We start from the raw sequence: 288,358 nt of genomic DNA on the forward strand, positions 1-288,358 counted from the left end.
AATTTTGGGTAAAGGAGTATTTTTAGGGTTCAGGGTCAGTTTTCAGTTCTTGGGTAAAGGGATATTTTTGGGGTTCAGGGTCAGTTTTCAGTTCTTGGGTAAAGGGGTATTTTTAGGGTTCAGGGTCAGTTTTCAGTTTTTGGGTAAAGGGGTATTTTTAGGGTTCAGGGTCAGTTTTCAGTTCTTGGGTAAAGGGGTATTTTTGGGGTTCAGGGTCAGTTTTCAGTTCTTGGGTAAAGGGGTATTTTTAGGGTTCAGGGTCAGTTTTCAGTTCTTGGGTAAAGGGGTATTTTTGGGGTTCAGGGTCAGTTTTCAGTTCTTGGGTAAAGGGGTATTTTTAGGGTTCAGGGTCAGTTTTCAGTTTTTGGGTAAAGGGGTATTTTTAGGGTTCAGGGTCAGTTTTCAGTTTTTGGGTAAAGGGGTATTTTTAGGGTTCAGGGTCAGTTTTCAGTTTTTGGGTAAAGGGGTATTTTTAGGGTTCAGGGTCAGTTTTCAGTTCTTGGATAAAGGGGTATTTTTAGGGTTCAGGGTCAGTTTTGTGTTTTTGGGGTACAGGGGTATTTTTAGGGTTCAGGGTCAGTTTTGGGTTTTTGGGGTACAGGCGTAAAGGGTAAAAATAAAATAAATTTAAATTTAATTTAAATCAATTAAATGAAATTAAAAAAAAGAAAATTACATTAAATTATTAAATTTTTAATTTATTTTAAATGTATATGTATTACTTTTAATTTTTTAATTATGTTTTAATGTTTTTATTAATATTTGTTAAATTATATGTATTTTAACATTATTTTTACATTATTATTAATACATTTAAAAAAACGATATTTTTAATTTCGATATTTTTGTACTACGATATTATTTTTTCGATATTTTTGTACTTACCTTTATGAAGATAGGATCCCGATATTATTGTCCTCGATATTTTTGTTGTGATATTTTTGTATTGCGATATTTTTGTGGTCGATATTATGTCATAGATTCAAAATTATTATCAAATATAAATATTTTTATCGCAGTTAACAAAAACCTGAAAAAAAAGTATGCAGATAGCTGCTGTTGACTTCACCAACAGCTACATGTGGAATGTGGCCACATGCAGTGGGGTTGGGAGCAGGGGTTGGCTGGTGGGGCACGGCATTTTACGTTTTATTCTGACTTTTCTAAGGCACGAAACCTGCACCAAATGAATAAATCACCAATTTACTACTCATATTACCCTAAACTCGCCTCTCTTTTGCTAAACCTCAGAACTGAACTGTCTAATCCATTCATAAATCTTTATTTCGGCAGTCTGCCATGAAAGCACAACAAAATTCAAATCCAATTAAAACATTAAAACAGGGTCATTGACAATTCATCTCTAACTGTCTAAAGAAGAGAGAGCTGCACACGTCTCTTTACTGAACATACTCATTTTAATGCTGAAGTGAGCGGTGGTCCAATTGGGTTGAGTCTGCGTTATATAAAAAAAAAACTTTAGAAAAAATGGTGGGATTTTTACAAAAGTGCTGATTTCACAATTTTTGGGTTAGTCACAAAATGGCTACATCCTGGTGGGTGTTTGCAATTAGCCTCTGCACTGGGATGTCATTTTGCTCGCTTGCAGTCGCCAACTTGACGTTGAGGGCCGCGAGCAAGTAAAAAATGACCGCTATGCTACGCGTTTTTGCAATGTGCTATGTGCAGTTTGCGTAGTCTGAAGTAGCGCAAACTTTGCAAACTAGGCGAGCGTAATGTAGTACTTCACCCAGGGTTAGACATTACAGAACCCAAAAACAGCGGCGTAGAAAGGGTGGGCCCCAGGCAGCACGAGTTTTAGGGCAGCAGCCGGTGCTCCCCCACGCTTACGTGTGGCTGTCATGGGGTAGCGGCCGCAGGAATCTTCAGCCCCCCTCCATTAGACTTGGCCACCACGGGTGCAAGCACAGGGGCTGCTACGGACGGCTTAAGGCCTAGCCACACAACTGCACAAAAATCACTAGTGTCAAGCATATAACCAAAGCCATGCCTTTAAGAAGGTAAACGAGCACTTGACATCTGGCATCCAATCAAACGAATAATTGTATACAAAAAAGCAGAAAAGACCGAGAGCAACAAGCAGAATACAAATGAAACCAGGCTCTGCCCCCAAAGCACGACTTTTGTGGTATCCTGCAGAAAGAAAACACACACATTCATGGCATGATTCTTTGTAAATAGGCAGGACTTGTACATTGTTTTCATTGGCTGTTAAATACATAATTTATGACACAGAAGAAATCATATATTTTATTAGTGGAAAAACAGAGTAGAACAATGACAAAGGTGTATCTGTTAGCCTTGCAGCCTTTCAGTAGAAGTACATTCCACATGAACGAGTGCAGCTCATGCACAACAAACATGACCCTTTTCTGCAATGTGCAAAGTGTTAGCGCCTAGTTATGCTAACTTGAACCAAACCTACATTAGGCACTTTTTTCTAATGAAAAGTTTCACTTCTACACTGACTTTTAACTTCACTTGTGTGAACTTGTAAGATGTTTCTTCACTTTGTCAGGCACCTGTGGTCTGAAGGTGCCAGGGACAGTATTCTGTGGTTGACAGCAGTGATGGGATCATACATGGAGGAGGTCTCAGGGGAGTCTCACTGAGGCCACAGGGGATGCTCACAGGGAAGGAGGGAACATTTGACTCATATTTTGTGCTCTCACAGGAGAGACCATCTCAGGCAACCTGCATAAAAGCATTGGTTCACCCCTGAGACTTTGTAAACTCTTCTTCTCAAGACTTCAGGCCCCATAATTTACAGTAGCTCAAAAGTGGGCTCTTTTACGGGGGTGTCTATGTAATGTAATGTAATGATGTCTTGTAAAGCGCATGAATCACCCCACATGGGGTATCTCCGCGCTGTAGACCGCTGGGGAACCCGTCCTGTGAGATGGTCCCTACTGGGTATCTCCAAGGTGAAACCAGGCATCCCCGGCGTCTGTGGGGGGCCGTTGTGGAGATGAGGCAAGCCTAATGCCCAGAGGTGCCGAGTGTGATCCCTGGTTAGAGTAGGCACCGAGGCGAGAATTATTGAGTCCGCTGACCCTGGTCCACGACCCTTCCGCGTCGGGAATTGAACCCTGGTCCCGGGCGGTCCTCTGCTTCCGGGTCTGCCGCCTCTAACCAGTGAGCCACACCACTTCACTATCACATGGAGTGGTGTGGAAGGGAGCTACCATGTCTTTCCAGGGAGAGAATTGGTATCTGTGAGGTTAAGAACTGTCCCCTAAGAACAAATCAGCATTTCTTCAAAAGGTACCCTAACTCCCTATGTTTACTCGCGAACACAGAAGCACTTTGGTGGGGAGAGAGAGGAGTTCTAGGTACACGGGATATAACAAATGTTATCACGAGCAAACAATGGTTTTATCATATAAGAATTCCTGAGGAAGGCATACGCCGAAAAGCGTTGAATGGAATTGTGGTTCTGTATTCGATGAATCGTTGTATATAGTTGTTGTATCTTGTTTTTACTATTGGTTTATATTATCATATTTGTAGGAACAGTCACTTATTCTATGTGTGTAAAAAGAAAAAAAGATAAAAAGATGAAATAATATTTGAATATAACAGTGTCACAGCAATAAAACAGAAGAAGATATCAGCAATATACATGGTGGCAATTAGTTTATGTGTAGAACGTCTACGTCCTTACTTTTGAAATATGCACATAACCCGGTGTCACGTGTTCGCTTTTCCTAAAGTATAGTTTCCTTGCTAGGGTTAATCCTTTCAGGCAGGGGCCCCTTCTCTTCCATAACATTTATCATATAAGAAACCAGACATTTGCATTGTATTCTTTGCCTAGACCATAGCCATAGTGTGGGAGGACACTCAAAAGGTGAGTCTTGTCCAAGGAGTCTTGTCAAATGAGTTTCCCAGAGCATGAAAGACAAAAAAGATGTCCAGAATGAAAAAAATGAGTACAGCAGCACATAATCTTCTGCTCAAACGTTTACCAACCTTGTTCTGACAACCCCTTGACTGTGGGTCTGTTGACATAAAATCACCACCATTTTAAACAGTGCACATGGCCAGAGTTTTCAGCTTGGCAGCAGATGAAAGTTTGTGGGCTTCCACTCATCTGCTCTCCACATAAATACAGTTCTATCCAAAGGCAAACAAATCCTTCAAGAATGTAATTTAGTCTCTGGTACACTAAGCATTTTAAAGAGACAATGGAGCTGAGAATGGTGCTTCACACAATCTGTGTGGACAAAAGCAAGGAATCAATAAACAACCTCAGTAGAAGGCATCACCCAGAGGGTTACAATATGTTACATCCCATAGTGGTTGGATAGATTGCAATCTGTGCTCCTTAGAGTCTTCTGTCCTGAGATCTCTGTGAGTCCTTGGTTTCCAACTCAGCCACAACCACACTCCTGCAGAGCACCATCAGCGCTGTTAGAATGTGTGCGAACGAACATCTTCTTTGGGATCTACGGTGGGACATATGATTTCAGACCTGGTGAAAAGAGAAATATGCTGTATAGGTTATACTTAAAACCTGCAACAAAAGGTTTGATTTTTCAGCATTTAATTCATTACCATTGAAGAGTCATTGGCTAGTTGATAAGTCACTGTCTAGTAACCTGTTCAAATCAATGGCTAACAAGCCAAGGGGCAGATGTATCAAGGTTTTTTTTTGTCGCAAACGCTGCAATTCGCAAAATAGCAGCGTTTGCGACAAAAAAAAAGGGATTTGGAATGTATCATGCAAAAAGCCTCGCAATATTAAGGAATCGCACATTTTGCGATTCCTTAATACTGCGTAAGCATTTTAAGAAATCGCAAATTGCGATATCTTAAATGCAATGTATTAAGCATTTCAGTTATGCAAATTTTGACTAAGAAATCGCAAATTACCACCAACTTGTACTTGGTGGTAATTTGCGAATTCTTTTACAAATGCACTTTTTGCATTTTGTAAAGGTGCCATGTACGCCATAAGCACACACACATGTCGATTTCTGGGGTGCAGCAGGGTGTCCTTGAAATTATTCTCAATTTGCGATTAGCAAATTGCGAATCGCAAATTGAGAATAATTTCACATTCATTCCAATGGGCCTCCAGACCCATAGAAATGAATGGGAAATTATTCCTTAATTGCGATTAGCAATTTGCTAATCGCAATTAAGGAATTTTAAGAAATAGCTAAAAAATAGCTAATTTCTACATACATACCATTTTGCAATTCTCAAATAGCGATTCCTTAAAAATCGCTATTTGAGAATCGCTAAAGCGTATCTTGATACATCTACCCCCATGTCATAACTATGAGCGGCGGAGGGGTCCTCACTTTTTGTAGTGATAAAACCACTTCTGCAAAGAAGAGTTAAGATCCTACCTGGCCAAACACATGTTCCTTTTATCTTTAATCTGAATGTAGGAAACACCCAATTTACATCATAAGATGTGTCAGCATTGCATGCAGACAAAGTCAACACACTCATACAGTGAGAACCAAAAACATTGTTGTTTTGAAGGAGCGGGCGTCTATATAGGTCCACAGTGAAGTAATGGGGCATATTACATATCTGCTAAATGCTACAAGTATGCCCCCTTTACTCTCTCCTTCAACTTGTGTATCCTCTTGCTGTAAACTACAACCTATTTATAAAATAAGGAGTGTGGAATATGTGAGGCAAGTTCCCTGGAGCATTATTGACAGCTATTCCATTGAACATTACCCCTTTGATATGACATGCCCTCAAACAGACAGGGGTGAAGAGAAAGCAATGTAGTTTATAATAAAGTAAAAGAAAGAAAAGTACCAATTACTAAAAGAAAAAATAACTAATAGATGAACAATCCTCTGTATTAGCTCATCAGGTTACACAGCAAACAAGAGTCTGATGAAAGAAAGCTAGAAGAAGGGTTACATTATTATAATGATTAATATGTCTGTATCCTTTCTGTGGATTCTGTAGAGTTGGACCCACGTCTCCTCCCACCTCAAAGCCCTACACTGGCGTCCCATCAGCAAATGAAGCCAGTTGAAACTGCTCACCCATGAATACAAAGCACTTCACAACAAGGGTACAGCCTACTTCATCAATAAGGTGAACTTCTACCAACCAACCCACAAACTTTGCTCCTAATCCCTCTTTTTGGCCCACACCTCCCGCATCCACAGAATCAGGGGGGTGGCCTTACCTTCTCACCGGATGTATGACGGTACAACGCGTGGTATTACCACGCGTACCGTTACAACGCGTTTTTTTACGACGCAAGTCCTTACCACGACTTGCGCTGTAGGGGTGCTGGACTTAGAATAGTTAAATTTACTATTCCAACACCAGCCTACGTACAGTATGGAAGGTGTTGGAATAGTAAATCTACTATTCCTTGTCCTTGAGCGCCCTCCAGCGCAAGTCGTGGTTACGACTTGTGTTGTAAAAGACGCGTCGTAACTGTAGTGCGGGGTAACATCTGCGTTGTAAAGGATGTTCCCCTTCTCACACCTAGCGGCCAAGTCCTGGAACGGACTCCACCTCTGGCCGTCCCCACCCTGCAGAAATTCAATAAGGACCTGAAGACTTGGCTCTTCGACTATTTTATCACAGCAGCAGCACCCCCGGCCCCTTGATACCCTCAGGGGTGATAAGCAGTGCTTTACAAATCCTATTTGATATGATTTGATTCATGAGGATGGTTACCCTACTGATCTCTATCCAGACATGGCTTACCGTGTCTCTTCAATATCCTTTATTGTATCAGGCAGCTCCACGTTGAGAGTCTCAGGAAGTAAAAAAGCGACCAAGCCGCAGACAATGGCGACCGAGCAGTAGATCACTTGTGGCAGAACCTTCCATACTTCATCCAACAACAGGACCAGTGGAGCCAGGGACACACCGATGCGGGAAAGAAATAAGTTGTACCCGATGCCATTTTGCCTGTAAGTACAAAGTGAAACCAGACTTGAAGCCTTAGAGAACCATGTACAGACTGGGACAGCTCACATCATACTTGTGTTCAGTAGGACTGTGAATGCACTTCATACATTATCCTCTTGATCATTTCTACTTGAGTTGTTTGGTTTTTGCTCCAGAAACACTAACTAAACTTTGTGCTGAAAAAGGGAAGAAGGAGATGTGTTCTGCTTCCATTCAGACTGCAGGGCTGCCGCTGTGGTGCTGGGGACACTGCGAGGGCAGCCCCCCTTTCCCCACCCCCCCTATATGCTGGAGGATTGATTAGGGCCTTTCTCCCAGTGAAAAAGAAACTGCAGGAGCTCAATCTGCATTCCGCTATGCTCTTCCCAGCACGGCCTAAAATCATGCATTTGGGGAAACAGGTATTTTTTAACACCCCACAACAAGCGCAGGACTTCCTTAAAAGTCTGCCAAAGCAGCCAGCGGCCCGCGCCTCTCCTCCCCACCCCCCGGATGAACACGGTGGCGCCTCCGACATAGAATGAATGTAACGCCGCACTGGATCTGCACAACTCGCTGTTTTGTAGACAGGAACTTGCTGTCGCGACATGCCCCTTCCTGGACGCATCCTTTCTTCCATACCTGCCGGGAGTGGAAGGGGAAAGCTGAGGTAAAGACATTGAGAGGAGTGGCCCCTGCTGGCTCTCCCCTTTGCCTAGTGATGCTGGGACTACAACGCCCTGGGCACCACTGACTTGGTAAGTTCTCTTTCCTATTATTGTGACCTGCAAGCTGATAATGACAGTACCCTGGAGGACTCCTACATCCTGAAATGGTCACCTATTAAGCCATAAGACCTAAAACGTGCACGGGCATGAGCTGACCCTATACTGTTGCCCGAACGCCCTCGCTACTGCGAGGTGTTGGCCGCCCTCTGGAACCCACCCACCAGGTGAACCCTTACTACTGTTTGTATTTAGGCTGAGGTGAAAGGGATTTAAGGGTTTTGATCTTTTTCTCTCAGTATATATTGATTTGTTTGACGTTATGTTGTCTCTTGAGACGCAACACAACAGGGAGGGCGGAGGGCAGGGGCCACAGCAGGTTTGGGCTGCTGGTGTGGGAGGGGGAAGGAGGAGGTTAATTTCTTGCCACAGAACTGTAGTTTATTGAATTGCCACACAACACATTGGTCATCTGTATTAACAAGTTATCTGGATACGTGACTGCCACCTAACACACATCGTTGATGAAGATATGCTCTCATGTCAGCCGCCGTACATGACCCCCCTACCCATCCAACATACCTGTTCCTCACGTGGAATGTGCGGGTCTGGGTGACCAACGCAAGCGCCGCCACATCCTGGCTTATCTAGACCGTGACAATATACATTGTGCGATGCTGCAGGAAACACATTTTAATCCGAGCATCACCCCTACATTCATCTCTCGATGGCAAGCTATACCAGCTTCTCTTGCTACTCCTTGTATGCCTGAGGCACATGCATTCTAGTGAGAAAATCTCTCCCCTTCACTCCTATAGGGTCTATGGCAGACAAACAGGGCCGATACTCTATCATTTGGAGAAGATTGGCTGCACAGAATTTTACATTTGTCTCCTGCTATGGCCCCAACTCCAACGATCCAGAATTTTTCCGGATACTCTGGAGGAAAATCCTGGAAATAGGCTCCACACACTTGCTATGGGGAGGGGACCTACATGTGACCATTGATCCTGCACTGGACCACTCACACCCGCAACCACACCACTACTCCAAATCCCAATCCAATTTAAAGCTAATTGTCACTGATCATGGGCTAGTAAATGCCTAGCGACATATGCAACCAATACAGAGGGAGGGTACCTGCTTCACTACAGCCAGTGCTTACTGGTCCAGGATAGATGCATGGCTGCTCACTAAGGGACTCATACCGTGGTTGACACATGCACGTCATTTCCCTCGCACTTACTCTGACCACTCCCCGGTGCTCGTCGCTCTTACCCCTCTCATGAACGATCTCCATTCTTGAACTGGCATCTGAATCCCCTGTCCCTGCTTGACTCTGTCTTTAAGCAAGAGCTTGAACAGGAGATCATGGACTTCTTCCTGTGCAATGAAAACTCGGTGACGCACTTTTCCACGATTTGGGAGGCATTTAAAGTCACCATTTGTGGCCTGTGCATTGCCAAAAGTGGGGGAATCTTGAGGGACATCAGGCCCAGGATACGTGGGCTTGAGGAGGACCTCAAACAGATAGAGGCCCAAATGCAGACACCTCCGATGCCTGAGCTACAGGCACAATTTAGAAGCACGCTAGATGAATATCAAGACACAGCTGAAAGCGAGTGTAAGTTCAGAGGAAAATACTACAGGGCGCGACAATATGGGGAAGGTGACAGACCAGGGAAGGCGCTGGCATCCCTAATCCGTCCCCAGCGTTTTTCTAATACGGTTCTTGAAATTTAGGATGAGGATGGCCAGACACACAGGGATACAGAGAATATAGTAGAAACCTTCCGGAGAGTTTACAAGAGTCTATATAAGACTCAGTGGGACCAATCCACTGAGTTTGACTCCTTTTTTGAGGACACAGCGATTGCGTGGTTGGGGGATGGCCAGCGGAAATTTATTTTACAACATCAAGAAGATGAATAGATGGTGACGGCTATAATGTAGTTGGCATTTGGGAAAGCACCGGGGCCGGATGGCCTCCCAGTGGAATTCAATCAAATCTTTCATCACCGGCTCATCCCGGCCCTGCGACATATCTTCGAAGAGGCTAGGGAGACCGGGATTCTTCCCCCCCTCTATGCGAGAAGCACATATCATCTCCATACCCAAGCCAGGTAAATCTGCTACGGATTGTGACTCGTACAGACCCCTCTCCCTAATAAACGTAGATGCGAAAATCCTAGCTAAACTAATTGCCAACCGCATCAGCCCCCTGATGACTGCATTGGTACTCCCGGACCAGTCAGACTTTGTGCACACTAGAGGCATCTTCCACAATTTGCGTATGTTGTTCACGCTACTGCAAGACGTAGATCCGGAGATAAACGCTGAAGCCATATTCCTAGATGCCAATAAGGCGTTTGACTCCCTGAAATGGGACTTCCTTGCCTTTGTGCTGCAGCAAATGGGGTTCCCCTCTTTCTGGCCTGGATCAACCTGTTGTACTCAGTTCTGCAGGCACGGATCCTCATTAACGGGATGCAATCGGCCCCCTTTGCGATAACCAGAGGCACCCAACAGGGATGCCCGCTGTCACCCCTTCTATTTACCATTGCCATCGAACCGCTGGCGGCCAAGGTTAGACCGTACCATCGAGAGTACCCCCTGATCTACCCGGAAAGACACATTTTAATATCATTGTATGCAGATGACCTGACCTTGTATCTGAGAGACCCCGACGTAAGTCTTAATCCAATCCTCTGAGTGCTGATAAGGTTCGGCAGACTGTCAGGGATAAAAGTGAATTGGGGGAAGTCCCAGATATTTCCCCTGACTGACTCCACCCGTGTTTTGAGCCTGACTATTCACTCGCCTGGTGCGCAGACTCGGTCACATATTTGGTCATTTGCAGCTCCCGTTGCCGGGAGGACTTGATGAGGGACAATTATGGCCGCCTACTGGACCAACTGACGGAAACATTTACTAAATGGGTTTCGATGCCCCTATCCATGGCTGCTAGAGTGTCTTTGATCAAGATGGTGATCTTACCTAAGCATCTCTACCTTTTCACTAACATATCCTGAGTCGCTATTTTTTTAACAGTATGAAATCATAAATGATCAGATTGACATGGGGTAGGAAGCAGCCCAGACTGGTGTGGGAGATCCTCACGCATCCCGTTGATGCCGTAGTTTTTGAGATCCCTGACATCGAACTATACTTTATCTGTGATAAACAGATACAAGCAGGGTATGGGGCAAAAGACGACTGCACTGATCCCCTCAGATAGATAGGCAATTGAAAAACAATGCCTGTTATGAACAATTGAAAGAACATCCGATATAAAAAATAGAGAGGTTAATTAATGCTCGACTACGGGAATGGCATGAGTCAGGACTCATCTCTGACCACGAATACTGTTACCTACAGGCGCATGGCAGTAGATATCTGTGCATATATATGTGCATATATATACTCCCCAAAATTCATAAAGGGGGAGTCTTTCCACCAGGAAGGCCCATCATTTTGGGGAATGGTAGCCCATCGGAACATCTTTCAGAGTACATAGATGGGTTTTTACAACAACTAGTTAAGAACTTGCTGGCATATCGCAAGGACAGCAGAGATGTCCTCTGCCAGCTTGAGGATTTTGTATGGGACAGCAAAGACCTTATGTTCATAACCATGGACGTAGAAAGTCTATCTACGTGCATTCACACAGACGGTGGTATAGAGGCTCTTAAACGTTTCTTTTATAAAAGGAATGCGAAGCATTTTGAGCATACTACGTTGCTTCTTGAGATGTCACGCATGATACTTGACATGAATGTTTTACTACATGACGGAACTTGCTTCCTACAAAAACAGGGGACAGCCATGGGTTCCAGGTTTGCTCCATCTTATGCAAACCTTTTTATGGGTTTGAATGAGATGGGGCATGCCTGGGGACCAGGCTCCAGGCAATGGAGTGATAACATCATTTTTTATACAAGATATATTGATGATGTTTTACTTATTTGGAATGGGTCTGAAGAAGATCTACTGTCTTATCTATCCCATCTTAACAGAAACACCTTTAATGTGAGATTGATTTCCAAATACTCAAGAGACCATATGAAGTTTTTGGATCTTAAGTTGTATATCTATGACAATAAGATTCAAAGCGATATGTTTAAGAAAGAAACCTCTTATAACAGCGTTACAGGCCAAAAGCGCACACCCTAGTACAACCATAAATGCCATCCCGTATGGCGAGATGGTTTGCGCCAGACGAAATTGAAGCCAGGATAACACCTTTCTTTAAGCATCGAGGGTACTCGGATAATTGCCTTCAAAAAGCTAAGACAAGGATTATGAGGACCAATAGGTCAAGCACTATCATCCAAAAATGTAAAGCACGAAGGAATAATGAAAATGAGAATGTTGTGTTTATAACACAATATGATCTCCATAGTCATCGAACATATAATATTTTACGAAGAAACTGGCACCTCTTAACATCAGCTCAGTTGCCAACAGGTACCATTTCGGATAAACCGAAAGTGGTGTACAAGAGGAGAAAGACATTAAAAAATGTGCTCTGCCCTAGCTATGTGAAAAATTAAAAACAAGGTGGGATCACATGGTTAAAGAAAAAACCTATGAGCTTCGTTGTGTGCGGATCATGCAACATTTGTCAATATAGCAGGCATAAGATATTGGAATTTCAATATAATACGGAAAGGCAATTTAAAATGAACTCATTTATTCCACAACAATAGGAGAGAGTAAGGGTTTTTAACAAATCTGTGAGGTGGGAACTTCCGGTCCCCTTCTTAAGTATTCAACAGCAAATGGAGGAGTACCCCCTGGAGGCGTAACAGAGAAAGGCTCTGTACTTAGAGCTTAAGGCTCAGTGAAGCACAGTGTGCCCAACCTTTTTGCAGGACAAAGCATGTCCTTTTAGAAGACCCCTCACTCACCAACCTGGTTGGTGACGTGCTTCATCATCGGGGTCCCACCCCGAAGGCCGAGTGCCAACAGGGTGTGCTTCGACACCTGACTACAGTGGAGCGGGTATATTTTCTTTTTTATATGTGCAATAGTTCTAAAGGTGATAAGTGGTTTAAAAAGGGGCCAATACTTCTCACTGCAAGACTTTATTCCTGAGTGATTGAACCCCCATAAAAAAGAGATGTGACACCTATGTCTAATTAGGTAGACTCCGGTGTCTAAGACGTGTAGTGTTTAAAAATAGCAACGTGTGCTATGTGATTTTTAAAATTTAGGTCTACATGTTTCAACCATCTTGCGATTGTGGGTTTTCGTCAGGACCAGTGTGGGTGACCTGGGTGGTACGCACACGCTATGGTGCGCCCTGCCCACGATCACGTGAAAATTGTTTGGAACCACAAACTTGTGGACCTTTGCAAAATATAGACTTCTCCCCAATCTGGAAGAAAAACTGAGAGAGCGGTGTAAGCCGCTATATGGGCGTCCGGGTTCCAAGAGCTGTGCTCACGTCACTTGTGGCTTCTGCTCATCGGACTGGAAACCTACTTGGTTCCTGTTTGGTATGCCCCGTGGAAGTCCCTAAAAAAAAATTAACACCTTTTAAACTTTAACACCACCTTCACTGCATATGTTATTGGGGTCAATGCAATAAAATCTATGTGGGCTTGCAGTATCCGCAACTTAAAAATGCGTATTCAGCAACATGTGAGGGCGATAAGAAATAGAGACAATAGATATCCAGTCTCTAACCATATACATGAAACACATCCAGAAAAACAAGGCATATGGTTTCATGCGATTGACCATATAAAAGCTCCAGAGAGGGGCGGGGACAGAGTGAGAATGTTGCGGCAAACTGAAGCCAGCTGGATCTGTCGCCTCAGAGCTATAAATTTGGGTTTGAACATCAATAATGAAATGTATCACTTTTTGTGAGTGAATTGTTTGTTATTATCCAAGTCCAGACATGAACTTTGGGCTAAACAGTAAGCTTAAGCTAAATTACGGGTTGCGGTCTATTCGCATATATTAAAATAAGATAATACCGGATGGAATGTAATCTGTGACTCTTTTCAATATATCGAATCCAGAAATGGATTGCAGTTATGCGAATATATGCCTACATGCTACCTCTAACTCTGTGCACATTTGAACCGATTTTGTGTCACAATTATTGAACTGTGCGTGGTTACCTGGCCAACCGGTTGCCCTTTAAATAGGGGCTGTCTGTGCAATTGTTTTAAATTATGAATACCACTTTGTATTCGAGCACAAGTTTAAGTTCAAAAGACAATGCCTGTGTAAGAATTTATGTTGAGTAAAACCCATGGATTTTGACTTTCTAGGGTTTGAAACTTATAAACACAGCGGTACTAACCTTCATGGATGTGACCTATGAAGTCTTCACCATTGTTTGCAACACTTCTCATTTTCTTTACTGAGGTATATGCATCCATGGATAAATGAGCATATTCGCTTTTGTCTTAAATAGATTGAAAACTCTGCCATACATTATATAGTTGATATTTGTCCCTTAGGAAACTATTGGAAACAAGTACGTTCACGCCTTATGAAAATTAACCTATTTAGTGATGAAAAGAAAGCATTTCAAATAAATTTGATAAGCGCTCATTTATAGCCTAAATAAATGTAGAGATCTGTAGTCGGGTATCTTTAACTGGAACCGAAAGTGATGTCTCCCAGTGTACTTCATGTTTGTTTGCTAACTATAACATCAAGAAATGTCCTCTCCATTGTGTTTTGTAGGGAACTTACCTGTATTTGACATGAATGAAATTGTAAAGTATTGATATGTGGCCCTTTGACCCTCCTCTTTTTGTTTCCTTTTTAAATTGAAAATGTAATGCATAGGTTTTGAATCAGCAGGTCTGAATCTGAATTTGGTTATAAATGAAGCTGTAAGAAGGAACATATCAGGCTTCCTGTGGCTTATGTACTTCGCCAACGCTTGTGATATAAACCCATGAACTTGACTGAAAATTTCTTTTAAAATGACTTTTTCAATATAGCATTTTAAATGTATAGTTTTGTATTATTGTATATATTCTGTATATATGATGTGATGTATATAGTGTCTAAATGTGTCCATATGTATTTGTTTGTAGCCCTGAAGAAGTCCGTAAGGACGAAACGTGTTGGCTACCTCGTGTTTTTACAACAAAAAAATAAGATTTTTGAACAAAGAAGTCATTTCATGACCTGCTCTTTCCGTTTTTGAAAATTTGTTTCTTTACACAATGCTCTTATGACTAAATGAAGTGCCAGATCACTATTTGTTAAGCTATACTTTATCTGTGCCCAGGCTCACTTTGCGGCCTACTGGATACAACCCCCCTATATGCCTCATATGCCAGAGGAAGGAGGGCACATGGCCCCCACGCCCTGTTCGGCATATTTAAGTACCCCTACAGTTCCTATACACTTGGAGACCAACACTGTTCAACGCACCACTCGTGCTTGGAAAGACTTGGCGCAGAGACTTCAGTGCCCCTTACTGTACTCACCTCTGGCACCGCTGCGGGGGCAGCACAACTTACCTGTCACGCAGGAGTGGGGATGCTGCCGGATGTTACGGAAACTCTCCCTGCTCACTTGGGGTCAACTGTACACACAGTGGACTTTTTGCAGCAGTGAGGAGTTCTTTGGCACTCCCCCCATCCCCACTGGAACGTTTTTATTATGTACGACATGAGGGCTCTCACACCCTGCTTTCCACTCGAACCGCCCATCATGGCCCCCCTGCACGTCTTACTACAACAGACATCCCCAGAGCATGTAGTACCACGACTATACTGCACCACAGCGGGAATGGGAGAGGGTCCCCGCCCGGCCAAGATCAGGTGGGAAGAAGATATGGGACACCCCCTCACGGAGGACCAGTGATCCTTCTGCTGCCGTCAGACTGGTGAAATCTCAGTGAACAGCAGCTTACGTCTCATACACTACAGATATTTACACCAACTCTACTATACACCCACCCAACTGCACCGTCTCCCATTGCGTGACATTGACTGCTGTGACAGGTGCGGAGCGGAGGGTGCGGGTTTGGACATCTGGCCTGGGACTGCCCACTAATACGGGAATATTGGAAAGAGGCCCTTAGCGCATTGGATGAGATGACCGGGGTACATGTGCCTGACACCCACCTTGTAGCGCTCCTGGGATACACTGAGCAGCTACCTGTTAAGATCCAAAAATGCACCTCTCTGGCCCTCCTGCTGGAAAAAAGATGGATTGCATGCCATTGGGGGAGAGGAAGGGCTCCCAAATTTAAGGAATGGCTGAACAACCTTATACATTTTCAGGAACAACTTCACACTTATGCTGAACTCATGCCACCTACATCTCACCCACAGGACATCTGGGCACCTCTGCAAACATACCTCCTGAAACACACTGATACCAATGTCATAGGCTTGGATCACTTATCGGAGGCAGCAGACGGGCGTGAGGAGGAGGAGCATCGGGAGGCAAGGAACTCATGAGAAGTTGGAGGAAGTGGAATGTTCTGAGAGGCGCGACTTTTGGGTTCGGGGAATGGCAACGTGATCGGAAGGTGGCACATGGCGGAAGAACGAGCTAGTTATAGTCGACACAGATTGAGACCAGTGACATAAGACCTGTGGCTTTATGAAGTTTCTGGGAATATTTATGTTTGGTTGAGACCTGAATAGTTGGCTGATTGATTTGCATGACGCGGCCGGCCCAGTGGGGTTGTAGGCGGCTTGCTGTGCTTATTCCCCTACCCCCTCTGATATGAACTACAATGTGGCGCAGTGCCGGCCCCCTGGGATGTAAGCACCCTGCTGTGTCAGTTTAGCAAAAAGTCAATTAAGGTCTTGTTGAAAATTAAAAAAATAATAATAACTTCAGCATTGGGTAAGGTACAGGGGAGTAGTGGCAGATATTATAACAAATTACTATTACATTAAAAGATAAAGACACTTGTTTAGTACTAAAAAACTTTAACTTAGTCTAAAATGTAAAAAGGAGTGTTAAAAATCTAGATAAAAACAGGTAAACATTCACTCCCTTCCTAGACCTCCTAGTGCCTGCTACTCACGACATAATCCGTCTAGACAGAGCTTTGAAGCTTGGTGGTGGTCTAGCCTGTATACACCGGAGCACACTATCTGTCTCCCACTCGGAGTCCTTTATGCCATCGTCATGCAAATATCTTTGTCTCAATACCTTTATTCACATCCTTCCGGTGTGCAAACTACACACATTTTATAGCCCCCTGGGGACAACCTCCCCTTCATCAAGCAGTTAATGGAAATCGTCTCTGGCAATGTTGATTCTACCATGGCCCAAATATCCCTCAGTGATTTCAACCTTCCCTGGTCCAACCTCCATGACTAAGCTGTAACATGCCTCAAATCCTTCCTAATTGATCACGATCTGATTCACCATTGTGACCAGCCAACCCATAATAAAGGAAAAATTCTGGACCTCATCATCACCAAAGGACACACCTTCACTTTGGACACCATTACCCTGTGTGATTGGTCCGATCATCACTGCATCTTCTTTTTTATCAACGTGGAAGTCTTCCAGAGAAAGTCTCAACCAACAAAGTAAAAAATTTGGAAAAGGGACCTCAGAAATATCAACACAGCAGATCTAGCAGCCCACTGTATATCAGCCCTCTCTCCACAAGTTGACATGACTGAGGTACATCCACTCACTAACTTCTACAACTCTACCATCGCTAGCATCAGGGATTCCATTGCTCCATTAAAACAACAAAAAACTTAAACACGGAGCGCCGCAACCTTAGGGCAATCAAACGATCCTGGAAATCAAATCCATCTTCAGACCAACTAATAATCCTTAGAACGATAAGGAGTTCCTATAACAAACAAATCAAGGTCGCGAAGGATGACTACTTCAGGTCCCAAAAGAAGAAGAACCAGGCAATCGAAGACCTTAAAAATGACAAATCAATAACACCACCACCAAGGGCGGTGTTACTGAAGGAGGTCGTCACCCCTATCTGGACAAAGATTGTCAATGTGTCTCACAAGGTACGATCCCCGATTGCCTAAAAGCTGCTCAGGTAACACCTATCCTAAAAAAGCCTACAGCAGACAGTATGGACCTTAACAACTTCCGCCCTATCTCTAACATCCCCACCCTAGCCAAAACCCTACAAAAAATGCATCCAATCTCAACTCTGTACCCGCATTGAGAATTTCCACCTCCTGGACCAACACCAATATGGCTTCTGGAGTGGGCACAGAACTAAATCAGCTCTCACTCACGTAATGGATGACATTTTAAAAATGCTTGACCAAAATGAATCCTGCCTCCTTGACCTTTCCTCAGTGTTTGACACTGTTAACTATGACAACTTCCTATCCATTTTGAAGCACAGAATGGTTCTCGTCCTTCCTCCACCACAGATCTCTAGGAGTTAAGGCAAACCACTCTCTCTCTCCCAGCCATCACCAGTATCCATGGGGGTCCCCCAAGGTTCCACCCTATCCCCCATACTCTTCCATCTGTTCTCGGAACCCTTAGCTAATGCACTAAATTCCGCGGACATTCTCTTTCATATGTATGCGGATGATATGCAACTCTATCTGAAAAACTCCTCCCCGAATATCCTCATACCACTCAACTCTACCCTAATAAATACTCAAAACTGGTTAACTGAGAACCATCTTTTGTTGAACACCTCCAAAACAGAATTCCTTCTCATTTCTCTCCCGAATCACATCCCCAAAATAGAACTTTGGATGAACCACCTCACTGCCTTCAACTGCTCCCCCCTCATTGTTGACTCAGCCAAATCTCTCGGACTCACCCTAGACAAGCACCTAAACATGAAAAATCATATCAGCAATGTGTGCAAGGGAGCTAATCACCAAATGAGGATACTCAGGAATCTAAAACCGTTCCTCCCACAAGTGGACTACAAGGAAGTGGTCCAAACGCTTGTTTTGCCTAGGCTAGACTAAGGCAGTGCTAAGCTCTGTGGCCTCCCCAAATATACCTTGGCCCCACTAAGGGCTTCTCTGAATGTGGTGGCCAGATTGGTCACGGGTACCAAAAGAAACAAGCACATCTCCCCAGTCTTAAAATCCCTAAATTGGTTGCCCTATGAAGCAAGAATTCAACTAAAGACTGCCTGTCTGTCTCACAAAAACCCTCAATTTCAAAACCCTGAGTTATCTAGCGCAAAAGCTAGAATGATCTGTAGGGAGTACACCTTCTAGGAGTGTTAACACTCTCCTCCTGAAACCACAGATCTTTCGCAAAAAGAGAACGTGTCAACGAACTTTCTCCGGCTTTGCGCTGAAGATCTGGAACTCTCTCCCACCGGAAATACACAGAATCTCCTCCAAGGTTGCCTTCAAACTGGAAGTAAAAAGATTCCTCATGAACAAGTACCTACCTTAAAAGGGTCTCAAATCGTCTGCTCTAATGCTCTGGACATACACCCTAAATCCTGCCTTTGGTATTATTCTGCTCTACTAGTCACTTGCTCCCCTCCCAGTTCACTATAGTCCAATTATTATATTTACCTTTGTTGTCCCTTTTGTTCATAACTTTTTGTTTGATATGCATATTTGATTTACTTGGGTTGGTATTCCTTTTGATGACTGTACTGCAACTATTACCTTCCTCTCCCTCAAATTGATATCCTTTGGGATCATGTTTGCGCTATATAAAACTTTATAAACAAATAAAATAAATAAACATGCAATACAATATGTGCATACCACATTACTCTGGTCGGTACATAATGTAGTGTAGATTATACCTACTGCTAAACTAAGAATTTCCTACTAGAGTTTTATTAATAATGGCTCTGCGAGTTGCCACACGGAGTATAAAAACATCGAGATGAGAACACAATAGGTGTGTCGGTTTCATACTTAAGGAGCCTAAACGCCGCTGTACAATGTCTTCTCCCCATGTTCCTGCACAATTGTAGTAGCCACTGCGACCTTGTCTTTCCATAGGGGGGCAGAAAAAAAGAGTGAGGATTTCAGTTTCCCCTGCTCCGTCACACCCTGGACACTCTAATGTGTGGAAGCCCTGCCACTTGTTAGCGAATGATCGAAGCAGGAGCACCTCGTGTCTAAATTTAAAAAAAGTTTCTTCGCTAAAAGCGGTTGTATGTAATCTAGGGCCGATGTGAGCCTGTATTGCTCAATTATTTCCAAGAACCTGGAAGTTAGGCAGCCCGCTTGGTCCGCCATAGTTGAACCAATTTAAATTCTCTGTAGGACTCGAGCAGTACCTTCCTAGAGGCCATAAGACAGATCTCTTCTGGGGATGTCCACATGTGTACCCTCCCTAGAGCCTGACAGGTATTTCTGATATAAGCTAACCAGGGAGTCTTCTTGCACCATGGAGCCTCATAACGTCCTTCAATTCCTCTTTATATTCGGCTAATTCTGGTGTGCTCCAAAGGCTTCGCCAATAAAGCAGGGCTCTAAAACAGACCACATCTCCTATAGGGCTAATCCCTAAGTCCTTCCTAAGCAGTGTTAGTAGAGAGCTAGTAGGAAGAGACAGAAATTGCCTAAGAAATTGGTTCTCTGTTATTGAGAGGGAGGCATCTGGATGGTGGCCCCATAGTTCTGCCCCATACAGTGCCGAGCCCCTGGCCTGAGTCTTGTATATTTCTGCTGACGGACCTATTATTTTGTGTGAGCAGTTCTTATAGTCTTATGTAATACCTCCCATTGATTGGGTTAGTTTTAGGCTAGCTTTCTTTATTTGCGTCCCCCATTCAATTTTTTCGGTAAGAGTGATTCCTAAGTAGTCAAAAATGAACACCCTCTCTAGGGGCCTTCCATCTAATCGGGGATTTGGGCAGTTCGTAGTGTTGGCATTAAAGACCATATACTTGGTCTTTTGAAGATTAATCTCCAATTCCCGATTGTTGCAGAAAGTGCTGAATGCATAAAGCGCCCTCTGCATGCCCATGGGGGATTTGGAAAGTAAAAGTGTGTCATCCGCAAACATAAGAGCTGGAATTTAGCGGTTTGCTATCATAGGTGTGTCAATATCTTTCCCCTCCAACAGAGATTCAATAAGACCACTTATAAAAAGGGAGAAGAGTGTCGGTGCCAGAACGCATCCCTGTTGCATCCCTTTCTCCACAGGGAAGGGGGCAGAAAGTTCACAATTTTTACCATATCTTATACATGCGTAGTTGTCTTTGTGGAGGCGTTTCAACTGGTAGCAGAGATACTCTGGAACTCCCAGGTCAAGAAGAACTCTCCGCAGTTGATACCGCTGAACTAAGTCAACGGCGGCTTTAAGATCCACAAATGTGAGATAGAGGCTGCCACCCTCTATGACCACAGTTTTCCAGTGGATGAGTTGCAATCTACAAATGTGATCAATGGAGGAGGTCTTAGCCCTGAATCCTGTTTTTAGGGGTGTTAGTATGTTGGTCTCCTCTATCCAAGATTGCAGGTGCCCCAGGAGTACACATGCAAAGATTTTTTGACAGACATCTAGTAGGCTTATTGGGCAGTAATTCGCTGGGTTAACCCCTTCCATGCTCATGACTCGCTGAGCTCGTCATGCAGCACAGGGCTCGTGTGCTTATGACGAGCTGAGCTCGTCATGACCACACCCGTTTTTATTGCTGTCCAGCACAGCAGGGGAAACTTTCTAGCAGCGATGAGGTTAAGTGGTGAACCCTTTTTATATATAGAGATAATTTCTGCCCCTGCCCATGTGAAGGGCAAGACCATACCTTGCAAAATGACGTTAAATAGTGACCACAGGTAGGGTGCCCAGATTGAGGGCTCGAAACAAAATAAATTACCAGGGATCTTATCCACCCCTGGTGCTTTAGCTGGTAGTAGCTTTCCCAGTGCCTCTGTAATCTCCTTCATTGTGCAGAGTGCCACGTCTAGATTTAGCAACTCCAAATTTATAGTGTTAGTTTCCACCCTCCCCTCTTCCTCTGTTGACCTAGTGTATAAAGATTTAAAATGGGCTCTCCAGACTTCTTCCCATAGGTTTGGTGCTATGGCCAATTTGCCTTCGGATTTCCCTGTCTTAACTAAGTTCCAAAAGGCTCTCATATCGTGATTGTCCAGTGCTATTTTTATTTCTTCCCCTTTTTCACTTTCCCAGATGCTTTTGGCTTTGTCTATAGTATTTTTTATAGTGCTCCCTAGTTTCTTTGATGTGTGCCCCATCGTTCGTTCTGTGGGAGATTAGGAGGGCTTGCTCGGCTACGTTACAGTGTTTATTAAAGCATGGGTGCCTTAATTTGGAATTTGCCCTGGACCTTTTGTTGTTATGAAAAAAAGGCGCTAGGGCAAGGAGCAAATCCTGGTGATATTTGGTCATTCTCGTTTGGGAGGGTAAAGTGCCCGCTGTTCACAGAAAGTTGGAACGCCGCTTCAAGAAGGGGGAGAATTTGTTGGTATGGGGTGGCCACTTTGTCATGTGATTGTGGTAGCTCCCCCCACAGCGTACTCTCCTCCCTCCCTCAGCCTATACTACGCTGGAGTCAGATTTTAAGGATGCACTATGATGACTTTCATCGAGTGGAAGTGATAATTCTAAACCAAAGGATTGTGGTCACTTTCATGGCGATAAGTGACCTTAAAATCGAGGGCCGTATGCCAAAGTCTGACATCCACTGAAATGTAGTCTAGAATTGATGACTGCCCAAGTCTGTTGAAGGTAGAGTTCCCTGGACTATCAGACGGCAATCGACCGTTACAGGCCCTCAATGAGTGGCTTAATGTAAGTGCATGGATTTGTAGCACCAGAGGAGTGCATGCCCATGTTGATGTAATGTTGGGCTCTGGGATTGCCCAACCTGAGTCCTCCTCATTTGTAATGCTTGTAAACCAGCCATTCAGATGCTCAAATTGGCAATTGAAATCCCCGCCTAGGATGGCCAAGAAAGTCTCCCGTATAGTTGGGAGAAATGAAGTCAGGGTATGGGAAGATTGCACATAACATACTGGCCGGGAGTAAACGTTAATCAAAGAAATCCTGATAGAATTAGAAAAGAAAAGAAGGACACGCAAAATATCAGGAGAAGAAGTCTCTATTTGTTTGACCTCACAGCCCAAGTGCACTCCAACCCAGGTACACAGGTCCCCAGAGGGTCTCCCCCTAGCCCCCGGGACTGCTGGGATACAGTACCACGCATAGCCCACTCTGTGTGTGTGTGTGCCCTTGTCCATGTTTCCTGGAAAATGGATAGTTCATGTAGATCTATCAATGCCCCCAGTCTGGGAGATACAGTTTCGAGTTAAGTCCTGCGATATTACAAGACAATATTTGCGTGCTTGGCAGTCTTGCTGTAGGCGCTAAAGGAGCCTGGGGGGTTGGACTTGCCCTTGGTTGAGTCTGATGTGTGTCTATGAGCCCTACCCCTCCACTGAGGCGGCATTCAATAACCAGATTTGAATTGCTAGGTGGGGTAGGGATGGGGTCTAGCGGGCTAGCCTCGGATACCTGCACCCTGTCACTGTTCCTTCCATACCCCTCCTTCAGCACTGGCCCACCCTGATACAAGTATCCCATTCTGATCTCAAAATTATCGCTGGGCCTTTCATTGGAGGTACTGGTGGACCTGTGTCAGTCTACCGAGTCTAGAGGGCTAAATCCGTTGGCGACAGGGAGGTTGTATATCAGTGATGCGGGATGGTCCCAGCCTATTTGCGACATGGATCCACCCTGGTCACTCATTCCGCAATCGTTGGCCACACTTCCCACATTATGTGGCATTATCCTGGGAGGGTGGAAGTATCCCAGGGGCAGAGTAATAACACCCCCAGCCTCCCTAGGGTAGCCCAATCCAGAATGTGTTGGACAGCCCGGGGTCCCTAAAGTTAATCACTAAACAGTCCCTGTCTATGTGCTTTTGCTTCCACCCCAGCCAACTTACCCTACGTGTAAGTAGGATTTATTTAGATCTTTGTAGGGGAAATGCCTATATTTGGTTTGCCAATGTATACGGTTATTTTTGAGTTCAGAGTGAGATTACCCTTTCCCCCTTTCCAACTTGTGTTCTCCGGCTAGCACAATGACGTACGGGGTAGAGGCTGGAGGCAGGTTAATACATGGTAGTGTAGACTGGGTTTCCCTAAATTTTATATATGCAGGAGTCCTCTCACCGACCATATTGGTTTTGCTTGCTTGTTGTAGGTCAAGTGAACCTAATGTGGTTGGTGGTAACCTATTTGCAGGTTCAGGGGAGGCACATCGGGGAGGCCTCTGCTGGGTATTAGCTGGGTCCGAGCTCTGTGGGGGAGATGTTCTAGATGACGGAGCTGCATTTCCCGGAGTAATAGTGTTAGATCTAGCAGGGACGGGCAATGTTTCTAGAGCAGTTATAGCTACTTTATTTGGGTGCAGGGCCAGCTCTGTAACAAGAGATTTGGAGGTCTCAGTATCATTAGGAATAAAATCTGCTTTTTCCACCCAGTGGTCCACCAATGATGATAAATTATCAATACGAGCCGTTAGAGTATCACGTTCATCTTTTACCACTATACTTTAAGGTCCAACACCAATTTAGACACCCACAGGGGTTGCTCTGAGTTCGTGTGTGTCCGGTCGCCTGATCCTGGTTCTCCCAGAGTTTTGTTTGCTAACATGTCAGGAGCTTGTCTGTTCCGCTTGGCTCCCTTGTGCATGGTTTTGGATTTCTGTTCCTGTTACCCCTTTCTTCTTTTCCCCACTTCCCAACAGAGTCTTTGGAGTATAACCTGCTCCTGTCTGGGCTTGTGTCCTTGGTGGCTCTGGGCGCTCTGGATCTGGCTCTAGGGTCACGGTGAGTGTTGAGGATGCAGGCCCTGACCCGAAATCAGAGGGAGTAGGACTTGGGGCTAAAATTGGTGTTAGTGAGAGACGCCTCTCAGTTCGCTCAATTTAAGAGGAGACGGCTCCAATTGCCATTGAAGCATTTTGTCACTTGCAGTTGGTTGTACTGGTGTGACTCTTTGCCGGGTGGTAGGTCCTTTTGTTGGGGGGGTGCGTTTGCCTATAACTGCATGCAAAGGGAGCCTTAGTAGTACATAAAATCGTTAATAACTTTTTGGGGGGAGAACAGGCACAGTTCACTTATGCGTACACTGATCTTGGTTTCTCGATGTCCCAACAAGTCTCAGTGCAACAAAAAAGGGGGGTAGCCCAGCCCTCCTGCCGCCGGTGGTGCTGGCCGTTGTAAGTGCCTGGTCCCCTGTGGTAAGTTAGCAACTCCCGTGCTGCGGGAGTGCAGAGGTCGGGGGTGGCCCTCCTGCCGTGGGTGGTGCTAGCCATTGTAGGTGCCTGGTCCACTGTGGCGAGTTAGCGTCCCGTGCTGCAGGAGTGCAGCGAACCCATGGAGCACCTCCTGGTGCAAAAGCAAGTCATGGGCGGCCCTCTTGCTGTGGGTGGTCCCCTGTGGCGAGTTAGCATCCCGGGAGAGCAGCAGCCCCTTAGAGCGTCTCCTGGCGAGAAGGCGAGTTGTGGGCGGTCCTCCTGCAGTGGGTGGTGCTGGAAGTTGTAGGCGCCTGGTCCCCAATTTTCCTACAGATATTGCTCCAAAGATTGCACGTTTCTTGGTCGAGTGAGTCAAAATTGACGCAGCTTCTCTACAAGGCCAGGTGGCAAATTTTAAATTCCTGCTTCTCAAGGAGGTGGCATTTCACCGGTTTACAAAAACTGGCTGTAAAAACTCAAAACAACTCTTACTAAGAGTGGTAAAGGTGCGGAGAAAGAATGTCGCTACAGTGCAGTCCAGTTTTGTATTTCACTGAGGATGCCCTCTGTAAGCTCTAATTTTATCACCGACGCCCTGCTTTCACAACTCTTCTTCAGGAGTCATTGTCTGGCTTTTTTAAATCCAGTTATCACTTTCCCACCACTTTACGACATACCGCATTTTCAAACAGACCTCGTGAGCTTGACTAGCACCAACTAAGCCATCAGGAAACCTCTAGAGTAGATATTATCAATTAGCAGATGAACTTGGGCTCCTGATTAGTATCATTCAAATTATTTTCACTTGACCCTTCTGAGCATTAGAAGAGAATAATGGGATTTTATTCACAAGATATTGCCATTATTGTGATCTTTCCTTGCAATAACTGTATATTAAGAAGCGGACGTTACCTGGTGACCTGCACGCTTACAACATCTCTCATGTTTTGATTCTAAGAAGGGATACATGTTATAGATCATGCCATATTAGAACATTGGAATGTTGGGAGCTCCATTGAAAACAATGGAGTGCTCTGGGCTTATAATGGCTGGTATAAACCTGGAGCTCCCATAAGGCTTTGTACTTTTTTGTTAGAACATTCTGCCCTCTAGTGGCAGAATGTTCTAATAGCCTTATAGCCCTTCGTAGATGGGCTATACCGCTATTAAAGTCCCTCTTCCTTGTTAAAGGCCCTCGCCTTCGGCTCGGGGCCTTTAACGCTGGAGAGGGCCTTTAATAGCCGGTATAGCCCTCTACGGCGGGCTATAAGGCTATAGTAAATGTCTCTTTTCTGTCAGTACTGCTCGCCTTGATCGATGGTTTCTTTCTGTGGTTTTATTCATCATCAACATTGAATTTTCTTCTTAAAATCCCTATTTAAAATGACACAAATTTCATTTTGTTTTGTGCTTCATCTGACAAATTTGCTTACCTTAGTGTTTGCGCTCGTAGGGGACTGTAGACATCGATCAATTTACATGAATGTAAATCTGCACTGGTACATTTTCTGTTACGCTTTGTATTAATTTACTACTTTTGGCTACTCACCATTTCCAAGTGTAAAGTTACTAAGAAGCATAGACTTAAATGTCTCTACCCCTTCAATTCACAGTGTGCAGTCTGCAAAACACATTAAATACAACCGGACAGCTACTACACAACTAGTCATTTTCAGAACTGTATTTTACATTCAACATATTTGGCAGAGACGTCTGCAAAAAGGGCAGAGGACTCTCAATGGTAAAGTAAAGGAAGATTTTTCAAAGGTTATTAACACGTTTGCTACTTCTGTCGGCCAACGGCCGTCGCAAGCTCTACCTTCGTAGTGCATGTCTATCGTCTGACGTGGCTCCGCCCACTCTTCTAAGCTGCCGCACCGCGGTGGATTTTTGGCCGCGGTTAAGGTGTTAAACTTTAAAAAATAGTACACATATTTTCATATAAAATATTGATGTACATTCATTTTATATCTACTTTAAACATACAAAATAAAATAGCACTAAAAGCCTAATTTTGAAATATTTAAATTAATCTATATATAAAGCATTAAATAAAAAAATGTACATAACATAAATGTTTATATTTATTTATTATGTGTTAAAAGAAACTCTCACTTTTGTTATGAAAATGTAGGTGTGTGTATGCAGAAATCTTCACAGGGGGGGTGGGGATCTATGCAGAGTGGAAGAGGTATAGACTTCCACAAGTAGATTTGTGAATAGAATTTTGTGGAACATGAGTTGTGATATTGCAGTGCTACTAAAAATACTACAAAATGTTGTCTGTGAATAGGCCCCTTGCCTTGATTAATTAGGTGGATGATTGCAGTCCTACTTGTAGTAGGAACAATAACACATAAAAGGTACAATTTGAAAAAAACAATAACTTGAGAGATTATACTTTCAAGTCAAAACAATCTTTATTTTGCCTGGAGGCCATAAAAGAGCATGTTGAAAATACAATTAAAAACATTACAAAAAGATCATTAGTCAAAAGAATAAAAACAGACCAAAATTGATATATAGGTAAAACCTTAAAATACATTTATGTAAAAATCAGGCTTCAAGAACGCATCTTTCTCTGTCTTAACCTCCGAGTGCACATTAAATATCTTGATACAGTAAAGAAAATACATTGACTAGAATCACTTTTAACCTCATCGCTGCGGCGGCTATTACGCCGCAGCGCTAAGGGGGCGGGGGGGGCCGCGCGGCACGCCCATGCTGGTGACGGAACCGCTCCGTCACCAGCCGAGGTTGAGCTGTGCTCATGAAGGAGATGTTCCGTCAGGGCCTCGCCCGCTTAATAGAACGCGCCGCGCAGGAGCGGTTCCGTCTTCAGCACGGAAAGGGTTAAGTATTATGAACGCAGTCTTGTATTCTCTCACTACCAGATTGAGATAGAGTGCCAGAGTCCACTTCCCCCTGTAATCATGGTCGAAAGGGCAAAATAAAACAAGATGTTCAACCGTGTCCGTCTCTCCAGGACAAAATGGACAAGGTTTAGGAGGAACAAAGTTTTCATTTTTCCATATTGCATCCCTAGGAAAAATGTTATAAACAAGGACCTGGCCTGGAGTGGCTCTATCTCATCCAAAAATGGCTCAAAATGATACTCAGCTTTGAACTCTACAAAGTAGTCAGTGAGGGAGCCCTCCTTGACAGAGCTTAGAGTGTGAGTCAACTTGCTGCCAGAAGCCAATTTTTTCAGAACCTATTTTAAGATTGATGCAGCTTCTGTTGGTGTCGACTAACGATTGCCCAGCCCAATCTTTCTCAGGCAATATTCAGTCAGGGTATCCTACTAGCCGCCAGCATTCCCATAACCTCTTCTTGCGCCTTGTATGGATAGTGGAGAGTTCCAGGACTGTATTCATTCTTCACCAATGCAACAGGGGTTTCAAAACGACCTTTCATTACTAAGCATTTGCCCATAATCTAGCCGCAAAGGGTGGAGGGGAGTGCTCACTGGAAAACAATGACGGCTTCTCATAAACCCATATTCTACTTGATTAAAAGACCCAACATCAATAATACCCCATAATTCAATTACATACAAAGAGAGAATTATTGCCCTGCACCTATATATCTAAAGGGCTGGAGTAATTGGGTGATATGTGGATGCACAATAAACCCTCAAAATAGCCCCACAGTAGTGTTCAAGTTTAATCTTGAACTTTATAATGTGCAGTAGCCAATCAGATCAATCAGAGAGAGTCACCCCCAAATAGTCAAATACTCAACCTTGTTTGACAAAAATGATTGTGCTTCCATATTTTCTTACCTGTTTAACAACCTCCCTATCCCGCTTCTTAACAGTTTTTTTAAAAACTATACTATCCCACCTGATCAGACTAACATGGGTCGGAAAGAGACCTAGGGTTAGCTGGGATGCCATGACCCGGCTATACGTCAGAGAGTGATTTGGTGTACCTAATCTTCAGGTTTCTCACGGGTTGCACAGTGTACTTTTGCTCACTCTTGGTATCATATGTGTTAGACCTGTCTGGCTTTTTGCGTAGTCCCTCCAATTTATTATTTATTTTGTCCCCTTTTTGCCCCTCATACCCTTGATAATTTTTGTCCACTAACTTTTTCTAGGTGTTGGTTAAGGGGATAGGTGTTCTCCCCCCCCCCCCCATAGTTTTTCACCTCAGGCCCAGAGGCCTGTTCTGACAGGAAAAGTTGGAACCACAAAATGGTGGCTACCAACTGCCCTAACTGCCAAACCCAGAACTTGCCCATAGACTAGTATAGGGCGTTCCAGAACCTTCTGGTCCTTTCTGGACCACTGAGGGTCAGCCTATATAAGGCGGAATGCGGGGAAGCCATTTTACCTGAGAGAGTCAGCTGGAGGACAGGCTATCTTGGAAGGTGGGGGGAGACTAGTGCGAGGGTTGATCTCCTGGACTGGGAAGCAGCCTAATTAATCCACTTCTCTACTCCTCCTTTGGGATCCTTGTCCTGGCCCGCTGTGGATGTTTAAGGGAGACCCTGGGCGCCTGTCTAATCCCTGGACTGAAAGAATAGGGAGGTGGACAGGAGAAGGAGACTACAGCACTGTGGGGCGCAGTCCTCTGCCCAGTGAAAGGACTTCTGCTGAGATTCCCTCAAACGGAGGAGGGCTAATCCTTGTGGCCCCCTCAGCCTTTTATTCAGCCCTCCATAAAAACCTGCCCTGGTTGCAGCGACTGACCCCTAGCTTAATCACCCCATAGAGGGTCATCTCTTACCTGCTGTGGAGCGAAGCCAGCGCCTGGTGAGCTGCCCTGGTTCAGTGGTTGAGCGCCAACCGAGAGGAGTAGTGGCCAGGAGAGATCGGCGCCGAGTTGTGGCTGAAGAGGCGATTTGAAGGTGAGGGGTACCGGTTCTCATGAAGCGGCGCTGTTCGCGCTGTGTATAGGACCCCGGGGGCACCGGCCGCGTCATGGTGAAAATGCCCATGGTTTGAAGATTATTGAGCGCTACCGCGCGTGCCCCAGGCGATCCCACTTCCTTAATGCAGGAGGGGCCTAGGACCGAGCAGGCCCGGAAGAAGTAGCGTCTTGTGAGCGGAGTCGGCGCAGCGGAGGCGGGAGCGGAGGCGTGGTGAGAGGCGGTGCAGTGTGAGCGCCTCGCGCATGACCAGAAGTGTGCGCGTCCCAGCCCAGAGTGAGGAAGAGCGTCGGGATCCCTTCGGCGGCTGGAGGCGTGTGGGGACACCTCTTCCCTGCTCGAGCGCCTCCTGAGAGAGCTGGCGTGAGCGGGAAGGGAAACCTGAGGAACCTGCTAGCGGCAGGGGAGGTCTAATTACCCTGTCCTTCCTCATCTGAGCGCCACGCAGCGGTGCAGGCAGGCGGGGTGAGGAGAGCAGAAGGGCTGAATTATCTTGCCAGCGCTTGGGTCTAGAGACCATCCGAGTGACTTTTCCCCGCCCCACCTGGCACAGCGAGACTTACACCAGATCTTTCACAAGTAAGGAGGTAAAGACGTGGGGGAAGTGACTGACACCTGAGTAACCGGTGTCATAGCTTGAGACTGTACCAGTGAGTAAACAGAGATTCAGCCCCTAGGAGTACAGCGTCAATGAGGAATTCATAACAGGGCTTATTTGAAAGCTGATTTAAGTGGTTTTAACCAATCCCTTTTTATCAAGCCAAGAAGGGGAATTGTAGGGTTATCAATGTGATGAATATTGCATACCTATCTGAACATAAGTGCTAATTTTGCTTCTTTTAAAGTAATACTGTGATGGAAAGTTGCTGAAGAGTAAAGCAGAGTGCAGTAAATGTATTCCTGAGCTATTAGAATACAAGTGTTACTTAACAGTTTTGATTAAGAGGCCTGACTAAAGGTATTGTCCTGAAATGCTGGTTGTTAATATGTTTTAGAACTTAAGAGTGGAGTTAATGCTTCCATGACAAACTAAAGTTCTTAAACTGTATATTTTGAAACCAAAGAGCAGAGTATATTATTTTTATAAACCAGTACATATTTTCCTAACAAATTGGTGTAGTGTCCTTTTTAAGTGTTATTGCGTGGATTTACTGCTGGGTGGTCTGCAACCTTCACACTTGTGCCTCTAGAATTGCTTGTCTTACCCCTAGGCCAGGCTACCCTAGGTGACCTGACATCCCAGGTTCCAACAGATTGGTGCCTAGCGGTGGGATTCTGACTTGGTTGCAGCTACTCATTAGTAATTCAACGCAATACACTGACCTACACTAGGAGTTTTCTCCTTGCGGCCCTCCTAATTTGAATTTTGTTTTTTACAAATTTATTTCTGGTGGTGGGTGGAGGTTAACCTCAGGTCACACTTCTTGGTTCTCTCCTGATTGTTTATTTTATTCCATAATAAAGATGGAATTGAATTTTAAAGAGCTAGAATCCTATACTGTGACCCAACTCAAAGAATGGTGTCAGCAACAAGGGGTATTCTTTAACAAAGGTGCCAGGAAAGGCGAGTTGCTGACAAGCATAAGGGCATGGGTGGAAGCTCATTTAGTGGAAGAACCAGATACCGAAGAGAGTGACGGGGACACTGTCCTGGAGATTGCAATGTTGAACCAAGCTGGAAGGGGGAATCTGCTGACAGGTCCCAGGACACCTTCGAGGGCGGGCAGCAGCGTCTCAGAGAGGGGTTTAACTGATGCCGAGCTGGAAGATAGGAGGGAGGAGAGGAGAATGAAGTTGGAATTAGCTAGGATGGATATGGAAAGGGAGGACAGGAGGTTAGCCCATGAACGAACCATAAAGGAGCTAGACCTACAAGCCTTAATACGAAGGTCTCCTAATCCAGATAATGGTGGCAGCGAAAATAAGATGAATACCAGGGAACCCAGACCCTATCTACCCAAGGATGTCATTGCCAGTTACACCACAGGCGATGACATTGCCAAATGGTTAGCCGCATACAAGGTTTCTTTAAGGGCTCACGGGATCTTAGAAACTCACTGGGGGGGTGGGCTGGATAAATACATGCCACCTGCTGGCAGAGACACCTTGTTGGCTCTGGAGCAGGATGAGCAAACCCACTACCCTACAATGAAGGTGGCACTGGTGAAGAAGTTTGGACTTACCCCTGAAAGATACAGACAGAAATTCAGGGGAAGTCACAAACTGAGTACCCAGAATTGGGTAGACTTCTTAGACTACGCCAAAAAAGCTTTGGAGGGTTGGGTCAAGGGCAGCGAGGTGAAAGATTATGAGGGATTGTACAATCTATTTTTGAAAGAACACCTCCTCGAGAAATGTTTTCCCGAGCTGCGCCAACACCTGGTGGACAGCAAGCTGACCAATCCCCGGAAGCTTGCAGAGGAGGCGGACACTTGGGCGAGTACCCGGGTGTCCTCAAAGGGGACTGGAGGGGATTCTCAAAAAGCCGGACAGGGCGCCCCCCAGAAGAAGGAGGGGGGAGATAAAAAGAAGGAGTTCTCCAAAGGTCCCCAAAATAATTTCCAAGGTAAGGGAGCAGGTTTCACCCCTAAGGCAAACCCGCCCAGAAACCCTAATCCTGGCCAAAGCCAGCAGCCAAGGGTTCTCCACTGTTTTGAATGTGGTGGTGTTGGACATTATAAGGGAGATGTCAGATGCCCAAAGAGACCACCCCCTCCCACCGGAGGAAAGTCACCGGGAGTAGCTAGTGTAGCGCTCGGGGAGGAGTTGCCCTTATATAAGGGGGGTGAGTGGGCGGGTGTCACCTTAGTGTCCCTGGGAGAGCGGAGATGGTTCCAAAGATCCAGGTGCCCCCAAATACTACAAAGTATGGGCAATGGGTCACCATCAATGGCCAGAGAGGGGAGGCTCTGAGAGATACAGGAGCCAGTATGACTATGGTGAGAAGTCAACTGGTGTCTCCAGAGCAGGTTGTTCCTAATGTACTCCACCCCGCCGCGATGGCTGACGGCAGAATGGGCCACTATCCAGTGGCTGAGGTTCCCTTTGAGTGGGAGGGGGTTGCAGGTTCACTTCGAGTTGCCGTAAGCCCTGCCGTGCCAGTTGATTGTCTGTTGGGGAATGACATGGAGCACAACACTTGGAGAGAGGTGGAATACCGGACGCATTCTGCGATGCTGGGTACACCTGACTGGGCCTGTGTAAGCACACGGTCTGCGACTGCCCGGAGAGGGAGTTCGCCTGGGTTGGAGCCTGGAACAATGGCCCAACCCGCTGCTAAAAAGGGACAGACCCGGAGACAGGAAGAGCCTGCTCCGGCTTCCACACCCCATGAGACAGATCGGCCACCTGCGGTGGTGGACCAGGAGTCCGTGAAGGGGGAAGTAGACTCTCTGGAGGATTTACCCATCCCTGCCGAGTGGCATGTGGAGGGAGGTCCTACCAGAGAGGAATTCTGTAAGGGGCAGAGGGAGTGCCCCACCCTTGAGGGACTGAGGCGACAGGCTGAAGCCCAAGCAGCAGGTGATGTTACGGGACCCTACCATATTTACTGGGAGGATGGACTCCTCTACAGTGAACCCAAGGTACCCTTGCCTGGTTCATCAAGGGCCTTGGTGGTCCCGCAACAATACCGAGCCTTTCTGCTGGAATTGGCTCATGCCATACCCTTGGCAGGACACTTAGGCCAGGACAAGACATTTGCTCGGCTTGTCCTCCACTTTTACTGGCCTCAGATGAAAGTGGCGTCCAACACTTACTGTCGGACCTGTGTATCCTGCCAGGCCAGCGGGAAAACAGGAGTGAAGCTGAAAGCTCCCCTGGAACCACTTCCAGTCGTTAGCACCCCCTTTGAAAGGGTGGGCATCGACATTGTAGGGCCATTGGATCCACCAACAACAGCTGGTCACAGGTTTATCCTGGTTCTGGTGGATCATGCCACACGTTATCCAGAGGCCATTCCTCTGAGGACTGTTACTGCACCTGTGGTGGCTAGGGCCCTGATGGGAATCTTTACCCGAGTAGGATTCCCCAAGGAAGTTGTGTCTGACAGGGGGACCAACTTTCTGTCAGCTTACATGCGGGCGATGTGGAAGGAGTGTGGAGTGACTTACCGGTTCACCACTCCTTATCACCCCCAGTCGAATGGATTGGTAGAGAGGTTCAATAAGACCCTGAAGGGCATGATAAGAAGTCTGCCTGAGAGCCTACGGAGGAAATGGGACGTCCTCCTGCCTTGCTTGCTGTTCTCCTACAGAGAGGTGCCGCAGAAGGGAGTGGGCTTCAGCCCTTTTGAATTGTTGTACGGGCACCCTGTGCGGGGACCTCTCAGCCTGGTGAAGGATGGATGGGAAAAGTCTCCCAGGAAGCCTCCTCAGGATGTGGTGAGCTACATGCTGGCCTTTAGGAGCCAGATGGCCAAGTTGTGGAAGCAGGCTTCTGATAACTTGGAGGCCAGCCAGGCAGTAATGAAGGAATGGTACGACCAAAATGCTCACCCGGTGGAGTTGGAGCCTGGCCAAAAAGTATGGGTGATGGAACCTGGAGAGCTAAGTGCCCTTCAAGATCGTTGGACAGGCCCATTTGAGGTGTTGGAAAAGAAGGGTAAGGCCACTTACTTGGTGGATCTTAAGACCCCGCGACAGCCCCTACGGGTGCTGCATGCCAATCGCCTCAAACCCCACCATGAGAGGCCAGAGGTCATCCTGATGATGGTGACTGATGGTGCCGAGGAAGCAGAAAGCAAGCCTCTCCCGGATCTCTTTTCATCCCAAGAGAAGGATGGGTCGGTGGAGGGAGTGATTCTCTCCCCATCACTAACTCCTGAGCAACGAGAGGATTGCCGCCAGGTATTGGAGCAGTACTCTTCGCTGTTCTCCCTTGTCCCGGGAAGAACCCACCTGTGTACCCATGATGTGGACACAGGAGACAGCCCCCCAGTGAAGTCAAAGACCTACAGGCTGTCAGATAAGGTGAAGGCTAGCATCCATGGCGAGGTTGCCAAGATGCTAGAGCTAGGAGTGATAGAACCTTCCAACAGCCCTTTGTCCAGTCCGGTGGTGCTAGTGCCAAAAGCCGCACCACCAGGCACCACACCCGAACTGAGGTTCTGTGTGGATTACTGAGGACTGAATTCAGTGACAAAGACTGATGCTCATCCGATCCCTAGGGCAGATGAATTAATTGACCGGCTAGGAGCTGCCCAATATCTGAGTACCTTTGACCTCACTTCAGGGTACTGGCAGATCTCCTTGACAGATGGAGCAAGGGAAAGGTCAGCCTTCTCCACGCCTGAGGGACACTTCCAGTTCTGTGTGATGCCCTTTGGGCTCAAGAACGCCCCTGCCACATTTCAGCGGCTGGTGAACCAGGTCCTCTCTGGATTGGAGAGTTTCTCTGCTGCTTACTTGGATGACATTGCTGTCTTCAGTAGCAGTTGGGAGGACCATTTGCAGCATTTGCAAGCAGTTCTCCAGGCCCTGAAACAAGCTGGATTGACCATCAAAGCCAGCAAATGCCAGATTGGGCAAGGGTCGGTTGTGTACATTGGACACTTGGTGGGTAGGGGGTCAGTGCAGCCCCTGCAGGCAAAGATTGAGGCAATCATGGCCTGGGAACCCCCCAAGACACAGACTGAGGTCCGAGCTTTCCTGGGTCTCACAGGATACTACAGTCGCTTTGTGAAGGGGTATGGCACTATTGTAGCGCCCCTCACAGAGCTCACCTCAAAGAAACAACCTCGACGGGTAGTTTGGACGAGGGCTTGTCAGCAAGCCTTCGAAAAGTTGAAGCAGGCAATGTGTGCAGCACCGGTCCTGAAGGCCCCAGACTTCTCCAAGGAGTTCATTGTCCAAACAGATGCATCAGAACATGGCATTGGGGCAGTGTTATCGCAACTAAATGAAGAGGGCCTGGATCAGCCTGTAGTCTTCTTATCCAGGAGACTGCTTCCCCGGGAACAGAAGAGGAGTGCAATTGAGAGGGAAGCTTTTGCGGTGGTGTGGGCTCTGAAGAAGCTGCGGCCATATCTCTTTGGCTCGCACTTCCTGGTTCAGACTGACCACCGACCCCTTCGTTGGCTGATGCAAATGAAGGGGGAAAATCCCAAGCTGTTGAGGTGGTCCATCTCCCTACAGGGAATGGACTTCTGGGTGGAACATCGGCCTGGAGTGGACCACGCCAATGCAGACGGTCTCTCCAGGTATTTCCGCCTTAGTGATGAGGACTCCCAAGGGGTTGGGTAGTTCTCCCCACTTTCAGCTGGGGGGGGCGCGTGTTAGACCTGTCTGGCTTTTTGCGTAGTCCCTCCAATTTATTATTTATTTTGTCCCCTTTTTGCCCCTCATACCCTTGATAATTTTTGTCCACTAACTTTTTCTAGGTGTTGGTTAAGGGGATAGGTGTTCTTTCCCCCCCCCCCCCATAGTTTTTCACCTCAGGCCCAGAGGCCTGTTCTGACAGGAAAAGTTGGAACCACAAAATGGTGGCTACCAACTGCCCTAACTGCCAAACCCAGAACTTGCCCATAGACTAGTATAGGGCGTTCCAGAACCTTCTGGTCCTTTCTGGACCACTGAGGGTCAGCCTATATAAGGCGGAATGCGGGGCAGCCATTTTACCTGAGAGAGTCAGCTGGAGGACAGGCTATCTTGGAAGGTGGGGGGAGACTAGTGCGAGGGTTGATCTCCTGGACTGGGAAGCAGCCTAATTAATCCACTTCTCTACTCCTCCTTTGGGATCCTTGTCCTGGCCCCGCTGTGGATGTTTAAGGGAGACCCTGGGCGCCTGTCTAATCCCTGGACTGAAAGAATAGGGAGGTGGACAGGAGAAGGAGACTACAGCACTGTGGGGCGCAGTCCTCTGCCCAGTGAAAGGACTTCTGCTGAGATTCCCTCAAACGGAGGAGGGCTAATCCTTGTGGCCCCCTCAGCCTTTTATTCAGCCCTCCATAAAAACCTGCCCTGGTTGCAGCGACTGACCCCTAGCTTAATGACCCCACAGAGGGTCATCTCTTACCTGCTGTGGAGCGAAGCTAGCGCCTGGTGAGCTGCCCTGGTTCAGTGGTTGAGCGCCAACCGAGAGGAGTAGTGGCCAGGAGAGATCGGCGCTGAGTTGTGGCTGAAGAGGAGATTTGAAGGTGAGGGGTACCGGTTCTCATGAAGCGGCGCTGTTCGCGCTGTGTATAGGACCCCGGGGGCACCGGCCGCGTCATGGTGAAAATGCCCATGTTTGAAGATTATTGAGCGCTACCGCGCGTGCCCCAGGCGATCCCACTTCCTTAATGCAGGAGGGGCCTAGGACCGAGCAGGCCCGGAAGAAGTAGCGTCTTGTGAGCGGAGTCGGCGCAGCGGAGGCGGGAGCGGAGGCGTGGTGAGAGGCGGTGCAGTGTGAGCGCCTCGCGCATGACCAGAAGTGTGCGCGTCCCAGCCCAGAGTGAGGAAGAGCGTCGGGATCCCTTCGGCGGCTGGAGGCGTGTGGGGACACCTCTTCCCTGCTCGAGCGCCTCCTGAGAGAGCTGGCGTGAGCGGGAAGGGAAACCTGAGGAACCTGCTAGCGGCAGGGGAGGTCTAATTACCCTGTCCTTCCTCATCTGAGCGCCACGCAGCGGTGCAGGCAGGCGGGGTGAGGAGAGCAGAAGGCCTGAATTACCTTGCCAGCGCTTGGGTCTAGAGACCATCCGAGTGACTTTTCCCCGCCCCACCTGGCACAGCGAGACTTACACCAGATCTTTCACAAGTAAGGAGGTAAAGACGTGGGGGAAGTGACTGACACCTGAGTAACCGGTGTCACAGCTTGAGACTGTACCAGTGAGTAAACAGAGATTCAGCCCCTAGGAGTACAGCGTCAATGAGGAATTCCTAACAGGGCTTATTTGAAAGCTGATTTAAGTGGTTTTAACCAATCCCTTTTTATCAAACCAAGAAGGGGAATTGTAGGGTTATCAATGTGATGAATATTGCATACCTATCTGAACATAAGTGCTAATTTTGCTTCTTTTAAAGTAATACTGTGATGGAAAGTTGCTGAAGAGTAAAGCAGAGTGCAGTAAATGTATTCCTGAGCTATTAGAATACAAGTGTTACTTAACAGTTTTGATTAAGAGGCCTGGCTAAAGGTATTGTCCTGAAATGCTGGTTGTTAATATGTTTTAGAACTTAAGAGTGGAGTTAATGCTTCCATGACAAACTAAAGTGCTTAAACTGTATATTTTGAAACCAAAGAGCAGAGTATTTTATTTTTATAAACCAGTACATATTTTCCTAACAAATTGGTGTAGTGTCCTTTTTAAGTGTTATTGCGTGGATTTACTGCTGGGTGGTCTGCAACCTTCACACTTGTGCCTCTAGAATTGCTTGTCTTACCCCTAGGCCAGGCTACCCTAGGTGACCTGACATCCCAGGTTCCAACAATATGGATTTCCGGATCCCTTATACCAGACCGGAGGCTGATCTAGTTTTACCAGCCCTTTGAACACAATATTTCCACAGGGATTTTCGCAAAACCCTGTGATATTCAAACAGTATCAACCACCAGCTGGGCATAGCAGAAATTGGTGCAAGTTACTAGTTCACCTGCATTTTATTCCCCTGAGAACCCGATATTAAATAACCCATAGATCTCCATAACACAAGAGAAGCTGGTACAGCACATTTTACTTACATATTCAACAAGCAAAGCCGGAGACTTATTCACCGGAGACCACATCATATCCACTACAGCCAAGGGCAGATTCAGTGAGGCTATATTGATGGACCACTTTATTCTTAACCGAATCCGCTGTGCAATTCGGGTGGAAATTGCTGAGTTCCCCCTGGAGCCCCCACCATTTAGGCCACTAAGGGCCATATGTAGGTGGCCAAATACCGGTCGGTAATGGCCGATTTCGGCCGTTACCGACCGGTATTTTGAGTTTCAGATGTAGGTGGCCAAAATATTACCGATTCTGTATATTTACCGAATCTGTAAATTACCGAATTGGTAAATTTACAGAATCGGTAATATGGGATGTAGGTGGCACTGGAAACAGTGCCACAGGCCCTTAGGAATTCGTTATTTACCATGAAATATTATTGCATGGTAAATACCGAATTCCTGTGTACATGCACATCTGTGCATGCACACCTGTGCCATATGACACACAGAAATGCCCTAAGGGCATGTCTGTGTGTCATATGGCACACAAGCCAGAAACAGGGGTGCAACAGGGTGTCAAAGTGACACCCTGTCCCCCTTGTAAAATTGGTAATTTTACCGATTCGGTAATTACCGAATCGGTATTTGCTATTGAATCCTATGGGCTTCAAGGCCCATAGGCCACGATGGCGCCCGCTTTTCTTTAGCATAGAGTAGTCCTTCTTTTATTTCTATTTTTAGTCTCCAAACACTCAGTAAATAAATAATGTAGAGAGGGCAGATCGCGGTCGTTGTTGCCGCGAAAGTGGATCACATTTAGAGAGAGGCGGTCGGGTTTAACGGTAAGCTCCACAATGCAGAGCATTTTCAGATCGCCAGATCATGTTAAACTTTTTAGAGTCGTCCTTGAAAGCTTTTATTTATTTATTTTTTTTGCAGTGAGCTGAGTTACTCATTCGAACGGCTAAGTCAAGCGCTATCGATTTAACCACAGGTAAACACGTCTCTTTAATGCCTTAGAGCGTTTGTCACCATAACTTTGTTGTTGCATCGATAGAATGCTCATGTAGTCCTCTTTCTTCAAATTCCTCAGGTTAGACGGGCTCAACCGTTCATAATTCAGGTGAGCTTAGTCATACTGTTAGTAATGCAATGCAGACCCCAAATTTTTTTTTAGGTTGTTCCTAACCCAAAGCATTGCGTATTTTTTCATTTTTTCATTCGCAGTTTATGCAGTCGCAAGAATTCAGGTAATCAGCATTTCCGTGTTCAGTATGTATAAGCGCTTATGTTATTTAAAGCGCAAGTGGCAACATGTTCACTTTAATATTTACTTACTCCTTAGATTACTTCGCAGCAGCGTGCAATGTTATTAGCCAATTTATGATTGGATTCGAGACTTCATAGTTGCGGTAAGAACGGCTAAAACACCCGACATGTTTAAATGTCACTGTCCCCTAAGCACTAGAAGTAACTTAGTTTTCTTTTCTCTCTTTTTTCTTTCGTTTTTTACAACAGACCCCTGACGAAGGGGCTCGTGCCCCGAAATGCATTGGGTTTATTCAACTGTGATGTAATACTTTATGTGTTTTATGAACTCTACAACTGTATATTTTTTCGTGTTGATTGAATGTTTAATATGCACACGGTATTTACCAAAATGTAAATAAATTTGTGATGCTATTTGTTTAAGCATGGGATAAAATCAAAATTAATTGTACTGATTGGAGAATTTGAATTATTGTTGGTGCGCGCTAGAGTCCTGGTCACTTTCGGTACCAGGTCACACATTTTGTTATTACGTAGTGAACAGACACTAATCTAACGCAGCACACGTACCGTTCAAACATTTAAAATATTGGCTAAACGAGTGCAGTCCCCACACGCATTCATTGTCTTTAAATAGTCGGCAAAAAATTATTGCATTTAAAATTTCTTTGGAGCGTTTACATGTCCCCGGAAAGAATACATAACATTGATCCAGATAGGCTACATTCCTGCCGTAAATGCGGAGCCCCACATACCAACTTTGCGGACCTTGTATGGAACTGCGTTAAGATTGTGGCCAATTGGCATTAGGTTTGCAAAGAAATAATGAAAATGATAGAGTTGGATGTATCGCCCACCCTTGAGATAGCACTTCTGGGCTTTGTGATGGGTTTCCCTAAGGGCGTACGTAAATTCACCGCCATAGCTTTTTTGCTTGCAAAAAGAGATATAGCTCTAAAATGGGGCTGTAGGGCCTCTCCTACAATCAAAACCTGGCTCCAGAATTTAACATATTGCAATTTGAACAGTGAACTATGCCACTACCCAGCCTAGATCCCCTTTTGTATCGCTTTGTTCGCCCTAAGTGTGGCAGGGTATGCTCAGACGTGAGTCCCTTGCTCACTTGGACACTGGATTCAAGATAGCCTGGCTGATGAGGATTATGAATCCGAAACCGGTCCCAGGATGCTTGTTTCCGGTCCAGGGAAGACATGGCTTGGCAGTTCGGGCTGGACTGTTCTCATGAGGCACAGGGTCAGACTGATTTGCATATGGCCATGTCTGAACTGGGGTGGTGGAGTGGGCTAAAGAATGGTGATGGATTAAACCCAGATCAGATGACTGGGGGTGAGTGTTTGATTTGCTCAAACGCTCCATCCATCATCCCCTTTTGTATCGCTACCCAGCCTACAGCATCCTACCCAAGGGACATTTGGGGTCCCCTCAAGAATTTCCTGCTGGAGCTGAACACTCCCCCCACCTCACAACAACTAGATGGCAGCAGTGTAGAAAAAATCTGACGTACATGTTGTCAAACTCATACTACTGCATTGGAGGGTATAGGGGTTTAGCATGGATGTAAGATTTACCAGGGTAGTTTTCGATGTCTAGTAATAAACAACGTCTGGGAGATGCTCTGTCAAATAGATGGGTAGGTTGGATACATAGACAGGATTTTTTTATGTATGTACATTATTTTGATAAATCATTGCTATAACGTTATACATTGCAAAATTAAAGTGAGTAACATGTATGAAATGTAATGTTTATGGAAATGATACATAAAGTTAAAAAATAAGAAAAAACCTGATCTGTTCTTAGCTTCTCTAAAACCAGCTTGCAATGGAGACAGAGCATCAGCTTTTACCATTCATTCGGTCAGCCTGTCCAGAATAATATGGATCTACAGTTTTGGGCACCATTAAGGAGACTGATTGGCCTATAGTTGACAAGTGACAATACACAACCTTTAATAAAAATAGGGATTAGTAGTTGTAGTTGTTTTTTTTTGTTTTTTTTTTAATAAAAGTTTTTGCAAAAAAAAAAAAATAGGGATTATCTCTGCCACAGACCATGTTGGAGGCAGCGGAGCACAAGCCAACCGTACGTCACAAAATAAAATAAAATAGGGGCACAAAATATCCTTACACATCATGAACAAGTCACCAGGGACTTTATCCAAGCCTTAGAGATTTTGAGGGCTGGTATAGGATGTAGTTGCTGCAATTCCATGTCGGTAAGGAAATCAAAGATGACCAATCAAGAGGAACTGCCACTGGTCCATGAATGCTCAGTATTAACACCTCAAGATTCTTTGGTGAATAAATTCCGGAGCGGCACAAGTATTAAATTATATATTGCACTAAAAGTCTCCTTAGGGTCCGGGTACATAGTAGGCACTTTCTCACCTACAACTGCTTCTAGACCTGGAATTATAAAATGTAAGACCCTTTCAAGGGTTTTCTCTGACTCCACCATGACACTTCACTTTAGTCTAAGCCCTTTGCTGGATGGAACCAATCTTTTATCTAAGATTGCATTAGGGCCTATAGGAAGTGAATCACCCAATGCTGCCAAAGTGAGGCTGCCAGTGTGAGGCTCAAAGCGTTACCACCATATCATCTAAAGATGACCATAGCCTAATATCCAAGAGAATATAACCTATCAGTTAGGAGCAATACAAGTGATTATATGTACTTTTTTCCTTCTTTATCGGATTTGGATCTCACATTACATGCCAGAAGGCCAAAACGGAGGGTAAGTATATTCAGATGCTATACTGCAGTAGACAATCTTTTTACAAGAGCTAATGTAAGCTCCGGGATCTATCAAACATGATCTTCTTCAATACTAATGTCTTCTCGAATGGGAGACAAAGGTTGAAATGTACAATTAAGATCTCCTGCTACTATCATGTAGGGGTTTGTATGTAAATCAGTCAAATGAGCTGTGATCAGCTCAATTACATGGGATTAGCTCCGTTACTCCTGGGTCTGCAGTACACATTGTACAAGTAATACACACCACCTACAGGGAACGTGAAGGAGTGTTCAAAGGTACCATCTTGGCTGAGCAGCAAAGTGCAGTCTTGACACAAACTGTCAATCCGCCGACTTTCAAATCCTACCTGAAGAAATAGCGAAGACAAAAAAGTTTGGTATCCTGAGAAAAATTGCCTGACCATTGCACACATCTCTTGGAATAAGCAAATATCAAAAAAGTCTATAAATGAGCCCCATAATTGGCAGGTATGCTCAGATGATAAATTGGCAATGTTCCAAGAAATCAGCTTAGTAGAGTTGAAAGGCTGGGTAGTGAAGGGATCTGGTTTGAACGAACCTGAAGCTATTAGCCGGGTAGGGAGAAGGTCATTGTGCTTGGTTATTGGTACACAGACGTCAATATAGGTGTTATCAGGACTTACTTCCATCACGCAGAAAGACCAGTGTCCACAGGAGCGAAGATGATTTTTAACTCTCCGATAAGGTATAGTCAGCCCAAGTGATCAGTCACTAGGGTAATGCCTAGTACCTCCTAGGAGAGAAGAGACCATCAAGGGAGGACCCAGGGGGGCGACCAGCAGCTGAACAGGGGTGCTGAAGTAGGAACTCGTATAAGCGTGTGTCTCCAGGCTGCATAACAAGAAGAACACAAAAAAGGGAAGAAAAAAACAATACACCTAATGTTAACAAAATGTGTCAAGTAAATTGTGTCAGCTAGAAGTATTTCTCTGAGAAAGCCTTCAGTATTGTTAACCCCTTCGCAGCAGGGGTAATTCCCCCGCTGTGCTGGGGGGAGGGGAGGCGCGCACAGCGCCTCGGTGCTCGTGACGAGCTCAGCTCGTCACGCAGCACGGTGGCTGTGTGCTCATGACGAGCTGAGCTCGTCACGGCCACACCCGTTTGTGTGGAACGCTCAGCAGGGCGGGGGAATTAGCCCCGCGTGCGAGCATTGCAGCCGTTATGACGAGCTCAGCTCATCATGAGCACACGGCCACCGTCATGAGCACCCATGTGGTTAATAGTGTACTGTTAACTTACATTCAGTTACAAAAAAAATAACAAAGCAGTCACTGCTCGCGGAGAGTTCTACAGAGGCTCTCTGCAACCAACGGAATGTCTTTGCCAGATGATAATGAAATTAACAGGGTCAGGCAGTCACAGAGCTCAACGTTTCAAAAGCTGGCAGAAACAGAAAGGAAACAGCTGACCTGTGATCCTTGAGGAGATGCAATGTAGTGAAGGCTTCATTGGGGAGAGAATCCGACTTGGACTGGGAAATCGGTTCAGTGTGAAGGGAGGGAGGCAATCTCCCAGCGTCAACACGGACACACACTGGGAAGGGCTTCCAACCTTGAAGGGAGAAGTCAGCTGGGTGGAACGAGAGGCAGGCAACCTCCCTTGGAAGCACAAGCGAGCACTGGTACAAAAAATTGGATTCCTGGAAATGCTGTGTTAAAAGCTCACAAGGCTCTCAGGACAAACAGGAAGAGCACTTCACAGAATCCGGGTGAGGGAGCGTGGTCCTATTCCAAGGAAGAAGTAAACCAAGCAACGATGTGGGTGGGAATCCAGCTTTATACATGTGAGTCATCTGACCTGGTGATGCCTGGGTGTTTTTGGCAACAGTACACTTTTAAGAACACAGGATGACTAACAACGTATGGGAAATGTAGTGAGGGGGTTTTCGGCCATGTCAGTGCGCATGAAGCCTGGCGCGTAACAGGTGTGTACTGGTTAGATAGATGGTCTTTATTGGTTTGGAAAAAGGCGTCTGGCAAGAATTGACCTGAATTTCCATCCTGGGTGGTCTACTGGAAGAAGTAGCATCATTTCATTGATGGACTTGGATAGACGGATAGCAGAAGTCATAAAGAAAATGCCCCAAAACTGATGAGGAAATCACATCCTGTCAGATTAAAGAAACATTCAATTTCAAGTTTAATCCAGTACCAAATGTTGATTGCAAAAGGTATGACAAGGAGTTGGTGAAACCATTGATGACTTTGTGGAGAGACTAGAACCACTCATCAAACACTGTAAGTTCCAAGAATTCAATGAGAAAGAATCTATGCGACTCAGAGTAATGGATCCCTGCTTGTCAAATTAATTCAAATTATGAATGCTGAGAGAAACTCTTTGTCTGTAGTGAGTGTTGATGGCCACCGGAGCTGAAGAGCATGCTGAAAGACAAGCTGCTGACATTGAAGCCGAGGTACTCCAAGTGAGTGAGTCAGCTTAAAAGGTAAACCAAATCAAAATCGTGAACAACACAAAGCAATGTCTACATGTAAAAATAGTTTGTGCTTTAGATGTGGATTTTCATTTCCACAAAAAGGTAAATTACTCACCATTTGATAGATAGGTAAAGGCTGTGGGAAGGAGAACTATGTTTTGACAGTTTGCAAAGCACAAGAAAAAGTAAGTGTGTAACAGCCCTAAGACAAAATGGCTGCCAGGACCGTCCTGAAGCAACATTCGACGCACACCCACAAGGCCAAGCGGCACATCAGTTAAGGCAAAGTGACACTGAACAAAGTTGATAATCATCTAATCATCGTCAAAATTTCTGTCTGCTTCAATATCGAGTGAAAGTGAAGAAGATGGTTGTGCCATGTCGATGTTTCCCTCAGAGAAATGCGCACATGTTGGACTGGCCACATGTGAAAAACAAATGTAAGTCACATACAAATTGACATGATGAAACACCAAAGTCATATAAACCTTGCCCAAAGATTACATTAGGAGTAAATGGATACTCAATACATTTTATAATCAACAGTGGTGCCTACATTAAAAATAATTCCTGAAGAGAAATATAATGAAATGTCTCCATTACCGCAAATCATGCCATCTAAAACAAAAGTATCTACATGGGCTGCATTGACTCCCATAAAAAGTCAATGTTCATTTGTCACAATGATAAAACACAAAAAAACAAAGGTGCTATCACCCATCCATGTGCTTCAAGGCACAGCATCAAGTGCGTCAGCACAGCTGCTGATATCAGACTGATTTTAGTGAATTACAATAATGCATGCTCATCATGAAATAGTATATCAATTCCCTTCATTGTTTCATGGGTTAGGAAAGCTTAAGACTATGAAAGTGACATTGCCTATTATTGAAGATGTCAATCCTGTTGCTCAGAAACATAGACAAATTACTTTCCACTTCCAAGAAGCTATTGAACATGAACTTAAATCTTAATTAAAGCATGACATTATTGAGCGTTCTACTGGTCCGACACCATGGTTTCCTCCCATGGTGGTATTGCCCAAAAAGGACAATAAAGGAGATGTACTTATATGTGATGACGTGCACTAGGCATATAAGGCAATCAAAAGAGAATTACTCCCAGGTCAACATATTGCTGATATGATAGTACAGTTAAACGGTGCAAAAGTGTTCTCTTGCCTTGCTTTAAATAAAGGTTATCATCAATTGGAACTCGAAGATGATTCCAGGTGCATTTTGAAGTTTTCTACACATGTTGGTCTGTTTCGTTAAAAGAGACTCTGTTTTGGTGTGTCATATGCCGAAGTTTTCCAAGACAAAATTTGTTGTATCATACAGTTTGTTGTGAATTCATCCATTTATAGATATAGCATATTGGTTGTCAGTGCTACATTGAAGGAGCAAGATAAAGCTCTCACACACTTATGTCATTTACTTACCGATTTAGGTTTCACAATAAATGCAGACAAATGTGAGTTCCACACAACAAAGTTGAAATTCTTTGGCCACATCTTTTCAGATGAAGACATGACATCTGATCCTGTAAAAGAACTATCAAATGCGCAGGACCCACAAAATGTTTGTATGCTGTATTCATGTCTTGCCATGGCCAGCTACTGTTTACACTACATGATAGATTTGCTACTGTAATTGCTCCATTATGAGAGTTGCCCAAAAAAAGTATTTCATTTTCAGTGGTCGCAAGAAAGCATGAAAAGTTTTAAGAAAATTAAACAAGTCATTGGAAGTGCTGCTGAAATGACCTACATGAATCCAAAACTTCTTACAGAGGTCTTTGTTGATGCTAGCTCTGTCGGGTTAGTGCGCTATTCTTGTACAGCACAGTGGATATCCAAAAACCTGAAGGCATATTATTTAATATGCCAGTAGAAGTTTGTCCCAGACAGAACGTGCTTACTCACAACCTGAGAAAACAAGTGGTATTGTGAAAAATTCCATTCATATGCTACTGTATGGAAAACCTTTCACATTGGTAACAGATCTTAAAGCTTTACTGACGGGCGGCGTTGCTTATGCGCCGGAGCGGGATGGCGGACCTTGAGTGAGCTCCGCAGCGACGCAGAACTCTTCATCACCTCCCGAGCCTCACCTGTCATCTACGGAGCACAAAGGAACTCGCTGCCTTGTGTGGTTCTTGAAAAATCCACATACTCCTACTCAGGGGTCTTACCAATAGGTAGTCCATTCAAAAAGCAGCAAAGGAATTGACAGAGAATCTGAAATATGAAAAGACATCTTTATTACATACAACAGTGAGGCTACGTCGCCCAGCCACGCCTAAAAGCGACTGAATGAGATAGCCTGCCTTCATGGACTCCGCACAGTCCTTTTATACAGTTTTTTATGCCTTAGGCACATATTTGAAATACATTCCCAGAACGTGCACACAGATGCAAAACCCACTTTCAAGATAAGTCCAGGCCATAAAGAATGTCCACATAATGAATACATTCTTTAGCTGACAAGGCCGGATAACCCCAAAACAGTAAGATCACAGCCCATGGCATAAATAGCTCGTGGAGGCAGGAACAGGGACAGATGGAAGTGAGATAGGCAGGGTGCGTGCGTGATGAAAAGGTTTATGGCATGTTGGGCCTAGATGCTATCTTGCTCGGCCACTGGGAGAGTAACTGACCAAACAGGCTCGGCCTGGGGGCAATGGTTTCACCTGATCCAGGTCAGGAGAAAGTCAAACAAGGTGTACGTGGCTTTTTGGGATCGAATTTAGCTGTGTGTTATAGCCTATGTAAAGGGCAACACAGAACATGGTTGCTGTACACAAAATGGATGCCAAGGGTTCAAAACGAAAATGACAATTTCGAGGTGAAATTGTTACTGGAACATAACAAAAATGCTTGTACATAGTGTACTGGCTATTCTCGGTCTTTTGATATAAAAATCGTCATGCTATGACAAAGTTTATTACATGAGTCCAAAATTTAAAGTACTACAGACGCACCTTTTGCCCTTACATAGGCAATAACCTGTACTCACGCTAATCTGAGTCCAGATCTATATTCTATGAAAAAATCCTCAAGATGTTACTGAAGCGTAATCCTATTACCTAGCGACTCTCTCGGGACAGGTGTCCCTACACACGTAGTAGCACAAAGGCCATATATGGCAGGACAAAAATAGGGGGTGCCTCTATCTGTGGTATGTGGTACAAGACCACACACCCAACAATAAGTGAGATCCAACTACTAACTGGTGTTGATGAAAACGATACAAAAGGAATTATCAGTAAACTCTGATCTCCTAACTATCAGTGTTCGGGTAACATCTGGAAAGATGAAAAGAAGTAGAAGTAGGAAAAGACATAGGTTTGGGAGGTGGGTGCAGATGTGATTTGGGCAGCAAAAACAATCCCACCCATAAAAGACAATGCCTGCTTAAAACACACTAGAAAACACGTCATTAGAAACATAAGAACAAAGTAGTGACCGCTATTACAAATGAATCATAATTTTCCACAACCCTAAGCAAACGTACATCCTAAAATTATCTAGTACATTTTAGGTCTTCTTATGCATTTCTGTAATTCATTATATGTTCAAGTGAAACAGTGGTGACTCTCATTAATGCTCTGAGGTGAGAAGGGAACATTCTTTCACAGAAAATGGACGTTATTCTGCTTCAACTCAAGGGAATAGTACTTTAAAATAATGCTAGCAAAGCTGCAAAAATTAGTTTCCAAACTCCAATTCTTATACAAGCTCGCAGAAAATACCCAGAGTCCGTCAAAGCCTCTGCTGGTAGGCTTCTATTGTCCATCAAATCCGCTTCTAGTGTCTTCTTCGCGTTGGGCCTCTTCATTCAGGCTCTTCATGACTCAGTGTCCGTTGGAGTGCCCTCCTGGCAAACACTCATATACTACAGATGAGGCGCCCTTCATTGATTAAGGGCACAAAGCATTTCATGCAGATCCAAGCACTACTGAAAACCGACCCAGCAAGATTAGCAGCACTTTCAGACTCCAACACTCATTATTTAGTGTCAGAGGACGCTCAAGCTGCTCTCTCACGGGCACCTGAATGTAGTGCCTTTTTCCAAACGTGGATCCTTGGGTGCACTGCCTTTCCATTGGAGCAAAGGGAAAAGAGGTGTGTGGGGGGCCAAAAACTCAGGCCAAGGGGATCAGGGGACCGCGCGCTGTCAGAGGTTCAAGCACATGACAGTTGAACAAACTGAACAAACTGGATGACAGCCCTGCCATCAACAACAGGGATCCTTCGCATCTTTGAAACCAGCTCCTCTTTTCATTTTCTGTTTACAACGCCTTCTGATGAAACAAATGGCTTGCTTGGAAGGTACCATTGGTGGCACGCTGATGATCGCTGTCACGCTGATGATTGCTGTCATGCTACTTGGTTGCAGGGATTGTAGGGCCAAGAAATCTGTCTTTCATCTGTCACTGATGGAGAGTGTGCTTAGTCTCGATCACAGGTCTGCAGGGTATCACTCTTCCTTTGACTCTGGAAGATTCCCGCAGAACCTAGTGATATAGAAAATGTGACAACTGTTAGTTTCCTTCAAATCAAGCACAAAAAACAGTTCATGGGTTTTGACAAGGGGACTGAAAGCAAGTGGCCTGCAATCTGCAAAGGAGTGGCCACGCCATGGGACAATGTTGGTCTAGAGTGCACTGTCATTTTCAAAAAAGCAATTTCAAACATAAAGGCAGTAGGCAAACGGTGTCTCTGGGCTTTTCAATTGGGTTTCCGTGTCAGAGCATATCCTTCATCATCTAAGGGTAAATAACTACATGAAAATTCTATCTAAATGGACGTTTTTACATATCGTGGCATTGTCTAATGGTGCAAATACATATTTTCCTCAATGATTAAGTGCTCCTAAATTCCTTATCTAGAACATTTCAAAATAGAGAAATGACATAATACAGAATATCAAGGACATCACAGAAAAATCCCTTCAGAAATGTGCATTAAGTCCACTATGCAATGCAAAGGCTAATGATCAAATGTGCAGACAACAAGGCCAGAACTGGAGAGTCCCGCTATTTGCATGATTAAAACACATCTGATCCCACCACAAATTAAAGCAGCAGAAATAAAAAAAAAAAAGAACTGAGGAATTAAAGTAGACATTGAAGATTCGTCGTGTTAAAAAGGTAAACTTAAGATATCTCCTATTGAGATGGAAAACGTGTCTTACTATAACATTGGGTCAGTTAACCAGCCTGTCACTACCCCGACAATCAGTCTGAAAAAACATTTTACATAACATGGGGGATCCCTGATACATCACTCTAGTCTAAAAGTGTGCACATAAACAATACACCCATAATAATAAATGGGCTGACTGGTGAAAGGAATATGGAAAAGGGAAATGGAAATAGGACACAACTAAAATCCCCAATAACTAAGCATGATGCGGCATCGGTCAGGAGGAAGACAAGTTTGTGACATAATACCAAAAAAACATGGACACAAAAGTCACAAATAGTGCAGAAATTTGGACTCTACCACGCCCTTACACCATATACGGTAATGTCAGTTAATGGTCCAGTTCCTTCTGCAGGGAAAAAATGAAAAGTTTAGGTCACCTTTAACAAGAGCCACAAATCCATAATTTCATCCTTAGGTCCAATCAAGGATACATAAATTTAGAATTACCTGGTCCATAAGGGAGAGGGCAATATCGTGACTCATGTATATCTCTTTTATTTTACTTCAATACTATTATGGCCAAATTTTGACATACATTGGTGAGATGTTGTCTAATCGTGTCAACAGCATGCAAACATCATGTCTGTGAAATTTAGTATCAATACAAATGTTACCCAATTATTGCAAAAGTGACACATATCGTCATACATGCCTCCTTGCAATAAAGGCAAACTTGTAATAATTTCTTAAGTAGCAACATAAAACACAGCCAACATATACCAAGCCATCAAATATACATGCAGTATAGCAAGCACAAAAAGGCATGGACAAATCACAATAACATAAGCAGTGACGCATGTATTCGCGCAGCCCAAAACCCATCAATGCAGGGATGCTTAATTTGTCAGGTTTAGAATCAAAAATCCAAATTGCACACTTTCATTTAATCTCAAAATTCTCAAAATTTACATTTTCACTTACTCCCACCCGTTTGACAGATCATCACCAGCACTTGAGATTGAACTGTCAAAAACTTACAGTGTCGACCAGCAGGAACGATTCATAAAGGGAAAAATGCTAAATCATGAAAAAACACGAACATTTCCTTGCGAAGAAGTCATAATAAAAACCCATCTCTTTTCAACATACTGCTGACTTGCCATAACATACAAAATACCAACTGTAATTAACCATCTTCCAAAAACATACTAATTCCAACTGCTCAAAAAGCAGAACTCATTCACATACACTCTACATCCCCTGCGCCAGAACCCCCTGAGGTCCGAAAGGCCCTCAGCAGAACATCTGGTTTCACTTACTCCTAACCCCCACCTCACTGACCTTCAGGTCAAACTCTGCCTGACATACTTCGTGCGTTCCTTGATCATCCTCCTATTCGTCCCTGGAGCTGACAAATGCAAAAACTGTCCCACTCTTTTTAACCCTCCAATAATCAACCTTATTGAAAAAACACATGTTATAAATGACTTCTTTTAGTGGCTAAAATTCGTTTATGCTTATATTATTAGAACATTCACTGTGAAGAATTTGCTGAGCACAACAACACAACATACCAGCTTAATAATCCATGAATAATCTGTTGGCAAAAGCAACAAGAAAAATACACAACACACAAGAAAGACATTTTTGCTAATAAACGAATATTAATTATAACTTTTAATCAGAAGACAAAACATGATACACAGTTAGGGAAACCCAAAAATAAGTTCCCATTACTTAACTGTTACCATCTTGTCAGTTTACCTCGCAATATCAAGCCATTTCATTTTTACCTTTCCAAAAAGGATTTGTTACACTAATACCCCCATATGAATGTGGCACCTATAATGTGCACTGAAAAATACTGCCTAGTGAGCAAATCCCCCTTTGTTTTTTCTTACTAGGCCTGTAGCCTTCAAACCTGTGAGAAAAGGCTGTATGTTATTTTTATCTAAGACTCAATGCAACACTTCATTTTCTGTAAAATAAACGCAGCTTTCAAACATTATTTTCCTTAGTGTGGAAACACAAAATGTATCAGTTTTGCATATTATTTAGCACATGTTTGGGACCTTCAGAGAAACCCCTATGTATTTTCCCCTTTAAATTAAGTTCGTTCATTTTATTGATGTTCACACAGAGAAACCAGAAACCCCACCCTTAGCAGCCCGTGCAGAGAAGTCATTCTGCATTCCTCATAGGAAAAGTCCTAATTAAAAGATCGCAAATGTCAACATGACGGCCTTCTCCATTATTTACAGTGAACACTAAAAGATAACATCTCAGGAGCGGCGACCGAGCGAGCCATCCTCCCAGCCCCCAACTGCTGCTACACTGAACCCGTCAAAGCAGAAGGCTTATAATCTGCAATAATTCACTCGATGTTGAAAAATAATTTCTCTTTTTAGGCGCTAAAATTATCCCTATTCCCAGATCATTAAACTACATTTACTGTCAATGTGTCTCAAAACGTAAAGACACACAGACCATTTTTATTTTTTTTTTACAGTAAATGCTTGTTGCAATCCTATGATATACGCTTCAGTAGGTCTTAAATGAACAAACTTTCCATAGGCCTAGCTAAAGCTAGAACCTTCAACCCTGATATTAAAACGAGCCTTTTTACTGGCACATTAACCCACTGAATCATAAGAAGGCACAACCTTATATCAAAACCTAAATGCATGCATCTGCTTAAGGCTGAGACACCTTAAAAAGTACTCTGAATGAAAGCAAAATGCAGTTTAAACAGTGTTTTTACTCAAAATCGACTTTTGTATTTTGGGCATTAAAAAATGAATATCCTACAATTTTCTTGCATAATATGCATTACTAGAATGTCTATTATTGAAGTAGTCAATCAGGTATTTGAAAATAATAATTTATACTTTATAAAAATGAGCTCGTTTGCGCCTATGTCAAGGGCAAATTATACACACGAATACTTGTCATTTTAGTGATGCAACATAACTTAAATCAAATTTTAATGCTAGGGGGTCATAGCATGAGTACTAAGCTTTATAAATATCAAAAAACGATATTGAAAAGCACTTATTTTTTTTCAGATAATTTTCCATAATTAATAATTTTTCTTTCAAAGAAAACAATTATCTTCTTATGAGAATTCCACATATAAAGGTAAGTTGCATCCCTTGCCTATAATTTTAGACGAGTTCATTTATGCGCCGAAGCACAAAAGCTTAACTTTAAACATGACATTTTCCTGCGTCACATTTCTGCGCCACTTTTATGAAAAAGGGCTGTCATGCAAAATTCCACCCGTGTTTAACTAGAGAGGTGCTGGCTGAATTAACCTTCTTATTAAATATACTGCAGCTGAAAATGTTTGCCTGTGAACATCTAACACAGTGCATTTAAGGGAAAATGCTGTAAATTTATTTATTTTTGCAAAAAACATGTAATTTCGTTTTTGTCTGAGGCCTTATTTATATCCATTAAATGTGACCCACACATATTGAGCTCCTTTCAGACATAAACAGAAAGTGTTGAAAACATTTAGGACACACAATACAGCGCGTTCTAACCATGTCTTGTAAATAGCGTTGTCGCAATTTACAACAAAACCCACAAACAAAATAGACATTTAAACACACATTTTAAACACACATTTAAACACATATTTAAACCCACAATTCAACACTCAGGACGAAAACAGGACAGTCCAGACTGTACGTAGCTGTAACCATATTTACAAGAAACACTTCTCAATAGTGTTCAAAAAGACTGCATAAACAGCGCAACAGACCACTGTATGTGCAAGAAACCAAAAATACACTCAATACACTAGCTTTAGGTGGCAGAACACCAAAAATCGTTTTGCATGTAAAATTGCCCAGAGCATAGGATCCTTGTTTTGCATTATGTCATATTTTTAATTCCCTGGGGATACAAAATCACCAAGGAAGAAATATGTTTGTATATCTAAACCTATTTAGATATTCCCTAATGGAAGCCGGCAAATTAAAACGTATACCAAAGTTGGCCAACATAAATCTCTAAAAAAATGCTAAGATCAGGCATCCTGTATCCCACTAATCTAGCTTCTAAACTTCAAGGGGTTATCTCTATCGATACATTTGTAAATTTACAAAACCCTTGGTTATTGAATATTGCAATGTTCAAATAATTTTAAACGCAATAATGGGCGCAACCCACAGGTACTTCCAAAGTACAAAAGAACTAAGTAATGGGAGCGACCCGCAAAACTTAAAGAATGGGCGCGACCCACAAATACTTTAACTGGAGCAGATGGAGAAAAGTATCTTCATATCCGCCTACACAAATTGCAATTCGCATATCCAAGCCTATACAAACCTATCAAAGCTATAGCAAACAAATAGTTGTCCAAATTCTAACTGCCAATTCCCAACTGCACTAACAGTCTCTTTTCTTAAAAAAAACACTTACGCCAAAAAGAAAAAGGGTTTCTCAATCAAGAGTAGCATCTTTTGGAAATTCTGAGTCAGAAAAAATCAAAAACATACTGAGCCGCAAAGACAGAGAATCCCCCAGAACCTCTGTGCACAGAGTACCTTTTTTGTAGGTTTCTGTCTTGCCTTCCCCAGCAGTTGTCCATCCTCTGACACAGTTTAATCCTCAGATAGCCACTGGACGATCGAGCCGCGAGTTGGGCGCCAAATGTGGTTCTTGAAAAATCCACATACTCCTACTCAGGGGTCTTACCAATAGGTAGTCCATTCAAAAAGCAGCAAAGGAATTGACAGAGAATCTGAAATATGAAAAGACATCTTTATTACATACAACAGTGAGGCTACGTCGCCCAGCCACGCCTAAAAGCGACTGAATGAGATAGCCTGCCTTCATGGACTCCGCACAGTCCTTTTATACAGTTTTTTATGCCTTAGGCACATATTTGAAATACATTCCCAGAACGTGCACACAGATGCAAAACCCACTTTCAAGATAAGTCCAGGCCATAAACAATGTCCACATAATGAATACATTCTTTAGCTGACAAGGCCGGATAACCCCAAAACAGTAAGATCACAGCCCATGGCATAAATAGCTCGTGGAGGCAGGAACAGGGACAGATGGAAGTGAGATAGGCAGGGTGCGTGCGTGATGAAAAGGTTTATGGCATGTTGGGCCTAGATGCTATCTTGCTCGGCCACTGGGAGAGTAACTGACCAAACAGGCTCGGCCTGGGGGCAATGGTTTCACCTGATCCAGGTCAGGAGAAAGTCAAACAAGGTGTACGTGGCTTTTTGGGATCGAATTTAGCTGTGTGTTATAGCCTATGTAAAGGGCAACACAGAACATGGTTGCTGTACACAAAATGGATGCCAAGGGTTCAAAACGAAAATGACAATTTCGAGGTGAAATTGTTACTGGAACATAACAAAAATGCTTGTACATAGTGTACTGGCTATTCTCGGTCTTTTGATATAAAAATCGTCATGCTATGACAAAGTTTATTACATGAGTCCAAAATTTAAAGTACTACACTTGTATGAAGAAACGTTGAGCCCGGTGAGAGGCTTTTTGAAGTGCATTTATCTTCCTGCGGCGACTTGCAGCTGTCAGTAATTTCACCCGACTCGAGTCACTGAGCCCACGTCTCTTTCTCCTGCCTCATCTTTATCCTGCTTTGCCTTCAACATTGGTATGCCTCCTATTTTCTACAAATATTGCAATGCCTTTTACCACTTCGCTGCCTGCATGAGGAGGATTTAATTTATCACATTTCATGTTAGAGTGTGATTGATGCTGCCTTTTTTTAATGAGAGTGACCGCCATTTCGAATTCCTCTTACGTCATCTCAAGGAAGTCTTAGCTGCCGAATTCAGCATTCAATACTGACAATTTTTTTTTTTTTTACTTTATCCATTTCTGAAACATTTATGCTCCATGTAACACATTGAGAGATCTGCCAAGTCCTTTTGTATTTCTCTTCAGCATGTAATATCCTTGGAGTTACTTTGACTCTTTATGTTCCCTGTCTGCTGGCTTTTGAAAGCACTTCCCTCCTCACCTTATGCAACACTACCTTACCGCTGATGCTGTCTTGAATGTACCACGGTCTGCTCCTATTGCAGGTCACTCTATCTACATTTTCATTGGACATTACTCTGTTATCACTGGTCAGATCCTTCCTTATGTAATTTCTGCGCTTCCACAGAATCCTGTTTTTCTTCATGAAGGAGGCTACAATTATATTTTCCTCTCGGCCAATGTTTGTTGCTTTACATCCATTATTGGTCGAGTGTAGCCACCATTTTAGGTTATGCAAGCTTAGTTACCTTCAAGTAATTTGCCTCAATCTATTGCTACAATTTTCACCTGCATTTTTCTCTAACTTTATTCATGCTGCTGAGGTGCTCTCGACATACTTCCTGTGACGACGTTCTTCAGGCTCATTATTCTGCTCTACATTGGCAATTCAACGATTGTTTCTATGGAATTCCAGCTTTTATAACTTGGACTGCACCTATCTCTCATATGACTATTTTACTTTTGCTCTCTTGTCCATAGGGCAGCTTTTTTTTTTTTTTTCACCTGACGTCTTTCTGTCATCATGACTTGTGGTGAAAACAAGATTACTCCATTGTTATGAGGCATTACTATAGCTTCATACTTTCTGCATTTTTACTCTTGTGAGACTCTTCGTGTGCATCTTTTCACTACAGTTGTTTCTCCTGTTCGGTTTGGAGGATCGTAATTTACTTTTCCTTCTACTATTCCTTATGTTCTATTATATGGTGGTTTGTACACTATAATTGCTATACGCTATACAACTCACATTAATTGGTGCTTTCTTCAGTACATCAAAATGGCTAATGATCCACACTCTGCCAGATCGTCGACCACTGGTACAAAGTCAAAATGGCAGAAGAATGATCCGCCCTCTCCTATACACTCCTCTCAGATTCCTGTCTTGGGCACTATCTTGGATGAAGTCCGTGGGCTTCAACCTTTTATGACTGCGACCAACAAAAAGCTTAAGTTAATTGAGGAAAGATGGATTGCTATGGAGAGTAAAGTTGTGGACTTGGAACAACGTGTTAGTGACCTCCGAGATGTCTCTACTAAGATACCACTACTGGAACAAGAAATTCATAAATTAAAACTCCATGATGAGGACCTTGAAAATCGTAATTGATGTAACAACCTGCGCTTGAATGGTTTGCCAGAAAACGTTGAAGGTCCTGATATGGTAGCCTTTCTACAAAAGCTCCTTCCAGAACTTCTTGATATCCATCCTTCTGCAACTCCTCTCAATATCCAAAGAGCGCACAGGTTAGGTCGCCCTATAAATAATGCTTCCAAACCACGTGGTATCAGCATGCTCTTCCTGGAATTCACTGAGTTGATGAGGGTTCTTAAAGCTGTAAAACTCAAACGTCGTCTTGTCTGGTCCGGCCATAATCTCTTCATATCTCAAGATCTCTCCACTGCAACAAATGTACGCCGTAAAGAATTTCTTGCCTTACGTCCACAGATGAGACTTCTCAACATCCAATATGGTATCCTTCACCCATGCCTCTGGAAGATCACCCATTATGGTCTATCACAGTCCTTTGATGACTCAGGAAAACTTAGAATCTATCTTCAAGATTTGTCACTGCATGGAATGGACACTCATAACTGATTATCTTCGTATTTAGGCACTGTCACGCTAAAATGCCTCCCTGCTGATTTCATAATTGTGTAGAGTTTTCCTTTTCTCTCTTTTTTCTTTTACTTATGCACTTTTCTGAGGTTCCTTTCTTCTACTCTTCATTGTACTTTCTCTCTGAGGTCCGTGACCTCTGGCGCTACCATTCCTGCCACTTTCATCTTCTTTTGCAGATCTGGATATCAGTCCGTGATCCGTTTACTTATTCTTCTTCTCTGTCCCTTTTTTTCCTTTTCTTTCTTCTTTCTCTCTCTTTTCCTTTCTCGTTTTCTTCTTCCTTACTTATTATTTTCGCATTTACCAATTCTTTTCTTCCTTACATTCTTTCTATTTGTGATGTAATGCTCCCCAGTATTGTGGGTTTGCTTGGCGGTTTTGTCTTTGTGTAATTTTTGTATATGGTGTGTTCTTTCTTGTAGTCTCATCCTTGAAGTGTATCTACTCCATTTGTTCTCCATCCTCCCAACCTCCCATCATGTGTAACTTTGTTAAGTGGAACGTCCATGGACTTGGAAATCCGGTGAAACACCAAAAGGTATTGTCACATTTATCTAAACATAATTCTCAAATTGCTTTTCTTCAGGAAACCCATTGTGCAGATGCGGAATCGCTAAAATTGAAACGACAATGGGTGGGCCAAGTAGTTTTTTCTCCTGCATCTAACAAAAAGGGAGATGTTGCCATACTGTTCCATAAAGCTTTACCTGTTCAAATTATGTCTTCTCAGAATGATGATGACGGTCGATGGGTAATGGCAAAGATTGTGATTCAGGACAAGACATTTGTTTTACTTAACATATATGGTCCTGTTAAACCTGACCCCAAATTTTGGAATGAGGTTAAAATTCTTCTCTCTTCAATTGATTGCCCTAATATCATAGTTGCTGGTGACTTTAATCAATGGTTAGATCCTTACTCAGATAGATTGTCCAAATGTAAATTTCAACCTGACAAATCTCACAAATCTTTCCAGTCGGCCATTGCCTCTCGTCCATTGTTTGATGTTTGGAAAACCTGTAACCCAGATGTGCTTGAATACACATTTTTCTCAAAAATGCATCACACTCGTTCTAGGATTGATTACATTTTGGTTAGCAAGTCTCTACTGCCCTCCATTCAAAAATCGGACATTGGCTCGATTTTTATTTCTGATCAAGCCCCTGTTTATGCTGCTCTGGATTTGTCTTTCACTTCCTCCAGATTTAATCGTTGGAAGCATACACTTTTCTATTATCTGAAACGTTTTTTATCAAATAGGTCACCACTTTTATTAATGAATTCTTGAATAATCCACTTGATACCTCTATCCCTAATAACTGGGATGCTTTTAAGGCTGCCCTACATGCTTTCACCGTCACCTATGTTTCTAAAAAGAAAAAAGCCGCTAGGAAAATATATGAGGATCAACTGCAAAACATTAAGGGCTTAGAACATACATATTTTACTTCTAAATCTCCAGAGTCCCTTCACAATTTAATTATAGCAAAGACTGAACTTAATAAATTAGCGACTATTGAAACATGTAACATTTTTCTCAAAATCAAATCTAAATATCATGGAGGATAAAACAAATCGGGGAAAATGCTAGCAAATTATCTAAAAGTTAAATCTGAACGCAAATCTATTGGCCCTATTCTCAATGAATCCACTAATAAACTAGTTTCGTCGAATGAAGATATTGCTAATGTTTTTCACAACTATTATCGATCTCTTTATTCTGATGATACTTTCCCCTCAACTCAAATTTAAACACCTTTCTTTCTGGTTTCCCTTCACCGCCCTCTCTTCCTGATGAGGTTGCTGAATTGGAGAAAAACATTACTCTCCAGGAAGTGATTAATGCCATCCACTCTTTGAAGAAATCAAAGGCACCTGACCCTGATGGGTTACCTGTTGAATTCTTCTCTACTTTTCACTCAATTTTTGCCCCCAAATTATTACAGCTTTTTAATTCTTTTATTGAAGATGCTAAAGCCTCTGGGTCTTTTATGGATGCCTTAATCGTCATTATTCCTAAACCTGACAAGGACCATTCCCATTGTAAAAATTACTGTCCTATATCATTTATTAATTATGATTGCAAAATTTTTGCCAAGATTCTTGCTTCCCGTCTAGATAACATTATTCCTTTATTGATTAAAACGGACCAAGTAGGATTTGTGAAAGGTAAACTTGCGTCAGATAATGCTCGAATGTTTTCTAATATTATTTTTCATGGCAAAAAGTTCAAAGATCCCCGTGCAGCCCTCTTTTTAGATGCTGAAAATGCCTTTGACCATATCAATTGGCAGTTTATGTTTCAAACTCTCCAATGGTTTGGTTTTGGCACTCTTTTATTTCTTACATTAAGCTTTTATACTCCTGTCCCCGTGCTAGTATTTTTGTTAATAACCATTTCTCTAAATATTTTGCTTTATTTAGAGGTACAAGACAAGAATGCCCTCTCTCTCCTTTATTATTAATCCTTTGTCCTTTGTCTAGCACCTTTTTTGGAACGTATTCAATCTAATTCTCAAATTACTGGTTTTAAGCTTACCTCCGTTGAAACTATCTGCCTATGCGGATGATATCCTGATTTACATGTCTAATCCTGTTGAATCCATTCCACAAGTTCTACCTTTAAATTCTATTTGTTATCAACTTATGTTTAATGATACTAATTTTGCTTGGTGTCCCTCCAAAAATTAAATACCTTGGTATTTGGTTTTCATCATCTTTAGCTGACACACTTAAATCCACATTTAGTGCATTATTGAAGAAAATCCAATCCCTCTACACTTATGGTCACCCTTATACTTGTCATGGTGGGGCAGACTGGATTCTATAAAAATGATGATGACTCCTCATGTACTGTACACTGTATCTATGCTTCCTATTAATATCCCTAATGTCTATTTCTCTCGTATAAATTCCATCTGTGTAAAAGTTTTGTGGAATAACAAACACCCACGTATTGGCCTCAACAAACTTATCCGACCTAAAAATGAAGGTGGTGTTCGTTTTCCTAACTTTAAAACTTATCACTCAGCTTTTTTGATTAAACAAACCTTTTCATTGGCTTATGATTTTTTGGATACTCCTGTCCCTCGATGGATTCTTTTTGAACGTTCCTTATTTAAAGATTTTTCCTTCCAACACGTCCTTTTTATGTCTAACTGCTCCTTTTTGTCCAAAAATCCAGTTTTGAAATACTTCCAAACCTTACTACAAACTATATTTTCTAAGGACTTTACTCACCTTCAATGTTTTATATCCTCTAGTGTATGGTATAATAAACTTCTAAAATATAAAGGCAAATCTTTTTACTACAAATATTGGAAGGAAAAGGGTATTTTTTTTGTTCATCAATTTTTACACGATTTTTCTATTATTCCCTTCCATGAATTGCAATTACAATATCAGTTACCTGATTCTTTTTTGCGTGAATATAGTATTATTACTAATGCCATACAATCACACCTGAATACTTTTTCCTTGCCTCCAGTTTCACCTTCTTTAACTCCCCACACACCTCTATACCCTTTATTTTCAACACATAGACCCAAAGCCACCCTTGTATATAAACTATTATCATCTACTATTACTACTCGTTCCAAGTCACATATTGAGACAGCTTGGGAAAATGATTTATCTATTTCCCTACCTGTTCTAACTTGGGAGAAACTGTGGTCTAAGTTATTTACAGTCTCCGCTGCTGCACGTATAACTCAGTCTTTGTTTTTTATTTATCATATATCTGTTATTACTCCTGTTAGCATTTGTAAGTTTTCACCGACCTCTTCCCCACTATGTTGGTCCTGTTCTAATGAATTGGGAACGTTAACACATCAACTGTATTACTGCTTCTCTGTGTTGTCTTTTTGGAAATCAGTTAGCGATGTTTGCATGTTAATATTTAAATTTAAAACATCTTTATCATTATTACATGTTTTTTTAGGATCTTTATCTCCTGATTTAGACGTTGAACCCTCTGTAGCATGACTGTTTGACCTTTTTATTGCTTTAGCTTTTAAAGTCATTTTATCATTTTGGAAAGATAACTCTAAATTATCGTTGCTCACTTGGTGGAATTTTTTTGTGATGAACATAGGATTGCTACTGTCTCCTCTTCTTCTGTCTCTCAAAAAATCAAGACTGATCTTATTTGGCTTCCCTTTACTACTTACCTTTCCTCTAATCCTCCTTTACATTAATTCTTTCCCTTTCTTTCTCACTTTATTAATCTTTACAACATTTTGTTTCTTTCTTTCCTTTCTTTATTTCTTCTTCTTTCTTTCTCTTCCTCTTTTCTATCTCTCTTTCTTGCTATTTTTTCCTTTCTTTTTCTTCTACTGATTACCTTATTCCTATTATATGCCAGTTTCTTTTATTTATATTGTAAGGATAATTATACGTCCTAATTTGGCTTTTGCTATGTATTTGAAAACCTCAATAAAAATTTCTTAAACACAAAAAAAAAATAAAGCTTCACTGATTATATTTGGTAAACCAGAAGCCAAGATGCCTCTTTGCATTGAAGGATGGGGATTACGATTGCAAAAGTACAATTAAAACTTGTTTTCCTATGTGGTTGACACACAATTTGTTTTTTTTTGCACTGCTATCCATTCCGGATCATAATTCTGAGGCCCTGAATTCCTGCATGAACCATGTTGCTATATGGATGAATAGGAATTCTCTGAAATTTATTAATTAAAAAACTGATGTCTTGGTGTTAGGAAAAGGTCCGTTCTTATGGGGTCCTCAACATTGGCTCAAGTTGAATCCGTCTAAAACGGAACTTGTCCTGGTAGGCGGTCCTTCCAGTCCTTGGGATGCCAACTATTGGCCTCCCTCTCTGGGCCTCCCCCCCCGCCCGGTCAGCTCTGTGAAAAGCCTAGGAGTGATCATCTCGGAGGATCTCTCCATGAAACCTCAGATCTCTGCGGTAACATCATCCTGCTTTTTCCAGCTACGCAGGATCCGCAAGATCTGTAGATTTCTAACTAGAGAGGCACTCATTCTAGTAATACTGGCTCTGGTCATCTCCAGAATCGACTTCGCCAACATTCTGTATGTGGGGATTCCTGCCTATCAGCTTCACAAACTTCAGCTGATTCAGAACCAGGCAGCACGCCTGGTGTACCACCAACCCAAACATCAGCATGTCTCCCCCCTTCTGAGGAGCCTTCATTGGCTCCCAGTGGCTAAACGATGCTCCTTTAAGTTAGGCTGCACTCTATTCAAATCTTTGCATGACCAGGCCCCAGTTTTCATTTCCTCCAAACTTAAGCGCTACTTCCCAATCCGCAATCTACGGTCCTCCGTCAATAATCTCCTTTGCATTCCATCTTTCCGCCGTAAAAAACATGGAGGATCATGCTTTTCTTTTTTAGGCCCCTCCTACTGGAATTCCCTCCCTTCTTCCTTTCGCCATCTTACCTCATATGAGTTGTTCCGCAAAACCCTCAAAACACACTTTTTCAAGGCGGCTTCTGAGTAACTCTCCTGCCCTGGCTAGCTATGTCTGTTATGAGCGCCAAGAAACCGTCTCGGTGTACGTGCGCGGTATAAATTTTTTAACATAACATAACATAACATTGGCCAATAAACCTGGGTGCCTTCCCTGTCCCCCTCCAAAAGGTGAAGAATCTTGACTTTCTTTTGCATGATAAATTGTCCACAAAGCCCCAGGTTGCAAAGGTGGCTGCCAACTGCTTTGCGATGTTGAAATAGCTGCGTAAAATCCTTTGAATTCTTCCAAATTCAGCCCAAAGGACAATCATTCAGGCCCTTAGCCTCTCTAGGCTTGACCATGCACATTTTCTTTATTTAAAAATTGACAAAGCCTCTACGAGAAGGACACAAGCGGTCCAAAATCCAGCAGCCAGGCTGCTATACAAGCTCGCTGACAGGCCATCAGTCTCCTGTTGTTTGCAGGAAGTACACTGGCTGAAGGTTGAGAAAATGATTCAATTTAAGGCTTTGTGCTTTGTGCACAGAATCAGATCAGGAACCAGTCCTTGATACCTTCATGATATGGTGAGATCTTACCATACTGCTCTTGTCATACAATGCAATCATCTCACCCTGTGCAGGCGGACGGTCTTATGCTTATCAGGGCCCTAGACTTTGGAATGAATTATTGTCCACACTGAGAAAATGTACTTCATTCACTGCATTTCGGAAACAGCTGAAGACATGGTTGCTTTAGTGAATTGACTCTGGTTGCAAACCACTTGGCATAAGCACCGGGAAACCCTGTGTTGGTATCTGTTGAGCTATGCAAGCTTAAATACTACTACTACTACTACTAATAATAATATGAATTATAATAATTATAATAATAATAAAAATAATGTTACTAATAATAATAGTAATTATAATATTTATACGAGTAATAATAATATTAATAATAATAATAATAATAATAATAACAGTACTAATACTAATAGTAATTATAATAATTATACTAGTAATAATAATATTAATAATAATAATAATAATAATAATAATAATAATAATAATAATAGTACTAATACTAATAGTAATTATAATAATTATACTATTAATAATATTATTAATAATAATAATGGAACAAAACCTTGGTTTACAATGTTGAGTTCACAGTTACACGCAGAAGAGTAAAGACGTGTAATATTAAGCTGTGTGTGTATTGTAGTCATTAGCGGGCACCATCGTTGAAGTAGACGCTACAGTTAGGTCAGCACTTTCATAGGAAAACTTTAATTTCTTTATAAAATTGGTGCCATTTGACAAATATGCAAAAACTATTTAAAAAAAAAAGAAGTACACTCGCTTTGAGATCTTCATGGCAAATACTGTGCAGATCTGTAGAGCGTGGCAAAAATAGGGGGAATTCCAAAAGTGCTGTAAATCCATACTTTTGTTTTTGACAAATGAGTGTTTTAAAAGGTTCTCAGGTTGAAAATGAAAAGGTTACATACATCTGGTATGTTAATCTGCTCAGTTTTTCAAATTCTGCAAACCCAGCTTTGCGTGTCACTGTAGATCCAAAAATGTAAAAACTACTCAAATCGGATTGGCTGAGACAGCCTTTTCTCCGATCCACAATTACAGGTTCACAGATCGGAGCCACAATGCTGAAACAATCTTATTGGCTGGCAGAAACATAAGTAAATGTGTTACGGCCTCCATTACAGAGGGGAGAATTCAGTACCCGCGTCCTCAATAAAAAGCTGGAAGAACACAAAAGAGGGAAGAGTCAATCCACCCTGAAACCCAGTCCCCTGTGGGATGTTTTCAAAATCCCTGAGGCCAGGTCCTCGCGCCAACCCATGCTGTACATAAACAAACACAATGTGCAGCAGATGTTGGTCTTCTGTAGGAGCTTACTTGCAGGGCCTGGATGGCAAGGTACTGTAGCTAACCCCTCACTGCATATGGCTGAGGCTATGCATAGCTGGGAGTAGACCAACCACATGGTTGAGTTCAGGGCATAGTAGCAGACATACTCTGGTTCCAACCCCCTGCTGCACGTGCCCAATGGCCAGGCCTTGCTTCCAATCCTCCTCTGCACCCATTTAAAATCAATGCTCAGCAGGGGAATTGACTGAATATGATAAACAAGGATGTATGACGTTACAACGCATGCTATTACAACGCATGCCTTTACGACGCAAGTTTTACAACGCAAGTCATTACAACGACTTGCGTTGGGGGCGCTGGATAGTGAATAGTTTAATTTACTATTCCAACTCCAGTCACCGTGGATAGTAGGGAGGGTGTTGGAAACTATTCCCTATCCTAGAGCGCCTCCAGCACAAGTCGTTGTAAAAGTTGCGTTGTAATGGTTGCGTCGTAAAGGTACTTCGTTGTAACAGTTGCGTTGTAAAGGATGTTCCCCGATAAACAAAGCTCAGAAATGTATTGAAACATGAGGGGGAGAGGGGCTGGCCTAACGGCTAGGGCGCTCGACCTGGGACCTGGGGATCTGGGTTCGAGTCTCGGTAACGACGCCAAAAAAACCTCCTGTGATTCTGGGCAAATCACTTAATCTCCCGTGCCTAAAATGAATGCGTGTCCTCATGTAACGTAACTGGTGCTATGTAAAGCGCTCTGATACCTGATTCAGTTTGGGTCTAGTTCGCGCTATATAAAACTCTGCAAAAAACAAAACAAAAAAAATAAAAAATGACTCATGACATGTCAAATAACATCAATGATGGCATCACTGGTGACTTTTCAAATGACATTACTGATGTAATATCTGACAAATGTGGCAGTTTGCTGTACGCTTTTATAACTGAAATGTGTTCAGCTGGTTACACCAAGACATGATTTTCTATAGTGCTAATGGGCATAACATTTTGCAACTTGCAGCACCTCAAGCATATATTTTAAATCACTCACATTTAGTAGATCTTCATCTCTGTTAATGGTATTCAGGTGAGTTTGAAATGTAAAAATGTGGCATAATTACATTACAATTATTATACACACTTCTACATGTCAGATTGAACTAATTTCAACAGCAATATTAAACTTATTCTACACAAGATTTACTGACTGAATAGCTGTTTGCAGAATTTAGATTTCTAAATATAGGTTTTCAGAAGTAGTCATTAGAATGTAGCGGGATACCAGCAACTATTGCACATTATGGTAAAAAATGAACTATTCTATCTGTATGTAGTTGTAATTAAAGATGCAGTATATCTCAAATTAAAAGACAAAGAATCTGCAATTTGTTAAAACAATCTCTGGTGGTTTTTCATGAACTTTAATGTACAAAAGATTTTACACGTATGAGATGCTTGAGTGGAGATATTACTTTTTCTAGACTAAAACACAATTCGCACTGTTAGGAAAGGTGTGTCAAGACAAATGTGATACTTCATACACTTTTATGGAACCAGTGTTGATGGCATGTTATAATTTAATTGTGAAAACAATGCACTGGTTGAGGGTGTAGAATGTTTCAGGAGAAAGAAATAACAAGTCGGTGCCACACTAGATATAAGTTATGATTGTGGGTTAAAGATATAGAAAAGTTTAAAGAATATGGTGAAGAATGACTGTTATCATTTATGGACTACATGTATTTTTTTAGTTATTTTCTCTTTTTGTAGGAGGAAAATGGAAAACAGAAGTTGTGAAAACATTTATGGAAAAGAAAAATTATTCTTGCACACTTCTGAAAAAACTGAAAATCATAGCTCAGTGGAGTGTGAGGAAAAAACTATTAATTGGAGAAGTGATACATGTTTGCATTGCATAGGGGACGTATGTGATGCTGCATTAGTTTGTGCTGTATAGGTCTACTTGTTTCTGAGTAAAAATTGTTTGCTTACACAAGCAGCTAAAAAGAGCCTTGTGAAGACAAGCAGCATTATTGCCTTGTTCGGCAGTGCGCATCTTGGCAGCCACAGTATATCTAGGTTGGAAAGATGTGGAAGCATGTAAAGAGTTTTGCAGTTCACCAGCACAAGTTAACTTTGCCTGAGCTATCCGTTGTGACCTCCTTTTAAAAAACTGTTCTCATGAGAAACGTTGCTGAAACTTTATTGTTGGCTAGCCTAAAAACAAAAACAATGCCACACCAAAGACTCTTTTCCTGGCTGCGGTAGTGCAACAACAACAGGTGGTCATCATAAGGTGATAAAGACATTATCAATTAGCAAAGTTGGTTGTTTTTTCCATTTTAGTTGCTGATATAGGTTATTAATGGAGTTGTAGTTTTGTAATGTTATATAATTTTTTGTTATAAAAAGGTTTAAAGTTATCAATGGTTTGTTTGCTTAATAGTTGAATATTGTTACACTATTGTAATGTTGACTAAAACTGGTAGTTCCATCTTCAGGGAGTGCAGAACTGCTCCTCCATGTTAATATGTATTTATATGGTTTCTATGCACATATTTTATGCTACAGTGATTTGTTAACAATGAAGATGATTGTTTGAGTACCTAACTATGGTGACTTGTCAACAGTGAAATCTCAGTAGAGAGATCAGTCCTTGTCCACGCTGCAGTATACTGACCTCTCATAGAAGAGAGAGGTTTTTACCACTGTATCCGCATACTCTACTACACACTGGTAGCAGCTGTGATTGTGGAATGGGCAGTTCTTTAGAATATGTTACATTATACACTTGTTACTCTGGAGAGAATATTTCAGCAGAGGTCTGTCCCTGTGTGCACCCTATTATGAATGCCTGTTTCCATAGGGAAAGGTCCAAGTGAGAGTTGAGGGTGTCCCAACATTCTTTCCAACAAGTAACAGTTCTCAGTAAAGAGGATACTCCATTTGTATACCCTATCATGCACATTCATCACAAAAATGAGAGGTAGAGGTAAAGAGAGCAGTCTCTAGCCTCAGTCTACTACACACATGTGCTATTCTGGGGAGCGGTCTTCGCTGACAGGGCAGTCTCTCTCCATAGCCTAGATGCTATGCTTGTCATCCAAGTCAGACTTCTCAGCACAAAGATAATTTCTTCCCCACACCCAAGTTGTACATCTGTCACCCTTCGGAGAGGTGTAAGCAGACAGGTAAGCCCTTCATCATACACTTCTATAAACACCCATCATCCAAGAGATAGGTTACAGGATAGGGGCCAGTTCCTCCACAGACGCTACTATGCATACCTTTCATCCAAGACAGCAGTGTCAGCAGAGACGCCAGCACATCCCCACACCCTACCATGCAAAACCATCACTGTGGGGAGAGATATGAGCACAAATGTCAGTGTAGAGGCCAGTCAGTCCCCGCACTGTACTATAAACATCAGTCATTCAAGAGAAGAGTCTCATCAGAGAGGCCAGTCCCTCCAAAAACTGTACTGATCTCACCCGTCATCCATGACAGAAGTCTCAGAGGACAGTCCAGTCTCTCAACACCCTCTACTGCACATACCCATCATCCCAGAGAAAGAAAGGCCAGTCCCTTCGCACACCCTACTTCGCACACCTGTCAGCCCAGAGAGATGTCTCAGTAGAGAGGATAGTCTATCTCATCATCCTATTATGCAAACTCATCATTACAGACAGAGAGCTTAACGGAGAGCCCAATCTCTTCACGCATTCTAGTACCTCTCCACATCCTACTACACATGTTTGTCACTTAAGAGATGTCTCAGAAGAAAGGTCTGTCCCTCCAAACACCCTACTATACACACCTATCACCCCATAGAGAGGTCTCAGTTGAGAGACTAGTCTCTCCCGTAACCCTATTATGCACACTGTTCATCTGAGAAAGAAGTCTCAGCAGAGAAGCCAGTCCCTCCCACAAACTACGATACATACTGGTCACCTGAGAAGTTAGGATTTTGTCTTAAATTAGGATTTTGTCTTAAGTTAGGATTTTGTCTTAAGTTAAACTTAGGTTTGTCTTAAATGTCGGTTTTAAGACAAAATCCTAACTTAAGACAAAATCCTAACTTAAGACAAAATCCTAACTTTACTACTACCAAATGTCTTCTGTGAATACCAAAAGTAGTAAGTTTAGGATTTTGTCTCAGATTAGTTCTGTGAATTGGCCCCAGAGAGTGTAAGTTCTATCTCCTCCCAAAAATGTATGATCTTGCAATACTCTTGTTGGATTGTAAAAAAGTAGAGAGGGGTAGAGAAGCTCTGCCTGAAGAGAGAGGTCTCAGCAGAGACGCGTATCTGTTTGCATACTCTACTTCCCAGACCCAAGAATACAGGGCTGTTATCTATGAGACACATGCTAAGTGTTTGAGCTTATGAGATTCTTGCAAGAGACAGACAAATACACAGGTGGAGGCAGGCCTTTGAGTGCTGATACTCTCGCAAGACTCTCATGAGTGTCAATATGCAAGGAAAAGGGAGTTATTATATGAAAGAATCACATAATATTGCAATTGGGTGGCTCTGGAAAGAGCCTTTGGGTTTATAGGGTGCACTGTTCAGTTACACAGAACTTAGATGCCTTCATTGATGTTATTAAGGAAAATCTGATTCCCTTCCGCAGTGAACTGCACTTCATCTCCTCTATAGAGAGGTGTGGCGCCGCGGCCAGGGCGACTGACGCTGGAATCTGGGGACCACGGTTCGATCCCCGGCTCCGGCGGCAGGTTAGCCCAGCACCATGTGACTCTGGGCAATAGCTCGCTTAATCTCCCCGACGGCCCCCCAGCGCCTAGAGACCCTTACGGGTGATTGTGCGCTTTACAAAATGTGGACTTTACAAAAATGTGGACTTAGACACCGGGCATATCAAACTCGATGTTCTTATGATATATGGTAATGAAGAAATGTAGAAATTGTTTTATTAACATGCCTCCCAGACCTCTCAATCTTAAGACAAAAGTCTTCACACCATTGCCATTTTTGCCTTTGTCATATATTAGAATATACAAAGGCAGTGAGAGGAAAGAGCGACATCAATTGTGAAAAAGTCATCTTCATTTGGATTTGAAGCACGACCCCTGTGATTGTGCCTTGGTCACTGCCACCACAGTGCAGTATCATCAGGTCTGGGTGCTCACAATCCAAAATGCTCTCAAACCTTGGTAACAATAGATACCTCTATGACCAATCATCGTGATGGGCAAGCTTGGTAATCCACTATTCTTCTCAATACCACAATAAATGTCATATTCTTTAGCCCGGTGGATGAAGCTATGTCCCAAAATCCAAAGGCAAACCAAGGTGCAGTATGGAGATTTCAGCTACAAGGGAAGTGCTTAGCAGAATGAGTAAGCTTCAGAAGGCATATGGACTTACAACATTTTTTTTAAAAAATGGGAGGGAGGCAAAAACATAAATGTAATTAGTAGATGTTTGGCAGTTAAAAAAGTAGGTTAGGTTACGACCAACTGCTGTTTGTATAGTGCACAGTTACATGTTAAACAGTGGGAGGTTTTCTATTGGGTGCTTTTCAAATTGAGCTAAGATTCTGTGAGAGCCTCAGGAGAGTCATTAATAAGCTTGTGCAGGCTCGGGAGAGCAGCTGATGATGGTGGGCCTGTCTGGCTTTTGCAAGAGGTTTTGAGAAAGGAAAAAAGGGAAACAGTACAAACAACAGAGATAATGAAACTATAGGGTAGCTCCGAAAAGAGCCGATTTTGTTAACAAGTTCAACAACTATAATTGTTTTTGTGTTTTACAACATTCTTATTATTTTTGTGTACTGTGTAAAACATTTTTAATATGGTAAGACAAAAAGGAGACAAATTGGGGAAAACTTGTTAAAAACACTGAAAACTACTGCTTTGGTGGACACTTTTGATCTTGGACAACCTTCTACAAGTTGAACCTGCTTGTCTCTGATGAAAAAATGATCAGCTTACATAAGCAGCGAAAAAGTGCTTTATTAAGATAAGCAGGGCTGTTGTCTGCTGCTGCAATTACTATGTGTGTAGGCACAGTATCTCCTGGAACAAATGATGTGGAAGCCCCTGAAGAGTTGTCAAGCTGTACAGAATGAGCCAATTCTGCCTGAGCAATCCTTTATGGATGCACAGATCTGGGGTGCCTCCACATGCCTGTTGTACTCATACTATACTGCTTAATTCTGTTCCCCGGGTCGAACTCCTTCTTGCAAAATTCAGAGATTACATACTTTGCAGAAACCTTCTTGCCACTTAGCCACATTTCAAGGTACTGCCACACCAAGGATTCCTTAGGAGTCTGTGGTGGCTGGGCTGGTACAGCTGCCACTGGATCCTCATTAGCATCTGATAAAGACATCATAGTATATATTTCATGGAACAATTCATAATCAATTTTTCCTAACTAATCAATATCTCTAATAACTTAATTTGTTCTGAATTACAAGAAAACACTGTTGTTAACCTAATTCCATGTGCATGAGCTTGTGCTCACGAGAGCTGAATAAGAAGTACAGCACACTAGGAGTCCAAACAGATTGTGTGTTCAACTCCCACGAGCGACTCGTGAAATCGTAAAAATATTATTGCTTTATGTATTCGATGGAACAAATAATAATCAGTTTTACTAATATAATCAACATCTCTAATATGTAAATATGTTCCTTTGATCACAATTACAGTAAAACACTGTTCTTAACATAATCTAACATGCCCCTCAGAGTCCACGGAGGAGATTGTGTGTCTGACTCCCGCGAGCATCTTGCGAGAGTCACCACCTTTAAAAAAAATAAAAAATGAATTTACAACCATATTTTAATGACTCTCGTATTACAGATTAACATTCAATACTAAGCATTTGAAAAATACCAAAATATAGAACTCTAGTGATTAATTCGTCACTTAAAAAATCTGTTTTACATATTCAAAGTTAAAACTATACAATATTAAAAAACTGATTATTCTCTTTTTGAATTCTAGTTACAACTTTAGTGTAAAAACTCATACGAAGTTTAGAAAAAATATGCTATTGCGATAATAATGAACTTGCTGGGAAAATGTCTCAATATGAGAGTCAGAAGAACTGAGGAGACTGGCAATCTCAACACAAATGTTGTTATATTACCCTGTTTCTGAAACATTTTGCAAAGTGTGCACTCTTTCCTGTTACGTTGCAATACGAAAGTAATTCCCTTTCAGAATACCGTCCGCACACAGAATGTATTATCTAGTTATTCTACCATATATATTAGGCCTGGGCGGTAAAATCCGATCTGCATGCGTAATTTGCGGAATTCAGGTAATTTGGCATTCTGCCGAGAACGCAAAATTGCCCAAAATGCTGAGATCTGGGGCTTTGCGGAATTTTGATGCTTGTTTGCACTTTAAAAATGCATGTTTGTGAGATATTTTTCCCCAAGCATTAAAACAGCATTCACGAACAGGAAAAAAAGGATTGCAAACGGGCAGAACAAGCAATTCCACGTTTTTGCGGAACTCTGTGTGCTCGCAGAGATTTTTTACCATTTTGCTGAGCTTTGCGTGGCGCGACAACGCAAATTCCGCCCACCCCTAATATATATACATACATTTTTTTTATTTTAAAAAAACTAGAAATTTAAAATAAACGTTAAAGTGACATTATAGTTAAGTGTAATAAAAATAATTTTTTCCTATTAAAATCTTTTGAAATTTACTGAATAAAAGCTTCCGCTAACATTAGGTGAATTTCTCAGTGACACCTTTAGAATTCTGAACTAAAAAACTCAGCATAGTTAATAGCGCTTACTATACGTTGCACCCCTGACCATCCAATGCTTATGACCTCCCATATGACAATACTCATGGCATGTTCTGTGACATGATTTATAACATCACTTATGACATCTCAAATGACATAATTAATAACATCACTGATGACATCATTCAAACTTCATTTTTCTACATAGTGCTTTATAAATTACTATGACATTAGAGCCCTGAAAGTAATTCCAAAATATCAGCCATTACTACTGCAACCACGGATACAACTTACTTAGGTGTTGAAAGCAAGCATTATATGAACACAAAGCCTATAGCATACACTTTACAGTTACAATCGATCACATTAAGAATTGACCACACATAATTGGGAAAACCCACATTCACTACAATCTTCAATCTCTACACAATTATTGAGAGAAAACCAAAATTCTGAATGCCAGTTTCAAAGAAAGTAGCCCATACATAAGGCTTTAATCTGTATTAGAACATTGGAATGTTGGGAGCTCCATTGCAGACAATGGAGTGCTCCCTGCTTCTACGGGCCGGTAAAGGCCCGCAGAGCAACATTCCAATGTTCTACAAAGGCTTCTCGAAGTTCGAGGGGATTTATATCCCCTCGAGCTTTGAGAACCCTTTGTTTAATTTGTTAGAACATTCTGCCCTCTAGTGGCAGAATGTTCTAATAGCCTTATAGCCCTTCGTAGCGGATCACTGAAAGAATATCGACTGAAAGAATATCGACCATCAAAAATATCGTTGAGAAAATATCGACAGTCAAAATATCGAGTTTCTATCTACAAACAGGTAGTACAAAAATATCGAGTTAAAAATATCGTTTACAAAAATATAGTTGTAAAAAATATTGTATTTACTAAAAACAGTGTTAAATTAAATTAATATTAATAATTAATTACTAAAATATACTTAAAATTACTTAAATTAACTTATAATAATTAAATAATTAATGAAAGTTAAATAAATATTTTTTTATTTCATATTTATTAAACATATATATATAGTAATAAAATATAATAAAATAATACCCAAAAACTGAAAACTGACCCTGAACCCTAAAAATACCCCTTTACCCAAAAACTGAAAACTGACCCTGAACCCTAAAAATACCCCTTTACCCAAAAACTGAAAACTGACCCTGAACCCTAAAAATACCCCTTTACCCAAAAACTGAAAACTGAACCTGAACCCTAAAAATACCCCTTTGCCCAAAAACTGAAAACTGACCCTGAACCCTAAAAATACCCCTTTACCCAAAAACCCAAAACTGACCCTGAACCCTAAAAATACCCCTTTACCCAAAAACCCAAAACTAACCCTGAACCCTAAAAATACCCCTTTACCCAAAAATCCAAAACTGACCCTGAACCCTAAAAATAAAAACGATATTACTTCACTTACCTTAAAAACGATATTACTTCACTTACCTTAAAAACGATATTTTGGCTGTCGATATTCTGTCCTGTCGATATTTTCTCCAAACGATATTTTGGAGTCGATATTATGTCCAAACGATATTTTGGAGTCGATATTATGTCTGTGTACCCTTCGTAGCAGGGCTATACCGACTATCAAAGTCCCGCTGTTTTGTTAAAGTCCCTCGCCTTCGGCTCGGGCCTTTAACGATTCAGTGGGCCTTTAATAGTGGTATAGCCCACTACGGCGGGCTATAAGGCTATATTATACCTGTGGCACTCAATGAATGTATATTAAGAAATAAAGTTGATATCAGCAGAAATGTGGGCACCGTAAACATTTGTTTTCTCTTTGGCAAGAGTTTACTGTGTTTCAAACTGTTGCAAGCAGTGGAACTCTCATGATCAATAAAACAGTATTCAAAAACAACTACTGAGAACAGTGTACACACTATGAAACAGTCATCAAAAAACCTTGCCTAAAGATTTCACAGTCTGAAGGTGCTAAAGTACATACCACCTGTATCCTTCATACTGTGGTGAAACCTTTACAACTAGCTCATCTTTTCTAGCAGAACTAGGACACACACATATTCTAGTACCTAATGCCCAGTCTTCTATGTTTAGTATAACATTATCAAATGACAATCTAATAACCCCTCCTAGAACTAATTTTGACCCAGGAAGGGCGTGACCCCCCTGAGCCTTGTTGAGACCCAGGAATCTCATCCCTCAGGGCTGAAGTTTTAAATAACGGGAATGCAGCATTTTACCTCCCTTCCCAAGCACCTTTGTGGACCTGGGAACCCCATCCCCTGTGGCCGATGCGCAAAGTCTAAGGGTCACGCTGCCCTCCTGCCCGAGCCTGGAAATGCCCTGGGGATCCAAACCCTGCAGTGGTATTATTATTTTTAAAAGGGAGATGGTATATGGTACCACCATTACTTTATGGGCCCTGGGAACTTCCTTCCTGGGGCATTTGTTTTTGATGGGGAGGGAACAGTGGAAGACCTGAATCTGAATTGCTGGTAAGGGTCCTGAAACAGATTCATGGAGGTTACCTTATTTACTTGGTGGTTGCCTTAGCATATGCCTGGGAGGTTTTGTAAAGCTGCAGAGAAGGGTGGGGAGCTCAGAGTTACCATGAGTCCATTGCCAAAGAAAATACAAAGAGACGATGGCCACTGTAATATGGATCAGTATGCTTAGGGACCAGACTTTATTGTATGTCATTTGTACTATAACCTTAAAATCAAACCTGTTGTGGCAAGATACTGACTGCCAGAATCAACAACATATGTAGAGATTCTACAATTAGGATATTAACTCTTTCCTTCTCCTATATTCTTGTCTGTGCATCCTTCAACTGCTAAAATATATCTTTTTACCTGTTCTTTCTGGTTGTGCACTTTGCAGTTTGTTTCTCATCAATCATGAGTGACCTATTCTTCATAAATGTGTCAATGTGTGCTGTGATCCACAATGCGTAAATCACCAGCCAAGCACAACTCATACAAAAAAAAACAACCTGTTGTTTTAAAGTTACCACTATTCCTTTGCAAAAATCAATCATTTCAACCCTGTCTGTGTTCTTGAAATAAGATATACAGTGTTAAAAAAACCTCAGGCCTGAGCGCTGAGAATAGTGTTAGCTGGGGGAACATGCTTTACAACGCAACTTTAACAATGCACTACCATTACGACACAACTTTTACAATGCAAGTTATTACAACGCATTGCGCTGGGGGGTGCTCTAGGATAGGGAATAGTTTAATTACTATCCAACACCTTCCCTACTATCCACGGGGACTGGAGTTGGAATAGTAAATTAAACTATTCACTATCCAGCGCCCCCCAACGCAAGTCGTTGTAACGACTTGCGTTGTAAAACCTGCGTCGTAATGGCATGCGTTGTAAAAGCATGCGTTGAAACGTCATACATCCGTGTTAGCTGTGTAACTACAGGACTGCGAGCTTTGAAACTGGATAAATCCTGCTCTAATACAAGATCACATGCCCCTATCTTTGATAACCTTTTTGTATGTAAATTTAAATACTACTCACTGTAACTTGAATCTTTAGAATATGTCATTATACCTGTAATTATTGCAGTTGCCACTAACTTGATGCATTTCCAGATTTAGAATGTTTTGAAAACCCGGGAATGGGGCAGATTCCTACACTTCCGCAGGGGAGTCATAAAGGAGGCATAACGAGGACAAATACCTCTATTTCTCTTCATTTTTCCTTTTTCTGTGTGTGCTACATTCTGAACAATCACCCCTACAACGCAGACACCCTTGCACCATGGTACATGACAGCCCATCGTGCATCACCACAGGGGGAAAACAACAAGAATGCCCCAATATCTTGTAGTTACAGCACATTTGTGCCCTTTTCTTTTGGCGCACGGTATCGCAGCAGTAAGGTTTGAAGCGTTACCTTGCATCAGATTATTGTAAATGAGGCCCTTTATTTTAAGATTTATGGCATGATAATCTGGTTGATTGGCAGAAACTTTGCCAACTTCGCGCATGGAGGGAATCATGAACTAGACTATGCACAACATGCAGATTCTCAGTGCAACCCAGATAAAAATACTACTGGAGATTGAGGATTACTTTAATCTTTTATGTTTTCCTGGTGTTGGTATTCCCCAAATTATCAATCACGAATGTCAGAATGTAGTGTCTAGCCATACCTGAGGACAGTGGGGTAGAGCTCAGCGGTGTACAGGTAGATGACCGTGAAGGCAGCGCCGGAGAAACCTTGCCCTAAAGTCGCAATTGTTGTTCGTAGAGGGCTCAGAGCTGGAAATGGGTAACGTCGAGAAGGAGAGAAAGAAAAGGTAATAAAATGTTGTTAATAATTTTATCCAAACCTAGACAGACTATCAAAAAACAGAATAGTATAGATCAGCCTATTGACACCAACTACTCCTAGTTTGTCTAATGGAATAACAACTTGAATTTGCTGTATCAGGAAAGTTTATATAATGCAGTGTATTTCATAGGCAATTAGTGTACATGGACCAATTATTGTATAGACACGTTAAAAGAACATAGGACAAATATATACCCTTGGAATGTTGAGCGCTCCATTAAAGGCAATGAAGTGCTCCTGGCTTCTACTGGATGGTAGAAGCCCGGAAAGCAACATTCCAATATATTTTTTTCTTTTCATAGCTATTGCTGTGAACAAAGGCTTCTCAGAGACCAAGGGGATTTAAAACCCCTCATGCTCCATGAGGCCTTTGTTTTTACAAATTAGAATATTCTGTTCTCTTGGTGCAGATTGTCCTAAAATCCTTTGAGCATTTGTAGCAGGGTCTGCTGACCATTAAAGGCCCGCTCCCTTGTTAAAGGCCAAAGGCGAGGTCCTTTATCAAGGGAGCAGACTTTGAATGGCGTGTAGAGCCCGCTACATCGGGCTCTTAAGGCTATAATAAAACTTTAGAGTCATATCTTATGCACAATATAGCGCAAGGAAATTTGCCAAAATATCCTAAAGCAATTTTATTTACTTCTTGTCTTAAATTAAATCTCATCCCGTGCTGTTATATAAAACATTTTGTACATCCATTCTCTGATTTTGTGTATCTTTGTTGATTTTTAATTTATCAGAATCAGACTCTGTTTTTTTGAACCAAAGGTTGGTGTCAAGTGTAACTTAATCCGCTTTGCACAAATACTAAAATAAAATCAGTAAGGTTCTTATGTGTGATCACCTCTATTTTTAACTGATGTTACTAGTATTTGAATTCTGTACTCTGGGGCACTGCTATCCAGTGCATCTTCCTGATGTCTTAACACATGACACAATTGCTACTAGTGAATTGTAGCATGTGTTTTGCAATACACTTGGCTGAACAGGAAAACATTGTTTCAGGCTGACAGGCATAGCTAGACCACTGTAGCTTAGAAACCTGCAGCTGAACGTATCAAAATATACCCATTTTGACAGGTGAAAAAAGAAAAACCTTGTAATGTGACCTTGTTGGCCGCTGTTTGGTCTTAACTTCAATAAAAAGAATTTATAAAAAAAAAATTGAACAAATAGAAATTAAAGGTTAACATATGACTGCAGTGTCTAGACTGCAAAAGCTATTTTCACTGTATATGTACTATGGCCTTGTCAATATGTAAATCTAATTTCATACCATTGCATTAGAAAAAACTCCAGAGTTCATTCAACCACTGTTTTGATATTCACACAAAATGTTCAATTCGAAAATGAAATTGGATTTTTGACAAATATTCAGTAAATGTAACTTTTAGAAAGTTGCAATGTCTTGGCTAAAGCTTTAGTAGGTTAATTGGAATTAGGCAGTTTGGGCTGACCTCCCAGCCAATTCTTCCTCCCTTCAGTAGATGTGAAACGGTTTCCAGAGCGTGATCCGCTCATCTCAGGTAAAGCCAATGGCTAGGGTCCATGCTACATCAACTTGAAATCAACCAGGAAGAGGCCTGTTACTTCATAGTTTATTGTAAAGCGAGACCTGGGGTAGAGGAGCCTTTTGATCCCACGATATATTCAAACCTCCCCTGACCCAATTCACAGTTGAGGCTGGTACCAGAACCAGTTTACTGTAGTTAGTTAGGTGGAGGCTGCTTATTGTCACGGACTCACCAGTTGGTGAGCCACAAGGCACCTCCAAGGAGAGAAGGGTCCTGAAATATTGATTTTCTGTAGAAGGTGTATACTGTTGGATACTTTGCAGTAAGGCAAACATAATGTGCTGTAAAAGGGGGAAGGTTTAACCTAAGGATCTTTCTTCCCATTGGTCAGGGAGTCATCTACACCCACTTGCTAGTGGACTGCACAAATGTGGCACCTCACTCCCAGCACTTCTGACTACCTCTGGACCTGTGGAAGAGCAGAAGAGGAAGATGTGTGCTGTCTGTAATCTGTAAGGAGTCCTGAGGGGTATGACCTGCTTCCACTTTACTGAAGATTGAGAAGCGGACTTCAAGGGTCAGTTGTTTCACCTCCCGAACGGCACGAAATAAGCTGCAAAAGGCCTTTCGCGGAAGGTACCTGTTGAGCATTGGCAAGTGGACCTCAACTGGACTGTGCTGGTAGTCTCTGCTTGAGTGAGTCTTACGTCCTAGGTGATGTCTATGAGGTCCTGGGACCCTTAGATGTGACCAAGAGGAATACATTTGAAACATGGAAATGTTTCAACCTCAGGAGGATTGGGACTAACCATCAAGCATGAACCACTAACTACTAATCATAAATCATTAAACACCAAGGCAATCTGATAACCCAAAATCATGGAGAGCAACAAAATCAGGTTGGTCCTGCTCAGAGATTTTTGCCACTCAAAAGAAGGATTCAGCAGACCGTTGTAGCTAACGTATCTGGCTTTGTGGCATCATGCCAGGATATAACTTTCAGACTTGAGCTCCAAAAATGGAGACTAAATCCCAGTATAGAAACTTTGACTGGTAAACGATACTTAAAGTATCTGGTCGATGAGCAGACGTCAGCAGCCACAAAATGTGAATCTTCCCGCTTAGAACTTTTCCTACTAAAACCATCGGCTTCAGGGGGCCCTGGCCAAATGTGCATCCAACTTCAAGAGGACTGTGTCGGTTACAGTGTTCAACATTGCCTAGTAGCAGGAGATCTACTTCCAGGAAAAAAACACTATTGTTCTAAATTTGAGTCACTTAATTTTGTTCCACCTAATTCCGAATAGGTAGATTTTTCCAAAACCAGTTTTTCTAGGAAAGAATCATGCTTAAAACTACTGGCTGGAGTAATCAAACATGGCTTTGGCTGCAGCAGCAGCTACGCTTTATACCCCATTTATTTTTGACAGGGGACCCTGCAGTGCTGCCACCTACCAGACAAAACCTTCTCCTACTTCTCCTACCCCTAGTACTTAGAGCAGGTGGTAAATGATTTTAGAAATGCTGTCTGGGTTTTACAAATATAAAAAGTGGTCCCACATGGTAATTCCACATTCCATGGGGTTTTACTCATAACTGCACAGTTATGGTGCAGATTTAACACATATAATGATAAAATGTCATGTGATTTTTCTGTTAATCCATACCATACAACTTGTAATCAGGATGTAAGTACAAAGGGAAAAGTGACATACTGGGGGTGCAAGGGGCTTGTTAACCCCTTCCATGCTCATGACGAGCTCAGCTCGTCATGCAGTACACTGCTCCTGTGCTCATGACGAGCTCAGCTCGTCATAAACAATGGGAATTTAGGTCATGCAGCGCAGAGGAGGAATTGCCTTAGCACTGATGTGGTTAATGAATCGGAATCAATCCAATACAGTTCGCAGTTAACCACACCCATAGATGCTGTGCTTTTCTTAGAGCTTTTTCACTTAAAAACTTTACAAATACATATATCTGGTTGCCAGGATTGGATTTTTTTAAATAAATGTATTTTTATTTATTTGAAGAACATAGCAACTGAATACAGAACGGAAAAGGAGGCTTTCCAGAATCGCCTCCTTGTACAGTATATTGAAAGCAATCATTATTAATATCAATATAATCATTAAACTCAACAAATAAAGGTCTCCAGTGTCTCTGCAATATATACCTTGAGGATCAGTCATGTATAACAGTATCTGCTTCGCACAGAGTTGACTACTGTAGAGATTCTTTGAGGAGGAAAGGTTGTCAAAACTGCAATCTTGGGCTCAAGTCCCAATACTTTTACATATATTCATAAACGTCGAGTAGATTTTTAGATCTTCTTTATTTAATGCAGTTTAAAAGTGCAAGTGCAAGATCATATTAAAGCAAGTGCCCAGCCTGACGTGTTTCGACTGCCCCACGGCAGTCTTGATCATATATATATATATATATTATCTACTGGAGGTCACCAGTACATAGTTATAGTTAGGAACTATTATCAATAGGAAATCCACAACATTCTATTGACAATAACTTTGTTGCCGATTGATGAATCTGCGTGAAATGTTTCAAACTATTGGCCAGCTCAGTTCCCCTCCTTCGCTGAAAATTTGAGGGTGATTGGTCAAGCAGGGGCCGAGATAAAAGGGGGGGTCCCAAAATGTGTTTTCCCCATGCAATTTCCTATAGGACCTTTAGACACGGCTACAGCCCGAACGGCTGAACTGAATTACACCAAATTTGGCAAAGAGGTAGTACTCAGTTCAGACTTGTGCCTTTTGCTTGATTGGTGTAAATTCGTTCAGTAGTTCTTGAGAAAATTACAGTTAAAGTCATTTATATATCTATGGGCGCGGTGGATCCGAGTACTATCCGCGTCCCTACGCGCAGCCTAAAAGCCCCCTGCCGTGCACGAGCTGCATGCTGATTGGCTGTCAACAGTCAAAATCAGAAAGTGGTGGCAGCCATCTTGTGCCTCGGTAGAACCGAGGCACAAGAAAACCAAAACAAACGCCGCAAAACACAAAAAGGGGCACGGTTCGATCCCTGGCACCAGCGGCAGATTAGCCTAACACCATGTGACTCTGGGCAATAGCTCGCTTAATCTTCCCGACGGCCCCCAGCGCCTGGAGACCCTTACAGGTGATTGTGCGCTTTACAAATGTGGATTTATTATTATTATTATTATTATTATTATTATTATTAGGCCTGCTCAGGGGGTCCCACAAGGACCCCCAGGGTCAAAAAGATGCGATGGTCCCTAGGCCCTGCCCCCTCCTTTCACCACGCTGCAAACGCACCCCCTGGTGCGTTTGCAGAGGGGGGACGAACTCCCCTTGAATACTGGGGGTCCCTAGGGGCTAACTAGCCCATTAGGAACCTCCAGTATGCGATAGGGGGCTGTGTGGTAGAGAGGTGTTCAGGATTCAAGGGGACTTAATCCCCCAACTTAAAATGCGCCACGGTGCTGGTTTGCACAGTGGTGAAGGTAGGGGGCAGAGCCTAAGGTGATATGTGTACAAACACGCCCTGTGGCGCGTTTTAAGTTGGGGAATGAATTCCTCTTCAATCCAGAGGTCTCCTAGGAGTCAACTAGCCCACCAGGAACCTCCAGTAAGCGTCACGGAGCTGTGTTGCAGAGTGTTGTAAAAAGAGGCGTGGCCTCTAAATTCCTCTCTGCAACACAGCTCCCTGGCGCATACTGGAGGTACCTGGTGGGCTAGTTGGCCCCCAGGGGACCACTGCATTGAAGAGGAATTATTTTCCCAACTTAAAACGCGCCACAAGGCATGTTTGCACACATGTCATTGCAGGCCCCGCCCCCTTCCTTCACCATTGTGCAAATATTCTTCTACAATCGGCCGCACAACAAATTTCGATTTACTCACCTGTTATCAGGAGAGAACTCAGTGCTGCATCTTTTAGCCCAGCACTGACCTTGAAAAGTAATTCTAAGCGTACTTACCCGTAACTTGTATTTCCTTCCATAGGAATGCATTGTGTGGTTTTCACGAGAAAAGTTTCTAAGTGTCGATTTTTTAAATGTACAAAAATTCATATAAAATCAGCAGAACTACAAATACCGATTTACTCACATGTTATCAGGAGTGACCTCAGTGCTGCTTCTTTGAGCCCAGAAGCGATCCTGAAAAGTAAGTTATGCATTTAAAAAACCTTAGAAATTCACTGAAAAAATCATAAGTTTCAGGGACGCTATAGTTAGTTGGACATTAGCCTCATATAAAACCAGAGAAATTCACCTGTTATAGTTAGTTGAGCTAACTATAACACGCGCACCCGCAATGCACCGCTGATGATGTCACATATTACATCACTCATGACATGGCCAGTGACATCACTGATGACATCTCAAATGACATCACTGATGACATCATCCAGTGAATGTGTGTTTCTGTAATGTTTAAATATTTTTCATATATATCTATGCCAAGGTGTATTGAAGAATGAGTGGATTTACTAGTCCCTGATTGGATTATTTAGTAGGTGCGTGACTAACAGTATAAGTGAGTGACTGAACGTGTCTTACTGAATGCATGGGTTAGTGACTAAACTGTGTGAAAGTCTGTATTAGTTTCTAAGATGGTGTGTAAGTGATACCAAAGGGGATGATGGACATGGGTCAGTTGACTGGGGGTGAGTGTTTGATTTGCTCAAACACTCCGTTCATCATCCCCTTTGGTATCGCTTTGTTCGCCCTGAGTTGGCAGGGTATGCCCAGATGTGGGTCCCTTGCTCACTCTTCCACTGGATTCAAGATAGCCTGGCTGATGAGGATTATGAAACCGAAACCGGTCCCAGGATTCTTGTTTCAGGTCCAGGGAAGACATGGCTTGGCAGTTCGGGCTGAACTGTTCCCATGAGGCACATGGTCAGAGTGATTTGCATATGGTCATGTCTGAACTGGGGTGGTGGAGTGAGTTAAAGAATGATGATGGATTAAACCCAGATCAGTTGACTGGGGGTGAGTGTTTGATTTGCTCAAACACTCCGTCCATCATCCCCTTTTGTATCGCTTTGTTCGCCCTGGGTTGCCTGGGTATGCCCAGAAGTGGGCCCCTTGCTCACTCTACCACTGGATTTAAGATAGCCTGGCTGATGAGGATTATGAATGCAAAACGAGTCCCAGGATGCTTGTTTCTGGTCCAGGGAAGACATGGCTTGGCAGTTCGGGCTGGACTGTTCCCATGAGGCAAAGGGTCAGACTGATTTGCATAATGACATGTCTGTACTGGGGTGGTGGAGTGAGCTAAATAATCATGATGGATTAAACCCAGATCAGTTGACTGTGGGTGAGTGTTTGATTTGCTCAAACACTCTGTCCATCATCCCCTTTGGTATCGCTTTGTTCGCCCTGAGTTGGCAGGGTATGCCCTGACGTGAGTCCCTTGCTCACTCTACCACTGGATTCAAGATAGCCTGGCTGATGAGGATTATGAATCCAAAACCATTCCGAGGATGCTTGTTTCCGGTCCAGGGAAGACATGGCTTTGGCACTTCGGGCTGGACTGTTCCCATGAACCACAGGGTCAGACTGATTTGCATATGGCCATGTCTGAACTGGGGTGGTGGAGTGATCTAAAGAATGATGATGGATTAAACCCAGATCAGTTGATGTGGGTGAGTGTTTGATTTGCTCAAACACTCCGTCCATCATCCCCTTTGGTATCTCTTTGTTCGCCCTGAGTTGGCAGGGTATGCCCAGAAGTTGGTCCCTTGCTCACTCTACCAGTGGATTCAAGATAGCTTGGCTGATGAGGATTATGAATCCGAAACTGGTCCCAGAACACTTGTTTCCGATCCAGGGAAGACATGGCTTGGCAGTTTGGGCTGAACTGTTCCCATGAGGCACAGGGTCAGACTGATTTGCATATGGTCATGTCTGAACTGGGGTGGTGGAGTGAGCTAAAGAATGATGATGGATTAAACCCAGATCAGTTGACTGGGGGTGAATGTTTGATTTGCTCAAACACTCCGTCCATCATCCCCTTTGGTATCTCTTTGTTCGCCCTGAGTTTTCAGGGTATGCCCAGAAGGGGGTCCCTTGCTCACTCTACCACTGGATTCAAGATAGCCTGGCTGATGAGGATTATGAATGCAAAACCATTCCCAGGATGCTTTCTTCTGGTCCAGGGAAGACATGGCTTAGCAGTTCCGGCTGGACTGTTCCCATGAGGCACAGGGTCAGACTGATTTGCATATGGCCATGTCTGAACTGGGGTGGTGGAGTGAGCTAAAAAATCATGACGGATTTAACCCAGATCAGTTGACTGGGGGTGAGTGTTTGATTTGCTCAAACACTCGTCCATCATCCCCTTTGGTATCGCTTTGTTTGCCTTGAGTAGGCAGGGTATGCCCAGACGTGGGCCCTTGCTCACTCTACCACTGGATTCAAGATAGCCTGGCTGATGAGGACTATGAATCTGAAACTGGTCCCAGGATGCTTGTTTCCGGTCCAGGGAAGACATGGCTTGGCAGTTCGGGCTGGACTGTTGCCATGAGGCACAGGGTCAAACTGATTTGCATATGGCCATGTCTGAACTGGGTTGGAAGAGTGAGATGATGGAGTAAACCCAGATCAGTTGACTGGGGGTGAGTGTATGATTTGCTCAAACACTCCGTCCATCATCCCCTTTGATATCGCTTTGTTTGCCCTACGTTGGCAGGGTATGCCCAGAGTGGGTGCCTTGCTCACTCTTCCACTGGATTCAAGACAGCCTGGCTGATGAGGATTATGAATACGAAACGGGTCCCAGGATGCTTGTTTCCGGTATAGGGACGACATGGCTTGGCAGTTCAGGCTGGACTGTTCCCATGAGGCACGGGGTCAGATTTATTTGCATATGGCCATGTCTGAACTGGGGTGGTGGAGTGAACTAAAGAATGATGATGGATTAAACCCAGATAAGTTGATTGGGAGTGAGTGTTTGATTTGCTCAAATATTTCGTCCATCATCCCCTTTGGTATCGCTTTGTTTGACCTGAGTTGGCAGGTTATATGCCCAGACGTGGGTCCCTTGCTCACTCTACCACTGGATTCAAGATAAACTGGCTGATGAGAATTATGAATCCGAAACTGGTCCCAGAACACTTGTTTCTGGTCCAGGGTAGACAAGGCTTGGCAGTTCGGGCTGGACTGTTCAAATGAGGCAAAGGGTCAGACTGATTTGCATATGTCCATGTCTGAACTGGGGTGGTAGAGTGAGCTAAAGAATGATGATGGATTAAACCCAGATAACTTGACTGGGGGTGATTGTTTGATTTGCTCAAACACTCCGTCCATCATCCCCTTTGGTATCTCTTTGTTCGCCCAGAGTTGGCAGGGTATGCCCAGATGTGGGTCCCTTTCTCACTCTACCAGTGGATTCAAGATAGCTTGGCTGATGAGGATTTTGAATCCGAAACAGGTACCAGGATGCTTGTTTCCGTTCCAGGGAAGTCATGGCTTGGCATTTCGGGCTGGACTGTTCCCATGAGGCACAGGGTCAGACTGCTTTGCATATGGCCATGTCTGAACTGGGTTGGAAGAGTGAGATGATGGATTAAACCCAGATCAGTTGACTGGGGGTGAGTGTTTGATTTGCTCAAACACTCCGTCCATCATCCCCTTTGGTATCTCTTTGTTCGCCCTGAGTTGGCAGGGTATGCCCAGACGTGGGTCTCTTGCTCACTTTACCACTGGATTCAAGATAGCCTGCTGATGAGGATTTTATATCCGTAACCGGCCCCAGGATGCTTGTCTCCGGTCCAGGTAATACATGGCTGAGCAGTTCGGGCTGGACTGTTCCCATGAGGCACAGGGTGAGACTGATTTGCATATGGCCATGTCTGAACTGGGGTGATGGAGTGAGCAAAAGAATGATGATGGATTAAACTCAGATCAGTTGACTGGGGGTGAATGTTTGATTTGCTCAAATGCTCTGTCCATCATCCCCTTTGGTATCGCTTTGTTCGCCCTGAGTTTGCAGGGTATGCACAGATGTGGGTCCCTTGCTCACTCTACCTCTGGATTCAAGATGGTCTGGCTAATGAGGATTATGAATCCAAAGCAGGTCCCACGATGCTTGTTTCCGGTCCAGGGAAGACATGGCTTGGCAGTTCGGGCTGGACTGTTCCCATGAGGCACAGGGTGAGACTGATTTGCATATGGCCATGTCTGAACTGGGGTGGTGGAGTGAGCTAAAGAATGATGATGGATTAAACCCAGATCAGTTGACTGGGGGTGAGTGTTTGATTTGCTCAAACACTCCGCCCATCATCCCCTTTGATATCGCTTTGTTTGCCCTACGTTGGCAGGGTATGCCCAGAGTGGGTGCCTTGCTCACTCTTCCACTGGATTCAAGACAGCTTGGCTGATGAGGATTATGAATACGAAACCGGTCCCAGGATGCTTGTTTCCGGTATAGGGACGACATGGCTTGGCAGTTCAGGCTGGACTGTTCCCATGAGGCACGGGGTCAGATTTATTTGCATATGGCCATGTCTGAACTGGGGTGGTGGAGTGAACTAAAGAATGATGATGGATTAAACCCAGATAAGTTGATTGGGAGTAAGTGTTTGATTTGATCAAATATTTCGTCCATCATCCCCTTTGGTATCGCTTTGTTTGACCTGAGTTGGCAGGTTATATGCCCAGACGTGGGTCCCTTGCTCACTCTACCACTGGATTCAAGATATACTGGCTGATGAGAATTATGAATCCGAAACTGGTCCCAGAACACTTGTTTCCGGTCCAGGGTAGACAAGGCTTGGCAGTTCGGGCTGGACTGTTCAAATGAGGCAGATGGTCAGACTGATTTGCATATGGCCATGTCTGAACTGGGGTGGTGGAATGAGCTAAAGAATGATGATGGATTAAACCCAGATAACTTGACTGGGGGTGATTGTTTGACTTGCTCAAACACTCCGTCCATCATCCCCTTTGGTATCTCTTTGTTCGCCCAGAGTTGGCAGGGTATGCCCAGATGTGGGTCCCTTTCTCACTCTACCAGTGGATTCAAGATAGCTTGGCTGATGAGGATTTTGAATCCGAAACAGGTACCAGGATGCTTGTTTCCGTTCCAGGGAAGTCATGGCTTGGCATTTCGGGCTGGACTGTTCCCATGAGGCACAGGGTCAGACTGCTTTGCATATGGCCATGTCTGAACTGGGTTGGAAGAGTGAGATGATGGATTAAACCCAGATCAGTTGACTGGGGGTGAGTGTTTGATTTGCTCAAACACTCCGTCCATCATCCCCTTTGGTATCTCTTTGTTCGCCCTGAGTTGGCAGGGTATGCCCAGACGTGGGTCTCTTGCTCACTTTACCACTGGATTCAAGATAGCCTGCTGATGAGGATTTTATATCCGTAACCGGCCCCAGGATGCTTGTCTCCGACCCAGGGAATACATGGCTGAGCAGTTCGGGCTGGACTGTTCCCATGAGGCACAGGGTGAGACTGATTTGCATATGGCCATGTCTGAACTGGGGTGGTGGAGTGAGCAAAAGAATGATGATGGATTAAACTCAGATCAGTTGACTGGGGGTGAGTGTTTGATTTGCTCAAACACTCCGTCCATCATCCCCTTTGGTATCGCTTTGTTCGCCCTGAGTTTGCAGGGTATGTACAGATGTGCGTCCCTTGCTCACTCTACCTCTGGATTAAAGATGGTCTGGCTAATGAGGATTATGAATCCAAAGCAGGTCCCACAATGCTTGTTTCCGGTCCAGGGAAGACATGGCTTGGCAGTTCGGGCTGGACTGTTCCCATGAGGCACAGGGTGAGACTGATTTGCATATGGCCATGTCTGAACTGGGGTGGTGGAGTGAGCTAAATAATGATGATGGATTAAACCCAGATCAGTTGACTGGGGGTGAGTGTTTGATTTGCTCAAACACTCCGTCCATCATCCCCTTTGGTATCTCTTTGTTTGCCCTGAGCTGGCAGGGTATGCCCAGACATGGGTCCCTTGCTCACTCTACCACTGGATTCAAGATAGCCTAGCTAATGAGGATTAGGAATCCGGAACCAGTCCCATGATGCTTATTTCTAGTCCAAGGAAGACATGGCTTGGCAGTTCGGGCTGGACTGTTCCCATGAGTCACAGGGTCAGACTGATTTGCATATGGCCATGTCTGAACTGGGATGGTGGAGCGAGCTACAGAACGACGATGGATTAAACCCAGATCAGTTGACTGGGGGTGATTGTTTGATTTGCTCAAACACTCTGTCCATCATCCCCTTTGGTATCTCTTTGTTTGCCCTGAGCTGGCAGGGTACGCCCAGACGTGGGTCCCTTGCTCACTCTACCACTGGTTTCAAGATAGCCTGGATGATGAGGATTTTAAATCCGGATCCGTTCCCAGAATGCTTGTTTCCGCTCCAGGGCAGACATGGCTTGGGAGTTCCGGCTGGACTATTCCAATGAGGCACAGGGTCAGACTGATTTGCATATGGCCATGTCTGAACTGGGGTGGTGGAGTGAGCTAAAGAATGATGATGGATTAAACCCAGATCAGTTGACTGGGGGTGAGTGTTTGATTTGCTCAACCACTCCGTCCATCATCCGTTTTGGTATCGCTTTGTTCGCCCTGAGTTCGCAGGGTATGCCCAGATGTGGATCCCTTTCTCACTCTACCACTGGATTCAAGATAGCTTGGCTGATGAGGATTTTGAATCCAAAGCCTGTACCAGGATGCTTGTTTCCGGTCCAGGGAAGTCATGGCTTGGCATTTCGGGCTGGACTGTTCCCATGAGGCACAGGGTCAGACTGCTTTGCATATGGCCATGTCTGAACTGGGGTGGTGAAGTGAGCTAAAGAATGATGATGGATTATACCCAGATCAGTTGACTGGGGGTGAGTGTTTGATTTGCTCAACCACTCCGTCCATCATCCGTTTTGGTATCGCTTTGTTCGCCCTGAGTTGGCAGGGTATGCCCAGACGTGGGTCCTTTGCTCACTCTACCACTGGATTCAAGATAGCCTGGCTGATGAGGATTATGAATCCGATACAGGCCCCAGGATGCTTGTTTCCAGGGCATGGAAGACATGGCTGAGCAGTTCGGGCTGGACTGTTCCCATGAGGCACAGGGTGAGACTGATTTGCATATGGTCATGTCTGAACTGGGGTGGTGGAGTGAGCTAAAGAATGATGATGGATTAAACCCAGATCAGTTGACTGGGGGTGAGTGTTTGATTTGCTCAAACACTCCGTCCATCATCCCCTTTGGTATCTCTTTGTTCGCCCTGAGTTGGCAGGGTATATCCAGATGTGGGTCCCTTGCTCACTCTACCACTGGATTCAAGATAGCCTGGCAGATGAGGATTATGAATGCAAAACCATTGCCAGTATGCTTGCTTCTGGTCCAGGGAAGACATGTCTAGGCAGTTTGGTCTGGACTGTTCCCATGAGGAACAGGGTGAGACTGATTTGCATATGGTCATGTCTGAACTCGGGTGGGGGAGCGAGCTAAAAAATCATGATGTATTAAACCCAGAACAGTTGACTGGGGGTGAGTGTTTGATTTGCTCAAACACTTCGTCCATCATCCTGTTTGGTATTGCTTTGTTCGCTCTGAGTTGGCAGGGTATGCCCAGACTATTTCCCTTGTTCACTCTACCACTGGATTCAAGATAGCCTAGCTGACGAGGATTATGAATCCGGACCTGATCCCAGGATGCTTGTTTCCTGTCCAGGTAAGACATGGCTTGGCAATTCGGGCTGGACTGTTCCCATGAGGCACACGGTCAGACTGATTTGCATATAGTCATGTCTATATTGGGGTGGTGGAGTGAGCTGAAGAATGATGATGGATTAAACCCAGATCAGTTGACTAGGGGTGAGTGTTTGATTTGCTCAAACACTCCACCCACCATCCCCTTTGGTATGGCTTTGTTTGCCCTGAGTTGGCAGGGTATGCCCAAAAGTGGATCCCTTGCTCACTCTACCACTGGATTCAAGATAGCCTGGCTGATGAGGATTATGAATGCAAAACCATTCCCAGGATGCTTGCTTCTGGTCCAGGAAAGACATGGCTTGGGAGTTCATGCTGGACTGTTCCCATGAGGCACAGGGTCAGACTGATTTGCATATGGGCATGACTGAACTGGGGTGGTGGAGTGAGCTAAAGAATGATGATGGATTAAACCCAGATCAGTTGACTGGGGGTGAGTGTTTGATTTGCTCAAACACTCCGTCCATCATCCCCTTTGGTATCTCTTTGTTCGCCCTGAGTTGGCAGGGTATATCCAGATGTGGGTCCCTTGCTCACTCTACCACTGGATTCAAGATAGCCTGGCAGATGAGGATTATGAATGCAAAACCATTGCCAGTATGCTTGCTTCTGGTCCAGGGAAGACATGTCTAGGCAGTTTGGTCTGGACTGTTCCCATGAGGAACAGGGTGAGACTGATTTGCATATGGACATGTCTGAACTGGGGTGGTGGAGTGAGCTAGAGAATCATGATGGATTAAACCCAGATCAGTTGATTGGGGACGAGTGTTTCATTTGTTGAAACACTCCGTCCATCAGCCCCCTTGGTATCGCTTTGTTTGCCCTGAGTTGGCAAGGTATGCCAAGGAGTGGGTACCTTGCTCACTCTACAACTGGATTCAAGATAGCCTGGCTGATGAGGATTATGAATCCCGAACTGATCCTAGGATGCTTGCTTCCGCTCCAGTGAAGACATGGCTTGGCAGTTCAGGCTGGACTGTTCCCATGAGGCACAGGTTCAGACTGATTTGCATCTGGTCATGTCTGAACTGGGGTGGTGGAGTGAGCTAAAGAATGATGATGGATTAAACCCAGATCAGTTGACTGGGGTTGAGTGTTTGTTTTGCTCAAACACTCCGTCCATCATCCCCTTTGGTATCGATTTGTTCGCCCTGAGTTTTCAGGGTATGCCCAGTCGTGGGTCCCTTGCTCACTCTACCACTGGATTCAAGATAGCCTGGCTAATGAGGATTATGAAACCAAAAGCGGCCCCAAGATACTTGTTTCCGGTCCAGAGAAGACATGGCTTGGCAGTTCGGGCTGGACTGTTCCCATGAGGCACAGGGTAAGACTGATTTGCATCTGGTCATGTCTGAACTGGAGTAATGGAGTGAGCAAAAGAATGATGATGGAAGAAACCCAGATCAGTTGACTGGGGTTGAGTGTTTGATTTGCTCAAACACTCCGTTCATCATCCCCTTTGGTATCGGTTTGTTCGCCCTGAGTTGCCAGGGTATGCTCAGATGTGGGTCCCTTGCGCACTCTACCAGTGGATTCAAGATAGCGTCGCTGGTGATGATTATGAATGCAAAACCATTGCCAGTATGCTTGCTTCTGGTCCAGGGAAGACATGTCTAGGCAGTTCGGTCTGTACTGTTCCCATGAGGAACTGGGTCAGACTGATTTGCATATGGCCATGTCTGAACTCGGGTGGGGGAGCGAGCTAAAAAATCATGATGTATTAAACCCAGAACAGTTGACTGGGGGTGAGTGTTTGATTTGCTCAAACACTCCGTCCATCATCCTGTTTGGTATCGCTTTGTTCGCTCTGAGTTGGCAGGTTATGCCCAGACGTGTTTCCCTTGTTCACTCTACCACTGGATTCAAGATAGCCTAGCTGACGAGGATTATGAATCCGGACCTGATCCCAGGATGCTTGTTTCCTGTCCAGGTAAGACATGGCTTGGCAATTCGGGCTGGACTTTTCCCATGAGGCACAGGCTCAGACTGATTTGCATATAGTCATGTCTATATTGGGGTGGTGGAGTGAGCTGAAGAATGATGATGGATTAAACCCAGATCAGTTGACTAGGGGTGAGTGTTTGATTTGCTCAAACACTCCACCCACCATCCCCTTTGGTATGGCTTTGTTTGCCCTGAGTTGGCAGGGTATGCCCAAAAGTGGATCCCTTGCTCACTCTACCACTGGATTCAAGATAGCCTGGCTGATGAGGATTATGAATGCAAAACCATTCCCAGGATGCTTGCTTCTGGTCCAGGGAAGACATGGCTTGGGAGTTCAGGCTGGACTGTTCCCATGAGGCACAGGGTCAGACTGATTTGCATATGGGCATGACTGATCTGGGGTGGTGGAGTGAGCTAAAGAATGATGATAGATTAAACCGAGATAAGTTGAATGGGAGTGAGTGTTTTATTTGCTCAAATACTTCGTCCATCATCCCCTTTGGTATCACTTTGTTCGCCCTGAGTTGGCAGGGTATGCCCAGACGTGGGTCCCTTGCTCACTCTACCACTGGATTCAAGATAGCCTGGCTGATGAGAATTATGAATCCGAAACTGGTCTCAGAACGCTTGTTTCTGGTCCAGGGAAGACATGGCTTGGCAGTTAGGGCTGGACTGTTCCAATGAGACACAGGGTCAGACTGATTTGCATATGGACATGTCTGAACTGGGGTGGTGGAGTGAGCTAAAGAATCATGATGGATTAAACCCAGATCAGTTGATTGGGGATGAGTGTTTGATTTGTTGAAACACTCCGTCCATCATCCCCCTTGGTATCGCTTTGTTTGCCCTGAGTTGGCAAGGTATGCCAAGGAGTGGGTACCTTGCTCACTCTACCACTGGAATCAAGATAGCCTGGATGATGAGGATTATGAATCCCGAACCGATCCTAGGATGCTTGCTTCCGCTCCAGTGAAGACATGGCTTGGCAGTTCAGGCTGGACTGTTCCCATGAGGCACTGGTTCAGACTGATTTGCATCTGGTCATGTCTGAACTGGGGTGGTGGAGTGAGCTAAAGAATGATGATGGATTAAACCCAGATCAGTTGACTGGGGTTGAGTGTTTGATTTGCTCAAACACTCCGTCCATCATCCCCTTTGGTATCGATTTGTTCGCCCTGAGTTTTCAGGGTATGCCCAGTCGTGGGTCCCTTGCTCACTCTACCACTGGATTCAAGATAGCCTGGCTAATGAGGATTATGAAACCAAAAGCGGCCCCAAGATGCTTGTTTCCGGTCCAGAGAAGACATGGCTTGGCAGTTCGGGCTGGACTGTTCCCATGAGGCACAGGGTAAGACTGATTTGCATCTGGTCATGTCTGAACTGGAGTAATGGAGTGAGCAAAAGAATGATGATGGAATAAACCCAGATCAGTTGACTGGGGTTGAGTGTTTGATTTGCTCAAACACTCCGTTCATCATCCCCTTTGGTATTGCTTTGTTCGCCCTGAGTTGCCAGGGTATGCCCAGATGTGGGTCCCTTGCGCACTCTACCAGTGGATTCAAGATAGCGTCTCTGGTGATGATTATGAATCCACAACCGGTCCCAGGATGCTTGTTTCCGGTCCAGGGAAGACATGGCTTTGCAGATCGGGCTGGACTGGTCCCATGAGGCACAGGGTCAGACTGATTTGCATATGGCCATGTCTGAACTGGGGTGGTGGAGTGAGCTAAAGAATCATGATGGATTAAACCCAGATCAGTTGACTGGGGGTGAGTGTTTGATTTGCTCAAACACTCCGTCCATCATCCCCTTTGGTATTGATTTGTTTGCCCTGCGTTTTCAGGGTATGCCCAGTCGTGGGTCCCTTGCTCACTCTACCACTGGATTCAAGATAGCCTGGCTGATGAGGAATATGATTCTGAAACTGGTCCCAGGATGCTTGTTTCCGGTCCAGGGAAGACATGGCTTGGCAGTTCCGGCTGGACTGTTCCCATGAGGCATAGGGTCAGACTGATTTGCATATGGTCATTTCTGAACTGGGGTGGTGGAGTGAGCTAAAGAATGATGATGGATTAAACCGAGATCAGTTGACTGGGAGTAATTGTTTGATTTGCTCAAACACTCCGTCCATCATCCCCTTTGGTATCGCTTTGTTCGCCCTGAGTTGGCTGGGTATGCCCAGAAGTGGGTCCCTTGCTCACTTTAACACTGGATTCAAGATAGCCTGGCTGATGAGGATTATGAATCCGAAACCAGTCCCAGGATGCTTGCTTCTGGTCCAGGGAAGACATCGCTTGGCAGTTCGGGCTGGACTGTTCCCATGAGGCACAGGGTCAGACTGATTTGCATATGGCCATGTCTGAACTGGAATGGTGGAGTGAGCAAAAGAATGATGATGATTAAACCCAAATCAGTTGACTGGGGTAAGTATTTGTTTTGCTCAAACATTCCGTTCATCATCCCCTTTGGTATCGCTTTGTTTGCCCTGAGTTGGCAAGGTATGCCCAGATGTGGATCCCTTGCTCACTCTCCTAGTGGATTGAAGATAGCCTGGCTGATGAGGATTATGAATCCACAACCGGTCCCAGGATGCTTGCTTCCGGTCCATTGATGACATGGCTTGGCATTTCGGGCTGGACTGTTCCCATGAGGCACTGGGTCAGACTGATTTGCATATGGCCATGCCTGAACTGGGCTGGTGGAGTGATCTAAAGAATTATGATGGATTAAGCCCAGATCAGTTGACTGGGAGTGAGTGTTTGATTTGCTCAAACACTCCGTCCATCATCCCGTTTGGTATCGCTTTGTTCGCCCTGAGTTGGCCGAGTATGCCCAGAAGGGGGTCCCTTGCTTACTCTACGACTGGATTCAACATAGCCTGGCTGATGAGGATTTTGAATCTTGAACCGGTCCCAGGATGCTTTTTTCCGGTCCAGGGAAGACATGGTTTGGCAGTTCGGGCTGGACTGTTCCCATGAGTCACAGGGTCAGACTGATTTGCATATGGTCTTGTCTGAAAAGGGGTGGTGGAGTGAGCTAAAGAATGATGATGGATTAAACCCAGATCAGTTGACTGGGGGTGAGTGTTTGATTCGCTCAAACACTCCGTCCATCATCCCCTTTGGTATCGCTTTGTTCGCCCTGGGTTGGCCGAGTATGCCCAGAAGGGGGTCCCTTGCTTACTCTACCACTGGATTCAAGATAGCCTGGCTGATGAGAATTATGAATCCGAAACCGGTCCTAGGATGCTTGTTTCCGGTCCAGGGAAGACATGGCTTTGCAGTTCGGGCTGGACTGTTCCCATGAGGCACAGGGTCAGACTGATTTGCATATGGCCATGTCTGAACTGGGGTGGTGGAGTGAGCTAAAGAATGATGATGGATTAAACCCAGATCAGTTGACTGGGGGTGAGTGTTTTATTTGTTCAAACACTCCATCCATCATCCCCTTTTGTTTTGGTGTGTAAGCGGCTGCATTGGTTGGTGAGTAGCTACATGAGTGTCAATATAGGTTATTGATTTGTTGTCTGAGTATCTGTATGGGTGCCTGAGATTATGTGGGGGTGGGTGTGTGTGTGTCTCTGTGCATAGATGTCTGAGTGGGTGATTCACTAGTTGTATGGATTCAAAAGTGCATCTGTAAAGGGCTATATGTGTGAGTTAGTGTGCGTATGGGTGTGTTGGTGAATGAATGAATGTCTCAGTGGAATATGTGTAATTAACTACATATGTTTGAAGGCAGTATATGTAATATGCATGTCCTCTCCTTGGATTCCGAATGATGCACAAAGGGGTCCACCTCCTGATGTCCCCAACTCTGGAACTCAACACAGAGTAGTAAGGTAATCAGGCGAGGGAAGGTATTAGGAAGGGAACAGCGGGGAGAGGGATACCTGCAACAAAAAGGCATCTATTAGTACAGCTTACAATTCTGGCTACTCTCATATATATCTCGCTAGGTCTAAGCAAATACCTGGGCTTAAGTCGAGCCAATATCTGTATTCCGACAACGGCGTCAACAATCCTACTGGAGATACTTTCTCCTTGACCTCAAGGTAATTCTACAACAAGAAGGCACAACATTAGTCATCCATTCAATTCAACTAGCATTCCGCTACTAATTTAAATAAAACCAAAACATACATACCAAAGAATATATATAAGTCCCAGGTAAGTGGTGAAGAGAACAAAAGGAAAAGGAAGATACTAGGGACCAGCTTGCCTTAGCCATCCTCTCAGATTCAATATAGGAAGTTAATTCACTCCAAAGAAAACAGGTATTCCCCAGACCATAGAACTATAAGTCTCAAAGTCTCTCACAATAAATAAGGTCTCCCCTTACTTTCTCCAAAGAACTAACGCTTACCTCAGCGCAGTTCTTAAGCGTCCCGAGCCTAGGACTGACAGCCACAAGAAAAGAAGATTTCAACAAGCGCTTCTCCCAGCGCGGTATACTTCTTCTTTTCACCAAATTCCTTATTCTACAAAGAAGGGTTCTCTCAGGCTGCACTACCCTCGGTGCCGCGAGGAAACTGCTTTGTACTTAAAATCTCACTTCCACAGTGCTGGAAACTAAACAGTTCCAAAAGTACATCAGCAGCAGTGCTTCCTTTAGCGCGGCGGAGGTAAAGATTTCCCTTTGCCGACGCTTCCCTCAGCGCGGTAAAAAAAATAAAGAGAAAACGAGTCGCGCTCAGCCAGCGCTTGACTCGTACTTCCAAAACGACATCAATGGAAATGTCTTAGCCGGCACATCCCTCAGCTGAGGGAAGTGCAGGCTGAGAGAACCCTTCGGTGATGTGACTGTATCTATAGGTGTATGAGTACATATTATAGTACTGTATTGATGAGTAACTGTATGTATAAGGCATTGTATGTGTGTATAGACCTAGGAAATAGTCGGTGGTATGTAGTATCTGTAGGTATGGTTTCAAAAATAGTAGTCTGTATTTTATAGTGGGTGTATCAAAGTTTATATTAGAGCATCAGTATGTGCATCAGATTATCACGTGGATGGTGTCATTAGTGATGTCATCAGTGATGTCATTTGAGATGTCATCAGTGATGTCACTGACCGTGTCATGAGTGATGTAATATGTGACATCATCAGTAGTGTATTGTGGGTGCACGAGTTATAGCTAGCTCAACTGACAGGGTGGCGGTCACATCCTAATTGGTATAGAGGGACCGCCGCTGCCCCTGCGGATGGTCCCTCCACCTAGGGGGTGGCGGACCGACGCAGGTCCGTCCGCCATCCTAATAGGCCTCATAGTTTGGTATTTCAGAGTACACTACATTAAACTTTCCAATCAAACTGATCAGTGCTAATCACTTTCTCATCTCCTTCAACATCTGTAATTGTCAAACTTTCACTTTCTATGAACTGCTCTTCTGAACCAAAATATTGCATTTCAATATCATCACCCTTTTTTTGAACATCTGATAAAGAACCATATAAAAGACTTGTATTCAGTTCACTTAATCATAATGCAGGACTTTTTAAACAGTACAGTTTCCTTACAAACTTCCGCATTTCTGAATGGTGTACTGCTAACATCCTCAAATGAAGAAAAATACTTTTAGAAACTTTTCTTGAAAGACAAGCCAGAGAAGGCCCATACTTCTCTGTATATTTTCTTACATTACATGGATCTAGTCCTTGTACAACTTAAAATTGTGTTTAATACTTTTATGAGTATATTCTTGCAGCAAATTTCGCATGATATCAATGGATTCCTGTCGAATACTACGAATACTACTACAACCCCACTTATACACAGGAGCTTGCAGACGTTTCCCTAGCACTTCTTCAGCTATTAACTCTTCTGCACTTTTACCAACCATTTCCTCCTTTGGAAGAGGACAACCATCTTGAACTTTGTAGCAACGACCTCCAGTATCAACTGCAAATTATAAACTATTTTCTTGGAAGTAACTTTCCTCATTAAAAAGAGGCTCAGTAGTAGAAGTATGTCTCCAATGTCCACTGAAGATTTTACAAAAGTTGGTTCTATTTACAAGTCTCTTTTTTCTACCTTTGTCTTTCAACACTTTCACTATTTTATCCAACAGTTTGATTCTCACCAAAATAAGAATGAGTAACTTCTGTTTTAAATTTAAAGCAGTATCCACTATTCTTTCAATACACTGCTTCTCTTTGCATTGCAACACTTTCCTTTTATATTTGCAGTATGTATTCATTAAATTCTGAATCACTCTAGATCAGAAAAGTCTGACGAATTTCTTGAAATTGCTTTTGTCTCCGAGTAGCAGATACTATTTCTTTATCATCTTTCCTTTTCCTGGTATTTGAAATTGAACTCTGCTTCACCTTACTTAAAAAATTCTTCTTTTTTCTTTGTGTGATCTTTTTTTCATTAAATGTTCGTTATATGTTTTTTCACTAAATGTCTTCTACTATTAGTAGAACAAACTGTTTCTGTACTACTCACATATTTTTCAAATTGAACATTTTTTCTTCTGCTAAAATATATATTTTTGTTCTCTTTTCTTTTTTTTCACTTCTTCTAGGCATTTCCAAATTTGAATCCAAACAAAATAATTTTCTGAAAAACATAAAATAGATTCAATTATTATGACATTTGTCCACTATGTTCAAATTAACCCTGGGTGGTGAAATACGGTCCGCTCGCGGAGTTTGCAAAGTTTTGGTAACTTCGCGGTTCGCGTAGAGCGTGAAGTTGCCCAATACTACTCAATCTACAGCGTAGCATAGTTGTTTTTCTTCTTCGCGTGCTCAATATGCGTCCTCGCGGGCGCAGTAACGACTTACCGTGATTCTGCGTTCGCCGACTCAATTTTCTATCTGTTCGCGTGCGCCACGAGGTTTGGAATCCGGCCGCATGATCCAGCGAAACTGTGCGAACGCGAACATGTCGATCCAACGTGCTATCTTCTTTCCGGCAAAAAACACAGGTGATGGACAGAATGTAGAACAATGTCATACATTCACCCCAGTACAAGGATCTGGGCCTAAATCCATCGTTTTTTTGCACTCCACACCACCCTGGGTTAGACACTGGCTATATGCAAATCAGCTCTGACCCTGTGCCTCATTGGAACAGTCCAGTCCGAACTACCAAGCCATGTCTTTCCCAGACCGGAATCAAGCATCCAAGGACCGGTTTCTGGCTATCAGCCTTCATCAGCCTGGATAGCTTGACTCCAGTGGTGTGGGAGCCTGGGACTCACGTCTGAGCATACCCAGCCCACTCGGGGTGAAAATTGCAAAAAACACAGGTGATGGACAGAATGTAGAACAATGTCATACATTCATCCCAGTACAAGGATCTGGGCCTAAATCCATCATTGTTTTGCACTCCACACCACCCTGGGTTAGACACTGGCTATATGCAAATCAGCTCTGACCCTGTGCCTCATGGGAACAGTCCAGTCCGAACTACCAAGCCATGTCTTTCCCAGACCGGAATCAAGCATCCAAGGACCGGTTTCTGGCTATCAGCCTTCATCAGCCTGGATAGCTTGACTCCAGTGGTGTGGAGAGCCTGGGACTCACGTCTGAGCATACCCAGCCCACTCGGGGTGAAAATTGCAAAAAACACAGGTGATGGACAGAATGTAGATCAATGTCATACATTCACCCCAGTACAAGGATCTGGGCCTAAATCCATCGTTTTTTTGCACTCCACACCACCCTGGGTTAGACACTGGCTATATGCAAATCAGCTCTGACCCTGTGCCTCATGGGAACAGTCCAGTCCGAACTACCAAGCCATGTCTTTCCCAGACCGGAATCAAGCATCCAAGGACCGGTTTCTGGCTATCAGCCTTCATCAGCCTGGATAGCTTGACTCCAGTGGTGTGGAGAGCCTGGGACTCACGTCTGAGCATACCCATCCCACTCGGGGTGAAAATTGCAAAAAACACAGGTGATGGACAGAATGTAGAACAATGTCATACATTCACCCCAGTACAAGGATCTGGGCCTAAATCCATCGTTTTTTTGCACTCCACACCACCCTGGGTTAGACACTGGCTATATGCAAATCAGCTCTGACCCTGTGCCTCATGGGAACAGTCCAGTCCGAACTACCAAGCCATGTCTTTCCCAGACCGGAATCAAGCATCCAAGGACCGTTTCTGGCTATCAGCCTTCATCAGCCTGGATAGCTTGACTCCAGTGGTGTGGAGAGCCTGGGACTCACGTCTGAGCATACCCAGCCCACTCGGGGTGAAAATTGCAAAAAACACAGGTGATGGACAGAATGTAGAACAATGTCATACATTCACCCCAGTACAAGGATCTGGGCCTAAATCCATCGTTTTTTTGCACTCCACACCACCCTGGGTTAGACACTGGCTATATGCAAATCAGCTCTGACCCTGTGCCTCATGGGAACAGTCCAGTCCGAACTACCAAGCCATGTCTTTCCCAGACCGGAATCAAGCATCCAAGGACCGGTTTCTGGCTATCAGCCTTCATCAGCCTGGATAGCTTGACTCCAGTGGTGTGGAGAGCCTGGGACTCACGTCTGAGCATACCCAGCCCACTCGGGGTGAAAATTGCAAAAAACACAGGTGATGGACAGAATGTAGATCAATGTCATACATTCACCCCAGTACAAGGATCTGGGCCTAAATCCATCGTTTTTTTGCACTCCACACCACCCTGGGTTAGACACTGGCTATATGCAAATCAGCTCTGACCCTGTGCCTTACGGGAACAGTCCAGTCCGAACTACCAAGCCATGTCTTTCCCAGACCGGAATCAAGCATCCAAGGACCGGTTTCTGGCTATCAGCCTTCATCAGCCTGGATAGCTTGACTCCAGTGGTGTGGAGAGCCTGGGACTCACGTCTGAGCATACCCAGCCCACTCGGGGTGAAAATTGCAAAAAACACAGGTGATGGACAGAATGTAGAACAATGTCATACGTTCCCCCCAGTACAAGGATCTGGGCCTAAATCCATCGTTTTTTTGCACTCCACACCACCCTGGGTTAGACACTGGCTATATGCAAATCAGCTCTGACCCTGTGCCTCATGGGAACAGTCCAGTCCGAACTGCCAAGCCATGTCTTTCCCAGACCGGAATCAAGCATCCAAGGACCGGTTTCTGGCTATCAGCCTTCATCAGCCTGGATAGCTTGACTCCAGTGGTGTGGAGAGCCTGGGACTCACGTCTGAGCATACCCAGCCCACTCGGGGTGAAAATTGCAAAAAACACAGGTGATGGACAGAATGTAGAACAATGTCATACATTCACCCCAGTACAAGGATCTGGGCCTAAATCCATCGTTTTTTTGCACTCCACACCACCCTGGGTTAGACACTGGCTATATGCAAATCAGCTCTGACCCTGTGCCTCATGGGAACAGTCCAGTCCGAACTACCAAGCCATGTCTTTCCCAGACCGGAATCAAGCATCCAAGGACCGGTTTCTGGCTATCAGCCTTCATCAGCCTGGATAGCTTGACTCCAGTGGTGTGGAGAGCCTGGGACTCACGTCTGAGCATACCCAGCCCACTCGGGGTGAAAATTGCAAAAAACACAGGTGATGGACAGAATGTAGAACAATGTCATACATTCACCCCAGTACAAGGATCTGGGCCTAAATCCATCGTTTTTTTGCACTCCACACCACCCTGAGTTAGACACTGGCTATATGCAAATCAGCTCTGACCCTGTGCCTCATGGGAACAGTCCAGTCCGAACTACCAAGCCATGTCTTTCCCAGACCGGAATCAAGCATCCAAGGACCGGTTTCTGGCTATCAGCCTTCATCAGCCTGGATAGCTTGACTCCAGTGGTGTGGAGAGCCTGGGACTCACGTCTGAGCATACCCAGCCCACTCGGGGTGAAAATTGCAAAAAACACAGTTGCATATAGCCAGTGTTGATTAAACGCCAAGGCACATAGCCTGAACGCAGATTTTGTAACGTCCAGCCAAGCTGTACAATAGAACACAATTGAGACTGACCGTTTTGTAACAACAGTAAGTCTTGCGATATTATGTCGATTGCTGAAGTCACAATGCTGTCCAGAGAAAAAATTCTGGAGGACAGAGTCATTAACCCATTGTCCACTACAGAAAGTGATTTTTCCAAATTAATACGGTCAATTTCCCGTATACTTTCTGCTGTCTCAATTTGAGTCACCTTCCAGGCCTCGTTGTAAGCTGCATATACAGAGGCTGCTATGAAACGTTTTTGACGCTGTTTGCGCGGTCCCATAATGAAATCACGCAAGTCAGCACCATCAGTAAGTAAAGTTAGGTGTTGCTTAATTTCTGTCAGTGTGGAAGTTTGTAGCCATTGAAGGCAGAGTTTGCCCACACTGTAGGTGGTTATTATCCCTGGGTGTTGTCTTTGGGAATATCTAGGGTCTGGCCTGGTCAATGTGAACCCCTGTGTTTTGTTTAGGAATCTATCTTGACAGTTATTAGTATCTGTGGGCCAGATTAACCATTGTTTCCAATCAGGATGTGTTCTGTTTTGGTTTAATACATAGTTTACGTCTATCTCTTCATTTGTAGAGCTATTGCTGTTCATTGTTGGCTTTGGAATAGACGGTTTATTTAAGGCTTTGATTTTGGCTAGGCCAAGACAGGTAGTTTGTTGAACAGTGTCATTCAAAAATATAATTTGTTCTGGGATCATGCAGGCTCTAAACAATGATTCTATACCTTGTACTTGCCATTCTTTTGTACCCCAAACACTTTTTACTTCAACATTTTTGTCCCAATAATCAAAACCAAAGGTATTCATTTGTTCAAAAAATGAGTCTGAATATATCAATTTCGTGTTTGTTAGCATGGTTTTTGTTCCTGTCTTATTTGACAATTTGAAATAAAATGTTTCAGCATTACTTTTGTTGAACCCTGAAAAATATGAATATTTGTTATAAAAGGTTCTTGAGCTTCCTTTTGGAGGGGTTGCACAATGTTCCCATTGATTATAATTTAAAACATTTCTAGGTTGTGCAGATTTATGTAGAAAATGGTTACCATAGTGGTTGTAACAGTACATACTATCATAATTAGATGAACCCTGCAAATAATCATGTTTGGTAAATTTAGCAGACATTACTAGCTCAGACATCATATTATTTATATTTCAAAGTCCCAATCATCAGCAAATGAGCTTGGTTTTACAAAGTCACTCAACGAGATCTTGATTTGGTGTGGATATTTCAGGATTTCAACCGGACCATAAATTTCATAGTCAGTATTGTCCCATGCTACCCCACCCGGTATAGGATTGGCTGTGAAGTTGACTGAAGAAAGTTCTCTTTTCTCGACGTGTGAAGATGTGTGTGGCTTGAGGATCAAGTTGATTTTCTGACTTGCTGTGTCCATTTTAGCATATTTTCCCTCAATGAAGCGTCCCAAAGTTAGTACCATGATGAGCCAAAGTATGAGGATAAATGCACCAAAGGCCACCCAAAATTCAATCCATGGAGAAATCAGATAGGTTTCTTTCAGTTGTTTCAAAAGTTCTTTAGCTTTATCTTTAAAGGTTTTTGTTGATGGCTGTGTTTTTGATTCACTGAGGTCTTCAGAGGAATCATCGAAGTTTATGAAGTAGCCGGATGCAGTTCTGTCAATTGTTCCAATTGCTTCAGGATTACTGTTTCTTGCATATTCGTTTGTTACTTCATTGTAGGTTGGTGTGTCTTTACTAAATGTTTTTATTTGAGTTTTTAGAGGTCTGAGTTCCAATGCATTGTTGCATAGTCCTTGTTGTTCTTCTGTAGGCGTTTCGAATGTGATTAGCCTCTTAGTTAGTACCTCTGTATTGGTAGCAAACCTTGGTGTTCTACTACTTTTCGGGAGTCCACTTGGCCTACTGTTTGTTATCGGCCACATGATTGTGGTTTTACCAGGTCGATGGATACAACTCGGTTCTCCTTTTTACCAGCAAGCGGCGGTAGTACAACTGATCTTGTCCCGTTGATAGACAAGACAGGAACTGCTTTTCTGTAAGAAGGCCCAAATTCCTTCTTTACCGTGATCTTTTCTCTGACTAGATCCCCGACTTTTGGAATCCAGACAGGTCTTGCTGGGAAAGGTGGTGGTTCTTCAGTGGTTGTTAGCTGCTGTTTAAACTTTATGTTGCTCAGGTCTTTTCTTGTTTCGTTTAAGTCCTGCAAAATAGCCAAACGATCTTTCATATCAAAGCTTTTTTCCTTCACCACTGAAGTCTGACTGTCAAGATCTAAGACCAACATCCTAGTTCCAAACAATAATTTGTACGGACTGAATCCCTTCAGAGAATTTCTTGGCAGGTTGTTTAGACTACGTTGGACACTTATTAGATGTTTGACCCACCCAGCTCCCGAACCTAATATCCTTTCTGTTACAGATTGCTTTATGTCTTGGTTTTTTCTTTACACCATCCCGTATCCCTCAGGAAGGAAGTGAGAAGATTCCCGCTGTGCTATGCTCATTTGGCCATGCTTCCCCACAGGCTTGAGGGCTAAAGTGAGAACATTGGTCAAACGTAGCATGCTCCTAGCGTATATGCCATTTAGACTCGCAAATCTTTGTATAACAGTCCCGACGTCAGCCGAGTGCTGGGGTCTACATTATAAGTGGAAACTAGTCTTTGTTTGTTAATAGGACGCCTTATTCACACTGGTCTTATTGATTATTGCTTAGCCCGTCTTGAGTGAAACGCCATGGTATTAGCCCGTTCCTCTCACCGCTGCGATCTCTGTTGCAGTCCGGGCATTTTTTTACAAAAATGTGATGATGCAGGCTCATGCCTGGCCACCAGTACACTGATTGTAGTTCTTCCGGAGAATCTTTTAGTTTGAGGTGTCTGAGACCCTCGCCCATATGTGCGTCTGCTATTAACAAAGTTCTCCTGTCCTTGTTTGGAATTACTCTATCCCCCACTCCAGGGATTCGAGCAAAAGGAACGGAGTTTGCATCGATTATGTATGTATAATTGAGTGGATAGTTGATCGGTAGTGCTGAGCAGTCGCCTTTTGATGACGTTCTCACCGCCAGCACTGTTTCACCGTCAATGTATTTCATTGTATGCTTTTTTCTAGCTACGGAAGCCGATTTAGTTGCTACCGCTTTGGCTGTCTCAGCCAATGAATTCCCTGCAACGTGAACGCCATCACGCTGATGACTCAGTGTATGTATCACGTGAGTCTTTGGTAGTTCTTTTTGTAACAGAACTATTTGTTCCCAAAGCATTTTTTGCTTTATTGTTGCACCTGTGTCATCTTTGTAACCGTTTTGAATCCATGTCTGCAAATCGTTGTTATATGATTTGACGCAGTAATATGAATCGGACACTATAAGTGTCGGGAATTCGCGATCCGCATTATCTAGCGCCATTTTCAATGCTATTATTTCAGTCTGTTGTTCTGAATTAGTTTCTACTGAGTGTGTTTTTGTTAATAGAGGTCTTAGTTTACCTCCGCGCCACACTTCTTTTGTAATCTCACATGTGGGGTTGTATGCTTGTTCTCCCCAAACCGAGGATTGAGCATGTCCGTCTGTATAGATTACACAAGCGTACTGTCGTAATGGCAGAATGTCGATTGGCAGAGGGAATGTTCTTTCATATTCTAGATTTTTTAATTCTTTTAATTCTGGATCAAAGTAGTACTTTACTCTGTCCGTTGTAATTGAATTCACCCATTGTACCCATTCCGGATTCAATGCTGTTGTTGGTAAATTACACGGTGTTGTTAATGCCTCAAAGGCTGATTCTGCTGTTCTGACTGTGATACGTCTACCGTCAGCTTTATCTTTTTCTCTAGCTATTGCGGTTTGAACTGCATGAACAATGTTTTCTTTAATGCTGAACTTCTTTTCAGCTTCTGTGTACAAGTGTGATTTGAATGCATATGGTACCTTTTCTCCCTCATTAGAGGTCAGGTATGTGAATCCGCATCTTCCTGGGATGACTCGAATCACAAGATTGCGTGTGTTATCACGTGTTTCTAATTTTGTTTTAATTAACATGTCTGTTTGTAAGGATCTCAGAATTTCTGTGTGTATTTGAGTCCAATTGGTTCTTTTAAAATCTGGTTTTATTAGATCATAAAGGGGTTTGACCCTTTCTGCGTAATTTGCAATGTATGGTCTTCCGAAATTTAGGAAGCCTAGAATTGACTGTAGGTTTTTTAGTGTTCTAGGTGCTTGGAGTACTGCACATTTCTCTAGGAAATTGTCAGCCAGGCTTTTGCCTTCACTTGAATATTCATATCCTAAGAACAGGACTGTTAGATGGGCAATTCTAGATTTTTTAAAGTTGAATTTATAACCCTCTGCTGCGAACCCAAGTATTATGGTGTTCACTCTCTTCAAGTGAGTATCCAAGTCATCATCTGTTAGGTATATGTCGTCGACATAAGATAATGCTTCGTCATCATATGTTTGTAGTAACTCTGTTACTCTCGCTGAGAATAATCCTGGGCTGTTCTTGAACCCCTGGGGTAACCGACAGAATTGTTTTTGAGCGCCATTTATTGAGAACGCGGATAAATATCTGCTCTCTGGGCTATTTTTTGACAAAAGAATCCATTAGAGATGTCTAATGTTGTTTTGTATTTTTTGCGCACTATGTTATTCATTAGTGCAGCACTATGCGAGTTTTGCACAGCAAAAGTTTTGCAACATGAGTTAAGGTGTCTGTAATCCAAAACTAGACGATATGAATTGTCTGGTTTGGAAACCGGAAACAAAGGGTTGTTCATTTGTGAGGTGCAAGTTTCAATCACCCCCTGGTATTCTAGTTGATCTAGGATTTCTTTTACCTGTTTTTTAGCTTCTTGCTTAATTGGGTACTGTCTTTGTGCAGTAGGTTGTGTTTTTAACTGGGTTTTGTGAGGAGGAGAGTCCTCATTCCATCCTACGTGATTTTTATATAAAGCAGGGGCTTGAGCTACTGCCCACTTTCTAGCAAGTGTGTATTTTTTATGAATTGGGATATGATTTGAGAAGGCAGGCATAATTATTTATTCGCCATGAGGGCAGTCCCTGACAAACTCTGGTGGCCAGTCTTTTTCAGCTAGAAGGATGTCATAGCCCTTGGAGAGATTATCCCAAAATAGTCCCCTTATTTTTCTAGTCTTATCCCCCTCTATACGTAATGTTATTTCATATATTTTGTGAGGTTTGCTAACTCTGGTGTCTGCAGTTTCCACTTGAAGGTATTCATTCGTGTCCACTGTCTCCAGATGATTCATAAGGACTTTGCGAGCTATGCGCACTTCTGCTGCGCTGTCTAGCATTGTCTGAGCCCATTCTCCGTTTTTCAGTTGTGTCCTCAGTATTCTCGGCATTGTTAATTACTTTAATACTGGCTACCTTCTTTTTTGGAAATTGTAATTTCTTTTTTAGATAAGCAGGTTCCTTGTCTTTGGACTTGACGTGCTCTTCTCTTTGTTCTGATCGTCCTCTTCTTTCCGATTTCTGCGAGGAAGTCTGAAAAGATTGAGAGGGGCGTGTATCAATTTCTTGATATCTATCAGGCTTCTTTATATTATCCCTATTTCTAAGGTTGTATCTTTTCCCAGAGGGCTCACTTTGGGGAGACCTGTGTCCTTGGTTTGGAGATCTTTCTCTCTGCCGAGGAGACCTTCCTCTGGACTGGAATTTCTTTTCTTTAGGATTGGATTGTTTGTTTCCATCCCAGCTCTTTTTTTGTGATGTTAAATTATTATTAAAAAATACTTTTTCAGGACTTTCAATCAATCGGGGTTTTACTGGTATTCCACCTAGACTATCTCTACCTAGTTCCTCATAGGACTTTTCTATAATTCTGGCAATTTCAGCTGGTTGGTCTGCTATATCTGTTTCTTTTAACCTTTGGCGGATCGCCACGTTTGCTGCTTCTCCCTTTATGTTGGCTAGTAATATAGCCGAGACCTGCTTGAAGTCTTTCAGTAATTTCATACCAAGAGTTAAAGCGGGTTCTGGACCGTATTCATCTTGAATTTGTTTTAGCACATCTGGTATTACCGAGATGGATGGAACACCATGTGTTTTTGTGTAAATGGAAGCAAAGACTGTACCCCAAGTGTCACAGTCCTCCACGTGTGGTGCGATTCCCATTGGAAGACAGATAGTCAGAATCCTGTGTTTATCCACAGGAGTGGTGTCTGGAAACACCGCCTCTATTTGGGTGATTTTTTGTGCTAACCAGAATGGTATTTGTTCCCGTTTAGCTGGTACTTTACCTAGGCAGGATTGTATGTTCTGTGGTGTAATTTTATTTGTGTTCCCCTGATGAGGGGTCAGCTGTGGAATTTTAATTGCTGGTTGGATTGTTGAAGTCCGCATTACATATTGGACTAATTGTCTATGTAATTTTATTAATTGTTTTAGTTGTATTAATAGAGCTGCTGCAGACATCCTGTCGATGTCTGGATGTGGTGTGTATCCGGCTAGGACCGGCCACGTTGCTCCTGGTCTACCTAGTGGACCGAGCCTGGTGATGTGATTATTATGTTTTAGGGCGCCATTAAACAAGAGCAGGTGCTCTTGAAATTTAAGTGGTACTTCCACCTCCTCAAAAGGAGTGTACTCTTCAGGAGGTTCCTCTGTTTTGTAATAGTGGAAGACCTTTGTTACAGCATTAGCTGCTGGAAAGTTTATCCATGAATAGAATACCTCTGTCTGCCGATATTCGTGTGCCTCTATTACGAATATGACTGTGCCACCTCTAGGTGTCAGTCCATTTTCTATAAGTTTTAAAGTTATAGATTTTCTTATGTTGACCGGGATGAGTATTATATCCGGGTCTGCTGCTTGCATAGTATTATCAGCTGCTACTAGTTCAGCTGCTATTCTAGCTGCCTCTCTTTCTCCTTCACTGTCTGACATTGTACTGTCCAGAAGGTTATTCCGTTTGTTTGCAGATCAGGTTTCTTATGGAAACAAAGATTAGATGCACAATATTTTGGAACAGTGTATCCTTCAAAGTTGACTAAACCAAGAACCATACATAGGAGTTTCCTCCTGCGAGGTTTGGCGGATATTACCTTTCACCCACTCCAGACGTCTTTGGAGTATTATGGGAAAAAAGGGGTCTGAGTGAAAAAGCACGACTGAGTTACTCTAATGTCTTGCGTTAGTTTTATCGCCTTTCCAAACGTTTGGGCGCCATGTAGTGTAGTTCCTATTATCCCAATAGGCTCTGCACATTGGAATAATACCTTCAATAGTATAGGCCTAGACCAGACGTTAACTAGGTCTTCTATTGTCGATATTAGACTTAAAGTTTTGGGTTTGCCAGCTAGCTCAGAGTTCACTAGAAACTTTCTCGAATAGGCAAGGAGGAGTTGAACCTCCCTGGATAGACAAGAAGGGATTTAGTTTCTGACAACCATAGAACATGACAACTTTGCTCTCCCCTAATCAAGAGTGTATCTCTAGAGTCGTGTGAAAACAAAAGACAACTTATTTTACCCAGTCAGTACGTGCATTCTTAGTCTCACCAGATTGTAGAGAAAAGGAAGAGACGGGCGTGTTCAATAAAAGATGGTATTTATTGATCAGTCTCTTTTCTCATACAAGAGAAATGAATCGATATTATCGCAATACTTATGGTTAAGTAAAGTGCATACAATAAAAGCAGAAGTATAAAATAATACTGTAAAAACATTTATATGGTTTCTAAGCCATAAGGTGGTTTAAAATGGATAAAATAGATACATACACATATACATTTGACTAATCGTACTCAACTGGTGTTTCTACCTACGCCTACCCCGGTGTACCTGACCTAAGCCTAATACGTGGGCGGGAATAGAAAGTAGCAGTTTAAGTTAAGTTTGTTTTGCCAAGTGACTGACTCAAGAATTCTCTGCAAGGGGTTATTCAGTTCTGTACCTGGAATTTAGGATGAATGAGGGATGGTATCTCTCGTCTCTGGTCTCGATATTCCAGGCTGCCTGCAAGGGCTGCCCGGAAGCGCCGGAGCTGGATTTCTCGGCAGGAGAAAGCAGCGTCTCGTTCTCAGCGCGTCAGGAAGGCGGGGCTGCGCCAGTGGGGTCTGCTCTGCTCTGGGCTTCGGCAAGTCTGGCTGCTCCGATCTCGTCACCACCGCGTGTGTTTGCTTAAGGCAATACCGGTAATATTTATACCTGTAACGTGCCGAGATTGACGTAAGGATGGACATAGATACGTCAATAAGGATGTCATACGAACTGGTCGTTAGCACATTCTTTTGCTGAAGTTCTCGGTGAAATCAAAACAATGGCGGCAGGGTTTTTCCCAGGTTGTCATAGGTTTGATTTGTTTTGAGAACTCTGTATGCCTTATCAGGGGCTGGAGGAATATTGCTTGTCTAATTAGATGGCAAGCGTTATGACCTAATCAGATAACACGTTCCTGTGCCGTGGTGTGGCTTAATCAGATAAAGGTTTCTGCATCATGGGATGGCTGCTAGTTAACGTGTTAACCAGAACAGGGTCAGGAATAGGGGGATCGATACAGAACCTATAGGAATACATCACAGTGTGTGATAATTAAATAGGGCTTTTCAGCCAGTAGGTAACCCTAGGAGTTCAGCTCGTGTAGTTTTGGCAACTCTGCACAGCGCGACAACGCAGACTTACAGTTTTGTTTTCTTCGTGCGCTCAATCTGCATGTTCGCGCACGCATTATCGACTTTTTTGTACAGATCGCAATGCCGAACACGCCGAATTTGCAATCTGGCAAACAATATCTCTCGAGCTGCATAAAACCTTCTCGAAAATGATGATTTTGTTCATTTTGCTAAAAAGACTTCTCAGGTTGTTATTTGGCTGTAGTTTTTTAGCATGGAGACTTTTTTTTAAAACATTTTTTAAAAGAGGAAGGAAGTTTTCCAGAGAATCCAACTTCCTGTTCCTGTCCTTTGTATGTACTCTCTTGTTATTGTGGGTGGGCTGGCCATGTGGGTGGCAGCCATTTTGTGAAGCCAGGCATTGTGCTTTTGCCATAGGGCTGCATTGTCTGTCTTGTATTCCTTTTCATGTTGTTGTGGGTAGCCAGGCCATGTGGTGGCGGCCATTTTGTGGGACAATCCACTGTGCTTTTGCCATAGGCCTCCAAACTTGTGGCCTAATCTGCCAGTGGGCCCAGACTCCCAGATGTACTCATCTGGGGTGCTTGAAGCAACTATTGGATTGAATTCCAAAATGTGTTTTTTTGGGGTGTAGTTAACTTTTGGGTGTGTGTTAAATAAATGCCTTTGTTGTATGTGTATGTGTTGTTGTGTAACTTTGCAACCTTTTTAGCCATGCGGATTTTCTTTTTTGCATTAAAGCTGTGTTGTGTAACAGGCATCCTTTGTCTGGCCATATAGTGATCTAGGCCTGCTTGAGTTCATTGTTTTCCGGGCCTTGCCCTTGTGCCTGTGATGAGTGACCATGTGGCTGGGGCCATTTTGTGGTGGTAGTTAGTAGTGTGCTGATTTTGCCACATAGGCCTGTGTGTCTTTCCATTGTTCCTCTTGGCATACTGCTTCCCTCCCCATTGCCAGCTGCAGGTCCCCGATGCTGCATCCATCCCACATGATGCACAAATTAAGGTCAAACAGGTTCCACTACATCTGTATGTTTGTTCTTTGCTATTCTTACTCTTCCTGAGTGTACACAGTACACTAGTAGTAATTAAAATTAAATCACAACAAATTCCAAGTTTGATTGATGTCCTTCTGGCTTTTTTGCTTTTAGGTACGCAAAAGACTGAGGAGGAAGTGTCTGTCATCATCGCCCGTTGTACTGCCAGACAGACATGCTGCCGTTGTACACGAAGTGACGTGTGGTGTGACCTGACCAGACATCTCTGCAACTTGTGCAACTGAGTGCTGCTGACATCTGAAGAAGATGGGCCCAAAGAAAGCAGGTACTAGGTCCTCTAAGACCAAGAAAGTTGCAGAGAAGAAGGAACAGAAGAAGGAAGTGACACTCAAGAATGGTGTTACCACCACCACCTTTTTTGGGAAACCATAAATAACGCCTGCAGCAGAGGTGTCTGGGGGGCAAGATGGGAGCAGCATCTCTGCATCAGTGGGCCCAACCCACCAACACAGGCCCAAGCAGATGAGTGTGCAAGAGATAGCCAGCCTAATGGTGGAAAGCAGTGATGCTGAGCCTGACCTAAACTTATCGCTATCTCAAAGTAGTACACAATCAACAACACAAGAGGGAACACAGCAGATAAGTGGTCAACAAAAACATCCACAACCATCGCCCGCAATAGTAGTTGTTGTTCCTCACGAAGTAGGGGCAGTTCAGGAAATTGAGCCTCATGCAGAGGAAAAAGAAGAGGAAGCCACTCATTCAGGAGATCCATTGTCTTCTAAATCCCCAGCAAGGAAAAGGAGGGTTAGTCCATCAAGTTCTTTGCCAAGAATCCCTTCTGATGATCTAGATGTCACTTGGGAGCCACGAAAACCTGAGAGGGAGACACATCCCAAGACCAGGCTAGGGAAAAGGAAGGTTCCAGAAAGCCTTAGACTTGTGGAGGTCCATGTAGAACAGCTGGATCATGATGATGAACCAGTCATCACGAACATCACTCCTGGCCCTGAGATGTTGGAGGCCAACATTATTACCCTATCCAGAATGGCTGCAAGGGATGTAGCACGCATACCTCCAAGACAGGTAACACCAACACAACCTCCAGCTTCTATAATTACATTAGCAAAGGGCCAGCAGCGTCCTACATCCAGCACAAGCACCACCTCAGCAGAAGTAGGTAGTGGTACTGCACAGCCACAGAGTCAAATTCAACACACACCTTCCAGTTCATCCGGCATTGGAAGTGGCACCTCCAGCAGGAGACAAAAGTTAAGCTCCCCAGTGTTGGACTTCTTTACGGTTAGCGAAAAGGAGGAGAACATTGCTATATGCTCCATTTTCATACATCTGTTAGTCGTGGTAAGCTTGGCACAAACTATGGTACCGGAGGCCTAATGACCCAAATGATAAAAAACACCACGCAATCAGCTAGGAGGACCACCTTTGTCACATAAAAACTGGAACCATTGCTGTTGGTGGGGATAAACAAGTAGAAAGTCGGCTCACGGTGGTACAGGAAGAAGAAGAAGAGGGAGACATTCTCTCTGGTAGTGGGACACAAAGTAGCCTGGCCCCTGTCCCCAACACTGCAGTGGTACCGTCCACATCCTCAGCAACATCTCAGTGGCACAAGCGTAAAAGTCAGCCTGAGACACCAAGGAGTACTGCAATGAAAAAAAGTGCGGCATTGAGCCTAACAAAAAGGAATACCACGCAGCCTACCATTCTTAGCATGTTTACTGGGCCGGAGGGACAGTACAAACGCAACCACCCAATACCACGTTTGTGCAATGCGAACCTGGCTAACATGTTAGCACTGGACCTTCTCCCTTTTTCTTTTGTTTAAGGGGTGGGTTTTCTGGAATTTGTGACAACCATCTGCCCAAAATGGAAGGTTCCCAGCCACTACTATTTTGCCAGAGTTGCTGTTCCAGCACTACATCACGACGTGCTGGAATTGCTTGGAAAAGCCTTAAACGAGAGTGCTGTTCAGAGTATCCACCTGACAACAGACATGTGGACCAGTTGCCAAGCCACTGATTACATGAGCATCACTGCACACTGGATCTCTTTTTCGGGTTTTAGAGAAAAGATATCTGCAGGTGTTGACACTGCTAAGATTTTTAATAACACTCGCAAACATGCAACTGTAGCCATGTTTGCTATGGAGAAATCTCATACTGCTGCAAACATTTTGGATGAGTTTAACAGCAAGGTCTTTGAGTGTCTCTGACCAAGAGGGATGAACATTGATTTTGTTGCCACGGACAATGACAGTAATGTAGTTAAGGCCATGAAAGATGGTGGGTATTTCAGTGTCCCGTGTTTGGCACACTGCATTAACATTGTTGTCCAAGACTTTCTGAAAAATTAAAGCAAAGTCAGCAACTTACTGACCACCTGCTGATGAATATGCACACATTTCAATCATTCTTTTAAAGCCCGGAAGCAGCTGAGGGTCATTCAATGTGAGCATAAAATGCCAGTCAAAGCACTCATCCAGGAGGTGCCAACACGATGGAACTCAACTTATTACTTGATTGTCTGTTTAAGCAGTACATACCACTTAATGCTTATGTCATGAAAAGAAGGTTAGGGGATCCCACTGTGAAATCCATGACCGTTGAGATGGGCCAATAGGACCTCGTTAAATGCCTGACTGAGATGCTACTTCCTTTTGAGGCTTTCACACGTGAAGTCAGCAGGGAGGACTGTACTATGGGCCAAGCTATCCCATTGTTGTACATGCTAGAGCAACAGCTTAAGGAGGTGTCTGAAATGTACAAAGGTCTGGATGACAAAGTAGATGCATATTATTTGGCGGACACCTTAGCCGTTCGCTTATCTGAAAATACAGGGATTCAAAATAACATTGTGTCACATCGACATTACATTATTGCCACCATTTTGGATCCACAGTACAAATTAATTCTGAACAGTAATGCAGTAATTCCTTTTTCAGAAGTGGATGTTGCCAAGTACAACACTTTGATAGCCGAGGAAGTCACTGATTTAGAAAATGAACGGCTCTTAATTAGAGGCCTGCCACCCCAGGACAGAACAAGTACTACAGGGCATCCAGAGTCAAGTTCTACTTCAGAGCCTGAGAGCAGTGCATTTGCGTCCCAGCAGTCACCAACACTACCAATAACATCAAAAACAGCACCAACAGGCTCATCAGCCACATAAAAACAAACGGTAACTGGTTGGTTTCTACGGAAAGGGTTTGGTAAGTCCATTGATGATGCAGAGTCAAAAGAGGCCAAGCAAATTGGAGCACCCCTGAACATTGAGTGGATGGCCCAGGCCTATCTGGATGACACAACATAGGTCTTTATGGAGCAAAGCCCATTGGTGTATTGTATGGGAAAAGAAGCCAATGGCCAGTGCTCAGCAGGCTGGCGATAAAGTATCTGGCTTGCCCTGTCACAAGTTTCTCTTCTGAGCGTGTTTCCAGTGCTGCTGGTGCCATTGTAACTGTGAAAAGGACCAGTCTCTCGCCCAAAAGCGTGGAGAGGTTAACCATGATCAAAATGAATCAGCACTTCATACCACTGGAGTACAAAATATGTGAATCACAGCAGGAAGAGGAGAGTGACTTCGAAGACATAAGTAGAGGGTTACATGACCTACTTCTGTCTGAACCATTAGAGTTTGAGGACGAGCTCCTCTTCCCAGACAACTAAACTTTCAAATTGTTACTTTCTTCCTTCCTTTATTTATGTGTGTACCTGTCATAATGGTTCAAATCAAATCACAACAAATCCATCACCACCGTCTCCTATTTTTATTTCCCTATTGGAGTTGCACGTCTGTGCATTTAACTGTCCACTCCACTCCTCAGAGTCCTGCTCCATCTTCCTGACTCACCTTAAATACATTTCCATCAAGCCAGACATTGGATGGAGATGGAGAATAGTACACTAAATGTTGCCTCTAACAGTCCCTCCATAAGAAGTGAAACCTGACTATAGCTATCTTCTGTTTTGTTTCCGAGCCGAAACTCATCACTGTCCTAAGGCTACCGCCTCTGTCTGCTTGCATCCACAACTCTTCACTGTCAAAACTTGAGCAGGCATTCAAAAGTAAACTCATCACTGTCAGAAGCGTAGGTATCTGATCTGACAGCCGAAGAGAAGAGCAAGACAGTAATGATTGATGAATGATGCCATGCATTGCATTGGATATTTGCTGACTCTGAGCGAATGTGCATGAAGTCAACAAAGTAAAAGTGACACACGTGACAGTCAATGTTTCCTTGTTGTTTAATAACCACATTGTAATCCTACTACTGCAGGTGCAGGCCGATATCTGTTGCAATTTTAATATGGAATATGGATGGATTTAATCGGAGTCACTACAGACTGAGTTGGTGTTGGACAACACGTACACGTATCACACCATGATGATGACCATACTATCTTTGCACGCAGTCAATCAGTTGGATCGGAGATGATTGATGGAATAACTGCGTTTCATGAATTGGCAAAAAGTTAACACAACAATTCAACAAGAACCACAGCTGACCTAGGCTACATGTCCGTGTAGTAGTGGAGTTGAGTGTATTGGTATGACTAATAGTGGCGCTTTGATTTAGTCACTTGATTTGGAAAATGCTAGATTGCTGTATATGCCTTTTGTCGGGGTCTGTCAAAATGTAAGGTAAATGGAGGTTGGGTCACGGCCCGGTGCCGTGGGCCTGTTCTGTGCTGGCTCCTGTCCTGTTGTTGTTGTAGCTTAATGCTGTAAGTAGAGTAGACACGATGTATCCAAGCCACCTCAGTCCGAACGTTTTCTCTCTTTCAAGAGTCTTGTCTTGTTGCACTCCACCGTAATTGATGCTTTTTTTATTCATTTGTTTTTCAATACCCCTTTTGTTTTTCAATCTACACTTACAGGCAGGCCTTTACCCTGTGCTAATATACTGGGAACAACAACTCACACTTACCTTACCAATCCGCACCAGGCAGGAAGTGGCAACCAAGAATGATGTGCAGAGTGTCCATGGAAGGGAGGGCAAGATGAATGACGAGATGCAACTCCACAATTGGACCTGGATAATACAGTAACTTTAGTATCATGTATCATTCTTCTTTTAAATAATTTGATTCCTTTTTTCTCTTCAATCATTACACCTGTGTGATGTTGAGTTGTTGTTTGTTTTCTAATTGAGCCCTACAATATTTTTTAATTTTCTTTGCTAGCTTTAAAAGTAAGCCCGGTACAGCATGTAATTTGGGTCTCTTCTGAGGGCATACAGCCAAGGCAAAGTTCATATACTACTGCTGCCCTGTACTGTCTAATTGTGTAGTAGTAGTTAGTAAGTACTACTCAGTCAGTCAGTCAAAACACTTTATTCGATTAATTAAAATCATAAAAGTACACAAAAACACACAATACAAAACACTGCGTTACATAAAAAGAATCTAATTATTTAAAACGATGCAGATTGTAAACGGGTGGGAGAATTTCATGTAGTGATAAAAACAGCGAGAATACAGGCAACAATTAATCAGTAGGATATGTAAAATCAGGCAACATTAATCAGTAACGAAACTCTCCTGCGTTTATGGCGTACAGCAGCGACTAAAAAACTAGCAATATAGAAAATATCCCTATAGGAGTTAAGCATTTGCAAATACAAAAGGGCTGGTTTAACTTGTAAAAAACCTTTGTCCCTCAACAATGGAATTAAAATTTCTTTCTAATATCAGAGTAAAAATCACAAAATATAATATAATGAATAGTGTCTTGTGATGAAAAGTTATCGCACTGGCAGGGGCCTAGATTCACAGAATTGACCCACCCTGGGGAGGTTCCCAAAGTATGATGGATTAAATTAAATCGAAATCTAGTTAAAAGCCAACGATGGAAGGGCTTAGTCACCAATCGCAAACAGGGCTCTATAGAGGGTGAGGTTAATGTTGAAAAATTAGCCCTAACTAATTGTTTATTTAACTCTTGTTCTTCCCTTTCCATCATTAAAAAATTCAAAAGATTGCATTGTATGCATTTTACATCTTCCCGCTTAATACATTCTGGGGAGTTGAAGAGATCAATGCGCCCAATTTATCCGAACATAGATTTGACATAAGCCAGCCACGGCACGCAGTTAGCTTTAACAACAGAAACACAGTCCCATAACATCAAATGAACCATATGGATATGGGCATTGATCCATGTTTAGTTTACTTTCTAGCAGGCCTTCACCAGGGTCTTTCCGCAACAGGCAGGGTCACGCAGGATGGTAGATGTTCTAGACATTTTAAATCTGAGAGGGGAGTTGGACAAGGATGTATTCTGGCTCCCCTTCTTTTTACACTTTATATTAATGCATTAGAGAAATCTCTAGCTGAGGCATGCCTAGATATCCCGCATGTAGGAGAAACCGCTATTTCTGTTCTCCTATACGTGGATGATGCAGTAATGTTGGCTCATACTGGTATAGGCCCTCAGAGACTTTTGTTGTCCTTGGACCTAGTGGTGAATACTCAGAACTCCCATGTTATGATAGCAGGTAAACATAGTAGGAACCCTAAAACCTTTTACTGTGACAGGGTAGAGGTAACCAGAGTCCCCTCTTTCACGTATCTGGGGGTACTTTTCGACAAAAGAGGCTCCTGGGCTCCCAAAATGAAAAGAAACGCCGTGGTTAGGTCAAGGACTGCTCTCATGGGGTTTGCTCGAAGACTGGGTGCGAGACCATTACAGGCTTTGCTGAGTATATATAGATCTTAATGATTGGCCATTGCTACCTATGGTTCCTCCATTTGGGGTTATACTCAACAGGATGGAATCCAGATGGCAGAAAATAGATTTTTAAGAACCCTCCTGTCCGTGCCCCAATCCACACCCACCTTTGTTATTCATACAGAAGTGGGGTTTGGCTATCTTACTGATTTATTGAAAGTTGCCCCGTTGATTTGCTGGTCAAAGACCTGGCTTAACCCGGAAATTACCCTGAACCATTTGATGTTATATATAAAACAAAACCCTTTCAGGCATAGAGTGCCGCATAAATTATGCAAAAAAGAAGGAGAGATCTCTGGGTAGTTCTCAAATTTAGGTGGAAAGCAGCCCCTGTTAGAGCACTCTCAACACCAGCAACACTCTAGATATATATATATATATATATATATATATATATATATATATATATATATATATATATATATATCACAAAAATCCAAGTTGCCTTGCATAGAGACGCCTGCTCAGTTGGGAATATAGCCATCGTTTATTGCAGCTAATATGCACAGCGCGTTTAAAACCACACAACCATAACGCCAAACATGTTTCGGGCTCCATACCCTTGTTCACTGGCTGCATGCACAAAGTCCCAGTAGCTGTGTGGAATCATAGTTTTAACCCCGCCCAAGTGGGACGTTCTCAAGCACAGTGGCATTCTGGGGTAAGTAGTCCATAACTTAACCAAAGTGGTTGCTGCCAAGTCTCAGTACATTAGAAAATATACAGTCCCATAGTGGGTGTTGTGAGGAAAAATTGCAGCAGTGCACATCAATATCCATCCTGACAATACCGGCATTCCCAACTCCTCCTGGTTCCCTCGATCAACAAGCACCAAAGGTACCGCTTTCTGCGCGGCGGGGCATCTCTGCGGCGAGGCGCGCCGCTTTAAATATCACAAAAATCCAAGTTGCCTTGCATAGAGACGCCTGCTCAGTTGGGAATATAGCCATCGTTTATTGCAGCTAATATGCACAGCGCGTTTAAAACCACACAACCAAAACGCCAAACATGTTACGGGCTCCATGCCCTTGTTCACTGGCTGCATGCACAAAGTCCCAGTAGCTGTGTGGACTCATAGCTTTAACTCCGCCCAAGTGGGACGTTCTCAAGCACAGTGTGTTTCCCATTCTGCCCAGAATGACTGCTTAATATTAAAGGGGCCATCAAGAGTAAAAAAAAACAACAACAAAAACAGTTATTTTTCCCAAGTTGTGCATCTCCAAACATCAGTACTGACAAGCGTTGTAGAATGTTCATTATTTTGCGATTTCTTAATTGCGATTCCTTGAAAATCGCAATTAAGAAATCGCAAAAGCCAACAATAATGCATATGCCTGTAAGTACCATAACATATTCATTCAGAGTCATCCTCACTCAGCATCTTTACCCGAAACGGTATCTCTCTAGAACAGTACCTGATCTAGGTAAGTTATCAAGTCAAGAATTTTAGCAATTTTTCACATTTATTTAACCCAGGTGCATCCTTTTGGCTCAAACCTTAAATAGTTCTGTGTATCCTCAAATAGACATCACAACAGTAAACATTAGAATCACCTTGAAATGATGCACATCTGTGAAAATAGAAATAAAGTACAAGAGCACACCTTCAACACAATAATACTTATCCACTTAAAGAAAATAGTGTAGAAAAGCAGGGACAGGTTCACCAACATCCGTGGCTTGGGTAGCAGAGCAAACCAGTATTAACTCCTCCACAAATACACTAAAACAAAACCACATGCTCTTCCGAAAGTTACTTCAGGCAAAAGCATGCATGCTATATGGATGTACGTTGTTACAACGCATGCTTTTACCACGCATGCTTTCACAACGCAGGTTTTTCAACGCAAGTCTTTACAACGGCTTGCGTTAGGGGGTGCTGGATAGTGAATAGTTTAATTTACTATTCCAACTCCAGTCCCCGTGGATAGTATGGAAGGTGTTGGATAGTAAATTAAACTATTACCTATCCTAGATCGCCCCCCAGCGCAATTCGTTGTAATGACTTGCGTTGAAAAACCTGCGTTGTAAAGGCACTGCGTGGTAAAAGTTGCATTGTAAAGGATGTTTCCCATGCTATACTGTGATCCAATTCCAGAAAGCTGTGCAATAGACATGGGCACCTAAAAGTGAATGCAGGTGCCTGCAGGATAAAAACATGATCCAGAAATAAAATCATGGATCGCAGACTGTGGGTTCACCAGCTCACCACGTGAGTATCATCAAGGAGGAACTAATGCCAAGTAGTAAGTGGTACGTCAAACGTCCTCTTTCCATCAATTACACATTAAAATGGTGGCAAACCTGGCTGGAATGCAAATCATGCATTTCAGTGCACCACATAATCTCAAAATGGAAGATCTCCAAACAAGATCCAATGCCTTGTATAATCTGTCACAGACCTGGTCAGAACTCACCAACAAGAAATGCAGCAGTGCAAAAGTAAGTTGGGTTGAATGAACCTCATCCACCAACTCTCCAACTATCAACTAGAGAATTTCCAAGAAGAGAGACAGCACATAGTCCTTATGAAAGAGGGAGGAATCCAGTGATGCAATAAATAAATACCACAGGACCATCAAGTGAATCACATTATGGTATGTCTCAAGCCCCAAGATGACATCATCAAATAATGGACATTCTACAACGCTTGTCAGTATTGATGGTTGGAGATGCACAACTTGGGAAAAATAACTGTTTTTGTTGTTGTTTTTTTTACTCTTGATGGCCCCTTTAATATTAAGCAGTCATTCTGGGCAGAATGGGAAAATGGCAATGATGAATTTATTGCTAGAATTGTCAATCTCATGAAGCTTCTAAGACTACAACAACTAACAAGAATTTTCACAAATACTATTGGATCTAAACCCTAGGAAATCAAGTGACTGGAAAACAGCAGCAATTTTGAAATAATTTCCAAACTTTCAGTGGCAGAAACAAGTCCAAAAAATGAGTCAGTTACGCTTGTGGAACTTGCTTTGGTTATTGACCCAACTACTGGCCTATCTTTAAATAAAGTAAATATTAATTTTCTCTACAGGAATCTTGTCATACAGATTTGATAGCATAGTGAGTAGTGTGTGCCATGTATTTCTGTACATAATTGTTCTTGGTTTAACAATAGTGCTGCCACCTCCCCTCCCGTGTTCTCTATTTTTGTAGATTATTTTTTACCCTGCAGACAGCCCATTGAAGTTATTTACTGTGTTGTCACCAGACCTTGTTTCAGTAAATTGGACCCGATGAAATGTATTGTCCCTAGTCAGATGATCTGAGTCACAGGTATCATGAATTATGGGGTGCCTTCACATGTAGATTATACTAGTTTATAAGGCCCACAATGGGGGAACATTTTAACATTGCTTCTGAAAGGACCAATGGTGGAGGTCATATGGTAGCCCTCGTGTGATCCTTGCCTTGTGATGTCTTGTTATGAGAGAGATGCTGATGATAGGCACATTGTAGGAAAAAAGCACTGATTAACCAGACTTTTCCCAAATTCTTTCCAGATTTACACAGTAAGAAGCAAATCCAATACTCACGATGAGGTTCGGCAATGGGACTTAAACCACCAAAAATTACGCCATCTACTCCCAAAAAGATAATCACATCGATCGTCTGGAACCACAGCCCCAAAAGTTCTTGGGTCCAAAGGTAATAAACAACTCCTGCCCAGAGACAGGTTTGAAAATCCACCACCACGGGACCAGCCCTAGTAGGGTGCAGGTTTTAACGAGCATTGACAAAAGCATATCAAAGTGTGATAATCTAACCACAACTGACAGTCTCAACACTGTCTCTTCTTCCACTCTTAATACACAAGCCACTGATTCTTCTCGCAGCTCCTATCAAACAATTGGAGAAAAAAGAACGGGATCCGCAGACGGCCTAACGGACAATCTAGCTCATATGACATATAGTCAAGATCAACAAGAGCTTTCCCATTATTACCAATGTTCAGACTTCTGGCAGGCAAAGGCCACTACCACTCCAAAAATCAGCAACAAATGGGCCAATCGATTAGACTAAGACAAGCTCTGAGAATCCTTACTGGACACCATGCAGCTCTCTGTCAAGTCAATGCAGTACCACTCTGACAAGATGGATGTTCAACTTTCCTTAACTCAGTGGCCATCCACATCTCAAACATCGACAGTAGACTGGCAGACATGAACAACTTGATCAAAAGGGCCCAGGCAGATACGTATATGGCCCCAACGCACTGTACCTGTTTCACCATAGTTGACAAACTCTACACTCTTCCAGTGGTTATGGAGGACATCCTAGCAGACATCTGAAAAGTAGCAAAAATCCCCTGTAAACAATCTCAGGATGCTGAAACAAACAGCCCTTCGACGGGTGCATCCTACTCCGAGAAAGAAAAGGTCAACATAGGATGGGAAAAGGGACCCCCAAATAATTTTCAAAAGGAAAAACGACTAGACAATCACTTAAACAACAGGCAGACAATCACTACCAAAAAAACAGAAGACCAAAAGTGTGAGGATTCTGGAAGTCACAATATAATAGAGCATATCAGGGGTGTCGAGCACAGTTTAACCATCCTTCGGAGGGATCCTCACCAACAAATCCTGAATCAAAGGTTTCTGATAAACCTGATGCTGCGAGGAATGAGGACCACAAACCCAGTCGCAAACAAAGAGAAAGGGAAGAAAGACGAAAAAGAATATAATGGATTATTTTCGCACAGGTAGCATAAAACTAGGGACGAAAAGTCATGCTACGAGTATCTCAATGGAAGCACTGTACCCAGAAGGAGATAAAGCAAGCTATCTGAAAACCCCAAAAGTAGGGGATTTCTACACCAAATCGGAAAAGACAGTGGATGAATTAACAGAGCCACCCTTAAAAGTGTCGGAAGAAACCATAAAGAACGTAAGCACCCGAGCTTCAGCACCCTCTGTCAAGAATAGATCAGCAGAGAATCCCATCCCAATGAAAACAGCAGGAGAAAGGAAACCAAGCCCGTCAACTACTCTAGCATCAGGGGATCCAGAACTTAAACTGTATAAGGCGGTGGACGAATCAACAGCGCCACCTACAACAGCACAGAACGCAGACAGTAATCACGTAAGCAGAGTACCAGTATATACCATCAAGGAAAGGTCCGGAGAAGCAGCATATGTAAGGAAATCATTCACCATAACCAGGACGGAACAAAGAGATCTCTAACATACACATTCCAATGTGCACGCTGAAGAGGAGACATCTATTAAGGCAACACCCTTAACCGCCAACCAACCACAACTTAAAGATAATTCAATTCTGTTTATCCCCGAATATAAATGCAGAGGCAGTGGGGATATCCTTAAGAGAGGGAATATAATACAACTGATTCAAGCAATTGGAAATCTGCCAGACATAAACACACATGATCTCAGAAGAATTGCATTCAAAAGCATCAAGGGAATTTCAGACAGAGAAATAAACAAGACAATCTGGTTCTCAGAGGAGGTAGCAAGGAGGACTTTAGCAGAAGAACCCCAACTAAAAGCTTGGGGATTAAAAATACAACTCTAACAAAAGCCGGGCTATCCGCATCATTAATCCCAATTAAAAGAGAGCAAGGGTACTCAGCTCCTGCTTCTGCTGACACACAATCGCAATCTGTGTTGAAATGCACCGTAGCATGGACGCTCTTCCAGAAGAAAGGAAAGACCAACAACAAATACTCCAGTCAGAAGATTGGTCATGGCTAGCAAAGACCATAAATCCATAAATCGACAAGACGAGTGCACTTGACTCAGGACAAAACAAACACCCACGAATTTGCTCCTGGAATATAAATGGTCTGGGCAACAAAACTTTGGATAAAGAACTTCGGGATTATTTTCAAGACTTTGACCTCATTCTACTCCAAGAGACATGGTTAGAAGAACCCTTCCATTTACTTGGTTTTAAAACCCATCACAGCTCAGCAATTAAAAGCTCCAAATTTGGACATCTAAAGGGTGGTCTAACATTTATTCATCAATAAAGACCATAACATCGACTAAAGATGTGGATACCTTTACATCACCACCAAATGCAATTAAAGCACTTACAGCCTGATTCATGTACATGCCGTTTTGCGTGTCCCTAATAGCGAATCATAGCGATTCGCTATTGAGGACACGCAAAACGGCATTCATGTAGGAATTGCTACTTAAATAGCGATTCCTACATGTTCTTTATTTGCGAGTAGCAATTAGCTACTCGCAAATACTCCCCATTCATTCCTATGGGCCAAGAGGCCCATAGGAATGAATGGGGAGTATCCCTCATTTGCGAGTAGCAATTTGCTACTCGCAAATGAGATAGCGATTTTAAGGGTGCCAGGGGTGTCCAAAGGACGCCCTGTAGCACCCCTAAAAAGCACATTTGAACAGGTGTTGCGCGCACACATGTCCAATGTGTGTGTGCAACATGCAACTTAGAAAAATGCTTTTAAAAGCATTTTTCTGAGTTTTTGCTATTTACCGACAGGTCTGACCTCTCGGTAAATAGCGGCCCCAAAAGTCCAAAATCGCTATTTTGTTTTGTGTCATGAATAGCATTTGAGGAATCTCTAATAGAGATTCCTTAAATGCTATTCCTCGCATATTTGCGACTTCTTAAATAGCGATTTTTGCATTTGGTATCATGAATACCAAATGCAAAAATCGCACTCGCAAAGGGCCAGATTCTCAGAATCTGGCCCTTTGCGAGTGCAATTTACCTACATGAATCAGGCTGTTAGAGTGGACATAAGGGAGGGAAATACCAAACAACAACTAATACTCCTAAACATCTGCATACACCCTTGCGACAAAATCAAAGGAGCAAAAATAGTGGGGGCAGAGATGACTAGATTATTGACAGAAGAATCCACGACTAATCTGCTACTCTCTGGGGACTTTAATATGCATCTGAAGAGGCCACAGGAGAGGGGCAAGCTACTTGATGAGCAATACATCGCCTGGAACATTCCTTGTCAGGAGCCGAGTGCCAAGAAGCGACAAACACCACACGCTAAGAACCTTGTAAAAGACCTGGAACATCTAAGCTTTGTGGCTCTAAGTGGGCGCTTTCCTGGAGACCAGCCCCCGGTGGCAACATTCCACAGCGCAATTTCAAGCACGTTGATAGATTACACTTTTGTATCCTGATCATTCTTCCGCAGGATCACAGGCTTCCAGATTGGCGGCCAAAGATCAAAGCGATCATTTGCCACAAGAAATTTCTACAAGACTATCTAGAACATCATCAGATATGCCGTAGAGGACCCAGAGTCTATTTATACGGACAATTTCAGGAGGTTAAAAATTAAAACTAATCATCCAGAGGAACTATTATCAACAGCAAAGGCAATATGGGAGCAACGGGAACAGACAGACGTAAATGAAAATATTATGGCACACTGGGAACACCTAACCAAAACATGGGGAGCACTGAATAGGGTAAGTGCTCCTCCAGCTTCAATGACAAGCGGATGTATGACGTTTCAACGCATGCTTTTACAACGCATGCCATTACGATGCAGGTTTTACAACGCAAGTCGTTACAACGACTTGCGTTGGGGGGTGCTGGATAGTGAATAGTTTAATTTACTATTCCAACTCCAGTCCCCGTAGATAGTAGGGAAGGTGTTGGATAGTAATTAAACTATTCCCTATCCTAGAGCGCCCCCCAGTGCAATGCGTTGTATTAGCTTGTGTTGTAAAAGTTGCGTCGTAATGGTAGTGCGTTGTAAAAGTTGCGTTGTAAAGGATGTTCCCCATGACAAGCAGTTTGCCAGTCTGTCAGGAGAACCAATTTTCAAATTTCACACCTTCAAACCTCCAAAAGCTCAAGAATACAATAAATAAATACCTAATCATCGACACACAGGCCATGATCCCATTTCACAACAGGAGCTATCGCAACTAAAAGCAACAAAGAAAAAATTAATTTGGCAGGCAAAAAGGGAAAGGATGATAACCTGTGGGCGAGGCTGTTGTACAATTCCAAGATGAAAAATGGCGCAAGAATTTGGCGAACAATAAACAGCTAGGCCAACCAGAATGTGCAAAGAGTAAATTCTCACCTGTCAGAAGAAACCTGGACTTCGCACCTGCACCAACACTTTAATGATCCACGGAAGCAGACCTCCAGAAATATACCAGAGGCATCCCCTCTACATTTTAATTTTCCAACTGGAAACGATAATTTTTCATTCACAACTATCCAGATCAAGAATAGGATAGCCAAGGGCAAGAGGGATGGCGCTCCGAGCCCTAACGGGATTCCACCAACTCTATTCAAAATGGACCCGGAATAATGGGCTTCCACTCTACTACCGCTGTATGGCCAAATAGCAGGAGGAGTCATCATCCCGGACTCCTGGTAGGGGTCAATAATATCCCCAATACACAAGAAAGGGGATAAGAACTTAGCAAATAGTTATAGACTTGTGGCCTTAATTGACATCGAGGCGTAATATTACCCTGGCCTCCTTCTGGACGACCTCACTGCATGGGCTGAAGAACAATCAATTATACCAATCGACCAAACATGCTTCTGCAAGGGCATGGGGACAACTACTAACATTCTTGCATTATCCCTACTGATAGACAGGGCTAAAACAGCAAAACTTCCCCTATTCATGTTTTTTTATCGACTATTCATCAGCTTTTGACAAAATCAATAGAAGTAAACTCTGGTACAAACTCAAGCAAATGAAAATACCATCTGCTCTCCTAAACCAGTTAATATTGCTTAAACTATATTGGCAACAGTTAATGTGGAGCGCACAGCGTGTGTAAGCAAGTAGACACAGTTTCAAGTCCAATTGGTGCTCTAAGTGGAGAGAGTAGGTTACCACTACTCAATAAATGTCATAAATGACTAAAAGTAAGCAATTATCCACCAAGCACTCGTCTTCAAATATAGTCTGTAAGATCCAATGTTCAAAATTCGTTTATTCCATCAATTCTTCATCAGATTTCTTCATCCAATTTATGACAAAATACCAGCCAACACGTGTTTCGTCTGATCAGTATGTGATATACAGACTTCTTCAGGGCTGTAATTAATACAGTAACCAAAATTATACAAAGTAGTACTACACTCAATATTCACAATATAATACACCGAATCTGTGTGCTAGAGAAAGGTAAACCAAAGAAGTACCCGTCACCAAGAGTAAAGCTTGAAAAACCCAAAGTGTATCCATAAGTATCTAGTACCCGAGTCAGAGTACATTTCAACCTATATTTTAGATCAGATAATTATAAGCAACCTAAAATACCAGATAGGACCCAGTCACCAACCACACTAGCAGATTGGTCATCATGCTAGTAAAACTAAATCCTCAGTAACTCACCATTACTCCTAATGCAAATAAATGTGGTTCGTAATCCGTAGTTAAATCAAACTCTTCAATCCAGTCCAAACGAAGTAATAGTCTGTAAATAGAGCTAATGTCTCTTAATATACACTTCTATTTTATCTCAAGGTCATCAGTCATTATTTATAGCGCTCTTTCGTCAAACTGAGGCTTAAACACACTCCACCATCTTCCTACCCATTTGCTGTGTACTACAAATTTGCCAGCATGTTGCATAAGTATTAGTTACTGATACATATACAGTTCTCTCAGTACCTATTTTTTATCATACGGTCTCTGGCTCTACTTACAATAGGTATACAGTCTACAATTGACTTAATATACAACCATATCTGTTTCCAGTAAATACCTTAATATATAAGTAGAATCGCCTTCCAATTTGTCGCTTCTTAGTATGCTTCGTCTCAAAGTTGCAAAACCGGTATAGTCTTAATCAGACCCTCGTAAATATTCCACAAGATCTCGCTATCCTCGTATCTATAGACCGAAATCAGTTTAATACAGTACATTAGCGTGCGCCCTTATGTCAATAATATCACATATGATGTATATTCAGATCTCTGAATATCTATATTGATTCTTGTTATCTCTAGTTCTACATTCAATCTATATACGGTCTGCAACTGACTTAATCTACATTGCTATCAGTAACCAATAAATACCTTAGTCTTTAAGTAGATTCTCAATCCAATTTATTGCTTCCCGGCTTGCTTCGTTTCTAGTCAAAAGTCAAAGACTCTCCCAAGTATTCCAGAACATCTCGCTATCCTCATAACAGTGGGCTGTAAACAATTTAATAAAGTATATTAGCGAGCGCCCTTCTATCAAATAGGCGTCTCACGCCCAGCGTTGGTTTTAGCATTCAACTCACCGCGTATCTGCTCCTCAGTCATCCATAGACGGTCGCGTTCGGCAAGCGCGCCATCTTAGAGTGACAATAAATAGTCTAAACCACGGGCGCCATCTTTGAGTGGTGTATCTCCATATGTACACACAATCCTATACGGTATTCCAAATCCTAGCTATAATATACAGCTTATCCATACACAATTTATGCCCCAACTTTAAATCTACTACTACTCGCCGCGTAACTGCTCCTAAATCATCCAGAGGCGATCGCGTTATACACGCGCGCCATCTTAGAGTAGTAGTATCTAACCACATACGCGGGCGCCATCTTGAAGTGATAATTACGAATACATAATCGTAATACTTTAAAATATTACTAATTCTAGGATTAGGTTACTACTAGACCACTTTGTCTGTTCATAGTGTAAACTCAAAATAATTGTAAGCCCTTATTTCCACATTGTATAAGAAAAGAGTAGTAAGTGCTATTAATTACAAGCGCAACACCCTGCGCTGTTTACATTCATTACTGATTACACCCCATTATTATGAGTATTACAGAACATATATACATGTATTTATGAAGCCTTCGCATATTTCCAATAATGTCACTCATTAAATATATGTTCCATCGCACCAACATATTACCTTACTTGAATGAGCAGATTCTCAATTTACATTAATCAGTCTTATTAAAGTCCAAACGACCTACATCTGGCAGTTATGTTATGTTATGTTATGTTAATTGGGTTCTTCTATAGCGCAACGGCTACTCGCAATGGAGTGTCCCGGCGCTTTGGCGAAGAGGACCTTTAATGGAAAGGAAACATAACTGAGGTTAAAAGACTTCACAATTCATAAGTAAAAAGCCAGGTTTTTAATGCCTTCCTGAAAGACATCAGGCTGGGGGCTTGTCTAAGGGCAAGAGGCAATCTATTCCACGCATGTGGGGCCAGGTAGTGAAAAGAGCGCCCCCCTTGTCTAGTTCGTTTGATGGAAGGAACGAACATTAGAAACAAGGAGGCAGAACGAAGAGCTCTGCTCGGTTTGTACAAAGCAAGACGCTTTTTGATGTACCCAGGGCCTGAGTCATGAAGAGCCTTGTAAGTTAACGTCAAGCTCTTAAACAGCACCCTTTTGGCTATAGGGAGCCAGTGCAATTCCCTCAGCAAATTAGAGGCACTAGCTCTTCTCGGGAGACCATAGATAGCCCGAGCAGCTGAGTTTTGCACAACCTGAAGTCTCCTTACTAGGTATTTGGGGAGACCCAGATAAAGGACGTTAACATAGTCCATGCGTGACCCTACCAATGCTTGGACGATGACCCTGCGATGGTTCACAGAAATCAGAGGGAGGAATTTCCTGAGCATCCTTAGGATGCCAAAGCATTTCCCAGCAAGACAGGCTATTTGGGGTCCAAAAGTCAACTCGTTGTCGACAATGATGCCCAGATTTTTGGCCTTGGTGCTAGCGTTGGCAGGGGGAAACAGATCCTGAGGCCACCAATTCTTCCAGTTAGGTTCAGAGACACACCCGAAAAAAAGCAGTGTATGTCAGTTAAAAGGGTCCAGGTGGTATTATCATTCTGCTCTAGTTTGGCAGAGTTGCTACGTACATCCAGGAGTCAGGAAGATTATGAAAGGAGGACAGGGTAAGAGTTACAGTTACAAACATAATACATTCTATTCATCTGTACTTCTTTTAAGCTCTATCAGTGTAAAGCCATATACTTTGCTCAAACTCCATTGGTCATTGTTGTCCTAAGTAATATTCAAATTCGTGGTCGATGTTCAAACCACGTTCAACTGCCTTAAGCTTTAATAGCCACATTACTTCTCTGCGTCTTAGCTGTAGTTGCCTATTCCCACCTCTAACATCACATTTAATATGATCAATTCCATGGTACTTAAAAACATGTTTCTCTTTTTCATTAAAGTTCCTAACGATGTGGGAGGCTATGGGATAACGAGTATCCCCTGTTTTCAATGCTCGGAAGTGCTCAACCATTCTGTCTTTCAATTTTCTGATGGTGCTACCAACATAAATCTGTTCACAGGAACAAACTATAACATAAACAACAAAAGTAGTGTCGCAGTTAATAAACATGTCAATTTGATGTTCTCCTGTATTGTTATAGTTAAAAGTCCTGATCTTGTTTACCGCCCACCTGCAGGAGCTACATCTTCCACATTTGTGGAAGCCTGTAGATCTCCCAGTGAGCCAGTCAGGAACAGTGTTCTTCACAGGGTAGCTAGGACTGACAAAATTAGAAAGAGTACGGCCCCTTCTAAAAGTAAGTCCAGGTTTATCTCCAATAAAAGGTATTAGGTCTTTGTCCATCTGTAATAGATGCCAGTGTTTATTAAGGATTTTATACAGTTGGGCACTATCAGTACCATAATTTGTAACTAGGCGAATCTTTTCTTCTTTAGGCGCAGTAGACTTGTCTTTAAGGGTTGTTGACCTCTTAAGTTTCTTGGCTCTAGTCACTGCCTGCTCAACCACTTTACTCTGATAGCCACGTGTCAGAAATCTTTTTGTAAGATCATTAAGATTATGCTCAAAGTCGTTGTCCATCGAACAGTTCCGTCTCGCCCTTACCATCTCACCATAAGGTATCGCATTTACTTGGCTAACTGGATGACAACTTTGAGCATTCAGAACTGCATTGCAGCTAGTTGGTTTGCGAAACATGCGACTACAAAATTTTCCCATCTTTAATAAACAATTCAATATCTAAGAAATTGATGCTACTTTTGTCATAGTGAGTAGTAAATGACAGATTCAGTACATTGTCATTTAGGTAGTCAAAGAAACCTTTGAGTTCATCAGCTGAACCTGTCCAAATTAGGAGGCAGTCGTCTATGTATCGCCCCCAATAGTGGATATATTGTATCCATTGTTTACCGGATGGGCCCCAGATTCGCTCCGCCTCAAAGAACCCCATAAAGAGGTTCGCAAAGGATGGAGCAAATCTAGAACCCATCGCGGTACCAAGGCGCTGTCTGTACCAATTTCCATCAAAGAGAAACACATTGTTTTGAAGCACTAATCTAGTCATCTTCAAAATCATCTGATTGTGATCGTAGTATTCTGCACTTCTCTTACTTAAAAAGAAGTCAATTGCGTGGATACCTAGTTCATGATCGATGTTGGTATACAGAGATACCACATCGAGGGTAACCAATGTCATTCTGTCATCCCATACCAGATCGTTCATCAAATTAAGTACATGCTTCGAATCCTCAATAAATGAGGGTAAGTTTTTAACATAAAGCTGTAAAAAGGTGTCAATATATTGGGAAAGACATTCCGTCGGTCCCCCAATACCAGAGATTATTGGCCTGCCTGGTGGTTTAACCATAGATTTGTGAATCTTTGGCAGCGTATACATACATGGTGCCCGTGGTGTAATAACTTGCAAATACAAAAATTCATTACGATCAATAAGGGTTTCATCATACCATATTTTCAGATGATCATTAATAACCTTAGACAGGCTCGTGAGTGGATTACTATACAGTTTTTCATAATACACCGGATCATTCAGTTGAGAGTATACTTCTTCTTTATAGTCTATAGTATTCAAAATTACTATATTCCCACCTTTATCCGCTCTGCGTATGATGATGTCAGGGTTATTCTTAAGTTCTTTTAGTGCCAACCTCTCCCCAGGCGATAAATTATCTATGTACTTCTTTGTCCTAGCTGAAAATTTAGCATCAGTAATTCTGTCTATGTCTTGATTCACCGCTTTGGAGAAGGCTTCAATTGTACTCCCAGATGCCACCTGAGGTGTCCATTTAGATCGTTCCTTCAACCCACTGTCTTCACTCAAGAACCTGTCTATCCCCAAATCATCCAATAACTTGAGTAATGTCACTGGATCTTCCTCTCTCTCAGTAAGGGACAACAAAAGTTGCGTTTCTTTAAGTTCTTGAATTGTGATTTCACTTACGGGTTTTATTTTTGCATATCTAGGTTTATCTGGTACATTAGCAAAGTGTTTTTTCAGTTTCAGCCTTCTAACAAACTTGAACACATCAATTTTAATCGAGTACCAATCAGACATAGTCATAGGGCAAAAGCCCATTCCTTTTGTAAGTAAACTGATCATATTCTCAGATAACTCAGTTGATGACAGATTAACAATTTCAATATTATTTACATCATTAGCATCATTTTCAATTATGGTTTCCAAGATCTTGTTCGCATGCCTGCCCTTACTCCCTGTCCTCCTGCCGCCTCTGCCACCTCTCCTGGTTTTTTTACGGTTGCCACTCGATTCCTCTCTGAGTCCCTGTTTCCACGGCGCAACCTGTGCACCTCTACTAAAAAATTATTCTCAAGGGATTGAATGGAAGCGGTCTCAGAGTTTTCCTCAGATTCACTACTAGAGATGTTACTTGAACCAGGGTCACTGTCACTGGGTGATGAGGTGCCACTTTTTTGTTTCTCAGTATTAGATTTAGTAATGAGATAGTTGAATTTCCTTGCAAAGGTATATACACGACCTGACCGATAGTCCTTTTCGTCGCGTTTTATCTTTCTTGCTTTCCTTTGCTTGATATCATTTTGTAAGTCATTTAATTTTTCATCCAAAACAGTATAGTTTTTAATTGTTGCTTCGGGGAGATTCATTTCTTTAATTTCATCTTCTACTTTTTGTATATCTACAAGTAGTTTAGCTATTTTTCTCTTAGCATTTTCAATGAGAATATTAATTAGGTTTCTGGAACTAGTGTTAAGTTCCTTCTCCCATGTAACATAGAGATCAGGTTCCAGATCCTCGTAAGTAGGTATAATCTGGGACCTGTGGCCTCGTGGAATTCGATTAAGCTTTAGATATTGTTTTAAAGTGGCGGCATCCCACCATTTGTTTAATTCAGTGCGTTTGAGGGATTCAAGTTTCACAAACTTGGCTCTCAGGCCTTCTTTTTTCGTCTCTTTAGGTGGTCCCATGGCAGCTCCTATTGTACCTCCTGCCACTAGTTTGTCAAATAATTGTTCAGCTTCCTTATCTCTATTCATCTTAGCTTATGCGGCTGCTCCCTAACCATAAATTACTTAAACTATATTGGCAACAGTTAATGTGGAGCGCACAGCGTGTGTAAGCAAGTAGACACAGTTTCAAGTCCAATTGGTGCTCTAAGTGGAGAGAGTAGGTTACCACTACTCAATAAATGTCATAAATGACTAAAAGTAAGCAATTATCCACCAAGCACTCGTCTTCAAATATAGTCTGTAAGATCCAATGTTCAAAATTCGTTTATTCCATCAATTCTTCATCAGATTTCTTCATCCAATTTATGACAAAATACCAGCCAACACGTGTTTCGTCTGATCAGTATGTGATATACAGACTTCTTCAGGGCTGTAATTAATACAGTAACCAAAATTATACAAAGTAGTACTACACTCAATATTCACAATATAATACACCGAATCCGTGTGCTAGAGAAAGGTAAACCAAAGAAGTACCCGTCACCAAGAGTAAAGCTTGAAAAACCCAAAGTGTATCCATAAGTATCTAGTACCCGAGTCAGAGTACATTTCAACCTATATTTTAGATCAGATAATTATAAGCAACCTAAAATACCAGATAGGACCCAGTCACCAACCACACTAGCAGATTGGTCATCATGCTAGTAAAACTAAATCCTCAGTAACTCACCATTACTCCTAATGCAAATAAATGTGGTTCGTAATCCGTAGTTAAATCAAACTCTTCAATCCAGTCCAAACGAAGTAATAGTCTGTAAATAGAGCTAATGTCTCTTAATATACACTTCTATTTTATCTCAAGGTCATCAGTCATTATTTATAGCGCTCTTTCGTCAAACTGAGGCTTAAACACACTCCACCATCTTCCTACCCATTTGCTGTGTACTACAAATTTGCCAGCATGTTGCATAAGTATTAGTTACTGATACATATACAGTTCTCTCAGTACCTATTTTTTATCATACGGTCTCTGGCTCTACTTACAATAGGTATAAAGTCTACAATTGACTTAATATACATCCATATCTGTTTCCAGTAAATACCTTAATATATAAGTAGAATCGCCTGCCTTCCTGAAGAAGTCTGTATATCACATACTGATCAGACGAAACACGTGTTGGCTGGTATTTTGTCATAAATTGGATGAAGAAATCTGATGAAGAATTGATGGAATAAACGAATTTTGAACATTGGATCTTACAGACTATATTTGAAGACGAGTGCTTGGTGGATAATTGCTTACTTTTAGTCATTTATGACATTTATTGAGTAGTGGTAACCTACTCTCTCCACTTAGAGCACCAATTGGACTTGAAACTGTGTCTACTTGCTTACACACGCTGTGCGCTCCACATTAACTGTTGCCAATATAGTTTAAGTAATTATTGTTAGGGAGCAGCCGCATAAGCTAAGATGAATAGAGATAAGGAAGCTGAACAATTATTTGACAAACTAGTGGCAGGAGGTACAATAGGAGCTGCCATGGGACCACCTAAAGAGACGAAAAAAGAAGGCCTGAGAGCCAAGTTTGTGAAACTTGAATCCCTCAAACGCACTGAATTAAACAAATGGTGGGATGCCGCCACTTTAAAACAATATCTAAAGCTTAATCGAATTCCACGAGGCCTCAGGTCCCAGATTATACCTACTTACGAGGATCTGGAACCTGATCTCTATGTTACATGGGAGAAGGAACTTAACACTAGTTCCAGAAACCTAATTAATATTCTCATTGAAAATGCTGAGAGAAAAATAGCTAAACTACTTGTAGATATACAAAAAGTAGAAGATGAAATTAAAGAAATGAATCTCCCCGAAGCAACAATTAAAAACTATACTGTTTTGGATGAAAAATTAAATGACTTACAAAATGATATCAAGCAAAGGAAAGCAAGAAAGATAAAACGCGACGAAAAGGACTATCGGTCAGGTCGTGTATATACCTTTGCAAGGAAATTCGACTATCTCATTACTAAATCTAATACTGAGAAACAAAAAAGTGGCACCTCATCACCCAGTGACAGTGACCCTGGTTCAAGTAACATCTCTAGTAGTGAATCTGAGGAAAACTCTGAGACCGCTTCCATTCAATCCCTTGAGAATAATTTTTTAGTAGAGGTGCACAGGTTGCGCCGTGGAAACAGGGACTCAGAGAGGAATCGAGTGGCAACCGTAAAAAAACCAGGAGAGGTGGCAGAGGCGGCAGGAGGACAGGGAGTAAGGGCAGGCATGCGAACAAGATCTTGGAAACCATAATTGAAAATGATGCTAATGATGTAAATAATATTGAAATTGTTAATCTGTCATCAACTGAGTTATCTGAGAATATGATCAGTTTACTTACAAAAGGAATGGGCTTTTGCCCTATGACTATGTCTGATTGGTACTCGATTAAAATTGATGTGTTCAAGTTTGTTAGAAGGTTGAAACTGAAAAAACACTTTGCTAATGTACCAGATAAACCTAGATATGCAAAAATAAAACCCGTAAGTGAAATCACAATTCAAGAACTTAAAGAAACGCAACTTTTGTTGTCCCTTACTGAGAGAGAGGAAGATCCAGTGACATTACTCAAGTTATTGGATGATTTGGGGATAGACAGGTTCTTGAGTGAAGACAGTGGGTTGAAGGAACGATCTAAATGGACACCTCAGGTGGCATCTGGGAGTACAATTGAAGCCTTCTCCAAAGCGGTGAATCAAGACATAGACAGAATTACTGATGCTAAATTTTCAGCTAGGACAAAGAAGTACATAGATAATTTATCGCCTGGGGAGAGGTTGGCACTAAAAGAACTTAAGAATAACCCTGACATCATCATACGCAGAGCGGATAAAGGTGGGAATATAGTAATTTTGAATACTATAGACTATAAAGAAGAAGTATACTCTCAACTGAATGATCCGGTGTATTATGAAAAACTGTATAGTAATCCACTCACGAGCCTGTCTAAGGTTATTAATGATCATCTGAAAATATGGTATGATGAAACCCTTATTGATCGTAATGAATTTTTGTATTTGCAAGTTATTACACCACGGGCACCATGTATGTATACGCTGCCAAAGATTCACAAATCTATGGTTAAACCACCAGGCAGGCCAATAATCTCTGGTATTGGGGGACCGACGGAATGTCTTTCCCAATATATTGACACCTTTTTACAGCTTTATGTTAAAAACTTACCCTCATTTATTGAGGATTCGAAGCATGTACTTAATTTGATGAACGATCTGGTATGGGATGACAGAATGACATTGGTTACCCTCGATGTGGTATCTCTGTATACCAACATCGATCATGAACTAGGTATCCACGCAATTGACTTCTTTTTAAGTAAGAGAAGTGCAGAATACTACGATCACAATCAGATGATTTTGAAGATGACTAGATTAGTGCTTCAAAACAATGTGTTTCTCTTTGATGGAAATTGGTACAGACAGCGCCTTGGTACCGCGATGGGTTCTAGATTTGCTCCGTCCTTTGCGAACCTCTTTATGGGGTTCTTTGAGGCGGAGCGAATCTGGGGCCCATCCGGTAAACAATGGATACAATATATCCACTATTGGGGGCGATACATAGACGACTGCCTCCTAATTTGGACAGGTTCAGCTGATGAACTCAAAGGTTTCTTTGACTACCTAAATGACAATGTACTGAATCTGTCATTTACTACTCACTATGACAAAAGTAGCATCAATTTCTTAGATATTGAATTGTTTATTAAAGATGGGAAAATTTGTAGTCGCATGTTTCGCAAACCAACTAGCTGCAATGCAGTTCTGCATGCTCAAAGTTGTCATCCAGTTAGCCAAGTAAATGCGATACCTTATGGTGAGATGGTAAGGGCGAGACGGAACTGTTCGATGGACAACGACTTTGAGCATAATCTTAATGATCTTACAAAAAGATTTCTGACACGTGGCTATCAGAGTAAAGTGGTTGAGCAGGCAGTGACTAGAGCCAAGAAACTTAAGAGGTCAACAACCCTTAAAGACAAGTCTACTGCGCCTAAAGAAGAAAAGATTCGCCTAGTTACAAATTATGGTACTGATAGTGCCCAACTGTATAAAATCCTTAATAAACACTGGCATCTATTACAGATGGACAAAGACCTAATACCTTTTATTGGAGATAAACCTGGACTTACTTTTAGAAGGGGCCGTACTCTTTCTAATTTTGTCAGTCCTAGCTACCCTGTGAAGAACACTGTTCCTGACTGGCTCACTGGGAGATCTACAGGCTTCCACAAATGTGGAAGATGTAGCTCCTGCAGGTGGGCGGTAAACAAGATCAGGACTTTTAACTATAACAATACAGGAGAACATCAAATTGACATGTTTATTAACTGCAACACTACTTTTGTTGTTTATGTTATAGTTTGTTCCTGTGAACAGATTTATGTTGGTAGCACCATCAGAAAATTGAAAGACAGAATGGTTGAGCACTGCCGAGCATTGAAAACAGGGGATACTCGTTATCCCATAGCCTCCCACATCGTTAGGAACTTTAATGAAAAAGAGAAACATGTTTTTAAGTACCATGGAATTGATCATATTAAATGTGATGTTAGAGGTGGGAATAGGCAACTACAGCTAAGACGCAGAGAAGTAATGTGGCTATTAAAGCTTAAGGCAGTTGAACGTGGTTTGAACATCGACCACGAATTTGAATATTACTTAGGACAACAATGACCAATGGAGTTTGAGCAAAGTATATGGCTTTACACTGATAGAGCTTAAAAGAAGTACAGATGAATAGAATGTATTATGTTTGTAACTGTAACTCTTACCCTGTCCTCCTTTCATAATCTTCCTGATTCCTGGATGTACGTAGCAACTCTGCCAAACTAGAGCAGAATGATAATACCACCTGGACCCTTTTAACTGACATACACTGCCAGATGTAGGTCGTTTGGACTTTAATAAGACTGATTAATGTAAATTGAGAATCTGCTCATTCAAGTAAGGTAATATGTTGGTGCGATGGAACATATATTTAATGAGTGACATTATTGGAAATATGCGAAGGCTTCATAAATACATGTATATATGTTCTGTAATACTCATAATAATGGGGTGTAATCAGTAATGAATGTAAACAGCGCAGGGTGTTGCGCTTGTAATTAATAGCACTTACTACTCTTTTCTTATACAATGTGGAAATAAGGGCTTACAATTATTTTGAGTTTACACTATGAACAGACAAAGTGGTCTAGTAGTAACCTAATCCTAGAATTAGTAATATTTTAAAGTATTACGATTATGTATTCGTAATTATCACTTCAAGATGGCGCCCGCGTATGTGGTTAGATACTACTACTCTAAGATGGCGCGCGTGTATAACGCGATCGCCTCTGGATGATTTAGGAGCAGTTACGCGGCGAGTAGTAGTAGATTTAAAGTTGGGGCATAAATTGTGTATGGATAAGCTGTATATTATAGCTAGGATTTGGAATACCGTATAGGATTCTGTGTACATATGGAGATACACCACTCAAAGATGGCGCCCGCGGTTTAGACTATTTATTGTCACTCTAAGATGGCGCGCTTGCCGAACGCGACCGTCTATGGATGACTGAGGAGCAGATACGCGGTGAGTTGAATGCTAAAACCAACGCTGGGCGTGAGACGCCTATTTGATAGAAGGGCGCTCGCTAATATACTTTATTAAATTGTTTACAGCCCACTGTTATGAGGATAGCGAGATGTTCTGGAATACTTGGGAGAGTCTTTGACTTTTGACTAGAAACGAAGCAAGCCGAGAAGCAATAAATTGGATTGAGAATCTACTTAAAGACTAAGGTATTTATTGGTTAATGATAGCAATGTAGATTAAGTCAGTTGCAGACCGTATATAGATTGAATGTAGAACTAGAGATAACAAGAATCAATATAGATATTCAGAGATCTGAATATAAATCATATGTGATATTATTGACATAAGGGCGCACGCTAATGTACTGTATTAAACTGATTTCGGTCTATAGATACGAGGATAGCGAGATCTTGTGGAATATTTACGAGGGTCTGATTAAGACTATACCGGTTTTGCAACTTTGAGACGAAGCATACTAAGAAGCGACAAATTGGAAGGCGATTCTACTTATATATTAAGGTATTTACTGGAAACAGATATGGATGTATATTAAGTCAATTGTAGACTGTATACCTATTGTAAGTAGAGCCAGAGACCGTATGATAAAAAATAGGTACTGAGAGAACTGTATATGTATCAGTAACTAATACTTATGCAACATGCTGGCAAATTTGTAGTACACAGCAAATGGGTAGGAAGATGGTGGAGTGTGTTTAAGCCTCAGTTTGACGAAAGAGCGCTATAAATAATGACTGATGACCTTGAGATAAAATAGAAGTGTATATTAAGAGACATTAGCTCTATTTACAGACTATTACTTCGTTTGGACTGGATTGAAGAGTTTGATTTAACTACGGATTACGAACCACATTTATTTGCATTAGGAGTAATGGTGAGTTACTGAGGATTTAGTTTTACTAGCATGATGACCAATCTGCTAGTGTGGTTGGTGACTGGGTCCTATCTGGTATTTTAGGTTGCTTATAATTATCTGATCTAAAATATAGGTTGAAATGTACTCTGACTCGGGTACTAGATACTTATGGATACACTTTGGGTTTTTCAAGCTTTACTCTTGGTGACGGGTACTTCTTTGGTTTACCTTTCTCTAGCACACGGATTCGGTGTATTATATTGTGAATATTGAGTGTAGTACTACTTTGTATAATTTTGGTTACTGTATTAATTACAGCCCTGAAGAAGTCTGTATATCACATACTGATCAGACGAAACACGTGTTGGCTGGTATTTTGTCATAAATTGGATGAAGAAATCTGATGAAGAATTGATGGAATAAACGAATTTTGAACATTGGATCTTACAGACTATATTTGAAGACGAGTGCTTGGTGGATAATTGCTTACAGTTAATATTGCTTCACACAAATACTTGGGTCCAAGTAAAGCTAGGGGATGGAAAGTACCTGTCCAGAAAAATTCCAACAACCATGGGGCTTAAACAGGGGTGCGTCCTGGCACCAACGCTCTTCAACCTATTTATGTCTACCCTTTCGTCAGAACTGGATATCTGCAATTCTCATCCGCCAAAACTGGGAGGGCTGTTACTTTCTAACCTCTTGTACGCAGACGATCTCTTACTGGTCAGCCAGACCCCTATTGGCCTCCAACACGTATTGGACACAACAAGTCAATATTCAATATCTAATGGATCAACCATTAATCACAACAAAACGAAGGTTATGAGGATACATCCCAAGAAGGAAACCTCTAAATATTGCTGGTATATGGCAGATTCACCAATCAAAGTAGTTGACCAATATAAGTATCTAGTGATGATGGATAGTAAGGGGACTTTCAATTTAAAAAAGAAGCAATTAAAAGAAGAGGCAACACGATCGCGGTAGCCATAAAATCTATCTAACAAAAACTGCTGGCCCTAGCCTTTTTCCACTGCTACAAGTCTGGCAAGCGAAACTCATCCCGGCAATCACTTATGGGAGTGAATGTCTGAGAGGAAGAGATGCATTGACTTTGGACAGAACTGTCTCAAGAGCTGCCAGGATAATATTTAATTTACCAAAGTACGTCTCACCAGCCCAAATAAGGCTAGAATTCAGCATGCAAAGTCAAGAATTAGCCCGCAAAGGAGCCTATGCTAAGAGCTGGTATAGGATAAAAAAATCTGAAGCAGGCACACTGAACTCACATTTATGGAACAAAATACACCTAAAGAGGGAGTGTGCAGCAAGGACCTATTTGACAACATCAATAGATTGTCTGGGACTCAAGGAACTTTGAGCCGCCTCGGGGTTCTACCATTGTTTTAACCTGTTGGCTGCTGCCGTTGGCCATTGGCCGACGGCAGCACTACCTCGCTGGTGCTGCCGTCGGCCAATGGCCGACGTAACTGCACCCATTTTTTAAAACGCCCGCACTGCCGCAAAAAAACGGAAGCAGCCAACGGGTTAAACAAATTGTAAACAAGACAGTGAAAAAGCTATCACTAGTAGAAGACAAGGCGATACTTTCAGAAAGAGCCCACAAATGGTTTGTGGTCCACAGCTATGACAAATCGTCTCCACAACAATACTTAGGCACGGGTTTCAATAGAAAGAAGAAAGAAATATATCTTCACTTTCGATTGGGTATTTTACCATCTTTACCGCATCTTCCCCCGTGGAAACGACTACAGGGTCAGTCAATATGCCGCCTTTGTGAGGATGCTAATGAAAGTGGATTACACCTATTATGTATATGCAGAAATTTACAGGCCCAATGGCGACAGTTACCAAAACCGCTCCTTGTGAGTAAGCGGATAAGAACCTGTGAAGGCATGTTTGGGAGTTCGAGATCTACAGCTATCGTGTCGGTTTGTTCAATTCATGAAAGTGGCAGGGGCAAAAGCTCTTTCGTCAAGCGACCGGGTCGCTTAATCTTTGCATCTCATGGCCCCTTAAAACGTTACATTAAAGCAAAATTGACATTTTGTGGTCACTCAACACCCAGAAGATACGTGCTTAAGCAGAAAAGCCAACAGCAATTTTCCTTTGTTGCTGTTAACAACCTACCGATGACGGAACAGTCCCTCTCTCCCTACTTGAGAATTGAGCCTTGCTTTTCTTAACTTATGGTCTGTGCAAACAATTACTGACAACTGATCTACACATGTCAATATAACTCATGAAAGTCCTTTTATGTTTTTATATTTAAAAAAATGGTTTTAGAATATGAACTATGCTGCTACAACGTTTTATTAAATTGTAACGGTTTTAATTAACCAAACAATAAATATTACTTACAGTAGGAAGCAAATGAATATAAAAGCAAGAGAGCTTATAAATTAGGTCATAGAAACAAAACTTTCAGTGTAAGAAAATAATCTAATGAACATGTCAGTTTCTCCGGAGGGCCTCAGCTCACTTATTAATTCACTAAAAGCGGAAAAGGAAGCTAAAGGTGTCACCGAATGCAAGAGTGAAACTCCAATCTCTTTAATAAACTTGAATTGTAGAAGATGAAAAAACTTCTTTATCTGCAGATGAGATAATATAGTAAAGAGCCTGATTCATAAAGATCAAATCAATTTCATTCCAAAAATATGTGGCAGAAATAATATTGCTCAATGCTTGACATTTTCACTGTTACCAAGGGTAAGGATTCACAGTAGGTGTTGTCAAGCAACGATTTGACAACATTTTGAGGTTGTACTTTGGAACACAAGTGATTTGAGTACAACTTTATGAGGGGCTCTATCAATAGAGTATTGCAAGGATCTGTAAGAATGGGGTTCATCTAAGGTCATAAGGGTGGCTAAGGTTGTTTGCCATCACCATTCTCACTCAACCTGGTAACTGTGATCAAACATAAGAAAAATATTAACAGAGGAAATGTAGGGGGTTTGGAATACAGGATATCAATATAGGAAGACAGCAGGTTCTTTACTGCTTAAGACAAGAGTTATCAATTCCAATTCTGTTCTTTCTCATTCTGTTTTTGGCACATTTCAGGCTGTACTGCCAATAGGAACAAACGGAGCAGTTCACGTATATCTTGTTCTAGCTAAAATGTTAAAACTGGAAAACTGTGGGGGTTCTAAACATGTTTAATTGCAACATGCATGCTTTCCAGAAATTAGAATGAAAGATTCATGCTTAACTGGATGGCATCTGTGGCACACATACAGAGAGAATGTAAACCAATGGCTTGGCAGTTGAAGTTGCAGAGGCATTGTTGAAATAGAATAGGTTTGATTGAACCAAGACTTTAGTGTGGGGGACTATCACTGAACGCTATACTAAATATCGATTAGAGGTACATACGATAGGACATGATGACATGGTGAGATTGACACACAAAAAAAACTTACAGTGAAGGTCATCTACGTTCCTTGGAAGATAAGGACTATCCAAATGTATGGTTTTATAGATTCACATGACTATTAGAGATTTTCAGAAAGTAGAGTCAATTTCCAAAATTTTCTGTTGTATTTGTTTTAGGAGTTTTTCAAGTAGGGTCTCTTTACTATAAGCTATTTGCTTTATGCCCAAGATTATCAAGTTGATGGGAACATATATATTTAACGTTTTCTCCAATACCAATGAACTGAGATAAGAGATTATGGATTGCAAAGACTTCCATCATATGGCAGAAGGTAATTCCACACATTTAGAGATGCAACGCTAAGATAGATGACCTGTGCTTGGAAGTCAAAATGGCCTTCTTAGCCTCAATTGGATATTTGTTCTATACATTCCAGCATCTTATCAGAAAATTCAAGTGTAATAGGGATAAATTACTAGGATTATACTTAGCTATGAGTCTGTTTGCTTCCTCCTTTCTGATTCATATATATTTTCTTTATACTAGTGTGTATTGTAATGCTGTAAGGAATACATTGTATTAAGTTGCTGTTTTCTTCTTTGTTATATAGCGGACACTATACAAAAGAAATTACTAAAAACGTATTGAGAAAGCATGCTTCCGGAAGAAACTCACAGACTGGAATGACGGTATTGATGCCTATTAGGAAGCCGGAAACCAGGATGCTCCAGGCTTGTATTTGACGTCGACTTCTCTTCTTTATGAAAAAGTACAGGACCAACTTGAATGGTATCTCGATGGCTCCATAAATGAAGGTGGTCAAGTACATGTTCAGCCCAAAACCTGTGATGTTGAGGCTGATTCCATAATAGGAGAATGCCACACCAAACCTATATGAGAGAAGGCAAGAATACATTGGTAGAAATCTGACTCCACTATCCAAGAATAACAAATATTTGAGGTCACCATTTTTTATCATATACACAATATTCCCTTACCATACCAGCCCTGTGTAAAGAGAGATTTTTCTCATTTCTGGAGTGCTAAACAAGTTCACGAATGAGTAATTTGTTTTAGTGTTCTCTTCTTCCGCAATCTTACTGAGTACCTGAGAATAAAGATACACAATAAGTAAAGACATTTGTTCTCTTCATTGAATTTACATTTGTCTACAGGGCTGAATCTTCATCTCGGTAACTTTGTCTTCATTGATTACAGGTTGAAGAAAAGGCTGACTACAGCATGTTACAAACAAGCGTTGCTCTTCACAGAGAATTGAGCCAGGCTCTACACATCAAAGCTGATTCTACTCACATATGTTTCCCCCAATAATATTTAACATTACATGTTTTTGGGTACCTTGCAACAGTTTCCAAGGAGCTAGGCCATTTACTAACACATCCTGAACCTGACCTATTCTGACTGTATGACCGGTGAGCTACCTTTACTTAGCAACAACAAAAACCTGGATAGAGGGACAAGGCACCCTTCCTCCAGAGGGGAGGACCATATTTTACTTTGAAAATATCAACATTTTGATTGCACAAACTAATGGTCTCTGCCTCCAAAGCAGAATATCACTGGGCCAGGATTTCACACTTATTCAGACTGGCAGGTAGCAACCCCTCCCACCAGTGCTGAGTGACGTTTGTCTGAGGTAAGACCATGCTAGTTGATACCTCCCTTAAGAGCTGGGGAGATGTCCCATACTCTGGGGAAGCCGGTGTGCACTTGGAGTCATTTACCCTTGACAGTGAGACCAAGATGTACCATATATAATGTGCTACATTGAACTCAATCATCTGACATCTCTGATCCAATCAATGAGACTTTGGGCCTGATTCAGAGTTTAGTGGATGGGTTACTCTATTACACACATGATAGATATCTGGCTGCCCTAGTGCCAAAGGATATACTGCACTTGCAATAAGACACACAGGATATCCATCATGTTTGTGACAGAGTAACCAATTTGTGAAACCCTAAATGAAGCTCTATGTTTACAAACATTAATGTAAAGGTGGTAAATTGTAAGGTATATATATTGAAAATGCTAAAAGCATGTCATTAGCTCCACCCAAAAAGTAGTTAGCACTCCACTCAAGGTGAATAAGATATGTTTTTATTTGGCACACAAAATGTTCTCTATATATGTGGGGTATGTATGTGAGCGAGGGTCTCTATCTGTGAGTGTGTGTTGCATTATAGTTAGCTATATAGGTTTTATAATAAAAAACATTGTAAGTATATCATCCAATTAATATCATTGTTTACTTTATGGTTTACATAATGGAAGGTATTCAGTGAGGTACATCTACACCCAATTGTCTATTACCTCTGTAATGCTAGCCTTTTAGCAACATGTAGAACTGAAGCATTTCTATGAAATATTCCACATTTAGTAGACATTATTTTTCACCGGTAATCAGGTCCATAAGAAACACCGTATCTCTGTAGATATTAATGTGATCAGAAATGTATGCATGAGTAAACTTACACATGTAAAATACTCATAAGAGTGAGTTACTTTTGTGAATTGCCCAATTTATGACTTGGTAAGTATTAAGGTGATTGTCAATCCCCTAAACCTTGAATTCCATTTAAAAGAATGAATGACACTTATTTACCTTAACAAGATGTACAAGAAAAATACCACATGTGATATAGCATTTTAAGTCAATTATTTTATTATTAATAACTTATTTTATGTATTCATTAGCCACCAACCAGATCCTGTGCACAACTCGCCCGTAGTTTTTCAAAATATCTTACAAATATGCTGCAAACACCGATATCACAATGCTTACAGACGGATGTATGACGTTACAACTCATACTTTTACAACGCATACCATTACAACGAAATTTTTACAACGCAAAAACTATTACAACGCATGTATTTACAACGCATGTATTTACAACGCAGGTACTTTTACAACGCATACCATTACAACGTAAGTATTGGTAAGTATATATTAATTTTTTTACTTTAAAATAATTTAAAATAATCTATTTTAATTTAATTTAATTTAATGTTATTTAATTTAATTTAATTTGATTTAATTGATTTAATTTAAATTTAATTTTATTTTATTTTTACCCTGTACCCCTGTATCCCAAAAACCCAAAACTTACCCTGAACCCTAAAAATACCCCTGTACCCCAAAAACCCAAAACTGACCCTGAACCCTAAAAATACCCCTTTACCCAAAAACCCAAAACTGACCCTCAACCCTAAAAATACCCCTTTACCCAAAGACCCCAAACTGACCCTGAACCCTAAAAATACCCCTTAGCCCAAAAACCCAAAACTTACCCTGAACCCTAAAAATACCCCTTTACCCAAAAACTGAAAACTGACCCTGAACCCTAAAAATACCCTTTTACCCAAAAACTGAAAACTGACCCTGAACCCTAAAAATACCCCTTAACCCAAAAACCCCAAACTTACCCTGAACCCTAAAAATACCCCTGTACCCCAAAAACCCAAAACTGACCCTGAACCCTAAAAATACCCCTTTACCCAAAAACCCAAAACTGACCCTCAACCCTAAAAATACCCCTTTACCCAAAGACCCCAAACTGACCCTGAACCCTAAAAATACCCCTTAACCCAAAAACCCAAAACTTACCCTGAACCCTAAAAATACCCCTTTACCCAAAAACTGAAAACTGACCCTGAACCCTAAAAATACCCTTTTACTCAAAAACTGAAAACTGACCCTGAACCCTAAAAATACCCCTTTACCCAAAAACTGAAAACTGACCCTGAACCCTAAAAATACCAAAAACCCAAAACTGACCCTGGATCGTAAAAATACCCCTTTACCCAAAAACTGAAAACTGACCCTGAACCCTAAAAATACCCTTTTACTCAAAAACTGAAAACTGACCCTGAACCCTAAAAATACCCCTTTAACCAAAAACTGAAAACTGACCCTGAACCCTAAAAATACCAAAAACCCAAAACTGACCCTGAACCCTAAAAATACCCCTTTACCCAAAAACTGAAAACTGACCTTGAACCCTAAAAATACCCTTTTACCCAAAAACTGAAAACTGACCCTGAACCCTAAAAATACCCCTTTACCCAAAAACTGAAAACTGACCCTGAACCCTAAAAATACCCCTTTACCCAAAAACTGAAAACTGACCCTGAACCCTAAAAATACCCCTTTACCCAAAAACTGAAAACTGACCCTGAACCCTAAAAATACCCTTTTACCCAAAAACTGAAAACTGACCCTGAACCCTAAAAATACCCCTTAAAAAAACCCAAACATAAAATTTAAAATATAATTATATACTTACCAATACTTACGTTGTAATGGTATGCGTTGTAAAGGTACCTGCGTTGTAAAAAAATGCGTTGTAAATACATGCGTTGTAATGGTTTTTGCGTTGTAAAAATTTCGTTGTAATGGTAGTGCGTTGTAAAAGTTGCGTTGTAAAGGTTGTTTCCCCTTACAGACATGCTGCGATTTGAGCTGTTTGCTAGTCACCCATACATCACACAATTTTCAACTTTGTACAATGTATCAGATTCTTTATTGAACTTCTGGAAATACATTTCTGCACCTAATAAGTCTCTAGTTTATATAGACATTGTCACTGGCACTATATGAGAGCACCAGCATGTGCATTGAAATCCACAGGTGAATAATGAATTTTAAGAATAAGCTCTAGATGTTCTAATATATTTTTGCAAAAGAACTGTGAATTAAGCCACAGTATATTATGTCTTAATAATCTTATGCCTGTAACTCGTACTAGTTGTACTCAGTCTTTACCTTGATTAAACAAAGTAAAGATTTTACTTACAAGTTTATTGGTAGCTGAACTGTACATCATATAACTTTTACCATAGTAAATCCAAATTGTCTCCAGTACTAAATTATTTCTATTTAAGACATGCAAACATGTACATATAATCATTCTATGGTGTATGTGTCGGTTGGCACCTTACTACCAATTTAGTATTCTAAAATGATTTAGGGATTTATAGAGTCTAAGGAGCAGTAGCATGGATGGTGTCACCCATTATATCATTTGAGCTGTCATCAGTGATGTCATCACTCACGTCATTGAACATGCCATAAGTGATATAATAGGAAGATCTTATTATCATACCCAACTATAACTCTGCATTAATCTTTATTTTTTTCATTTAATACCTAGGTATTTTTTCAACACAAAGTAAGATCTTTTGACCATACCTAACTTCAATGTCACATTAACCTTTAATTTTTATGTGAATTTATGGGGTATTCTCAATGTAAGTTAACAGGCAATGTCACTTTAAGTTTATTTTTTTTTTACCAGTGAATTTCACAGTTTTTTTAATGTAAGTTAAGATTTTTTTCCTATACCTAACTGTAATGTCACTTTTACCTTTACTTTTATTTAGTGAATTTTGGGTAGTGTGTTGTTTCCCAACCAAATGGCTGATATCAACTTTATTTTTTTAATTTTTTAATTTCCATTGGTGGCGTGGTGCTCCTGTGGCACTCATAAAACCAATGAGAGGGTCCTGCAGGAGTCTTTCGTGGTGTTTACTTCCTGCTACAGTTCCAGTGACTTAATCACAGAACCTGTCAGAACATAAAAACAAGTTATGTTTGGTATGTAAGAGGGAGTTTAATTTTACTTTGAACCCAGATGTTTTCTCCTTGGCACAATTAAGCAGGTTTTTTTAGGAAGTTTCTGCATTTTATGGTGTGACGGTACCACTAAAACAGGTATTGTGGCATGTTTGACAAAAAGAAAAGAGATCTGATTGGTCTAATAGGTATCTTCCTACATTTTGAGGACACTCTGATCTTTTCAAACCTTTTTTCAATTCCTACAGGAAAAGAGATGTAGTCTGACAAGATGATAAAAAGCAACCTGTACCAGAGCAAGTTTAATTGGGGGTACTATCAAGAAACACTCATTTAGAACATCTGTCAATGCCATCTCAAGTCCTGAACAGCCATAGGGATGTAAATCCTCTATACACCAACATGGCAATTTAATATATGATCTGCTCTAAAATTATTGTAGTTAGGGACCAAAGTTCCTCTATTCGAGACAATTTGGTGTCTGACCATTAGTCACTGTGCAAGAAATCATTTTTTATCTCTTTTTACTCTATGTTCAAATGTCCTGGTATGTTTTTGAAAATGAATCACCAACAATTAAAAAACTCAAAACAAGTAACACAAGTTTAAAAATCCTAACAAGGTCTACAGGTTCAAAAATAAGAAAATGTTACATTTTAGCATGCACCATAGTGGACTCAATTGCTTATTAAAATGTTATGCCACTGTTAAAAGCCCAATATAAAAGGAAAGAATGATAACAAGGGGTTGGCAGTGTAATAAATTTAAGAGCCCCTTTCAGTGGGTTATAAAAGTATTATAAATTCATATACGGACAGAATATTATAATATAGTGTTATTACCACTGTAAGAGGTTATACGGACCATTGGATTGATGAAGAGGCCCAAACGTATAACAATTAGGCAGGCCTTTAGTGGTCAGAAGTTGTGCACAGGCCGAACATTGTGCATGGGAGGGGGTTGCCCACCCACAGGCCAGGATAGGGTTAAGTGTGATAGTGCACTTTACCAATTCACTTAACATAAAACGGTTGTAAATTGCCAACAGGTGTTCAGTGTACACAAAGAGTTTGGAATATGGTGAAATCTGTGCATAGTAGGTTGTTTGGCCATTTAAAGGGGCTTGGGTCTCTGGAGGGAGTAGGCTCTCAGTGAAGGGTTGTGCAAAGGGCAAAGGCTTGCACACAAGTGCAGGGTTGGTTGACCACAGTTGGTTGGCTGTCTGCAAAAGTTTCTGACCAGGGCAAAAGCTGTGCATTGTAGGAGGTAAGTAAGTAAGCAAAAAGCGTATAGAGTGCATGAATACCGAGGCGTCTTGGCGCTGTACCAGGAAACAAGTTAGAAAAGGATGAATGCCTTATTTCTGTAAGGGGAATAGCCAGGTCTTAAGCATTTTCCTGAACAGAGGTCTGGAAGGTTGTAGTCTGATGGCGCAAGGTTATTCATTCCGGAGCTTGGATGCTCAATAGGTCAGGCATCTGCCTTCCCATCTAGCCTTTTGTATTCTAGGTATCTGATCTAGACCTTTATTAGCAGATTTAATCCCACGGAACAGTTGCTGTAGAACAACTGCTCCACACCAAACAGTGCTTTATGTACCAGGCACAATGCTTTAAATTCAATGCGCTGTCGAACTGGCAGCCAATGAAGTGTTCTAATGCTGCTTGAAATGTGGTGGTAGTTCAGGATGTTGAACAAAATTCTAGCTGTGGCATTTTGAAGAGATTGTAGTTTAGACAGTTGGTCTTGTTTATACCCTAGAAGAGGGCAATACAATAGTCAATTTGTGAAAGGATCAAAGCGACTACAACAGATTTTCTGAGGGCCAGGGGAATAAAAGGCAACATTGTCTGGCCTCCGAAGTTTTGTTGGTCATCACACAGGAATCCCAGAGTCCTGACCATTGCTGCGGGTACCGGGCATTGACCTGCTTCTGCCGACAACCATTCTTCGTTCCAAAGCGGTGTCCCATTCCCAAACTGCATGACCTCCGTTTTATCTGTGTTTAGTTTTAAAGTAGTTCCCATGATACGCTTCAGACAGCCATGAAACCTCCCAGCTATGGTTTCCCCACTCAAAAAGATAGGAGTGTCATCGGCGTATCAATCAATCAATCAATCAATCATACCATTTGTATAGCGCGCTACTCACCCGGAAGGGTCTCAAGGCGCTTTGGGGAGGGTTTCGCTACTGCTCGAACAGCCAGGTCTTGAGTTGTTTCCTGAAGGCGAGATGGTCCTGTGTCAGCCGGAGGTGGATGGGGAGGGAGTTCCATGTCTTGGCTGCCAGGTAGGAGAAGGATCTTCCTCCGGCGGTGGCTCTTCGGATGCGTGGTACGGCGGAGAGGGCGAGGCTTGTAGAACCTAGCTGGCGGGTGGGCGTGTAGAAGGTCAGGCGGTCGTTGAGGTACTTGGGGCCCAGGTCGTGGAGAGACTTGTGTGCGTGGGTAAGGAGCCTGAACGTGATCCTTTTGCTGACGGGGAGCCAGTGCAGGTCCCTCAGGTGGCCGGAGATGTGGCTGCGTCGGGGGATGTCCAGGATGAGTCTGGCGGAGGCGTTCTGTATGCGCTGGAGTCTTTTCTGTAGCTTGGCTGTGGTTCCCGCGTAGAGGGTGTTCCCGTAGTCCAGTCGGCTGGTGACGAGTGCCTGGGTGACCGTCTGCCTGGTTTCAGTCGGGATCCATCGGAAGATCTTTCGGAGCATACGCAGGGTGTTGAAGCACGATGAGGAGACGGCGTTGACTTGTCTGGTCATCGAGAGGGAAGAGTCCAGAATGAAGCCCAGGTTGCGTGCGTGGTCGGTTGGCTTGGTTGCGGTGCCCAGGGCAGGGGGCCACCAGGAGTCGTCCCAGGCGGAGGGCGATGGTCCCATGATGAGGACTTCAGTCTTGTCTGAGTTCAGTTTCAGGCGGCTGTTCTTCATCCACTCAGCGACGTCTTTCATCCCTTCGTGCAGGCTCGTTCTGGCGGTGGCGGGGTCTCTGGTGAGGGAGAGGATCAGTTTGGTGTCATCGGCGTAGGAGATGATTTTGAGGTTGTGCTGGCGTGCGATGGTTGCAAGAGGTCCCATGTAGACGTTGAAGAGGGTGGGGCTGAGTGATAATCCTTGCGGTACGCCGCAGATGACTTCGGTGGCCTCGGATCGGAACGGTGGGAGGCGGACTCTCTGTGTTCTTCCGGCGAGGAACGAGATGATCCACTCCAGTGCCTTCTCTTGGATCCCGATGTTGTTGAGGCGTTGGACTAGAGTGCGGTGGCAGACGGTGTCGAACGCTGCAGAGAGGTCCAGGAGGATGAGGGCCGCTGTTTCCCCGTTGTCGAGCAGGGTTCTGATGTCATCAGTGGCTGCGATGAGGGCGGTCTCGGTATTGTGGTTGGCTCGGAAACCGGACTGCGAGGGGTCGAGGGATCCGTTCGCCTCGAGGAAGGCTGCAAGCTGTCTGTTGACGTATGATACTAGTGAGAAACCATGCGCCCTGGTCTCAGCCAAATGTGTAACATAGATGTTAAATAATGTTGAGGATAGTGCTGAATATTGGGGAGGGAAAATCTCTCTGATTTAAAATGGCCAGCACACCTTCTGTTCCCATGCCATGAGGAATGAGCTCAGAAGGATTTGGGCCGCCTCTTTGATTCCTATTGCCTTCAGCCTCTGTGTTAACCTTTTGTATGCTCATGACGAGCTCAGCTCGTCATGAGCGACGGCGCTCCGGTGCTCATGACGAGCTGAGCTCGTCATGACCGCGCCCGTTCCGTGGAACGCTCGCACACTGGGCTGATTCCCCTGCTGTGCTGAATGTTCCATTGGAACGGGCGCGGTCATGACGAGCTCAGCTCGTCATGAGCACCGGAGCGCATGGCTCATGACGAGCTGACCTCGTCATGAGCATGGGGGCGCTGAATGCGCCCCTCCCTGCCCCCCAGCACAGCGGGGGAATACCGTGAGCGGCGAAGGGGTTATTACCAGATGGTTAACAGCATCAAAACGTAGCAGATAGGTCAAGTAGGATCCAAATGGCTTTTCCTCTATGTAGAGGTTGTCCCTCTGTGGCAGTCCGGCAGGACCACATTGGATCCACAATGATCCTCATTAGGGTCTGGGGGTCACACTAGGATTCCCCATAACTGCAAGGGGGTCAGGATATCACTACACTGCCCATTATATCTTATTTTTATTGTCCCTTCAGGAATGAGGATAGAGGCCAAGGTGAAGTTTTAAGAAAATTCCCTTGGTCCTGCTACTGAAGGGTTAGCCCAGGTATTGCTGTGGTCTTAGGAATGTTAACTATTCAGTACCATCCCTGCATCTGCGTGGTTTTCGAGAGATACCTTGTCCTCCCGGGATTAAATTTTTCTAGCGGTCCTTCGGAACGTCTCAAGAGTAGGCCTTGTGGACTATAGTTGAGCTGGCCCAAGCAGGTCAAAAGATTGTTTGAGACATTTTCCACCCACTGAATTTTTTTTTTATCTTTAGCCAGAAGTTATTGTTTATGGTATTCCTTTCCGTGGACTGAAGCTTGTCGCTCATGATGGTAAATGCTGCACATCTTACTATTGACTGTTTAGCTAGACCAAATTCTAGCCTGATTTAGGCAGGTGACGTATATCTGGCGAGATGGAAAATTTCCTTGTAGATTCTGATGACTGTGTTGCCCAGAGTGGTTGAGTCCCTGTCTTGAAGGACTTCACTTCCATGTGCCAGAGTTGAGACTATCTTGGCCTTTGCAATTGATAAAAAATGGCTATACAATAGACCATTCAGGTTCATAAAAGGTGCCCTAAGACCTGCTGCTAAAGCAATCCCTTTCCTTTTTATATCCTCCCTGTCAAGCTTGAAGTTTCCTTTATTGCAGAATGTTTGTATTTGATGACTTCCTCGACCTCGATGGAATCAAGAAACCAACTGATTTTGCTGCTTGTTCTTCTAGAACAGTTCATGATTTCAGTTTTCTTGGAGTTGATTGTCAGGTCATTTCTAATTGAATATTCTTTGGTGGAGTTCAGAAGGTTTTGCATCCCTAGCTTGGTCCAGCTGATCAGCACCAAGTCATCGGCATAAAGGAGATTTGAGAGGAGAATAGCGCCAAGCTTCGGGCATGGGAGTTAGGAGCCAGTGATAAGGAGTCAGGGATAAGGAGAGGTCTGCCAGGAATAGAAGTGTGACTCAATGGTTAGAGCGGCAGACCCTGATGCAGAGGTCTGTCCCGGGACCAAGGTTCAATTCCCGCCTCGGCGGGTCTGGGGCTCAATTTCCTCGGACCTGATAATTCTCGCCTCGGTGCCTATTCTAATCACGGGCCCCACGCTGCAACTCTGGGCAATAGCTTGCTTAATCTCCACACCGGCCCCAACAGCGCTGGGATGCCTGGCTTCACTTTGGGGGGTGCCCAGGAGTGGGCATTTCACAGGGAAAAGCCAAGAAGGGTTCCACAGCAGTATGCGTACAACGCCAAGACACCTCAGGGTATAAGTGCGCTATACAAGTACGAATTCAATTAATTTCATTTCATAGGGCGCAACCATGCTAGAGCCCCCAGGGTATTGGAAAGGCCCTGGAGAGGTTGGCTCTGCTGCTCACCTTTACTCTGACCCAAGTATCTACGTATAGGTTTTCAATCGCTGTGTGCCAACTTGAAGTTGTTTTTCTGCTTCCTGTTCCAAGGAATCTATGGTGTTTGTAGTCCATTTTACCATTCTTAGGTTGGGCAGATAATATGTTGATGCAGGGTCTAAAGTGCGGATATTCTCGGTCATAGCAAGGGCAAGTTGCAGCTCCTGGAGCCTATGTTAACTCTACGTTCTTTCCCCCATTTTGAAAGAAAAACCGTGTTGTAGTAAGGACAGGTAATCAAATGTGTCGTTGATCGGGGAGTTGCAGTTGGTGGAGAGAAAGGACATGGTGAAGTGTGGCTCAATGGTTAGAGCGGCAGACCCTGATGCAGAGGTCAGACCCGGGACCAGGGTTCAATTCCCGCCTCGGCGGGTCTTGGGCTCAATTTCCTCGGACCTGATAATTCTCGCCTCGGTGCCTATTCTAATCATGGGTCCCACTCTGCAACTCTGGGCAATAGCTTGCTTAATCTCCACAACAGCCCCACCAGCGCTGGGATGCCTGGCTTCACCTTTGGGGTGCCCAGGAGTGGGTGCCTCACAGGAAAAAGCCAGGAAGGGTCCCACAGCGGTATTCGTACAAGCGCCGGAGAGACCCCATGTGGGGTGATTCGGGCGCTATACAAGTACTACAACATTTACATTCACATATCGCCTTGCTAGTGGCCATTAAGGAACCGTGGACCCAGGTGTTCCAGTTTCCTGAGGTTTAGGCTCTTTTGTTCCTTCCTGAATCTGTGTTTGCCTGTATTGAAATGTCAAAAGTGTGTTCCAGCCTTGCTCACAGGCACTGTAACATGAAAGAACACCCTATAGAAACTTTTCTTACATTAATTACATTATATATGACAAATGCTCAATATGGGAGGATATATTGCATATTTTTTATTTTTTTTGCAGAGTTTTATATAGTGCGAACTTGATCCGAATCCGAATCGGGTATCAGAGTGCTTTACATAGCACCAGTTACGTTACATGAGGACACACATCCATTTTTGTTGGGCACGGGGAGATTAAGTGATTTGCCCAGAATCACAAGACGTTTGAGCGTCACTACCGAGACTCAAACTAAGTTTCCCAGGTCCGAGGTCGAGCGCCCTAGCTGTTAGGCCGACTCCTCTCCCCAATGGGGAGCGAATACTGAGACTTAGTTAAACAATTTCATTTTGTCTTTTGTGTGTGGCCTGTCCTCATACTACTGAGATAACATGTTAAATAATGTTAAATAATGTCTGGGAAATGTTTAATATAGCTAGCTTTTTAACCACAGCTGTCAGGATGAAGAGGAGAGGAAGAATTGCTAATAATTTGCATCATCTGTCAGGAATTTCATGAAATTTTCCCCTTTTTAATGTGTATATTGATGAATTAATAATGCCGTTGCTAACAGTGACTTAGGGAACACCCTATCTAATATATCATCTCCTGCTGTAACTCTCGGGAGAATAGAATTTTTACTAAAATCACTTCTGACGCCTATCAGTGAGAGCCTAAAAAAATTGGAGACCAGGCTTACTACCCTAGAAGCTACCCTAGTGAGTCTGAATGCTGCGACTAGCAAACAGAATAAAGCTGCCGGGCAAAATCCCTCTGCAAGGTTCCCTCCCCGTTCACTACCATCCAAACCCAATGTGGGCCCTATGCAGGGCTCTCCCGTAGTCGCTCCCTTGCCACCACTTATGTCTATTCAACTACCACCCCCATTGAGCAGCCCTAATACTGCCCCTCCTGAGCTAGCAGTAGCAGCCACACATGGTCCATCCCTTGGCACAACCCATAGATCCCAACCCAATGTCAGTTCTTCCCCCCCTCAGGAAGGGAGGCTTGCACCTAGAACCCAGAGACCGGATTTGCCCCCGGAAGCCAATAGCTTTATGGTAGTACTGGCGGGTGCCCCTTCCCTGGAAAGTGGTGAAAAAGAAAATTTTATAACACTCAAGAGGAAAGTCATCAAGTGGCTTAACTGGAATAGGCCCTTACCTCCTCATTTTAATAATGAGATCACCATGGTTAGAAGGGTACCTTGGCTGGGGAGGACGAGGAAAACAATCATGGGGGATTGTATTATGGTGTCCTTTCGTGACCCAGGCACAGTTCTACACATTTGTGCAGGGACGAATAGATCACTGGACTCCACTATTCAGTCCCTGCCAGTCTCCTTCTTCTTCCCCCCCACCCGTATGTATCATGAGCCAGAACAAGGCAACTGGACAAGGGTAGAGCGGAGACCCAGATATCGGGAACATGCCATACGTCCAGTTAACCAACTGCCGGATACCCCCTTTTTCCATTATAATCGGTTTAACTGTTTGGGGGGGTTGGAAGGGGTTGATTGACTGTTTACAAATAAAGCTCCGGAATTAATGACTACGGAAAATGGCTTTAGTGATTCTCCCGAGCCAGTTGGAGCCATTACAGAAATTGTACCCGTTGTAACCAACTATGATCAAACTGAGCCGGCTCAATCCGATATTCCCCTTCCCGTGACGCCTGATACGGAGCATCTGAGACTTATCTGTTGGAATGTGGCTGGAATTGTCAACAAGCTGTCTACCCCGGACTGGGTTGCATACATTGAGACAGGGGATGTTTGCATGTTTCAGGAGACCTGGGCCAGGGAGGAACATACCCATCAGGGATACCAGTCCTTTTCTATCCCGGCCAGGTGGGAGGGCAAAGGCCGTCCTTCTGGTGGATTAACAACATGGGTAGCTTCCCACCTAGGCTGTGAGGCTTCACGCTTAGTGGTACCATCTGACGATATCCTTGTGGTCCTACTATCCTGGCCGAATCAAGTAAAACTTGCCTTTATTAATATCTACTCTAGGCCAGTGGGAGTAGCCAGGGAGTCACCTACGATTGATGAGCTCGCAGCCTACCTAGTTGAAATACCCGGGGATTTACCCTATATAGTAGGACGTTCCCTCCCCCTCAGGGGTCGCGGACGGACTCAAGTCCGTCCGCGATACTAATCGGCCCCAAAGTGTGGTGCCAAAATTTGATTTCCCCAGTGAATTTCCACAGGGCTTTTAGAAGCTGGCTACAGCCCAAATGGCTGAACTGAATTACGTCAACTTTGGCATCTATATGGTTATATTAGTGGGACTCTTGAGTGACTTTTGCAAGCACACAACTTCAAATAACAGAGTGATCTGGTTAGCCAAAGATTTTTTTCTTCCATTTGGCCTCCCTGCTCCCACAGGAGTGTGTGCTCTGATTGGCTAGCCAGAACATTAAGAAAATATACATTTTCTTTTTGGCACATCGCAGGCCCACGGGAGTCCCATGGAAAACCAGCGTAGGCACCTGACACATGTGAGACTCCAGGGCAGTCAGCAGAGCCCCCTTGCTTCCACTAGAGTCTCACAGAATTGGGGAAAACTAATGAAAAAAGGGGATGTTTGGTGTCTGTGTCCAGCAAGGGGTTCTCCAGTGGTGGGGGTAGGGCACAGGGTCTGGGCTCAGATTGCCTGGGGTGTTGCACAATGAGGGTTACCCACTGTTGAGGATTATGTCCAGGGCCTGCTTTGCTTCATTTTGCAATATTCATGATCTAGAATTGAATGACCAAAAAAAAGTTTATGTCCATCAACCCCCATAAGAACTTTAGGGGCAAAATTGAGCCAGACATGTATGGAGAGAGTCACAGAATGTGCCTATCTTGGTGTCAGATTATTCAATTACCTGTATTGGTTATTACAACTTTGAAGAGTTTGTTCTCATTGAAACACAGGGTTGCTGCCATAACTAGGTTTTCTAGTCAAACACAAACAGGCAGTGCCACCTGAGATTTACATTTATAGGGTGCAAGCAGTCCGTGCAGCACTGTATTGCTTAGAACTCTGGAGGCGCTATGAAGTTGGCACTTTTGGGGGTCGCTGAAAATAATTTTTTAAGAACTTTGCTGAGACTCCCAAACAGCTCTTCATTATCCCCCTGAGACTTGATTTTGCACTGAATCCAACAGTTGGCAACATGAAACTGAGGCCAATTAATTTCTGGCTTTGTATAAGGACCATAGATGAGCTGGAACCATGTAGGTTGGGTTTGAGAGATATTCTAAGCGATCACTTGCATCTAACACCTCTTAGTTGGGGTGCATTAAGTCTTCCCTGACAGTACTTGGTGTGAGCGGCTTTTGGTATAATACTCTTTCCATCACCTCTGCTTCTCTTAATATTGTGAGAAGAAATTTTTGGTAATGCAAGTGAGAGAAGTTGCAAATCGCTCCAACTACGAACAGTTTGACATCCCAGTAGCCTCTTTTGTTACTAGGTGGTGGACGCAACCCACAGATAAAAGCCCTGTGTCCTGCTTGCCATCTGACCGAGGAAAGCAAGAAACATGTATTGTTCTTTTGCATTTTTGTAAAATGTAAATGTCGGAATTTGTAAAGCGCACAGCTACCTCCACCGGAGGTGTCCCGGCGCTGTCCGTATACCGCTTAGGAACCCTTCCTGGCTTTCCTGGGAAATGTCCACTCCCCCCAGGTGCAGCCAGGCATCCCAGTGCTTTTGGGGCCGTTGTGAAGACTAAGCAAGCTATTGCCCAGAGTTGCAGCGTGGGACCCATGATCAGAACAGGCACTGAGGCGAGAATATCTAGTCAGGGTAATTAATCAGCTGGAGACCCGCCGAGGCGGGAATCGAACCCTGGTCCCTGACCAGATATCTGCATCAAGGTCTGCCTGCTCTAACCATTGAGCCACACTTCTCCACTTCTACTGCTTACTCAAGGCAAAGAACTAGATGGATTACCCCGATTTGCTGTCTGTTGGGAATAAGACTCTTTAAAAAGGCTTTGAAGATCTGTAAATTTAACACGAGCCCTCACGTGGTTTTCTCCATCTTGAAATTTTTAGAATCACTCTGGTATGCGAGATCAAACATCTTAGGAATAGATTAGTAGAGAGGTTATTGGTTTGTCTCTACACGGTGGTTCCCAGTGGGTATTCATGTCAAGTGAGGCCAGATGGAGTGGTGCAGAAAAAGGGGGCAGGTCTGAAAAGGGTTGGGAGTAAGTGGCGGTATTTAGTTCAATTCCTAATGCCGTGAATTTATCGGCGAAAAAAGGGGAGAATTTTTCTGACGATATTAGGGATTTGGGGGTTTCTTTCGGTGTTTTGGCCACTTTATTTGATTGGTGTTTGACCAGCTCAAATAGTTTACGGAGTCTATTCTTGGTGTTCTCCATTTCCGATCTGAAGTATTCTTTTTTTTAGCTGAGGATGTGATTGTTGTAGGAGTTTCTTGCCTGGCAGAGAATTTTTAGATGCGTACCAGAGTGGTGTTGTCTCCAGTTTCTTTCAGATTGTCGTAGGGATCTCCTCTCTGTTTTGAGGGGACCAGTGAACCAGGGGTTTCTGTCTGTGATTTGTGTTCATTTTAGTTTTAGAGAGGCAAGGTCGTCCAGAATGTTTGATATAGACGACGAGTAATGTTCATTGAGGTCGCTGACCGTGGTTATGTGCGAGGGGGGGAGGTCAGATTTGCAATGAGCCTCCAGTTTTGTACGGTTGAGGTTCTTAGTGTCTCTGGTCCAGCGTTTAGGAATCACCGGTTGCAGTTTTTTTGACTTTTGGGTCCCAGGTAAGATTAAGGATATGGAGTGGTGGTCAGACCAGTCACATGGGTCTATGGAGATAAGCTTGACTGAGGATTCCTTAGAAATGATCCAGTCAAGGATGGCCCCTGATGAGTGGGTAGGTAGAGAGCAGGCTTGAGTCAGGGCTTGGTCGGTTAGGAGGTCTTTTATGGCGATGATGTAGGGATCTTTAGTGTCATTCCAGTGCAGGTTGAAATCACCAAGGAAAATCTCTTTGGCATTGGACGGGATCTTAATTGTGATGATTTCAAGGAGGTAATCGGTGAAAGATTCGTTGGAACCTGGAGGGTGGTAGAAAATGTGCAAGTTACAGAGATGTCATGAGGGATGCAAAGGGAGATGCGAGGTATTCGCAGGAGTGATTGGTATCCGCCAAGAGTTAAGTGACAAGAAGGGAGGATCGGTAGATGCAGGCAATGCCTCCTCCTTTCCTGTTGGAGTGTCTGTCAAGTCTGGTGATGTTGTAATTGGGAGGGACTTATAAGTCAAGGGGAGGAGTATTCATTGAGCCAAGATTCTATAATCATAGCTAGGTCTAAATTTTTGTTCAGGATGAGGTCAGTAATATCAGCGGCATGCTTGACTGCTGAACGGTAATTGATTAAGAGACCAGATAGGGAGGGGTCTGGGGGAGTGTCAAGGGTCTGGACGGTCGGGATGCTTTGCTTCACACTTCTGTGATGGAGAATAGGAGGCCTGTAGGGGTTGATGGTGACCGTGCTGATGGGGTGATCAGGACTCGTATCTAGTAGGCACAGGATGGCTTGGGCAGAGTTGTGGTCTTGGAGGATGGCTAGGATTTCGTTTCCCGTGAGGTTTAGCGGGTTAGAGGAGGCAGTGATAGAGTTGTAGGAGAGTGCGAGAGCTCAGGATTCCTTCTCTGAGAGGTGGCAGGGTTTTTTGCATGGGGGAAGATGTCTTAGAGGTAGCGGGAGTGGGTGCTTGGGAGGCTCAGTGAATGGTGGGGGAGGTAAGAGGTGACTTGAGTTTGGCAAGGGAGAGCACGGCAAGGTGAATGAGGTTCATAAGGTCCCGAATGGATCCATGAATGCTCTGGGTGAGTTTAGTCGCTCTGGAGTGCAGAGTTTCGCGATCACTATATGCTGGGGGTGCAAGAGGGCAAGGGGGCAAATGTTCGGGAGCAGCCCCGGCGGCATGTATGGGTGGGGGGAAGATAGGTTGGATTGAGTAGACCCCAGGGTCTTTATAGGAGTACCTAACTCGCTATTTTGGTGGATGAATGGCGAGTAGGAGGTCGGAAGTCTGGAGGTGGCTCTGTTAGAGGTGCCGGTGGGCAAGTTATAGTGATGTTATAATGAGTGTCGTGCTGAAGCCCACAACAACACCCATTGCCCACTCCTTTCACACTAAGTATAGCGTGAAAGGGTACCGTATTTACAAGGCAGCATTAAGCCACATTAAGTGGCTTAACAGTACCTTGTAAATAAGGCGAAGCCCATTTCGCCACAATAATATCCAGAAAAATGACATTACGGTGGCAATAGGGACTTGTAAATATGCCCCAGAGGGTTGGTAACCTGCAAATGGACGAGGAAATTCCAAATTTTGCAAAGTATGGTGTTTTGGGAGATGAATGAATGAATGAAACAGCACTTCTACAGCGCGTAGCTACGCGGAGGCATCCCAGCGTTAAGGCAATTCATAGAGGTAGAAGGGAGCACCTAAGGGAAAAGCTACGTCTTTAGCTGTTTGCGGAAGGCCAAATGATTATGTTCCTTCCGCAAGGGCAGAGGGAGCGAGTTCCACAGTCTGGCAGCATTGTAAGAAAAAAGCTGCCTCCCACTTCTGGCCTTTTTGATCCTGGGAACAACTGCTAAAAAAAGCTCGTCTGAACGCAGTTGCCTATTGGTCTGGTAGGGCCGGACCAAGGAGAGGTTAATTGGAGGACAGTTCACTCCAAGCGACCTCTGAGTGATGCACAGGGCCTTGAATCGGATTCTCTCCTCGATAAGGAGCCAGTGGAGGGATCAAAAAGCGGGCATCGCAGATAGATGAGATGAGATCCCCATGAGCATTCTTGCTGCACTATTCTTCACTATCTGAAGTTCTAGAATTACAGAACTTGGCGCGCCTACATATAAGGCATTGCCATAATCAAACCGAGACAAAATGAGTGCCTGAATCATCAGCTTTCTAGCCAGGAAGGAAAGAAGGGGGAGCACTTTACGGAATATCCTGAGGATACCGTAACAAGAGGCTGCAACTTTCCTGGCCTGAACTTTAAAACGGAGATCCTGGTCCAGCCAGACACCAGACGCTTTATCTCTGTCTTTGGAACAGCGGCTGGGCCCATACAGACTGGCCACATAGTACTTGCTTTGAAGCAGATAGGATCTCCAAGAACCATGTCTTGTCGCCATTAAATTTCAAATGTGACCGGTTCATCCACTTGGTGACTTCCTCGAGACAGGGGCGAAGGCCCATGGACTCCTAATCGTGGTGATTCAGTGCCACAACCAATTGCGTATCATCAGCATAGGTAACTATGTGAACCCCAAAAGGAAGCACAATATCCGCCAGCGGAGCCATGTAAGCATTAAAAAGAGTGGGGCTCAGGGACGAACCCTGAGGAACTCCACAATGAAGAGGCTGAGCTTTTGAGATAGCCTCACACTCAAACACCTGGAAAGATCTTTCCTCAAAGAAATACTGCAGCCACAATAAGGTTGTACCGGTTACCCCTAAACCTCTGAGTCGTTGAACCAAGATTTGGCGGATAGCCGTATCAAAAGCTTCACTCAAATCTAAGAGAATCACAGCAGAGGATCCTCCTGCATCAAGAATCTTTCTGGATTCCTCGACTACTGATAGTAATGCAGTTTCTGTGCCTTGGCACGGTCGAAAGCCCATGTGAGAGGAGTGGAAAAGTTTATGGTATTCCAGGTATGTAGAGAGTGTGAGGTTAACATATTTCTCCGCTATCTTGCTGATCCCCGGAAGGAGCGAGATGGGGCAATAGTTGTTCAAGGAGTCTGGGTCCAAGTTAGGTTTCTGCAGGAGAGATTTTACCATCGCCCTTTCCCACTGGAGAGCGAGACATTAATCATGTCAGTAATGGTTGTGGCTACTGTGTTGGCTACCTGCGTCAGAATATTGGGTGGGGCCGGATCACTTGTCGATCCACTCTTAACCTATGTTGAAATAGCCTGGAATGATTCCTGGTTCATTGGGGGAAACCTGTATAGAATGTCCCAGATCCGGCAGACCAGTATCCTCCTGATTAGAATAATTATCAACCGAGGGGAAGGAGGGATATATAGTTTGAATATTATGATAAAAATAATCAGCATGTTCATTGCATCGACAACCTGACACATCTGAATATCTGGAGGGAGGGGGTTTAAGTCATTTTTTCGCAATATGAAAGGTTTCCAGTGGAGAGGTGGAGGCCAGGGAAATATGCTACTCATAGTACGAAGCCTTGGCCCTTTTTGATTTCTGCCTTATAGGTTCTAACTGCTTCTCGATAATCCAGTTTCTTGCTGGGGGAGAAGTCTTTTCCCCGTGCTCTTTTGAATGTTTTACAGCTCTGTTTTAACTCCTGAAGTTTGGGGGAATATCAGGCCGTCTTATTCATCTGAAACAGCTTCTCCAGAAGGGCCCGGTCGAGGGTGCCCTCTATTCGGCTGTTAACGCTTTCATTAGCGAGAGCCGGATTGATATTCGGGCCGAGGTTGGCTTTGACCTTTCCAATTCCCAGACCCACTTGTCTAAGGGGACTTTAGTCCAGACACGGGACAAAGCTTGCATAGGTCGACTATGGAGAGTCATAATTATAAGGCTCCATGAGAACGGAATCAAGGAGTGGTCAGGCCAGGGTAAGGGAATAGGTTCCTTCCCAGTTATATCCTCCAGATTGGAAAATATAGGGTCAAGCAGGTGTTCTTTGATATGAGTCGCGGACAGAACCTTCTGAGTGAGCTGATATGCCGCAAGATCCTGGGAGAGTTCTGTTGCAGCTAGGGAAGTGGGGTTGTCAAAATACAGATTAAAATCTCCTAACAGGGTAAGATTAGCAGCAGTGCTGGCAAGGTTTGCAGCTGCTTCCAGTAAGGATTTGCAGAAATGGCTATTAAGTCCGGACAGGCGGTATATATAAGAATACCTGAAAGAGAGAGGGTAGGAGAGAGCCCAATTGAAAAATGGAGGTCCTCACAGTATTCTACCGGACTGCCGAATAAGGCAGGTAAGGTTATGTTCGTAAATGAAGGCGATACAGCCGCCCTTGCCTATCATTCTGTCCAATCTCTGAATTAGATATCCTGGGGATAGAGCTTGAACAACATCAGGCTCTGAGGCTGTATTCAGCCAAGTTTCTGTAAGAAACAACACTTCTGGACCTAAATCTTTTAGGAGAAGAGAAATCCCGCAGTGTGCCGGGGCAGAGACCTGTAATTTAGTAACAACATATTATATACTTTCTGGGAGGGCGGGGGCTGAGAAGAGAAGGCAACGACTTAAACAAACAATTAGAACAGCCAAGGGCAGGCTTGCTGAGGGAGATGGAATGGGGGAAATTTCCTCCTAAAGTTCCATTTAGCTGTCTCAGCTGCTCAGCAGTATAGCGAATATTATTTTGGGGAGATGATACAGGGGGTCTGGCCTCTGGTCCCGGTTGGGCACGGACGGGCGCAGACGGGCGCAGACGGGCTTGCCTTTGATGCGTCGTCAGCGTGCCAGCGGCACTCCCACTGCACATGGTCGCATCAACTGGAGTTTAAGAGCGCTGACCCGGAACAATGGCTGCTCGAAAGAGCGCAAACAGTGTCAGTAAAGACACAACTTCCCCCAATCAGAGCTTTAACACAGCTCCCCCGACAACAATAATTCAATATCAGTTTTAAAACTAAAGTGCTAAGAGCTTCAGGTTTTTTTGGGGGGGGGATTTTCAAAACCTTCATTGAGGAAATTCAAAACAAACACATTACAGTGTGCATCAGATCAGAAAAATATACACAATAAGTTTCAAGTCAAACACATAATTGAAAAGACACTCCCATCTGCAAAAAAAATAATCTGTTATGATACTGTGTAGACAGCAAAGTTACCCATTTTGTCCCTCCCCCCAGGTTTGATTCTAAAATACTGGTCTAAAAACAGTGTTTTGGCACCTAGCATGTGGTTTAATCCTCCTCAGTAACCGCTGTGCGGTCACGTCATCTGGCATTGTGTGTTTTTTCTGTGGTGGGTGGCTTTAGTGTATGAGGTATGGTGTGCAGTGGATTTACACGTATGGAATATTGCAGGCTGTATTGTGGTGTAAGGTTTTGTTGTTTTGTATGATGGAGTTGAGAAAGATTGGGTTGAGGGTAGTCTAAAAGGAGTACAAAGACTGTGGCAGAGGGTGGATGGGGTGGTGGATTGTTGATATGTTAGTGGGAGCCCCACAGTTTGGGAGGACGTTTAGAAAAGGGGCTGTCAGACTAGAAACGTGTGAAAGTAGGGTAGATAAAACACAATCTAATTCAGTAAAGAATGTTAAATCCAAGTTTTATTCCATGGGAACAGGAAACTCCATCCACTCAGGTATCCAGCCTGCAATCATAGGCACTTTTAAAGATAACATTCTGCATTCCAACCGGCAGGCAGGAGACACAGGAGCTATTTTAATACAAACAATATGAACATAAAGAACCAATAATATTCAACACAGTAATACACAAAACAATACACAGATACCACACCACCTTCCCCCAAAAGAAAAACAAACTACCTATTTACAGATAATCTTTGGAAATTCCATACTCTCAATTTTGTAATTTTGCAGCTCCCTTGAACACCTTGACCACCCTTAGTGGGTTGCCAAGATGCTCACCTCCTGAGTTTATAAAGGTGATTTAGCTCTTACTACCTCACCAACTACCAACTTGACATCCTTTACTGCTTTGTGATTATCAAACTTCAACTTCTTCCTGTCACAACTACTTAGGGCCACATGCATCATTGTAGGAATTTGCGATTCCTAAATTGCGAAAATTAAAGAATCGCAATTTAGGAATCGCAAATTCCTATGCATCAAGAAATCGCAAATGTTTTTGCGATTTCTTAATTTTCCTTATTTGCGATTCCTTAATTGCGAATCGCAATTAAGGAATCGCTTTACATTGATTCCTATGGGCCTAGAGGCCCATAGGAATCAATGGGAAGGCATTCTCATTTTGCGAATTCGCAATTAAGGAATCGCAAAATGAGAATGCAATTTCAAGGGTGCAGGGGGGATCCAAAGGACCCCCCCTGCACCCCTGAAATGTCACGTAAGTACATTTTACTCACACACATGTTCCAAGGGCATGTGTGTGTGTAAAATATAAGTTTCAAAAATGCACTTTTGTGCTTTTTTGAAACTTTTCGCAAATTACCATGAAGGTTTACTTCATGGTAATTTTCCCCTTCCTAATTGCGAATTCGCAATTAAAAAAAATCATGCATAGCATTTAAGAAATCGCAAAAAATTGCGATTTCTTAAATTGCGAAAAATGAAAAAAAAATGATGCATCCCAAAAAAGGTTTTTGCATTTGCAAACGGCCGAATTTTGCGATTCTGCCAAAGCTTGATGCATGTGGCGCTCCTTGGTCCTACCCACTTCCAACCTTTCCTCTAGAGTGCTGTTCCCCTCACCATATGGTCGTACCCAAGGAGAACGCATCCTGTTATTGGGCTTGCGCTTCCTAAAATAAGTCAAAGGATGTAAAATCAGTGGTGGACTGAGGAGCAAATCTATACTCCAACATCCTATCTAAAATTCCTTTGACCCAATCCTCTTTATAGCCCTAGAAATCTGAATAGATTCCTTCAAGGTACATTTAATTGTCTCTATCATACCATTAATCTCCGGTTGATATACAAATATATTTTGTGTGAAATACCTGTCTCTTTTAAATACGACGCCATCTCAGAGGAAGTGAACTGAACAACATTGTCAGTATGAATGAAACTAGGAAAGCCCTCACCAATGAACACCTGATCCAGAAAGTTGCACACAGAACTCATAGAAATGTTGTGAACAATGTTAACGACAGTCCATCTGGACAGCAAATCCATCAAAGCTGTCAGGTACCCGTTGCCACCACCCTTTTGATCAATGGGGCCAGAATATCCACGAAAAGGTCTTGCTACGCCTCTCCTGGAATCTACCTGCATACCAAAAGGGGAGTACCAACCTTTTGACTTTTATACCTACAATGCAATCATGTCAATCCCTTACTAATCTTTCCATCTGCAAGTCCATCCCCAGCCACAGTATGCATTTACCAAGTGTTCTTACATTTTGCAAATCCCAATGTGTCCCATATGCGCCAACTAAAACAAGCGACCCCTCAAAACTTTGGGAAATAACAATCTGTTTTCTCTCAGAACCAAATCCTTGCTAACCCCCAGTTCATCTTCACCTTCTCAAAACCACCCAATTCTGCTCTCGACCTAGACAAAATCTCCTGAGAATCTTCCACACTTTCTCAAAGACCTCATCCTTCCGGACTTCTTCTAAACACATATCTTCCATTATGCAGCCATCTGTGACTACACAAATCCTGGTTTCATCACCCTTCCACCAATTCCATTCAACCTCATCCACTTTAGACTCACTTCCAACCAAACTTGAAAACCAGTCCGCCATCTTGTTTTCAACACTGGGAATATACTCAATATTAAAATTAAAGTCCTGTCACCCTACAAGCCGTGGTAGCGCAGACAGCTGCACCTCCTCGCTGCTGCTAATACATTTGCTTTTTGCACATTGTTTTTAATCTTTTGTGAAGCTGCAAGGCTGGATTTCTCTCTGGTGCTTTAGTAATATTTTAAAATCGAGTTGCATTTTATTTGACCTCTGACTGGGAATTTTGTTGTGTGGTGGGCGGTGGGAATCGAACCCTGGGAAGGCGGTATCAGGGCGAAAACGGAACGACCCGCCATTTTGGTTAAGGCACGGTTAGTTGTTCACCGTCGGGCCTTTAAAACGGGACACTGTGTGAGCGCGCAGCAGGCGCGCAGCTGGTGGGCCAAAGGCGCGCCTAAGGCAAGCCCGTCTGCGCCTGTCAGCGTCCCGGTGGCGTCCGGCACCGCAAACTCTGGTTGATGTACACCAAGGACCTTGTATTCAAGGGACAGCCACGAATACTATAGCAGGAAATGTCTGTTGGCAATTGGTAAGTGTATGAGTTGCCGCCCCCATTCATCCTCTGTGGCCAGTACGAAGGACCTCAAATGTAGTGTCTGTAATTGGGTAGATTTTTCCCCCTCAGACGCAGGAAATTTAGTGAGCCCTCGAACTCTGGGCACACCCCCCCTTTGCTGCAGAATGCTCTGGCCAATAACGACCTTACAGTTATGCTTTTGAACACACGTTCTATGAAACAGCACGATTTTCAAATCTTTGACGCTCTCACTGAGCTTAAACCTGATGTTATGTTTTTGACCGGGACATGGCTCCATGAAGGCTCCAATTCCACTTTTACAAATGCCAATCCCACCGGCTACCTGTTATTAAGAAAGGATAGGCTGGGTGGTCGGGGTGGAGGAGTTGTCATAATTTATAAAAAAAAAAATCTTTTGCACAGCTCTACTCACTCTAGAGTTAGAAGGTGCCGAGAGTCTTGGTTTCTTGCTACGGGTATCGGCCCATCAGTCAATTGCAGGCACTGTAATTTATCGACCACCTGGGCCGGCGACCCATTTCCTGGAGTCACTAGGCAGCGCTATTGCACCTATTGTGGCAAACTATAAACAATGTCTGGTACTAGGAGATTTTAATATCCATATGGATCAATGCACTGACCCTGAGCCTTTGAAACTGTAGGAATCTCTTAGAATGCTAAACCTGACCCCATATATTTTCTCCCCCACGCACAAAAGGGGCCACATCCTTGATCAGGTTTTTTCAACGGATAAGATTAAAAATGGACCCGCCCTTTCCTATTGTTTGGTCAGACCATTGCTTACTTACTTTCAGAGTAAGCAGGAAATCGCCTCGGTCTCAAACACACTGTAGGCCCCGCACCAGAAGTTTTAGATCTTTTAATCAGATGACCGCGGCTGCACTTGAGAGTGCACTTAAAACTCATCCTATCTGTTATAGTGGCAACTTAATGTACGACGTATGCTCACTAGAAAGTTGGCTGGAATCTCGTGCGAATGAGCTTGCCCCTCATAAGTCCCGTGTAGCTAAAGATGGTAGAGCCTCAGCCCCATGGTTCACGGAGACTCTCAAGAAAAGCAGAAGTACATGCAAACGTCTGGAGAGAGTCTGGAGGAAGAATTTCAGCGTTGGGGATAAGTTAGTGCACAAAGCGGCATTAAAAGCCCACTATGCCGAAGTCCGCTTGGAAAAGAAGAACTTCCGGTCTTCAAAAATAGAGAAAGCAGGCATCAAAATGAAGGAATTGTTCAAAATTGTCAAAGACTTCTCTTCTCCCTGCATTACCAATAGTCTTTTTGCTCCCACTAATGAATGGACGATCCGCATTGCACATTATTTTTATACAAAAATGACTGCCATTCAAGCTACGCTTGGGAAAGCACCCACTGCCTTGGCAGCCATTACTGGCAAGCTCCCCCTTGCCTCACCCAATGCGGGTGGATCTTTATTGCATTTCCCTCCAAATATGTTGGATGACTCCCTGAAAATAATGAAATCACTAAAATCAGGCTCACCCTCAGACCCCTACCCCGCTAAAATATTGGCAGCTGTTGCAGAGGTGATAAACCCAGCTGTCAACAGGGTCCTGAACCTCTCTCTGGCTGACGGAGCAATGCCGGATAGCAGGAAGCATGGGAAAATTCTCCCCCTCCTAAAAAAATCCTCCGCCAACCCTTCTGTAGCCAGCAACTACAGGCCAATTTCTTTGCTGCCTTTTTTCTCCAAGGTCCTGGAGAAATACGTAAATTAAGTTGTTGCGGACTTTGTCAAGACCAATTGTGTATTACATCACAGCCAATCAGGATTTCTAGCTAATTTCAGTACCAAAACAGCCCTTCTGGAAATCTCTAAATCTATTAAAACCGCACTTGACAAAGGAGGGAAGGCTGTTTTGATACTGTTGGACCTCTCAGCAGCTTTCGATACCGTGCCCCATGACCTCTTTTTGGGTAGACTCCAAGGATGTGGCATAGGGGGCACGGTTCTGCGGTGGTTTACATCTTACCTGGAGAATCGTCAGCAAACGGTCTGGTCTCCCCCTTTTGCAGCCCCTATCCTGCCACTGAATGTGCGTGTTCCACAGGTATCTATTTTAAGCCCCCCTCTGTTTAATGTTTTTATGGCCCCTTTGGCGCCGTTGGCAGAACAATACGGCGCTAAAGTCATATCTTACGCCGATGACACACAATTGTTGTTCACATGCGGTAAGGATGAGGCCCTGAATGGGAATGAGATAAACACCTGCTTGTCAGCAGTTTTTGAGTGGTTTAAACAGAATCAACTAATGTGCAATTCTGAAAAATCTGAAATTATCTTTTTTTGTTATAATCCGGGGGAGTAGTGGCGTGATTGGTGGCCGCAGAATATGTCCCCTCCTGCTACCTTAGCTACAACTGTTAAGAATCTTGGGGTGAAAATGGACGCGGACATGTCCATGAAATCTCAGGTTCAGGCCGTGGCAAGCACCTGTTTTGGCCTACTGAAAATGTTGAGAAACTCCCATTACTCCCGGTTTCCCACAGGAAAACAGTAGTACAAGCACTGATTTTGTCCCGCCTAGATTATGTGACTCTTCTGTATTTAGGCCTTCCTGAATATCTTCTTGGCCACCTACAGGTGGTGCAAAACGTGGATCTTAGTACACACATGACTCCTCACCTGAAGTGTCTGCACTGGCTTTCAGTACGTAAGAGGACACATTTGAAAGCTTTGGTTCTGGCTTTTAAGGCCTTTCATAATATTGGGGCCTTATATCTGAGAAACAGATGCCAGCACTATGTTCCTCCCGGAAGTTTGAGTTCCTCAAATCACCGGCTCTCGCAGATCCCTAGGTTCTCCCACTTCCGGATGAGCGGGCAGTCCTTTCAGGTGGTAGCTTCGCAGCTCTAGAATAATCTGCCGCCAGCCTTACGTCAGGTGCAGGACCTCCTTAGCTTTAGACGCGGATTAAAAACTTGGCTTTTTTCACAATAGGTCAGCGGCCCTGGGGCGGCCTGCTTGGCTCTGTCACTGGTTTCTTTTTCTTTTAAGGCCGGGACGCTACAGGGAGAAGCCGTGTGCTTTATAAGTACCCAGTAACATAGTAACATAGTTATACAGGGGGAAGTACAATCCACCCTTTTTTTCCAAACCTCTTGCAATGGCTTGTGATCAGTTTTCACCACGAGTTCAGTTCCCCATAATAACAACTTAAACTTCTTTACAGTCCCAAAAAACTGCCGAGGCTCCTTCTTGATGGTCGATCAATTGACTTCAGTATCTCTAAGAGATCTCGAGCTGAAAGTATGAGTGACCACATCCACCCCCTGAATAACCCTTGGTGGTGAACTCCGCTCCGCTCACGGAGTTTGCAGAGTTTCCCACACTCCGCATTACGCAGAGCTCGCTGAGTTCTGAAAAACTCCGTTACGCGATGCAAAGTTTTTTTCCTCGCTCTCGCTCTTGCGATCGTTAACGTCAACTTGGTGACCGCATGTGAGGAAAACCAAACTCCAAGCAACATTTTTCCTCGTTCGCCATCGTCAACACCAAGTTGGCAAGTGCAAGCGTGGAAAATAAACATCCCGGCGAGATTTCTCAACGCGGGGTGGTCAGGTTTCTCATTGCGAATGGTCACGTTGCGAAAGCTGCCGCTCGAGTAAAGATCTACTCAAGGGGTAGAAAATGGAAATAAGGGACCACTTGAGCTGTGCAAGGTGGCATTTGTGATGATTGCACAGTACGGATAAGCATCCACACTATGGAATTGCCACAACCAGCATTTTTCTATGGAACCCAGCCGCTTGCGGAGCTCTGCGTAGCGCGGCAGAATGTTTTTGCCAGTTCCGCATAGCGCAAATCTGCAAACTCCACCCAGGGTTATCCCTGAACCTGTTTGAGCACTGTTCCCAATCCCTTCCCACTAAGATCTGTGAGAATCACTTCTTAACATCCATTAATTTTTTCTGACACTCATCTGAACACCTAAACTGCTTTTAGGAAACAATTAAAAACTTTCCTGGCTTGAATTCTTACAGCTCCGGTCTGACCCACCTCTCTTTCACTAGGTAAGCGCTGAGATGCCCCCGGGTAAGTCGTTGCACTATAAAAGTGGTTATAACATAATATAACATAACAAACTGGACCCCAAACTGGTGGCCGGACACTATGGGTACTCTTCCTACTCCCAACAGAAAAGTTTAAAACGTAGGAGCAATAGTGGACGATAGGCTTAATTTTGGTGACCAAGTTAATGCCGTGGCATAGGCCACCGTGTACACTCTCTAATCGATTAAGAAAATACTTCCGTTTGTGCTGCCTGATAGCCGGTGAACAGTGGTTACAGCACTTGTCCTGTTAAGGCTGTGATACTGTAACAGTCAAGATTGTTTTCTGAATAAACTCCATAATGCGGCTGCTTCCAAATTAGCATCAATTTCCAGGGAAATCAAAAGACTGCACTGGCTACCTGTGAGGAATCGGGTGAGTTTTAAATCCCTCTGCACCGTTTACAAGGCCCTTCAAGGAACAGGATCAGACCATCTGAAATGAAAGTTTCAATGGTATATATCCCAAAAAGAACTCTTTGCTCGCTTGGAGCCAAATTGGTGACAGTACCACAAACCAAAAAAGCAACGTGGGGTGGGAGAAGCTTTGTTGCCTGCACTGCAAAGGCCTGGAATGACCTCCCTTTCCATCTAAGGAATGCCACGATCTCTTGGCATTCAGGAAGGGATTAAAGACCTGGCTCTTTGACATGTAAACTTGTCCACAACGTTCACTGCTCAAAGGACAGCAACTAGCGCCAGGACGCACTTCTGAGTATTCCTTAGGAAAATCCACACTTGAGTCAAAGAAACCGGTTTCCTCAATTTTGACATTTCTAAGTTGTAATTGGGGAGTCGCATTGTGATCCAGGAACATCCTCCTTCTTCTACGGTGGAGGCAGATCACAGATGGTCCTGACTAACTTCTCCTTGGGCTTTACCCCTTGTGACGAAATAAATTGGCCATGTTAGTTGATCTCTAGTAAGCAAAAGTTACATTTACTTTTTTTAAAGTGATTACTTTATCTCTGATAAATTACAAAACGTCATTTACTTTGCTCACATTAGAAGCAAGACTGTTGTTAAAGATAAGACCATCATCCTGAAAACATTTGACCACCGGAACGCTCCTTAGCATGTCATTCAGAAGCCTCTGAAAAACATAAGGAGCAGAGCATAACCCAAATGGCATACAACTAAACCTGAAGACCTCAAATGGGGTAATGAAAGCAGTTTAGTACTCGGACTCAGGACTCAAGCAAACCTGGTGGTCGGAGGATGAAAAGTCTAAAGTGGAGAAAAATTTAGCTCCACTCTGTATACTGACCATTTCTGTGATATTAGACAAGGGAAACTTGTCCTTCAACACCTGTTTGTTGATGCAATGCAGACTCTAATATCACCTGAACCTTTGGTAGCCAATGGGAGAGACCCATTCTGAGACTTCAACGGCCTCAATAATCCCATCAGCACACAATCGGTCTAACTCTTGCTTGATAGCATCCTGCACATGTAAGGGAACATTTCTCACCTTGCATGTAACTGGGGTTGCATGTTTCCTAAGTTGAATGCAATGCATATATCCCTTGACACAACCAATTGTATCCAAAAGCACTTCTGAGTATTCCTTAGGAACATCCACCCTAGAGTCAGAGAAACCGGTTTCCTCAATTTTGACATTTCTAAGTTGTAATTGGGGGGTCCCATTGTGATCCAGGAATATTCCTAACAATTTCTGGTGTGGCCAATTGGAGTTCCACCATGACCAAATGGTTTACCATCAGGCTCTGTAAGTTTAAATTTTCCCTTGAAATTTCTTCTCAAAGTCAACATCAGAAATGAGAGACAACTTGGCTCCAGAATCAATCATCATGGAGATCTGGGTTCCCACTTTGTCCGAAAGATACTGACAACCTGCATCCAACACACAATTGACATCATTCACCACTTGCAACACCGCGGGATCACCCACCACATCCACTTTGTTAAATTTCTCCTTGACATCTTACAATATGTAACACTTAGCATAGCACCCTTTTTTAGAACAGGTCTTGTGGATCGCTTTGTCCCCAGGACATTTTTTAGAATTTGGAAAATTATTTGGGCTAACACATCTGAAGCATACACCCTTGGAAACAGTATTACCCACAGCACCCTTCTTAGAATTCATGCCCAGAATTTGAACAGGGTATGAATGTTCCTTTTGCTTCTGTAAGTCTTTGACACACTGCAGTGAATGCTCAACACTCTTTGCTATAATGATGACCTTGGATGGTGTGGGATCATTTTTGGACCACAATTGCTCTTTAATTTTATGAGGATTGCTATGTAACATAAACTGATTCCTAATACACTCTTTTGCAGGAAGATGCTAATTTGCCTAATCCTGTAATAAATTCCTCCACAGATTCATCAAGACCTTGTTTCCCCCTGACAACTCTCGAGGATAATAGAGACTTTCGGCACATAATGGTCCTCCAACTTCTTTACTGCCATCTAAATAGCATTACTCACAGTTTTTCCTTCTGCTCCCCTCGCGGCCCCCGTGACTCTCTGCCCGTTTTTGCCTTCTGTTGCTGTGCTGCCCCTGCATTTCTGTGACCTTTCTGCCTTCTGTGCCACTCGTTTCACCCATATTTTGTGACCTTTCTGCCCTGCGGCTCCACCCCCCTGACTGCCCATTCGCTGCCCCGCCTCCCAGCTGTTCCTCACTCCCACCTCCCCATACATGCCAGACATTGCGCGGTCGCACCGCTGGAGCACGGCAAGTCCGTCTGCGCCTGTCCGCGCCTGGACCGCGCCCAGCGCCAGTACCCTTGGCCCCCTCACCCGCCATGACGACCGCCACCACTAAGACGTCAGCACTCTGCCTGCTCTCAACCCCGGACGGACCTACAACTGCTTTAAGGCCGCCCCGAAACGCACACACTGTCCCTTCACCTGCCGTAACTGCAGCTCCACCAGCCACAGAGCTGACGAACCACCCGCCAAGAAAGACCTCAACCACCTCTGATGCATACTACTGAACACCCACGCAGCACGCAAACACGCCGTCGAGCTCTGGGACCTGCTTAACACAACCTCCCCGAATGTCGCCTTCCTGACAGAGACCTGATTGAACAACTCCTCCGCACCTGACATCGCCATAGCCATGCCAGAAGGCTACAAGATCACCCGCAGAGACCGCACCAACAGAGTCGGTGGAGGAATCGCCATTGTCCACGAGAACAGCATCAAGGTCTCGACTAGCACCGGTGACGCGTTCAGCACCGCCAAACACATGCATTTCCAGATCCACACAGACCCCAACTCCACCCCCAGAGGCACCCTCGTCTACTGACCACCAGGACCCCGCACCCGGTTCAGCGACTCCATCGCCAACTTCATCAGCACACACGCCCTGACCTCCAGGGACTACATCCTGCTCGGAGACCTGAATCTTCACCTTGAGAACAACAACAACTCCACAACCCTGATCAATAACCTCACCAACCTCGGACTGAGACAACTCGTCACAACGCTGACCCACTCCGCTGGCCACATGCTCGACCCCGTCTTCTCCTCAGGCCCGCACCTCTCTGTCAGCCACACCACCGAACTCCTCTGGACCGCTGCATCCACTTCACCTTCCAGAAACCTACCACACACCATCGCACCCAACAGATCCCTGCCGCCGCTGGAGCAAAATTTCCGAAGACCAACTACACGCAAACCTCGCTCTCAGCCCACCCACCGAATGCTCCAACACCAACGTCGCTGCCCACAACCTCAGGCGCTGGATTGAGGACTGCGCCAACACCCTCGGACCACTGAAGAACATAGCGGGTGTTAACTCTAAACTGAAAAGGTTCCGAACTTTCTCTTGTAAGTTGGAACATAGCGGGTGTTAACTCTAAACTGAAAATTAAAGAATGGTCAGATTGGGTTAATAATAACTGTGACATATTGATGCTACAAGAGACCTGGAGTACAACTATACCTATAATGGAGGGATTTTGCTGTTATAACTTAATGGCTTCTCCCTCACCTATGGGTCGCCCCAGTGGGGGTTTATCTATCTGGACTAAAATAAAACCCGGGGTACAAACTAAATTGATCCCTACACAGGGTAAATGTTTTATGGCTATGAAATATACTAACAGGATGAAACTATGCATAATTAATTTTTATAATAATGATTTTGTTACCCGCCCAAATGGACAATTTTTTGATAATATTTAATTTTATTGACGATATTATGGAGGGGCAGAAGCACGGGTCCTTTTAATGGTATTTGCATTGGAGGGGATTTTAATGCCCATATGTACCGCAATAGCCCACTATGTAGAAACGGTGAAGAGCTGAAAAACCATCTAGCCTCCCGTGACTTACTAAATGCAATGGAAATTGCTGGTTCTAGTGCAAACCATATATTAACAACTACCTATATAGGCCAGGGCTGTGCTTCCACGATAGATTATATATTTATCTGTCCTTCATTAAGTGATATAATTTTAAAAGCAGAAGTCATCTGTTCCGCATATAGTGATCACTATCCGCTTAGAATATATTTACACAATCCGCAGTCCACGAAGGATGTATTGAGAGTAGAGACTGGGGCACAAAATCTGGCATTATCTACTGATAGATTAAGATTAATATGGAAAGGGGTGGATAATAAAGATATTTTAGCTAGAGTAATTAAAAAACACCCTAAGATAGTAGAGTCGTGTCTGTCGCACATTAGTTCAGGAAATGATATGGTCGTTGCCTTTGGTAAACTCTGTGAGGCTATTAAAAGAGAATCCTCTAAACCAGCTAGGCCGAATATTGACCATGGCCCTCGCTGGTTTGACTCCTCCTGTTCCAAGGCCAACAGGGACCTGAGGGCGGCCTTAAAAATCAATCCTAGGGATGCTTCACTGGTGAGAGAACTAAGATTAAAATATAAAACCACGCTACGCACTAGATCTGAGGCCCTGGTGATTACCCATTGGGATTCTCTCACACGTACTGCCTCATTAAAAGACACGGCAGGTTTTTGGAGAGAAGTTAAGTCCCTCAGATCTTTTGGTTCAGACATTAAACCAATTAATTGTAATATAACTGGCGAGGCGTGGGTAGAACATTTCTCCCAAATTTATGATATATCAGCCACTTCTCTAGATACTGTCTCCCTACTTAATACTGCTGGACCACTAAACATTTTATTACCCGAGGTCGAGGACGCTATAATTGAGAGCGCTAGTAATAAAGCTCCCGGCCCGGATGGTCTCTCCATTGACCAGATTAAATCCGAAATTAATTTTTGGGCCCCTTTACTATGTAACTTATTTAATAATTTGACTGACAGCTCAATCCCCGAATCCTGGTCGAACAGTGTCATCGTACCGATATTCAAAAAAGGTGACAGGACGGACCCTGCATGTTACCGTCCGATTTCTCTGATCGATAACACGCTAAAAGTGCTTGGAAGGGTAATTTTTAAAAGAATAAGGAATTGGGCTGAGGACAATAATGTTCTACATTGCAGTCAATTGGGATTCAGAAGCCATGTGGGCACTGTTGAACAGTGTCTTAATTTGAATTTGATTATGGCCAAACATATTATTGTTAAAAAGTCCCCGCTTTATTTAGGTTTTATGGATCTGAGTTCCGCGTTTGATTTTGTTAATCGTTCTAGGTTGTGGTCACTTTTGCTTGAATATGGTTTAGATGATTCACTGGTATATTTTCTTTCTTACCTACATAGGGACTTAAAGGCAAGAGTACGTATTAACAACGAGGGCGAATTGTCTGATGATATTTTTATTAGCAGAGGAGTTAGACAGGGCTGCGTACTCGCCCCTCTGCTTTTTATTTTATATATTAATGGGTTGAGCAGCACTTTGGGCAAGATTGCGAAGGATGTACCGATTATAAATGGTTCCCCTATTACTGCCTTACTTTATACGGATGACGCCGTATTAATGGGGCGTACACCTAATGCTTTAAGAACTTTAATTACTGGGTTTGTTGCTTTTATGTCCGATTTGGGTTTAAACACCAATTTTAAAAAATCATTTATTATGAATTGTGGACCTAAAAAGTACAACATTACCTCAATTAAATCAGGTGACAATATTTTAAAATGTACCAGTACCTTCCCCTATTTAGGGTTATTATTTTCTAACACAGGTTCTTGGCAGCAACATGCTGCCTACGCAAGAAATAAGATTGGTAAATCAATTAATTCAATCTTATCTCTCCGACAACCCAAAGTGGCAGATGTTATCACCCCCATGCTCAATATTTATCGAACTCAATGCCAACCAACGGGGACATATGGAGCAGAAGTGTGGGGCTACTGTAACAGCACGCCTCTTCAGCTGGAGGAAAACAGATTCTGTAGGAGAGTGCTGGGGGGAGTTCCCTGCGCCCCCACATTTATTTGCCACAATGAGCTTAGGTTGCCATATATTGTTGATTTTATTAGGTCAAGGCCTGCGCTCTTTTGGATAAAGATATGGTCAAATCCAGCTGCGTCCCTAACACTCAGCATAATATCGGACTGCTTATTATGCGAAAGATCCCATCATATACCTTGGTTAAATGCTGTCGAGAACAGCCTGTTGAGCGTGGGACATGGCTCTCTGTTTAGCTTTCCTAATACCATTGTCCCTGCTCACAAGAACAGTGTAAAACGGGCATTGCTTGACTTATACAAGGAGGAACGGATGAGATCTGAATTTGCCAAATCTGCTGTCATTAAATATTTGCCCTTGACTGATTCAGGTAATGATATTCCAAACAAGCTCTGTAGATACCTGTCAACCACAATAGGAAGATGGAACCGAAGTCTTTTATTCCGGTTCCGGGACGGAAGCATTGTTAACTTACTAAGCTTCCCCCTTGGTTATAACAAAAAATTAGAAGAGTTGGACTGTCCTTGTTCTGAAGGTGGGAAACAAAGTTTGTTGCATTACTTTCTGTTCTGTGGCTATTATAAATTGTATATCCGCCAATATTTAATGCCAATCTTCCGCAAATATAACCTAAGGGATTTTAATCTGGCACTAAGATTTTTGCAAATGTTGTCAACAGATGAAGTTATATATACTGTAAGCTGTTTTATAAAAGTCTGTGTGAGATCAAGGGCAAGTATGGAACATGCATAATGGACTACAGTATTGCGCTATGGAATACACATTGCACTTTACTATTCAGATATAATTTGTACACAAATTAACTATATGTGTGTCTGGATATGTATGATTATTTTAGGGAGTGGATCAATTGAAACCTATGATTATATGTACATGTTTCTTTTATCATGTACTATGTACCTTATGCCATATATGCTGCTCAAACTCAATTGGAAAACCTTGTTTTTAACTTTTATACATGTTTTTTTTATGTGCTTTTAATGTGTTTCATTCTGTATGTACTTTTATGGATGTCCTAAATTCCGAATAAAGATCATTTGAACTTGAACACTGAAGAAACCCCCCCACATAGACACCAGCAAGAGAGCCAGCTGGTTCACTGCAGAACTACTAGAACAAACTCTGGACAGCCACGCAGCACACAAGGACACCGTCCGCAACCACTACCACCTCATCAGGGCTGGCAAGAAGACCTCCTTCAAAGACCGCCTTGACAACAACGTACATGACAGCAAGGAGCTCTTCAACATCGTGAAGGAACTCTCCATCCCCAGCTCCAACACCAACGCCATTCCGCCATCACAAGCCCTGTGCGACTCCCTCGCCACCTTCTTCGACAGCAAGATAGCAGACATCCACGACAGCTTCAACACCCAGACAGCCCCAACAGACAGCAACATAACAGACCCTCCACACACCATCGACCACGTCCCCTTGCTAGCCTGGACCAGCGTGAGCATCGATGACACCATCAAGACCATGAGCACAATCCACTTTGGCTCTCCGTCAGACCCATTCCTGCACCACGTCTTCAACAAAGGAAACAGCTCCATCGCACCCCACAAAAAACGCAAGGCAGACCCAAGAGACCTCAAGAACTTCCGACCCATCTCTCTGCTCCCCTTCTCGGCCAAGGTCATTGAGAAAATCATTAACAGACAGCTAACCCAATACCTCGAAGAGAATAAAATCCTGGACCCTTTCCAGTCAGGGTTCCGCAGCAGCCACAGCACCGAGACTGCCTCATTCCGGCCACCAACAACATCAGGACCCTGCTAGACAACGGGGAGACTGCAGCACTCATCCTCCTAGCCCTCTTTGCCGCCTTCGACACCGTCTGCCACCGCACACTATGCACACGCCTCCACGCCACAGGGATCCGAGACAAGGGTCTGGAATGGAACACCTCCTTCCGCTCCGGCAGATCCCAGAGCGTCCGTCTCCCCGTTCCGTTCCGAAGCCTCCGAGATAATCTGCGGTGTGCCCCAAGGATCCTCCCTCAGCCTGACACTGTTCAACATTTACATGGCCCCGCCTGCACACGTCACCCGACAGCACAACCTCAACATAATCTCCTACACCAACGACACTCAACTGATCCTCTCCCTCACCAAGGACCCCATCACCACCAAAGCCAACCTCCATGAAGGAACGAAGGCGATCGCTGACTGGATGAAGATCAGCCGTCTGAAGCTGAACTCAGACAAGACGTAGGTCCTCATCCTCGGCTTCAACCCGTCAGCCTGGGACGACTCCTGGTGGCCAACGGCACTGGGGGCAGCCCTGACCCCCACGACCACGCGCGCAACCTAGGAATCATCCTCGACTCAACGCTCTCAATGACCGAGCAAGTCAACGCTGTCTCCTCCTCCTGCTTCAACACCCTCCGCATGCTCCGCAAGATCTACAGAAGGATCCCAAGTCTGAGTAATGCAATTACATGTAAGTGATGAAAAGACTCTCCTGCCAATCAAAGCTTTACTTACATAATGCCGTTAAGACAATGGGAAACTGCAGAAATTGACATCCCAGAAAGAGCTCGGAAGACGGCAAACATGGGATAATTGACAGATGCTGCAGCCACCATCTCGAACACCAGTGTGAGCACAGAACACACAAGGAGAGTCCTGCGCCGGCCGTACCTGAAAAAAACACATGAAAACATGGCTTATACACAGCTGGCTCTGATGGGTAAATTATACATTCACAGGTGACATCTAAGTCCATAGAAAGTCCCACAATGAAAAATCCCTATTTAGATGCAGATTTGAATATTTTTGTAGGGAGGATGTATTCACATTCTGCCACTAATGGGAAGCCCTGCCAAGTACCACTCATCACGGATTAGACAAATGCATTTTAGTACTGGTGTCTTCATCACCACACTAAAATGCATTAGTCACATATCGTAGCACCCAGGAACCACCCCACAAGACACTCTGTAGGAAGGGCTGCATTTAAGCAGGGAGTGCACTGTCAGTGAGTGTGCTGTACTGCTTAGAGAGCATTCTCTGTTTCACAATACATCTCAGGTTCTCCTTTGCTTTTATTATTATTATTATTCACTTCACATACCATAAACTCTTCAGTTAGGCATCACAGGGGCCTGAGACTCACCTCCAATCAGCCAGGCTCTCTGAGTGGTCTTCTATCAACACCTTGTCATCAATGACACCATCAAGACCATGAGCACAATCCACTTCGGCTCCCCGTCAGACCCATTCTCGCACCACGTCTTCAACAAAGCAAGCAGCTCCATCGCACCCCACCTACGCAACATCATCAATCTCTCCCTTGAGACCGCGACCTTCCCAGAGAGCTGGAAACACGCCAAGATTAACGCCCTACCCAAAATCCCCAAGGCAGACCCAAGAGACCGCAAGAACTTCCGATCCATCTCTCTGCTCCCCTTCCCGGCCAAGGTCATCGAGAAAATCGTTAACAGACAGCTAACCCGATACCTCGAAGAGAACAGAATCCTGGACCCTTCCCAGTCAGGGTTCTGCAGCAACCACAGCACTGAGACCGCCCTCATCGCCGCCACCGACTACATCAGGACCCTGCTGGACAACGGGAAGACTGCAGCACTCATCCTCCTAGACCTCTCCACCGCCTTCGACACCGTCTGCCACCGCACACTACGCGCACGCCTCCATGATGCAGGGATCCGAGACAAGGTTCTGGAATGGACCACCTCCATCTGTTCCGGCAGAACCCAGAGCGTCCGCCTCCCCCTTTTCTGTTCCGAAGCCTCCAGGACCATCTGCGGCGTACCTCGAGGATCCTCCCTCAGCTCGACACTGTTCAACATTTACATGGCCCCGCTCGTACACGTCGCCCGACAGCACAACCTCAACATAATCTCCTACGCCGACGACACTCAACTGATCCTCTTCCTCACCAAGGACCCCATCACCGCCAAAGCCCACCTCCATGAAGGAATGAAGGCCATCGCCGACTGGATGAAGATCAGCCGTCTGAAGCTGAACTCGGACAAGATGGAGGTCCTCATCCTCGGCTCCAACCCGTCAGCCTGGGACGACTCCTGGTGGGCAACGGCACTGGGGGCAGCCCCGAGCCCCACCGACAACGCACGCAACCTGGGAATTATCCTCAACACTCTCAATGTCCAAACAAGTCAACAACATCTCCTCCTCCTGCTTCAACATCCTCCGCATGCTCCAAGAGATCTACAGATGGATCCCGACAGATACAAGAAAGAGAGTCACCCAGGCCCTCGTCAGCAGCAAACTCGACTACGGAAACGCCCTCCATGCGGGAGCCTCGACCAAGCTCATCAATTGACTACAACGCATCCAAAACACCTCGGCACGACTGATCCTCGATGTACCACAACACGGCCACATCACCCCCCACCTGAGAAACCTGCACTGGCTCCCCGTCAACAAGAGGATATCCTTCAAGCTCCTCATCCACGCACACAAGGCACTCCACAAGACCGGCACAGCCTATCTCAACAGACAGCTCTCTTTCTACACCCCTAACCGCCAGCTATGCTCTGCCAACCTCTCACTCGTCACCGTCCCGCGCATCCGAAGAACAACCACTGGCAGGAGATCCTTCTCCCACCTCGCCGCCAAGACATGGAACACCCTCCGACTGAGCCTACGACAGACCCAAGACCTGCTGACCTTCAGGAGGACACTAAAGACCTGGCTGTTCAATCAGTAGCGGCCCCCACCTCCTCTCCAGCACCTTGAGACCCTTGCGGGTATGTAGTGCGCTTAACAAATGACTGATTGAAAAGGGAGGTGGGACAGTGAGAGAAGGGGAAGAGGCAGAAATAAGAAATAGGTGGGAGAAAAATAAGAAATAGGTGGAAGAGAGAGAGAGAGGGGGGATGGAGTTAGGAGAGAAGATGTGAGGTATTAAATCAAAATAAAAGGGATGTGGGGAGACAAAGAGTAACAGGGGTGAGAACACAAATTGAGTGCAAGGGAAAGGATGAAGGAGGTAATGCTCCAATGCTGGGGTGCATGACTGGTATTGCGTTCAGTCTGTAGCTTTGTTTACATGAGAGTTCTGGTGTGTTACTACACTCCTCTCACCTCAGTGTTGATATTGGAGGACAAGTGTGTCTGGCTGTTCATTGAAGAGCATTGAACCAAGAGGGCGTGAGCTTCCTTCACCTTGCCTTTGGTCAACAGCCACCTCGCAGACTCGGGAAGCCACCTTTAGAAAGAGAGAAGACTGTGTCACAAATAATGTAAGTAGATATCTGTTCGATTTCAAATCTTAGGCACTAGAAGATGAATAAAAGATGAGGAGAAGGACATCGTCAAGTGTTTAGTTTAAGGGGACACAGAACACATTTATCAGAAACTATAAGGAAAGGTAGTAGTGATGGAGAGGGGAATGCATCATGGGTAGATGATGCTGGCACTGATTGTTATGAAACATTGAACACCTTGAACCATCTTCAAAAAGAGACTCATAAACTTAGGGTGTTACATTTAGTGGACGACGCTGTGCTTCCCCCTACCTCACGCAGGCCTGTGGTATAATAGCCCTGGGGTCCGACATGTGTCACACGGCCGGTGTTCCTGTTATCGGTGATACCTGCGAGGACTCGTACCCCTCTGGTCCCTTAGCTGTCCTCTAGGTCTTTTCTTTCCTCTTCTCTGATTCCTTTCTTTTCTTCTCTTCTGTTACCTTTTCTGCTCTGTTGCCTCCTTCTAGGCTCTTGGTTGTAATTCGGACCGCTCTGGTCCGGTAGTTCTATTAGTTCTAGTTCTTGGTCTGCACTCGGCCCTAGGGGCCAGGTTTTATTAGCAGTGACCTTTTGACATGCCCGAAAGATTTCTTTATTTTCAGACGCGGCCGGCCCTATTGGGTTGTAGGCGGAACGCTGTGTATAAGGTTAGGAAGTATCCACGATACTCATGTTATTCTACTGCTTTTCCTCTGACGCGGCCGGCCCCTGTGGGGTTGTAGGCTTATCGCTGTGCATGTGTCACCTTTTTTTGCGTACTCCCAACCTAGGGGGTGAAATAAAAACAGACTTCAAATAAAAAGAGACTCATTTTGAGGACTTATTCCAAACTGTCTGAAAATGTATCAATGACTATTTAAGGTCTTGGTGATGCGGCTTGATTTCTCAGGGTTACACTGGGAACAAACAACACTATGTGTAAGATAACAGCACATGGACATACAAGAGAACAGATTCAGACCATAATCAGGATACCTTGGCAGAGCTTTGTCTAAGACCCCACTGTTAAAATGAGATAGAGGAAAGAGTAGAGCTGTGGTGAGCATAAAATGAGATGAACTAGTAGAGCCATGCATGGGGTCAGACTCTTGGATGGCATAGTGACCGCCAAACACAGATCAGTATTCCACCCCACTTACCATATGCTGATAACGATGAAAATATAAGGGGACGTGGCAGCAATGAGAAGCCACCGCCAGTCCCGGATCAGGTATGCCACTGGGGACAGGAGCATAATTCCAAGAGGCCAAAAATTGCTGGTCACGACCCAGGACTTGGAGCGATGATTCACCTCCACCCACTCCACAGCTGTAAGAAAAGACAAGCTGATTAGATCTGGTTTGATGTTGATCATCTTCATGCATAAGAACTCACATCTGTATCAAGGGATAATACTATTCCCAAGACATTTTGACCATGAAAGGGCTCTACTTCATTGTTGTTTTCCCATCCCTCATCTGCATTGTAGTCAACTTACTCATTATGTACTTCGTTTAGACCATAAACTACTAAACTATTATGTCACGCAACAAACAACGCAATGCAAACTCCAGTACCAGCTTAAATATCATCCTATTACAAAGGTTATTTTACTTTGAAGAGGCAATGGATCTGCTTTGATTTCTACGCTTCACCTCAGATCAACTCAAATCAGAAAATCCTGAGGGGCATATTTTCAAGCCCCCTGCACCACCAGTATGTCACTTTTCGTGAAATACTGGTGGCGCAGGGGGCTCCTCCATATTTCCAAGGAGAGGAAAAGCCATCCTGGGAGACTTTTCCTCTCCTTGCAAATACGACCCATTCACATGCAGGACTTTGCGTTGAAGGGGCGGTCCATGGGTGTTGCTGTGGGTGTTCCCACGCAACACCCATGGAACCAGACACATCTCCAGATTTCCGAGAAATTGTAAATCTGGAGATGCATCTGAATGCTACGCCACCCGAGAGGTGGCGTAGTGAGGCGCAACGAGGGGAAATGTTTTCATTTCTCCTCGTCTTTTCCTCTATCAATGCATGCTGCATTCTACAGCACACATTGAAAGAGGAAAATGCCTGTAGTGGATATTTTTGTGCAGGAAGGTGCACCTTCCTGCACAAAAATAATCTCCCCACGATGCAGGCATCTTTGCACCATGGTGCAAGGGTGCCTGCAACAGCGCATGGTTGCAGTTTGTGCGCCAGTGCAGGGGGAAGCAAAGAGATGCAACATATTCTTGTAAATATGCCATATCCCTGTGCTTCCGAAGTATCTCAGCGTGGCGCAGCCAAAGGGATTGGGCTGCCACACTGTGGCACTTGATTTTAGATCTGCCCCAGAATGAACTAGACACCGTAGGATGAAAACGCTGCCTCCAAGTAGTCGACCAATGGTTGCTGAAAATTCACCTTAGACCTAACTCATCCAAAACATAGATTCTAACATGCAGCGATTAGAACTACCGTGCTATGACCATCTGGCCCAAGGAACTTGGTGTAGCACCAGCTACATTGCCAAATGAGAAACCTAGGCCTGTTCATGATTTTTAGGGGAAACATCCTAAACAACAATGTTTTTATAACGAGTTGCCTAAACAACTAATTCTAAACAACGACAAATTCTAAACCACGTCTACCTAAACCACGACTTCTAAAACCACGACTTACATAAACCACGAGTCTCTCTCCCTCCCACCCCACCCCCTCCCCTCCCCCCTTCCCCCCGACCATACATGCTCATGTCATCCTGCCAGGATGGTTGTGGGCAAAAAAATTCACGAGTGTCTCTTCTACGCCCCCCCTCCCCCCGACTAGACACGCTCATGGCCCCATATTACTCACTCGAGACAAGGAAAGCGGAAACTGTGGCTATGCAGAAGATTAGAAGGTCTGCAATGAGTCACTGACAATAAACAAACCCAGAAAATCAAAAAGAACAAAGGTTGCCATTAACTCTTTAGAACTTCAGCAGGCATACAGTAGCGAAGCAAAGCGTGAGAATTGTTAAAAATGTTGGATTAGAAGAAAAAATAATCAAGGTAGTCTAAATAGAAATTACACTTACATCCCTATAAAGATAATTACTTGAATAATACATTTTAAAAGTGCAGACAAAAGAAAAAGCGGACAGTTTAAAGATCAAAAGAACATGCAGCCCTAATAAAAACAAAATGTATGCAACTTTAACGTGTTGATTTTTACGCAACCTGTGTGGAATTGGACTGAGCAGATTATTGACAGATGCAACACTACCATCTGGTGGCCAAAAGTTTTAATTGGAAAATACGTAAATAAAAGGATTATTCACTACAAAATTAATGTAATATTACGTTTTTTAAAAATGTCAAATTATGTGTATTTAAAAGAACACATTGAAGAAAAATGGTAATGAGCAATTGATAGATTTTTCGTGGTTAAGGAATTCGTTGTTAAATAAGTAGTGGTTTGGGATTGCTCGTTGTTTCGCCTTCGTGGTAAAGGAATTCGTTGTTAAGACAGTCGTTGTAAAATCATGCATCCGATTTTTAGACTATATCTCGGGTTCCCACAAAAAAACCAAGGGCCAAATATACTAACATTACGCATTAGGCCAGGGTGCGCTCTCCGGAAAGTCTGGCTATATGTTTCTTCTCACGCCGTCTTCCTGTTTCCCTCTTCCTTTCTGTCTTTCTTGTCTCACTCCTTCTGTTACTCCCTCCCTTTCTATCTCTTTCTTTCTCGCTGCCAGTCTCTAACTAGACGTTTCAACCTGACTGTGTGCCCGCCCCGTCCTTTCTCTACCTCTCTCTGCTCCCCTCTTCTTTTCTGCTGTCTCTCTCCTTCCTTTTCTACCCTTCTATCTCTTTATCGGTGCTGGGCCATAACTATGTGTCTCACCCTGTCTATCTCCTTGCCCTGTCCTTTCTCTGTCTTTCTCTCTCTCTCTGCTTGCCCCTCTGTTACCAATTCTCTCCCCAATCGTTCATGTCTTTCTTAGTCTCCCTTTCTCATCGTGCACCCTTTCTCCTGCGGCCCCTCTCTCTTGTTCTGCTCCTCTGCTTCACTCTACATGCCTAATCTTATCTCCCCTTTCCCTTCGTAACCCCCCCTCTGCCATATTGCTATCAGCCGACAGACAACCTTGTTGGTGGGAGGCTTGAGACATGCATCTGGGACTACCCCAAGCAGAAACAAACAATTTAGCCATAATGTTTACTCTTTTGTGCCACAGGGAAGCACCGGGATCCTCTCCTGTCAATTAGTAACGGGGAACAATAGACTTGTGAAAGAATAGTACACAGTGGCACAGATGGACAGAGCACATGGTAGGCCGGCATCGGATATGAATCCGATTAGACTGACAGTTTTGCATGTCACTGTCTTTGTAAAAACAGATTCACAGTTGCTTTATTAACCTTCCTGCTTTTTCAAATTTTCTTGAAAATGCACTATTTGCCCACTCTTTTTTTCCAAATTTTCTCTGGGGAGGAACCCCCCTGAACCTCCTGTAGGTGGTTCGAATCGCTTGCTGCAGTACAGCACGATAATTGTTTCACGCCCTACAACTTTCAAATCTCACCAGCCACCACTAGTATGCTGCTCCTTGTATCAGGACAGGACACACCCTGTTCAGGTGTACATGTGAAGCTGTCCCCAGCTCCTGCCTCCCATCCTTCCAGGATGGCCCATTAAGTCACACCTAAGCTCCCATTATGTGCGGCTGTCTAGAGGGAATGAAAAAAGGCCAACTGTCACACTCCCCAGACGTTTACTGGAGACAGGCTGCAGGCACACAGGGATAAGAGTAGAAAAATGCTATATTTATAAAATAATTTTGAAGTTAGAACAAGACACTAGAAGCAAGACACGGAGCCTCAGCATTTGAAGAAATCAAACAAAGCTATTAAAGAGGACATTTCTGCCCCAATGCTGCCGCCAAAAAGCATCCGTGTTCAATAAAGATCAAAGCAAAGCCAACAAAGAAGACTGTATTTCCCACACTCTGCTGCCAAAAAAACAAGCCTTCATTGAATTAAGCTTCATCAACAGAAAATCTGTTTACCACTAGGTAGCAAAATAGTTTTTCTTTCCAGTTTTTAAACATCAATATTGCTGTTCCAATGCCAAAGATTATGCAACTCTTTTTCGTTCCTCAAGAATTCACCCAGCTCTTGTCCTGAGGAGAACCCGTAAAGCAATTGAGGTTTGAAACGTGTAGACCATTACCTTTGGGAGATCCTTGTAAAACGCGCATCAATAGGAAGGACTCAAATTAAGTTTTAGCAAAAAAACAATTTCTTCAAGTCCATATTAGATAAGCCTGGACCCCCATACTGTATACCAAGGGCGTCAGTGGTAAATGTATCGCTCTGGACCTTCAATTTCAGGATTGGTGAACATTGAATACTTTATGTTTCTTTCTGTATTAATTCTTGTATTGCTGTCATGCTTAAATCTGTGTTTTTTCTTTTCACATTGAGCACAATGTTTTTTTAAGAACAATTTGCATATTTGAGAATTACTTGATGGTATCTTCTCCTTTCATTGTAAGGAAATCGAAAGCTTGAAATGTGACTGGATCAAAAGTATTAAAAGATTTAGAGATCATGTTTATTGAGCGAAATGACCTTCACGAAAAAGTAATAATGTGTATGAATCACACAGCCACCTATTGTTGTTTTGTATTTACAAGTTCTGGGATCCATGGTGATTGCATTTAAGGACCCAACCCCCCTATGTGAAAAACTATTTATAAAAGTGGCATTTTTAAAATTGTAAAAATAAATGAAACTTTACTATTTAAGAGGATTTATTATTAGAAATCCATGGGCACTAAACATGACAGCTCTACCTCCTTCCATTTGGGAATTACAGCTCATTAGATGTAACAAGGAATCTCCTATGTTAACCTATGGGAGGGGTAGGCTTCACAGTTGTGAAAAATGACTTTGGGAGTTGGTCCTCTCCCCTCTCTCTTTTTCTTTTACTTTTGGGTACTTATCTCAATAGCATTTCATTGTGAGGATTCTATATATGACAGTTTATTCACACTCATCTATAATTCTATATGTTCTAGGCGAGAGCCCTCCTCAACCACATCTATATCAGGATTGCAGTTGCTATCTTGTCATTCTGGTGCTACTATTGTGAAGATCAGTTTACCTGTTTGTCCTTGAATGATCAGATTACTTTTCTTTAGCTCTGCCTTTGCATTTGTTCTTCAGTTGCTACAGCCCTGCTGTTGGCCACTAGTAAGTTTGAGAGTATAGAATTCATTTAAGTTAGAAATCTATGGAGATAGGCAGCGGGTGGCTATCTCAAGGAAGGTGGACTCAACTAAATTACGGAAGTAGTGGGGGCATTGTATTCCAATCAAAATATCAACTAGAAAGTATCAAGAGGCCAATGTATCATGGGCCAAATCATTGACAAGGTAACTATGCACAGGTAAGTATGGGGTGACTTTACTTACTCCCATCTGTATGTACCTGTAAAAAAGGTCAGGGAACAACCAATAAACAAAGATCCTTAAGTATTGCCCGGCGGTATCGCCTCTTTAACCCACAAAATATTAATCAATGAAGAGGCAGGCGCTGGAGACTGGAAGGCAGGAAACAAGGGTTTATTCTCTCCGGAGGAGAACACATCAATTCGGACAGCAAGTATCGTCACGAGGTGCTCTAACCGCATCTCTGAGGCCTGGCCTCTTATACACAGGTTTATGATCTTTATTGCAGGTAACACATTCTTGCAATGCTTTGAAGTATGAAAGGACATCCTCGGAATCTCCCCTTCAGGCCCGTTCCCACACACATTTACAGTTGAAGTCCCCACCCCGGTCACAACAGGTGATGATTATCGCGCAGCTGGACATTCCGCCGATTCACGGGATGTGTGGGGTTGATCAGATCTCATAGGGAGGGGGCTTTGATCAATTCGAGGGTCCTTTAATGGGGGAAGCTTCCTACTGTACGGGGGGGGGCAATAAACAGTATCCGCAGGGCCAGGTGGCGGCCTGGGAACGAGGAAGACAAACGGGCACACAGGAAAAGGGGGTTTGTATCGAAGGGCCTGGGACCATGAAAGGAATGAATGGAGGTGTCGCGCTGGGAACAGGATGGGATTCCGGGGCAGAGCTGCGCTGAAGAGGGGTTTACGACCCAAGGCATGTGAGAGCGGGGGGGTTGTCAGCGTGCGGGGGGGGGTGCCTGCGAGGTTGAGAGAGAGAGAGAGATGCGCTGGCTATCAGCGAGGGGCAGGGAGGCCATGGTGCTCAAAATGGCTGCCGCTTACGTGCACGAATGGGTTCAAGAAGAGCAAGATGGCGCCGATAATGTTGACGTTTGCAGCCTAACTTTTAACAGTCCTCCCTTTTCAACATATCTAGCCAACTTGCCTACTTAATGTCAATCTTCATCAAATTCCTAACCTCGGCATCATATAATGCTCCCATACGTTCGTTCCCAAAGTCCACAGTCTTAGGGCAAATACAATTTGTACATAATGAACACAGAGGTGGCAGACATTGAATTCCTAAGCATAGACCGCATATCACAACTACAGGAATCAGGATAATGGTGAACAGTCTCCAGCCCCAGTTCTTAACGGTGTTCCAGAACCAACCACCAAGCGACCATTCTTCCTGATCCTGGTGGACTTCTGAAGCGAGTCTGTGAAGGTGTTCGATGGCTTTGTACACTGAGGGTGAGTTGTCCGGTATGTATGTACAGCAGCTGGACCCAATAATGCGGCATGCTCCACCACGGTCCGCAAGAACCACATCTAGGACAAGGCGGTTCTGGAGGGCCACCAAGCGGACCGCTTGAAGCTCGGCGGTGTTGTTAGCAAAGATACCAGCTGTGATGTTCATTGTTGTCTCAACTGCCTGAGTCAGATGTCGGATGGCACAGCTGTTTGCCATCGGGCCCCAGAGGGGAACAAGTCCCTTCATGGCATCGAGGAACTGCGCTCCTGTTGAGTCGGCTTGTTCAATGTCCTTGGCTCGTTTTTGTCTATGATGATTCGCTGGGGCCAGAAGGAGATGAAACAAGTGCCCCCCCAGCCTTTGGGGAGCCAGGTGTAGGCCTTTGTGCCGCAGACGAAATACATGTTTGGGGACGACACAAAGGAAGGTGGATCCGTGGAGTCCAAAGTTCTGGTAAAACGGCAAGCACTGCGGCCAACCAGCTGTGTCCCAAGTCCTTCTATGCACATGTGGCCTGTGACGTTGATGACTGACAGGGCCACAGTCAGGGTGGCAGCCGTTCGTTTCCGCAGGTAGGAGAAGGTGGGTCTGGTTGGATTGTTGAACACCTGCATTTCAATTCGTTCTTTAGCAGGGATGTCCATGTGGATTGAGTCGTTGGAGGTCTGCGGGCAGAAGTGTGTCTTTGTTTTGTTTCGCCAGACCCTGTGGAAGAAATGCGTTACGGTTTTGCTGGAGGTGGCATTGTCCTTATAGCTTTCTTGCAGGAGGATCAGCCAAGCAAGGCAGGAGCCATGAACTGAGAAGGGTGAAGGGATGAATGGTATCGAGTGTCCAGTGGCGTGGGGTAGCAACCCACAGATCCAACAGTTGGTGGCATTGGTGGCGAGATTGTGCTGGTGAAGTAGCTGTACGAAAGAGTTATTCCAAAACTCCTTTCGCCTCTCTCTGAGTTGGGGAGAGAGCGAAATCAGATAATGTTCCTTCATGGTGGTAGGCTGAGCAGTGGTCAGGAATGTTTCGTGAGCAGGTGCATTTTCTTCCATAATCCAGAGTGTGGTCATGAGGAGAAAGCAGAAAAGGAATGTGATGAAGAGTGCAATTGTCTTTGAGCTGTGGAGTCTGTCTGTTCTTGGGTTTCGGTAGTGGGTATTTCCTGTTGCTTCCATCATCTTCTTATTTGGCGCTTCCATCATCTTCTTATCTGGCGCTTCCATCATCTTCAAGGTGCTCGGTAGCGGGCAGAACCACAGACTTCGTTTAGCTTCTCTCCGGGTGACCCTTGGTGGTGTTTAGGTCACCGTTCTGAGATTTAACTTAGTCCGTGGTCTACTTAGCCGAAGCTCCCTCCTTTCGACGCAGGAAATACCCTTCTCTGGATGGCACAGTGGGATCAGAGAATTTTGAAAGTTCAAGTGCTTCGGTATCAGGATAGCAGGTTAGTGACGGTCGGTCCTTGTTCAGGAGCTCTTCTTGGTTGTCGATGTTTTCTGTCGTGGCCAGTGTCGAGGAGACCTTCTTACAGTGGTGTGCGTGCAGCCAGTGCCGTTTCCCCTCCACACGAAGAGCCGTCCGGGTGGTGATTAACACTTGCCAGGGGCCCGTCCACCGGGGTTCCAAACTCTTCGACCGCTGAAAGTTTCGGATCAGCACGAAATCTCCAGGTTGGATGGCGTGACCCGGACCCCTGGAAGCATCGGGGATGGCCTGCTGCACCTGCTGATGAATGACAGACAGAGTTTCAGTCAATTTATACAGATAATCAGACATTAGGACGTCCGGGACGTCATGAATGGAAGTTGGTTTCGGTGCAGACCAGACACTCATGGGTCGGCCGAAAACAACTTCATAAGGTGTTAAGTGATGTTTGGTGGGGGTGGAACGCATCGATAGCAATGCCAGTGGGAGGGCGTCTGGCCATTTCAGACCCGTGGTAGCCACTATCTTGGCCAGTTTCAGCTTTAGTGTGGCATTGTGTCGCTCAACAAGTCCAGCAGACTGGGGGTGGAAGACTGCGTGGAACTTCTGCTTGATGCCCAACCCCTTTAAGATGAGCTGGATGACTTCGGCTATGAAGTGGGGGCCATTATCGCTCCATAAAATACGACAAAGGCCGTAACGGGGGAAAAACTCCTTTAACAGTACTTTTGAAGTGGCCATAGCAGTGTTGTCACGGGTTGGGTATGCTTCCACCCATTTGCTAAATGCGCATACCACAACAAGTACATATTTCAGGCCTTGGCATCTGTCTAGCTGGATGTAGTCCATCTGCAGGACTTCGAACGGGTGATTTGGGACCCCAAATCCTCCCCGGGGTACTACAGTTCCTTTCCCGGGGTTGTGTTGCAGGCATATCAAGCATTGTTGGACCAGACGTTTGGCGGAGTCTGTGATTTTATCATTGTGCCAAACTCTGGAGACAAGTTCAATCATGGGGGCTGATCCTATGTGGGCAGGAGAGTGTGCCATAGTCAGTATGGGAATCAGGTACGAGTCAGGTAGCAACCATTTGTTTGTGTCTCTTGTCCGCCAGCAGCCTTCGTCATCTTTTAATCCCACCCGTGTCCATTCAGTCAGTTCGTGCTGTGTGCTAGCCATTTGAATGTCTCTAATAGTGTCCCTAGCGTCAGTCCATTTTTCTGCTTGTGACCTGGTCACGTACATATGTGTTGTCGTCCTATTTTCAGCTGTCGTTCGGGCAGTGATGTCGGCTAGTGCATTTCCCTGCCCAATAATGTCTGTCACCTTTTTGTGTGCCTGGCATTTGACGACTGCAAGCTTTTTGGGGAGAAGGACAGCTTCGATCAAGGCGGAGACTAGATCCCCGTGCAAAATGGGGGTGCCGTGTGAGGTCAGGAATCCCCTTTCCCTTCAAAGGAGCCCAAAATGGTGAACCACCCCGAAGGCATACTGGCTGTCGGTGTAAATGTTCGCTGTGGTTCCTGCTGCCAGAATGCAGGCTCGTGTCAGGGCAATCAGTTCCGCTGCCTGGGCAGATCGTTGCGTGATGCAGGCTGTCTCGAATACAGTTCAAGCCGTGGTGACTGCATAGGCAGCGGAAGTGGTGCCATCGGGGAGTTTGATGCATGAACCGTCCACCCACAGCTCTCCGTCAGGGTCAGGAAAAGCCGTGTCTCTGAGGTCAACCCTACTTCTAGTCTGTTCGTCCGTAAGAGTCACGCAGTCATGTACAGGGTGCACATTGGGATCGTTCTCTGGTAAGGGTAACAGAGTTGCCGGGTTCAGTGTGGTGCATCTTTTCAGGGTGATATGGGGTGCAAGCAAAGTCAGTTCATATCCAGTCAGTCGTGCACTCGTCAGGTGTTGCGTCTTGGTTTGGTTCAGGAGGGTGTCAACTGCATGGGGTACCAGTACCATGAGGGAATTCGAGAGCACGATCCCCTCACTCTGTTGGAATTAGAGATTGCAGCAGCAGCTACAGCTCGAAGGCAGGAAGGCAAGGCTCTGGCTACAGGGTCAAGAGTGGCAGAGAAGTAAGCGCACGGTCGTTGCTTTGGGCCAATGGACTGGGTCAGGAGAGATAAAGCGCACCCCTCCCTTTCGTGAGTGTAAAGGGAGAAGGGCTTTGTGTAATCGGGGGTACCTAGGACAGGGGCCGAACAAAGGGCATCTCGTAGTTCCGTGAAGGAGGTTTGACACTCAGGGGTCCAAGGGAGTGGGAAGGGGGCATCTTTAGCTAGCAGAGAAAGCAGCGGTTTCACAACGAGGCTAAAGTTTGGTAACCACTGTCGGCAGAAGGAGGTGAGGCCTAGTAGGGAGCGAACCTGTTTCTGGGTCTTAGGGACAGGAGTTTCGAGAATGGTTTGGATCCGGTCGGGAGTGAGTTTCCTTCCTTCTTTGGACAAAAGGTGGCCTAGGTAAGTGACCTGGGGTTGGCAGAATTGCAACTTCTTCTTGGAGACCTTGTGGCCATTTTCCGCAAGGAAGTGCAGGAGTTGAATGGTGGCTGTAACTGCTAATGGAGTGGTGTCGGCTGCCAAAAGGATGTCATCGACATATTGTACTAACACCACTCCATCGGGTAACTGGACTTGATCCAGTTGTCTCTTGAGGGCCTGGCTGTAGATGCTAGGGCTTTCTGTGTAGCCCTGGGGTGCTCGGCAGAACCTATATGAGCGGGTTTTTAGGGTGAAGCCGAAGAGATATCGGCTGTCTGGGTGGATGGGGATGGAATAGAATGCGTTTTTGAGGTCAATGACAGTGAAGGTGGTGGCAGTAGAAGGAATCAAAGTCAGGATGGTGGTGATGTCTGAGACCACGGGGTACTGGGGTACCACCACTTTGTTGATCTCTCGAAGGTCAATGATAAAACGGTATGCTTTCTCATCTCCCTCCCCCTGTTTCTTGATGATGGGCAAGATAGGGCTGTTGCAAACGTTGCTAACCACTTCCTCTACCACTCCTGCGTCTATCAGCGACTGAATAATCTTTACCAATGCCTTCTCTCCCTCGGGCGATATCCGATATTGTGGAAGTTTTGGGAGTGTTGCGTCTGGTCGGACAGTAATGTGCACTGGGTCAATCAACATGCGCCCTACGTCCGAATCCGTCTTGGCCCACAGATACGGAGGCAGAGTGTCAAGCAGGGATGTGTCAGCGTCGGTGATGGAAAACATGCGCGGGGAGGGCAATGTCTAAGCAGAACGGGGTTGTCGTAAAGGAAAACTCGGACTCCGTCTTGAGAACATCTGATTGTCGCTCGGAAGTGTTTCAATAAGTCAAGTCCCATAATGGCGTCAGGGCTATTGGAGGAAAGCAAAAACGTGGTGTCAGTGGTGTTGTTTTCTAAGTCGAAGAGGATCGGGGCGGACAAAGGGTTAGTGGAGGGCGTTCCATCGAAACCTGTCGATGTTATAAGTGAGCCAGACAAGGGTGCCCTTGGAATCAGTCGTTTAGATAACGCACTACGTGTTGCGCCAGTGTCTACCAGAAATGGAGACTTTGTACCCAAGACCTTAGCAGTGACGTAAGGGCCTTGCTGGTCAACATAGAGCTCGACTGGATCCCTCCCTTGCCCTTGGCGGTCCTATGCAAAGTTGTGGGCGTCATCGTAGTCAGATTGCTGGCATTGGTTCTGTCTGGGTCGATCAAATGTATTTGGTCTGCCTGATCTGTCGTTAGTCGCGTCATTTGGGGGCCCTCGCTGTTGTCCCTTATTTCTCGGTCCACTTGCTATGTCCTTGGGGTCTTTGCTTCTGATTATTTCCAGAAGAACTGGGCACTGGGATTTCCAATGGCCAGTTCCTTTACAGAAAGCACACTGGTCCTCTCTAATGTCTGTACGTCCAATGTGGGGAGTCAAAGTGCGGTCCTTGGGAAGTGCAGTCTTAGGGACGTTCGTCTGATAGTTTCCCCGGTATTGGTCTCGTCCTATAGTCACCCCTTGCAGTTGGGCAATCATCACCCTCTCTTTAAAGTCCTTCTTCTTTTTCTCTGTTGCTCTATCGTTTTCATTTTTCTGATGTTCATAATATTGGGCCATCTGGAGGATAGCCGTAGGTTTGGAGGCTGCTACTCTCGCTAGCCTGCAGTTTCTGGGAGACCTCCGGTGACAGACCCTTAACATAATTCTGGACAAACAGATGGTGTCCGGTTGCAGTGGTCATGTCCTGGCCGCTGTAATCGGAGAACACCGTTTCAAACCGGGAGAAGTAGTCCGATACATCCTCCTGGGGTTTCTGGCGACAGGCCGTTACTATCGACCAGTCCACTTTCTTTTCTGGAATCAGGGTTTTTAATTTCTGTACGATTTTATCTGGAAGGTCTAGAATGGGTTTCAAAGGCTTTTGTCCAGGTCCTCGTTGTTTATCAATGCCATCGAGTTGTGACCAGGTATGTCCAAACAGCTCAAGGTGGTCGACTTTCCGGATTTGCTTCCACACATCAGCTGGTAGACATAACCCGAAAAACAAGTCGATGTCAGCCAGGGTCATAATCGTTGAACCTAGGGCTGTACCCAATTCAGTATAGAAGGCAGTGGGGTTTTTACGTAGGTCAGGCAGAGATTTCCGGAATGTCAGAATCTCTTGCCGGTCCCATGGCTGGTAGACCCAGTTGTACACTACCCTTCCTTTTGCATCTTTGTGGTTTGCATCATCGTTAGTCCCTTCACCTTGTGGAGGAACCCAGTAAGGGGCAGCCTCTCGTATCGGCATCATGGTGTTAGATTGCTCAGTTTGTGGTTCGGTCGCTACGGATGTCGTGGGTTTAGCTCCCGATTCTCGTTCCGTGAGGTGGCGGAAAACCTCAAGCGTACGCGTAAGGAGGTCCGTCACATCACACTCGCCCTCATCCCCGATATCGACCTTCCGGTACAGAGTCGTTAGGCTCTCGGGACCTTTGTCTCGATATCGGTCCTCGTATGCGTTCAAGACATGGTAACACAGTCGTACGGTAAAATGTCGTCTGTGACTCCCTGTATACGAGTTAAACATATCCGTGATGTACTCTTCATCTTCCTTCCTTTCTACCAGTGTCCTTGCTATCTTGTCGATCCCTGCTCGCCCATCTTTGCTTAGTCTGCTTGTTCTTGCAGAACCAACCCTTCGGGTCTCAGGGTCGCCTAACGTTGTCGTTTGCGTAGTATTTAATACAAGGAGTTCGGCCGGCACAGAGGCCATGGGGGCCGAAGCTGTGGCGCTACCCTCGTTTGTACCTGGGGGTGGTGGGTGCTGTGCTAAAGGTTGGGAAGGGGCATATGGAGGGGGCATGTAGATGATCGGAGGACCTAACAGCAGATCATCGTTGGCTCGTTGTTTCGAGGGTAAATCAGGGTAGAGCGTGGAGGACGTTCTAACCGGACACTGGCTTGATGTTTCCATTTCTAGTTTCTGTTTGGCTTTCTCTCTTTCCTTTATCTCTTCTTCTAGTTTCTGAGCAGCTAGGTGGGCTGCTTTTCGCAGCTCTTTTCCCAACCTACTCTCAGTTTTCTTTTTACGTTGTTCAGTTTCTTTGCGCCACATGCCGAAACTATCAAGCATAGTGGGCGTTGTCTTGTTTTTACCAAGGGCTGTTTCTAGCGCGTTTATTTTGTCATCATCAAAGGATCCTATCAGTGGCCACTGACTTTCTCGATCCTTTTTCGTGTATTTATGCCACAGCTTGTTATAGGCTATAGCGATCAATCCATGCTTCATGAACATGTCCTTATTAGGGGTGCCTTCCAGTGGAGCCGGATGGTTCATCTCTAATAAGCGGTCCGGGCTAAACAGGCTACCAATCAGTGGGGAGAAGACAGGCATGACGGATCACAACGGGGACAAAAGTCAGCACTGCCTATCTTATCACTGCGTGCAAAGACTAGACAGAATATTTCTATTCTACGTTGTTTGCAGGCAGTGAATACCTCATGAACCAATATCGAATAGTCAACGTTCGGTCAATCAAACAATTCAGTGGGGAGAATAAGTAGGCCCGCAAAGGTCTGCGTTACCTACCCTTTCACTATCTGTAAAGGGGGGCTGCTTTTTCCTGTTTGCAGACAGAGAATCTCCAGAAAACAATCCGTGAACAGTAGTCCAGGTTCAAATAATTAATCAGTGGGGGAGAAGGATAGGCACGACGGCTGCGTTACCTATCCTTCACTGCTTGCAAAGAGAGAGCCTGTTGTTTCTCCGTTTGCAGACAGCGAATCTCCAAACAAATAGACAAAGAGTAATACTAGTATTTTCCAAACAATCAAACAATCATTTCGCAATTCGTCGTGTTTACACGACCTTACCCGGTTCGCATGGACAGTTTCTTGTCTTCCGAATCCAGCGCCCGATCGTCCTCTTTTCTTCGTAATCCTCGCGGCACTCCTGATGGTTCCCAGTCAGGACCGTAGATCACTCGAGAGAGGTCTGTTCGGAACCATTGAAGTTCGGATGATCGGCTGTCAGACGAGGGTCTATCGGACAGGTGCACTCCCGATCGTTGCAGTCATTCACTCTGTCGTCAGGACCTCTCCCACTGGATCCACGAGTCACTGATGGGCCCCACATTGGGCGCCAATTGTAAAAAAGGTCAGGGAACAACCAATAAACAAAGATCCTTAAGTATTGCCCGGCGGTATCGCCTCTTTAACCCACAAAATATTAATCAATGAAGAGGCAGGCGCTGGAGACTGGAAGGCAGGAAACAAGGGTTTATTCTCTCCGGAGGAGAACACATCAGTTCGGACAGCAAGTATCGTCACGAGGTGCTCTAACCGCATCTCTGAGGCCTGGCCTCTTATACACAGGTTTATGATCTTTATTGCAGGTAACACATTCTTGCAATGCTTTGAAGTATGAAAGGACATCCTCGGAATCTCCCCTTCAGGCCCGTTCCCACACACATTTACAGTTGAAGTCCCCACCCCGGTCACAACAGGTGATGATTATCGCGCAGCTGGACATTCCACCGATTCACGGGATGTGTGGGGTTGATCGGATCTCATAGGGAGGGGGCTTTGATCAATTCGAGGGTCCTTTAATGGGGGAAGCTTCCTACTGTACGGGGGGGGGCAATAAACAGTATCCGCAGGGCCAGGTGGCGGCCTGGGAACGAGGAAGACAAACGGGCACACAGGAAAAGGGGGTTTGTATCGAAGGGCCTGGGACCATGAAAGGAATGAATGGAGGTGTCGCGCTGGGAACAGGATGGGATTCCGGGGCAGAGCTGCGCTGAAGAGGGGTTTACGACCCAAGGCATGTGAGAGCGGGGGGGTTGTCAGCGTGCGGGGGGGGGGTGCCTGCGAGGTTGAGAGAGAGAGAGAGACGCGCTGGCTATCAGCGAGGGGCAGGGAGGCCATGGTGCTCAAAATGGCTGCCGCTTACGTGCACGAATGGGTTCAAGAAGAGCAAGATGGCGCCGATAATGTTGACGTTTGCAGCCTAACTTTTAACATACCTTTACGACATATATATCTTCCTGGAATGTAGAATTGGAGTTGCCCGTGGTGAATCTATACTTAAGTATATACACTTACATTTTTGATATATTGGTCCTTGATATTTAGACCTCAAAAGTTTGGCCCCACAATATTTTCTACTCAATATTTTGATATACAACCCTGGGACAAGGTGGGCTGAGTCTGAGTAATGCAATTACATGTAAGTGATGAAAAGACTCTCCTGCCAATCAAAGCTTTACTTACATAATGCCGTTAAGACAATGGGAACTGCAGAAATTGACATCCCAGAAAGAGCTCGGAAGACGGCAAACATGGGATAATTGACAGATGCTGCAGCCACCATCTCGAACACCAGTGTGAGCACAGAACACACAAGGAGAGTCCTGCGCCGGCCGTACCTGAAAAAAACACATGAAAACATGGCTTATACACAGCTGGCTCTGATGGGTAAATTATACATTCACAGGTGACATCTAAGTCCATAGAAAGTCCCACAATGAAAAATCCCTATTTAGATGCAGATTTGAATATTTTTGTAGGGAGGATGTATTCACATTCTGCCACTAATGGGAAGCCCTGCCAAGTACCACTCATCACGGATTAGACAAATGCATTTTAGTACTGGTGTCTTCATCACCACACTAAAATGCATTAGTCACATATCGTAGCACCCAGGAACCACCCCACAAGACACTCTGTAGGAAGGGCTGCATTTAAGCAGGGAGTGCACTGTCAGTGAGTGTGCTGTACTGCTTAGAGAGCATTCTCTGTTTCACAATACATCTCAGGTTCTCCTTTGCTTTTATTATTATTATTATTCACTTCACATACCATAAACTCTTCAGTTAGGCATCACAGGGGCCTGAGACTCACCTCCAATCAGCCAGGCTCTCTGAGTGGTCTTCTATCAACACCTTGTCATCAATGACACCATCAAGACCATGAGCACAATCCACTTCGGCTCCCCGTCAGACCCATTCTCGCACCACGTCTTCAACAAAGCAAGCAGCTCCATCGCACCCCACCTACGCAACATCATCAATCTCTCCCTTGAGACCGCGACCTTCCCAGAGAGCTGGAAACACGCCAAGATTAACGCCCTACCCAAAATCCCCAAGGCAGACCCAAGAGACCGCAAGAACTTCCGATCCATCTCTCTGCTCCCCTTCCCGGCCAAGGTCATCGAGAAAATCGTTAACAGACAGCTAACCCGATACCTCGAAGAGAACAGAATCCTGGACCCTTCCCAGTCAGGGTTCTGCAGCAACCACAGCACTGAGACCGCCCTCATCGCCGCCACCGACTACATCAGGACCCTGCTGGACAACGGGAAGACTGCAGCACTCATCCTCCTAGACCTCTCCACCGCCTTGGACACCGTCTGCCACCGCACACTACGCGCACGCCTCCATGATGCAGGGATCCGAGACAAGGTTCTGGAATGGACCACCTCCATCTGTTCCGGCAGAACCCAGAGCGTCCGCCTCCCCCTTTTCTGTTCCGAAGCCTCCAGGACCATCTGCGGCGTACCTCGAGGATCCTCCCTCAGCTCGACACTGTTCAACATTTACATGGCCCCGCTCGTACACGTCGCCCGACAGCACAACCTCAACATAATCTCCTACGCCGACGACACTCAACTGATCCTCTTCCTCACCAAGGACCCCATCACCGCCAAAGCCCACCTCCATGAAGGAATGAAGGCCATCGCCGACTGGATGAAGATCAGCCGTCTGAAGCTGAACTCGGACAAGATGGAGGTCCTCATCCTCGGCTCCAACCCGTCAGCCTGGGACGACTCCTGGTGGGCAACGGCACTGGGGGCAGCCCCGAGCCCCACCGACAACGCACGCAACCTGGGAATTATCCTCAACACTCTCAATGTCCAAACAAGTCAACAACATCTCCTCCTCCTGCTTCAACATCCTCCGCATGCTCCAAGAGATCTACAGATGGATCCCGACAGATACAAGAAAGAGAGTCACCCAGGCCCTCGTCAGCAGCAAACTCGACTACGGAAACGCCCTCTACGCGGGAGCCCCGACCAAGCTCATCAATCGACTACAACGCATCCAAAATGCCATGGCATGACTAATCCTCAATGTACCATAACACGGCCACATCACCCCCACCTGAGAAACCTGCACTGGCTCCGAGTCAACAAGAGGATATCATTCAAGCTCCTCATCCACGCACACAAGAAACTCCACAAGACCACACGTCCCGCGCATCCGAAGAACAACCACCGGCGGGAGCCTTCTCCCACCTCACCGCCAAGACATGGAACACCCTCCCACTGACCCTACGACAGACCCAAGACCTGCTGACCTTCAGGAGGATACTAAAGACCTGGTTGTTCGATCAGAAGCGGCCCCCCCAACGCCTTGAGACCCTCGCAGGTATGTAGTGCGCTTAACAAATGACTGATTGATTGATTGATTGATTGTCATGAAATTAACAATCAGACAGAGCCCTTGCATAGATCCGGGGGTGGCACCTAAATTATTGATTTTAAGCATGTGCGGAATTTGCGAATTCGCGTTACGCGAATTCGCGGAATTTGTAATCGCGATTCTCAAAAATCTGCCAAATTCCACGAGCTTGCGAAATTTAGTTTTTTTTCGAGTTCGCGAGATTTTTTTTATCAGTTCTGGAATGAGAAATTGCGCATGCGGTCGCAACGGTTGCGAACATGTTGTTTCCACTTAACCAGCCTGCTCGCGATGCCTTTTTCCAGTTTCGGCTCGCAATTACGTGTTTGCGTTCGCAATTTCCTGTTTCGGGTCGCAGTCAAGTGTTCGCGTTCGCAATTTCCTGTTTTGGGTTGCAATGACGTGTTCGTGATCGCTGTGTCGCTCGGCCAGCTACCAAACTCTCGCAGCGCACGCAAACAGGGAGGAAAACTCATTAGCGAATGCAGAATCAAGGTAAGTCAATGCCGCGCACACGAGTTTGTATTTTTGAAGCGTGAGCAAGAAAAAAAAATCTGCCACCTCGCGAATTGTGTATTTTTGGGCAATTTTGCGCAATTCGTGGATCGCAAAATTGCCAAAAATTCGCAAATTCCGCAAGTGGAACGAATTTTCCACCCATACTTTCCCAATTGCCCCACTGTGACCATGCAGTGTGTGATTGGCCCCCAGAGGCAGACACTGAAGTGGCAGGTGGCAGCTTTGTTTGCCTTGTTCACATACAACCATGGAGAATGTCGCGCTCACTGACATCAAGGCAGGAGAATTTTACCATGTCCTTCCAATTTGAGCAATCTTATCAGCCCCAGGAAGACCCCACTGCCTGACTCCGCTCTGCCAGAGGACAGTTGAGGGCTTTTCAGCAAATGTGCACTGAACCCCCGGAGAGTTTCTGCCTGCCCAGTGCCTGTGAGACATCAGCAGCGAGTACCAGCAACATTGAGGCCTCAATTAGAGCACAGCAGTCGTGTCGGACAGCAGTATTATCCTGTTTGTGACTCTTGCTTGCTGAATTTACAATGGAGCAGCCACGTAAAGCTCCCGCCATGCTCTGTGGCTAAGCTTTACCACTAGAGGAGGAGGAGGGGCAGCAGCTGATTCTCGGGCTCTGATGCTGCGCGCTGGACGCGATTGCAACGTCAACAAGCCCTAGTGCGGGGGAAAAATGGCGCTAAAGCCGGCCAGCTTTCTGCCTTTCTCGGCTGGCTCTTGACAGCAAATGCGGTTAGGGCTGGGAGAAGAGTGTGGTGTGAAAACTTGATGTCAAAAATGTATACTTAGGGCTAAGGATGAATGCTGCAAAACGAGGGGCAAAGGGGGAAAGAAAATAAACCATAATTAGCCTCCCCCTCACCGCGACCTGATGCTGCTTGATTCTGTTGAAGGAGTTACAAGGAGGAAACAGTGGGAGTATGAAGCCTGGATCCAACCTGTGATTTTGGTTTTTGGGATATGTGGTATGTGGCGAGAGGCAATCAAATATAGGTAAGGTGTGGATGTCTCCATATGATCTACACTGCTACGCCGCCTAGTTATCTCCCTGAGCCCTGGTTCAAGGCCAGTGAGCAGCAGCCTATGATTAGGAGACAGACTGTGCTCTCTATTTGCACAACCTGTGTGACGGCTTCACGTAAGACCCTGATCAAGGTAAAGTAATATTGATCTGAGCACTACTATTACCCCCTTTTTTCCCCTCTCCTTCTCAGGGCATTGGTGCTCAGTGCCTAGTGCCCGGCGCCCTGGGCCTGTGCTCTGCTATATCACATATACGTAGCATCACAATCAGTTCAACACCAAACAGAGGGGGGGACGAAGGGGGGAAGAAGAAGGAAGGGGAAGGTGAGGAAAAAGAAAGAAATCTTCATGGGTGGCAGGGCTGGTTGGTCCTACAAAATTTGATGAATAACACAATTGGCATTGGTACAACGGGTTATTAGTAGAATATATGGGACCGAGGAGCTGAAAACTGCAACCATTAATAAGTGGGGGTCAGAAAACTCAGAGAACGAGCTCTAGGCTCTCCTGAGAGGAGGAGGGCAAGGTGGTTGCAAGAACGGTTCGCCTAGTGCGGATGCAGCTTAGGACCAGCTTGCGCTAACTTCCCCCCTCGTCATCTAATAGCCACAAATTACGAAAAGCTACGATAAGTAGCAACAATACGAAGCAACATGCACTCAATGAAGTGAATATCAAGAGATCCCTCAGCAGCAAGAAAGAAAGAAATTGCGAGGAGGAGGAAGAAATCACATTCCAAACAAAATTCCGCAGATTTTATTCACGCTCCTCCAACCACTCCGCTCCCGCTCCATCTCCATCTCCATTTTCCAATCGAGCGAGGCACAGAGCTCTGCGTGTTAGAAAGATCAAAATGGATCTGGTGAAGAACATTAATAAGGACAGTCTTACAATGGATAGGACACCCTCAGTAGGCGCTGACTCCTGCACTATATCTGAAGATCTGAAGGCTCCCGGAACTCCAGGGTACAAAGAGCAACAGGGCGCCCCCCAGAGAATAGAGAATAAGGAAATAGGACCAGGTCGTTAGGTTCTTCATGATCTATTGGAAGTCAGTTACCCTGGGGAAAGGGAGTTTATACCTGGCTTTCATAGATCTGAGGACGGCTTTCGACCTGGTCCCTCGTGACAAACTCTGGAAGGTGCTTGAGCACCTGGGCATGCCACCCTACATCCTTGACTTCTTAAAAAGATTACACCGTGACAACTATGCAAGGATTAGATGGGAAACCCAAGGGGAATTGACTGAGAGGATCGTGGTAAACAGAGGGGTACGCCAAGGGTGCGTGTTGGCCACCACCCTATTTTCTTTATTTATTAATGGGGTGGTGGGCCACCTTAATAAGGAACCAGCAGATGCCCCAACACTAGCAGGGGAGAAGACACCCACCCTTCTGTTTGCCGACGATACCCTTTTAATTTCAAAGTCACCCGCCGGCCTCCAGAAATTGCTCAACAGATTTGATTCATTTTGCAAGGAGCAGGGGTTAACCATCAACACCGATAAAACCAAACTGATGACTATAAACCCGTCCAAAAGTTTTAGGAATAACATCTCCCTAAACAAGGTCCCTCTCGATGTGGTTGACTCATTTGATTATCTAGGTATCAGAATTTCAAAAAGTATGAAGTGGGTAGCCCACCTAGATAAGATGCTCCTCAATCACAAACGGGTGTCCGGGGCCATCATCAGGGAACAGAATCTCTCTGTGAGTAGGCCGGTTGCCCCGGCGTTTGCCATCTACGAGGGGAAAGCATTGCCCTCGGCTCTCTATGGAGCAGAACTGTGGGGAATGGAGACACTCGGAGATTTAACTAAGTCTGAGAATACATTTTTAAGATCCATCACCTCGCTTCCTGTCTCAACCCCTCTGAAACCCTTGTTTTATGACACAGGTAGAAGGAATATACAGGACATTGCCAGACTCCATCCCTTACTCTACTGGGTTCGCTTAAAAAGGTCAGCAGAGCTGTCCAACTATGCCAGGGCCTTTGACGAACTGCTGGCCCTTGACTCAGGGCGTAGGATAAAATGGCTGGCTGACCTCAGACACCTTACTGGCCTGATCGGGATTAGTGAAGCCTGGGCTTCCCAGACACCCCCCTCCAAACTGGAGCTTAAACTTGTTTATTGGGAATGGGTGTCGAAAAGGTACCAATCCACCCAAAAACTAGGGAAATTAACAGAGGGTTTCTTTGAGCACAAAAGCACCTGCAGCTTGGAACCCTATCTCGACTTTATACAGATACCTAGGGATAGATCCCTATATATCCAGATGAGATTTGGAACCCTGCAAGTTAACAGCTTCATTTCACAATGGAAAGGTCCCAATCATGTCTCCGAACCCTGTCCTAGTTGTGGCCATCCTGAGGAGTCAATTGCTCATCTGTTCCTGGCATGCCCGGCATACAAAAACGCCAGAGAAAAGTGGCTCAAACCAGCATGCAGGGTACTGGGCTTTATGAGCCATGTTGCAGCTCTGCGCATTTTGAAAACTGATACCTCCTCTTTGACAATTGTTTGTGGTGTGGCCAAATTCCTGGGGCGTTCCTGGCTAATCAGACAGAAGTACTGTGACAATTGTAAGGCAACTACAACTGCCTAATAAGGAACTCTGATCTGGTCCAGTGCGCTCACCGCAAGTCGGGGAACAATATGGGTTGCAACCTTCCTGTCCGTCGGAATGGAAACCTACGACCTATGGATTAATTACTATTTTAAAAGATACGATGTTATAGTTTCATCTTTTGTTTTATTCTATGTCATTTTACTATCTGTGTTGAATTTTTAACTGCCTTTTTAAGAAAAATGTTATATATATTTTTTTATTCCGTAAAATGCTTTTATGATAAATCTTTTATCGAATAAAGCCTATCTAAGTCTAAATAGGGAAATCAATACCCTCTTTTCTCCTTGGGAAGACAAAATAGAATGGCAAAATCTAATCTCCTCATGCCCACTGGGGAAGATTCCAATGATGTGGCAGCACAACAAGAAGAACAGGACATATCCACAGCACAACAAGAAGAACAAGACATATCCACAGGGCAACAAGAAGAACAAGACATATCCAAAGCACAACAAGAAGAACAAGACATATCCACAGAACAACAAGAAGAACAAGACATATCCACAGCACAACAAGAAGAACAAGACATATCCACAGCACAACAAGAAGAACAAGACATATCCACAGCACAACAGGAAGAACAAGACATATCCACAGCACAACAGGAAGAACAAGACATATCCACATCCAAACAGGAAGAACAAGACATATCCACAGCACAACAAGAAGAACAAGACATATCCACAGCACAACAGGAAGAACAAGACATATCCAAAGCACAACAGGAAGAACAAGACATATCCACAGCACAACAGGAAGAACAAGACATATCCACATCCAAACAGGAAGAACAAGACATATCCACAGCACAACAAGAAGAACAAGACATATCCACAGCACAACAGGAAGAACAAGACATATCCAAGGCACAACAGGAAGAACAAGACATATCCACAGCACAACAAGACAAACAAGACATATCCACAGCACAACAGGAAGAACAAGACATATCCAAAGCACAACAAGAAGAACAAGACATATCTACAGTACAATAGGAAGAACAAGATATATCCACATCACAACAGGAAGAACAAGACATATCCAAAGCACAACAAGAAGAACAAGACATATCTACAGTACAATAGGAAGAACAAGATATATCCACATCACAACAGGAAGAACAAGACATATCCACAGCACAACACGAAGAACAAGACATATCCACAGTACAACAGGAAGAACAAGACATATCCAAGGCACAACAGGAAGAACAAGACATATCCACAGCACAACAAGACAAACAAGACATATCCACAGCACAACAGGAAGAACAAGACATATCCAAAGCACAACAAAAAGAACAAGACATATCTACAGTACAATAGGAAGAACAAGATATATCCACATCACAACAGGAAGAACAAGACATATCCAAAGCACAACAAGAAGAACAAGACATATCTACAGTACAATAGGAAGAACAAGATATATCCACATCACAACAGGAAGAACAAGACATATCCACAGCACAACAAGAAGAACAAGACATATCCACAGCACAACAGGAAGAACAAGACATATCCACAGCACAACAGGAAGAAAAAGACATATCCACAGCACAACAAGAAGAACAAGACATATCCACAGTACAACAAGAAGAACAAGACATATCCACAGTACAACAAGAAGAACAAGACATATCCAATTACCAAACTGTGGGAGCAGCGGCTTCAGTACCATCAACCATGCCAGAGGGAGAATCGATAGAGACAGCAATGCCCGCCTATTCTCTGCCATCCACGACTATTGAAATTACTCTAAATCAGATCTTAACTGAGTTTCATGACATAAATCTTTCCCACCAGAAGACCAACAAACAATTAGGCCAGCTCAATGAAAATTTTCATTAGCTTTCAACTTGTCTGACTCAGGCCACCCAGAAGGTTTCTTCACTAGACTCAAAACATAATGATCATGGAAGCAATTGAGTAAAATGCAGACACAATTCAAGGACATGCAACTGAAATTAGATGAATTGGAAAATCAAGCCCGACGTACAAATTTAAGATTTATTGTGATTCCCGAAGACTGAGAAGTGGGCAAATAGCCAGTCCGATTGATAAATGAACTGATACAGAAAGTTGTTCTTCCTGAAAGTGCCAAAGATATTAGGGACTTGACAATCAACAGAGCCCATCGTGTAGCAGGAAATCACCCTTCCAACCCCAAGTTTCCAAGAACAATTCTGGTTAACTTCGGCGACTGCTGAATCAAAGGACAGATTCTATCACAAGCATTTCTAAAAAAATAGTTTACTTCCCCAGAGAACTTCACTTTCAGTATCTATTCTGATATGTCTATTTTAGCTGTGCGAAGTCACAAATAGTTTGTTGGAATGATTGACAAATTCAAGCGCTATAATGCACTGGCGGGGATAATACAGCAATCCAAGCTTAAGGAGTTGTTCAAAGGGAGGTCATATATATTTCATTCAGTAGAGCAGGCCCGCGACCTCCTTTATTCATTCAAGGATGGGATAGAGAGAGGAAATAGTATGTAGCATTTGAGCCAATAAGAGATAGAGATAGAGGGGAAATCATGCAAGATCATAACGTGTCAGGTATGTCTATCCATCTTGGTATAATCTAGCAATGACATCCCCCATTACCTGCTGATCTGCTCTTTTCGCTGCCTTCTCTGGGGGGAGCTGTTAGTACCATGTCAAGGTACAATGATAGGGATAAGGGGTGACAAGAGGTGGGATTAGGGGCCCGGGGAGACAGGGTCTATGGGGGGCAAAGGCCCAGCTCACTGGGAGGGAAAAAGGGAGGGGGCACTCCAGGATGGGTGGTGGAAAGAAAAAAAATAACAATCAAATATCAAATTAGTTGCAAATCTCACAAACATAGGGTTGAAAATAATGGAACCTACCTTCTAAACAGAATAAGAAATACAATACATATATAATGGTGAGAAATTAGATAAAAATAGCTGACATGAATGGCTGAATGAGAGGTGTTACATATTGGTTCATGTAATTTGAATGGGGGCAATAATTCAACAAAACTAAGAGCCACACTTCAATGGTTAATGGTAAATCAACCTCATGTTATTCTTCTTCAAGAAACTACATTTTTTAGAAGTATGCCCCTAACAAAATGGCAACATTTATTAAACAGGCCCTCTTTGCCACCATTAGGGGGTTTTCAGTTCTTATCACCTGTCATTATCAAGGGGAAGCCCTTGAAACTATGAGTGATCCCCTAGCCAGATGGGTGAAGGGGAATCTGAAACTGGGGGAACAAACTGTCCTTTTAATCAGCTATTATGGCCCCATACATGATGAAACTCCAGCATTGGAAAAAATGGCTGAACTTTTAATCCCTCTACAAGGAGCCTTAATCATTGGAGGGGATTTCAATATCTTTCAGAATTTAGGTCTAGACACTTCCTGAAAGAACAAATCCGAAAATAAACTGTTAACTGCCAGATACTTGAATTTTATTATGTGGGACTTTGCGCTAGTTGATCCATGGCGGTCTCAGCATCCCGCTAGTAAGGAATTCACGTGTCTTTCCCAAAACTATAACACAGCATCCAGAATTTACTTTTACTTAATTTCCTACAAGTGCGAAAAAGGGGATTCTTGTATCATTCCTAATCCCAAAACTTGCCTCCAAAATTGGTATGAGGAAAGTGAGCATTCAGGCACATTTTTAGCTTGGTCCGTAAAAAAATAAATCGTAATAATGCCAATGTTATGTCCATCTTTAAAATGCAAAAGGTCAATGATGTTGGCCTGCCCTGTCTCACAGTTGTCATACATACTAAGCATGGTCGGTGCTCATCGCAATGGTGACCCATGGAGTCCATCCTGACCCTTAAACCGTTTATTGCAGATCTCCGCCCTGCCTCACGGGCTGCTTAATGGAGGGCGTGGTAAACATCCTTTACCACGCAACTTTTACCACGGAGTGCTTTTACAACGCAGGTTTTACAACAAAAACCATTACAACGCATTGCACTGGGGGGTGCTCTAGGATAGGGAATAGTTTTAATTTACTATCCAACACCTTCCCTACTATCCACGGGGACTGGAGTTGGAATAGTAAATTAAACTATTCACTATCCAGCACCCCTAAGCGCTATGCGTTGTAACAGCATGCGTTGTAAAAACTGCGATGTAAAGGCATGCGTGGTAAAAGCATGCGTTGTACTGTCATACATCCGGAAGGCGTGAGTGGTATATTTGGAAACCTATTATGCAGCATTTGGATTGGACTATGACAGAAAGCACCCCAAGCTCCTGCATTTAGTGGGCGCTGATTGCAAAGACAGTTATTGAGGCTGGCCCTCCATTAATGTGCAACATTTTAAAGCCAGCCCTCACTGCACTTTTTGAACTGCTTGCTATTCCTGACTACAAATGTTTTTTCCTACGACAAGCCCAGAAGCAACCAGAGGAATACGTAGATACCTCCTACACCTGGCCAGCACCTGCATTCTGCTGGATGTTGATGGATGATGAGATCAGAGCCCAGTTCATTGAGGTTGCTCTTCTGTAAAACCAAGGGAACATATCCTCCAAGTTCCCAGAATGACAATTGCAAACATCCTAACACTGCGCTTGTCTAAAGAACTTTCGATAACACGTGCTGCACACATGGAGACGGTGCGCCTGTGACTGTAACCACAAAGCCATTAAGCCTCATAGCGAAAGCCATCCCTGAAAAAAAGAAGGCTCACCAAAAACTTAAATAGACTCTAAAGCTCTGTCACTGGCAAATACCCTCATCAAAGTGACGGACTGCAGAAGGGAAAATATGTTCTGCATACAACAAGCTAGAGCACTAAGCTATGGTATGTCGATCTACACCATACCAGTGGGGGCATATACCCAAATCTGTAAACTCCAGCCACACAGGAAGAAGATAGGGACATGAACGATGGCAAACTGGAAGATGTGGTGCATGATACACATGCTATGAAATCTGAGGAATGTCATAGCAAACCCACAACAAGATGCACCATTTCCATTGCTGGCCACCAAGTTTAAGTGTTAACCGACACTGGAGCCTCCATTCACATCCTGGCGGCGTTCAAGACTCTGCCTCAACAACCTACTCTTTGTCCCACGTCCACACTAGTCTACTCATTTTGCTCGGCGTCACCTCTCCCGCTAGCATGAGTATTCCCAACGGACATGACTCAGGGACACGAACAACAGGAGTTAAGGTGTGTGACTCAAAGGGAGGAACTGTGATGCTACTCAGATGCCAGACCACAGAAGACCTCCAGCTCGTATCATTTGCATACAGTGTGCACTGCACCAATGTAGAAGCACAGCTGGATGAGTTTGAACCTATGTTTGACAGCATTGGATGCCTCAAGGACCGATTGATACAACTCCATAATGATGAACCAATCCAGCCGATGCCCAGCGTTACTGATGGGTGGCCTTTCACCTACACCTTATGGTGGAAGAAAAACTACTGAAATTTGACATACAGATAAAATGAGAAAGTAGAGGAGCCCACACTTTGGGTGTCCCCTATGGTGGTGGGTAGTGTGGTGACTGAAGTCACAAGGGGCAGGGACTACCTATGCCACAGAGTGGGGCCTAGCTATACAATAAAGATATACGCAGAGACTTTCTACTTCTCTGGGCCGAAGACCACGAGTGGTCTTGCGCCCGTTTATTTATACCCTCGGGTGAGCCCGCCCTCGGGGTGTGTGCGTGCGTGTATACGTGCGTGGAAGACCGGGTGGCTCCCTCAGTTAAGGTAGGAAACCCAAGCAACCCGGAGAAGAGAATATTTGCATAGATATGTACCTATCCAAAGTGGCAATCAGGCTTCAGAGACAATTGAGCCCCATGGTGGACGATACTGTGGCAGAGGTATTGGGATCAAAATGGTTCTCGAAAATGGGCCTACTGGCTGGGTATCATCAACTCATGTTGGGGCCCGAATCCAGAGCAATCATTACGTTTTCTACACACGTAGGTCTCAGGCGGTAAAAGAGCCTCAGCTTTGAATATCCAACACTGGGAAGTGTTCTAAGAGTGTGTAGCGGGACTTCTAGGTGTCATCAATATCAGTGATGATATCATGTTGCACTCTCCCGCTCACTAAAAACATGTAGATAGACTCAAGGCGACTTTGGACTGGTAGCTAGATAATGGGCTCATTCTCAAGCGTGAGAAATGTGCATTCCTCCAAAGAGAAATCAGTTTCTATGGTTATTGTTTTTTAGAAAGCAGGTTCATGCCTCAAGACAGACAATTAGCCCCGGCTCCAACCATTGCCACTGGAGTGTGTAGTTTTCTGAGGACGGCGACCTATTGTAGGTGTTTCATTCAAATCTAACTGCCCTCACTAGCCCAGTCCAAGAATTGACAAAGGCGAATGCAGTATGGCCGTGCGGCCCATGACCAAGAGGATGTGTCCCAGACAACCAACAGGGTGCTCTCAACACACTACATTGGCCTATTTTGAGTCATGTGAAGAGTATGAACTCTCTGGCCTGGATGCTGTCTTGTCCCAGCCAGGTAGAAACAGGTTCTACCTTGCTGAGGTGGTGCCCTAGCCAGGTAGAACCTACCACTCCCATCAGGGGTGGGTGAGTACTCTCACTGTATAACCTGCACTCAGTCATGGGTGCCATGGACACTGAGAAATTAGGGCTATCACAGAGAAAATTTATGAAGCTTTGGAACTGCACTCTCACACACTAAATACACTGAGAGTCACAGAAAAAACTTCACCCGTGGTATATGTTAATAAAGTTAGAATTCAACACACATTAATTAACACAACATGAACATCATGTATTTCTGGGCATAAATCACATTTGGAAATATTACTAGCAGTACTAGGCTCAGTCGTTTTAAAATGACATCAACAGTATGCACAATTGGGAAAGAGCCTACTTTACCCCCTGCACGCTAATGCGGCGCAAAATGTTGTCAGAACAAGGCCCATCCTGGCAATTATTCCAATTCAATACCACAGTTATAGGGTGCACCCCAATCACAACAATATCAGAAATGTGTAAACACAGATAAATACAACACTTTTAAACAGCACCGTGGGCCAAGGCCAACCTGTGTAAAAACCAAATTCAAATGTAGTATTCTCCTGGCAGGAAATCAACGTTTAATGCAAGACAGCTGTGCGGTATAATAAATAACAGGCTGTCCTCATGAAGTCAATCCCGCACACTCATTGAGCACCAATACGATGTGCTACCGATATGAGGCAGGTCCGTATAGAGCATACACAAAACATCCATGGAGGGGAACTCAAAAAAAGAATACTTCAGATCGGAATTGGAGAACACCAAGTATAGACCCCGTAAGCTATTTGACCTGGTCAAACACCAATCAAATAACCTGGCCCAAACACCGAAATAACCCTCCAAATCCCTAATATCATCAGAATTAGGAATTGCTCTAAATACCGCCACTTACTCTCAACCCTTCCCGGATCTGCCCCCTCTTCCGAACCACTCCCTATGGCCTCACCTAAAAACCAAGCCCGCTGGACTGACTTCGAATACTATGACGAAGACTCCATCTCCAAAATCCTCTCCACCTTAAACCCAAACAACCATGTCAATGACCCCCTGCCTCCCAACTGCCTCGCTGCTGCCTCCCAAGCCATCGTTCCTTGCTGGACTGCAATAATCAACGCCTCTCTCCAGCAGGGTTCGATTCAGAACCCTTTGAAAGCCGGCCAAGTCCTCCCTATCTTAAAAAAACCTTCACTGGACCCAGCTTCTCCTGACAATTTCATACCTATCTCCAATATCCCGCTATTAGCCAAAGTATTGGAGAAATGTGTACAACAGCAACTAAGCCACCACATCAACAACTTCCACCTACTCAATGACTTCCAATCTGGATTCAGACCGGGGCACAGCACTGAAACCACTATGCTCCACATTGTGGACAATGCCCTCCAAACCCTTGACCAAGGCAAAATCTGCCTTCTAATACCCTTTCTATCCTCTGCCTTCGATATGGTCAACCATGACAAACTACTCAAACGCTTAAATTCAGAATGGGCTTGGATGGTGTGGTCCTAGAATGGTTCAGGTCCTTCTTCCATAACCGTTCTCAGAGATTCCTCATCAAGGGCAGTCTATCAGCTCCCACCCCGGTCACGGTTGGAGTCCCCCAAGGCTCAACTCTGTCCCCACCCTCTTTAATCTCTACTTAGAGCCACTTACTGAAGTTCTTCGTACCGCCAACATTTCTTACCATATGTACGCGGACGATACCCAAATATACATCAATATCTCTTCGCTCGAGGAGATTCTCTCCCTGAATGAGACCCTGAAACTGACTGTCCAAAGGCTAGCCGCTAACCAACTCAAACGCAACGCATAGAAAATGGAATTTGTCCTAATCTCCCATTCAAAAGCCGACCAGGAGATTCAGAAGTGGATCAAGGCCATTACTGCCCTAAACTGCCCGCCAACCATTGTGGACTCTGTTTAATCCCTGGGTATATTCCTTGTCTGTAACCTGAACATACAAGAACACATCAACTCGATGGCCAAAGTAGCCAGATTCCACCTGAGCTACCTATGGAATGCTCAATGCTTCTGACCTAAAAATGGCAGTTAAAGCACTAGTTATCTCTAGACTGGAATACGGATGTTCCACCCTTACCGGTCTACCCAAGATCTCTTTAGTATCTCTAAAAGTCTGCCTCAAGGCGGCCGCCAGACTACTCACTGGTACCAGAAAATTAAACCACATCTCTCCGCAAATGAAAGCGCTGAACTGACTCCCTCTAGAAGCCAGAATCCAGTTGAAACTGGCATGCATTACACACAAGGCCCTATACACAAACTCCCCTGCCTATCTGGCACAGAAACTAGTGGTATCTGGAGGAAGCAGGAATTTCCGATCCGCCAGAAACCACTTATTCTAACCTGCCTTTTTTTCAGAAAAAAAGAATCTACGATAGGGCGTACAACGGGGCCACACCAAGAATTTGGAACTCTTTCCCACCCGACATCAGAAGAATCCCTTCTCTTGCACGCTTCAAGAAGGAGGCCAAAACCTTCCTCATGGGTAAATTTCTCGCCTAATGCCTGGCCTCATCCACCACATTATGCCTGATGAATCTAAGACTATCGTTTCCGGATTAAGCTAAGTCTATCGCTTCCTCCCCAGATCACGAAATTATCCCGCAAAGAATATGTAAGCCTCTGTTTTTACTGTCTCTAACTATGATTGTAATCATTCACGTGTATCCCCTACCCCGCCAACCTTTTGTATAGTTTTGTATTTTTCTGCATTTTTAAGTTTGTTTGTTGACCTTGTATACCATGTAAAGCGCTCTGATACCCTCACAGGTCAAGTTCGCACTCTATAAATCACTAAATAAATAAATAAATAAAAAATATCTGCCCCCTTATAGCTAACCTCAACAACACTATGGCCATGGGTTGGAGATAAATAACCTAAACCCTGATATTAGGTTGATTGCGGCTGGAGTCACAATTATTCAGGGTCCCAGGGAGGAATGTAGGAGTAGGTAGCAGGGCTAATTAGGTGGCAGTTGACAAATGGGGGATTGGCCACCGCTCAGGAAGCTCACCCACATTATGCAGAGCAGGAGCAGGCAGAGGGCATAGTTGTTCAATCAAAGGATTTTACAATTGCCCTCCGGCACCAGCTCCGTTCTGCAAAGCACATGTGGGGGTCATGAAGTCTCTTGATCCGCTTCAGATCACTCTCAGAAGCGTTCCTCAACCCAGTCAAGTACGCTTACCACCCAGGCCTGATCCAGGTAATACTACTCGGCAACACAAAGTCATTGGGACCGGGTGAGGAGAGGGAAGGTGATCCGCTGCGCTGAGGGCACAAAAGAAAAAAATCGATGAATGGGAGATGAAGCAGGGGAGCCTCTCTGAAGAATAAGGCACCCTGCCAGACACACGTTAATAAAAGTAGCACCCAGGCAACCCGAGCACAATGGAACACAAATCACCTCCTCAGTACCTCCCAGGAAATAAAGCACAACATCTGATGCATGTTGATACGAGTCATACAGACAGTTCCTGTCACACACAATGAAAAGACACAAACTCAGTACTACCCTGGAAATGAGGCACCTTGTCTGGTTTGATTTGAATCAAGTCGTACCAGAAAGTTCATTACACACAATGAAGAGTTGTAAATTCCATACCTCCCTAGAAATGAGGCACCACGTCTGGTGTGCATTGATACAGGTCACATCAGACACTACCGGTCACACACAATGAAGAGTTGCAAATTCTGTACCTCCCTGGTAATGAGGCACAATGCCTGGTTCACATTGATTCGGGTTGCAGCAGACAATTCTGGTCTTACACACAGTTCAAGTTTAGCAGTGCCGCAGGAGGTAGAATGAGATGCTACCAATTGTATGTCACCACTCCAAGGGTTACGACCTGTCAATCGGACACCGCATGCAATGAGCATGCAGTCAGCGGGTCGCACGAGATAGCAGCGATCAACAAAGCAGGTCATGCGATGTCCCGCAACCAGTATAACCGCTCACCACTAACAAGAAGCTTATGTGTGTCGAAGTCCCCATGATGCAGGGGCTACATTTCATAGATGTCGGCAATGCTTTGGGGACTCTACATAAGGCAATCTGGTCTCCAGGCACAATACTTAGTTCTCTGCTCACGGCACGCTACCAGTTAGGATCCAGCAGACAATGTGGGCACTTAATAGGGCAACGCTCTCAAAGATGTTACAGCAGATGATGTGAGTCTCTCATGGGAGGTCTTTGATGTCCCTGAGTTCTCCACAAGAGAACAGGGGGCAAGCTAACACTTCAGGGCACCACACAGCAGCAGGAAGTCTGCCCAGGCCAGCCTCTATTCATGAAGAGTGCACAGTCCCTTCCAATGGCAGCAGTCCTCCTTGTTCACAACAGATTCCTCTGGCTAGGTGCACCATGTAGTCCAGGATGTCTGGTCCTAAGCCTTCACAAGTATATCTATGCCCTGCTGAAGTATAGAACCAGTAGTTAATACTGTAGTGTGCATTTGAAGATAGGGATTGTTCAGAGGGTTTCCCTTTGAACCACTGATGTCTCCCCTAGAAGTGCAACTATGCAACCTCCGGCCTGCAATGGCAGGCTTGATTCATGTTTGAAAGGCTATTCGGGTGGGTGGCACAACCAGTGCTGTCTCCCATTATTAGCCATTAAAGTACCTGACCTGGGTATGTGGAGTAGCTTTTTACAGGGCACTTATTGGTACAACACCTAAACCAATCAAGTATGCACTCGGTCCTAGCATGTGTAGAAAGTATCCGCGGCCCGTGCAGCTAAAAGTGGTGGGGCAGGGTGTGGGGAATTCCGACAGACGATCACGAGGGAAAATTAATTATTTATTTATTTTCCCTCGTGGTCGTCTGTTGAATCACACCCAACCAAGCATAACCGCTATTACCTGCACGGGCCGCGGCTAGTACGAAGGGTTCATGCACTTTCTCACTGCATTACAGTGGGAAAGTGCCCAGAGTTCCAAGGCCACAAAAAGAGATTCAGCAAAAACCAGGAGGGAAATAACCCCAAAAAGTTTGGGGATATTACCTAAGAAGAGCCATGTACAACAGGGCTCCAAAAGCATATGCTAGTTAACAGACATGGAGCAAGGGTACTCAGACAATGAGAAGGAGGCCAATGCAATCCATTTGGGCTGCAGGCATTTTCACATACATCTGTAGGGGCAGCTGTTTTTGGTGCACACTGACCAGAAACCACTTCTTCCTCTCTTAAAAGGCTCCTCCTCCAAGCCACCTCTGAAAACTGAGAAGTGGATTCTTCAACTACATGAGCACCAGTTTCCTGTGGAGTACCAGCCAGCTCAGAATCCTGCAGATTATCTCTCAAGCCATGCGTGGCCTGCAATCATCCATGAAGAGTTGGGGTGGAGGAAGTATCGGAGTACAGAAAAATGGTGATTGAAAGGTCAAAACCTTTACCTATCTCGCTAAAGGACTTTTTGGAAGCCACTAAGCTGGATGGGAGTCTTCTTCAGCTGGCTTTCTCTGCAGTAAACAAGGGGAACAGGACACAATTGCTATCCCACCAGACTACTGAGGCAAGACAGACACTCCTTTTGCTCTATCACGAATGTAATGAGCTAGCTTCCACCCCTGAAGTATGCCTACTGAGAGGGCCCCAGTTGGCAAAACCTGGGCGTTTGACAAAGTGTGTTGTTGACCTGACCCATCAAAGGATTGTCAACAACAAAGTCCTGACTCAGATGTAAAGTTTGGTACCCGAGGCTGGATGAACTAGTTGAATACACAGTGCAATCTTGTCTGCTGTGTCAGGCTGCTTGCCCCCAAGCCCATCAGCACCTATCGTCATGGAAGGCATTACTCCACAGCCGTGGCACTGAGCCAATACTGATTTTGTGAGTCTGCCGGATGGCAGCAACATGCTGGTACTTATCGATCACTTTCCTAAGTATCCTGAGGTGTAAATTATGATAGGAAGTCAAACAGTGGTCCATTTTGAGAAGGTTTTGACATACGGTGTGTTACTGAAAGAGTCTCAAGCAGGAAATGTGCGGAGTACCTGCAGTCCAGGGGTATCACTCATCGGCGTATCACTACTTGATGGCCCCAAGCTAATGGAGAAACCAAGCACTTCATGCAAACTCTTATGCGAACTCTCAATAAGGTAATATGGATGGTGCTAGCTGAGAACCTGAACATGGATTGTGCCCTGTAATCATTTCTAAGAGTATGGTGACTCACACTGCATGCCAGGGGATCCTCTAGGCGAAGGCCTCACAAGTGCAGAGGTCACCGCACACCTTGCCCCACGCTACAAGGCAACAGCCACCATGCATGGAACTGTCCATTTGTTCAGGATTACTAGACAGTCACCAGCTCAGGCTGCATTGGTCTCCTAAACTGTTTCACTCAGATTTCATCAATGGAAATTCGGATACTTATGAGAGACAACTTGAATGCCGTGCTCGGCAGACACTGTGGTGCACAATACTTCTTACACAAAAAACAGAGTATAACCAGGGTTGAAAGACTTGAACCACATGTGAGAACTAACACATATGAATCATAGAAACAATAAATACATACCGTACCTATCAGCCAAGTAACCATTCAGAATGGCCCCCACCATGACTCCGATGAAGAAGAAGGTGGATGAAGCCTTACTGAGCCACTTCTGCTCGCACACGAGGTCCCACTGAAAGAGAGAGGCAGAGGGCAGTGTTAGAGTCACTGATCACAGACAATGTATCTTCTCTACTTAGGGGCATATTACCAAGAACCGGAGTTACAATTATCACCGTTTTAGCGGCAGGAAACTGCGAATTCCCATAGAAGCCCATGTTCTGGTGTGAACATGGGCTTCTATTGGAATTCTCAAGAGCACATTATCAAGCCCATTATCGCCGTTCTTGATAATATGCCCCTACGTTTGTTCCAAGAGCTCCTAATACCCATTGCTTTGATAGGGCTCTCACTCATGAGATCATGCACTGGTCTTAATATGGTGTATCCAAAAAACAACTTTTTATGATGGGTCATCCACAAACCCCTTGACCCACGTCCCACACATGCATATAGATAGAGAAGAGCCACAGGACTGTGCCACATTTTTACACTTTGACTACATTTATCACATTTAGAGGTAAGCACACCTGATGTTGCCCATCATATCTGTCCACTGTCTTCCTACAGTGTGTAGATGGACCCATGAGAACCCTAGGCATCATCTACTCCCATCAAACAACAAAACAACTTGACCCTAATTTTAAAGTAGAATACTTGACCATTTCACATCCTACAGGTACAAATGTGAAAACACGATCTTATATTGAAATGTACTGCAGGGTTATTATCTGATTTATATCCTCATATTGCATTGTGTAACCATATATTTTATATTAAATATTACATTTTATAACTAAATATGGTTGTGAAGTGTCCTTTAGCCTTGATTATGCTTGCATGCCCAGGAATTTTTTTTGAGTTTGACAATCACCTCTTCTACTGGTCTCAGGGTACGTCTATGGGGAGCACATTTGCACCCAGTGTAATGAAATGAAAAGAAAATATAATTTGTAAAGCGCTGCAGCTGCCCTCAGGCGTCCAGGCGCTAAGACTAAAAAGACTGCCATCAGATGAAAACAGAGGGTTCTGATTACTGAAACAAAAACGTTTTAAGATGTTTACGGAAGATGGATAGATTGGAGTTGTTTCTCATGTGCAGAGGGAGGGTGTTCCATAACTTTGATACATTATAAGTGAAGGAACGGCCTCCTGCTCTGGCTCTAAATATTCTAGGAGTCTTAGCCAGAGATGCAGACGAGAACGAAGCGCTTTATTGGGCTGATAAGAGGAAATCAAGGAGCGATTGATTTCTGGGCCCACTTTCCAGAATGCCTGATGAGCAATGCACAGAGATTTGAATTTTACTCTGTCCCTGACTGGCAGCCAGTGCAACATTCTTAGCCCAGCTTTTATTGAAGTTCTTCGTGGGACTCCAAGTAATGCATGAGCCACACAGTTTTGAGTGCGCTGCAGTTTTTGTAGGGTGTAGTCCGGTGCTCCAAGATAAAGGGCATTACTAAAGTCCAGGCGGGATTGAACGAGGCCCTGTATAATTATCTGCTTGGCCTCAAATGGGAGAAGGGGAAGGATTTTTTTTATCACCCTAAGGAGGCCAAAGCAGGTGGCCGACACCTTGGTGGCCTGTGTATTGAAGCTCAACGACTTATCTAACCATACCCCCAGACTTTTGATGTTATCTCTGGGGGCAAGGACCGCACCCATACTCACGGGCCATAACAGCTCCAAAGTAGAAGGGGCTGCCGGGCCCAAGAGCATGAGCTCGGTCTTGTCGTCATTGAGCTTCAAACAGGAGCTCATCATCCAGCTCCTCACCTCCTCCAGACACCCTGCTAAATTAGGCAGTGATTGGAGGCCGCTCTTCTGCACAAGGGAGACCACTAGCTGGGTGTCGTCCGCATAGGAAATGATGTTAATACCGTGCGGACGAACAACCCCAGCCAGCGGTCTCATATATGCATTGAAGAGCATAGGGCTCAAAGAGGAGCCCTGAGGAACTCCACACCCCAAAGGCCTGCTCGACGAGATGGATGTGCCGTCAAAGACCTGGAAGGTTCTATCAGTTAAAAAAGACTTGAGCCAGGCCAGGGCTTCTCCGGACACTCCTAGGTCGGCAAGACGGTTCAGCAGAATAGTATGATGAACCGTATCAAAAGCCGCACTCAGATCGAGGAGGATCACTGCCACTGACCCCCCGATACAAGATCCCCCTCGCCTCCTCTGTCACAGCCAATAAAGCAGTCCCTGTCCCATGTTTGGGGTGAAAGACTGTCTGGGAAGCATCGAGGAGATGATTTTCCTCGAGGAATTTCATCAGGATGGTATTAACCACTTGGCTGCTATGACATGGACTCCATTTTCAATGTAATTTCCATTGAAATGAATGGGCACTTCATGACGAGTTACCCTTGTCATTAGCATCCAAGTCCACTTGGATGCTAATGACAAGGGTAACTCGTCATAAAGTGCCCATTCATTTCAATGGAAATTACATTGAAAATGGAGTCCATGTCATAGCAGCCAAGTTAATGTGCTTCTCCAAGATCTTAGTTGCCCATGGGAGCAGACAGATCGGGCGGTAGTTACTAGGGTTGGCTGGGTCAAGGGCAGGTTTTTTCAGCAAGGCCCGTACCATTGCATGTTTCCATGCCACAGGTACCATCCCACTCAGAATGGAGGAGTTCAACAACTCCATGAGAGTAGGGAGAATTGTTTTGCTGGCCAACACCAGCAAGCCCGGAGGAGCAGGGTCACACGGCGAGCCAGATTTTGTTTGTTGTGCTAGAGACTCCAATGTTACCAAATTCAGCAAGGGGAAGGAATCTAGCTTATTTTGAGAGGGGATTACTATGTCGAGGGCCGACTCAGAGCATTGGATGGGTAATTCAGTGACAGGGTCTGGAAAGGAGAGGTACATTTTATTAACTTTCTGAAAGAAAAAATCAACCAACTCGTTACATCTGGAAGGAGAGTTACTGTTGTCTGCCGCGAGCGGGGGGGGTTTTATCAGTGATTTAACTATCTGATATATTTCCTTCGGCTTAGATTTAGCCAATGTTATTTTATCATTATAATAGGCTGCTTGTGAGGTTTTTATGGCGAGTTTGTAGTTCCTAATGGCGTCTCTGTAAGTGGCTTTGTCAATGGGGTCATAGGTCATACGCCATTTCCTCTCTAATCTCTTACAGGAGCGCTTTTTGTCCCTAAGTTCTTCCGTGTACCACGGTGATGATTTACTCTGTCTCTTTGATCCAGATAGGTACGGGGGAAGAATCAAATCTAGAGAAGTAGTGATCCAGTTATTGTATTTGTTGTTGTTTACCGATGGGTCATGGGAGAGTAGTGGTCTAGTGGTACTAAGGGTCTTCGTCCAGTTATCTTCAGAGAGTTTGGCCCAATTTCGGGTTTTCCGAGATGTGAAGATGGATGGTGGAGGTTTGCTTGTGGTCCAAGTGAAGGCTATCAGAAAATGGTCCGACCATGGAAGGCGGCTTATAGTGCCCACTTTGAGATGACCGCAATTACTAAAGATCGGGTCTAAGAGATGGCCTTTTTCATGCGTTGGTGAGGGAACTAGTTGCTCTAATTGAATGGCGGCTAAACTCGACATCATCTCTAGAGCCGTGGGGTCCGACAAACTATCAAAATGAACATTAAAATCTCCAAGTAGGGTAAAATTTGAGGGAGAGGTAACCAGATCTGATGCCACCGACAAGAGAGATGTATTAAACTGTCCGATGGTTCCGGGGGGACGATAAATGAGAATACCAGTAAAACTGGTGTTAGGGGAAAACTCGCTCACAAAGGGCAGACTTTCACAAGTCTGGCATGCCTTTACATGGCTACCTTCAAACAAGAGGTAATACTGCACACCAGTAGCCCCTATGGCAACAACCTGAGACTGTGGAAGAGGTACATCGACGACATTCTCATCTTTTGGAAAGGTGATTTACCAACTTGTATTCAATTCTGTGAATGGATCAACACTAAAAACACTAACCTTAAATTTACCCACACCATCTCCAACTCTCAAATTTCATTTCTGGATTTAACAATCAGACTCCAGGAGGTCAGACTAGACACCCCACTGTACAAAAAACCCACTGACACTAACAGTCTGCTATTATACAGTAGCTATCACCCCAAGACTTTAAGAAAGAATCTTCCGTTCAGCCAATTTCTTAGTCTGAGAAGAAATTGTACCTCAGTAGAGGATTATAAAAGAGAAGCCTCTCTTCTAGCCACAAATCTGATAGAAAGACAATGCCCTGATAAGACAGTCAGGAAATGCATGAAGCGAGCTCGCAATAACAATCGGGATGGGCTTCTAGAAACAAAAGTTAAAACACCTGACAACACCATCGCGTGTGTAACCACTTTTTTACCCAGGTCGACCCTAATTAAGAAAGTCATAAACAAACATTGGGGCATCCTGAGGACAGCGGATCTGTCAATTACGCAACCACGATTTGCCTTCAAGAGGTCCAATAACCTCAAAGACCTAATTATACACACCAGACCCTACAACAAAACCACAACCACACAAAGTTGCCTGTGGGGCCTCCCCCCAGTAACCGGACATTACCCCTGTGGATCATGTACCGTCTGTCCTCAAACCAAACCAATGAAAGAAATAAGACTAACAGACACCTTCACATGGGTGATGACAGGACACACCAATTGCAATACCAGTCACTGCATCTACCTACTGACATGACCCTGTGACAAACATTACGGGGGAATGACCATGAGATCAGCTAAAACTAGGATAACTGAACATAAAAGTAACATCAGGTGTGGCAGAACCACAACCAAGCTATACACACATTATTGTGAGAAGAGACATACTCCTGAGAGCATCAAGTGGCTAATCCTGGAAGCGCATCCCACTATCACACAAACTGCTCTGTTCAGGCTTGAACAGAGGTGGGTACATCATCTTAACTCCTTCGATGCTGATGACGGAACCGCTCCGTCATCAGCTGCGGTGGCGCTGGGGTGATGACGGAGCGGTTCTGTCATGGCCCGCTCGGCACGCCTGCGCGGCGCGGATTCCGCGCCTGCGCTGAGTGTTCTATTGAGCGGGGCGGGCCATGACGGAACCGCTCTGTCATCAGCATAGCTCAACCGAGGCTGGTGACGGAGCAGTTCCTGTCACCAGCATGCGGCCGCCGCGCGGCCGCCCCGCCCCCTTAGCGCTGCGGCGGAATAGCCGCCGCAGCGAAGGAGTTAATACAGCAATAACTGGCCTCAACGATGACATCCCCTGGGTCTCGCTGAACAACTGAAGCACCAACAGATCATTTTTCCATAACTAATTCAATAATGTTCCCATGAGGCACAGGTGAGACTGATTTGCATATAGCCATGTCAGAACTGGGGTGGTAGAGTGGGCTAAAGAACGGTGTTTGGATTAATCCCAGATCTTTTGACTGGGTGTGAGTGTTTGATTGATTCAGATGCTCTGTCCATCACCACCCGCTTTTGTACCGCTTTTGGCCGCCATAAGTGTGGCAGGGTATGCTCAGACGTGAGTCCCTTGCTCACTTTGCCACTGGATTCAAGCAAGCTGGGCTGAAGACGGCTGGAATGCCAGAAACAGGTCCTCGGTAGCTTGTTTCTGGTCCAGGGAAGACATGGCTTGGCAGTTTGGGCTGGACTGTTCCCATGAGGCACAGTGTCAGACTGATTTGCATATAGCCATGTCAGAACTGGGGTGGCAGAGTGGGCTAAAGAACGGTGATGGATTAAGCCCAGATCTTTTGACTGGGTGTGAGTGTTTGATTGATTCAGATGCTCCGTCCATCACCACCCCCTTTTGTACAACTAACGAGGCCACTCCTCCACTCGAGGCACTACGACATGCATGACAAGTATTTAGACTCAGTGTCAGGAGGAGTCTTGACCTTCCTGAGAAGCAGCGGCTAGGGTAGGTCGGACGACTAGTTCCACACCAGGAACAGGTAAGAATCACTGTTTGTGTTTTAGAGTCCTCGTTTCTGGGGAACTCGTACAGCGGGGAATGTTGACTGTTTATTTTCCTGCAAAAGCCGCTAACGGTTTACGAGTTTAATTACCGGGTGAGCTTTGCTGCATACTCCTGCCGTGCAACCGCCATTACTACGGTCCCCACCCTACTGTTCTTACAAGTCCACGGGGACTGCGGGGAGTTGTATTTTGACTGCCTGGAGACTCTAATTATTTTAAGCCGCAGGCGTCATTGACACCGCCCAGTCCCCGCGGTTCTCTGCTTGGAATTGTAACGAGTAAGGCGCCACAAGGTTGTTATTGCATCAGTCCCACTTGGTGATTTTAAACCACTTGTGTACCAAACATTGCATACTTTACACATACGTGTCTGCCTATCTGGTTGACTAAATCAGTCTCGACTTTTCCTATTCTTTCAGTGACACCACTGGTGGGGTGTCTTTTATCCTCTGCATCAGATAAGGCTAGACTTCACACAAATTTAGCTGAGCCATTACCACACGCTTGTACCCTGGTGCAGCATTATTTATCCATGGTGTTGCATTTGTCTTCCTGGTTTTCTTGTGGCAGCCTTGTGGTTATCAGGTGGTCACTGATTGTTATGTTACCCTGCAGATACACAGTGCGTTTTAATTTCCGAATGTATTTAATACGCACAATGTCTCATGACCTGTACTATACTAATTCAGGACAGCGTTGCCCTTTCACTGTTTATTTTTATTACAGGTGGTCTTAATTCCCTAGGAGGACGTCCCTAGGCGAGTAACAGTGGCAGGTAGCATCCTTACCACACTTGTATGTAGATAGGTTGTTTTTTCACAATTTGTTTTACTCACGGTCCTGAAGAATCGCCACTGATCATTTATTGACAACTTTCAGACGAGAAACATGTCGACCATCTGGGAGTAGAATAGGTATTTTTGTTGGATAGAACACAAAACACACTACCCCTCCCACAGTATTTTATTTAGGTGAGGTACCCGGTAGAATAATGTTTTCGAGAGGAATCCTTAACCTATTTTAAACCACACTACACACATCTACATTGGACTAGGTCCCCTCACACCCATGCACCCTTACGGCAAGGAACAAAAGATCTCCGTCAAAGAGCCCCTTTAAGGGTGCCCGTTGGGCATTGCAGCGCCGGCCCAACGAGGAGCAGGCTCATATGATGAAGCATGACACCTAGCTTGCTGGGTGTGTGAGAGCCCTAGTTCCGAGAGGAGGAACTCCCCTCCCCTCCCCCCCACTGACTCCTGTTTTAATTGTCGTGCCAGACATTTCTAGCCTCGGCCCCCGGTTGGTGACGAATATTTCACCTAGGAAACTGCGTACTCTTCTTTGTTTCACTGCATGCCCAGGAGCCCTTTCATTCAGAGTAGTGCATTTGCAAAGCACACCGTGTTTCAAGTGTAGGCCACTGGATGTTGGTGTTAAGAGAGTAATTGTACTTGTGATCGATAACTTCTCCTCAAGGTTGTCTCACACTTTCTCCTCTATACGTTTCTAAGTTCCAATCATGTCACCTGCTTATTAGATATGATTTTGCTGAAACCTTTTCTGACATAATTAGCTAACATAGACATTTATTGAGAGAAAACATTATTACATTGTTCTAAATTACATATAATTTATCATTTGGCTCCATCTGACCATCATCTTCTGTGAGTTCCATTGAAGTGACAATTGTCTATTGAATATTTGCTGTGCTGCATGCTGTGTTTACATTAAATGCTGAATAGTGTTGTGGGCTTTCCAATGTGTTGTGTTGTATTTATAACATGGCTGTCTATATGCATTTGGCGATACCCAACAATATCCCCAGGCCCTGGTAAGGTTATCCCATACTTCATTTTTAAATAATTCTCCATCTAAATAGTTTATGCTTCCTCCTACAAAAGCTCAAATGGTCTTCCTGTCTGATCTGCAGATTTTACTGTATTCCCCTTCGGGTACCAGCGTTTACAACGCAACTTTTACATTCAGTATCTTTACCAGGCAACTTTTACAACACAAGTCGTTACAACGACTTGCGCTGGGGGGCACTCTAGGATAGGGAATAGTTAATTTACTTTCCAAAACCTTCCCTACTATCCACGGGGACTGGAGTTGGAATAGTAAATTAAACTATTCACTATCCAGCACCCCCCAACGCAAGGTGAGAAAGTGGTGAGGTTCATAGATCACAGTGTTGCATATATTAAGTCTTTGGCTCAGCCCTATAGGGGCCTCATTTATGAGGTCTTGCGTCACTTTTACGCCGCTGGTGCGTCACTTTTTGTGACGCACCAGTAGCGTAAAAAATGTGCCTTGTTGCACCATATTTACAAAGTGAAGCATCTAGGTAGATGCGTCACTTTGTAAAACCCTTTGCCAAATTATACCTGCGCCAGGTGTAATGTATGCAAAAGGGGCATATTGACGCAAAGAGGGTCGTAGAAGTGACGCAGTGAAATCTATGAGAAATCTTGTGCCTGCCTCACAGCAGGCGTAAGACTGACGCAAATAGGGATTGCCCCATGTGAAAGGACGCATTGCTGGAGTTGCGTCACTTTTGCGCTTACAGATACGTCAGAAATACTGACATATCTGTACCCCCTTGCGACATGATGCGTCATACATTACAAATATGACTCATCAGGTATGTCGCAAGGAGTGCACACTGAGAAGTGACGCATCGCTGCTTTCACGCAGCGATGTGTAATTTCTCATAAATGAGGCCCAAGGTTTTTATCCACACCCACAGGTGACACAAGTGAACTCGGTTCAATGCGCCAATGCTTGAATGTGAAAGAAAGGGTTTTGCAGTCTGAACCCCATCCAGAATACAGTTGAAGTGTATTCAGTGCTTTTGGGTTACTAACAGGTAGCCATGGTAATCAAAACAATTGTTTGTTAATATTTTACACACTCCAAACCACCAGAAAGAGAATCTGCATTTCAACATATTTATTTTAAAATAGTTATTATAAAATGCCAGGATCGAGTGCACACAATATTTGTAACACCACAGAATATAAGAATTAAAAGCAGCCAAGCTTTCCAATAACCATGAAACCAGGGGAAATTGTAACATCACAATTTATAGCCCTTAACACCCTGGCTGTGCTATCTCTAAGCACAATGCTAGTTCTAGCACATGAATACATAATTAGCCTGTGTTTCAGAGGTGTTGCACATACCTGGATAACATGATTTGTTGTACGTTTTATTTTGAGTACAAGAGCTGGGAGATTGCATCTGTGCGAGTACAAAATACTGGCACCAGTTAGTGAAGTAAGAATGGAATACTTTGCCGCACCTCAGAGTGTCTTGCTGGGGGCTTCTTCAGGCAGGGAAACAACCTTTACAACGCAAGTTGTACAACGCACTACCATTACAACAAAACGTTTACAACGCAACATCCATTACAACGCATGCAATTACAACGCAACCATTACAATGCATGACACTACAACGCACACCACTACAACGCATGTCATTACAACTCAGTCATTACAACGCATACCATTACGACGCATAACATTACCATCCAACACTTACCCTACTGTTGCACCCCTGGAGTTAGGAATAGTAATTTTTACCCCTACACTATCAAATACTTACCAAACATGCAATGTAATGTTATGCGTTGTAATGGTATGAGTTGTAAAGGTATTATGCGTTGTAATGGAATGCGTTGTAAATGTAGTTTTTAAAATTTCGTTGTAATGGCATGCGTTGTAATGGAATGCATTGTAATGGATGTTGCGTTGTAAAAAATGCGTTGTAAAGGTATGCGTTGTAAAAGTGTGCGTTGTAACATCATACATCCCTTCAGGCAAGATGCCATCTGGCGCTGTGTAAACCTGATCTCCGATCGGCGTCAATGATCTGGTGTATGTAAGTGCCTCTTTTTGACATGGTCACCCTTACTTTTTGCCCATTTGACTGAAAATGCACTGGGTCCCTGCTAACCAGGCCCCATTGCCAAAGTTCTTTCCCCAAAACAGCACAAATGTAAATTGTAACCCAATTGGCAAGGGCTTTAGCACCCCTGTAAGTAGGCCTGGGTGGACTTCACACAGAACTCCGTACAGTGACCAAGCGGCGAGTGCAATACGTCGCGCTGCTAGCACTGATTTTCAGCACGTGGCGTTTGTCCCACACTGTTACATCAGAGCGAAAGGCACCACGTGAAGCGCAGAAGAGTACTGTTTCTTTCTGCCGCTCGAGTAGAAGTTCTACTTGAGAGGCAGCTTCCTCAAAGCAAGCGGAAGGTTTCTCAACATGAGTGATAGCGACTAGCCGCGACCGTCCTCATTCAGAAATCTCACCAGGAGGTGGTCTGCAGTAAGATTTTCCTCGCTTGCGCTCCACAACTTAAAATTGGCGAGCCACAGGAAAGGAGGAACTCCACTCTGCCCTCTAAATGGAGTTTTTTGTAACTCTAAGCTCTGCGCATAGAGGGAAACACTCTGCAAACTCCGTGAGCGGAGCCTAATGTCATGCTCGGGCATTACTGTAAGTCCCTGGCAAATGGTACTACGGGCATGCGGGACATGCGTAGTAAAGAGGGTCCCTAAGAACTGTAGCATGTATTTTGCCACTTTAGGCATACACCACAAACTGCATGCAGACTGCCTTTGCGGAATGCATTCTGAAAATACGACATTGCCCACCCCCTGTGTGCAATAGCAAAGTACAGTATATGTACTATATGTACGTCAACCCTACGGCAGGCCTATAGAGACCTAAAGCAGGGTTCATTATATTACATGTGAGGTCACATCTGCATGAGCAGATTTGCCTCAGTGACGCCTAGCTTCATTACTAGTCATTGCAAGTGAGCAGGAAGCCATTTTAAAGCATCTACTGGGCACTGGTCATTACGAGTTACGCAGCTACATAACGGCTTCACTGAAAAAATGTATATTTGGTATCAAACACCTCATCTTAATAAATCCATACTGAAGCCAGTATTGGATCTCTGAAGACATGCACCAAGAAACCACCTTAGAGGTGGCCCCTGTCACCCTACTAGTCACTTAGGGGCGCATGCATCAAGGTAGGCTTTTGTGATTCCTTAATTGCGATTATTAACAGTTTCGCTGTGGCGGCAATTCCGCTGCAGCGCTAAGGGGCGGGGGGTGCACGCGGCGCTCCGACGCTTGTGACGGAACCGCTCCGTCACGCCCCTCGGGTGGGCTGTGCTTGTGATGGAATGGTTCCGTCATGGCCCCGCCCACTCAATAGAACGCGAGCAGGCCTTGATGGATCCGCTCCGTCACTAGCCCGCCCGAGGGGCGTGACGGAGCGGTTCCGTCACAAGCGTGGGAGGGGTTAAGGAATCGCAATTATGAAATCGCAAAAGCCTATGCATGTAGGAATCGCTAAAAAAATAGCAATTCCTAAACATTCCTTAATTGCGAGTCGCAAATTGCGAGTCGCAATTAAGGAATGGCTTCCCATTCATTCCTATGGGCCTACAGGCCCATAGGAATGAATGGGAAATGCATGCCATCAGGCCCACCAAAGAAGCATCACTTCAGGAGGAAGTCTTTGTGTCTTTGTGGCTTTAGAAGGTCAGCGCCATCCCTCTCTGCCATGTTTTCAGGTGTTAGATCCACCAGGAGCCCCCCTGAAACAATACCCTGAGTACCAGGGTACTTGCATCAGCCAATGCTTGCTTTCTGCCCAGTCCAACACCACAACCTTGAAAGCTTTCACGCACATCGAGGGACTTCAGGACAGATGAGATCCAAAACCAGAGTGACCCTGCTGTTGTGTTTTCCTTCCCTCTGCAGAACCGACCGTCTAACCGTGAGAGTCTCGAACTCCAGTGGCCAGCCAGCCAAAACCCGCTGCATCTGAAATCAACAGCCCGGGCCTTGACTCCTGACTGCATCTCCTTGGCATAGGGATTTACAATACCTGAGCCCTCCTTTGCATTCCCCGGGCTTGCCCCCAAGTCCCTCCTTGTAGCTTTTGTTTTTAGGTCCCCATTGACTTATTCAGTGTAGCCCATGAGGCTACCAACCTGACCTGCACCTCCGCACCCAGACACCTGAAGACAGGTAACCTGAAACTGCTGGTGGTTCCTTAGACCCTGGCCCCCTTGCACCTTAAGTCCAGAAGGGCACCTCCGAGCTCTATCTGCACGTATCTGTTTGCTGTGTATGTTTGTTTGCGGGGTGTGTTTTTCCTCCCATTGGATAGCATTACCACGTTTGAGGCTCGTATATTTAATAAACGTTATTTGAGCATTTTTAGCGTTTTCTTGAAAAATAGATGATTCCAAAAGTACTTGAACAATTCTAAAGATCTTGGGGGCATATTATCAAGCAGGGCGATAGGCAATTATCGCTAATTCTATTGCCCTATTAACAAGCTGTCGCTAACTGGGAGAGGAGCTGGCCTAACGGCTAAGGCGCTCGACCTCGGACCTGGGGATCTGGGTTCAAGTCTCGGTAACGACGCCAAAACCTCCTGTGATTCTGGGCAAATCACTTAATCTCTCCGTGCCTAAAAATGAAAGTGTGTCCTCATGTAAAAAAAAACAAAAAAACGTAACTTGTGCTATGTAAAGCGCTCTGATACCTGATTCGGTTCGGGTCTAGTTCGCGCTATATAAAACTCCACCAAAAAAACTGATGTTAGCGACAGCTTTTAGGCGATAGCGAGCGGTTTGGGGCCCGCTTTGCATGTCAGTGATGTTTATCGTTAATGACATGCAAAGTGGGCGTACCCAACAAGGTAGCGACTGAAAGTAGTCGCTAATGTTGCTATCGCCTCTTAGCAAGGCAGGCGTAGCGATGGAAATATTCGCGCTAAGCGCGAATATCTCCAAATACTAACACCTGCCCAGACCAGTTCTTAGCCATGTTATCCAATGGGAGGTGGATAACATGGCAAAGAGCATTTCGTCGCTAATGCGTGAATATCGCTGTATTCTCAGCGATATTCACGCATTTCGCTGCTAACGCTGGGTATTTTAGCACAATGGAGAAAAGCGTTGCTAATAGCATGTTTTGTCCGCTAAGATATCCAGCGATAGGCAGCGATAAAAAAAATGCGCTAAGCGCATTTTGCGATAAATATCTCTATTCCTTGGTAATATGCCCCTAGGTGTCTAAATTCATATAAATATTGACTTTATTTTTAAACAGTGGTCTGGGATTTCTTGACTGTGTGTGTAAAACAAATGCTGAACCCCCCTCTATGATACGCATAAGCTGCTTGACCACACTAGCACGAATAGAACACTTGGGGTCATTAGAGTAAGCCCTGTCAACCAATAAGGATCATCTGGTCTTTTTGCGTGGTATGCCCTTACATTGTCCCTGCTACTTAAAAAGTCACCTAGGTGTAAATGTAAATGTATTGCGACTTATATAGCGCACGTATCACCCGAAGGTATCAAGGCGCTTGCTTAGGGAACCCGTCCTGGTATTCCCCTTTGAGATACCCCGGCAGGGTATCCACAAGGTGAAAGCCAGGCATCCCGCCGCGACGGGCCGTAGTGGAGATTAAGCAAGCTATTGCCCAGAGTCGCAGAGTGTGACCCCGTGAGTCGAGTAGGCACCGGAGCGACAATTGTCAAGTCTGTGGAATTTTGAGCCTGAGACCCACCGAGGCGGGGAATCGAACCCTGGTCCACGGCCGATCTCAGCTTCCGGGTCTGCCGCCTCTAACCACTGAGCCACGCTTCTCCACAGGGTGAAGATTCTCTCCTGACAAGGGGATGAGTAGCAGTCCTTTTATGCTATATCTTATCTTAGATGGAGTTTCCAACAGTACTTTAGGAATGTCTGGTATAGCCAATGAGCATTGGGATGCCTGTCTAGGATGCATTCCCTTAAACAAATTAGATAAAAATATGATAATTCAGACTACATCATTTTGGCTATTGTTATTATTTGACCTTGAAATAGAGATAACAAGGCACTTGTTCCAGACTGATGTCACATCAGGTGTCTAATTGATGTGTGTGTCTCAGTGACTTGACCCTGTCACAGGTTTACTGGAAAGATAACGACAGACACCATCTGCGTCAAAGGCAGACAAGTTGATGTTTATGCAGGAATACAGAATGGAGCCTTGGACTTCTTAAAATGGAGTCAGGCCTTATAGGGGCCGATTCACAGAACTAACTTAAGACAAAATCCTAAACTTACTACTTTTGGTATTCACAGAAGTTAGGATTTTGTCTTAAATTTGTCTTAAGACAGACTTAAGTTAGGATTTTGTCTTAAGCTTGTCTTAAGACAGACTTAAGACAGACTTAAGACAAATTCCTAACTTAAGTCTGTCTTAAGTCTGTCTTAAGACAAACGGGCCCTGTGTCTTTATGTCATAATATCATGCAGTATCTGCTCCAAAGGTAAATTTGCTGGACAGACCAAGTAAAATTAAGCCTTTAGCTAAAACGGAACCTCGCCTGTATGTGCTTAAGAACCTAAAATTAAAAGAAAAATGCCTAAAAGCTAGTGCTTAAAAAAGAGAAAATTACAGAATTGTGGAAGGAAACAGTCACAACATTTGTGACATTCCTGGAATCATTTCTGAACTAAAGAATCATAAAATAATCACTGAATGTGGTTTTGATTGATCTTGCCTATCAAAACTTCATAACATATTCAGTACAAATCAATCAGTAATTTGATTGGCTTCAGAAATAACACACAACATTTCCTCTTTAACTAATTCTTATGAGGCCTACAAATAGGACTAAACCCAGATCACAAACTTCAAAACAGGTTGAAATTGCAGATCTACGATGACTAGATGCGACGGGATCCTTGACGAAAGTTCGACTACCGGACCACCCACTCAAGCCCCCATGGGAATATCTGTCCCACTTGCTTTGGGTAATACACAACAGCGGCAAGTATATAAAAAATCTCATGCATGCAAACTGCATACCATCTAAAGAAACCACGTTGGATGTATGACGTTACAACGCATGCTTTTACAACGCATGCCATTACGACGCTGGTTTTACAACGCAAGTCGTTACAATGACTTGCGTTGGGGGGCGCTAGATAGTGAATAGTTTAATTTACTATTCCAACTCCAGTCCCCGTGGATAGTAGGGAAGGTGTTGGATAGTAATTAAACTATTCCCTATCCTAGAGCGCCCCCCAGCGCAATTCGTTGTAATGACTTGCGTTGTAAAAGTTGCGTCGTAATGGTAGTGCATTGTAAAAGTTGCGTTGTAAAGGATGTTTCCCAACCACGTTAGACGTGTCAATGGGGGAGTGGCCTCTTTACTAATCCACCCCGACAAAAGCCCAGGACCGCACTTAGGCCAGTAGAATAGGGCTGAAACACCCTCACAGTATTCCTATTTTTAACCTTTCCACCCATCCCACTAATAAAGGATTCCTTTGGAGTGGGTGAGGAATTTTTATCTTTAAAGTTACAAATCATCTTCATAGGAGCTCCCTGAAACACGGTCGAGCCCACCGTGAACTTTAGGAGTCAGGGTGAACCCGATGATGAAGCACTAGAGTGAGGGTTATATAAAGAAAAGGGTTTCTTTTCCTTCTCACCCTAATTGTGGCTGTGTGATTTCATAGCATATCACTGGTCCTATTTATGCCTTCAATGAGACGTTATGTCCTCCAGGCTGTATCTCTTCATCCTCCAGAGGATCTTTCTACCCTTTAGGGATTCTAGATCTGCACCTCTCCCCATATATTGTTCTACACTGGAAAACAAGGATGCTGGGAGACGTGGACAGTAGCACGCTTACATTGGCAAACAACACTCTTTTTAACAGACTGTAGTCTCCAGAACATCTCTCACCCAAGTGTTTAACACTCTCTTCAGAAAGGAATGGTTTTGCAAAGGTGCACTGTACACATGCAAAGAAGTCTACATTAATGTCTCGGCTTCCTCCTTTCCTCATTCTCTCTTGCACTAGATAAATACAAATAAACAAACTATAACATCCCTACTAAAGTAACTCACTGTAACATCTCTGCTGTCTCCCTGCCCTCTCACTCTCTTGCACAAGAGATATACAGAGTAACAAACTATGACCCCTATAACATTCCTGATTTTTCTCTTTCCTTGCTTCTTCTTGCACAAACAAAATGCAAAGTGAAAAACTATAACACCCTGTCTTGTTCCCCGGTCCCTGCTCTCCCCTATCATTTCATCTAAATTCCATCCATTTTACTCCTAAAGTAAGCACTGTTAGTGAAGGGGGAAGAGTGACTGACTCTGTTCTGTTCTACTAGTACATGCATTCAAGTATTAACTACAAGCACATACCTACAAAGTATTTATCACCAGAGTACACAGCTGTGTTGTAACTTCTAATCCATACCAGTGACGGTAGTATTAGGTGCTAGTGCACAATGCCAGAGAACTAATTACTTGCATATATTCCCATTGCAATACCTACTAGCAGAGCTTAATTTGTGAAATATTATGTGCCAGGGCTCTGACCAGGAGGCCACTGCAGCTTGCACCGCCCATCACCCTTGTCATTGCTGCCAAAACAACTACTAACCATCTCTCACACATGTAAATGCGACAGTTCAGATTATTCCAGGTCCCCACAGCTAAAGGAATTGCTGGGGAGGCAGGTTTAGCAATTTTTTTATGTATATTGTTTTCCTAAACAACTGTTATACTGCTCATCTCTAAATTACATGAGCAGCACCACCATGTGGCAGACTGCCCTAAGTGTGGTGTTGAAAATTAGGTGCCGCTGCCGAGCCCCGGAAACCAATTAAGTGCCCATGCTCAGCACCTACTAGTGTACATCCCAAGAATATTAGCTAGTTGCACACTCCTCCATGGTAGTAATCACCTGCTAATAACTGAAAAATAATAGCTTGTAGTGCCTAGCTCCAGAGAATTAATCACCATTATACGCGTACAACGCATTAATAACTGGCAGACGTAGCAGGTTATTAATTCTAGTACATGCCTTTAGTTTATTGACTCACATCAATTGAATGTCAATTAAAAGTACACTCCCATAGCAAATTAACTAGTGGTGAGTGAAGAATTCTACTACTCTGTCGGATTTGGCAGAGTTTTGCACACTCCGCGTTCCGTTTGGAGCGTGGAGTTTCTGATTTTACAGTGTGGGGCAAACTCCTGGTGCGACAAATCAGTGCGAGCAGCGCGACTTAACAGACTCTCCCGCTGGCGGAACTCCGCGTGGCACGGGAGAGTTTTTCCGGCACTTTACGGAGTTCCGGAGGTCTGGAATTAACTTCCAGTACACTCCAGTCTATTAGATTCAAGCACACTACTTCAGAGTATTAAATATAAACCAATCCTCCTCATTATTATTCACCTGCACACATTTATAGGGTATTAACCGCTATACAACCCTCCAGCCAGAGTATTAACTACTTATGTACTCCTATAGAGTATTAACTACGATCAAATACCTTCTGATTGCGGAGTACTGCTCCACTCCTTGGGTATATTAAGTATTCGAGCATTGACCAGTAACACAACTCTCCACAGCATTAAGTACTTATGGATTACTATACAGTACTAACTTTTAGCATATGCCTTCAGATTATAGAGTGCTGCTCTACTTCTTCAGTATATTAACCCCTTGCGTGCTGCCGTCGGCCGTTGGACGTCGCGAGCACCAGCTCGCTGGTGCTGCGAAGGTCCAACGGCCGACGCGGCCCCACCCATTTTGCGGAAGTGCCGCACTGCTGCAAAATCGCGGCCGCGGCAAATGGGTTAAATATTAGAGCGATAAACACTAGTACAACTCTCGACAGCATTAACCATTCCTTCTGTAATGTTAAGGGTCGCAGATTAACTCAAGTTTCTGTCCCTCACCACAGTATTTGTTAGCAACTGGCAGTAAGTGCACAATCTCAGGCACCTCAAGCCGCACTTATCGGCACAGAGCGAGTCTTACTCCTTGGAGTAAAAGCCACTCAGTGTATGTTACTCTCACTGCTTGGAGCACAGTCTAACCCATTCGGTGAGGGGCCGATTCACAGAACTAACTTAAGACAAAATCCTAAACTTACTACTTTTGGTATTCACAGAAGTTAGGATTTAGTCTTAAGTTTGTCTTAAGACAAACTTAAGAAAGACTTAAGACAGACTTAAGACAGACTTAAGAAAAACTTAAGACAAACTTAAGACAGACTTTAAGACAGGCTTAAGACAAACTTAAGACAAAATCCTAACTTAGGACTGTCTTAAATCTGTCTTAAGTCTGTCTTAAGTTTGTCTTAAGACAAACTTAAGAAAGACGTAAGACAGACTTAAGACAGACTTAAGACAAACTTAAGACGAACTTAAGACAGACTTTAAGACAAACTTAAGACAAAATCCTAACTTAAGTCTGTCTTACGTTTGTCTTAAGACAAATTTAAGACAAAATCCTAACTTCTGTGAATACCAAAATTAGTAAGTTTAGGATTTTGTATTAAGTTAGTTCTGTGAATCGGGCCCTATGACTCCACTCAAAAGGGCACAATCCTGGTAATTAGGTGGGACTCACTCACTATGGCACAATTATACAAATTAGATGTGAGTCTCACTCCTAGGAGCACAGTTTAACACATTGGGTGCTGGACTCACTCCTTGGAGCAAGTCTCACTCATTTGGTGTGATTCTCACTCCTGAGAGAATACGGTGATCCACTGGGTGTAACTCTCTATCTTTGGACCACAATCTTTCTCATTGGCTGTGTGTCTCACTCCATGGAACAGTCTAATTATTGGCCACTCTCTACAGTCTCATTGGTTTTCATGTAGTGGAATCATTGGGGTGTTCAGTGTTATATTAAAACATTAACCTTTCGTCAAATTCTAATAAGATCAGCTCTTACCTCTGTGGCTATGGTAGAGGTGAACTGGGAGTGGTCATAGGCCCAGCCTTGCTGGCAGCTCTGCAGGGTGGATGCTTTGGGTGGTCCCCAGGTGGAGGTGTTGGGTGGTCTCCAGGTGGAGGTGTTGGGTGGTCCCCCTGTGGAGGTGTTGGGGAGTCTCCAGGTGGAGGTGTTTGGTGGTCCCCAGGTGGAGGTGTTGGGTGGTCCCCAGGTGGAGGTGTTTGGTGGTCCCCAGGTGGAGGTGTTGGGTGGTCCCCAGGTGGAGGTGTTGGGTGGTCCCCCTGTGTAGTCCTTGGGTCTTCTCCAGGTGTAGTTCTCCAGCAGGTGCCACTGGGGCTCTCTGTACATCTTGCAGGAGCTGAAGGTCCCATCTGGCTCTCTGGGGATGTTGATGAGAAGCAGCTCCACCTCCGTGAGGTTCCCAAAGTCACCCTGATCAGAGAGGGCACAGTGGTGAGGAGGCACCACAGCCACAAAGTTGTTCAGCAGGTAGTGGAAAGGGAGGTTGATCCTTGGAATTGCCAGGAGTAACAAAATCAAGATCTGAAAGTTTCCAAAGCCCCCGGTTTCTTGGAGGAGATCCTCGAACTTCATCCTGAGCAAAATTCACTGAGGAGCAAATAAAGGAGAAGAGAAATATCAGAGAACTTATCCAGAACCATACTGCACCCTAGGACAGAGATATGGAGAGGTAGACATCAAAGTGGAGAAGAGAGAGGGAGATCTGAAGCCAGTGGAGATCAGAGGAAGAGACTGAGTTGTAAAGAAAAAAACTGAGACTTCATCCAGAGCAGTCTTCCAGCGAGGAGAAGTTAGAGGTGAAAGGTCAGAGGACTTTATAAAGAGCAATACTCCACTGTGAAGAGAGGAAGGACAGGTAAAAGGTCAGAGATGTCCTTCATTATCACCACCCCAGTAAGTCAGCGATATTCCTTAGGGTCAGAGGGGCACAGGGGCTCCCCCCCTCTGTGGTCTGGTTGTCACAGGCAGGGATCCTAGGCCAGAGAGGGGCTGCACCCACTTATGAGGTCTGACTGAAACCTCTTCCTAGACCTGCAGGACAGTGTCAGAGCTCCTCCCTTCTAGGCCTGTCCCCATGGAATGGTGTTTAATTCCTGAGAAAATGGGTCTCCTACATTAAATGTGAGCAGTCATAACCGGGGTGCAGAGGGACTCCCACATCCCAGGTCCCAAGTTTCACCGCAATAGCTGTCTCACACCCTGCACATTGCATCTAGTTATTATTGTGTGCATAAAGTGTGGAGACCAGGAAATGGCCGACATAAAGGGCACACAGTGTGCCCTGACACTAACCTGCAATGAAGACAGTGAGATAAGGGCAGACAATAAACATTGCTTGCGGCCATGCTGTGAATGCAGCACCATGAGGGTAGACAGTGAGTACTGCCCTGCCCATTGGGCAAGACAGAAATATTAGAGCAGAGAGGGACTGCCACCCCTCGCCCTGCAGTGAAGGCTAAAAGTTTAGGGGGAGCCTCTAGCCCAACAAAAAGGGCAGAGAAATGAGGGCAGACATTGGTCACCTTCCCTGGCCCTATAGTGAGGGTAGAGATATTAAGCCTCTGGCCACATGTGAGGTTTGAGAGATAAATCTAGACAGTGAGTATTGCCTCTGGTCTTCAGAGAGAACAGAGAAAAAAAGACAGACTGCAGAGTTTGCCTGTGGCGACAGGAAGGGAGGAAAGATGAGTTGCCACTATTTGGGCCCCCTTCATGAGAACAGAGAAATGGGTGCAGAAATTGGACAGTAATGCTATGCAAATCTTTTAGTGCACATTATCGGGCACATGCATCAAAGGAAATTGCATTCACATTTTTGTTTGTTTTTCCATGCATTTTGTTGTTCTCGCAATTTAAGAAATCGCAAATTTGCGATTTCTTAAATTGCGATTGCACTTAAGGAATCTCCAATTGAGATTCCTTAAATGCAATGCATTAAACTTTTAAAATTTGCGAATTTGCAAATAAGGGGTGCAAATTACCATGAAGTTGACCTTCATGGTAATTTGCGAAAACTTTGAAAAATGCACAAAAGTGCATTTTTCAAAGTGCCATTTTACACACACACATGCCCTTGAGGCATGTGTGTGTGCAAGATGTACTGATAGGCAGATTTCAGGGGTGCAACAGGGTGTCCTTTGGACACCCCTGCACCCTTGAAATTGCATTCTCAATTTGCGATTCCTTAATTGCGATTCGCAAAATGAGAATAACTTCCCATTCATTCCTATGGGCCTCTAGGCCCATAGGACTGAATGGGAAGGGATTCCTTAATTGCGATTCTTAAATTGAGAATCGCTATTAATAATAATAATAAATTCTTTATTCGGTTAATCACAAAGATAACCATAAAAGACAACAATTTCAGCAATTTATAAAATACAGTTAATACAGTATACGTATATTAAAAAAGTCATTGTTTTTACTTGTACATAAAGCTACAGATTTTTCCTGTGGTTCACGATGGACTTTAAAAAGTTTGTAACTAGATAGCAAAGTTCTTCGGACTCTAGTGATTGCAGGCGATAAAAGGCCGGTCGACACTGTCTCAGACCCCATCTCTTGCATATCGGGAGGATCCAGTTTTTTCTGTGAGGGTGGTAAAATTTACAGAACATGATCACATGGATGTTCGATTGAGTAGATATCCCGTCGCAAGGACATGGGGGCAGACTATGTTCCCAGGCCTTATTTGTAGGAAACACGACCAGTCTGAAAAAAAGGTTCAGTCTGAACCTAGTCAACAACATCCTCTCGTATAGCTTAGTCTGTAGAGTAAGATATTGTTGGATGCCGAGAGAATGTTGGACTATGTTCGCTTGGATGACTGATGGTTTTGCATTTTTCAAAGTGCCATTTTACACACACACATGCCCTTGAGGCATGTGTGTGTGCAAGATGTACTGATAGGCAGATTTCAGGGGTGCAACAGGGTGTCCTTTGGACACCCCTGCACCCTTGAAATTGCATTCTCAATTTGGTATTCCTTAATTGCGATTCGCAAAATGAGAATAACTTCCCATTCATTCCTATGGGCCTCTAGGCCCATAGGACTGAATGGGAAGGGATTCCTTAATTGCGATTCTTAAATTGAGAATCGCTATTAAGTAATTTTAAGAAATCGCAATTTATTTAGCGATTTCTTGATGCATTGCAGTTTGCGATTCCTTAATTGCGAATCCTTATTTTTCGCAATTAAGGAATCGCAAACTCCAATGTTGATGCATGTGCCAGTATACCCCTGGGTAGTATCATGGTGCTGAGGTGTTAGTCTAACAAAACTTAGGGCCTTGGGGGAATATTCGAAAAGCCATGTCTTCAGCTTCTTGCAGAATTAAATAAAGAAATGAGAAGGAGGCTGTTATGTGTAGCAGCAGGTCGGTTCACGCGATGTAAGGAAAGGCTTAACTGCTGAATCTGGTTTCCCATATGTGTGGAATGCATGCAAATAGGAGTACGAATGAGTAGATGTGACTGTAAGGTTTAGGAAAGCAGATGCGACTGCTGAGGTATGCTGGGCCATTGTTATGTAGTGCCTTGACGTATGGGTGAATGTAGCATGGGAGGTTGTGAATGATTCTGCCTCCAAGCTCTGAATGGTCTGCAGCCTTCTGGTGAGTATTTGTTTATCCTGTTATAGAGGGAGTTCCTGTAGTCCAGTTTGCTTGTGGCAAGCGTGTACAAGACTCTTTTACAGATGTTAATTGGGAGGAATTTAAAAACCTTTCATAGCATCTTCAAGGGTATGAAAGCATGAGGTGGTGATGCATTGGCATGGTGAGTTTGCTTTTGATGACGATCCTGAGATTCTTGGCATGGGTGATGTGGGTGGGTGTTGGACCTATCTCTGTTGGCCACCAGGTAGAGTCCATGGTGAAGTGCTCTTCCTGAAGCTCATGATGTCAGTCTTGTCTGTGTTCAGCTTTAGACAGCTGGTCTTCTCCAGTGGGCAACTTCAAGTGTGCAGGCACTGAAATTGTCCATGATGGAGAGAATGAGTTGTGTATCATCAGTGTATGAGCGGATGTTCATGTGCGAGCAGAAGATGCTGGATGGATCATGTAAGATTTTAAGAGGGTCAGGCTCACGGAGGATTCTTGCACAACTACACAGGTGAGTTTGCTAGCGTTCGAGGTGTATGGTGCCAGGCTAACTGACTGGGTCCTTCCGGTCAAGAAGGAGCCGATCCATCAGAGTGTGTATCCTTGAATTCCAATGTCATGTAGGCATTTGATGAGTATTTGGTGGGAGACCATGTCAAATAATGCAGGGAGGTCCAAGAGGTTGAGGGCTGCTGTGTCTCTCCCATCCAGAGTCACGTATGAGCTGCAATGAGGGAACCTTCCATGCTGTGGTTAGGCCTGAAACCAGACTGGGTGGTGTGGCTCACTGGTTAGAGGCGGCAGACCCGGGAGCAGAGAACGGCCGGGACCAGGGTTCAATTCCCGACGTGGCAGGGTCGTGGACCAGGGTCAGCGGACTCGATAATTCTCGCCTCGGTGCCTACTCTAACTAGGGATCACACTCGGCAACTCTGGGCATTAGCTTGCCTCATCTCTACAACGGCCCCCCACATTCGCCGGGGATGCCTGGTTTCACCTTGGAGATACCCAGTAGGGACCATCTCACAGGGAAAGCCAGGACGGGTTCCCCAGCGGTCTACAGCGCCAGGACGCCTCAGGGCAGCAGTGCGCTTTACAAGGCACATACATTTACATTTAAGGAGTCGGTGGTCATTTAGGTATTCGGTGAGGCATCTGTTGATGTTTTTCTCCAAGACCTTGGCTGTGAATGGTAGCAGCAAGATTGGTCTGTAGTTGGTGAGTGTTGAAGAGTCGATAGAGGGTTTCTTTAGCAATGAGAGGACAGTTGAGTTTCCCAAGTGTCTGGGAAGGTTACAGAAGAGGTGGAGGCATTAGAATGGATATGAGCCTGGTGCTGCTGGGTTGCGGTCCTCTGGACTAGGTATGGTGGGGCAAAGGTCTAATGGGGCCCCTGAGTGGGAGGACTTCATGGTGGCAGCATTTGTTTCTGGGTGGATGATGGGCCATGTGGTTAGCATTGTTTCTTTGTATGAGATCAGGTGGTGTTTAGCATGGTCTGTCGGTTCTGTTGGGATCAAATTGCTGTAAGTGGTAGTGAATCTGTTGCTGAAGAATTGAAAGAGATTGTTTGTTGAGGGGCTGATCCAGTTGTCTAAGATTTCTTATCTTCTGTTGGTGCTTGCATCGATGTGGTTGTGCCAGAGCGGTGCTTTTGGTGGTCTGCATCATTTGGTTGGTAGCATCTCAGGGTGAATTTGGATGTGCTCCTGTCTGCATTGTCTTGATTTATTCTCAATTTAAGCCCCAGTTGTTTGCAGTGCTGTTTCATTGGCCTAAGTCCCTCCATGTACCAACTAGCCTAGGGTCTACATTTTGTTGTGTTTCTGTGTTTGAGGGGAGCCAGGAAGTTTGCACAGGAGGTGATCCAATTGCTTGAATTGTTGAGGGCTTTGAGGAGGCTGTTGCTTTGTTTTGCTCAGTAGGTATTGAGAACGTTGTTCGAGTCATTGTCAGTGATGCTGTTCCAGTTTGGCGGGCTGGGTTGGGCTAGGCTGGGCTGGTGGTGGTACATGTGCATTGGATCGGGGCGGGATGCTGAACTTGGTGAGGGCATGGTTTGTCCAGGATACTGATGTGGGCTCATCGACTGGAATGCTGTTGAAGGTGGTGAAAATAAAGTCCAGAAGACATTGGGCGACGTTGGAAGGTCCCTTTACAACATTGGGTGAGGCACTGGCTTCCAAGGTCTTCTGTGAGTGCTTTTGAGTTGGGGTATGGTGATCTTCTAGGTGGAAGTTCTGGTTTATGAGTACGATATAATTGCTACTGTTGAGGAAGAGTGGTGCGACAAAGTACTTGATGGTGTCGGTGAAGTTGATGCGAGGTCCCAGTGGTCTGTAGATAAGAGTGTCACTTATGGTGAAGTTGGCTGTGACATGGACCTTAAACAATAGGGTTCTATGTTGTAGGATAATGTTTTCATGGAGGTGGTGCAGCTGATGACATTCATGTTGACAATGGCGATTCTGCCTCTGGGCTCGTGAAGTCTGTTCTGCCTGGCGATTCTGTAGTCCGGGGGATGCCTGTGTTGATGTCAAGTGTGATGTGGAGTTTACACAGAGTGTAGGAGTAAACATAGGTCCAGGACGACGTCATGCATCAGGTACCAGATCTCTGTGGCATGTTTGGTGGGTGAAAGGGGGTTGAGGAGCGTGCACGTAAGTGTTGTGTAGGAGGTTGCAGGACTGTGTGAGTGAGGCATGCCTAGTGGTGTGCCTGCTGCGTGAGCTGGTTGCAGTGTCCAGGGAGAACCGGTCAGTGTACAGGGAGAGAGCAAAGAGATGAGGGAAGGTCAGGGAGTCTACCCATTGTCCCTCAGTGATTGAATAGAGTTGAGGACAGTCTGTTGAAACCTACTCTGAGTGAGTGAAGAGAGATAAGAGCAGACACATAGGTACTGCCTTTGACCACAAACTGAGTGGAGAGAGATGAGCAGACTGAGAGTGCTGCCTCTGGCTCCTAAGTGAGTACAGAAAGATGAGGGCAGACGGTTGACGGTAAACAACCTTTACAACGAAACTTTTACAACGACCTAGCATTACAACGCAACTTTTACAACACCAACTATTACAACGCATTGCTCTGGGGGCGCTCTAGGATAGGGAATAGGTTAATTTACTATCCAATAACCTTCCCTACTATCCACGGGGACTGGAGTTGGAATAGTAAATTAAACTATTCACTATCCAGCGCCTAAAAGCATTATGCGTTGTAATGGTATGCGTTGTAAAAACCGCGTTGTAAAGGTAGGCGTTGTAAAAGTATGCGTTGTAACGTCATACATCCACGGTTGACACCCTCTCTTTCCCGCAGTGACTGTAAAGAGACAAGGACAATAGCAGGCACAGTCTCAGGCCCAGAGAGTGTGAAATAGGATGCGGGCAGATAGTAGGAGCATCGCAGGCTGATTAATGAGTATGGATAGATGTAGTTAGACAGTAAACATCAACTATGGCCCGCTGTGACAGAAGAGAGCCAAGGTTGTCAATGGACACTACTTCTGGCCATGCAGAGGGCATAGAAAGATGAGGGCAGGCAGTGGGCACCATGTGGAGGAGTGTGACTCAATGGTTAGAGCGGCAGACCCTGATGCAGTGTTCTGGCCAGGGTTCTATTCCTGCCTCGGCGGAGTCTCGGGCTCAATTTCCTCGGACCTGTTAATTCTCGCCTCGGTGCCTATTCTAATCATGGGCCCCACGCTGCAAATCTGGGCAATAGCTTGATTAGCCTCCACACCGGCCCCAACAGCGCTAAGGATGCCTGGCTTCACCCTGGGGGTACCCAGGAGTGGACACTTCACAGGGAAAGCCAGGAGGGGTTCCACGGCGGTATGAGTATCAGCGCCAGGAAGCCGAATAGGCGACACCGCAAGGTGACCGTCTGGTGACAGTGCGCTCTATAAGTACCATGACATTTACATTTACATCTCTTCTTAGCAAAGAGGCGAGAGCAGAAATTGGTGCTATTTCTGGCATGCAGTAAGAGCAGAAAAATGAGAGGGAATGGGCAATGTCTCTGGCCCTCAGTGATTAGAGAGAGATGAGAGCAGCCAATGGGTGCTGCCCCACAGTGAGTGCATAAAGATGACCCCAGATAGTGGGCTCTGTCTCTGACCACAAAGTGAGTACAGAGAGAATGGAGTAGAGTTTGGGGACCACTTGTGGCGCTGAAATGAGGACAGACAATGGGGTATGCCTCTCTCCCCAAAGTGAGTGCCGGAAATGTACCTAGAGAAGGGCACCATTTTTAAGAGAAAGACCAGATAATGGGCCAGCTTCTGGCCTATAGTGAGGGCAGGGCGCCCACTGAGAGATGAAGGCAAGCATTGGGTGGGCATTGCCTCTGGCCATGCAGAAAGTGCATACGGGATGAGGGCAGACAGTGGGCATAACTTCTGGCCTTCAGTAAGGGCAGAGGCAGGATATATATTGGGGCACAAATACTAACAGTGACGGGTTCTCACTAAAGAGCAGAAAGGGGTGCGACTGTGCGTTGACTGGATTCAACTTCTATAAGTTTAGCGGAGAGTGATGGCAGAAAAGACGGAATACTCAAATTGTGGAGAAGAGTGCTGGCACAATGTAGAAGGAGAGCTGGTTACAGAGTCATTGATGAGCCCGCCACCGAGTACAGGGAGAGCTGGTCACAGGGTACAGGGAGAACTGGTCACAGAGTACAGGGAGAGCTGGTCACAGGGCACAGGGAGAGCTGGTCACAGGGCACAGGGAGAGCTGGTCACAGGGCACAGGGAGAGCTGGTCACAGGATACAGAGAGAGCTGGCCACAGAGTACAGGGAGAGATGGTCACAGGGTACAGGGAGAGCTGGTTACAGAGTACAGGGAGAGCTGGTCCCAAGGTACAGGGAGAGCTGGTCACAGGGTACAGGGAGAACTGGTCACAGAGTACAGGGAGAGCTGGTCACAGGGCACAGGGAGAGCTGATCACAGGGTACAGGGAGAGCTGGTCACAGAGTACAGGGAGAGCTGGTCACAGAGTACAGGGAGAGCTGGTCACAGAGTACAGGGAGAGCTGGTCCCAAGGTACAGGGAGAGCTGGTCACAGGGTACAGGGAGAGCTGGTCACAGGGTACAGGGAGAGCTGGTCACAGAGTATAGGTAGAGCTGGTCAAAGGGTAAATGTAAATGTAAATGTACATGTATTTATATAGCGCAAATCACCGACCCGGTATCTAAGCGCTTGCTTAGAGAACCCGTCCTGGTATTCCCCTGTGAGATACCCCGGCAGGGTATCCGCAAGGTGAAAGCCAGGCATCCCGCCGCGAGGGGCCATAGTGGAGATTAAGCAAGCTATTGCCCAGAGTCGCAGAGTGTGACCCTGTGAGTTGAGTAGGCACCGGAGCGAGAATTGTCCAGTCCGTGGAATTTTTGAGCCCGAGACCCGCCGAGGCGGGGAATCGAACCCTGGTCTACGGCCGATCTCAGCTTCCGGGTCTGCCGCCTCTAACCACTGAGCCACGCTTCTCCACAGGGTACAGGGAGAGCTGGTCCCAAGGTACAGGGATAGCTGGTCACAGAGTACAGGGAGAGCTGGTCACAGAGTACAGGGAGAGATGGTCACAGGGTACAGGGAGAGCTGGTTACAGAGTACAGGGAGAGCTGGTCCCAAGGTACAGGGAGAGCTGGTCACAGGGTACAGGGAGAACTGGTCACAGAGTACAGGGAGAGCTGGTCACAGGGCACAGGGAGAGCTGGTCACAGGGCACAGGGAGAGCTGGTCACAGGGCACAGGGAGAGCTGGTCACAGGATACAGAGAGAGCTGGCCACAGAGTACAGGGAGAGATGGTCACAGGGTACAGGGAGAGCTGGTTACAGAGTACAGGGAGAGCTGGTCCCAAGGTACAGGGAGAGCTGGTCACAGAGTACAGGGAGAGCTGGTCACAGAGTACAGGGAGAGCTGGTCACAGAGTACAGGGAGAGCTGGTCACAGGGCACAGGGAGAGCTGATCACAGGGTACAGGGAGAGCTGGTCACAGAGTACAGGGAGAGCTGGTCACAGAGTACAGGGAGAGCTGGTCACAGAGTACAGGGAGAGCTGGTCCCAAGGTACAGGGAGAGCTGGTCACAGGGTACAGGGAGAGCTGGCCACAGGGTACAGGGAGAACTGGTCACAGGGTACAGGGAGAGCTGGTCACAGAGTATAGGTAGAGCTGGTCAAAGGGTAAATGTAAATGTAAATGTACATGTATTTATATAGCGCAAATCACCGACCCGGTATCTAAGCGCTTGCTTAGAGAACCCGTCCTGGTATTCCCCTGTGAGATACCCCGGCAGGGTATCCGCAAGGTGAAAGCCAGGCATCCCGCCGCGAGGGGCCATAGTGGAGATTAAGCAAGCTATTGCCCAGAGTCGCAGAGTGTGACCCTGTGAGTTGAGTAGGCACCGGAGCGAGAATTGTCCAGTCCGTGGAATATTTGAGCCCGAGACCCGCCGAGGCGGGGAATCGAACCCTGGTCCACGGCCGATCTCAGCTTCCGGGTCTGCCGCCTCTAACCACTGAGCCACGCTTCTCCACAGGGTACAGGGAGAGCTGGTCCCAAGGTACAGGGATAGCTGGTCACAGAGTACAGGGAGAGACGGTCACAGAGTACAGGGAGAGCTGGTCCCAAGGTACAGGGAGAGCTGGTCACAGAGTACAGGGAGAGCTGGTCACAGAGTACAGGGAGAGATGGTCACAGGGTACAGGGAGAGCTGGTCACAGGGTACAGGGAGAGCTGGTCACAGGGTACAGGGAGAGACGGTCACAGAGTACAGGGAGAGCTGGTCCCAAGGTACAGGGAGAGCTGGTCACAGAGTACAGGGAGAGATGGTCACAGGGTACAGGGAGAGCTGGTCACAGGGTACAGGGAGAGCTGGTCACAGGGTACAGGGAGAGACGGTCACAGAGTACAGGGAGAGCTGGTCCCAAGGTACAGGGAGAGCTGGTCACAGAGTACAGGGAGAGCTGGTCACAGGGTACAGGGAGAGCTGGTCACAGAGTACAGGGTGAGCTGGTCCCAAGGTACAGTGAGAGCTGGTCACAGGGTACAGGGAGAGCTGGTCACAGTGTACAGGGAGAGCTGGTTACAGAGTACAGGGAGAGCTGATCACAGGGCACAGGGAGAGCTGGTCACAGGGTACAGGGAGAGCTGGTCTCAGGGTACAGGGAGAGCTGGTCACAGGGTACAGGGAGAGCTGGTCACAGGGTACAGGGAGAGCTGGTCACAGGGTACAGGGAGAGCTGGTCACAGGGTACAGGGAGAGCTGGTCACAGAGTACAGGGAGAGCTGGTCCCAAGGTACAGTGAGAGCTGGTCACAGGGTACAGGGAGAGCTGGTCACAGGGTACAGTGAGAGCTGGTCACAGGGTACAGGGAGAGCTGGTCACAGGGTACAAGGAGAGCTGGTCACAGGTTACAGGGAGAGCTGGTCACAGAGTACAGGGAGAGCTGGTTACAGAGTACAGGGAGAGCTGGTCACAGAGTACAGGGAGAGCTGGTCACAGTGTACAGGGAGAGCTGGTCACAGGGTACAGGGAGAGACGGTCACAGAGTACAGGGAGAGATGGTCACAGGTTACAGGGAGAGCTGGTCACAGGTTACAGGGAGAGCTGGTCACAGAGTACAGGGAGAGCTGGTCACAGAGTACAGGGAGAGCTGGTCACAGGTTACAGGGAGAGCTGGTCACAGAGTACAGGGAGAGCCGGTCCAGTTTTTATAAAAAGCTTGTGGTCATGGACAGGAAAGCAGTTGACTGTAGAGAGAAGTGAGTGGACGGATGGGTGGACATGGGATACATGGTTGATTATTGAATGGAGGGAGACATGGATGGGTACTGGTTGATGATGTTGATGGATGGATGGATGGACGGAAGGATGAATGATGGATGGATGAATGGATAGGTGTGAATACATTTTAGGTAGAAGGATGAAGAGATGGGTGGGTGGTGGGTGAAGAATGGAAGGACAGATGAGTTGCCGGATCATGAGAGAGTGGATATATAAATGTATGGTGGGTGGGTGAATGGATGAATACGTGGATGAATAGAAATGGATGAATAGGTGGATATGAAAGGGTGGTTTGGGGAGTTGATTGGATGGATGGAGGCGTGAGTATGGAATGGATGAACTGGTACTGCTGTTCTGTAGGTGGATCAACTAATGTACAGGGGTGGATGGGTCTCTTCTGGTGGATGATTGGTTGAGTGGATTGAAGGAAGGATGGGTGGAAGGATGGAAGTGTGCATATATGCATGGATGAGGCATGGATGGATGGGTGGAAAGATGCATACATGCACAGATGAAGTATGGATGGGTGGGTGGGTGTGTGCATGTATGCACAGATGAAGGGTGGATGGGTGGGTGGGTGTGTGCATGTATGCACAGATGAAGGGTGGATGGGCGGGTGGGTGTGTGCATGTATGCACAGATGAGGGATGGATGGATGGGTGGGTGTGTGCATGTATGCACAGATGAGGGATGGATGTGTGGGTGTGTGCATGTATGCACAGATGAGGGATGGATGTGTGGGTGGGTGTGTGCATGTATGCACAGATGAGGGATGGATGTGTGGGTGTGTGCATGTATGCACAGATGAGGGATGGATGTGTGGGTGTGTGCATGTATGCACAGATGAGGGATGGATGTGTGGGTGGGTGTGTGCATGTATGCACAGATGAGGGATGGATGTGTGGGTGTGTGCATGTATGCACAGATGAGGGATGGATGTGTGGGTGGGTGTGTGCATGTATGCACAGATGAGGGATGGATGTGTGGGTGTGTGCATGTATGCACAGATGAGGGATGGATGTGTGGGTGTGTGCATGTATGCACAGATGAGGGATGGATGTGTGGGTGTGTGCATGTATGCACAGATGAGGGATGGATGTGTGGGTGTGTGCATGTATGCACAGATGAGGGATGGATGTGTGGGTGGGTGTGTGCATGTATGCACAGATGAGGGATGGATGTGTGGGTGTGTGCATGTATGCACAGATGAGGGATGGATGTGTGGGTGTGTGCATGTATGCACAGATGAGGGATGGATGTGTGGGTGTGTGCATGTATGCACAGATGAGGGATGGATGTGTGGGTGTGTGCATGTATGCACAGATGAGGGATGGATGTGTGGGTGGGTGTGTGCATGTATGCACAGATGAGGGATGGATGTGTGGGTGTGTGCATGTATGCACAGATGAGGGATGGATGTGTGGGTGGGTGTGTGCATGTATGCACAGATGAGGGATGGATGTGTGGGTGTGTGCATGTATGCACAGATGAGGGATGGATGTGTGGGTGTGTGCATGTATGCACAGATGAGGGATGGATGTGTGGGTGTGTGCATGTATGCACAGATGAGGGATGGATGTGTGGGTGTGTGCATGTATGCACAGATGAGGGATGGATGTGTGGGTGGGTGTGTGCATGTATGCACAGATGAGGGATGGATGTGTGGGTGTGTGCATGTATGCACAGATGAGGGATGGATGTGTGGGTGGGTGTGTGCATGTATGCACAGATGAGGGATGGATGTGTGGGTGTGTGCATGTATGCACAGATGAGGGATGGATGTGTGGGTGTGTGCATGTATGCACAGATGAGGGATGGATGTGTGGGTGGGTGTGTGCATGTATGCACAGATGAGGGATGGATGTGTGGGTGTGTGCATGTATGCACAGATGAGGGATGGATGTGTGGGTGTGTGCATGTATGCACAGATGAGGGATGGATGTGTGGGTGGGTGTGTGCATGTATGCACAGATGAGGGATGGATGTGTGGGTGTGTGCATGTATGCACAGATGAGGGATGGATGGGTGGGTGTGTTTGGTGGCGCCCCCTTCTTTTTTAATCCAGGAAATATCTGAACCGGCCTCTTTAAACAACACTCAATTAAGACACACAAACTGCCCCCCCCCCCCCCCTAATCCTCGCCTAGAAGCCTCTGGCGCTCTCTTTCTCTCTGCCTTCGACCCCGTGCAGCGCTCCGACGCCTTTTAGGGCCCGGTGGCGCTACAGAAATCCCACCTCACACACGCATGGACGGAGGGGTGAATATGAGGCGCATGGATGAATAGTTGGATGGATGTATTACTTACAGCTCGGCTCCCGGCCGGCAGTGTCCGTCTCCTCGGGGGGGTGCTGGTTTCATCTTCCTCGCTCCGGGGCTTTATACAGCCCCCTCTGGACTTTGGGATCCGCCAGGAGCAGACCACATTAATCTTTAACTTTATTTCCCCTGATCAGCAACATTTCTATTTTCTTATTTTTCTCAGAAGCATCAGGCCCAGGTACATCCCGGACCCCGAGGCAGGTGCAGCCGCAGGCCCCTGGGGCGTGAAGTCTGCACCGGGCAATAGAGAGCAGATCAAACGTCTCTCTTGTCTAACGCAAGAAGCGCCGGGATTCTGCAGTTTGTGCCTCTGATGCTCCGTGGTCAGGATTCATGACAAAAACATGAAAGTACATGAAGAGGTTTACAGCTCTACTTGAATGTACATTTAATGTTCCTGCTTTTTTAAGGGGGGTTTGGGCCAGATGTAGGTAGCCAAATGCCGGTCAGTAACGGCCAAACATACAGAATTTCGACCTTTACCGACCGGTATTGGGCTTTTGAGATGTAGGAGCCCAAAAAAGACCGATTCGGTAAATACGAGTCGGTAAATGACCGAATCAGAAATGACCGAATCGGTATTTACCGAATCGGAATTTACCGAATTCTTATTTACCAAATCGGTAAATAAGAAATGGTAAAAAAAGAGTTTTGAGACGTAGGAAACTTCTAAAATACTGAATTTTATGAAATTCGGTATTTAAGAGTCGGTAATTACCATGGATTGAAAGCAGGTCGTAACTAGGTGCAGGCTATTAAAAAGGCCCTAAAATGCAACAGTGTGACCAGAATGGCGGCATTCTACGTGATAGCAAGGCGGCAACGGCTACAGGCAACAGGAGAGAGGGTCTGGAGAAGGGAGGAGCAAGTCTGCAGACAGAGGATAACACTCTTCCAACGCACTGAGCCAGAGATATTGCAAAGGTACAGGCTGCACCCCCAAACCATCCTGGACTTGATCATCGACCTGCACCCACTTTTGGAGCACCCAACCCCAAGGGCGCACGCTATACCACCCCATGTGCAGGTGCTCTGTAGCCTACACCTGCTTGCACCTGGGAGTTACCAGAGTGTGATTGCTGCAGTAGGTGGGGTGTCCCAGAGCTGCCTGTCCCATTTCTTCAGGAAGTTCCTAGAGACCTTGATGCAGAGAAAGCATCATTATATCTGCTTCCCCAACACACACGCGGAACTACTCAAGACCAAGTCTGACTTTTATCAAATTGCACAGTTCCCACACGTCATTTGCTGTATTGATGGCACCCACATCCCAATATGCCCACCTGCTGCCACAGAGTACATTTACTGAAACAGGAAGTCAACCAACTCTATCAATGTACAGGTAATCTGTGATGCCAACAACATTATCACAGACATTGTGGCCAAGTTCCCAGGAAGTACCAGCGGCTCCCACATCTTTCAGAACAGTGGGATCTACACACGCCTGACAGCGGGGGAATTCGGAGAAGGATACCTGCTAGGTAAAATACTGTGACACACCCTGATAGATATTGCAGATGTATGTGTATGTGTGCATGTGATTAATGGCTCTCTCATTTACAAATAGGGGATAGCGCATATGCCGTCTGCTCATTCATCCTGACACCCTACCTGAACCCTTCAACGCCTAGCCAGAGACAATACAACGTGGCACACAAATCCACTAGGAACGTTGTGGAGGGCACCTTTGGGCTGTTAAAAAGCAGGTTCCGCTGCCTACACAAAAGAGGAGGGGCACGGCAGTACTCACCACTCATCTGCTGTAAGATGATTGCAACTTGTGCAATGTTACACAACCTTGCTACAAAGAAGGGCACAGAGGTGGAATTGAGCGACTATGAGGACCACGATGATGAACATGCACTGCTTGAACCACACACAGCAGGAGTTGTGCCAGCAACAGGTGGCAGACAGAGACAGTTAGAGATCACACAGAACTATTTTTGAGTAAGTAAAGAGACACAGACAGGTGGAGTATGTACCCAACGTAGTTTAATCATTGGCACTACGCAGGTACTCAGGGGTACAAATTTGCAACATAAGTGGTATCCATTAATAATGGGAGTCCTGGCCCACTTCATTATTAAAGGTCATGGAGTGTCGGCAGCATTAGTCATTTACGGGCACGCCTACCGGTGCCAGATGAAATTTACTGGCTGTCCTCACTGGTTGTTTGGGCTGTTGGAGCACCATGGCGCCTGCTGCTCCTCCGTGTCTCAGCAGCAGGAGGGACTTGTCATGCTGCTCCTACTGGTGCTTTCCTCACTTTCAAGTACATCCAGAACACCAGTATGTGCTGACTGTGCATTAAGCAGCACCTCTACAGCACTCGTCACCCTTGCAAGGCCCGTGGGCACCTCATTGATGCTGTGTGTTAGTCCCTCTTGCATGTTGACGCATCGTCTGCATAGAAGGGAAGTGGCTGTGGCCAGGCGGTTCAGTGCCTTAGTGTGTTGCAGCACTTGCTGCCTGTTGTTCAGCCTTGTTGACCCGTCCTGGTCCAGTTTTGTACACAGCAGCTGCACCGATTGTGACATGTCCTGTACCCCTGTGGCCATCTCCCGCATCCCTGCAGCCATCTCCCTCATACCTGATGCCATCTCTTTGCTCTCATCCACCAGTGCACTGATGCCCTTCCCTCTGTTTTCCATGTTTGGAATCAGGTGCCTCATCTGGCATTGCACAGACTGGATGGCCTTCCCCTGCATTCTTGGTATCTTGACCATGCTACTCTCCAGCCCACGGAAGACACTGGGACCCTCCACATGTTGTGCAGCACTGCTATCTCTGGGTCTGCGGCGTCTGGTACCGGTGCGGGCTGGACTGCTGTGTGGCAGTGCTTCCTTCCCCAGCCAAGGTTGGAGTGTCATCCCCCTCCATTTCACCTGCTGATGTTTCCGTTTGACTAGTGGGGCAACTGCATGCCTCCTGCTCTTTTGAGCTGCAGGTGTTGTTTGTGGCAGTGACGCAGGCAGTTCAGGTGAGGACAGTAGCAGAGGGGATCCTGAACGCTCAGGGGAGACCTGCAGCTGTGGAGACATTTCAAGGTCTTGGGATGGTGGCTGTGTTGTTGGTGCACCAGTGTCCTCTGTGACATTCCCTGCACTTGTGCCTGCTGTCGTCCCTCTGTGGTGCTGTGCCTTCCTTCTCCCTGGTACGCCTGCGTGATGTCTCGCCTGTGGACATAAAAGCGTACATTAGCTCTGTGCTCCTGCCTCACTGCTTATACAAGTAAATTCTTCTAACTGGGGGCGTGGCCAAGGTCAAGATGGCGGTCGCACTCTAAAAGTGCTCTGGACCACCCATCCATCATCCGTCCTTCATCCGCCCGTAGCAGGTCCCATTGGAGGATCGTTTTGGCACCTCTGCTTTCCCCTGGCTGCCGTGAATCTCCTGGTGCCGTTGGAGGGCCCCCGGAGTGCTGCTGATGCCACCGCCGACTTGTTCCCTCCGGGCCGTGGCCTACACAAAATGGTGGACCCCAGCTGAATGGTGCGGCAGCCGGGACCTGCGTGCGGCGGCAGACGCTCCTTGAACGCCTGGTGAGCTCTCCGCCCCTGCCGGGCGGGCGGGCTGTGGCGTATCCTTGCCCCTGCCCCGCTGGACGAGGGGCCACCCAGGATCGAGTTGCGGGCCCTTAGGCCGCGGGGCTCGCGTGGGCCCTGCGGGTGGTCCGCCATGGGGGGCCGGACCCGGCGAGGACCCCTAGTGCGACTACCCTGATCTCTCCTGCGGCGAGGCCGCTCGTCCCTGCTGGCTGCCGCCGACATTCGGAGCCGCCGAGGACCCAGTGGCAAGGAAGCGGGCCATCGCCTGGACTCGGGCCTCCCCCTGGCCCCACGGATTGCTACATGGAGGGGCCGAGGGTCTGACGGCCCAGGGGCATTGCCGCAGCTGCGGGCCCACCGAGAACCCCGGTTGGGGCGCCGGAATCCAGAGAAACGCTGCGAGACCACCCCCTTCTCCTTCATCGATACCGCATCGAGGCCCCTGGCCGGGGTCTGGGGACGCCCGGGGCCGCGAGGGCCCGTAAAGGTGAGGAGGGGCCGGGGCAGGGCGGAGGCACCCCTGCGGTGTCGCCGGTGGACCGCCTGAGCTAGCTGGGGCACCAAAAGCTGTGACTTCCATGGACAGAAGCGCCCCCCCCCCGCCCTGCCATGGACTGGCCCTCCTCTGCTTGCTCCGGCTGGCCTCTATCCCTCCGCATTGCAGCCCCTGGAAGCGCCGAACAACTAAGGGCATTGGATTGACTGGACACCTGCCCCCCTGAGCCCCTGTCCCACTAGCCTGAGAGCCAGAAGCGCATGGCCTGCGTCACCTGCCCCTGAGGCCGCGGGGGCGCAGGCCCCGCGGCGGTACCAAGGCCCGGTGGTCACACTGCTCTGCTATACCCGCCCCCGCTGCAGTGGTGCCGCGCCAGATACCTGCCCTCCACAACTACCCCTGGTGGGCCCGAGGGCTTAGGACCACCTAGCTGCTCCCAGGTACCGCCGCTGCCTGACTTCCGGGGCTTGGGGCGGCACGGGGACCTGCGGCGGGCACGGGGGCCCACGTGCCGCATCGCTGGGGTCCTGCTCCGCCTCACTAAACTCTGCCTAAGCCCTCCACTGACCGGCACGTCGATCGTCGCGGCAACCTGAAGGTCTCTCCACTTGGCTCTGCTCCCCACCGTAAGTGACATCTAACCCCCTCTTTCCCCCCAGCCTGTCAGGTGGGGGCCCCCTGGGGGTCTCGACTGCGGACTGCTAGCCCGGGCTGGGAGACCGGGCGCTCCTGCACCCCCAAGCAGCAATAGATCCATCGTCTGCCCACTGATTGGTCCTTCGTCCCCGGGAGAGCCGACCCGGGCCCCCCTGCCTCATTGGCCCCAGAGACGCCGAGCAGCCCACCGCAATGCACTAACTGACGCCTGCCTACCCGGGCCATCGCCCCTGTCCCCGTGCCATCGACTGCCCGTTACATCTGTCTGCCACGGGGCTGGGGGCCCAAGAACCCCTCGCCAGACCACTGCAACCGCCCAGACACTGTCGCTGATCTTCTTTCGGGGCTCGGGCGGTGTGATGCCAGATAGGGACGCCGGGGCCTGGGTGCCGCGCTGTTGAGACCCCGCTCTGCTTCACTGAACCCGAACTGGGCCCACCACCGATCGGCGCGGCGATGGGGACGCCCGCCCGGGAGTCCCCCACTGGCTCTGCTCCCTGTAACAGGAAAAGCGTGGCTCCCTCTTATTTCCCCCCGCAATCCAGATCCTTGTGCTTTTCCACCTACGCAGAGGGGAGACCCAGAGGTCTGCAATTGGTAAGCGGTTCCGCCTGTGCCACTGCGGGATCCAGATACCCGATTCCTCGGAGAGGCTTGGCGGGCCACCCGTTGGACTGAGCATCTGCAGCTGTGACACGCCTCGCGGACCCACGACCACCCAGAGCAACCATGGTAAGGGGAAAGAACAGCCAGACCCCGGTCCCCCCTTCCCAGCTGCTTATTGACCAATTCGCCAAATCGGACCATGACTCCGGTGCTGGGCTTCCGCCCCCCCTGGGGCGGAGGGAGGGGACTTATCTACAATCCTCTAGGCGATCAGCGCCTCCCAGGCATCGGTTGAGAATAAAATTGGGGAAATGAGAGTAGATGTGGCTCTCATCCGGCAAGACCTTAGAAATGCCACGGCGCGCATTACCGAAGCCGAGTCCCGTATATCCACGGCGGAGGACGACCTGACCACCTCAAGACCCAAGTGGTCCGTCTCCAGACTCTGACGTCGGACCTCCATCACAGGGCTGAGGATGCCGAATACCGGGCCCGCAGGAACAACTTACGCCTCCTGGGATTTCTGGAGGGTTGGAGAAGGTAGCTGAATTTTTGGAAACCTGGATCCGCTCCTGGATGACTGCGGAGAAACTCTCCCCCTGGTTCGCCATAGAACAAGCCCACCGGTCCCTGGCGCCCAGAGGCCCTGCCCGGCCCTTCATCCTCCGCATCTTCAACTTCCGCGACCGCAACGCCATCCTAGTAGCGGCCAGAGACTTGGGTCCCCTGCTCTTCCAAAACTCTAAAATAATGATCTTCCCGGACTACTCTAGGGGGTCCAGTCCCAACGGAGGTCCTTTGACGAGGTCAAGCGAAATCTCAGGGCGATGGGTCTGCGGTATGGTCTCCTCTTCCCAGCCCGCCTCAAGGTCCTGTTCCAGGACAGGTCCTTCTTCTTCGACACCCCACAAGCCGCCTGGACCTGGCTCCCGTAAGAGCGTCCCCTTCTGCCTGGGTGGGTGCCGTTCCCTACCCGAGGGCCCAATCTCCGCCCTGCCCATGAGAGACCCAAGCCAAGGCGACGCCGGAACCTGATTCCGCAGGCTAGGTCGCCAACGACAAGATACCTCTCACTCACCAGAGGGGAGACCACGGTGGTCTCCTCTGCCCCCGGACCGAGGAGTCCCCCCCACGGCTGTATCATTATCTTTGGTTATCATTGACAGGCCCTCGGACTCGGGCACGAGCCTGCGTAAGTCCAGATCGGACTCGGATTTGTCCGGCAGCCCTGTGATCCAGGACTCCCCACAAGATGCAGAGGCCTGAGCCAGGGCCACGAGATGTCTGTCCAAGGACGGCCACCCTGACCAGCCGGGCTGTCCTTGACCGGCCTCCTGGTCCTTATCCGAAGCCCGGAGGGTCTCCTCCTGGGAACCGGAATTCAAACCGCTCATTTCTTCCTTCCCTTCTACGTTCTACTTCTGTCTACCTCTTCTTTCTGCTACTACATCCTTCTGTCCCTTGTGACACTGCTGAAACTTTCCTGTAACGTATTTTCCTGAAACTTCGCTGTTTATAGCTGCTGGCATTTATCCGGCAATACGGAGGGGGGTCCTCCTTTGTTTGACTCTAGACTAGTGCTACTGCTCCCAACTAACCGTTTAAGTTTAGTGTCAGTCCCCTAGCAGGGGGTATACTCTTTGGGTGTTTGTAACTGAGGGCAACAGATGCTTCCTGTTGTGAAGTGTAGGGTGGGGGGAGTTGGGGGGTACCGGGGAGGGGGGGGCGTTGTCTCCCATTTGTTAATTGTTCATAGCCGCCTACGGGTCGCTGTCTGGTTTAAAGTTATTCGGCCGCTCCTTGGCCTCAGTTGATACTGCCTGCGGGCAGCTGGTTGCAGCTCCTCCTGCTGACGTCATGTGGCACCTTTTAGGAACACAATGCAATTTCCTGGCCCGCTGTGGGTTTGCGATGGTCTGGCACTCCGGCTTCCAACGCGGGTCCCGAGGGGTAGCGGTCTTGCTTCGGAAGGGTCTCCCCTTCATCCTTGTTAAAGCCTACACTGACCCACAGGGGCGATACGTGGCGATATCGGGTATGGTGGAGGGTTGTCCCCTGAACATTCTGAATCTGTACGTCGCACCCGCCCTCCTGTCCCTGACGCTTTGGTGCCTTACACAGATATTCTCCTCCTTCCTACTCGGCCTCACGGTTGTTGGCGGCGACTTCAACGCCGTGATGCAGCCGGGGCAAGACACGACCGGTACCCCTTCTGTAACCCGAGTCTCCTCTGCGGCGGTCCTGTCGAGCTGGTCTTCGGCTCAGTGATATTTGGCAAGTCTGGAACCCTCGCAAGGCACAATACACTCATACCTTGGCCTCCCATCATACCTATTCCCGCATTGATCTCCTCCTGCTCCCGGCCACAGACTGCCATTTGGTCTCCGGAGCGAATATCTTATCTACGGGATTGTCTGATCACTCCCTCGTCTCCCTCTGAATTGGATCTGCTCCGGTGGGACCGCGAGCGGTATGGCACCTCAATGCATGGTTCCTACAAGTTCAGGTGCTAGCAGACGAGCTAGGACAGGAACTAACCCACTATTTCACTGTCAACAAGGGTTCGGTTCCATCGCCAGGGACCCTTTGGGAGGCCGGCAAGTAAGTGATTTGCGGGGTGGCGAGGGGGCTTGTCCACGCCAAACGAGCGGACCGGCTGGCCCGGCTTGCGGAGTTGGAGTCCCAAGCTGTCCGGCTGGAGGCCGAACCAACCGCCGTCGGTCGAGAGGACCCCACCCGGCAGTTGGCGCTGATCCGAGAAGAGCTCCGTCAGATCTCTCACGAATCGGCCCAGTAACTGTGGCGGTCGTTGGTGGCGCGGATATACGGCTGGGGTGACAAGAACGGTAAACTCCTCCATAACTTGGTCTCCTACCCCAAGATCCACCGCATTATTCCGGAGGTCCGTGCACCAGATGGCACCCTCCAGGTAACCTCCGAGGCCATAGCCGGAACCTTTTTTTACACTCGCCTGTATGCGGTGCGCCCGCCCGACGTGCCCCTAACCACCCTCCTGGGCTGGGCCGGTGCTCGACTACCCTCTCTCACCCCAGCGGATGCAGAGACTCTGGAAAAACCCTTCACACAGGACGAAGTCCTAGAGGCCATCCCCCTTCTGAACCCTGGCAAGACACCCGGTCTGGACGGGTTACCACAGGAGTTCTATGCGGCCTTCCGGGACACTCTGGCCCCCCACCTGCTGAGTCTTTTCCATCATGTGGTGGATAAGGGCTCCTTCCCCCCTGAATCGGACTTGGCCACGATTGCGGTCATCCCCAAGACCCACCCGCCCTCTGCGAATTGTGCAGACTTCCGTCCTATCTCCCTTATTAACACCGAGATCAAGCTCTTCGCCACAATACTGGCCCAGAGGCTTAAACCCCTTTTACAAGATCTGGTCCTCCCGGACCAGTGTAGTTTCATGCCGGCCAGAGACATCCGTCATTGTATCCGCCACCTGTATCTGGCCCTGGCCCATCGCTACCGCCTGTCCCCATATCTGGCCCTCCTCTTTCTCGACTTTGAGAAAGCCTTCGATACGGTGGGCTGGGCGTATCTGCAAGACGTGCTGGAGGAGATGGGCTTTGGCCAACGGTTCCGACGATATATTGGGATGATCAACGGGTCGCTGTCGGAGGCATTCCCGATATGCAGAGGCACCCGCCAGGGGTGTCCCCTTTCCCCACTCCTGTGTGCGTTAGCGATGGAGCCCCTGGCGACGCTCATCCGGCAAGACCCCCTTGTCCAAGGATGGGCCTGGAATGAGAGTCACATGAATAAGATAGCCCTCTACGCCGACGACGTGCTCCTGTACTTGGCGGACCCGGCGACCTCGGGCCCTAAATGTCTGCAGATCCTTCTCGATTTTGAGAAAGTCTATGGCCTTCGGCGTAATGCGGCCAAATCCACCCTGGTCCCGCTGCACCCCTCCCGGGAATGCTTCGACTGGCAGTCGTCCATCCCCCTTAGACGCCACTCAGTTAAATACCTGGGGATCTGGGTAACTCTACTGCCGGAATTGGAATGGGCACCGAACATCACACCCCTTGTAGCCCGAATGCGATCGGATCTGAAGAAATGGCAATCCCTTCCCCTCAATCCCCTGGGACGGAGTGCACTGTTTAAAATGATGGTCCTACCCCGTTTCCTCTACAGTTTGCAAAACATTTCCATACCCCTTTCCCGTACTTGGTTCCGCTAACTCGACGGAACCCTATCCAGGTTCCTCTGGGGTGGCGGAAGACCATGGATCTCTCTCGCACACAGCCGCAACCCCCCTTTGACGGAGGGCTAGGGGTGACTCACCTCTACCTCTACTACCTCGCCAATAAACTGATTGTAGTCCACGACTGGTATGCGGGCGGCTGGTCCGACCCAGCATACCGGGTGGAACTGGAAGAGACGGACTACACGCAGATTCAAGCGCTCCTCTATGGCTGACCAGTCCCACAAACCATTGCCCCAATTACAAGAGCGGTCTTGCTGGCCTGGCGCGCCGCCCTGCGTCACACAGGATGGGACCACAGACTTACCCACCAGATGCCACTCTGGCATGGAAACTGGCTCCGGAAGGCATCATCCCTAAGCGGATTCCGGCGTTGGGACCTTATCGGGGTGTCGGTGCTCGGAGATGTATGGGTGGGAGACCACGTTCGAGCCTTCGCTGACCTGCAGCAGCGCCACACCCTTCCCCATGCCCAGCATTTTAGATACCAGCAGCTGCGCCACGCCATTCATGCACACCTCCCCGCGCCAACCACCCTTCCAGAGTTTAGCCCACTAGAAGCCCAAGTGATGATGGGGAATCTGGGTAGGGGAGCGGTATCCTGAATTTACCGTGCTCTAGTATATAATAGTCCCTCGTCCCTCGACCAGCTGCGTACCCGGTGGGAGGGATGGGTGGGACCCCTAGAGCAGGCCGACTGGAGGGACGCCCTGATGGCCCCACGTGCCCTGACCACATCATCCAAGCTGCATCTGGTGCAGACATACTATCTACACATGTCCTACCTCACCCCAGAGAGGCTTTTCCGAGCCTGATTGAGACCCTCACCAGAGTGCCCAAGATATAGACAATCCTCAGCCGACTACTACCACATGGTGTGGCTGTGCCCGGGGCTTGACTGGTTCTGGAGGGGAGTGGAGCAGGAGATTTCACAGACTCTAGGCTGGGAGGTCCCTCATGACCCGCTGCGAATGCTGCTGGGGATCTTCGATGGCTTGGGCGGCACCAGGTTGGATAAACGCCTATTTGGAACAGCGGTGGCTGTGGACAAAAGGGACATAGCAAGACACTGGTTACGAAATGCAGCACCCACGGTGGGGGGATGGAGGAGGGGGGTTGACTGGTGTGGGACCCAAGAGGAAGCTATATTCGAATCCCGAGGCACTCCAGAACTGTTCCCTAAAATATGGGGGAAATGGTTCAACATGATCCCGCCGTGAACCCAGATGTACTCACTGTCTTCATAGTTGTCGTTCCTATTATGCAAACTGTAATGTCGGACTGGAATGGATTGACCCTACCCGGATGTAATGCTGAATTTAACTCATTTTACCTGTTGATTTATGAGCTGCTGCCAATGAAATGTCCTTGCTGTTTTAAAATGCTGAATAAAGTTAACAAACAAAAACAAAACAGTATTCTCACTGAAACACTGCACATATTGCGTCAGCTTGGTTATCACTGAGATGTGTTGCATTACTTGTTGCTTGGTGTGCTGTCTGACATGGTAGGTCTTTCAATGACTACATCGGCCATTATGCATTGCTCCTGTAGACTGCTACCTCTACTGGAGTGGGAATAACCCTGCTACATAGGGGAAAGGGAAGGTGATGAGGTGGGGGTGATTGCTGTGCATGCTTCTTACCTTTTCTGGTGGCAGCTCTGGCTGAGCTGTCTGCATCTCCCAGTCCACAGACGCTCTCTGGTTCTATGGTGGACTCCACCAGCTCCTCCAACTCAGTCAGGGGAGGTGCACGGTTCTTCCCTCCTCCAGTTTGGTTTGCCTCTTTGTGGAGCTCCGCCATTTTCTTCTTAGTCAAGCTCCTGAGGTCGTACCACCTCTTTTTCAGGTCATCTATGTCCCGTGGAATCACTCCTACTGCATTCACCTTGGACTGTATTTCCAGCCAAATTTTTCTTTTGGCAGATTCAGCCACAGTCAGGGACTGCTTTCCAAACAATTTATGGTGTTCTTTTACCACCTCCTCCACGAGGACCTGCAGCTCCATGGTGATAAATTTTATTTTTCTCTTCCTCTCTGGAAGTTCCTTTTCACTGGTGTTTGCCATTTTCCAAATTTAAAAGCACAAAAGTTTTCCTGTGGCTCAGGGACTCAGCTCTGCTCTCAGAGCCTCTCCAGAACCTTCTAATTGCTTCAGGCTGCCTGGGTGTAGCCACTTCCTGGTTGGGAGGGGGATGGTTGCACCTGATTGGCTGACTCCTGAGTTTCACTTTTCTTTCCTAGCCGATTCGGTATTTACCAAATCGGTATTTATCAAATCGGTATTTCCCTTTCTTTCCTATGAATGGGAATTACCGATTTGGTAAACACCGATTCGGTAAATACCGAATCGGTAAATTCCGAATGGCTGATTCCGAATTTAACCGAATCAGTAAAAATGACCATGTTTTTTTTACTTGTATCCCATTTACTGATTCTAAAATACCGAATCGGTAAAATTTGGTATTTTAGAATCGGTAAAATAGGATTACCTACATCTGGACCTTTGCTTTTTATAATTGACAAACACCCCTGGTAGTATCTAGATAAACTGCACCTGCGCAGGTTTCCAAAAGTCTCACTGGGGAGATTATGTCAGGCCTCCCCCGGTCTCCTGTCTCTTAATTTTTTTTTTAATTCTCGGTAGATAAAGCATTTTCCCCAGTGCAGAAAATTGTTCTCCTATACCCCCACCCAATGTGGTAAATGTAACGAACATAGCTTGTGGACTGAAAGGATACTTGCACATCCTGTCTTGCAACACACACTTCCATCCCCTTACATGGGACTCACTGCTTTGGACTTTCCATAACTGTTGCAAAGTACACTACTGTAGGAAACTGTTGGACTTGGCCCTTTCCACAGGGTCTTCCCCAAACTTTTTGCCTTCCCTTTTCAGTTTTCTGAATCCCTTTTTGTTGGCTTTTAGGATTCTTCACACTTTACCACTGCTGACCGGTGTTAAAGTGCTTGTGCTCTCTCCTTTAAACATAATAAAAGTGGTTGGCACCCAGTTTGCACACTTAAGGTATATTTAAGTCCCCAGTAAACTGGTTTTACATGTACCCAGGGCCTGTAAATTAAATGCCACTAGTGAGCATATGTCACCCTAAGTGGGAAGGGTATGCCCAAACATGGGTCCGGTGCTCACTACACCACTGGATTCAAGCTAGCTTGACTGATGAAGGGCGATGCCCTGAAACCGGTCCTAGGATGCTTGTTTTCGGTCCAGGGAAGACCTGGCTTGGAAGTTTGGGCTGGACTGTTCCCATGAGGCACAGGCTCAAGGCTGATTTGCATATGGCTGGGACCAAACTGGGGTGGCGTGGTGAGCAGAAGAACGATGGATTAAATCCAGATCCTTGTGATTGAGGGTGAATGCTTGCATTGTCAACATTCCGTCCATCAATTGTTTCTTTTGCACTAGTGAGCCTGCAACACCGATTTTACCAACCTCTAAAGAAGCCTTTGACGCATGCCTCAGGCCTGCCATTGCAGCCTGCGTAAACAGTTAAACTGCCATTTCGACCTGCCAAACATTTTGTCATGCCTTACCCTTCCTTTTTAATACATACAAGTCACTCCTAAGGTAGGCCCTAAATAGCCCATAGGGCAGTGTGCAGTGAATTGAAAAGGGTAGACATGTACTTTTAAGTTTTGCATGTTATGGTACTGAAAGTGTCTTAAATCCTTTTTCACTACTGTGAGTCTTAACTCTCCCACTGGATAACCACCTCTAACATGATGAAGGGAAGGAGCTGTCACCTACCACATCTGTTCATCACAAAATCACACTCACAAAGGGTTTGACACATGTCTTTTGTGACCCCAGACAAGCTGGGAACAGGGCAGAGAGGCAAGAACTCCCAAAAACCTCTGGTGGTGAAAACCTCCAGCACCTTCTCCTACTTCAACATGGGCACCTGGTAAAATTAATGGACTCTGAGACCCAACTCTTCAGTACACGCCTAGATCTGCGAAAAACTGAGAAGGACTACTGAGCCACTCTGCAAGAAGGACTGCTGCATGATTGTCCTGCTGCCCTGCTGCCTCAGTAAAAGGACTGGACCTTCTTCTTGTTCCTAGGACCACCCGAGTGACTCTAAGGGCTAGTTGGCTGGCCTCCTGATCAGATCCTCAGAGACAAAAAATTCTCTTCCACCACAAATCTAGCACCTGGACTCAGTATGCTGTGATCGTACCCCCCAAGGTGTGCCACCCAGTCCTGGTCCCTTGGAAGTGGGTCTGAAAGTTGTCTGTCAGTCCAGCTGTGGTCCGAACTAATGCAGTCAACGCATCTCTGTGCAGCTCCACTTCAGAACCACCGCAGCATGATGCATCCCGGACGCCGGACGTCGCATTGCAGTCCACAATCTCCTCAGAGTCACCACTGCGTGATGCATCCTTAATGCAGGCCTTCTCGTCACAATGCCTTGGTCGACGGCATACTCAATGACGACGTAAGACTCTGCATTGCAGCCCCGCAGATTCTTTGGAGCTACCGATGCGCGACACAGCTGCAACACAGGACTTTGCATCATGAGCCCCTCTTTGACAGCCTCCTTGACCACGAAGCAGGACTTCACATCAAATCCTTGCAGCTCCTCGAATCCACCACTGTGCGACACATCCTAGACGCGAGATCGCGCAATGCTCTGCAACCAGGTTTTAAGGTTCTTTGTTCAGTGGGTCTAACTTGGTCCCTGATTCAGGCCCACACTGCATCGTGGCTGGTCTGAACTTGTAACTTTGCCCTAGTCCGGCGTGACCAGATAACCACAGTTGGCTCTTTGTGCTTCTAAGCACTATTTTTATTGAACTTACTCACAAAAGGTAAACTGGGCGAAAGGAGTAAGGGCTGAGTGGCAGACACAACTGCAGGAGGAATCAGATCAGAATCCCCAACCAGGGACCAACAGAACTACAAGGGAGTAGTACATTTGAGTAAAGATACAATTTCTGACCTCCAAATGAAGGTATAATGAAAGGAGTTGGGTTTTGTTCCTACCACACAACCAGACCTCTATAATCTGAGACTAGAACTGGCTAAATTCTTACCCCAAATCTGCTTAGTGGTTTTCTTTATAGAAAACCCCAGACTGCCCAGCAACGAGGACATAAACACTGCCTATTCACTAGACTACAAAAAAACAACTGTTTAATCTTCCCAGGTGTGCAATGCCCCCAGCTGTTTTAGCCTTTGAGAAAGTGTTCTCTCTAGATAGAGACAAATTCAAAGATCAGAACACGCACATGTTCAACAATCTCAGCAAATTGTAACATCAAGCAGAAAAGGAGATTGACAGTATGGCGTTCATTGCAATAAAATGTAAACAACAAGGACCCCCTGATCGGAATTATCAGTTCCTAGGACAGGGACATAAGACATGTGTGAATAATAGCACAATTCTAACAGGCAAGAGGGAAGGTTATTGACATAAAAAGATACTAACAAATTTATTCAGATATAAAAACTCTATTCCATTTAATAGGTATTCATATAAAAAAACACATATAATACATACATAAATGTTAATTAAAAAATAACAAAGACCACAAAAGCATCATTTATACAATTATCATAAAAAATATAATCACATAATATTAAAAAAAGGTGAACAAGTGGCAAACAATATTTTCTCGACGCGCATTTCGGCGCTTCTGAAAACGCCTTCTTCAGGAGCCACTGATTTTATCTGAAATATACAGTTAAAAGAAATATCAAAATACATTCAATTACATGAAATTACATGAAATTAAATAAATTGTCATTCACTAACAACATATCATATAAAACATACTTTATTTGACTCATTCAAATCAGTAAAATAAAACTAACTATTAAACTAAACAAATTCATGAATATCGCCTTCCCTACTTGCTATAGCAATATAATAATTGCTAGACAAGGTTCATTGCAATAAAACCAGCCGACAAGGGAGGGGCGATGGTGATTCTCCCCAAAGAGATGTATCGGTTGGAGTGCCTCAAACTCCTGACGATTCAAGAAATTACACGATACTTGAGACGGACCCCACCAGAACAATTTTGATGTGACAGTTTCCAACCCAAAGCCCTGCAAGACATCTATCAGTAGATCAGTTTCTCAGACCTACAAGGACCATGCAGAACTACTGTAAAAAACTCTCAAAGCCAAACTTTACCTACAACATCTGACCAAAAGAGCGAAGAAGAGAGCACGGACTAACCAGAGGCACTTACTCCAGCAGACCTTTGAAAAAAACAGAAAACAATCAGCTAGTGTGTGTCACTACCTTTGGTAGACTGAGGTGGCAAATTAAACATTGTTTGGCAGAGTCTTGGCCCCTCCAGGTAATATCAAGATTCTCTCTATTCGAACATCATACTTAGCAGAATAAATAAGCCTATTCCTATTGTACGTTGTATCTCCCTGTTATGTTTATAATGTTCTTTGTTACCTAGTTCCTAGCTGCTCAGCCAGTGTGAGTGTTCTGTGTGGAAGGCTGGTGTGATGGACTTGAGTGGAATGTTGGTGTGATGGTCATGCTAATTTGCATTCTCTGAAAGTACATAAAACTGAAGGGAGGTTCATTGCATTTGGCGATCTAAGGGCGTCCTTTGATCTTGTCCCAATGGACTCATTGTGGGTATCCCTCAAGATGCAAGGAGTTCCTGAAGGCATCCTTATCCAGACAATAAGATTGCCTCACGGGAACTCCACCAAATTTTGTTGGAATTCACTGATTCTATCCCTGGACGTGGGTGAGTGAGACGTGGTTGCATGCTGGCGTCAACACTCTTCTTACTCTATTTTAATGATGTCATAAAAAGCTTCCAGGTGTTCAATCGCAACTCCCACAAATTAGAAGGGGCCCCAGTGCCTGCACTGGTATGTGCAGAGGATATCCTCTTGCGGTCACAAACCCTGAAGGGATTGCGAATGTTACTTGACAACTTTAATGCTTATTGGGAAACCAAGGGATTAAAAATCAATGTCCATAAGAACAAATGTATCATGATCAGATCTCACAAGATCTTCTGAGGTAACATAGGGTGGCGACAGTATAGATTAGAATGAGTACCCAAATTTGAGTATTTGGTATAACGCTCAACTCTAAATGCTTTTGGTCCCCCCACATCCAAAGAGTTGAGACATTCTTCTTCAAAGTGCTATGACAATACTCAAAAAGCAAAAAGCAACAACTAGATGTGTTTCCTCGACTATTGAAGTTTGCAAATCCAAGACCCAGGCAGCTGCCTTATATGAAGTAGAACTATGGAGGGCAGATAATGTTGATAAGTTGACTTTGGATGAGAATAACTTTATACGGTCCCTGTTACCCCTCTCTAGAAGTACTTGTAGCAGGGATTCCGTACTCATACAGAACTGTGCATAGAGATATGGAACCTTAGTGAATTAGGGTGTCCCAAAACTCACCTTAGTACCCAAAATCCCCTTACCGAGCTAGCTACAGTGTCTCATTGGTCATACCAAACTCCCAATGTTTAGACAAACCAGAACATGATCTTAGAATACCGCAGGTCACGTGGAACACATGAACACTCTTTCGTTATACAATCATTTCAAACCAGAACGTGGAGTAAATGAGGATGCGTGCACATTTGAAATATTTATTTACTAATGCAGGGTTCTTAAATGCAGTATCTTAGATAATACAAGCAAACATATTATAAGAAGCAAAGTTATCAGCATTGTTACTAGTCCATAAAAAGCGAAAGGTGACAACATGCTATAATGTTAAAATGAATAGGAGTTAACAACACCTATCTCTCACCCTCCCTAACTAGCATAGTATATTACATCTATGAAAGTCTCTTTGGGTTTTAGCAGGGCGGGCCCATACCTCAAGATCTCAGTGGCAGAGGATCACATCATCTTCCACCAGCTCTCTGCATGCAAAGCACCATCAAGTGTCTAACGTGTGCTCTAAGCAAAGCAATATAAAACGCGCCTAAAGCCAGATTTTGGCAGCAGCTGCATTTATGTTATGTGTAGGAAGGTGAGTAGATCAGACCTCACAACAACACTGTGTCGAGTTATCCTTGAAGGCTTCAGCACTCACTGTACAGACACAGTTTATAAAGCAAAGCTGATATCAGAGCAATAACATATTATTCTCGTGTAAATCACAACGCTCTACTAGGCTGAAAGCTAAAACAACAATTATGTGTCGTGTGCAGAAGCAGCAAAAGGTAATATGGCGTTTAAACATTTAATAACCTCATGCTAACTTAACACGGTATATAGGCAAGCAGTAACTATATGACATACTCAGCTCATCCCTTTGTTTCATGATGTAGCCCTCAAGAGAATAGAGCATATTGCAGTCATGAGACCTCTGCTTTATTGGGTGAGAACTTGGTCAACGCAGGAACGTACTCCTTATAGGGAGGGATTGAGGGAATTACTGAAGTTAGATAAGTCCTTCAGCTCCTCATCGTTCCAGCACTTTGAATCTTGTCGTATAAAGCTAGGCCTAAGATCCTCTTGGAATGACACTCAATCTTTGACCGCACTTCCAAAAAGCGAGTAAAAGTCTCTTATTGGGATTATGTGTGTGTTAATTTACACCTTAGTTCTAGGTTGGGGAGGTTATCAGCACACTTTTTGGCCACTGAACTTTCTTCACACTTAAGAATTCCTGAATAATTTACAACCTAAGCTGGCCAAAACACTTGATATAAAGTTTTGCTAACACACCTTACAAATCATGCCTCACACATTGAGATGGAAAATGATAACGGTGACCCTGGGTCTATATTTGGACCCTGTGACCCTTGCGTATTAAAGTAAACCTGGTGCATGTTTAATTCTTTTGCCCTGTATACGCAAAACCTAGAAAGAAATGGATCTGCTCCCTATGCCACAACCTGGCTTTTAGGAAATATTTAGAAGCAACTTAGGGCCAGATGTAGGAAGGGTATTACCAGTCGGTAACGGCCGAAATTAACGAATTTCGGCCGTTACCGACCGGTAATAGGCTTTTCTGATGTAGGGGCCGAAATTAACGATTCAGTAATTTACGGAATCTGTAATTTAAGGAATCGGTAAATTACTGATTTCTTAAATACTGATTCGGTAAATTACCAAATTCCTAATGTAGGGAGCACTTAAATGAGTGCTTATCCCATGTTAGGATTCGTTATTTACCACCAACTACAAGTTGGTGGTAAATAACAAAAACACCCCAAAAAGCAATTTTATGCAAATTGATTCAGTGCCATGTTGCAGACATACATGCCCTTAGGGCATGTATGTCTGCAACATGTGCACCCATACACAATTGAGGGGTGCAACAGGGTGTCAAAGTGACACCCTGCCACCCTTCAATGTTTTCCCCCTTTTACCGAATCAGTATTTACCGATTCGGTAATTGACATTCATTCCTATGGGCCTCCAGGTCCATAGGAATGAAAGGCAATTACTGAATCTGTAAATACCGATTCGGTAAATACCGAATCTTAACGATTCAGTGATTTTTACCGAATGATTTGCTACATAGCATTTACCGATTCGAAAATACCGAATCGGTAAAATTCTGTATTTTCGAATCAGTAAATGCTATTTACCTACATCTGGCCCTTAGGGTTTTAAAAATGGACACATCCCTGCGCAAAGTCTATAGCTTGGGCAGACACTTACTCGCAGTTGTGCTCTTGCGGAAGAAGAGGGGAAAATAATTTTTAAAAAGTATTCCAACTCCAAATGAGTTATAGAAAAGTCACTATTCACTCATATTCACACATATAATCTCACTTCCCTAGATTTGGAATGCCGAGAATGGTCTGGAGTGACAATGGGAGTGAATTTGTGGGTCGAGTGATGAAGAAAGTATGCGAAGGGCTAGGCATCCATGAAAAGTTCCACGCCGCAAATCACCCCCAATCAGCTGGATTAGTAGAATGCTACAATGGCACGTTAAAGCTAAAATTAGCCAAGATCCAAGCGAGCTCTGGTCTTAAATGGCCTGACGCTCTCCCTTTAGCACTCCTATCAACCAGAATGACTGTGCATTCGCGAGTGGGACTTAGTCCATATAAGATAGTATTCGGCCGCCCGGCCAACATATGGGGAGTGCCAAGGCCGTCAAAATTCAGTGAAATGGAACACCCTGTTTTGCTCGACTATTTGTATGAATTGACGGCTAAATTGCGTGTTTTACACCAACAGGTTCACGATACTCTGCCTCAGGTCTCTGAAGCTCCAGGACACCCAATCAATCCTGGATCCTGGGTGCTGGTAAAAAACTTTAAGCGAGCAAAAAACGACCAGCCCCGGTGGACCGGCCCTCATCTCGTCCTTCTGTCAACGAGATCAGCTGTTCGAGTAGAAGGAAAGAAGCACTGGATCCACGGTGTACACTGTAAGAGGGTGCCTTTGCCTCTGCCATACGACCGGTGGGTCCAGGAGGGCGTCGCTGACTCAGAGACTGAAACTGTGCCTCGATTTCTGCCTTTCAGTAATGCACGTATAAAAGGAACAATTTCCGAAAAAGAAAGTGACAATCTCTTGCAAGAAGCTGTGCCACCGTCAATTCGATTGGACACTACAGAGCCTGAACTCCTGTTTCAAGATCAGACAATACCTGGAAAGAAAAGATATAATCTGAGGCCGAGAACTATGGACAAATACAAAATATTCCTTTTCTTTGCTATTCTTGAAAGTGCAGCTCTCCCATCTGAGAAACTTTTTTATTTTTGTTTTTCGAACCACCACCCGGGTTCCGCTGTAGGGTCGCGGTTGCCCAAGTCTTTGGGGTGCAGCTGAAGACGTTAGGTCGACAGTTCTGGTTGGTCTAAGGGTGTTGTTCTGGGCTGACAGAAGCATTCCTTAGCATAGAACACCCTACCATCGCGAGCAGCATTTTAGAGAGGATGGAGTTTTTCGAGATGAAAAGACCTGCCAAAACAATGAACTCTAAAGACAGAATATGTAAAGTTATGACCAAGAAAAGCTTTTTGATACTATGTATTTTTATGTTGTTCAGTGTAATGATGTTTTTAATAGGATGTGTTTTATTCTCTTTTCGGGTGACATTTGCACCCACTATATCGCCCATACCTCCTCCTTCTACTGTTTCCCCACACTCTTTTCAACCTCTTCCTGAACATGAATCCGCTAGGAGATTAGAGTTTATTAATAACTCCTTCGTTCAGCTTTTGCACCAACACCAACTAGTAATGAACACAACTAACTGTTGGGTGTGTGGTCTTATGCCTCACACAACAGATAAAGGTATCCCTTATCTGGGCCTGCCTTTCAGCCACAATGGTTCCGTGTGGGCATACAGAACAATGTTCATTTATGCACATGAAGTCTACCCCCTACGTTCTGTAACAGACAATCCTAAGAATAGTGCTCTAGTTAAGGGTATAGTAGACATGATTAAGGAAGATATTTCCCACAAGACTATCCCGAGAGATGAGACACTAGTATATACAGGATGGAACGTAACCGGATATGGAGCTACTCTGAGTGAGAAACAGCAAGCTAAGAGATCCTCCCCAATTTGGATTGTACCCCATCAGGGTAACTTATGTCTGCAAGGTAATGGCAAGAATCCTAGAGCTCAGCTAGGGAAGAGTATCTGTACTAAAACGTATGTTTTTGCGTCCCAGACTTCCCCTTCGTTTCTAGCAGCTAAGGGTACCTATTTCATCTGCCATGATAGAGCCTATACATGGTTGCCCCCTGACTTTTCGGGCACATGCTTTGTTTCGTTCCTGTTTCCTCCCACCTACACAGCTGCGGCAGATTACCATAAGACAAGGCTAGTTAGAGGTGTCTTCAGTAAAGAAGACACCGCAGGACAAGAATTTGGGGATTTCGTAAAAGGATTTTTTGTGCCGTTCTGGGGACCCATGGTTAACAGCAGGAACATAAGGCAATTGACAAGGGTGGCTGAATCCACCGTAGTTGAAACTGCCTGTGCCCTTAGTAACTTGACTGCTGAGCTCCAGTCGGATCGTCTTATGACCCTTCAGAGCAGGGTCCCGTTGGACGTCATACTTGCAGACCGAGGTGGGGTATGTAAATTGATCCAATCGAGTTGCTGTGTTTTCATTCCAGATAACGCTCCAACAGTGTACCAGGCCATCTCCAAACTACATAAGAATTCAGAATCTATTCATGTGGATAAAGGAGATTGGTCGTTGATGGGATGGTTCTGGGAACTGATATCCGCCTGGGGATGGAAAATTCTTATGGTCATTGGGATGATCTTAGCTATTCTTTTCCTGTTCTGTCTGTGCGTACAGTGTGCTCCTGCAATATGTGGCCTCTGTGCTACATTGTGTGTAGGGAAACCTGTATCAAGGGACGAACTAAGTAATAGGATGATGCTACAGCAACATCTCAATGACTTTAGGAATATAGACCTGGACTCAGATTAGCATGAGTATAGGTTATTGCCTATGTAAGGGCAAAAGGAGGTCTGTAGTACTTAAAATTATGGACACGTGTTATAAACATCAGCGTAGCATGACGATTTTGATATCAGAAGACCGAGAATGGCTAGTACACTATGCACAAGCATTTTCGTCATATTCGAGTGACGATTTCACCTTGAAATCGTAGTTTTCGTCCTGAACACTCGAGTTCCATTTTGTGTACGGCAGCCATTTTGTGAGTTGCCCTCACATAGGCAGATGACTAAGGCCAAACGCGATTCTGAAGGACACATACACCTTTGCTGAATTCTCTGTGACCTGGGCAAGCTGACTCCACTGCCCAAGGCCAAACCTGTTCTGTCAGTTCCTCTCCCAGTGGCCGAACGAGATAGCATCAAGGCACAACATGCCATAAACCTTTCATCGCACACAAACCACGCCTAATCTTACACTCACCTGTCCCTGTTCCCTACTTTATGACTTGCTTTACGATGAGGAGGTGCCCGATTTTATTGGGGGTCCGTCCATATCTGATGAGAAAACTGGGCCTTGCCGGATAATTTATTGTGGGCTGAACAAACTGAAATATGGGCTTGTCATCATGACTCTGCTTTTCCTTCGTAGCGAAAATATGTGAATGGTCAACTGTAATGTAAAGAATCTTTGCCTAAAGCGTAATATTTTGTATAAAAAGAGAAGGCTGGCTTTGTAAGATTGAGCAGTCTCCTGAGAATATATACCGTGTTGTATTTCTAGGATACCTGTTACTTGGTTGCAGCCAATAAATTCGATCTTTGACTTCACCTAGAAGACTCTGTGTTTCTGTAGTCTAAGCAGGAAGAACTCGGAGTCTTAGGGTGTACCCTGACACCGCTGGGTTCCGAAAACCCCCGTACTTCACATGGTTGCATGCTGGCATCAACACTCTTCTTACTCTATTTTAATGATGTCATAAAAAGCTTCCAGGTGTTCAATCACAACTATCACAAATTAGAAGGGGCCCCAGTGCCTAAACTGTTATGTGCAGAGGATATCCTCTTGCGGTCACAAACCCTGAAGGGATTGCGAATGTTACTTGACAACTTTAATGCTTATTGGGAAACCAAGGGATTAAAAATCAATGTCCATAAGAACAAATGTATCATGATCAGATCTCACAAGATCTTCTGAGCGGACATAGGGTGGCGACAGAATAGATTAGAATGAGTACCCAAATTTGATTAGATTAGAATGAGTACCCAAATTTGATTAGATTAATTAGATTAGAATGAGTACCCAAATTTGATTAGATTAGAATGAGTACCCAAATTTGATTAGATTAGAATGAGTACCCAAATTTGATTAGATTAGAATGAGTACCCAAATTTGAATAGATTAGACTGAGTACCCAAATTTGAGTATTTGGTATAACGCTCAACTCAAAATGCTTGTGGTCCCCCCACATCCAAAGAGTAGAGCCGTTCTTCTTCAAAGTGCTATGACAATACTCAAAAAGCACAAAGCAACAACTAGATGTGTTTCCTCGACTATTGAAGTTTGCAAATCCAAGACCCAGGCAGCTGCCGTATATGAAGTAGAACTATGGAGGGCAGATAATGTTGATAAGTTGACTTTGGGTGAGAATAACTTTATACGGTCCCTGTTACCCCTCTCTAGAAGTTCTCAGTTCATCCCTTTGTTTCATGATGTAGCCCTCAAGAGAATAGAGCATATTGCAGTCCTGAGACCTCTGCTTTATTGGGTGAGAACTTGGTCAACGCAGGAACTTACTCCTTATGGGGAGGGATTGAGGGAATAACTGGAGTTAGATAAGTCCTTCAGCTCCTCATGGGAAACATCCTTTACACCGCGGATGTTTCAACGCAGTGCTGATACGACGCGTCCTTTACAACGCAAGTCGTAACCACGACTTGCGCTGGAGGGCGCTACAGGATTACGAATGGTATATTTTCTATTCCAACACCTTCCCTAGTGTCCACGGGGACTGGTGTTAGAATAGTAAATTATACTATTCTTGATCCGCGCCCCCCCAACGCAAGTCGTTGTCACGACTTGCATTGTAAAAAACGCGTTGTAACAGCACGCGTTGTGACGGTATGCGTCGTACCGTCATACATCCGCTCCTCATGGTTCCAGCACTTTGAATCTTGGCGTATTAAGCTAGGCCTAAGATCCTTTTGGAATGACACTCAATCTTTGACCGCACCTCCAAAAAGCAATTAAAACTCTCTTATTGGTAATATGTGTGTGTTAATTTACACCTTAGTTCTAGGTTGGGGAGGTTATCAGCACACTTTTTGGCCACTGAACCTACTTCACACTTAAGAATTCCAGAATAATTTACAACCTAAGCTTGCCAAAACACTTGATATAAAGTTTTGCTAACACACCTTACAAATCATGCCTCACACAATGAGATGGAAAATGATAATGGTGACCCTGGGACTATAATTGGGCTCTGTGTCCCTTGCGTATTAAAGTAAACCTGGTGCATGTTTAATTCTTTTGCCCTGTATACGCAAAACCTAGAAAGAAATGGATCTGCTCCCTATGCCACAACCTGGCTTTTAGGAAATATTTAGAAGCAACTTAGGGCCAGATGTAGGAAGGGTATTACCGGTCGGTAACGGCCGAAATTAACACATTTCGGCCGTTACTGACTTTTCTGATGTAGGGGCCGAAATTAACGATTCAGTAATTTACCGAATCGGTAATTTAAGGAATCGGTAAATTACTGATTTCTTAAATACCGATTTGGTAAATTACCAAATTCCTAATGTAGGGAGCACTTAAATGAGTGCTTATCCCATGTTAGGATTCGTTATTTATCACCAACTACAAGTTGGTGGTAAATAACAAAAACACCCCAAAAAGCAATTTTATGCAAATTGATTCAGTGCCATGTTGCAGACATACATGCCCATAGGGCATGTATGTCTGCTACATGTGCACCCATACACAATTGAGGGGTGCAACAGGGTGTCAAAGTGACACCCTGCCACCCTTCAATGTTTTCCCCCTTTTACCGAATCAGTATTTACCGATTCGGTAATTGACGTTGATTCCTATGGGCCTCCAGGTCCATAGGAATGAAAGGCAATTACCGAATCGGTAAATACCGATTTGGTAAATACCAAATCTTAACGATTCGGTAAATTTTACCGAACGATTTGCTACATAGCATTTACCGATTGGAAAATACCGAATCGGTAAAATTCTGTATTTTCGAATCAGTAAATGCTATTTACCTACATCTGGCCCTTAGGGTTTTAAAAATGGACACATCCCTGCGCAAAGTCTATAGCTTGGGCAGACACTTATTCGCAGTTGCGCTCTTGCGGAAGAAGAGGGGCAAAGAATTTTTTAAAAGTATTCCAACTCCAAATGAGTTATAGAAAAGTCACTGTTCACTCATATTCACTCATATGATCTCACTGTGACATCATTTAGTTGTATTTTTATGGCGCTTCCAACTCAATTCAAAAGTCTTTATTTCGATATTTTTCAATCATAAAAGACAGTACATAAAACATTTTTAAAAGAAAAAAAAAAAAAGAAAATTGTTACAAATCTAGAGAAGAAGGTAGGGGAAGTACATGATTTATAACTAGAAAAATCCACAATTCATCCTTAAGTAGTTAGCATTGATCAGCCAAAAAAAGATCATAAAATCCATACAATTCGATCAATAAATAGTTAAAAAGTTAAAAATGTTCAAATAATTTCAGATATGAGAGGAAGTTCATCACCAAGGACATTAAACACTACGTACATTAGACATATTCATATTTATGTTTTAAACAGAATTACTCTAGGCTCGTTTTACGGGCCCGAATTGTCCACATCCAGTGAAGAAATTTTGCTATTGCAATTACTACAGCTTGGGAATTGTCAGTACACAAAATCCTGACTGCCTCAGTGCCCGTTTTAAGTCCTAACTGGAGACAGATAGGTTTTAACCAGGCTCTCCTGGGAGCCTTGTACTCAGGGCAGACAAACAGGACATGCCCAATACCTTCCCGTTGCCCAGGGCAGAAAGGGCAGGCAAATCCCTGACCTCCTCGCCATTTGGCGGTAAAGGCATTTATGGGTAATGTCCCCACCCTAAACTGATGGTATTTCTTCCTATCCCCTGGAATAGTAATCCAATCCCAATATGCCTCAACTCATTTGCACCTTAAATTTAATGTTTTGTAACTTTCATGAAAAGTCCAAATACTGAAAAAGGCGTTTGTATTGTTTTAAAAAGAAAAAATGGCAGCTCCTTGTGATTGGCTTAGTGTGGACCAAAGATGTTTTACTAGAGACAGGCATCTTCATCGTAAATGTCATGAAAAGCCCTTTATAACTGGAGTAGGGACAATATTACATGTGTATAGTAGTGTGACGCGTTAGCAACTTAGATGGAACCTAACTCAAATATAGTAACATGAATAATATTGTATTAAGATTATGTGTATGGTTCATTTATAATAATCTTTCTTTAACCCCTTCGATGCTGGTGACGGAACCATTCCGTCATGCCTCACGGTTGAGCTGTGCGGATGACGGAATGGTTCCGTCACGACCACACCCGCGATTGGAATGTTCAGCACCGGGGGAGAATCGGCGCCACAGGCAAGGTGTTAATGAATTGGTTCTTAGATTTAACAGCAATGCTGGTAAATCAGACTGTATTATGATTTTATATATTGTTTTTCTGAAATAATCTCAGACCTTGAGCAAATGGAAAAGGGTGCCCCTGCAAGGGAATGACAGTCTAGACCTAGTACAAGGGCACACAGAACCCTGAACCTTAAAGAACTTGGTATCACTTTATCGCAATTCATAGGCTGGTTTTTAAATTTGGATTGAACTATTGAACAAGACTTCTTAGCATAATCACTAAGGGCCACATGCATCATTGTTGCCATTTGCGATTCCTTAATTGCGAAAATTAAGGAATCGCAATTAAGGAATTGCAAACGGAAATGCATCAAAAATTCGCAATTCATTTTGCGATTCCTTATTTTTCCTTATTTGCGATTCCCAATTTTGCGAATCGCAAATAAGGAATCCCTTTACATTGATTCGTATGGGCCTAGAGGTCCATAGGAATCAATTGGAAGGCATTCTCATTTTGCGATTCGCAATTAAGGAATCGCAAAATGAGAATGCAATTTCAAGGGTGCAGGGGGGGTCCAAAGGACCCCGCCTGCACCCCTGCCATTAAACTTTAAGTTTATTGTTCACACACACATGTCCAAAGGGCATGTGTGTGTTTAAAATGAAACTTTCAAAAATGCACTTCTGTGCATTTTTGAAAGTTTTCGCAAATTAGCATGAAGTTTAACTTCATGTTAATTTACCACTTCCAAATAGTGATTTTTTTACCTTAAAAAAAATCATGCATTGCATTTAAGAAATCGCAAAATTGCGATTTCTTAAATGCAATCGCAATTTAAGAAATCGCAAATAAATTGCGATTTGTTAAATTGCGAAAAATGCAAAAAAGGTTAATGCATCCCAAATCTATGAATTGCATTCGCAAACGGCCGAATTTTGCGATTCGCACCATTTGCGAATGCAATTCAGTTTGATGCATGTGGGCATAAGACAGTTTTGGTGCTCATGGTGAGCATAACAGACCCATTATGATGGTTTTATTGACCACAATGAGCTTTGCACAGTTGATTTGGCAGTGCATAGACAATACTGTGGTTATTGTTAAGCGACATATTGTTTATTTGCTTACTTACTCATGTGTATTTAGTTCAGTGAGTTAAACACATAAATATTTATTTACAGTATTTCTTTGTTTTTGTAAAAAATCCCCTTGCTGGCCATTTACATTAGTTTTTACTGTTACCCAAGATCGAAAGGGGTCATTGGGTTGCCCTTCTTCCCTCTATTAATCGAGTAACCTGGTTGTGCTGGCCAAGGTTAAAGTCAAAAGTTCAGGCCAACTGTGATGGAGGGTGGGTGAGATACTGGGACCAGGTTGACTGTGCTGGTAGTAAATCAGGTGTGCTTCTAGGCGCTGAGCCCACCCGCGGGGCCTCCAATTGCTTCTGCTGACCAGGGAAAAATGTGGAAGGCCAACAACATACTGCTCACTTCCTTTCTTCTTTGTGGGACAGGGAACCTTATGAGTCTACAAGAGCCCTGTGCACTGTCCGGACATACTGCCCCAAAGCTCTACAACAACCCCCAGGCCACAGGGGTCACCACCCAAGGATGTGTGTTACTGTAAATTGGGTTCTGCATCAAAACCTATGGGTGGTTGTGCTGATCGGGGGCAGAACCCCCCTCATTCCCCTCCCCCGGGAAGCAAAGAGATGCAATGTAACGCAAAGAAGTTCTGCAAAAAGAAAAAAAGCTAATTTCCAGAGCAAGCACCTTTTACACTGGAAAGTAAATACACCTGAGAGACTTTTCATTGCTTTGTGTCACTTTGCACTGGTGCGAAGCTTTAGTACATTTGGGCCTCATTGTTTCTTCTCAACAGTCACTCACCCGTTCATTCATCTGTGTACTAACTCACTCATTCATTTGTGTCCTCTTCCCCACCCCATGTCCAGGGGACAATGCGCAGGTGTCATCTGCCCCCTCCCCCTGTCCTGGGAAGAGTGCACAGGTGTCGTCTGCCCCCTCCCCCTGTCCTGGGAAGAGTGCACAGGTGTCGTCTGACCCTCCTCCTGTCCTGGGAAGAGTGCACAGGTGTCGTCTGCCCCCTCCTCCTGTCCTAGAGAGAGTGCACAGGTGTTGTCTGCCCCTCCCCCTGTCCTGGAGAGAGTGCACAGGTGTCGTCTGCCCCCTCCTCCTGTCCTGGGAACAGTGCACAGGTGTCATCTGCCCCCTCCCGCTGTACTGGGAAGAGTGCACAGGTGTCGTCTGCCCCCTCCTCCTGTCCTGGGAAGAGTGCACAGGTGTCGTCTGCCCCCTCCTCCTGTCCTGCAGAGTGCACAGGTGTCGTCTGACCCTCCTCCTGTCCTGGAGAGAGTGCACAGGTGTCGTCTGCCCCCTCCCCCTGTACTGGGAAGAGTGCACAGGTGTTGTCTGCCCCCTCCCCCTGTCCTGGAGAGAGTGCACAGGTGTCGTCTGCCCCCTCTCCCTGTCCTGGGGAGAGTGCACAGGTGTCGTCTGCCCCCTCCCGCCGTACTGGGAAGAGTGCACAGGTGTCGTCTGCCCCCTCCCCCTGTCCTGGGAAGAGTGCACAGGTGTCGTCTGCACCCTCCCCCTGTCCTGGAGAGAGTGCACAGGTGTCGTCTGCCCCCTCCTCCTGTCCTGGGAAGAGTGCACAGGTGTCGTCTGACCCTCCTCCTGTCCTGGGAAGAGTGCACAGGTGTCGTCTGCCCCCTCCTCCTGTCCTGGAGAGAGTGCACAGGTGTCGTCTGCCCCTCCCCCTGTCCTGGAGAGAGTGCACAGGTGTCGTCTGCCCCCTCCTCCTGTCCTGGAGAGAGTGCACAGGTGTCGTCTGCACCCTCCCCCTGTCCTGGAGAGAGTGCACAGGTGTCGTCTGCCCCCTCCTCCTGTCCTGGGAAGAGTGCACAGGTGTCGTCTGACCCTCCTCCTGTCCTGGGAAGAGTGCACAGGTGTCGTCTGCCCCCTCCCCCTGTCCTGGAGAGAGTGCACAGGTGTCGTCTGCCCCCTCCCCCTGTACTGGGAAGAGTGCACAGGTGCTGTCTGCCCCCTCCTCCTGTCCTGGAGAGAGTTCCACAGGTGTCGTCTGCCCCCTCCTCCTGTCCTGGGAAGAGTGCACAGGTGTTGTCTGCCCCCTCCCCCTGTCCTGGAGAGAGTGCACAGGTGTCGTCTGCCCCCTCCCCCTGTACTGGGAAGAGTGCACAGGTGTTGTCTGCCCCCTCCCCCTGTCCTGGAGAGAGTGCACAGGTGTCGTCTGCCCCCTCTCCCTGTCCTGGGGAGAGTGCACAGGTGTCGTCTGCCCCCTCCCGCCGTACTGGGAGGAGTGCACAGGTGTCGTCTGCCCCCTCCCCCTGTCCTGGGAAGAGTGCACAGGTGTTGTCTGCACCCTCCCCCTGTCCTGGAGAGAGTGCACAGGTGTCGTCTGCCCCCTCCTCCTGTCCTGGAAAGAGTGCACAGGTGTCGTCTGACCCTCCTCCTGTCCTGGGAAGAGTGCACAGGTGTCGTCTGCCCCCTCCTCCTGTCCTGGAGAGAGTGCACAGGTGTCGTCTGCCCCTCCCCCTGTCCTGGAGAGAGTGCACAGGTGTCGTCTGCCCCCTCCTCCTGTCCTGGGAACAGTGCACATGTGTCATCTGCCCCCTCCCGCTGTACTGGGAAGAGTGCACAGGTGTCGTCTGCCCCCTCCTCCTGTCCTGGGAAGAGTGCACAGGTGTCGTCTGCCCCCTCCTCCTGTCCTGCAGAGTGCACAGGTGTCGTCTGACCCTCCTCCTGTCCTGGAGAGAGTGCACAGGTGTCGTCTGCCCCCTCCCCCTGTACTGGGAAGAGTGCACAGGTGTTGTCTGCCCCCTCCCCCTGTCCTGGAGAGAGTGCACAGGTGTCGTCTGCCCCCTCTCCCTGTCCTGGGGAGAGTGCACAGGTGTCGTCTGCACCCTCCCCCTGTCCTGGAGAGAGTGCACAGGTGTCGTCTGCCCCCTCCTCCTGTCCTGGGAAGAGTGCACAGGTGTCGTCTGACCCTCCTCCTGTCCTGGGAAGAGTGCACAGGTGTCGTCTGCCCCCTCCTCCTGTCCTGGAGAGAGTGCACAGGTGTCGTCTGCCCCTCCCCCTGTCCTGGAGAGAGTGCACAGGTGTCGTCTGCCCCCTCCTCCTGTCCTGGGAACAGTGCACATGTGTCATCTGCACCCTCCCCCTGTCCTGGAGAGAGTGCACAGGTGTCGTCTGCCCCCTCCTCCTGTCCTGGAGAGAGTGCACAGGTGTCGTCTGCACCCTCCCCCTGTCCTGGGAAGAGTGCACAGGTGTCGTCTGCCCCCTCCTCCTGTCCTCGGAAGAGTGCACAGGTGTCGTCTGCCCCCTCCCCCTGTCCTGGAGAGAGTGCACAGGTGTCGTCTGCACCCTCCTCCTGTCCTGGGAAGAGTGCACAGGTGTTGTCTGCCCCCTCCTCCTGTCCTGGGAAGAGTGCACAGGTGTCGTCTGCCCCCTCCTCCTGTCCTGGGAAGAGTGCACAGGTGTCGTCTGCCCCTCCCCCTGTCCTGGAGAGAGTGCACAGGTGTCGTCTGCACCCTCCCCCTGTCCTGGAGAGAGTTCACAGGTGTCGTCTGCCCCCTCCTCCTGTCCTGGGAAGAGTGCACAGGTGTCGTCTGACCCTCCTCCTGTCCTGGGAAGAGTGCACAGGTGTCGTCTGCCCCCTCCCCCTGTCCTGGATAGAGTGCACAGGTGTCGTCTGCACCCTCCCCCTGTCCTGGAGAGAGTGCACAGGTGTCGTCTGCCCCCTCCTCCTGTCCTGGAGAGAGTGCACAGGTGTCGTCTGCACCCTCCCCCTGTCCTGGGAAGAGTGCACAGGTGTCGTCTGCCCCCTCCTCCTGTCCTGGGAAGAGTGCACAGGTGTCGTCTGCCCCCTCCCCCTGTCCTGGAGAGAGTGCACAGGTGTCGTCTGCACCCTCCCCCTGTCCTGGGAAGAGTGGACAGGTGTTGTCTGCCCCCTCCTCCTGTCCTGGGAAGAGTGCACAGGTGTTGTCTGCCCCCTCCCCCTGTCCTGGAGAGAGTGCACAGGTGTTGTCTGCCCCCTCCCCCTGTCCTAGAGAGAGTGCACAGGTGTCGTCTGCCCCCTCTCCCTGTCCTGGGGAGAATGCACAGGTGTCATCTGCCCCCTCCCGCTGTACTGGGAAGAGTGCACAGGTGTCGTCTGACCCTCCTCCTGTCCTGGGAAGAGTGCACAGGTGTCGTCTGCCCCCTCCTCCTGTCCTGGAGAGAGTGCACAGGTGTCGTCTGCCCCTCCCCCTGTCCTGGAGAGAGTGCACAGGTGTCGTCTGCCCCCTCCTCCTGTCCTGGAGAGAGTGCACAGGTGTCGTCTGCACCCTCCCCCTGTCCTGGAGAGAGTGCACAGGTGTCGTCTGCCCCCTCCTCCTGTCCTGGAGAGAGTGCACAGGTGTCGTCTGCACCCTCCCCCTGTCCTGGGAAGAGTGCACAGGTGTCGTCTGCCCCCTCCTCCTGTCCTGGGAAGAGTGCACAGGTGTCGTCTGCCCCCTCCCCCTGTCCTGGAGAGAGTGCACAGGTGTCGTCTGCACCCTCCCCCTGTCCTGGGAAGAGTGCACAGGTGTTGTCTGCCCCCTCCTCCAGTCCTGGGAAGAGTGCACAGGTGTCATCTGCCCCTCCCCCTGTCCTGGAGAGAGTGCACAGGTGTCGTCTGCCCCCTCCTCCTGTCCTGGAGAGAGTGCACAGGTGTCGTCTGCACCCTCCCCCTGTCCTGGAGAGAGTGCACAGGTGTCGTCTGCCCCCTCCTCCTGTCCTGGGAAGAGTGCACAGGTGTCGTCTGACCCTCCTCCTGTCCTGGGAAGAGTGCACAGGTGTCGTCTGCCCCCTCCTCCTGTCCTGGATAGAGTGCACAGGTGTCGTCTGCACCCTCCCCCTGTCCTGGAGAGAGTGCACAGGTGTCGTCTGCCCCCTCCTCCTGTCCTGGAGAGAGTGCACAGGTGTCGTCTGCACCCTCCCCCTGTCCTGGGAAGAGTGCACAGGTGTCGTCTGCCCCCTCCTCCTGTCCTGGGAAGAGTGCACAGGTGTCGTCTGCCCCCTCCCCCTGTCCTGGAGAGAGTGCACAGGTGTCGTCTGCACCCTCCCCCTGTCCTGGGAAGAGTGCACAGGTGTTGTCTGCCCCCTCCTCCTGTCCTGGGAAGAGTGCACAGGTGTTGTCTGCCCCCTCCCCCTGTCCTGGAGAGAGTGCACAGGTGTCGTCTGCCCCATCCCCCTGTACTGTGAAGAGTGCACAGGTGTCGTCTGACCCTCCCCCTGTCCTGGGAAGAGTGCACAGGTGTCGTCTGCCCCCTCCTCCTGTCCTGGAGAGAGTGCACAGGTGTCGTCTGCCCCTCCCCCTGTACTGGGAAGAGTGCACAGGTGTTGTCTGCCCCCTCCCCCTGTCCTAGAGAGAGTGCACAGGTGTCGTCTGCCCCCTCTCCCTGTCCTGGGGAGAATGCACAGGTGTCGTCTGCCCCCTCCCGCTGTACTGGGAATAGTGCACATGTGTCGTCTGCCCCCTCCCCCTGACCTGGGAAGAGTGCACAGGTGTCATCTGCCCCCTCCCCCTGTCCTGGAGAGAGTGCACAGGTGTCGTCTGCCCCCTCCCCCTGTCCTGGGAAGAGTGCACAGGTGTCGTCTGCCCCCTCCCCCTGTCCTGGGAAGAGTGCACAGGTGTCGTCTGCCCCCTCCCCCTGTCCTGGGAAGAGTGCACAGGTGTCATCTGCCCCCTCCCCCTGTCCTGGAGAGAGTGCACAGGTGTCGTCTGCCCCCTCCTCCTGTCCTGGAGGGAGTGCACAGGTGTCCTCTGGGGCCCCCTGTCCTGGGGGGAGTGCACAGGTGTCCTCTGGGGCCCCCTGTCCTGGGGGGAGTGCACAGGTGTCCTCTGGGGCCCCCTGTCCTGGGGGAGTGCCCAGGTGTCCTCTGAGGCCCCCTGTCCTGGGGGGAGTGCACATGTGTCCTCTGGGGCCCCCTGTCCTGGGGGGAGTGCACATGTGTCCTCTGGGGCCCCCTGCCCTGGGGGGAGTGCACAGGTGTCCTCTGAGGCCCCACCCTTCCCTGGGGGGAGTGCACAGGTGTCCTCTGGGGCCCCCTGCCCTTGGGGGGGGAGTGCACATGTGTCCTCTGGGCCCCCCTGTCCTGGGGACAGTGCACAGGTGTCCTCAGCGCCCCCACCCTGCCCTGGGGACAGTGCACAGGTGTCCTCTGGGGCCCCACCCTGCCCTGGGGACAGTGCACAGGTGTCCTCTGGGGCCCCCTGTCCTGGGGGGAGTGCACAGGTGTCCTCTGGGGCCCCCTGTCCTGGGGGGAGTGCACAGGTGTCCTCTGGGGCCCCCTGTCCTGGGGGGAGTGCACAGGTGTCCTCTGGGGCCCCCCTGTCCTGGGGGGGTGCACAGGTGTCCTCTGGGGCCCCCTGTCCTGGGGGAGTGCACAGGTGTCCTCTGGTGCCCCCTGCCCTGGGGGGAGTGCACAGGTGTCCTCTGAGGCCCCACCCTTCCCTGGGGGGAGTGCACAGGTGTCCTCTGGGGCCCCCTGCCCTTGGGGGGGGAGTGCACATGTGTCCTCTGGGCCCCCCTGTCCTGGGGACAGTGCACAGGTGTCCTCAGCGCCCCCACCCTGCCCTGGGGACAGTGCACAGGTGTCCTCTGGGGCCCCACCCTGCCCTGGGGACAGTGCACAGGTGTCCTCTGGGGCCCCCTGTCCTGGGGGGAGTGCACAGGTGTCCTCTGGGGCCCCCTGTCCTGGGGGAGTGCCCAGGTGTCCTCTGGGGCCCCCTGTCCTGGGGGGAGTGCACATGTGTCCTCTGAGGCCCCCTGTCCTGGGGGGAGTGCACATGTGTCCTCTGGGGCCCCCTGTCCTGGGGGGAGTGCACATGTGTCCTCTGGGGCCCCCTGCCCTGGGGGGAGTGCACAGGTGTCCTCTGAGGCCCCACCCTGCCCTGGGGGGAGTGCACAGGTGTCCTCTGGGGCCCCCTGCCCTGGGGGGGGAGTGCACATGTGTCCTCTGGGCCCCCCTGTCCTGGGGACAGTGCACAGGTGTCCTCAGCGCCCCCACCCTACCCTGGGGACAGTGTACAGGTGTCCTCTGGGGCCCCACCCTGCCCTGGGGACAGTGCACAGGTGTCCTCTGGGGCCCCCTGTCCTGGGGGGAGTGCACAGGTGTCCTCTGGGGCCCCCTGTCCTGGGGGGAGTGCACAGGTGTCCTCTGGGGCCCCCTGTCCTGGGGGGAGTGCACAGGTGTCCTCTGGGGCCCCCTGTCCTGGGGGGGTGCACAGGTGTCCTCTGGGGCCCCCTGTCCTGGGGGGAGTGCACAGGTGTCCTCTGGGGCCCCCTGTCCTGGGGGGAGTTCACAGGTGTCCTCTGGGGCCCCACCCTGCCCTGGGGACAGTGCACAGGTGTCCTCTGGGGCCCCCTGTCCTGGGGGGAGTGCACAGGTGTCCTCTGGGGCCCCCTGTCCTGGGGGGAGTGCACAGGTGTCCTCTGAGGCCCCACCCTTCCCTGGGGGGAGTGCACAGGTGTCCTCTGGGGCCCCCTGCCCTTGGGGGGGGAGTGCACATGTGTCCTCTGGGCCCCCCTGTCCTGGGGACAGTGCACAGGTGTCCTCAGCTCCCCCACCCTGCCCTGGGGACAGTGCACAGGTGTCCTCTGGGGCCCCACCCTGCCCTGGGGACAGTGCACAGGTGTCCTCTGGGGCCCCCTGTCCTGGGGGGAGTGCACAGGTGTCCTCTGGGGCCCCCTGTCCTGGGGGAGTGCCCAGGTGTCCTCTGGGGCCCCCTGTCCTGGGGGGAGTGCACATGTGTCCTCTGAGGCCCCCTGTCCTGGGGGGAGTGCACATGTGTCCTCTGGGGCCCCCTGTCCTAGGGGGAGTGCACATGT

The 288,358-nt window shown here is 45.2% G+C and overlaps 1 protein-coding gene across 1 annotated transcript; it reads right to left on the reverse strand.

Moving 5' to 3' along the window:
* Positions 1–4,421: 4,421 nt before the first annotated feature.
* LOC144762144 (solute carrier family 22 member 7-like) lies at positions 4,422–239,797 on the reverse strand. The gene is made up of 11 exons (XM_078647294.1): positions 239,517–239,797; positions 239,204–239,300; positions 220,413–220,516; positions 200,969–201,123; positions 185,306–185,474; positions 184,003–184,126; positions 144,535–144,644; positions 144,212–144,426; positions 76,808–76,916; positions 6,721–6,927; positions 4,422–4,495 (listed from the first exon to the last, which is right to left on the reverse strand). The coding sequence occupies exons 1-11, from the start codon at positions 239,795–239,797 to the stop codon at positions 4,435–4,437; spliced, it is 1,632 nt and encodes a 543-aa protein (XP_078503420.1). The 3' UTR covers positions 4,422–4,434.
* Between the last annotated feature and the right edge of the window lie 48,561 nt (positions 239,798–288,358).

Source organism: Lissotriton helveticus, chromosome 6, assembly GCF_964261635.1.
Source record: "Lissotriton helveticus chromosome 6, aLisHel1.1, whole genome shotgun sequence".
NCBI lineage: Eukaryota > Metazoa > Chordata > Amphibia > Caudata > Salamandridae > Lissotriton > Lissotriton helveticus.

Excerpts from the sequence above, each read along its gene's own strand:
- LOC144762144 (XM_078647294.1), bottom strand. The coding sequence starts at position 239,797 with ATGAAGTTCGAGGATCTCCTCCAAGAAACCGGGGGCTTTGGAAACTTT. Across the intron at positions 220,517-239,203 it reads CCTCTACCATAGCCACAGAG|TGGGACCTCGTGTGCGAGCA; the intron begins GTAAGAGCTGAT and ends TCTCTCTTTCAG. Across the intron at positions 144,427-144,534 it reads CTTTACACAGGGCTGGTATG|GTTTGGTGTGGCATTCTCCT; the intron begins GTAAGGGAATAT and ends TCTCTCATATAG.